The sequence below is a fragment of the Amia ocellicauda genome, chromosome 15 (assembly GCF_036373705.1).
Source record: "Amia ocellicauda isolate fAmiCal2 chromosome 15, fAmiCal2.hap1, whole genome shotgun sequence".
In the NCBI taxonomy this organism is placed as follows: domain Eukaryota; kingdom Metazoa; phylum Chordata; class Actinopteri; order Amiiformes; family Amiidae; genus Amia; species Amia ocellicauda.
In genome coordinates this window covers 188,164-468,190 of record NC_089864.1, presented here as the reverse complement: position 1 = coordinate 468,190, position 280,027 = coordinate 188,164, and the positions used below count along the sequence as shown (strand labels likewise).

General features: G+C 46.7%; 14 protein-coding genes and 2 pseudogenes across 16 annotated transcripts; 8 read left to right on the top strand and 8 right to left on the bottom strand.

Annotated features, from left to right (window-relative positions):
• Window positions 1-18,113: 18,113 nt before the first annotated feature.
• LOC136771536 (class II histocompatibility antigen, B-L beta chain) lies at window positions 18,114-29,462 on the bottom strand. Of its 2 annotated transcripts, XM_066723892.1 has the most exons (6): window positions 29,257-29,462; window positions 26,855-27,127; window positions 23,955-24,236; window positions 19,843-19,956; window positions 19,368-19,394; window positions 18,114-18,983 (listed from the first exon to the last, which is right to left on the bottom strand). In XM_066723892.1, exons 1-5 carry the CDS (start codon window positions 29,432-29,434, stop codon window positions 19,369-19,371), a joined length of 873 nt encoding a protein of 290 aa, XP_066579989.1. In that variant the 5' UTR covers window positions 29,435-29,462; the 3' UTR covers window positions 18,114-18,983; window position 19,368. The 2 variants fall into 2 exon arrangements, with proteins under 2 accessions (XP_066579989.1, XP_066579990.1); XM_066723893.1 differs by lacking the exons at window positions 26,855-27,127; window positions 29,257-29,462 and having other exon boundaries at window positions 23,955-24,360.
• A 17,803-nt stretch (window positions 29,463-47,265) lies between these two features.
• On the bottom strand, window positions 47,266-64,528 carry brd2a (bromodomain containing 2a). Of its 2 annotated transcripts, none has more exons than XM_066724543.1 (12): window positions 62,762-64,528; window positions 55,542-55,869; window positions 55,309-55,446; window positions 54,827-54,974; window positions 54,554-54,744; window positions 53,853-54,371; window positions 53,572-53,751; window positions 53,158-53,376; window positions 50,785-51,047; window positions 50,117-50,550; window positions 49,402-49,530; window positions 47,266-49,056 (listed from the first exon to the last, which is right to left on the bottom strand). In XM_066724543.1, the coding sequence occupies exons 1-12, from the start codon at window positions 62,791-62,793 to the stop codon at window positions 48,923-48,925; spliced, it is 2,715 nt and encodes a 904-aa protein (XP_066580640.1). In that variant the 5' UTR covers window positions 62,794-64,528; the 3' UTR covers window positions 47,266-48,922. The 2 variants fall into 2 exon arrangements, with proteins under 2 accessions (XP_066580640.1, XP_066580641.1); XM_066724544.1 differs by having other exon boundaries at window positions 53,623-53,751; window positions 62,762-64,526.
• Window positions 64,529-77,040: 12,512 nt separating this feature from the next.
• LOC136772059 (major histocompatibility complex class I-related gene protein-like) lies at window positions 77,041-99,907 on the top strand (annotated as a pseudogene).
• Window positions 99,908-107,439: 7,532 nt separating this feature from the next.
• Window positions 107,440-178,000, top strand: LOC136771277 (major histocompatibility complex class I-related gene protein). The gene is made up of 8 exons (XM_066723458.1): window positions 107,440-107,494; window positions 109,645-109,905; window positions 112,539-112,817; window positions 174,212-174,446; window positions 174,515-174,672; window positions 174,924-174,950; window positions 176,904-176,966; window positions 177,061-178,000. The coding sequence occupies exons 1-7, from the start codon at window positions 107,440-107,442 to the stop codon at window positions 176,954-176,956; spliced, it is 1,068 nt and encodes a 355-aa protein (XP_066579555.1). The 3' UTR covers window positions 176,957-176,966; window positions 177,061-178,000.
• On the bottom strand, window positions 118,081-140,641 carry tap2a (transporter associated with antigen processing, subunit type a). Its single transcript, XM_066724181.1, has 23 exons — window positions 140,413-140,641; window positions 139,076-139,729; window positions 138,848-138,962; window positions 138,485-138,615; window positions 137,249-137,454; window positions 136,816-137,013; window positions 135,478-135,606; window positions 134,426-134,614; window positions 133,993-134,166; window positions 133,740-133,899; window positions 132,991-133,127; window positions 132,405-132,614; window positions 125,572-126,331; window positions 125,084-125,198; window positions 124,484-124,614; window positions 124,043-124,248; window positions 123,379-123,576; window positions 122,485-122,613; window positions 122,145-122,333; window positions 121,439-121,612; window positions 120,905-121,064; window positions 120,020-120,156; window positions 118,081-119,142 (listed from the first exon to the last, which is right to left on the bottom strand). Exons 2-23 carry the CDS (start codon window positions 139,596-139,598, stop codon window positions 118,930-118,932), a joined length of 4,584 nt encoding a protein of 1,527 aa, XP_066580278.1. The 5' UTR covers window positions 139,599-139,729; window positions 140,413-140,641; the 3' UTR covers window positions 118,081-118,929.
• Window positions 140,993-152,344, top strand: LOC136771275 (antigen peptide transporter 1). The gene is made up of 12 exons (XM_066723457.1): window positions 140,993-141,212; window positions 146,385-146,945; window positions 147,556-147,670; window positions 147,850-147,980; window positions 148,237-148,442; window positions 148,997-149,194; window positions 149,280-149,408; window positions 149,665-149,853; window positions 149,944-150,117; window positions 150,200-150,359; window positions 150,514-150,650; window positions 150,861-152,344. Exons 2-12 carry the CDS (start codon window positions 146,414-146,416, stop codon window positions 151,098-151,100), a joined length of 2,211 nt encoding a protein of 736 aa, XP_066579554.1. The 5' UTR covers window positions 140,993-141,212; window positions 146,385-146,413; the 3' UTR covers window positions 151,101-152,344.
• LOC136771279 (class I histocompatibility antigen, F10 alpha chain) lies at window positions 160,524-164,225 on the bottom strand. The gene is made up of 7 exons (XM_066723460.1): window positions 164,141-164,225; window positions 162,957-163,281; window positions 162,591-162,869; window positions 162,092-162,376; window positions 161,717-161,833; window positions 161,323-161,391; window positions 160,524-161,120 (listed from the first exon to the last, which is right to left on the bottom strand). Exons 2-7 carry the CDS (start codon window positions 163,093-163,095, stop codon window positions 161,107-161,109), a joined length of 903 nt encoding a protein of 300 aa, XP_066579557.1. The 5' UTR covers window positions 163,096-163,281; window positions 164,141-164,225; the 3' UTR covers window positions 160,524-161,106.
• LOC136771278 (major histocompatibility complex class I-related gene protein) lies at window positions 164,305-167,438 on the top strand. The gene is made up of 5 exons (XM_066723459.1): window positions 164,305-164,448; window positions 164,670-164,894; window positions 165,214-165,468; window positions 166,079-166,345; window positions 166,959-167,438. The coding sequence occupies exons 1-5, from the start codon at window positions 164,400-164,402 to the stop codon at window positions 167,084-167,086; spliced, it is 924 nt and encodes a 307-aa protein (XP_066579556.1). The 5' UTR covers window positions 164,305-164,399; the 3' UTR covers window positions 167,087-167,438.
• A 7,119-nt stretch (window positions 178,001-185,119) lies between the features above and the next one.
• Window positions 185,120-189,003, bottom strand: psmb8a (proteasome 20S subunit beta 8A). The gene is made up of 6 exons (XM_066723566.1): window positions 188,818-189,003; window positions 187,939-188,089; window positions 187,459-187,570; window positions 186,377-186,506; window positions 185,771-185,975; window positions 185,120-185,380 (listed from the first exon to the last, which is right to left on the bottom strand). The coding sequence occupies exons 1-6, from the start codon at window positions 188,956-188,958 to the stop codon at window positions 185,292-185,294; spliced, it is 828 nt and encodes a 275-aa protein (XP_066579663.1). The 5' UTR covers window positions 188,959-189,003; the 3' UTR covers window positions 185,120-185,291.
• Window positions 189,004-192,019: 3,016 nt separating this feature from the next.
• psmb13a (proteasome 20S subunit beta 13a) lies at window positions 192,020-196,112 on the bottom strand. The gene is made up of 8 exons (XM_066723565.1): window positions 195,956-196,112; window positions 195,494-195,584; window positions 195,081-195,178; window positions 194,211-194,354; window positions 193,918-194,033; window positions 193,465-193,523; window positions 193,044-193,195; window positions 192,020-192,647 (listed from the first exon to the last, which is right to left on the bottom strand). Exons 1-8 carry the CDS (start codon window positions 196,015-196,017, stop codon window positions 192,536-192,538), a joined length of 834 nt encoding a protein of 277 aa, XP_066579662.1. The 5' UTR covers window positions 196,018-196,112; the 3' UTR covers window positions 192,020-192,535.
• An 835-nt stretch (window positions 196,113-196,947) lies between these two features.
• On the top strand, window positions 196,948-200,259 carry psmb12 (proteasome 20S subunit beta 12). The gene is made up of 6 exons (XM_066723564.1): window positions 196,948-197,105; window positions 197,802-197,872; window positions 198,346-198,477; window positions 198,608-198,737; window positions 199,138-199,282; window positions 199,926-200,259. Exons 1-6 carry the CDS (start codon window positions 197,058-197,060, stop codon window positions 200,051-200,053), a joined length of 654 nt encoding a protein of 217 aa, XP_066579661.1. The 5' UTR covers window positions 196,948-197,057; the 3' UTR covers window positions 200,054-200,259.
• A 934-nt stretch (window positions 200,260-201,193) lies between these two features.
• Window positions 201,194-208,900, top strand: psmb9a (proteasome 20S subunit beta 9a). The gene is made up of 6 exons (XM_066724258.1): window positions 201,194-201,411; window positions 201,543-201,610; window positions 202,820-202,951; window positions 205,886-206,015; window positions 208,357-208,498; window positions 208,704-208,900. Exons 1-6 carry the CDS (start codon window positions 201,364-201,366, stop codon window positions 208,829-208,831), a joined length of 648 nt encoding a protein of 215 aa, XP_066580355.1. The 5' UTR covers window positions 201,194-201,363; the 3' UTR covers window positions 208,832-208,900.
• Window positions 208,901-212,095: 3,195 nt separating this feature from the next.
• On the bottom strand, window positions 212,096-221,997 carry LOC136772058 (class I histocompatibility antigen, F10 alpha chain-like; annotated as a pseudogene).
• A 552-nt stretch (window positions 221,998-222,549) lies between these two features.
• Window positions 222,550-226,377, top strand: LOC136771377 (major histocompatibility complex class I-related gene protein). Its single transcript, XM_066723653.1, has 4 exons — window positions 222,550-222,661; window positions 223,118-223,378; window positions 223,548-223,826; window positions 225,901-226,377. The coding sequence occupies exons 1-4, from the start codon at window positions 222,553-222,555 to the stop codon at window positions 226,248-226,250; spliced, it is 999 nt and encodes a 332-aa protein (XP_066579750.1). The 5' UTR covers window positions 222,550-222,552; the 3' UTR covers window positions 226,251-226,377.
• An 11,235-nt stretch (window positions 226,378-237,612) lies between these two features.
• Window positions 237,613-255,392, bottom strand: LOC136771376 (class I histocompatibility antigen, F10 alpha chain). Its single transcript, XM_066723652.1, has 10 exons — window positions 255,233-255,392; window positions 251,475-251,696; window positions 250,998-251,279; window positions 250,192-250,452; window positions 241,426-241,701; window positions 240,609-240,872; window positions 240,416-240,517; window positions 240,017-240,040; window positions 239,839-239,901; window positions 237,613-239,659 (listed from the first exon to the last, which is right to left on the bottom strand). The coding sequence occupies exons 1-9, from the start codon at window positions 255,282-255,284 to the stop codon at window positions 239,849-239,851; spliced, it is 1,536 nt and encodes a 511-aa protein (XP_066579749.1). The 5' UTR covers window positions 255,285-255,392; the 3' UTR covers window positions 237,613-239,659; window positions 239,839-239,848.
• An 8,228-nt stretch (window positions 255,393-263,620) lies between these two features.
• notchl (notch receptor, like) lies at window positions 263,621-276,647 on the top strand. Its single transcript, XM_066723947.1, has 11 exons — window positions 263,621-264,168; window positions 269,549-269,681; window positions 270,397-270,750; window positions 271,096-271,325; window positions 271,432-271,735; window positions 272,312-272,490; window positions 272,673-272,719; window positions 273,285-273,399; window positions 273,665-273,762; window positions 274,698-275,053; window positions 275,357-276,647. The coding sequence occupies exons 1-11, from the start codon at window positions 264,108-264,110 to the stop codon at window positions 275,862-275,864; spliced, it is 2,385 nt and encodes a 794-aa protein (XP_066580044.1). The 5' UTR covers window positions 263,621-264,107; the 3' UTR covers window positions 275,865-276,647.
• The last annotated feature ends 3,380 nt before the right edge of the window (window positions 276,648-280,027 follow it).

The window sequence follows — 280,027 nt, the reverse complement described above, 5'->3', positions numbered from 1 at the left end:
AATGACAACCCTGAGACCTACAGCTTTCCAGGCCTGAGACAAGAGAAACTGTCCACGTCAACAATAGCTCAGGTATTCCATGAATCTGGCCTGTGTGGAAGAGTGGCCAAAGGGAGCCATCTCTGAAAAAATCCCATGTAAAATCCCACTTGTTGGAGACTCTGGAAAGACTTAGCAATAGATTCTGTGGTCCAATGAAACAAGGTGACAGCTGACATTGTTTAATTGTTTCTTATAAGTTCACTATAAGTATTACCAGCAGAAAAACAACATTTCGGTATAACACTGACTCTGTAACACACTGTCTGACCGACTCACAGCAAGACTGAGGATCACTGACCGACAGCTTCAGGTATTCATTAATTCAGGGGGTCAAATTCAGTTCCTGCAGGTCCGCAGTGTCTGATTTGCATTCCAACTTCAAGACTCTTAATTTATTTAATTTACTCAACTTCAAACTTTTACAGTTGAATTCTTAAAATGCATCTCTATTTTTGGGCTCTGTGGTGAGTACGGCAGAGAAAAGGAGTACCGAGAGACTGAGCTGGAGAGGGAGTGGTGTTTCGCTTCCCTTTTTATTAATTCTGTGCCACTTTTAAATGCGGGGCACTATTATTGAAAGTATGATAGAAAAATAACAAAAATTGGTTCAACAAGAGAAACGCAATCAAATACAAAAAATAATTAAACAAAAAGCCAGGAACACAATCAAGCAAAAGAGTTCTGTCGTTCTGCCTCCGTGAAACGTTGGGAGGATTAGCCCTTTTTCAGTTCCTCAAACCACACTTAATAACTCCATAGGCGTGAAGTACTTCTTTGGCCTTTTTGTTCCCTGTAAACATCACTACTAATGATAAGGCTTGTTTAACAGCCTCTTCATAAATGTACTAATACATCCCCCTCCACAATTTATTATTAAATAAAACATTGAGAAGTTAATCTAAAAATCAGTAATATGCCACTGTTTATATTGCCGTGCTGTTCGAGTATATAAACTAGCAGAGTATTACCCGTGACCACATTGAAAACAGTGGTGCCTTTTTTCCTCGGCTTCCCTTTATATTAATCTGTGCCATCACCTCATCGTCATCGATCTGTTGGGGGTAAGGAAAAGGACAGTTAAATGTTGTTGTGGTATTATAAACCATGAATAGAAGCAAGTTTAATCCTTACTCATCACAGAGCATTACAACTTTGCAAGTTATTAAACATCACAAATCCAATATCTGACTTTAGAGTTAAGTCCACATCAATAATTACAATTAAATGAATTGTTGAGGTACTGTCTTAATGCACTAATAATGTGTATACCTGTGCAGCGCCCTATTCACGCTGTCCTTGAGGCTAACACCGCCTGTCTTTGAGAGTTGTGATATCTGGAGGTAGCAAAATGTTAGACATGAGAGCGACCTTAAAGACCGAAAGAAAAGGCAGAGAAGCAGTGATTATATGTAAAATGCATCGGTAAAAATAAAACATTTTAGCACACAATACTTCAACACTTACTGGTTGTTGGTCTTTTACTTACCAGCAGTTGTCGTATCAGACTCTTTTAATGTCTCCTCCTTACTGTGTGTGGAAGTCAAAATCTGGGGCTCAAGTGGTTTAAGTGAACTCTGAATATCACTGAGCAAGTTCAACACTCTTCTTTGGAACCCTGACTGACAAAGACAGGACATCTTCCTATGGCATGATCCACAACAATACAATTGTTTTAAATGATGTTATAGTAAATATGCATTTGTTTTATAAATGGAAATAGTTCTCAAGTGCAAGCTAGATTCTTGTTCGCAAGGCATTTACCTTCCAATTTCACAGGCAATAACTAAAAGTAATTCCCACTCAGAAAAAAAGGAAGGAATCTGAAGGTTCTAAAGCATTTTGTGTCTTGCTTGTCTTGCCTGTAGATTGGGTAGGTGGGACCACTTAATCTGAGTTGGTGCTCTTGTCGAGGGTTCGTGCCGGAGGAGATGACTTGTGTGCTTATGATCACTTATTTTTCTTTGGAGGTGGCGAGGTTGACGTTGAACGTCGTCTGGCATGTTCTGATAGTCTGGATTCCTGTGAGGTTTGAGTAAATGATGTGAAAGCTGTAGATGAAGAGCGTGACCTTGGTTGAGATGGTGTGTGCTGATAAGATCTTACAATAGTGACACTGTGGAAATCCTCCGTGGTATCTGCTCCTATATGACCTTGAACTTGATGACTGTGACCTTGATTGGTGACAATCCATGAACCAGGTGAGCTTGATGGTGACCTTTACTGAGACCTCTGTGGCACTAAAACATTTGAAGAGAGACAATATAATGATTGTTTTTCCATTTAATTGGTTTATACATTTCTCAGGACAGAAAACAGGAGATACTTCTTCACACAGACAGGCGTCACAATCTGAACAAACTCCCCAGTGATGTGGCTGAAGAGACAATTTGGGAACATTTAAAAATGGATAGGAGCCTTGGATCACTTAGTTATTAATGGACACCAAACGAGCACGATGGGTCTGTAAGATATTTTAAGGTTCAGCATATTTTCTACAGTGCAGGATTTCTCCATGGGACACAGTGACTCCTCACAGCCGGCAGTTAACCTTGTCTAGTTCATTCTTGTGCTGACCTTAAGCATGGACAGAGAGGGGCCCATGTGAAGCATAGTCTTCCTTGGTTGAGAGGAAAACTATTTGTAAACTTGTAAACTGAACAAAGAGTGCAGAAGAAGAAGAACCACAAGCAGGAGGATAGGAGGAAGAAGAGAGACAGAGACACACCCGGCTGCCCGCTGCTGACTAGACTGACCACAACTGCTCTCTGTGAGGAACAGTGAGAGACATCGGGTTTTATCCGTTTCTTTCCAGTAATCAGCAGAAGCTATATTGAGCTTCAATATTGAGGTATAAATTGGCCTATGAGTTTTTCAGTTCAACTGTTTATTGGATTGGCTGTAAAACCAAGCATAAAAACATTCCTCATACAAGTGGTGGCCCGTGTGGGGAGATGACAGATATTCGCCACAAGTCACAGGTTGCTCTGAGAGTATTGACGTGCATGCATTAGTCAGATAGAACGGGAAGTACCCACTGTATATCTGACTTGTGCCTAAAAGATTAACCTTGCGTAATGGTGTCGTCAGCATAGCCAGGATTGTACGAACTGTATCATTGACTTTAGGAGTGTGTAGCAAATTCAGCTCCATGGAGGAAAACCACATACACCACATTTTTAAAAGTCACCTTCTGTAAACAGACGACAGTTATGGAACATCTTAGGCAAAGACATACCGGGGTGTCTATCAAGACCGTATTGAACAAGAGATAATGATTTCACCAAGTACCTCGTTGCAAAATGTAGAGCCTTGTTTAAGTAAGCTATCACAAGAAAAAGTTTAAAAGAAACAACTGAAATTATCCGCTCTTTATGGGTTGGTTCAGTGTGTTAACATTTCAAATGATCATTCTACAAAACTGGAAAAAAAAAAAAAAACTCTAAGCGCTGAGAAATCTGCACTGCTTTTACAAAATGCAGAGCAGAAATTTCAAATGCAGACAGTGAGCAATAATGCTGTTATCGCAGGAGCTGCCTGTTTTTGACAGAACAGTGCAAATTTGAGAATGAGGCTTTGAGAGATGAGAATCGCATTCTTCAACAAGAGTTAAATGATTGCCAAGCAGCCCTCAGAGACACTGCAAACAGTGTTTCTCTGAGTAATCCAGGTTTGAAGGGAATTATATTCCAGGTCTGAAGGGAATGTCCTACTGAGAGACTGAGGAACTGAACCTTTTCACCCTGGAACAGAGGAGACTACGTGGGGACTTGATCCAAGTCTTCAAAATCATGAAGGGCATCGACCACATCAAACCAGAGGAGCTTTTCCAGATCAGCAGGGACACACGCACCCGGAGACACAAATGGAAATTGGGCTTCAAGGCATTCAAGACAGAAAACAGGAGACACTTCTTCACAGAGAGGCGTCACAATCTGAACAAACTCCCCAGCGATGTGGCTGAAGAGACAATTTGGGAACATTCAAAAACAGACTGGATAGGATCCTTGATCACTTGACACCAGAAAAGCACGATGGGGCGAATGGGCTCCTCTCGATTGGACACTTCTTATGTTCTTCTTATGTTCTTTTGTTCTTAAAGTAAATAAAGTCTGCTATCATCACAGCTGTCGGAGGTCCATGTTCTTCTGAACTAGACTCTGACGACAATGTAAATTGGGCTAAACTAGAGAGAGATATGTGGAGTTTATGAATTGGATTCAGAAACTCTCACTGCTCCCATCTGTGTTTTAAACATCCGTGGGGCAGTGAAATGCCTGTTGCAATCGAGCAGCACAGCCCCCCCTCACCTAGAGAATCTGGAAAGTATAGGCTCATACCAAATGCGACAATACAATTCTCTGTTGATGAAAACCATGAAACTGAACCGAAACCGAAAGCCTCACTGCTTTAGAGCTGAGAGTTTGGGGCCGATTACTCTAGAAACAGACCTTGTGAATGTTTTTCCTTTCAAGGTGGGGTCTGTAAGATATTTTAAGGTACAGCATATTTTCTACAGTGCAGGGTTTCTCCCTGGGACACAGTGACTCCTCACAGCCGGCAGTGTAACCTTGTCTAGTGCATTCTTGTGCTGACTTAAGCATGGACAGAGAGGGGCCCATGTGAAGCATGGCTTCATCATGCATTGAGCTCATGGCATAGAGGTGTTCAGAGGAACACTATAAACTTGTAAACTGAACAAAGGAGTGCAGAAGAAGAAGAACCACAAGCAGGAGTACAGGAGGAAGAGAAGAGAGAGAGACCCGGCTGCCCGCTGCAGACTAGACTGACCACAACGGCTCTCTGTGAGGAACAGGGAGAGACATTAGTTCTAGTTCTTCTAGTTCTAGTTCTTGTTCTAGTAATATAATTGAATTATATTAGTTTTCTATTTTTGTCACACATAAATTATTATTGTACACCAGTGACTTGACTGCATCTTCCCTCTAAAAATAATCTTATTGAGGTATAAATTGGCCTATGAGTTTTTCAGTTCAACTTTTTATTGGATTGGCTGAAAAACAAGCATAAAAACAATCCTCTTACAGGTCGAATGGCCTCCTCTCATTTGTAAACTTTCTTATTCTTAAATGTTTGTATGGCATACTATTCATCCAGAAATATTACCCTACATTTTATTGTGCAAAAAAAAAAAGAAATCTAACTTTTAGGTGCAAGTACATTGTTTTACTATCAGTAAGCACTATCAGGGAAACAGGTCACCAACATTTATTCAACAATTATTTCTGCAAATGATTAATTTCATTTTGTCCATGTTTTATCAAAACACTTTAATCAGAGAGAAGCCAGAGTGAAAGTGTTTCCAGTTCCCACCTGTAGGAATTGCTGAGTGTGACGGTTTGGGCGTTGGTGATCTAATTGGGGCATGTTGCCAAGACCCTTCATGATTTGCAGCTGGTATGAACGTCTCTGAGGCTTTGGCAGGGATATTTCTCCTGGAGAAATCAGAAGTATTGAAATTACTGAAATTACACTGTTTTCATTAATTGCTTATTTGTACATAATAACATTTACTTGCTAGTGTGTTTGTTGTGTTTGTTGTATTAGTTGTATGTGCAGAGGGGGATCTGTTCACCAGTTTAGCTCGTCTCGAGAGCAGCTAGGTTTTTTTTGGGTTTCTGTATCGTTGGTTTGCACACTGTATAATAAACTTGCACCATTTCACTATACATTTGCTGTATTGTTACTTAAACCACACCGATAGCCGTGGCAGTGCTGGACCTTCCCCCCCCCCCACACTGTCACAGCATGTATAGGTTTTGGCTTATTATAACTTTCAGATTTGTTTTATAATTAGTATACAGCGCTATATTTCAATTGGATTATATACTGCATTGATATTTCTTAATGTGAATCTCAGTTGACTGTGGTGTTCAGTACATTAATCATTCAGATATACCTGTAACGCAGTGAATGAATTTCCTCTTCTTCTTGACCTGCCTCTTTACTAGATAACTATTTTATAAGGTGCAAATATTTTACCTGAGGTTATTTTGATTTTGACGAGCTCAAACTCTTGCCCCTTTGCTGTTGGTTCCCGTCTCTCCTGCATTGCCTTCACTGCCTTACAGGGAGGCCAGTATATGAACATGGACCCCCCCATCAGGGATGACACCCTCCTCCGCTCGCTCTCCCTCAGTCCATACAGCTCTTGTGCCATTTTTGTCTCTGCCAATTTGTGTAGACAGACAAGGATGCACACAGGAGGGGTCTGGGATTCACAGGACAAATCACACATGTAATTACATGTCTGCTCTATGTGTCAGGGTGGGGTAGCTCATGTAGAATCTTATAGATGTTAGTTAGCATGAAATACTGTAATATCCAGGTCATGTCACCCAGACAGGATTAAGTTGTGACCATTGGTAACACTTTCCACCTGCACACAAGGCGTAAGCATGTGATCTCTCCACAAGTGTAAAGGAGCTGATAGAGACTACTGTCTGTGTGCCAGTCTCTCAGTGCAGTGTCTGTGTGCCAGTCTCTCAGTGCAGTGTCTGTGTGCCAGTCTCTCAGTGCAGTGTCTGTGTGCCAGTCTCTCAGTGCAGTGTCTGTGTGTCAGTCTCTCAGTGCAGTGTCTGTGTGCCAGTCTCTCAGTGCAGTGTCTGTGTGCCAGTCTCTCAGTGCAGTGAGTGTCTGTGTGCCAGTCTCTCAGTGCAGTGTCTGTGTGCCAGTCTCTCAGTGCAGTGTCTGTGTGCCAGTCTCTCAGTGCAGTGTCTGTGTGCCAGTCTCTCAGTGCACTGTGTGTCTGTGTGCCAGTCTCTCAGTGCAGTGTCTGTGTGCCAGTCTCTCAGTGCAGTGAGTATCTGTGTGCCAGTCTCTCAGTGCAGTGTCTGTGTGTCAGTCTCTCAGTGCAGTGTCTGTGTGTCAGTCTCTCAGTGCAGTGTGTGTCTGTGTGCCAGTCTCTCAGTGCAGTGTCTGTGTGCCAGTCTCTCAGTGCCGTGTCTGTGTGCCAGTCTCTCAGTGCAGTGTCTGTGTGTCAGTCTCTCAGTGCAGTGTCTGTGTGTCAGTCTCTCAGTGCAGTGTCTGTGTGCCAGTCTCTCAGTGCACTGTGTGTCTGTGTGTCAGTCTCTCAGTGCTCTGTGTGTCTGTGTGCCAGTCTCTCAGTGCAGTGTGTGTGTGTGTCAGTCTCTCAGTGCAGTGTCTGTGTGTCAGTCTCTCAGTGCAGTGTCTGTGTGTCAGTCTCTCAGTGCAGTGTGTGTCTGTGTGCCAGTCTCTCAGTGCAGTGTCTGTGTGCCAGTCTCTCAGTGCAGTGAGTATCTGTGTGCCAGTCTCTCAGTGCAGTGTCTGTGTGTCAGTCTCTCAGTGCAGTGTCTGTGTGCCAGTCTCTCAGTGCAGTGTCTGTGTGTCAGTCTCTCAGTGCAGTGTCTGTGTGCCAGTCTCTCAGTGCAGTGTCTGTGTGCCAGTCTCTCAGTGCAGTGTCTGTGTGTCAGTCTCTCAGTGCAGTGTCTGTGTGCCAGTCTCTCAGTGCAGTGTCTGTGTGCCAGTCTCTCAGTGCACTGTGTGTCTGTGTGCCAGTCTCTCAGTGCAGTGTCTGTGTGCCAGTCTCTCAGTGCAGTGAGTATCTGTGTGCCAGTCTCTCAGTGCAGTGTCTGTGTGTCAGTCTCTCAGTGCAGTGTCTGTGTGTCAGTCTCTCAGTGCAGTGTGTGTCTGTGTGCCAGTCTCTCAGTGCAGTGTCTGTGTGCCAGTCTCTCAGTGCAGTGTGTGTGTGTGTCAGTCTCTCAGTGCAGTGTCTGTGTGTCAGTCTCTCAGTGCAGTGTCTGTGTGTCAGTCTCTCAGTGCAGTGTCTGTGTGCCAGTCTCTCAGTGCAGTGTGTGTGTGTGTCAGTCTCTCAGTGCAGTGTCTGTGTGTCAGTCTCTCAGTGCAGTTTCTGTGTGCCAGTCTCTCAGTGCAGTGTCTGTGTGCCAGTCTCTCAGTGCAGTGTCTGTGTGCCAGTCTCTCAGTGCAGTGTCTGTGTGCCAGTCTCTCAGTGCAGTGTGTGTCTGTGTGCCAGTCTCTCAGTGCAGTGTCTGTGTGCCAGTCTCTCAGTGCAGTGAGTATCTGTGTGCCAGTCTCTCAGTGCAGTGTCTGTGTGTCAGTCTCTCAGTGCAGTGTCTGTGTGTCAGTCTCTCAGTGCAGTGTCTGTGTGCCAGTCTCTCAGTGCAGTGTGTGTGTGTGTCAGTCTCTCAGTGCAGTGTCTGTGTGTCAGTCTCTCAGTGCAGTTTCTGTGTGCCAGTCTCTCAGTGCAGTGTCTGTGTGCCAGTCTCTCAGTGCAGTGTCTGTGTGCCAGTCTCTCAGTGCAGTGTCTGTGTGCCAGTCTCTCAGTGCAGTGTGTGTCTGTGTGCCAGTCTCTCAGTGCAGTGTCTGTGTGCCAGTCTCTCAGTGCAGTGAGTATCTGTGTGCCAGTCTCTCAGTGCAGTGTCTGTGTGTCAGTCTCTCAGTGCAGTGTCTGTGTGCCAGTCTCTCAGTGCAGTGTCTGTGTGTCAGTCTCTCAGTGCAGTGTCTGTGTGCCAGTCTCTCAGTGCAGTGTCTGTGTGCCAGTCTCTCAGTGCAGTGTCTGTGTGTCAGTCTCTCAGTGCAGTGTCTGTGTGCCAGTCTCTCAGTGCAGTGTCTGTGTGCCAGTCTCTCAGTGCACTGTGTGTCTGTGTGCCAGTCTCTCAGTGCAGTGTCTGTGTGCCAGTCTCTCAGTGCAGTGAGTATCTGTGTGCCAGTCTCTCAGTGCAGTGTCTGTGTGTCAGTCTCTCAGTGCAGTGTCTGTGTGTCAGTCTCTCAGTGCAGTGTGTGTCTGTGTGCCAGTCTCTCAGTGCAGTGTCTGTGTGTCAGTCTCTCAGTGCAGTGTGTGTCTGTGTGCCAGTCTCTCAGTGCAGTGTCTGTGTGCCAGTCTCTCAGTGCAGTGTGTGTGTGTGTCAGTCTCTCAGTGCAGTGTCTGTGTGTCAGTCTCTCAGTGCAGTGTCTGTGTGTCAGTCTCTCAGTGCAGTGTCTGTGTGTCAGTCTCTCAGTGCAGTGTCTGTGTGTCAGTCTCTCAGTGCAGTGTGTGTCTGTGTGCCAGTCTCTCAGTGCAGTGTCTGTGTGTCAGTCTCTCAGTGCAGTGTGTGTCTGTGTGCCAGTCTCTCAGTGCAGTGTCTGTGTGCCAGTCTCTCAGTGCAGTGTGTGTGTGTGTCAGTCTCTCAGTGCAGTGTCTGTGTGTCAGTCTCTCAGTGCAGTGTGTGTGTGTGTCAGTCTCTCAGTGCAGTGAGTATCTGTGTGCCAGTCTCTCAGTGCAGTGTCTGTGTGCCAGTCTCTCAGTGCAGTGTCTGTGTGCCAGTCTCTCAGTGCAGTGTCTGTGTGCCAGTCTCTCAGTGCAGTGTGTGTGTGTGTCAGTCTCTCAGTGCAGTGTCTGTGTGTCAGTCTCTCAGTGCAGTGTCTGTGTGTCAGTCTCTCAGTGCAGTGTCTGTGTGCCAGTCTCTCAGTGCAGTGTCTGTGTGCCAGTCTCTCAGTGCAGTGTCTGTGTGCCAGTCTCTCAGTGCAGTGTGTGTGTGTGTCAGTCTCTCAGTGCAGTGTCTGTGTGTCAGTCTCTCAGTGCAGTGAGTGTCTGTGTGTCAGTCTCTCAGTGCAGTGTGTGTGTGTCAGTCTCTCAGTGCAGTGTCTGTGTGTCAGTCTCTCAGTGCAGTGTCTGTGTGTCAGTCTCTCAGTGCAGTGTCTGTGTGTCAGTCTCTCAGTGCAGTGTGTGTGTGTCAGTCTCTCAGTGCAGTGTCTGTGTGCCAGTCTCTCATTGCAGTGTCTGTGTGTCAGTCTCTCAGTGCAGTGAGTATCTGTGTGCCAGTCTCTCAGTGCAGTGTCTGTGTGCCAGTCTCTCAGTGCAGTGAGTGTCTGTGTGCCAGTCTCACAGTGCAGTGAGTGTCTGTGTGCCAGTTTCTCAGTGCAGTGTCTGTGTGCCAGTCTCTCAGTGCAGTGTCTGTGTGCCAGTCTCTCAGTGCAGTGTCTGTGTGCCAGTCTCTCAGTGCAGTGTCTGTGTGCCAGTCTCTCAGTGCAGTATCTGTGTGCCAGTCTCTCAGTGCAGTGTCTGTGTGTCAGTCTCTCAGTGCAGTGAGTGTCTGTGTGCCAGTTTCTCAGTGCAGTGTCTGTGTGCCAGTCTCTCAGTGCAGTGTCTGTGTGCCAGTCTCTCAGTGCAGTGTCTGTGTGCCAGTCTCTCAGTGCAGTATCTGTGTGCCAGTCTCTCAGTGCAGTGTCTGTGTGCCAGTCTCTCAGTGCAGTGAGTGTCTGTGTGCCAGTTTCTCAGTGCAGTGTCTGTGTGCCAGTCTCTCAGTGCAGTGTCTGTGTGCCAGTCTCTCAGTGCAGTGTGTGTCTGTGTGCCAGTCTCTCAGTGCAGTGTGTGTCTGTGTGCCAGTCTCTCAGTGCAGTGTCTGTGTGCCAGTCTCTCAGTGCAGTGTCTGTGTGCCAGTCTCTCAGTGCAGTGTCTGTGTGCCAGTCTCTCAGTGCAGTGTCTGTGTGCCAGTCTCTCAGTGCAGTGTCTGTGTGCCAGTCTCTCAGTGCAGTGTCTGTGTGCCAGTCTCTCAGTGCAGTGTCTGTGTGTCAGTCTCTCAGTGCAGTGTCTGTGTGTCAGTCTCTCAGTGCAGTGAGTGTCTGTGTGCCAGTCTCTCAGTGCAGTGTCTGTGTGTCAGTCTCTCAGTGCAGTGTCTGTGTGTCAGTCTCACAGTGCAGTGAGTGTCTGTGTGTCAGTTTCTCAGTGCAGTGTTTGTGTGCCAGTCTCACAGTGCAGTGAGTGTCTGTGTGCCAGTCTCTCAGTGCAGTGAGTGTCTGTGTCAGTCTCACAGTGCAGTGAGTGTCTGTGTGCCAGTCTCTCAGACTGACTCAGAGGTCGATGTCAGTTTGATGCTCTGTGTTGTTTACAGGACGCTGCGTGTGAAGCTGTTCTGCGGCGCTGAGACGCATCAGGACCAGCTCAGCTGATCCTCACGCCTCTGTTCAGAGCTACAGAGAACTGAGACGATGCTGTGGTTTATACAGTGATGCTGTCTTAAGGTTACAGATATCTGAGAAGTTCTGAAACTGTAGTATATAATATTATAAAGTTGAATAACAATTATATATTAAATTAAACATAAATCACTTTAATTTCAAAGCATTTAGTCCGTCTCTTTCAGACTGACTATCCCAGCAGAACAGAGAACATACATAAAGACCTTACAGAGGACTAGCCCTATTTTAAATATTAATAATAATAATAATCAATGTAAACCTGGGATTAAATTTAAAAGATCTCCTTCCAAACTGATGACACAACATCAGAACTGACTGCTGATTCGCTGCTTGGGGCCCCAGTCAGTAAACCTCAACTGTGGGGACTGTCTGTGACCTCATTTCCTTGTTTTATTATAAGAGAGATCAGATTGTGTAACATTATATATATTCAACAAAATACTCCATCCGAACAATCCAAAAAGGATATGTGATAAATCTGAATCATTGTACAGATTTTTAACATGATGGCCTCGTATATATAAATGTGACCATCCAAGAGTGCCTGGCAATGCTTATCAATGAATCTGTTCTGTGCTACAGCCGATCAAACACAGTGTGCCCTGGCTGAAGCTGAGGGCTGTTGGGACTCTTTTTAAAGCACACAGGGCTTCACCAGAATTAATCGTTCAAAATACTGTCCCAGTGGAAATGTCAGGGTCAGTTCTGTGTGCTGGAGACTGGACTACAGTGAAGGAGACTTGGGTTTACATTATACAGGCCCAGCCCTGTCCCTGCTGAAGACATGCCTACCCATATATTTTTATTTATATCCCATACGTCCTGAATAATACGTTTCCAGATCAGTCTTTTTTTTTGCTTTCATATCGATATTCAGGGAAATTAACTGAACTGCAGCTGTCGATAGCCCCATTCACACTGAGATGCCGGCAAATTGCAGGCAACATTCCCCTGCTTTATTCCTGTTGCACCCCATTCACACTGGCTTTGAATGCTGGCAAATTGCAGGGTGTACCCATTCACACCGAAAACAGAGATTGCCGGCAAGAGCGCTGTAGCCATGGGACCGAGATGTTACAGAAGCATGTGGATTCGGGAGAGGAGACCCAGACCGATATTCTGCACGTGTTTGTGCAAGTCTGATTATTTCCCTGTTTTGCCAGTTTCCTTCATTGTGTTTACTGGGCTATTGGTTTTAACAGGGCACCGGTTAGGTTCGTACTCACTACCAAGAACAAATATTCAGGAGGGAAATGCAAACAATACATCAATCGAGGTGTGTATTCACACTATGAGCAGTTCATCATGATGTATGGTTGTGTGTTTTTGCGGTGTGGTCACTGGACCAGTGGTCAAAGATCATCTGAACCAGTGAGCCCAGTATGAGACTCTCGGTTCTGGTTGCGTGACGAGAGGCATTGTGTGGGACTTGACACACTGCAGCTAAGTTAAATAAACTAAAATAAATGAGAAAAAAAGCATGACATTACATTGTGTGTATATCTATATCTACCAAAAGTTTTGGGTTTGCACATCTGATTGATGGCTCAAAACTAATTTTATTTACTAATTTATTTTTCATTTTTTAAAGTTTTACATTACTGCCTTAAAATCTGATTAAATAACTCAAAACAAACTACCATCAGTGTCACTGTAATGCATTCTAACATGTTTGCCTGTATAGAGAGATTATATTTTGGATGATTTATTGGTATATAACATCTGACATATGTGTGACAATAGTTAGCATTACATACGTCACCAACCTGTTGGTTCATCAGTAAAGTGTCCAATCGAGAGGAGGCCATTCGCCCCATCGTGCTCGTTTGGTGTCCATTAATAACTAAGTGATCAAGGATCCTATCCAGTCTGTTTTTGAATGATCCCAAATTGTCTCTTCAGCCACATCGCTGGGGAGTTTGTTCAGATTGTGACGCCTCTCTGTGTGAAGAAGTGTCTCCTGTTTTCTGTCTTGAATGCCTTGAAGCCCAATTTCCATTTGTGTCCCCGGGTGCGTGTGTCCCTGCTGATCTGGAAAAGCTCCTCTGGTTTGATGTGCTCGATGCCTTTCATGATTTTGAAGACTTGGATCAAGTCCCCACGTAGTCTCCTCTGTTCCAGGGTGAAAAGGTTCAGGTCCCTCAGTCTAGGACATTCCCTTCAGACCTGGAATAAGTCTGGTTGCTCTCCTCTGAACTGCCTCTAGAGCAGCGATATCTTTCTTGAAGTGTGGAGCCCAGAACTGCACACAGTATCCAGATGAGCTCTAACTAGTGCATTGTACACTCTGAACATCACTGCACTTGTTATCAATTCTACACTTTTGACAATATACCCTAGCTGTCAAGGTCTCCCCTGGTTCCACCTTAGTTCACCACCAGAGGTCTCCCTCTCCCGAATACTAGTCTAGTGCTTCTCCTTTCCTTTGCCCTGTCAAACCAGTCTTTCCACATTCTTCCCTACCAGGTGCACCTGTTCTGTCCTCCTCTCCTATCATTGGTCAATCTTTCATTCACTTCGTTCAAACCCTCTCTCCTTCACAGTACTTAAACCCCTCTGTTTCCTAGATTCATTGTGAAGTCTTGCATTCTCTCCTGGATCAATTTTGAGCCTTGTTTCTTGTTTGCGTAACCGTATAGTTGACCTTTTGCTACCCTCTCTCATTTAACCCTTTTGGATCTCCCTACTAGCCTGTTCGCCTGATCGATTGAACTTGGACTGTCCTTGTTAACTCTCTCTCGTTTTGCCCTTATCGGATTATCTGCTCCATATCTAAGCCTGCACTTGGATCCTTTCCTTTGGTCATTGAGGACGTCACACTATCATTGTGTTTGCCTTTATTATTGCTTCCCCACATTGTTTGGATGGAGAAAGTGAGGAGTCCACATAGACTCCTAGGTCTTTCTCATGCGTTACTTCATCTAGTTCTGTTCCTCCCATAGTGTAATTATAGTGGACATTTTTGTTACCTGCATGTAATACCTTGCACTTGTCCACATTGAATTTCATCTGCCAGGTGTCGGCCCACAACTGAATATTATCTAAGTCCCTTTGAATAGCCTGTGCTGCCAAGATTGTATCTGCTGAGCCACCTATTTTAGTATCATCTGCAAATTTGACAAGTTTGCTAACTATCCCAGAGTCCAGATCATTAATATAGATTAGAAAAAGCACAGGCCCTAGTACTGATCCCTGTGGATCTCCACTAACAACCTCACTCCAGTTAGAAGCGACTCCTCTAATTGACACCCTGTTTCCTAGACATCAACCAGTTCATAATCCATCTACTTACATTACCCTGAATGCCTACAGCTTCCAATCTGAGGATCAGTCTTTGGTGTAGAACCTTATCAAAAGCTTTTTGGAAATCTAAGTATATCATATCATATGCTTTCACATGATCTACAGCTGCAGTTGCATGTTCAAAGAACTCTATTAGATTAGTAAGACATCATCTAAACCCATGTTTACTATGTCCAAGGATATGGTTTCCGTCAGAATTGGTTACGTCAGTTAGCTGACGCACTGCGTTGACAACGCAAAAACGTGACGCATCATTTGCCGGCAATAATTTTCCTGATATCTTGAAATGGAGTTAGTTTGAGATATCTGCAATTCAATTTAAGATATCATTAATTGTATTTTGAGATATCTCTGTCATGGGCGGTGCGTGACGGGCCAATTAAGCACTGATTAGTTAATTATTGTATTTGCTCCTTTCACTTTGATATTGTTGTGTGCACTTTAAATTGATTACGTACATTTTCACTTGTGAAGTAAGTTCTTTGACTTCCTTATTTTGATTTTATTATTTTCTGTGTTTCATTGGGTTATTGGGTTTTAATTGTTTTATTGTTCGTTCGGCTCAGCACACACCACCAGATACATTCTCACCTGGACCTACCTGCATAATCTCTCCCAATCACCTTCACCTGCACCCTGGTTCTCTGCGTTGGTATATAAGCTGAGAGGGATCCTTCAGGAGAACAGAGATGTTCACAGAAACAGACGGCTTGTGAGGTGGTGAGCAGCAGGATGAGGAAATAAAGCCCGTGCTGCAGAGGGGAGCGGTGGAGACTTTTGCGGGGCTGATGAAGTCTTTACCTTCCGGTGGATTATAAATAGCACCACGGAGACTTTGAACCCGGAGACGGCAAAGGGATATACTACTGACTGCGCAGCAGAGCAGAGACGGCGAGAGCTTCGAGCAGCTAAGTTCGTGGGTTTTTGCGGACTGTATGCGCAAGAGTGGTAATTAGTGAGCGCCTGAGTGAAGCGACTTGAACACGGGAATTAAGAGCCATACGCATTAGTACCGTTGAACTGTGTTTTATTTGGAACTGGGCGCATCCCCTCTCCCCTGGTATTCGCCCCATTCAGTTATATCTAGAGAGGGAATATTCTTGTGGATCATTTTGCAGAGTCATGGCGAGGAATGAACTATGAACATTGATTATCTTCTCCTTACCGAGGTTTTCTATTTTCAGTCTGCGGCTGTCCGTTCGGCCAACGGGGCGCTGTCGGGCTGTGAAGAGAGAAGTTAAAACTGACTTACCTGTGTGATTGGAGTATTGATCATACCTGCGAGAGGAAGAAGAGTTATTGGTGTCTTTTGTATATGAGATATGATTGCATAGACATAGTAGTTTTATAGGATTTTATTAGTATTTTCCTTTTTTTTTTGCTTATATTATTGGGTAGGGTTTTTAGCGTTTTATTGCCCTTCATATTAAAGGCGGTTTTAGTTAGGGTTTATACATTTATTCTATATAATTCTGAGCAAGTATCCAGGACCGTCTTCATGCCCTGTCTGGAGTTTGTTCAATAAAAGTTATCTTGCCTGCCTTAGTGAGTGTCTTGGTCTGTCGAGCCTGCCGGGCAGAGCATTAGAGTGGGTAGACGCGTCCCTCCCTCGCATACCAAAGGAGGTGGCGTGGGCGGGTAGCGTAGTCGCCCCTGTGACCCCTCTAAATGACCATTTGGCTTGCCATAAACCTCAACCTCCTTCACAGCCTTGATTGGCTGTTCAGACACTAAAGCTCGTCTCCAGGGGCTGTCGGAGAGCTTCGCTGGCACAGATTTCCCCTTATTGGAAATAAGTGAGCAGAGGTGGGCGATAAATCTCACAGGGGATTCTCTGCCTCCCTTGAAATCCTTGCGATAGAAACCAATGGGAAGTCAACGTGACAGCTGCCGTCCAATCATTAGTGAGCATCAGCCAACATAAATATTCCATGGTAACTGTTAAGCCTTTTTCTTGATATTGAAAATAATACCTTCACAACACAAGTTTTAATTTTATTTTACATTGGGGGAAAAAAAAATCTGACAACTGACACATCATAGCCGATTTGTTTACAAATCCTTTTGTGAAGACAAATCTCTGGAAATTCTCTGAAAATGTGGACATTGTTAAAAACAGGACACATTCGCCACAGATCCCAGAGCCGACACTGGAAGGGAAACCATACATTTGAAAGGCATCCATGGATTACAGGTAGCCGTCACTTAAACATGGTACTGTTGGAACTGTGTTCTGTTCAGTACAGAAAAGGCGTTTTGGAAAAGCACAAGCAGGGAAACATGAGATTCTAAATCGCTTGGTTGATTTGGTTGCCTACCCTGGCAAGCGAGAAGTTTCATGCGGAGGGCACAAGGAAGGCACACATTCCTCAAATAGAAGCAATTTATGTGGAATTTCTGATTTGCGGTGTCAAAGTGTATACACACACTCCCCTGGGGAACGGTTTCAGAATTGAAAGATAACGTGCTGGACCAGAAAAAACCTTTACTTTCAAATCCTGTGCTGTGGCACCATTGTGTGGCCTTCATGACACAGTGTCTTGAGAAAGTCTTGCTCAGTGGCTTATGCCTTAACTTTATGAAACTTTCCCAGAAAGAGAAAGATAACCTTGAGCATCAAAAAGCTGTTAACCTGTTTCCACTGTATATAGTGCCTTTCCACTATAATCCACATCTCTCAGTGTGACAGACCGCTATAGCAATACAAGGAATGCAAACAGGTCTGTAGATGTCAGATGAGATTTAGATTTCAATAAATCTGCAGAACAAATTAAAGTGATGCTGAAAACCATGGAGTGATACCACAGTGTGGTGTGTTGTGCGTATCATTGTGACAGACTGTGACAGATGCACACAGGGAGACTGCAGGCAGGGTCTCTGTGCAAACAGAGAGGCTGACGGGAGATGACCGGGGGGAGTTGTGAAGGACTGTCACTGTGATGAAGGGAACAGGAGGTGCAGAAGCGGATTGTAATTCAGTAAAGACCCACTGACTCTAGACACTCAGGAATAAAGTGAACAGATCACTTCTAGGGACTATATATATATATATATATATATATATATGATTGGACTCTCTGGGCTTGGAGTGTCAATAAATGTTGACACACCTGGATGGTTTGTGTTTCCTGTGTTCATCCAGCTTTGACATCATAATCAGCTAAAGCTCAATGTACAATATTTACTGAACTAAATTGATGTGATTTTATTTTATTATAAGTGTATGAGAAAGAGATGGGTAGTACATCCCTGAGGAAAATAGGTCAGCATGAACCTCCAGCATTTAAAAACACCAGCACACACAGTGAATACACAGCGGGGCTCCTCCTCTGTGTTTGAGTGCCATCCTGTGGAGATCAGTGGACACTGCTACTGCACACATTAGCCCTGTAAATCCAACTGTGACAGGGCTCTGTGCCAGAGCCACACAGAGGAGCCACACAGAGGAGCCACAGTGGGAAGCTGCACGCAGGAGCCGCAGGGAGGAGCCACAGGGTCTTCATGTTTTCATTCAAACCAGCCGAGAACTTTAGGATAGTTTGAAAGCCCCTATGACTGAAGTCTCTCTGAAGCTGCAGTGTCAGCAGCACCAGTGAGGGTCAGACAGGCAGCAGGTGTTGATTATTGGTGAGACAGTTAAAACAGAAATAGTACAACAAGAGCAAATCAATGCTTTAGTAATAAAGTACAGTGGGAGTGTGAAAAGCTCATTTGCAGTAATATGTATTTACCTGATTGATCCTATAGTTATACAATACAGTACGCACACCATTTTAAATGTATTTTTTATTTAGAAACAGAGACCAGTTTAATCTTGCCAAAAGCTCGACTGGCAGGAGATGAATATATGAGAGAGTGTCCCACTCCAGCAGAGTTAGATGCCCACCCTTACACTGTGTTTGGAACCAAGCGAAGATGTTTGAACAGTAACTGGTATCAGTTTAGCACTGAATACACTAATGACACATTAAGTAGCCTAACACCTCCTTCAGTTACACAAAATCAGCACACGGAGGCAGCGTACAGCCTGATATACAGGAGATGTCAGAGCAGGAATACAGACTTCTGAGCCACAGACTTGAGAGGGAGTCATATCTACTCTGAGTTTCTCAGCAGGGATAATTGCTAAATGAATACAACGAAATAGCAAAGTTACACAAGCTATTACACTTCCAGTAACTTCCTGCAGTAGCTTCTCCGCTGTGAAGTTTGTCTGAGAACCGCCATGATGCAGGACACCTCACTGAGCTAATGATAATCTTTGTGGGAGCAGAGAGGACTCACTCGGCAGACCTGCAGGGTTAGAGATGCTTTCTAGACCAGAGCCGAAAGATGCCAGGAGGTCAGGAGCAATACTGTTGAATACGTATGTAGAGCAGTACATTACTCTACACTTACACTTAAAATAACTTGCAGTAGCCTATAGAGGTAGTTAAAGCATTAAATACCAATGAATTGTAACAAAAGTCATTTGTTGTCCGACTGTGCCCCCCTCCCCAAACAAATGTAGTTGCATGAGGTCCCTGAATTGCAACATTAGGTATCAAGTTTAAACCTGGATTTTAATTCCACAGGTGACATTTATTTGACATGTTTGGTCTGAATGACTGCAATATGTTTCTGCATCTGTAAACCCTTCCGTTGTTCTTCCTTTAAACCTGTCCGCATGTGCTGGAAGGTGTCTGTAAAACAAGTGTCAAATTCAACTGGAGCTGTGGGTCCACAAACACAATGGTATTTTTTTTATTAAAATCCCTATTCCTATTACAATTCCTATTTTTTTTATGAATATAGAAAACAGCATTTTTGGTAGGAAAGTATAATTATTTTGGGGTTAATTATTAATCAAGTCATACAATCTGGTGTAAAACACTAAAATACTAAAGTCCTTCAGACATTTTTACTCTAAATTATGAAGCAAGAAGTTATATTTTATAGTAGTGTTTGTCAGAATTATCCTCAGAAGTACCATCAATTTAACACATATACGGTTGTATTCAGAATGTGTTTTATGCAGTGAACTGAAACTGTGGTGAAGAGATTAAACATACTGTGTGGAGTCTTACCTTAGCTTGTTGGGACCAGTATACGTCCTGTTACAAGACAGAGAGAGAAATAAACCAAAATTTAGAAAACAATCGTGAAATTAGGCATTTTATATGGGTGTGTTATATCATTGTAATAGGCTTTCTTATTATAATAGTTTTTAGAAATCAAAACTGTCCGAAAATATTTACAACTGGATACAGGCTATGTGCAAAGTTGTTTTGTAGAATAAACACAAATAATTAAAATGCTGTGTGATTTGCCTTCCTAACACTTTGCAGAAGTTTCCTCTCTTGACCAAACTGGTTTATGACGTCAGTATTCTTATATTCTTAAAAACAAAATGTGATTATAAAATAATTTATTCTTACAATGCACAGAATATTTATCCCAAAACCTTTCTTCAAATAATCCGAAGTTACTGACGTGCAAAGTAAGACAAACCAGGACATTTCCCAGCACATCTAGTATGAAGTAACATCTTCTCCTTTTTACCTGTGGATTTCTTCTTGTAGTAGACTCCCCCCGCAGCTGCGATGACAAGACCCAGCACCAGACCAGACGCCCCAATAATGATCTTGTTCCTGTCAGACTCGGGCATCAAGGGATCTGGAACAACAAGGTTTATTTGTTTCTTTATGATCAAATTATTATTATTATTATTATTATTATTATTATTATTATTTTTTTTATTATTTTTATTTCTTGGCAGACGCCCTTATCCAGGGCAACTTACAACATAAGTGCAATACAAAGTGCAAGAATACAGTTCAGTACAAGGCATCAAACATTACAAATTCAAATGTACATTATACAAAGCAATTTAAAGTATAATACATTTTACAAACTTCCAATTTACACAGGCAAGTACAGTAAGTGAGGTCCTACATCTTGGAAAGTAAAAGCGAAGTGCTGTCAAGATGTAGGGTCACAGTCAAGGGCTATTACATTAAAGCTTCAACCCGCCTGCCAATCATTAATCAGAACCCAGGTCCTTGTTGGCAGGTCTCTGTTTGTCAGAGGTGCCTTATGTCTACACTGTCAATCGTTGAGTGTGTAATTTGCAATTGTGCAGGTGGGATTCAGTTTTTCATTCAATGTTGTACATTGTGGTCATCGTCAAAAAATAAGCACATGTAAATTATATATTTGTTTGTGTATTTTCTTCTTGCTTTATTCAACTTTTTTATTTTGTGTCCATTCATCGGTCAGTCATTAATATATACATGTAACAGGGCTCGTCCTCCTTACAATTGATGTAACCAGGAGCAGGCTGGCATACACTGCATCCGGAAAGTATTCACAGCGCTTCACTTTTTCCACATTTTGATATGTTACAGCCTTATTCCAAAATTAAATTCAAATTCAAAATTTAATCCAAGATTAAATTACAAACAATACCCCATAATGACAACGTGAAAGAAGTTTGTTTGAAATCGTTGCAAATGTATTAAAAATAAAAAACAAAAAAAGCACATGTACATAAGTATTCATAGCCTTTGCCATGACACTCAAAATTGAGCTCAGGTGCATCCTGTTTCCACTCATCATCCTTGAGATGTTTCTACAACTTGATTGGAGTCCACCTGTGGTAAATTCAGTTGATTGGACATGATTTGGAAAGGCGCACACCTGTCTATATAAGGTCCCACAGTTAACAGTGCATGTCAGAGCACAAACCAAGCCATGAAGTCCAATGAATTGTCTGTAGACCTCCAAGACAGGGTTGTATCGAGGCACAGATCTGGCGAAGGGTACAGAAAAAGTTCTGCAGCATTGAAGGTCCCAATGAGCACAGTGGCCTCCATCATCCGTAAATGGAAGAAGTTTGGACCACCAGGACTCTTCCTAGAGCTGGCCGCCCAGCCAAACTGAGCGATCGGGGGAGAAGGGCCTTAGTCAGGGAGGTGACCAAGAACCCGATGGTCACTCTGACAGAGTTCCAGCGTGTCTCTGTGGAGCGAGGAGAACCTTCCAGAAGAACAACCATCTCTGTAGCACTCCACCAATCAGGCCTGTATGGTAGAGTGGCCAGACGGAAGCCACTCCTCAGAAAAAGGCACATGACAGCCGCCTGGAGTTTGCCAAAAGGCACCTGAAGGACTCTCAGACCATGAGAATCAAAAGATTGAACTCTTTGGCCTGAATGGCAAACGTCATGTCTGGAGGAAACAAGGCACCACTCATCACCTGGCCAATACCATCCCTACAGTGAAGCATGGTGGTGGCAGCATCATGCTGTGGGGATGTTTTTCAGCGGCAGGAACTGGGAGACTAGTCAGGATCGAGGGAAAGATGCAGCAATGTACAGAGACATCCTTGATGAAAACCTGCTCCAGAGTGCTCTGGACCTCAGACTGGGGTGAAGGTTCATCTTCCAACAGGACAACGACCCTAAGCACACAGCCAAGATAACAAAGGAGTGGCTACAGGACAACTCTGTGAATGTCCTTGAGTGGCCCAGTCAGAGCCCAGACTTGAACCCCTCTGGAGAGATCTGAAAATGGCCGTGCACCGACGCTCCCCATCCAACCTGATGGAGCTTGAGAGGTCCTGCAAAGAAGAATGGGAGACACTGCCCAAAAATAGGTGTGCCAAGCTTGTAGCATCATACTCAAAAAGACTTGAGGCTGTAATTGGTGCCAAAGGTGCTTCAACAAAGTATTGAGCAAAGGCTGTGAATACTTACAGTGAGGGGAAAAAGTATTTGATCCCCTGCTGATTTTGTATATTTGCCCACTGACAAAGAATTGATCAGTCTATAATTTTAATGGTAGGTGTATTTTAACAGTGAGAGACAGAATAACAACAAAAAAATCCAGAAAAACGCATTTCAAAAAAGTAATAAATTGATTTGCATGTTAATGAGGGAAATAAGTATTTGATCCCCTATCAATCAGCAAGATTTCTGGCTCCCAGGTGTCTTTTATACAGGTAACGAGCTGAGATTAGGAGCACTCTCTTAAAGGGACTCTCCTAATCTCAGCTCGTTACCTGTATAAAAGACACCTGTTCACAGAAGCAATCAATCAATCAGATTCCAAACTCTCCACCATGGCCAAGACCAAAGAGCTGTCCAAGGATGTCAGGGACAAGATTGTAGACCTACACAAGGCTGGAATGGGCTATAAGACCATCGCCAATTAGCTTGGTGAGAAGGTGACAACAGCTGGTGCGATTATTCGCAAATGGAAGAAACACAAAATAACTGTCAGTCTCCCTCGGTCTGGGGCTCCATGCAAGATCTCACCTCGTGGAGTTTCAATGATCATGAGAACGGTGAGGAATCAGCCCAGAACTACACGGGAGGATCTTGTTAATGATCTCAAGGCAGCTGGGACCATAGTCACCAAGAAAACAATTGGTAACACACTACGCCGTGAAGGACTGAAATCCTGCAGCGCCCGCAAGGTCCCCCTGCTCAAGAAAGCACATGTACAGGCCCGTCTGAAGTTTGCCAATGAACATCTGAATGATTCAGAGGAGAACTGGGTAAAAGTGTTGTGGTCAGATGAGACCAAAATCAAGCTCTTTGGCATCAACTCAACTCGCCGTGTATGAAGGAGGAGGAATGACCCCAAGAACACCATCCCCACCCTCAAACATGGAGGTGGAAACATTATGCTTTGGGGGTGTTTTTCTGCTAAGAGGACTGGACAACTGTACCGCATCAAAGAGACGATGGACGGGGCCATGTGCCGGTGAGAACCTCCTTCTCTCAGCCAGGGCATTGAAAATGGGTCGTGGATGGGCATTCCAGCATGACAATGACCCAAAACACACAGCCAAGGCAACAAAGGAGTGGCTCAAGAAGAAGCACATTAAGGTCCTGGAGTGGCCTAGCCAGTCTCCAGACCTTAATCCCATAGAAAATCTGTGGAGGGAGCTGAAGGTTCGAGTTGCCAAACGTCAGCCTTGAAACCTTAATGACTTGGAGAGCATCTGCAAAGAGGAGTGGGACAAAATCCCTCCTGAGATGTGTGCAAACCTGGTGGCCAACTACAAGAAACATCTGACCTCTGTGATTGCCAACAAGGGTTTTGCCACCAAATACTAAGTCGAAGGGGTCAAATACTTATTTCCCTCATTAACATACTAATCAATGTATAACTTTTTTGAAATGCGTTTTTCTGTATTTTTTTGCTGTTATTCTGTCTCTCACTGTTAAAATACACCTACCATTAAAATTATAGGCTGATCATTTCTTTGTCAGTGGGCAAACATACAAAATCAGCAGGGGATCAAATACTTTTTTCCCTCACTGTATGTACATGTGCTTTTTTTGTTATTTATTTTAAATAAATTTGCAAAGATTTCAAATAAACTTCTTTCACGTTGTCATTATGGGGTATTGTTTGTAGAATAATTTGGAAAATAATTAATTTAATCCATTTTGGAATAAGGCTGTAGTGAAGCGCTGTGAATACTTTCCTGATGCACTGCAGGCATAGCTCTTCTGGCTGGAGCATGGTTCGAATCCTGGGCAGGGAGTTCCGATCGCACACACTACACATATTTACCAAACACGTGACGTCTACCTTTTTAAATCAATATAATTAATTTAGTTTTTTGCCAGAGGGGGGCTGAGTTGTAGACAGGACTCTCACCCCACTTTATCTCCAGGGGCTCCTTCAGGCTGCTGTGCTCCACTCTGCAGGAGATGGTCTCTCCAGACCGGGGCGTGAGCTCCAGGTGCGAGTGTATCTGATAGTACCAGTCTCCATCAGCCATCAGATCAGTGAACATCACGCCGTGCTTCACCTCAGTGCCATTTCTCAGCCAGGTGACCTTGATTTGTTGTGGGTAGAAGCCAAAAGCATGGCATGCGAGAGTGGTGGGCTGCTTTGAGCTGAGTGCTGGGGTCCAAGAGACACTCACAGTGGGTTCAACTGGAAACAAAAGCAGATGAACATGGTTTTAATTCAAACTGAAATATAACTTTCAGATTAACTTTGTTAAAATATTTTTGCAGCACAGTAGAGCAGGTGTTAAGTATTTAGATCAGGTGAGTATAATTGAGAGTAAGAGGAGGTGGGTTGTCAGTTCTCTGTACTATATATGTGACTCCACATCAAGGCTCTCCACAAGGGAGAGTTATGAGACCTGGGCTCCTTCAGTATTATTTAGTAATGGATATTTAAAGACTTCAACGTGTAATATGAGGGGCTGTTTAGGAAACATTTCAAATATTTCGTGCACACACACACATGAAATGCTGACACACACACACGTATATGGAATGTTTCAGTATGAAACTTTTAAAGTGCATGCCAGAAATTCTCTCCCTAAAGCGAGAAGGGTTACAGTAGAACCAAACCACCGCATGGGAGGTGGACAGCGAACTGGTAAGGAAGCCTGCCCCAAGGCTGAACCTGCTAAGGGGCCTCAACTGATCCAGCTCTGGATAGGAGGCCACAGGGGGCATGTGGGGCCACATCTGGACTGTCCAGGAGCACGGACTGCAGGCTCAGAGCTGGAGCAGGCCAGGGTTTGGGGTGCCAGAGCATGCCCTGCACCTGGGACAGCAGATCCACCTGAAGGGTAAGCTGCCAGGGCTCTCCACTCAGGAGGGAAACTAGATCTACAAACCACAGTCTGTGGGGCCACCTGGGGGCCATTAGCAGAATGGTCACTTGTTCTGCAGGACCACTGAGGATGGGGGAACAGTGAAAACGTGTTGACAGTGCGGTCACCTATGAGTTAGCACATCGATCCCCAGAGTGGTTTCTGATGGAGAACTATTGTGGGAAGAACCATTCTGAGGTGAAGAGGTCCACTTCTGCTCTGCCAAAGCAGCTCCACAGCTGCTGGATCATCAGCGGGTGGAGGCGACACTCCAAAGTCGAGGTCTGCCATCATGTTGGAGAGACAGGTGAACTGCATTGACGGAGTGGTAGAGCCTAGGCGACCAGAGACCTCCTTGCCAACCACCGCTGTGTTGTCCATCCGAATCAACACATCTGTCCCGCTGGACTGGCAGGAAGTGCTGAAGTCTGAGGAACACCACTTGTCTTCCTTGGGCACTAGAAAGTATGGGTCAATGAATCCCTCGTGCTGCCCTGGAGAAGGCACTTAGCTACACATTGCAACTCACATCCACACCACTCCACAGAAGTGGGATAGACAGGTCTGAAACTGCAGAGAGTAGCCAACTGTATTCATTTGCCTGTGGGATTGCCAATTTGAGAGTTGCTGAGGGGTGGTTCAGAGACTGCTAGAATGTCTCAGGGCCATGGCACAGGAGGCAGAGAGGGCAGATAGAGGGGGTTCACCCGGTATCGACTGCAGCGGGCCTTGGTAGGCTTCCGGTGATGAGTTGGCAAAGGTCAGCAGGGGAGCGGGGCTGCTGTCTGGAAGCATGCCCTCTAGCTCCTGTTGTCGGCCGGGTGGGGGGGGGGCTGGGGTAGGCCTGTGCCAGCTGTCGGGAGTGCTCTCTTTCCTATATGGAGTGGCTCAGTATTTCCTCCAGCATTTTGGGCTAGTCCATCAAGTGGGCCTTATCCATGTCTGGTATCCGCCTCGCTGATGGTGTGCTGCCACCATGGCTGCCAGGGAGCAATCGTTGCTGCGTGCACTGTGGCATCTGGAATTGCAGTGCCCGCCGGGGGTGCCTCGGCCAGGCTGGCCATGTAGAGGGCCAGCAGGCTTTCAGTGTTAAGGCGGCGGGGCTGCATAGGGGCTGCACAGGCCCTCTGGAGGAGGTTTTCAGTGACCCTGCCCCACCTGTTAGGGCAAGCAAGGTCCTAGGGCTCCGCAGACTGGGGGAGCAAGGGGACCAAGGTGGTGAACCAATGGTGGAATTAACCTGCGGGAAGTCAGTCAATCCTGCTGCACTCACACCGTGTCCTGCTAAAGGCCTCGTCTGCCCGTGCTGGGGCAGGGGCCATTGCCAGGTGGTCCCATGAGGACTGCAGCTCTGCAAGGAGACTCAGGAACAGCGGGAGGGCCTGTGTTGGTTGCTGCACCTGCTGTCCTCTGTTGAACATTGAACGTGGGGGAAGGGCAGGGTCATTGGGCCAAGGGATGTGCAGATGCTCCCTGCCCATTGAATGACCACCAAAAACTGCCCCTGTCTTCCAACAGGAGTAGGGGGAATGTCCTCAGATGGTGGGAGCTGAAGATTTAAAGGTGTGTTCTCCATCCTGTCCTGTCCGTGCGGACTGATGGACAGCCAGATCTCATCCAGAGTGTTGCTCACAGCCCTTGTTCAGGGACAAAGGAGCAGATCAGCTCCACTCTGACTTTACCTGCCGTGTGAAGTGGGGTGTGAAAGGTCTTCTCCTCTCAGGTAGAGTGCTGTCCTTAGCACTCAGGGGTGCTACTGTAACATGAGTTTGTCATTAATGTTTTTAGGTAAAACTACTGTCTGAACACTTCTGTATATGAAGCCTGTGGGATAAATTGCTGCCAAAAATTGTAACTATTAGAGATCTACATTTTAAGTTGCATAGTCTACAAAGAAGTGGGAGTAAATTGTTTTATTTGTGTGTACAAAGCTGAGGCTCACCTGTTTTATCAAATATGGTGTCAGTGACGTTCTCAGCTCCGGGTTTGCAGATTTCATCCCGGTAGAACCTCAATTCTGCCAGAAACTGTGACTGTTTGTTCCATTTCTCCGCAATGTACATCCCATATGTAGTGTAACCCACAAACTTACCCACCCTGCTGTCATACTCCACAATCATAATTTTATTAAAAACTTGGCGATCTATTAAGACCAGTTCATCCATTTTCCCTTTGTTAAATTTACACAAAACTTGCATTTGATATGCATATCCCCCTGAAACAGAGAAAATATTATAAAGGTGTTAAAGCGCTTTGTGCAATACAAAGGTTTATGATAAAGGAAATGGATTTTACATTGTTACACTTGATTAAAGCTTCATATAAGTCAGCATCATAAACTATTTGGTATACAATTATTCAGAAACACTTTCTAATAAGGTTACATGGGTATATCTTCCCTTTACAAGTATAAAATATTGAACTTATAATTGTATTACATTTTGAACTGCACTGTATCTGTATTCTCTTATAGCAATAGACACACACACACAGACACACACACACAGTAACAGACATGCACACACACACACACAGACACACACACACAGTAACAGACATGCACACACACACACAGACACACACACAGACACACAGTAACAGACACACACACACACAGACACAGTAACAGACACACACACACACACAGACACAGTAACAGACACACACACACACACATACTGACAGTCTTGTACATAAAAAAAATGATGGTGAAGAAATTTGAGAGAAAAATGAAAATGCATTCTATGTTAATTACATGTACATGTAATTATATTTTTCTCTTGGGCTCAGCTTCTTGTCTCCATATGAAATTAAATCCCACCAAATGTCCTTCATGTGGTGTCTGGAAAAAATATTTGTTTAATTTTGGTATTATTCATTACTCAGGGGGTGCCCTGTGCCAAGACTGTTCTTGCCCTGTCCTCTTGAGGATGTCAATCCCCACAGAGACACAGGCACAGGGACCACCTGAATGTGCACAGAGACCAAATGCTAGAGGCTTCGCCACCACTGTCTGCAGCTCCGGCCCCAGCAGTGCAGAAACAACCACCAATGCCAGTACCACTCAAGCCTCAGGGGAGACAGAGGAGGCCTTGAGGGCAGAGGAAGTCCTCTCGGTCCAGGTCTCTGACACAGTTCCCCTTGTTGAAACAAAGTCAATAGTAATCAGATTTGGTGCACTCAGAGTGCATGAGGACAGGTGTTAGGGATATTTCGAAATTAAACAGTTTATCTATTTTAGCAACTGCCAAATTGTACGCTGCCAGTAAACTATTTTTGACTGTTTAATACTTCTCCTTTTGCTCCTTTACTGTTTCTGGAAGGAAACAGCTACATGATCACCATATAAGGACGGTATCTGAATGATGTTCATGTAAGATACTGCCTATACAAGCTGACTGATTCTGCTGTGTGCAGAGACGCTGCTCTGACTGTCAGAGGAAACTCTGAGGCTGTTGACTCTCTCCCTGCAATTGCTTGAATAATCTACTTTGACTGATTCTGCAATCCAACCTCAGAGTGAAGCTTTGTTTTCTTCCAAAGCACCCATACAGGTTTAGTGTATGTTTATGCTCATTTAACCAATTTTCTCTGTCGCTTATGGTTTAATTAACCTGCCTTTTCTTCAATGTGCTGTGTAGCCACAGTTCATATCTGTCAAAAGTAAAACATATTGTACTTGTATTTAAACTGAGCTCTATGTAGTTTCTGTGTTCCTACAGCACGCTAATAAGGCTGTGTTGAAGGTCAATAAGCTAATTTACTGAGTACATTTCAAAACTATTTATTACTGAGGGGGGAATCAAATAAAAACTTTAACCCCCGGTTTAAATCAACTCCGAATGTAATCGCAGGTGTTTTTATGTATGCAGAAATAATACAAAATGTATAAAATGTATGTACAACTATCATAAGGCATTTCAAGGTTGTTATTCATTATTGAGTAACAACAGTGTTGAATGTTAATACACAGACAAATGCTTCCATTTATACGTTTATTTGCTTTTACAGTTTGTTGTTCATCATCTATTAAAACATTATACAACATCTAATAATGGTTACCCATGTAAACGTATCAGAAAGTGTTACCCCTGCATTTCCTCATGCCCTCCTTGTTACTACAGCTGCTGGCAGTAGCACTGCCTCCTTTCTGAAGAAATCCCATCCTAGAGACCCTGATTCTTTCCATTTTAATTTTCAATTGTGCAAAATACCTTGAACATCATACATCCTATAGAGTGACTGATTAATTAAGTTTATAGTACTGCATTCTGCTATATCAAATTCTCATTATGTTTGTCTTGCAAATAATTCAAATTTTAAATAGCACAAATACTAACTTACCCACTCCAAAGTGTTTCAGATGGTCCCAAGAAAACATTACAAAAAAGAACAACAGCTGAAGGGGCAACATCCTGAGAGTAAGGATAGAGTCTGCACAAGAGTGTTGAATGTGAGGAGAGGAGTGAGAGTCTCTGATTTTACTGAGCACTTTTACACAGTTTACTGTCTGAGTGTGCATCCAGCACTAATCAAAGACAGCTGTGATATGACAGCATGTGTATCTAGGGAGACTGGCTCCTGGGGGGAGGGGGTTGAAGGCACAGGAGATGGCTTTGGTTTTCAATAACAATACATGTCTGATCATGGATTCAAAACCCTAACACCCTCCCCTAAACTGTGATATCATAAAAAGGTTATACAGTTTTATCATATATAATTCATCAACCATGTAACAAAAGACAAAATACAAATTAGGGGGGTAAACGCTGCTTTGGCTAGTTTCTGCCTCAGTTTATTATCAAACAAGCATGTTTTTTATAAAACCGAAGGGTTTACCCGGCAGTATTTCTAACTTCCCTGCAAAACATACCCCAATCTTGGCAGGGCTTAAAAGACAGAATATTAGTTAAAGCATTCACTGAAACAAAGGGTTTTCAAATGTATGGGGTCATCCTTGAGCTTTCAAACCCCTAAAACTGGGACACTAAAACAGTGAACAGAAATAAAACTGTTAGATAGTTTGATATTTTATATACTGATATTTTAGTAATTTGATTTCTACAGAGTATTTTCTTTCTCTTAGGGATTGTATGAAGTAGCGGTATTGGAGAGATTTAAGGTCTAGAGGTTGTATTTATTTTTAAAGGGTTTCTTTAGCCAATTCAATAAAACTGCTTTTAATATCCAAAAGTGTTTAATCCTAAGGGTCTCATAATTTTATAAACTAGACGGTCAGATATTTACAGTGTTTGGAAAGGTGATAGACAGACTGGCGTCCACCCGAAACTACTGCAGAGAGCGCTTATTGGTCGGTGGGTGACATGTTAATATAGCACAGAGCGCCAGCATGTCTGATCAAAACAAACACCCAAACCCCACCACTGCACTTTCAAAGGTATAAATAATAAGGGTTTGGAGAGCCATGGCATCCTTACTCGAGTCCATCGATTCTGGAGAAGCCAGCGGATTACTGAACAGCTCAAATGTCTGGAAATAGCATCACTGACTTCCATTGAAATAAATGTTTTGGTAAGTCTTCAGATTTTCTTTATTATGTTTCAGCACGAGTTCTCTTCATGTTGTGTAAATTCATCTATAGCCTCAGTTTTAAGAGCTGTAAACTTATTTTACAGAAAGCCTACAAGAGTTAGTTCCAAACGCTGAGGCGATTATTTGGAACACCCCTGTTGCTAATGAACATAGGTTTTCTGTTTGTTTGAGACAACCCAAGAGCTAGAATTGCCCAACAGGTTCCAACTGCTGGACACCGAGTTGGACAGTGACGGCTCAGAGGGTGATGGGAGGGCAGTTGAGCACCAGAGCACCATGGTGCCCACTCCCCCCCAGAAGAGGGAGGTAGTTATAGTAGGAGATTCAATTCTTAGAGGTGTAGATCACACAGTGTGTTCTAGTGACAAGGAGACCTGCATGGTATCTTGCCTGCCTGGTGCTCAGGTTGCAGATCTCCTTAAACTAGTAGACGGGCTACTGGCCAAAGCCGGGGGGAATCCACTGGTCATGGTCCACATTGGAACCAATGACATAGGAAAAGGTAGGGCAGAGGTTCTGCAAGGCGAATTTAAAGAGTTAGGAACAAAACTAAAGAGCAGAACCTCTATGGTAGTTTTCTCTGAAATACTTCCGATACCACGTGCCAGGCCAGGGAGACAGGCAGAGATTAGAAAGTTTAGGTTTATGGAGCATTGGTCTTTCTTCTGGGATAGATGGGACCTGTACAAACTGGACAGTCTACATCTAAACAGAAGGGGGGCTAATGCATTGGGAGAGCGTATGTGCAGAGAAATTGAGAATCTTTTAAACTAGGGACCAGGGGGGCAGGGAGCTCTGACAATGGGAGATGTTCCTCTAAGGAAAGAAAACAAAGGGAAATTGCTGGTAGGAAAGTCCTGAAGTGTTTGTACCTCAATGCCAGGAGTCTAAGGAACAAGATGTTGGACTTAGAAGCCACAGTGCTGGCGGGTGACTATGATGTTGTAGGAGGGTAACACTTTACAATAAGTCCCCCTTATCAGACATTTACTAACATGTTAGTTAACATGAACAAACCAGTAACTAATGCATCAGTAAGTCATGAATAATAATTAGGTAATGGTAATTAATTAATAATCGGAGGCAGTAACTCACGTGAACAAATGACTTGGTGAACATGAATAAACACGACTCATTTCAAGGATGACATACTTAGATGTCTGTTAATCCTAAGAGTTGTCAAAGTAGTCACCAGATCTTCCACGACAAATGTAATGATTTTATGAAATAACATTAAATACCTTTGTTAACATACCTTTGTTAAAATATTGATATTGTGACAGTCACGGACAGTCGGAACCGCCCAGGCTCATCCATATGCAGAAGCCCCGCAGGGTCTGATGGGAAATGGACCCCTGAACTGTACCTACTTGTTCTTTTACTGTTCAAATGTGAGTTCACCCCTTTCTGTGTAATGTCATAAGTTTATCTGTCCATTTCCCTTTGTGTTGTATTCGCTTTAATGTTGATCTCCTTCTACCCCTGAGTGCGTCCATTTGTGTTAGAGAACCCCCTTTATTCTTCTCTAGGGTAGCAGTTCTGCCTTTGTAAAGCAAATGAGAATTAAAGACCACGGTTTACCTTCACTCTGTGTCAGAGCCTTCCTTGCTCACTCACGAAGCTATCCTGTTACAATATTATAACTAAACATAATCAGTGCTTACTCATGTTAACTAATTCATCAGCAAAAGGCATATTAGATGTTTTCTGGGACCTTTGTGCATCATGGTTAATGAGATCATTATTCAATTGTAGGGCAATGACTGAGCCTAAATTTCTAACAGGAATTATCATATTCTCACAACAAAGTTGTGTAGTTCTGGAGTTTTAGACATTATGCAAACAAAATCGGCTGCAAGATCTTCATCGTCAAACAGTGGAATATAAGTAAAATATACTGTTTCATATATTTGCATGAATAAATACTGGCATTAATAACCATACATATTTCCATTGTGTTTTCATTGTTCTAATGTCCATTTGTAATACATACAATGTGATGTATAGCATAGACTATATATATATATATACACAACTAACAATATAATAATAATAATAATAAAACCATATTTGCTGATTGTACTGCATGGCATAATCTTGATTTTGAATATGATTATTACAAAATCAATAAGGAAATAAATACATTTATTGAAGATTATTGAAGAAATTGATTGTTATTATCATTATTATTATTATTGTGTTCTGTAGGACAAAGCTTCCTCTTCATTCTCACCTCTCTCGGGCTTTCCTCTCTTCTCCTACCTCACAAACCCGCAACGTGTGCCCTGGACTCTCTCCCTTCTCACCTCCTTCAAGCGACCGCTCCTGATCTACTCCGTCCTGGGCCCCCTCCTGTTCTCTCTCTATACTCGCTCCCTGGGCCCCCTCATCGCATCCCATGGTTTCTATTACCATTTTTATGCAGATGATGCCCAGATCTTCCTGTCTTTTCCCTCTTCTGACACTCTCATCCCCTCACGCATCTCTTCCTGCGTGTCTGCTATCTCCATCTGGATGCACTCACACCACCTCAAGCTCAACCTCTCCAAATCAGATCTCCTGTTTTTCCCCCACTCTTCCTCACCTTCTGCTGATCTCTCCATCTCAATCCCCTTGGAATCCACCACACTCTCTCCTTCTTCTTCCGCTAAAAATCTAGGAGTCACCCTCGATCCTGCGCTCTCCTACACCCAGTAAATCACCACGCTGACACGTACCTGCAGATTCTTCCTGAGCAACATACGCCGGATCCGTCCCTTCCTCACCGACTACTCAACTCAGCTACTCGTCCAGTCACTGGTCCTCTCCCGCCTGGACTACTGCAACTCCCTCCTGGCCGGCCTGCCTGCATCCACTACCCGCCGCTCCAGCTCATCCAGAACTCTGTGGCTCGTCTGGTATTCTCTCTGCCACGATTCGCACACGCTACTCCACTGCTCCGCTCCCTCCACTGGCTCCCGATAGCGGCACGCATTCAGTTCAAGACTTTGACCCTGACCTACCGCTGTCTCGACCACACTGCACCAAGCTACCTTCAGTCACTCGTCTCTCCATACATCCCCTCCAGACCACTGCGCTCCTCCAGTGCCAGAAGACTAACTCTGCCTCCTCTCCACTCCCCTTCCTCCAGAGCCGCTCCTTCTCATCCCTGACCCCTAAATGGTGGAACGACCTGCCCACCGAAGTCAAAACAGTCCTTGACCTCCTTCCAGCGCTTACTCAAGATGCATCTTTTCAGACTGTACCTTTTTAATCCCTGTAAGATAGCACTTCACAGTTTTATTATGCTTCTTGATTGTTCTTGATTGTTTTCCTCCTTGCTCCCTTTCCCGTAGCCCTTGACTTTAACCCTACATCTTGACAGCACTTAGCTTTCACCGTCCAGGATGTAGGACCTCACTTACTGTACTTGCCTGTGTAAATTGGAAGTTGTAAAGTGTATTATATTTTGAATTGCTATGTTTAATGTAAATTGAATTTGTAATGCTTGATGCCTTTATTGAACTGTATTCTTGCACTTTGCAGGGCATCTGCCAAGAAATAAAAATAATAATAATAATAATAATCCAGCGTTACATCGACTCACTGAATTTCTTCCCCATGAAATTGAACGCTTTGCCTAAAGCTCTGGATTTTGAGACTCAGGAGAAAGGTTGGTTCTGTCATTTTTTCAATACGAAGGCCACGCAAAATTATAGGGGTCCCTGCCAGCCCACCTCGTATTATGGGGTTGAGACCATGATGTCTCATGAGAGGGTCAAATTCTTTAAATGGTACAATACGGTTATTTTTGATTTCAGAGATGGCCGCCTATTGTAAAAATGTGGTGATCCTTAAAAAAGCCTGTGTCAGTTTACAAGCCGAGGTCATCAAGAACTCTGGTCTTGACCCTTTGTAATGCACGTTTCCAATTTCTTACAGAAAAACACCATAGCCATCACCACTTCTGACAACTACCGGGCTAGACAAAAAAAACCTTTGACGGTCTCCATACAGTGTCTGGAATACCTAACTGCCTGGGACAACATCTTGATCAGACACGCTTTAAATCACACTGAGGTCAAAATGGGTCCCTACTTAAACGGTTTTAGCAAGGTGGATGGGGTGCACATGGCTCACGGGTTTGCCAGCTATATTTACCATGGTTGACCACAAACACCTTTAACCCTAAAAACACAAAACCCTTGTGGAGATATGTCACGGGTGGTAGTGAACACTGAACCCAAACCTAGTCCTACTACACTACCCAAGTTTATTCATGCGAGATGGGGACTTGCTACCACCCAGGATTCCCCATTTAGGTTCAGCGAGATCTCGCATACATACACCACCGACTTCAGGAAGTTAATAAGAGATTTATTTTACACAATGAAATATCCACAATACAAATCAGGAACAGGGGGGGGCAACTAGCAGTGCATGAAGTCTGCGATTCCCAAGGGCTCAATCCTAATCTAAAACAGTTCAAATTGCCTTTAATTATCTGGGCAATAAAATACTCAAACCAGTACAAATGACTAAAAGCTACAAAAATAAGCTATGCTAAAATCCTAAAACTAAACCCTAAAAAGCAACAAATGGGGAAATAGCTAGTCCTGATTCAATCCAGTGGCAATAATAATGCAGGTCCCAAGTTCCCGTTCCTGCCCAGGGGTGCAGGTCCTCCCCGATCATCGATGCAGCCAACACTTAAACAATGGAAAAGGGAAAGAGAAATGATAGACAGGCTCAGAGGGAGGACACGCTCACGGTCAGGTAAGTGCTACATACACACACACTAAAGATAGTAAATATTTTAAGTTCCTTTCTGACCCTTTACTGCACTTCTCTATCTCTGCCGTCTACTACCGAGGGACCTTGTTCTCAGACCTGAAAGGTAAATCCAAATGCAAACTTGAGTCCAAATTCAATGTCCATTCAATCGTTCTTTGTCTCTCCACTGTTATCCTTTTTTCCTCTGATCAGGATGGCTTTTATCCAGGTTTTCCGCTGAGTGATAACAGGTGAGGTGGCTGTGAGTGAAGGGTGGGGTGCCTTTTAGTAGAACAGGTGTGCCGCATGTGTGTATCTGTATATACCTGTGGTTTAAAGTATATAGCGAGTGTACGGTTGCTAATTCCTGTTTCTATTTAATACCTGTAATAACTTGTGTACATGTACAGTGCGACTGGATGTATTTGACTACTTGAACTAAAGTTATTTATTAGAACTAATAAATTGTATTTACTCCTTGCATTTCCATTGTTTGATTGACTCCCACATAATAACTTGTCTCCTGACTATAAAATAACCTGTGCCGTAAATATTTGGAATATAATTATTCTAAATTGGTGTAGTTGGTTATAACTAATTCAATATTGATTGTAAGATTAAGCTTTAAATAGCAGACACATTCTTTCTTCTTTTTGAGGCCGTGGGGAGGCGCTACAGTAAACAATGTAAATATGCAGGGTAGTGATACACAACTAAAAGTACAACATAAAACAATTTGCTTTTAGCTTTCATTCATTCATCTTAATACAGATATGTAATGTAATACAGAAAATGCAAAGAAAGTTGTATATGAGTACATTTCTTATAGCAAAATATATAGTTTACTAAATGCTTTAGTTAGTATAGTTAATGCCACAGTAATTGTTATAAATGATGGATTACTGTATATTCAATTGGCCTGAACACATGTACATATTATGCATGGATGTAAACAACTGAATAGTACTTCCGGGTAAACTGTATTAAGACCGATCACACAGGAAGTTACTCTAATACTGCATACTAACAGCCAATACTAGATGGAGACAAATCCTAGAACAGAAAGGCAGGCCAACAAAGTTTTCATTATACTGAAGAGATTTTGTTTTAAAAAATATATTGGGTGATTCCTAGGTTCTTAGCGGAAGAAGAGGGAGAGAGTGTGGTGGATTCCAAGGGGATCGAGATGGGGAGGTCAGCAGAAGGTGAGGAAGAGTGGGGGAAAAACAGGAGATCAGATTTGGAGAGGTTGAGCTTGAGGTGGTGTGAGTGCATCCAGGTTGAGATAGCAGAGAAGCACGAAGAGATGTGAGAGTGGATGAGAGGGTCAGAAGAGGGAAAAGACAGGAAGATCTGGGCATCATCTGCGTAAAAATGGTAAGAGAAGCCATGGGAAGTGATGAGGGGGCCCAGGGAGCGAGTGTAGAGAGAGAATAGGAGTGGGCCCAGGACCGAGCCTTGGGGAACGCCTGTGAGGAGAGGCTGGGGGGTGGATGAGGAGCCTCGCCATGTCACTTTTTAGGACCGGTCACTGAGGTAGGAGGAGAACCAGGTGAGAGCAGTCCCAGAGATTCCAAGGTCAGCGAGGCAGGAGAGGAGGATGGAGTGATCGACAGTGGCAAATGCTGCAGAGAGGTCAAGGAGGATGAGGATGGAGGAGAGGGAGGCCGCCCGAGCACAGCTGATGGAGTCAGTGACAGCCAGGAGAGCCGTCTCAGTGGAGTGAGCTGTGCAGAAGCCGGATTGCAGAGGATCAAGGAGTGAGTGTTGGGACAGAAAGTCAGAGCTGACGGTGGACCGCCCGCTCGTGAATCTTTGAGAGGAAGGGAAGTAGGGAGACAGGGCGGTAGTTCTGAGGAGAGGTGGGGTCAAGGGTTGGTTTCTTGAGGAGTGGGATGACCAGCAGCTTGTTTAAATGCAGAGTGAGGAGTGAGGAGTTGAGGAGGGAGGAGATGAAGGGGAGAAGATCAGGAGCGGTTGCTTGGAAGAGGTGAGAAGGGAGAGGGTCCAGGGCACACGTTGTAGGTTTGTGACGTAGGAGGAGAGCAGAAACTTCAGCATCTGAGAGAGGCGAGAATGAAGAAAAGGAAGCTTGATCGGTGGGAGGTTTGGGTGTGATGGAGAGGAGGGGGAACTGTTGAAGAGCCTGCGGATGTCTATGATCTTGGAGTAGAGGAATTACAATTGTAATGTATTAAAATTTGTACATTGCCAACACATGTGTAGTGCAGTGCCAGCATATTGGCTACAGATTTGTAATTCAGTACCAGCATATTGGCAACTCCTTTTTTAATTCAGTGCCGGCATATTGCCAACACATTTGTAGTGCAGTGCTCGTATATTAGCAATAGATTTGTAATTCAGTGCCAGTATATTGCTGATAGATTTGTCATGTAGTGCAAGCATATTGTTTATACATTTGTAAATCAGTTCAGAGGAGAGCAACCAGACTTATTCCAGGTCTGAAGGGAAAGTCCTACTGAGAGACTGAGGAACTGAACCTTTTCACCCTGGAACAGAGGAGACTACGTGGGGACTTGATCCAAGTCTTCAAAATCATGAAAGGCATCAACCACATCAAACCAGAGGAGCTTTTCCAGATCAGCAGGGACACACGCACCCGGGGACACAAATGGAAATTGGGCTTCAAGGCATTCAAGACAGAAAACAGGAGACACTTCTTCACACAGAGAGGCGTCACAATCTGAACAAACTCCCCAGCGATGTGGCTGAAGAGACAATTTGGGAACATTTAAAAATAGACTGGATAGGATCCTTGATCACTTAGTTATTAATGGACATCAAACAAGACCAAAGTGAGTAGTTTTTCGAGATTTATGATTATACTGTAAATTACAGTATAATCGTAAATCTCGAAAAACTAGTCACTTCTTAATCTTTTGTAGTAATTTTGTATTACTTTAGTATAAAAACATGTTAATTCGGATTCATATGTTTTTTTCTGACTTTAGGTGAACAAAAAGACACAAATTCACCCGTTTTCTCATTAGAAATAGGTACATTTTAACATATCACTGTCCTGGTCACAAAAGCAACGTTTGTGGGGAATAATAGTCATTTTCTATACTTTTGAGGCATAAGCAATTAGGAAATAACACTTACTACCCAAGAACAAAAAATGTAAATAAGGCCCTTAGAAGTTCAATATTATTGTGGCAGCAGCAGCGAGGCAGACCAGATTAATTAAAGAAATAAAATCTCCATAAACATCCACACTATTAAAAACAGTGGAAGAGGAAGCATGGATAAAAAATATATATATATATATATATTACACAGACTGTATTTAATTTATATTATTTAATTTAATGTGTTTAATTTCTCACATGTCCAATTTAAATCTGCATGCTTGTAGCAGTTGCATGTAACATGGACTGAGAATGGTTAACTCTCTATTGTGTTGTCATATTTTGCCTTTGTTCTCTTTTAATATATTGTAATGCTGTCTGGCCAGGAGACGGCTCTGCGTTGAGGGGAGGGGGCTGCTCTAGAATTTGCAAAGGGTGACAGAGGCATGCTGGGTGCGCCCCCCCGTAGGTGACAGACTGTGCTGCACAGGACTGGGGGGATTTGGTTGATATTGATACAGTTATGTCCAGTAATGTGCCTGTGTGTGTTGTCCTGTGTGCCCCAGACCCCCCTGTGTGCACCCTTGTCTGTCCACCCACGCTGTGTTGGAAGGAGTCCGGCATGGCGCCCCTGCTTTCTTCTCGGTCAGCATCTCTCTGTGTCAGTTCATGTTGCTCTTTTTCCAACATTTGAACCAAAACTGCAATAAAATAAATGTTTGTCTGTAAGCTCGAAATTGTTACAATACGAATATGTATCTATACATACAGTAAAGCAGGTTAAAGTAAAAAGGCCACAGGACACACATGTTGTTTATCCCTTTCCAAACAAATGACAAACACGTCATGGACAAATGTTAAACGTACTAACAAACACGAGTCTGATGAATGCACGGTGTCTGTTACTTTGTAATGCTCACTGACTGATGGGATTTCAAATTCCCTTTCATTATCAAAGCTTGTACCATCAAGCATGTTTCACTATAAAATATCAAAAATACAACAAATATCATGACCGTACATAATCTCCATGTGCATAATGTTTTGTGTGTGAAAATGATATGACTGGTGCAAAGACAAAAAAACACATATTTAGATAGTCTACTGAACATTTCTTCTGCCTTTGTTCTTAAACGTTACTTCTACAGCTGATCGTCCAAATAATGACATCCAAAAGTAACTGTGGAGAGGCGGGGTGAGGAGACAGATCTGACTCGAATGTCTCCTCAAGAGAAGGTATATGATGGTGAGTGGCGAGGTCTCTGTACCTGGTCCTTCAGGAGAAACAGAAAGCCACAGGTGTATTTGGATCTTCAGTAATGTGTGGTGTAATGTGAGGGAGGATTGAGGGTGCACTGTATTTACGAGGTTTCCGTCCGACAGCGACGATATCTTGCGTGCATTACGTCATTACGCCTCCTGAAACACCAATTTCAAAATTGCTAATCAGTAAGCATTGTTTCGCTAGGTGACGGTAGACACGAATAAAAGAAAATATGCCAGCGATGCTCAAAAGCGGAGCAATAAATTGTTGTCTGAACAAGCTTGTGCAAAACACCCAAAGATTACATCATAATTTAGACAGACTAGAAAGGAAGAAGCTTTCAGAAGCATTAACATTTGAAAAGGACTCAATAGCCTACAGGCCATGAAGAATGATTGTAGTTTTATTTTGTGTTAGTCTATTTACTTTCACGTAATGCATTTAATTTGTGTGCAGGCTAAACAACCCAAGTCAAATTGCCTGTTATGTACAATAAATATTCTTACTTACTGCTAGTCAGGATTTTTTTTTCCTTTCCCTCCATTGATCGTGTGTTATTTCATAGCGGCGGCAGCGCTGTCCTTGGTGCTGATTCAATAATCAGGAGGCTGTAGTATAGCGCTGTCATTGGTGTTGAACAATGATCCATAGGCTATAGCGCAGTCCGTTTTGCTTACGCGATTGTGGTTTTGGAGTTATGCTAATTGCTTTTTATTTCTCTGTTTTCCATTACAGAATATGTATAGTTAAAGGTAAACAGTCTATTGGCGTGAGAGGCAGTGTAAGCTAATAGATTAATAAATGGAGATACATCTTGAGGGGGGGCAGGGCCTTGAGCTCTGACCTTGCGGGGAGGCCTCTCCAAAGTCCGGGCTGCCACTGCATCGACCACATCAAACCAGAGGAGCTTTTCCAGATCAGCAGGGACACTCGCACCCGGGGACACAAATGGAAATTGGGCTTCAAGGCATTCAAGACAGAAAACAGGAGACACTTCTTCACACAGAGAGGCGTCACAATCTGAACAAACTCCCCAGCGATGTGGCTGAAGAGACAATTTGGGAACATTCAGAAACAGATTGGATAGGATCCATACATTATTCAATAGCTTTTCATTTAATCACTTTTCAGGAGGAATGAAGCATTATTTAAATGAGCTGTAAGGGTACCAACAAATTTGTCTGTATGCTTCAAACTGCCACCGAATAAGCAAGATAAACTAAAATATCTAAGCAAAGGGAAATGTTGAAGAGCCTGTTGTAATAATCAGTGTTGTCCAGTGTGATGCTGGACCTGCTGTCTCACACACGACGTGCCACAGAGACACCGGCGGCTCCAGGTACACACTCGATGACGCGCATGTGCGATTAAGGGGCTGTCGCTAAACTGCACAATGTAGCTGAAGTGGCGAGGGATCATGTAAGAGAAATCATATTTACTGATGGTTTCTACATAGGTTTGATATAAATATGAACAATGGAAATAACTTGGGGAGTCACGTGCCCCCCGTGCCCCAATGCCACCGCTACTTCTTCATAAGAGATGACCTGCTGTTTCACACTTTTCCTCTGTAAAGCTTAATTTTCATTTTTCATCACTCTATACTTGACAGCCTTTGGTTACTTTATTTTAATAATGTATTTCTAATTAAGATGTAAACTCTGTCCCAGCTTCATGCATTTTAGAAACTTGGTATACTGAGTTGCTTAAACTGGTTCTGTCAGTTCTTGTTCCTATTCTGACTAACAAAGTAAATTATTCTTGACTGTCAGGTGTGGTTCTCATGGATATTAAATTGGTGAAGGTGTGACCCCTGCTTAATAAGTGCATTCTTTGTCCTGACTGTTTAGGAAATTACTCTTTGATTAGAACATACCTTTGTGTACCCGAAGTGATTGAATACAAACAGACAAAGGGATGCATGGACCTCCACTCTTTTGAAGTATTTATTTAGTTTTTATGATAATTTTGGTTTACGGTGTTTAAATTACTATTCATTCAGTTTTTTGCAATTAATGTTTATGTACAATAATGACGTTATGTGTTTCGCAGATTATCTGTAGTAACATTGGAACATCATGGGAAATAAAACAAATCTAGTGAATCTGGTGAAGCTTCACACTGACATTCAAAAGAACTCTGGTCTTGATGTTTTCAAAATCATATTAAAAGTCATTAATCAAGGCTGACTTACCTGCTCTGCCGTTTGTACTTTTTAAGCTCATTAAAAATGAAACTACAAGCAACAGCTGAATCCAGCGTGTGGAAACTTGAAGCAGAGGGGTGAAGAGAGACGGGGACTCCATAGTGCGGCTTGTTGTCTGGCGCTGAACTGAAAACTGAAGTGAAAGACGTTTGAAGTGCAGTGAACAATGAAGGCAAACATCTGCACTGCTTTCCTCGCGTTGTTACTGTCTGCACCAATCACTCCGCCTAGCTCAGTGCCATCATCGGTTTATTTGCAGAATTGGCATTTTTTTCTAATGATATGAGACAGTTTACTACCTGACCCAGATTACAGTCCATATGTATGTGTTGCTATCTCTATCAGTAATAATCGAGCAGCTGTTTTAAACATGAATGTTTACAGTCCCATCTAATACTGTGTTCAGTTACAGGATGAGTTCTGTTATGCACATCACTTTCTTTTCTGGTGTTTTTGTCTCCCCCTGCTGCTCATTCTAAGTATGCGATCTGCTCATTCATGTGATCTTCGCTGTCATGTGTCAAGGGTCAAAGTTCAGTGCCTCATGGAAGATGGTACATGTTGTTTTCATTGCCTTTACAGTACAGTACTAGTGTCTTCTCAGTCCTTCGAACGTTTATGGCTCTGGTAGCATGGTTGGAACGTATCTGCATTCTTTGATTGATTAACATACTGTATCAATGATTATTTCTGAAGTGCACCTTTGATTGCTAAGCATTCTAGTGTTGTTAGTACTGCAGTAGGTTCAGTTTATCGATACAAGTTAGTATTCTTACTTTATTATTTCTGTTAAGTATATAGTAAACATATTATGAAGTAATTAACCCTGTATGTCACATGTTTATTACTATAGGAAGTTTCCTTTATTGCTGTTCTAGGCCTCACACAACACTATCTACACTTCAGTTACCATGTGCCTCAGCTCATTTCTAAGTTGTTTCCTTGTGTGTTGTTATGAGCAAACCTATGTAATAAGACAATCTGAGTGATTACTGCCCTTTATTTTTAGTGTCACCCTTTCTCAGTCAAACCACAGTCTCCAGCGTGTTGATGTGGGAAGGCGTTTATCTGCCTGTCAAATTGTACTCGGATGTGTATAAGGAGGACAGGACAGTGTGTGAACGTGCAGCCACAGGAGGCACGTTGTATCCGTTTATGTACAGAGAGTGAGGCACGATGGTTGGGATTCTGGGTTATTTCCTTTCAGAGATTCTCTTCAAAGGGTTATCATATTTCCTGATACATTTTACATTTAAAAATGGAGCATCTGCTGTTCAGGGTTCACGTAATTAAATGTAATCGTGTTTTACCCCCAGCAGGGTCCTCCTGCTCACCCCCAAGTCATGTCAGACTGGGTCCTGGATAACAGTGCTCTGAATAAGCTGGACCTGAAGGGTGAACCTTCAGAGCCACCGCCTACAGACTCCGGCCTGCTGGTACTGACCCAGTACTGTTTAACGGGTTACTTCAGACATGCTGGGTTTAGCGATAGGTTTTTCTGACCACACTAGATCAAGTTAATTTACACTCTTATTTGAGATTTCAGTAGTTTGACAACCCTGATTATGTTTGCGTGGGGGGATGGTTGCATATGGTTTGGTTAGGCTTACTCTTGGCTGTCGGAATGGTCTGGAGGCGGGTCGAAAAAGTGCGAGGCAAGTCCCTGTGCCGCCTGCGCAGAATTAAATGTAAAGTCTGTGCTAATTGGAGGTGCCGGAAATTGGATCGAATGTGTGATTCACAAGCATCAGATGTCCAGCGTCCAGAGGAAGAGGCGGCTCCGATGTGAAAATAATCTAGAATTGTTCGTTGGTGAACCCGGTTTGTGTCAGCATCTGCCGGAGATGGTAGAGGAACCAGTGTCAGGTTATGACGTATCCTTTCTCACCAATGAATAGCAGATGTGGCTCCTTGGGGTAACAGAGGTGAGAGGTTCGTAGGGGCTGATGATAGAGTTGAGTTTGAAGAAGTAGATGAATGCATCGTTTCCCGATTGGTCTGTTTTGCTTAATTTGAGGCAAAATATGAGAGAGTTGGAATCAGGAAAGAGGTCCGAAACACATGGACAGATAGTTGGGTTGATATGGGAAATGGAAGCAGTGAATTCGGAGCATCTCAGGAAACCGAAGAAAGCGAGTACGAGAGTGTAAGGTCTGTAGCAGATGAGTGGTATCTCTTTTTAATTGCCAAATGTATGTGAGCGTGGCGGTCGTGATAGCTAGGCGAGTGCTGGGGAGAGGAGTTTCATTTTTTGATTGAGGAGACTGAGATGCGAATTACGGAAGCTGATGTGATGAGAGAAGGTTAGTAGATCGAAAGTTGGAAAGGGAATGCTGAATGATCCATGAAAGTATGGAAAGAGTTTCCAGGCAGACCAGTAAGAGTGGAGAGTTCTGGGGGCGAGACCTCGGAGGATGCAGTCCAGTGAGTGAGCGAGCCAGAGGTGCAGAGGGTGATTTATTATATCTGAAAAAGGAGGTATTGTTGTCAGGATGAGGTGGGTGGAAGACGGGGTTAAGAAGGGAGGACAGGAACAAGCATGGACACAGCGGTGTTGGGGGGGCGGTGGGACATGAGCAGAATGGCGAATAGTGGTAGGGGGAGCGAGAGGAAGAGAAACCTGCGGGGCAGGGGACGGGGTGCCGGAGGGAGCAGGAAGAGGTACGTCATCGGGAGGTGCCATGGGGCGTGCGGGGGGCTGCGGGGACTGCCGGGCGCAGTTGGATTGTCACAGACAGAGCTGGTGTACCGATGAAAGAGCTGGGGCTTTCGGAGATAGCAAGGATGCGCAACACTGAGGTTGAGAGGAAGAAGTCGAGGATGGAGAACGGAAGATGTTCCTGGAGGGAGTCGGCTGCAGAAGACAGAGAAGAATCCATTGTGAAGTAATTGTCCGGCGTCGGAAGGAGAGCAGGAGTCGAGCACAGGTTAACAAGCGATAACCTGAAGGAGGGGTATTTATTCCGGAAGTGAGTGTCATGTAATCGAGTTATGCATTTCCGAAATGTAATTATTAATTCCAATTAATAGTTTTTCTAAGCATTTTGTTTGTTTTGGGTGTATTGGCGATTTATCTTGTCACTTTTGGTTGCTGTGTGTATTTTTCCTTTTTCATTTATATCTAGTTGCCTGATCAACGTGTGCTCAGAGCGCCAGTGATACTGCCTTCAAGTACCAGTAACCTCCAGTTGAGTTCAGATATTCAGATAGCAAAGAAGATCCTGTCTTTTATTATAGTTGATCTAGTGAATGAGCTATTAAGACATCAATTGAATTGCTATTTATCATTGCATAAGGTAAAGGAAGCATCCCACAACTGTGTTAAATTAAAGCCAATTCCTTTTATGATTCAATATCAGTGTATGCTGTGTTAATTTAATTAACAGTGTAGAATTTAAAAATCGATTCCTGTTGCTTGTCCAGTCGCACATCAGTGTAAATTTAATTTGGCATATCTATAGATACTTAATTAGCATTCAATAAAATGTAATAATCTGATCAATTATATCTACAGACTATTTAATAGGTATTTAATTATCCAGTGATAAAGCTTAATGTGTTAGAGATATTATTGGTAATGCATTTATATGTATTAAGTACTACCTAATAATGAACCACACACACAAAAATAATGTATGCTCTTCATAAAACCAGCTCTACCACAGAACAGGCACCAGGTATTAGGGAACTGAAAAGGACAAGAACACATTTCCCTGTTTTAAAGATATGGTTATGGTTGAGGTGATCATACATTTTGAAGATAAATAATAAAACACACTATTACTCCCCTATTATAATGATGATTATAGTAATCATTAATATAAGAGATCAACACTGAGGCACCACTGAACCGAATTATTACCCAACTGTATTCTGTGTTTTAAGCACCCATGATTGTGATGAACGTCTGCGCTGACTTATAATGTGTGTATTATAATGTCAATGAATGTGTTTTTATTAACGGCAACATTACTGAAAGGCTTATAACAACTACCTTTGCTGCTGGTCTGACCTGTCAGTGACTGAGTTTTAACCCTTTTGACCTATGCTAAATTAGATTAAATTCATAAAAAGTTTAATAAAGAACTCCTGTTAAACCTTTTGAGTCCTGTTTATTTACTATAAATATACAGTCATTGGCCAATCAGATGTGCCCCCTCAATGGGCTTCAAGGCATTCAAGACAGAAAACAGGAGACACTTCTTCACACAGAGAGGCGTCACAATCTGAACAAACTCCCCAGCGATGTGGCTGAAGAGACAATTTGGGAACATTCAAAAACAGACTGGATAGGATCCTTGATCACTGAGTTATTAATGGACACCAAAGAGCACGATGGGGCGAATGGGATCCTCTCGACTGGACACTGTCTTATGTTCTAAGTTGCACAATCCTGCTGCCGTGAACACCTGTATACTTGTCCTCGGAGCTTTACTTCCACCTTGTGGCAGAGGCTCCAGTGCACACATTCCCCAGGGAGAAAGACAGCATGTGGTCACAGGGCTGCTCTCTCGTTACCCCCCTGTACTCCCAGGGGGTACGGTACAGGCCTATGAGCTCCCTCTGCATGAGCAGCACTCAAGACTCACTGCGCTCCAGTTTCATACCGAGAGTCGGGCCGAACCGGCTCCTACAGAGGACCGTGAGGCCGACCATCCGTAGTGAAGAGCAAAGGATAAGACCGGGTGGAGTGCTGCCTGCCACAGCGGGCCCTGCGACGGTCACTCCAGCAGCTGACCGGAGGAGCAGCAATACTGCACAACACACGCAACTGTCAGACACAAGTGCCGATGAAGAGATGACACATCATAAAGGAATACAATAAGACGTGTGAAGTGATATTAGAAGAATTGATATATTGTAAATGAGACTAGTGGACTCAAAACCCCCAATCTCCATCACTGTGCCTAATCCGGGGCCAGACCCAGCCCAGCTCGGCCCACTCTCTTCCTGTCAGTTCTTCGACAACCCCCAGCCCCATGGCCAGTGAAGTGGGGGGCTGTTTCACACACAGAGGTGTATCAGTGCATCTGACACACACAGTTCCTCTTCCACAGGAAGACGCTGCTCTCACACTCCTGTAAGAGTCCGTCTCCCCCACAGTGGCTGAGCAGATGCAGGGCAGTGCCGCCCTCTAGTGGCAGTGCAGTCATTTACAGACATTGCTGTTACTGGCATCACTGCAATACCAATACAGCTATTCCTCACCAGTACACCTCTAATGCTACAGCACTATCATAATTCACACACCTACCACAAGCATGCCTGTTTCAGTGCATCTGGCCCTGCAGCACAGCGCAGATCTCAGGGCTGCTTATGTCTCCGTCCAGGTTTCTGTTGCGACCAGCTCAACACACAGCGGTTACTGAAGAGCCAGGCATGCATCAACATTCACACCCCCGCAGAAACACACACAACACACTCGCCTCCCCAGACACTTGCACCACCCTGCCCAAACACCCCCAATAAAGACTCGCACTCTCGCAATGTAAAGAACAACTCTTTATTTACAGGCATCTTAAACAAAAGCACAACTGCAAACGCTCTGTGTCCGAGTGTGCGTCTGTCTTTCTGAGAGACTGTTTCTAGAAACCACACCAGCCCTCTCTCTCTCTCCCCGCCTCCGCACCCCAACGGCGCTCAGCCCAGTTGCTGCACTGGAGCCGAGACTCATGTCGCCTCCCTGTGCCACATCAGCCTCTTAATTACATCAATTACTATGAGCTGCTTAAACGATTGGCCAAAGGATTTCTTAAATTATCTGAGGAGCTTCGCTGGAACCCACGCCCTCGGCATCACAACACACACACACCTGCCCCTCCCTGCTCAGCTGGTGTGTGCGTTTGTGGTTCTCAATTCACTGATATTGAAAACAAAACCCACTCGAAGAGGAGCACAGGATGGCAAAGAAAATGACATTTTAAAGAACCAGAACAGACCAGACAGAGTGCCGCCCCAGTCAGTCTCACACACACACACCCCCTACCCCACAGACACACAGTCCTCCTGCCCCACAGACACACACATGCTCTGTCCTCGGGGGGCAGCAGAGAGTCTGTACAACTTCTTCAATAAAACAGTTGTGTACGTTTGTTTTCTTTACATGTTTAAACTGTACATCTTCTCTTTATCAATATTATTTGTATTAATATCTGTATTTTTATTCATATCATCATTAATACCCCAGCACCTGTTTCAACAGGCAACGTTTATTCATTTTAAATCATTTCTTTTTTCCTTAAAGGATCTGTACATTATAAAACAACCCCCCCCCCCTCCCTCCCTCCGTCCCTCTCTCTCCCCCGAACGGCTAAAAATAAATAAAACTGAGCACACACACTGACAGCTCCACACACACCCTGACAAACACACGTTATGGGATTACAGCCTCTCCTGTGTGTGCGTCCAGCAGGGTCTCTCTCTCTCTCTCTCTCTCTCTCTCTCTCTGTGTGTGTGTGTGTGAAACCCTGCTGCCGTGTCCCTCTCCTCCCTCCTCTCGCTCTCTCACTCGACACACATCTTTCACAACAAAACAAAACAGAGAAGCCAGCACCCCCCTCCCTTTGGGATTCTAAAATATCTTCTTTATAAAAGAAACACAGCGGCCGTGGACAGACTCCAACGAGAGGAAGGGATGAACGACAAACAAAATCTATACACGAGAGCGGGAGAGATGCGCCCGTGCGTGCGTGCGTGCGTCCGTCCGTCCGTCCCTCTCTCTCTCCATCCTCAGCTTAGCAAGAGCAGGGAGAGACGCCGCCGCTGCCCTCTCCCTGTCCATCCCCCGCTCCGCCGGACAGAAGGGAGGGAGCAGATGGAACAGGGGAAGTGCACTCTCTCTCCATTCACCTCCCCCTCTCAGGCAGCGGGAGGTCCTCTCACTCCTCTCTCGCCATCTTTATGTACAAGGGGACGCAAGACATGCACCCACACCTCTCCTTCTCCATCTCCTCCCTCTTCTTCTCCTTCGCCCCAAGTCTTCTAGGTCTGCTTGGTTCCAAATCCCAGTCCGGCGCCGCGCAGTCCAGTCCGGCACAGAACAGTACAGAACACATCCAGTCCAAATCTGGCCTCCTGTCTGTGTCCACCCCTCTGTCCCTCTCTCTCTCCAAGCTCTGGGCCCCAGGGTGCCCCTCTCCGTCACGCTCAGCCGGAGTCAGACTCGCTGGTGTCGGAGGAGGAGGAAGAGGAGGAGGAGGAGGACGAGTCTGAGGAGGAGGAGCTGGCGCTGAGGCGGGAGGCGGTGGAGGGAGGCGCCTGGGCCTGGCTGGGCTTCTCCACTGAGGGAGGAGAGAGAGGCATTACAACAGCAGGGCTTCAGTGCGTCGAGTCTCACAATACAGTGCGTTGGTGACAATATCAGAGTATGGGGGGGATCGATACAGTGTAGTGTGACGATATTAAAATCAATCCTCTGTCTCCACAAATCAATTTTGTTTGCATTTTCAAGCTATTAAACGCTTAAGTTTTCCAGTCCTATAGGCGCAATGGCGTTTGACAGAATAATCTCAGATTTTGACTGTGTTCTAGATCTGTGGTGTATCTGTTTTAGATCTCGGTTCCAAAGTGCAGTGCGTCAGTGTACAGTGTATCAGTGTACAGTGTGTCAGTGTGTGGCCCCTCACCTTTGCTCTTGGGGGGCTTCTTGGTGGAGTTGAGCTGCCCGCTGACGTCCTGCAGCCTCTTCTCCAGCTCCCTCTTCTTCTCCAGAGCCAGCTCCTCCCGGGACTTCCCTGAGCCTGCCTTCTTCACCACTGCACAGAGACGCACCTCGTTAACACACACACACACACACACACACACACACACACACTCTGGACTTCCCTTCACCACAGACATGCCCTCCCCCACTGTACCCCTGCGTACCTGCAGCCTGCGCGCCACGGACACGCCCTCCCTTCACCACTACACACACACAGACGCACTCCGTTTACACACTCCGCTACTCCCAGTAATTCCTCACCCGTGTCCTCTTCACCACAACAGGGATGCACAGAGCGATCGTTAAGACAGCGCACACAGAGAGACAGAAAGACAAAGCAAGAGACGCAGAGACACACCAACACACACAGGGACACACAGAGAGAGACAGAAAGACACAAAGCAAGAGACACAGAGACGCACAGGGACAGACAAAGACACAGGGATGCACAGAGAGACAAAGCAAGAGGAGCAGAGTCACACAGGGACGCACAGAGAGACAAAGCAAGAGGAGCAGAGTCACACAGGGACGCACAGAGAGACAAAGCAAGAGGAGCAGAGTCACACAGGGATGCACAGAGAGACAAAGCAAGAGGAGCAGAGTCACACAGGGACGCACAGAGACAGACAGACACTGACCGTAGGGCTTGCGTGGCTTCTTGCGCAGGCAGGTCATGACGTAGCGCTCCAGCTCGCGCAGCGTGGACGGCTTCAGCGTCTCGAAGTCGATCTCGATCTCCTCGGGGTTGGAGTCCCGCAGCGACGGCTCGCGCGACTGGATGATGTGCACCACGCGGCCCAGCTTCTCCCCGGGCAGCTTGTTGATGTCCAGGCTGAGCTGCCGCTTCTCGTCGTAGGACATGGGCCGGCCCTCGTCCTCCTCCTCCGAGTCGTAGTGCGGCGGCAGCAGCGGTGCGGCGCCGGGGCCCGGGGCGTGGGCCAGGGAGGCGGCCGCCGAGGACGAGCTGGGGCCGTGGTGCTGGTGGTGGTGGTGGTGGTGGTGCGCGGGGCCCGGGGCCAAGGAGGAGGAGGATGAGGCGGCGGCGGCCGAGGACTGGGACTTCTTGGAGGACCTGGGAGAGAGACAGAGGGGGGCAGGAAGGATGATTGGAGGACAACCATTAACGGACAGGATACTACAGGACCGAGAGAAAGACACGCACACTGACCTACAGACTGGATGCTGAAAAGAGCAAGAGAGAGACAAGCAGAGAGAGAGAGAGAGGGAGGGAGGGAGGGAGGGAGGGAGGGAGAGAGCGACAGGCTGGGGGGGAGGGAGAAAGACAGGCACACACACAGGGACTCACTTGCTGTTCTTGCTGTTCTTCTTGCCCACCCCTCTCTTGCCCTGAGTGGAGGAGGCGGCGCGGCTGGCTTTGGGGGTCTTGGCGCTCTTGGGGGGCCGCTCTCCGCCCTCCTCCCGCTCGCCTACCCGACCCCGGCCGCCCCGGCCGCCACGGTGCTTCTCCGGCTTCTTCTTCTTCTTCTTCTCCTTCTTCTCTCTCTTCCTCTTGGGCTTACAGATGGGGCCCTGCGAGAGGGCGGCCAGCTGCTCGTGCACCGCTCTCAGCTGAGGGGGAGAGAGAGGGAGGAGGAAGAGGGGAGAGAAAGAGGGATGGATGGATGTTAATCTAGTTCTTTGTAATTTGAGCACTGGTCTGCTAAATCATGTAGGTACAGTGTGTGTGTGTGGTAGAGTGTAGTGCAGTGTGTGTGTGTAGTAGAGTGTGGTGCAGTGTGTGTGTGTGTGTGTGTGTGTGTGTGTGTGTAGTAGAGTGTGGTGCAGTGTGTGTGAGTGTAGTAGAGTGTGGTGCAGTGTGTGTGTGTGTAGTAGAGTGTGTTGCAGTGTGTGCGTGTGTAGTAGAGTGTGTTGCAGTGTGTGCGTGTGTAGTAGAGTGTGGTGCAGTGTGTGCGTGTGTGTAGTAGAGTGTGGTGCAGTGTGTGCGTGTGTGTAGTAGAGTGTGGTGCAGTGTCTGTGTAGTAGAGTGTGGTGCAGTGTGCGTGTGTGTGTAGTAGAGTGTGGTACAGCGTGTGTGTGTGTGTAGTAGAGTGTGGTACAGCGTGTGTGTGTGTGTAGTAGAGTGTGGTACAGCGTGTGTGTGTGTGTAGTAGAGTGTGGTGCAGTGTGTGTGTGTGTGTAGTAGAGTGTGTGTAGTAGAGTGTGGTGCAGTGTGTGTGTGTGTGTGTGTGTGTAGTAGAGTGTGGTGCTGTGTGTGTGTGTAGTAGAGTGTGGTGCAGTGTGTGTGTAGTAGAGTGTGGTGCAGTGTGTGTGTGTGTGTAGTAGAGTGTGGTGCAGTGTGTGTGTGTGTGTAGTAGAGTGTGGTGCAGTGTGTGTGTGTGTGTAGTAGAGTGTGGTGCAGTGTGTGTGTGTAGTAGAGTGTGGTGCAGTGTGTGTGTGTGTGTAGTAGAGTGTGGTGCAGTGTGTGTGTGTGTAGTAGAGTGTGGTACAGTGTGTGTGTGTAGTAGAGTGTGGTACAGTGTGTGTGTAGTAGTGTGGTACAGTGTGTGTGTGTGTGTGTGTAGTAGAGTGTGCGTGTAGTAGAGTGTGGTACAGTGTGTGTGTGTAGTAGAGTGTGGTACAGTGTGCGTGTAGTAGAGTGTGGTACAGTGTGCGTGTAGTAGAGTGTGGTACAGTGTGTGTGTGTGTGTAGTAGAGTGGTACAGTGTGTGTGTGTGTGTGTAGTAGTAGAGTGTGGTACAGTGTGTAGTAGAGTGTGGTACAGTGTGTGTGTGTGTAGTAGAGTGGTACAGTGTGTGTGTGTGTGTGTGTGTAGTAGTAGAGTGTGGTACAGTGTGTAGTAGAGTGTGGTACAGTGTGTGTGTAGTAGAGTGTGGTACAGTGTGCGTGTGTAGTAGAGTGTGGTACAGTGTGGTACAGTGTGCGTGTAGTAGAGTGTGGTACAGTGTGCGTGTGTAGTAGAGTGTGGTACAGTGTGTAGTAGAGTGTGGTGCAGTGTGTGTGTGTGTAGTAGAGTGTGGTACAGTGTGTGTGTGTGTGTGTGTGTGTAGTAGTAGAGTGTGGTACAGTGTGTGTGTAGTAGAGTGTGGTACAGTGTGTGTGTGTGTGTGTAGTAGTAGAGTGTGGTACAGTGTGTAGTAGAGTGTGGTACAGTGTGCGTGTAGTAGAGTGTGGTACAGTGTGTGTGTAGTAGAGTGTGGTACAGTGTGCGTGTGTAGTAGAGTGTGGTACAGTGTGTAGTAGAGTGTGGTACAGTGTGTGTGTAGTAGAGTGTGGTGCTGTGTGCGTGTGTAGTAGAGTGTGGTGCTGTGTGTGTGTGTGTAGTAGAGTGTGGTACAGTGTGTGTGTGTGTGTGTGTGTGTGTGTGTGTGTAGTAGTAGAGTGTGGTACAGTGTGTAGTAGAGTGTGGTACAGTGTGCGTGTAGTAGAGTGTGGTACAGTGTGCGTGTGTAGTAGAGTGTGGTACAGTGTGGTACAGTGTGCGTGTAGTAGAGTGTGGTGCTGTGTGCGTGTGTAGTAGAGTGTGGTGCTGTGTGTGTGTGTGTAGTAGAGTGTGGTACAGTGTGTGTGTGTGTGTGTGTGTGTGTGTAGTAGTAGAGTGTGGTACAGTGTGTAGTAGAGTGTGGTACAGTGTGCGTGTAGTAGAGTGTGGTACAGTGTGCGTGTGTAGTAGAGTGTGGTACAGTGTGTGTGTAGTAGAGTGTGGTACAGTGTGCGTTACCTGCTCCTGCAGCTCTGCCAGCCGGTTGGCGCGCTCCTCCTCGCTGTCGGAGCTGGGGCTGCTTTCGCTCTCGCTCTCGCTGCTCGGCTCGCTCTCCGAGGACGAGGACGACGCCCCCCCGGTGGCGGTGGAGACGCCCAGCTGGGAGGCGGCGGTGGGGGGGGGCTGCGACTCCACGGGGTCGTCGGGCATCTTGGCGAACCGGAACTCGAACACGTCCTGCCGGGGGGGGGGGGGGGGGGCAGTGGCGTTAATACAGCACAGGCAGTGACTGAACACCAGTCAGACTCACAACTCCCTCCTCTTTCCTCTCCCCAAACCCCGAGCCTTCCTCCTCCTCCTCCTCCTCTCCCTACTGCGCCCCTGCAGCCTGCGCACCACAGACGCACCCTCCCCCACTGCGCCCCTGCGTACCTGCAGCCTGCGCGCCATGGACACGACCCCCCCCTCTGCGCCCCTGCATACCTGCAGCCTGCGCGCCATGGACACCACGTCGTGGTCGGGGGGGTTGTACTTGTAGCAGTTGGAGAACATGAGCCGCACGTCGGCCGCGAACTGCTGAGAGTCCCTGTACTCTCGACCGTCCATCTTCCTCTGAGAGAGAGAGAGAGAAGGACATCATGTACACAGGCCAGTGAGACTGTCAGCAAGTACAGTGTGTCAGTGCGTGCAGTACAGTGTCAGTGTGCTGGTACCTTGATGGTGCTGAGGTCCATGGGGTGCTTGATGATGTCGTGGTAGTCGTGCAGCCCCAGCGCCGAGGCGTCCACGGGCTTGTAGAAGGGCCAGGCGCAGGCCGCGTGCTTCTTGCTCAGCAGCTCCTTCAGCACGGCGGCGCAGTACCGCAGCTGCTCGCTCAGCTTGCCGCGCCGCGAGGGCTGGTGCTGCCGCGGAGAGTCCGGCAGGTCCTTGCGGGGGGGCTTGATGGGGCGGCCGCTCTCCCGCCGCCGAGCCGGGATCTTGGCCGGGACCCCCACCATGCCCAGGCCTCCCAGCGCCAGCCCCATGGCCCCCAGCTTGCCCTCCCCCACCCCAACGACACCCCCGGCCACGGCGGCCACCCCCAGCGAGGAGGAGGAGAGCAGTGGCAGAGTGAGGGGAGGGGAGTCCCCCCCGCCCGGACCCCCCAGCCCCACGCCCAGACCCCCCGGGGTCATCGGCATCGCAACCGTGGTGGGGGTGGTGGTGTCGGCCTTCCGCTTCACGCCCTTCTTCTGTAGAGAGAGAGAGGAAGAGTGTAAGCAGCAGCAGTAACACCCATCCATCCAGAGGAGCGAGTGTGGAGCAGAGTCTGAGTAGCAGTAGCAGAAGGGTAAGGCATGAGTAGTGCCAGCAGGCCCTGTGAGGGTCAATCTAGGCGTGGCACCAGGCCCAGGGTTAGTCCTCAGTGCCTCACCTTGGCCGTGGGCTGCGTGGGGGGCAATCCCAGCAGGCCCTGCGAGTGGGGGGGCCCCAGGCTCTTGGTGATGAGCGTCTGCGCGGGGGGGGACAGGGCGGAGTCCGGTGTGTCGGGGGTGGGGGGCGAGTACAGCTGGGACACCGAGGACACTGCGGGCACCTGGTGGGCGGTGGTCACCCCTCCGGACACTGTGGGGAGAGAGGGAGGTCAGCAGGGTCTCACACGACACACCGAGCGGTCTCACACACACTCAGCAGTGCGTCAACTCACCGGCTGGCCGGCGGCCCTTGCCCGGCTTCCCTGGTTTGCCCCGGGGGGTGGGGGGTGCCAGCTCAATCTCCTCCTGGGGCATCTGGGCAACTTTCTGGAGGAAGACCTTCTCCAGAGACTGGGCCATCAGCACGATGTCATCGGTGGGCTGAGGGGGATAAGGGGTTAATTCTCTCAGGAGGTGTTAAAGCCCTACAGGACATTCAGAGCGCAGTACAGGGTGTACAGTATCACCATATATAGACAGTGTGCTGACCTTGGTGAACATCGTGTTGAAGTCCTGCAGTGTGTAGTGTATAGACAGGGTATAGTGCAGTGCGTAGTGTATAGACAGTGTGTAGTATGCAGTGTACAGACTGTGTAGTATATAGATAGTGTGCTGACCGTGTTGTAGATGTAGCAGTTGGTGAACATGGTGTTGAAGTCCTGCAGTGTGTAGTACAGTGTGTAGTGTATAGACAGGGTAGAGACGGTGTGCTGACCTTGTTGTAGATGTAGCAGTTGGTGAACATGGTGTTGAAGTCCTGCATGCACTCGCTGGCGCTCCTGTAGTAATTGCTCTCCAGGCGCTTCCTGATGGTGCCCATGTCCATCGGCTGCTTGATGATCTTGTGGTAATCCTGACCGACAGGGCGAGAGGGGGTTAATATCCATCCACGCACACACAGAGAGAGAGAGAGAGAGAGAAACACACACACACGGCCGGGCCACTCACAGGCAGGTTGAGCTTGCTGGCGTCCACAGGCTCGTGGAAGGGCCAGGCGAAGTGGTGCCGCCACAGCGCCTTGATCATGGCCCTCTGCAGGAACTGGAGCTGGTTGGTCAGCCGGCCGGGGGGGCGGCTGGGGTCGTGCAGGGGCATCTGAGCTGTCGCGTGGGGGGGCAGGGCAGGGCTGGCATGGCCGGGGGCCAGGGCGGGGCTCTCAAACCCCTCGAACAGCAGCGAGGGCTTGCGGATGCGCTTGCCTGGGCCAGACGGGCCGGAGGAGCCTGAGTCCATGCCCCCCACACCCCCGAGAGAGCTGCCGCCATCGGACACCAGCCTGGGGAGGGAGAGGGGGAGGGAGGGGTTAACAGAGGACAGCACCAAGTGGATAATACTAGCCCCCCACAAAACACACACAGACCCCGGGACACCCTTCACTGGCTGCCCCCTCCCCAGTGACCAGGCGCAGCTCACATCACTACAGGGATACAGCCGGACAGGAGGCCAGGCCATCGCAGGGCAACACTCTGTCTGCCTCGGCCTCGCTGTCCCACCCGTCCCCTCCCACCCCCTCTCACCTCTCTAGTGAACTCTTTATGACCCCCCAGCACTGACACTGTACACGCCCTCCACCCTCAATGAACTGGGACCAGGGCACTGCAGTCCACAGCCCCTTTCATACAGTGAAATCAGAGCAGGAGAATCAGTATGAAGGGGCAGTTTCTATAGCACACTCGTCTGCCTGCCTCCCTCCCTCCCACTCTTGTCTGTCCCTCTGTCCCTGTCCCTCCCCTCCTTCAGCTACCTGCCTCACAATAAGACTGTACAATGCACTAGTTAGAGCTCATCTGGATACTGTGGACAGTTCTGGGCTCCACACTTCAAGAAAGATATCGCTGCTCTAGAGGCAGTTCAGAGGAGAGCAACCAGACTTATTCCAGGTCTGAAGGGAATGTCCTTCTGAGAGACTGAGGAACTGAACCTTTTCACCCTGGAACAGAGGAGACTACGTGGGGACTTGATCCAAGTCTTCAAAATCATGAAAGGCATCGACCACATCAAACCAGAGGAGCTTTTCCAGATCAGCAGGGACACACGCACCCGGGGACACAAATGGAAATTGGGCTTCAAGGCATTCAAGACAGAAAACAGGAGACACTTCTTCACACAGAGAGGCGTCACAATCTGAACAAACTCCCCAGCGATGTGGCTGAAGAGACAATTTGGGAACATTTAAAAATAGACTGGATAGGATCCTTGATCACTTAGTTATTAATGGACACCAAACGAGCACGAAGGGGTGAATGGGCTCCTCCTCTTTGGACACTATGTTTTCTCTCTCCCTGCCATTCCACTGCACTCTCATCCCTCACTGCTCTCGTTCTAGATCAGCAGTGCTCAAACCATGCAATTCAGAGCGTCACCGAGTACACACCACGGACGCTCCTCTACCTCTCAATTCATAGCTCTCTCCTTCCATTCTTGCTCTTCCTCTGCTCTCTGCTGAATGCCTTCACTCATCTCTCTGCCCCCCCCTGCTGGGCAACTACAATTTTAAACTTGCATCAGACCCCGAGTCTCAGTCTCTACACTGCATTAACACCCCTCCTCCTCCTCTCTGCTCCTGTATTCATCCTGTCTTCCTTCATCCCTCTCTCCCTGTGACCCGTCACTGTGGACATGATGCAAGCGCAGCTCAAACTGTGCAGCACTGTGAGCAACAGTCACAAGACACTGCAGGATGAGTCAGACGGGGAGGAGCGGAGAGCGAGACAGAGAGCAGTAGCACATGAGAGAGAACTGGGAGGAATAAGCTGAGTCACAGAGAGAAGGAAATTAATAAACATGGGAAGACTGCAAATAAGGAGGGGGGGCAGAGAAAAAAACAACATAAGAGGGAGTGGCTGAGCAGTGTGACGGAGATCAGGAGAGAGGGATGACTGAGGCACAGCAGTGTCGGTGTGTTCAGTGCCGTATACACCGGGGGTCAGACTACAGGGCTGGAGGGGCACGGTTTGAGGGTTTTGTTCCAGCCCAGCTCTTAGCACCGCAATTTAATTTAACCCTCCTGTCCAGACTCCGAAACGTTCTGTGTGTTGCATGCTTCGAGTCAAATCATAAGAGATCAGCAATGTAAATCAAATGTGAAAGTTTCTGCAGCCCCCCAGGACTGGAGTCTGACACCTCTGATGTATAGAGTCCAGTGTGTTTGTATGCGTCGCACTGCAAGAGTGCAGTGTGTTGAGTCCTGTAGACACTGTGTCAGTATGTACAGTGCAATACAGTCCAGTGTGTTCAGTGCAGTATGTAGTCCAGTGTCTTAGTGAACCCCCAGTCACTGGCACAGTCCAGTGTGTAGAGTGCAGAGTATACAGTAGTGTTCAGTGCAGTATGTAGTCCAGTGTCAGTGTGTATATAGTTCAGTGACCGAGTGTACAGTCCAGTGTCTGAGCGAACCCCCAGTAACTGCTGCAGTCCAGTGTGGAGTGCAGTGTATACAGTAGTGTGTTCAGTGCCGTATGTACTCCAGTGGATACACAGTCCAGTGTCCGAGCGAACTCACTGCCAGGCACTATAAATACACTAACAGTCACTGAACCAAATGAAATCCTGGGCGACAGTCTGACTGGTTGGTTTAATAAAGACTATTTTAAAAGCTGCTGCAGGCTGCGGGTGGAGTCTCCCCAGGACAGTGCGAGTTACACCCGTGTGTCTCCGTTCATCACAGGGACCGAGTCCACCTTGAACCCGACTGGGCCGAGCGTTCACTGCAGGGGCGTCTCGCACCCTGCAGCAATGACTGAACAAACTACTACTGAGAGGGGAGGAAAAAAATACACAATAGCACTTTTTATATGGAGAAGGTTTTATTGTTTTGAAAGTAATCAGAGAAACAAGTGCAAAATACAGAACTGAAGGAGGAAAACCCACACGCACTGTACAACCTCTACACACAGACTCCACACACACACACACACAGACACTCGGAGCTCATTCCACTTCAGTCTGGACTGGGCCTCAACACTCGCACTCCACCCCCCCCATAGTTCAAACATTTTGATATTGAAAACTGCAGCAGAAACCCCAATTTAGACCAGCTGGTAGGACCTAGCTATCCTAATGACCTGTGCACACTCACAGGCCTGAGAGCGGCCCTTCTGTGAATCTCTAGACTTGCAGTGCTGCGGACGGCTGTGGTTTTACTAACTGCAGGGCAGTCCTGGGGTCAGGCAGCAACAAGCTTCCCAGCTCTGTGGTTCAACATGACTGAGCAATACAAAAGCACAGTCGCACCCCGCCCCACTGATGCACAGAACAGTCTCACATCCTGCCCGACGAACACACAGACACAGTCACAGTCACACAGAGACAGACACAAAAAGAGCAACACTAACACACACCCTGACCAACTGACTGATCACCACACACAGAACTGCCACACTAATACAATGACTGCCCCACACACACACACCTTTTGAGCAACAGCCCTTCTGCACCTGTAAGTTAGGTCTTTAACATCTACCGTCAACTAACTTATAATTCGACAGCAGTGCGGCTATGAAAATCCTAATCCGTTGCCATTCAGACGGGCTCACTCCACCCAAACCAGTGTCTAGCAGCACAGAGCCACCACTGAGACTGAAGACCCTCTTCAGCCAGACTCACACACAGGACACAGACACCACCTCACTCTGTCACAAGACAATCACTGATCAATGACCAATCAATAATGGGGCTAAAAATGGATCAAATGACACAGAAGCTCCTCCATGAATTTAGAACACGATTTTAAACCTAAAACTACAATGTCTGAACCAGAGGCAACTGGGAGCCCCACCCTGCTGACACACCCCGGGCTGGAGAGAACCCAGATCTTTACACTTCACCGCTATCAGTGACCACGTGTCACCAGGAGCGCTGACGGGCCTCCGTTCACCTGGTAGCTTCAGTCACTGTCCATCAAACAGGCCCCACAGAGACCAGACCGATCAGCACATCAGTCTCTCAGCCAGGTGGCTCCCACAGCGGTCATCTGACCTCGGCTCTTGAACAGGAACGGGAGGTGGTGACTGGACCTGCAGTGGACACCAGCAGCAGACCGGCCACCTGCAGGACAAGCACTGCACAGGACGCACTGTCACAAACCCGGTCTCAATAAATGGCTTTCAGCAGAGTTCCTGACTGGACAGGACCGCTGTGGTCAGGCCCCCCACAACCAGAACACTGATCCACTGTCAAACCGCAGCTGAGCACCAGTCTCTCGCTCTGCTCCCATCACACAGAGCCTAAAGATCAGGACTCCACCGTGGCCCTGCACACCTCCCGCTCCAGGGCTGCGAGAGCATCACCACAGGCTGCCCTCTCCAACACTCTGTTAGCATAACAGCAAGATCCCTCATGTCTTAACAGCCTCATTTGAACTCAGTCATCTGCAAAAGTCAACACAAACTACACAAGCTACTAAAGCTCTACACAGCAATAACACTCTAGCAGCACAGCACACAACTGAACTGAATAACTAGCCAGCGGGAGCCAAACTCCAGTCCAGACCTGTACTGGAGGGGCAGGCATTTCACTGGGGGGTATTCACACTGCCCATGACCCCTGAGCCACACTGCCATGTCAGGTGCATACAGGGAACCCTCCTACAGTCAGAACACAACTATCACACGGGCGAGTGAAGTGATCAGCACATACAGGCACTAATTATAGAACAGGCAATAACAAGCAGCAGCAGAGATTTGCCATTAATAATTAAGCCCACTACAGCCAGGGCACTGGAATGCTGGGGAGATGGTCCCGTCCAGCAGGGTCTCAGCCCTGGGGGGAGACGGGCCAGCAGCCACAGTACAGAGTGAGGTACAAGCCTGCAGCACTGGGGTCTGTCCAGGACCAGAGCTGGAGGTCCACACTTCAGTAGTTACACTGAGCCACAGAGGACACTCATGAGCACAGGCCCTTCTGACTCCACACCTCAAACCCACAGCCCAGCAGTGTCATCGTATCTTACAGAGAGGTGTTTGAACACTGCCAGGGAGAGGACACCTGCAGAGCCCTGAGACACTTTCCCACTGGGTTTGCTTTCATACCAGCTTTGATCAGTTTGGTTTACTCATGTAGTTAGCACTTCTATCAAATTTACTTCTACTTCTCCTTCACACATATCTAGGACTTTCCAATACGTCGTCACTCATTGTACTGGGATGTGTGAAGTACATGGCTGTACCAGGTGTGTGCAGAGGCAGTGTGGGGCAGCAGACCAAAGACCCTCTATTAACACACAACCAGAGCCAGACCATTATAGCGCCTTGTTCAACTGAAGACCTGCAGGGTGACAAACTCAGGCTGCTCTCTCACTAATGCCTGTGCTCAGGGCAAACAGGATCCAGCGGCCGGACCTACTGTATTCAGAGCCACAATTGCCATTTTACTTCCCACATTGCTTTAAGCACAGAAACACACTAGTTAAACACGCCAATTAAAACCATCTTCGTAAGAAAACAGTCAAAACAAGGACCGGAAACAGTCCCACATTTTCATGTTCACACCCACAGGAAGTCGCATCTAAGTCGAGTCATCTGAGGGCCGGTCCATCCGCCCCGCCGCCTCCGAGCCTCTGTTTGTAAACACGGCGCTCACGCAGCACCGAGGCTGCGACGCGGCCTGGGGACTCAGCGTCGCTACACACGGGCCTCCTCGGAGGAAGAGGCTGCTACACCTGTAGACTAAGTATTCACCCCGACACAGCAATTCTAGCAACCGCCATGAGCAGAGCCCAAACCCGCCAGCGCCGTATGCATAGCGACATAACACCCCTCACACCCGGCCTCAAGGCCTGCACTCCGACACACTCCCCACACACCCTGCCGCAGATGCACGGCGCGCCGGCCGATGCTCTCGCCCCCCGAAGCCACTGCTGGAGCTCAGTCCACACAGCCGTCCCATCGGCCTGCCAGACATCGCGAGAACACGTTCACTACAGCGAGAAACACACGTCACTGCGGAGTTACACTGAAACACGCGTAATACACACGAGCTCAGAGGAGAACTCGACTCTCACACACACCGGCACCACATACAACACACACACATACACAGCCCGGCACCACATACAACACACACACATACACACACACAGCCCGGCACCACATACAACACACACATACACACACACACACAGCCCGGCACCACATACAACATACACACACAGCCCGGCACCACATACAACACACACATACATACACACACCGGCACCACATACAACACACACATACACATACACACAGCCCGGCACCACATACAACACACACACATACACACACATACATACATACACACACACACAGCGAGGCGGGAGGTCTGACTGTATACACAGGCGGTTGCCATTGACAACCATTCCCAACTGCTTTTTAAAACACACACAGTACTCACTCACACTACACACACAGTACTCACTACACAGTACTCACTCAACACTCACAGTACTCACTCACACTACACACACAGTACTCACTACACAGTACTCACTCAACACACACTACTCCAGCGCACTGAACCTGCACAGCCCTGCAGGCCCGCCTCCACAGCACACCGCTCCCCGGCTCCCGCACTAACAGCACACAGCCCTGCAGTCCCGGCGCTGCCGCTCCACACAGGCCCGGCTCCGATCAGCCACACCGGGGCTCTGCACAAACCAGGCCGGTCAAACCCCGCCGACACGGAGGTAATTACACATAGACACCCCCTGCCCAGTCCGGCAATAACAATGCGGTATGAGCAGCGGAGGGGCTAAACAACTGACCGGGGCCCAGAGCCGCCACACCGGGACCTCGGCTTCCTCTCCGGGCTGCGGGCAAGGCGAGCCGGCCCCACGCTCTGTTTACGGGCGGCGGCAAGATGGCGGCCGCAGTGACGCGGCTCGCTGCGCGGGTACGCATCCCGTTCAAAACAGCCGGGGATAAAACACCGACCCTGCGAGCGCACACAGCAGGGCTACAACACGGCCGGCAGCACGAACACAAATACGCATTATATACACCGGCTGTTAAATAATAACATTATTAATAATAATAATAATAATAATGTGACCGAGCGCAGCCTCACAGCGGCGGAGCGCAGACCCGCAGCACCAGCGGCGGGGAACCGACGGGTTTTACCCGGAACGACACATCCGACGCGAACAATAGCGCCGCGGCCGGTAAGCGCGGAGAGAACGGCCCGCTCGGTACCTGTCAAGCGGCGGGTTCACAGCAGCCTCCATGCAGATGGAATCGGATTGAGATCGCCCTCCGCTCGGCTTCAGCGCTGGCTGCCTCAGTCTCTCCGCCGCCTCTCTATCTTATCCTCCTCGCCTCCTCCAGCTCACCGCTTCAGCGAAATGGCGCCGCTCCGCCTCCGCCCGGCTCTTTATAAACCCACCTACAGCGCCCATTGGCCGGGGCGGCGCACGCCGATCCCCGCCCCTGCCACCTCATAGGCCGACAGAGGCTTCCATCACACTAGCCACGCCTCAGTGAGGATAAACCTGCCTGCTATGACTTCCAGGCTCACGATTGGCCAGCCTGGGCCGCCCATTGCTCCGAACTCGAGCAGCCATTGGCCAGCCCGGCCGCCACTCAAGCAGCGCTGCCCGTGAGTGGCTGCCCTCCCCGTCCCTCAGCGAAACAGCGCTGGCTCCGCCCAGCGCCCGCCCCCGCCGCCTCGCAAGCGGCCGCATGACGTCACCGCGGGGCGAGGGAGCGCTGTGATTGGCCGGCGCTGGCGGCGCGCTCGCTGGGCGCCGCCATCGGAGACGCCGCGCAGTGGGTCCGTCTGCCGGCGGAGGACAGGCGCCATCTTATAACACTCCCTTTCCCGCACAAAGAGCCGAGCAGCTACACAGCACACTCTAATCACACGAGAGAGATCGAGAGGCGACAGATCTAAATCACACGTTTCCCCCACAGACACCGGCCCGGCCGTTTAAACTCGACCGCAGAGCGGCGTCGCAATGAAGGTCGGGCTCCACATCCCGCCAGGTCAACACTGACGCAGAGATCCGCAGCGCTGTAGCAAACACGCATCGACTACAAAATACACGAATAACATGTATATTAGGTAGCTTTATATATACACACACACTATATATAAGTGCTCCAATTCACCGTCACAGGAATTAAAACAGTCCGCACTGGAGCTTCTCCAGATAAGCCCCCGCAATGAGTCGGTTAAACCCCGAGGGCACCGACGCTGCACCCCCGCTCAGTGTCGGTACGGACACGAATAAACCCGCCCTGAGCGGAGCTGCGGCTCGGAAGCGCCATGAACTAGCGGATGACTACGACGTTGCCCTGCCTTGCCCTGTCCGAGGCCTAGCACAACGCGCCAGGCCTGCCCCCTCGCCCTGGGCCTGCGGGACACCCGCGTCTCACAGCACAACACCCGCACAACAGGCCCGTCTACGACACGCTGGGCTTGGCGTACAATACTGTGTCGCGGGGTCCGCACATTTCATTGTAAATCCCTGGGGGAGAAGCGCCGGGCAGCCGGCCTGGTCCACCACCCTCAGCATGACACAGCACTTTTCCGAGCCTTTACATCCACACAAACACACGACCCGCATCACACCCGCACAGACGACAACGCCGCCCGGTCGTGGATCACCGCACTGACGGCGACCTGCGGGACTGGAGGCGAATCCTCCCCGTCAGAAGGCGTGCAGATGCGATTTGGCGGCACTGCTGACTAGGCCGCATCCCGCACCTCCACACACTGGCCTCAGAACGAGGTTTCAGTCGGACCCGGATGGAGAATCGCCCCAGTCCCGGCAATGGCCGCGCCGAGCGGATCGACACTGACGGGTGCGAGTCGCCTGCAGCCTGTACGCCCCCGCCCCCGCCACCCAACATCAGTTTAAAGTCACCCGAAGCCAGGAAAACAACAACTCGCTAATTTTCGGTGTAACACGCGTCTCCTCGCAGGATCCCCTCCCCCACCCGGACCCCCGGCACAGACCCACGCACAACAACACCCAACACAACACAACACAACACAACACCCCACACACCCCACAACACAACACAACACCCCACACACCCCACAACACACACCCCACACACACAACCGTGCGTTTAAATCACCGACATCACAACTACTCGTTTCCAAAATGTCAAAAGAAAAGAAAACGTCCGTCTCCTCAGTGTCCCTCCGCGGCGCCGTGGTTTGCGCAGTCCGTGTGTTAATCCGCTCTTTAAGCCGCTGTCCTCCGCCAGGCTGGGAGTTTCTTTCTTTCCTTCTTTTTTTTGTTCCATGCTCTTTCCATCCAACATGTCCGCCGGCTCTGGGCCGAGGGAGGAAGAGGAGGGGAGAGAGGAAGAGCAGTCACATGACCAGGCACGACAGCGCTCCCCGGCCCCGGCGTCTCCCGGGCGCGCCTCGCTCTCCCGGCCGGATCCATCCGGAATATAAGCGTCGCAGACACGAACCGAGACGCGTCCGCCGCTTCCCGCAGAACCGCGCCGTTTGTGCCCGTGACGTCACGCAGTCCTCCCCATTGGCCCACCGCACCATGTGACCCGACCAGGCTTTCAGAATAACGATTACAATATTAATAATCGATGTTTAGTGGCCGGAAATCTTTTTTCCGTGAGAATCGGCGCGGATCAGGGGGCTCCCGGCCGCAGACGTCGCTCGGTCCGGGTGAGTCGGCGCCGGTGCCGGTGCGTGTCTGTCCGCCTCCATTGCTCCTCGCCCGGCTCCTCCGTCAGCATGGCGGCTCTCCCCGGCGGGGCAGCGCAGTGCGCAGGCGCGGGCAGGGAGCGGCGCGGACGCTCTGGGATGGTGCCCATCCCCCCATCCTCCATCCTCCATCCTCCATCCTCCATCTGCCTGTCTGTCTCACAGCCACTTCACACTGCAGAGACAGGCTGACAGACAGAACTAGGCAGCAGTTTGTGTGTGTTGTGTCAGTGTGTCAGTATCTCAGGTGATCGCGCCCCTTGGTTGCTCAGGAAGCTGTGAGTGAAGACTCCCTCCGCCTGTGGGCCGCGCTCTCCGGCGCCACTTCAGCTTCATAATACACTGTACTACTTTATTACTGTGTTTGCGTGTTTGTTTGCTTGTCAGCTTGGAGAAAACTGTCAAACCTGTAGGACACACAGGAACACAACACTGACACAGCAGGGTGTCAGCGCAGTCCAGCTGGGCCCCTGTCCATAGTCACTCCCAGAGGCGTTGCTAGACATAAAGCTGTACTGGGGCACAGGCCCTCCATTACTCATATCGCTTTTTTTTCTTGAAAGCCTGCTGCGTGCAAGAAGTGTACAACACAATGCACTATACCAGGGGTAGTCAATTATTTTGTGTCAGGGTCCAAATTACTCTCAAGGTATAGGTAACGTCCAGACATGGGGGTCACACCTTCAAATGATCCTTTCCAACACACACACACAATTCTGTGAATTAGTAATATAGCCCGTTGCTTATATTTAGTACATTCATTTGACAAATTACAAAAATAAAAACGTTGAAATGAATGTAAATATTAGTATTAAAACGGGTTCAGACCACTTTTAATTTTAATTTGTTAAAGATCATTATAGGCATATAGATACACATAATAAACACTTTCAAGCATTTAGTGTCTTATTAGATTGAAGTCTTTAGCATTTCCCCTCTGTCCCACCGTGCACTGCATGCAGAAAAGTAATGGATTGAGTAATTCAGACCCTCAACCCTGACCGGCTCGGCAGGTGTTTTGATGAATTGATTAATGATGTAAAGATCGCTGGGACACTCAGTACAGCAGCACTCGGAGCCCAGATGTCCTGTGTGCACCGGCTCATCAAACACAAACACCTGCTCCAGCCTATAGAAGTGAGGGTTGTGGGGGGAACCACAATGCCAACCGGGCTGAGGGCTGCCCGGACCACCGCCTGGCACAGCCAGCTGGACCCACCCGTCGTGAGGAGACAGACAGGGCAGCTCCGGGGACACACTGCTGCAGTACAGAAGTCCTGGCGGCCCCCATAATACTGTTTGACCAGATTCACACGGTCACTGGACACCAGGGACACCAGGGACTCTGCCAGCTGCCCGTCTGACCGGGCCTGCTGTGTAAAATACAGTCATTAAAAACATACAAGCAGTGTGTTCATTGTGCAGCTGTGTGGAGTCTGTGTGGACGGGCCATTCCACAGACTGCGCTTCAGGAATCGATGGAATTGACTAGAACCCGTGGCCACCGAGACCATGTCCTCCTGTAACAATCTGCCATCCATCAGAGGTTTAGTGTTCCTCTCCTCTGTTTTTAATTATTATTTTAACTGTTTATGCTTCATTGTTTGTTTGATTGTCTGTGGCTACATTGTGGCTACCATGTGAAGGGTGCTATACTTAATTAAAATGTATATAATTGAATGATTGATTAACATGCAGGCCAACGTAAAGATGCAGCGCATGACTGAGTCAGTTTGCGTCCATTTTGTTATTTATTGAAACTGTGTTCATGTAAGAAACATTGCAAGAAATATTCCTGAACTGGGTTGAAGAAGCTGCAGTTGTGTGATCATGTCTGCTGCTATACAGTTATCTGTTGCAACAGTACTTGAACTCTACAGATCACACGGCTCGCAGGAACAGCACATACTGCAGCAGTGAGTACAGCACGGTGGAAGAGTGCTGTTACGGTACAATTACCAGAGGGGGCGCAGTGGCAGCACAGCACTAGTTACTATAGAGAAAACAGGAGGAAACAGCCAAAAAGTTATATGATCAGTTATAAGGAGAAGAAGACACATGTATACATACAGTGGGAGTGTATGGGTTTACAGCACTCTATTACATTTGCTTTTTGGACATTAATAATACAGAGACTTGTCACCAGTGGTGTGGTGTGGAAGTGTTGATTTGGACGACAATTCACCCCCACAGCCCCGACATCAGATACAGGAGATCAGGATGACGTACATGTCATTTTATTAATGTGCAGGGGGGCGCTGTTGTTATGCCGGCACACTTTGAGGCAGACTCCTTAACTGAGAGAAATTAACCTGATAGTTATCTCTGGTGGTCCCAGTGTCAGACAATTAAGAACAAGGATAGCAAGTCTCCAAAAACAAGACATGTATTGTCTTTCAAGAGCCAAAGCCAAAAACACAGGAACAAAAAAACAAGTGTAGTCACTGCCAGCACACAGAATGAATAACTGCAGACAAAAAGAACGAAAGAAAATCCTCACACCAGGCCGCAGCCGGGCAGTTATTACCCTCCACCCAGCTCTCCCATCAGTTAACTCCACAATCGAGTTTCTTTTCTCATCCTCTGATAGGAGCTAGAATAAAACAGCATGCCACTCACAATGGAGCGGTTGTAATAACAGTAAGTGTCTGCCTTTGCCCCCAGTCCCTGCTCAATTGCAAGTTTATGCAAGACTGAGACATTCTTCTGTGCTGCAGAATGACCAAATACTCTGACATTTTCACCTAAATGTCCAGAATTATCTGTTTCTTCATTGTTGTTCTGTAGTTCAAAGTAGAACCCCAGTTTCTACCACTTGACGGAATGTGTTAACAAATGAGCATTAACTGTCACATGTTCAGTTCTATACAATCTCTGAAAATCACACATTTAAGTGCTAATTCTGCCAAGTCACATAGTTTTATATTTTCTTGAAGAAGAACATACACTGATCAGCCATAACATTATGACCACCTGCCTAATCTTGTGTAGGTCCCCCTTTTGCAGCCAAAGCAGCCCTGACCCGTCGAGGCATGGACTCCACTAGACCTCTGAAGGTGTGCTGTGGTATCTGACACCAAGACGTCAGCAGCAGATCCTTTAAGTCCTGTAAGTTGTGAGGTGGGGCCTCCATGGATCGGACTTGTTTGTCCAGCACATCCCAGAGATGCTCGATTGGATTGAGATCTGGGGAATTTGGAGGCCAAGTCAACACCTTGAACTCATGATTCATCAGACCAGGCCACCTTCTTCCATTGCTCCGTGGTCCAGTTCTGATGCTCACGTGCCCATTGGAGGCACTTTCGGCAGTGGACAGGGGTCAGCATGGGCACCCTGACTGGTCTGCGGCTACGCAGCCCCATACGCAACAAACTGCGATGCACTGTGTGTTCTGACACCTTTCTACCAGAACCAGCACGAACTTCTTCAGCAATTTGAGCTACAGTAGCTCGTCTGTTGGATCGGACCACACGGGCCAGCCTTCGCTCCCCACGTGCATCAATGAGCCTTGGCTGCCCATGACCCTGTCGTCGGTTTACCGCTTTTCCTTCCTTGGACCACTTTTGATAGGTACTGACCACTGCAGACCAGGAACACCCCACAAGAGCTGCAGTTTTGGAGATGCTCTGATCCAGTCGTCTAACCATCACAATTTGGCCCGTGTCAAAGTCGCTCAGATCCTTACGCTGCCCATTTTTCCTGCTTCTAACACATCAACTTTGAGGACAAAATGTTCACTTTCTGCCTAATATATCCCACCCACTGACAGGTGCCATGATAACGAGATTATCAGTGTTATTCACTTCACCTGTCAGTGATCATAATGTTATGGCTGATCGGTGTATATAAGGTGGTTGACAACATTCATTTTCATTCCACTGGTTGTAAACCCACGTGTCTTCTGGCATTTGTTATATGTGAGTTGTCAGTTACTTAATTGAAGTAGGAGTGTAGGAGAGGAAGATTGCTGACTGTAGTGGGAGACGGGGATGCACACATGTGAACTGGACTGAGTGACGTCACTCGGAGTCTCCTCATCCCGACGGCTGACGGATGCGCTTGCCTGGGCCAGACGGGCCGGAGGAGCCCGAGTCCATGCCCCCCACACCCCCGAGAGAGCTGCCGCCATCGGACACCAGCCTGGGGAGCCTGAGCCTGAGCGCTAGATCTGCTGTGACGTCACGCAGACGTTAGCGGCGGTAGGGTGCGCTGCACTTGCACAGAGGTGTCACTTCACACGTGTTTCATACCTAGCGTTCAAACCCACACGTACAAACACACACATTGCAACTTTAAAGCGTGTAACTCCTCTGGAAAACTTTTTTTTTTAACGAGAGGGAGGGCGGGAGGGGCAACCTTCATAGCGGGGTGGCCGTGTCCGTCCCGTCCCGTCCCGTCCCCCCTGCCCGCCCCTGGAATCGCCCTGCACTGTCACGGCCAAACGGACTCTGTGTAATATTGTCAAATAGTCGCCCCCCAGCAGCACAGCAGCGCCGCGTCACAATCACAGCAGCGTCGATCGACCCGCCCCGTCGGGTGATTGACAAGCAGCTAAAAGAAGTTCGTTAGCCAAATGAAATAGAAATATCACTTGGCAAACAGTGATTTACATTACCGAATTAATTTATGAATTGATTGATTTACGAATTGACGAATACATTTATGAATTAAAGATTTAATTTTGACCCTTATTATGCTCCATACACCTGCATCATACTACCACTCTTACTTACTGTCACACTGTCCTGATGCCTCATCGTCCAACACAACTCTGTGCTACTGCTGAACATATATACCATCACTGACACTCTCCTGCACTCCACCACACACACTGATACTCTCTCGCAATGCAATATTATTGACTTTATTTATATTAAATAAAAGTAGAATTGTAATTTTAAAAAATGTTGTAAAAGTAGGCCAGACAATTTTAGAATACATTGTATCTAGTTTGAGGTTTGTGTGATAATCCATTACAGTTTCTCGATTGCTTAAACAGTCGTCCACTCTGACACCACATTTTCAAAACAGTTAACACACAGGCTAAAACTGAAGCTCACTGGCCAAAATGACTAAATTTTGTTTGCAAAGAGCTCTAACACTCCCGAAATATTAAAAACATGCAACAAAAGCAAATATTTCCAAACACCACAACTTGTGGTCAAATTAATATATTCTTTCAATCAATCATTACACAATGGACAACAAAATACAGCTATCAATATGAAACGATACTTTTCAAACTCAGAAATGCTGAATACTGTAAAAAAAGCAACCAAAGGAAACATATGGGTGGAAATATGTAAAAAACAAAATAGAGTTGAAATACTCAGACCTTCACATTTAGCCCATTCGTTCCTGATAATGCCACAGGTTCTCATCAACATCACATTGGATGTTTTCCCTTGCAATGCACTGAGGGAAATGCCTCCTTGCACGGCATACCCATCCCTGGCAGTCCTCTGCACCTATTGCCAGGCCTCAACAGCCCTCTCTCTCCGGGTGGAACCAGTCTTTCATTCAGTGCATGAAGAAATGTGATGAGGCGTTCTGTATTGTATGGGCCAATAGTTGGTATGTGGCAAAGGACACCATCATTGGAGATGGCAGCACACATATTGGTGCCCCTCGGACCTGGCACTGTAACAGTGGCCCTCTGCCCAATGATGTTCCTCCCACGTCTCCTCACTTTAGAGGTTGAAGCCGGCTTCAACCACACAATGAATTTGTGATGTGCCCCTTCAGCTTCAAGCTCCATTATTTTCCAGGAAAAAAGGAAATTCATAATGCAAATTATTCCAGTTGCATGTAACTGCATGGTATAACAAGGCATTACAATAACACCTCCATACCTGCACATACTGGACTCTTGCCTCCTTCATGATGTCAGTTTCTTTGGAATGGAACTCTGTACAGCTGCTTCATTCAGACATGGTTTCGTTTAAGGACTATCAATAGTTGCCAAACTCACACTGTTGACATTTCTAAATGCACCCTGATCTGCAATTACTGCTGCCTGGATTTCATGGAGTTTGATTGCATCGTTTGCCACGAACATATCTACGATGGCAGCCTCCTGTTCAACACTAAAGATCTTTCCTCTGCCACCCATGTGTGGTAGTGTGTGGATTCTACAAAGTAAAAACAAAATGCATGTCAAAATTGACATTATGACAGTCACATAAATGGAATAGATGAAACATCTGCATTACTGTAGACAGTTTGTTCTGCCAACAGGGCAATAGACACAGTGGTGTACAGTAACATTGTGACTTACCTGTTCTCATTCTGAAAAAGCCTGACAATAGATGCCACAGTGCTCCGACTCAGAATGGGCTGGACCCTTTGTCCAGCCTCTCCAAAAGACAAGCCACGATTGATGACATGGTCAATAATTGTTGCCCAAATTTCATTTGAAACTTGAGCTCTATGTTCTCCTCTTGCTGCGGCTCCTCCACAACGCATGCAAAGTCCTCTTCCTCTGGCCCCTCTGCCATGGCCTCTTACTCTCCTTCCGTGCCTTTGGCCTCTTTGATCCTTGCTTGCAAATAGCAACACATAGGTGGAATCTTTTATAGATGGATGAGGACTGATTGCTGATTGAAGAGTTTCACACAGGTGCATTAGAGATTCATAATTATGCAATGACTTTCTATCAGCTGTGAATAGATGTTTTCCTTTGTTCAACACAGTTAACAGCGGCGCTGAGAGGCAGAGAGGGGAGTCCAGGCCTGCTGCTATACAGTTAAGTGCCACCTCTAACCCTCAGCTGCAGTGCCCCACGCCCAGCCCTACAAAGAAGGAAAACCTCATTAGAGAGAGAGAGAGAGAGATAATTCAGGCTGTATGAACAATTGCACTTGTCCGTGAAACATCAGTTCTGGGTCTCATTCACACAGTAGCCCTTCTGCTGTTGTACAATCCTTTCTCACCACTTTCTCTCTACCTCTCTCTCTCTCTCTCTCTCTCTCTCTCTCTCTATCTCTCTCTCTCTCTCTCTGCCATCACCAGAGGGAGCTGCACCGTCCAGGTAAGCTTCAATTTAAAGCAGAGTCAATTTATATTGTGGCGTCTTTTCTCTTTCAGGCGTTGTTTCTTGGCTCTTCCAGGCAGCAGTGAGTCCGTGGGGACCAGGGCAGCACAGCCAGGCTCTCCCTCATGCCTTTCCTTCTCCAAAAGCCTGTGTCCACAGCCAGGCACATCACGGGTCCCAGCTTTCATCTGGAATTTCTCTTTGCTCTCTAGTGTCCATTTCCTCCCAACAAGGTCCTGCTCCTTTGGGCTCTGCCAAACTCCTTCCTCCCCTTGGCTAACCATCCATTAAACAAGTGGCTCTATCAATATGCATTTACTTCCCTAAGAATATTAAACAATCAGAGAAATACTTACATAAACACACTTACATTCCCAATAACTGCAATCACACGAGGCAGTGTCTGTCTTTGAATTGCATTGTATTCCCCTCGACAGGAGGAGTGAGTCCTTGCTAAAACACAATATACAGCTGCTTCCACACCAGACAGCTGGACGGGGGCTGAAACTGACAGTCACGCCCCTCAGCTGAAACAGATTCGCCTCCTGACACCGCCCCAACCTGTGCTGGGAGGATTATATTCCATCCCAAACTTTAAACTCTTTTATTGAACATTTCAATGCTCTAACAGGTCAAATATCAAATGGGAGGAATACATGTATTGTATGAATTATCTTGTTGAAATAAACCCTCTAATTAAAAAAGTCAAAATATATGGAATCAATAAACCCGTGAAAGTGCAACCTTTCCCCACCGTGTATTTCATAATTAGTGTGCATTCAAAAACTCTGGCATCCCCTCTCTAACTCTGACTATAAATGAACACGGCATTCTGCTTGAGGGAGGGAGAAATGATGCATCATATTATTGAGGTCACAGATGTTTCTCCCTCACACACACAACTGGCAAATAATTCAACCAACAACAATTACGAAACAACACAAAGTCAGGAAGATCAATGTGTAGAAAACTAAACCCTGAGCTGAGCTTCGTCACCCTCTGTGACTGTAATGCCTGTGAGTGGGGTGCAGCGCTGTGGCACTGGGGTTATCACCCAAGATGGTGGCAGGGATTGGTTGGCTCTTCAGCTCTGGTGTGTCTGTGGTCTGTGGTGTGAAATCTAAATGGACAGATGGAGACAAGGGGTTATTATAAAGCTCATCCACTGTCTCTAAATGATTTCACCTGACTTTCTCTCTGTATCACTGGAACTCTATTTGTCTTGGTATTAAAACACAACTCTGTTTGGAGAGCGCGGTGAAGAGGAGTACTGAGGAGGGTTTCACCCTGAGAAGCAGCTGCACGTGAGCTGCGGTGGAACACTCTGATGTGGCCAAGACCACAGCGTGATTCAGGACAGCTACACAGTATCATACGCGACATCGCGACCTTCAAATGTCATACGTGACCATAACATGCCAAACAGGAAGCAAACATATCATACAGGAGCAAGAACGTGTAATGCGTGACCAGACAATGTCATATGGATGCGCAAAGTGTCAATACAAAAGTTAGTTTTTTACATTGTTGTATGGTTGTGTTTGTTGTATCCTGTTTTATTCTTTGTGGGCACCTCAGGCTGAAAATCATGTATGAAAGGTGCTTTATAAATAAATAAATGTATTATTATTATTATTATTATTATTATTATTATTATTACAGATTTTACCTGTGCCCTACGACACGCCATTGCCCTCAACACTTTCATGACTGATACACAACTGATACACTAACACATTGTGACCTACATACAGTAGGGGAAAAAAGTATTTGATCCCCTGCTGATTTTGTACGTTTGCCCACTGACAAAGAAATGATCAGTCTATAATTTTAATGGTTTGTATTTTAACACTGAGAGACAGAATAACAACAAAAAAATCCAGAAAAACGAATTTCAAAAAAGTTATAAATTGATTTGCATGTCAATGAGGGAAATAAGTATTTGACCCCTTCGACTTAGTACTTGGTGGCAAAACCCTTGTTGGCAATCACAGAGGTCAGACGTTTCTTGTAGTTGGCCACCAGGTTTGCACACATCTCAGGAGGGATTTTGTCCCACTCCTCTTTGCAGATCCTCTCCAAGTCATTAAGGTTTTGAGGCTGACGTTTGGCAACTCGAACCTTCAGCTCCCTCCACAGATTTTCTATGGGATTAAGGTCTGGAGACTGGCTAGGCCACTCCAGGACCTTAATGTGCTTCTTCTTGAGCCACTCCTTTGTTGCTGTGGCTGTGTGTTTTGGGTCATTGTCATGCTGGAATACCCATCCACGACCCATTTTCAATGCCCTGGCTGAGTGAAGGAGGTTCTCACCCAAGATTTGACGGTACATGGCCCCGTCCATCGTCCCTTTGATGCGGTGCAGTTGTCCTGTCCCCTTAGCAGAAAAACACCCCCAAAGCATAATGTTTGCACCTCCATGTTTGACGGTGGGGATGGTGTTCTTGGGGTCATTCCTCCTCCTCCAAACACGGCGAATTGAGTTGATGCCAAAGAGCTCGATTTTGGTCTCATCTGACCACAACACTTTCACTCAGTTCTCCTCTGAATCATTCAGATGTTCATTGGCAAACTTCAGACGGGCCTGTACATGTGCTTTCTTGAGCAGGGGGACCTTGTGGGCGCTGCAGGATTTCAGTCCTTCACGGCGTAGTGTGTTACCAATTGTTTTCTTGGTGACTATGGTCCCAGCTGCCTTGAGATCATTAACAAGATCCTCCCGTGTAGTTCTGGGCTGATTCCTCACCGTTCTCATGATCATTGAAACTCCACGAGGTGAGATCTTGCACGGAGCTCCAGACCGTAGGAGACTGACAGTTATTTTGTGTTTCTTCCATTTGCGAATAATCGCACCAACTGTTGTCACCTTCTCACCAAGCTGCTTGGCGATGGTCTTGTAGCCCATTCCAGCCTTGTGTAGGTCTACAATCTTGTCCCTGACATCCTTGGACAGCTCTTTGGTCTTGGCCATGGTGGAGAGTTTGGAATCTGATTGATTGATTGCTTCTGTGGACAGGTGTCTTTTATACAGGTAACGAGCGGAGATTAGGAGAGTCCCTTTAAGAGAGTGCTCCTAATCTCAGCTCGTTGCCTGTATAAAAGACACCTGGGAACCAGAAATCTTGCTGATTGATAGGTGATCAAATACTTATTTCCCTCATTATCATGCAAATCAATGTATAACTTTTTTGAAATGCGTTTTTCTGGATTTTGTTGTTGTTATTCTGTCTCTCACTGTTAAAATACACCAACCATTAAAATTATAGACTGATCATTTCTTTGTCAGTGGGCAAACATACAAAATCAGCAGGGGATCAAATACTTTTTTCCCTCACTGTACACTACTTCTAAGTACACACTGTCATGTCACTGCTTCTGAGGTACACAGTGTGACAGTTTCAGACTGTATGGGCTGTTTAACAGCAGTGGAGATCAGCTCTGCTCTTCAAAACAGGCATGAGAAGATCACTGGCTCCACGGGGCACTCTTCTTCACACAGAGAGGCGTCACAATCTGAACAAACTCCCCAGCGATGTGGCTGAAGAGACAATTTGGGATCATTCAAAAACAGACTGGATAGGATCCTTGATCACTTAGTTATTAATGGACACCAAACGAGCATGATGGGGCGAATGGCCTCCTCTCGACTGGACACTGCCTTATGTTCTTATGTTCTTCTGTTCTTTACACAGACTTGTGTTACTCACTGTTTCTTCCAAACAGTTTTTGTTTGTTTTTCAGTGTCAAAACCTTTGTCTGTAATCTCACACACATGAACAATACACACTGCTGTGCTATAAATCACACACGTCATGTTCTCTGCACACACATGCACACGTTCATTTTATGTGTTTTGTATCTGTCACTACAATGTCCACACAGTTGTGTCACAGGTGTGCAGTACACTCGTCCTGCACTAACAGCACTGTCTGTAAAGTGTGTTGACATGGCGCTGCCCTGAGCAGTATCTCATTGATTGTGGTGTGTGGGATGAGTATCTGATCCACACCCCCAGAGGAGCTGCACACCTCCACCCACACTGACTCTCACTGGCCCCCCACACACGACAGCGCACAGCAGCCGCTTCCTGCAGGCCGTGCTTCTCACAGACGACACCAGGGGGCAGCAGAGACCAGAGGATCTGTCTGAGTGTCTGAGTGTCTGAGACTGAGGCTGAGACACAACAAACTGAACAAGATCTAGGACTTGTATACAGTAGTGTAAATTGGAATTTGTAAACTGCATTATGCTCTGTACTGCACTGTATTATTGCACTTTGTATTGCTCTTATATATATATATATATATATATATATATATATATATATATATATATAAATATATATATATATATATATCCCCAATGCTCATGTCCCTTTAAGAATCGGCAGGACAGAGAGGCTGTTTCTGTGAAATCACGTGACTCTGCCGGTGCAGGTCCTGGCGGGCCTGGGGGGGGCGCTCTCTGCCGCTCTGGCTCTGTGACAGTTGCGGGGCTTCCCAGCCGCTGCTGTGAGTCAGTATTGAACACAGGCGGGAGGAGCCGCCCGAACAGCCCCCGAGCCGCTCCCAGCTGAGCTGCTGAGCTCCGGTGTGGCATTACCAATACCCCCCACTTCACCGGTCAGACTGCCAGGGGACTGTACCTACCCCCCCCAGCCTGCCGCAGAGCCGGGCCGAGCTCTCTGTGTCGACTCTCAGTCAGACCACAGGGCATGGGTTTGTGGGATTCTGTAAAATGCACCGATTTAGGTTTCGATTCTTGAAAACAGGAAATGAACAGTTTTCTGAGTTCAGACTTGTGTGGCAGCGGCTCCAGACCTGGCCCAGAGACTGTGTGAGGGGCAGCACTGCAGCACTGGGGGCTGACTGTCTCTCCAGCACAACAGGGAGGGCAGCGTTACTCTGAGTGTGAAGTCAGTCTGTCAGTCCATCTTATTTTGGGCAATTATTGTTCTCTTTCCTCCTCTTCTGCGTGTTGATTCCCAGTGTGAGGAATGGAAAACAGGTGGCAGTGAGACACACAGGTAACTCAGACCCTCAGCCCCCACCCCTAATTCGGGGAGCACAACTGAAATAAGACACATCTAAAGCACAGGACCGAGTCAATCTCAAAACCATCTCTGTCACTGATGCGTGCGAGGGAACAGTCGCCATCTTGTGAAGGCTGATCGAGTCGCCCGCTCTCTGTGAAATGGCTGCCGGCTCTCCCTACTCCCTGGTTCAGGCACAGACGCAGCGCTGCGCTCCACTGGGGGCGGTGGAGTTCGGCTCTCAGCAGCACTTCCGGGCACCCAGCCAGGGCAGCCAGGGACTTTCCAGTGAGCGGCCCGGTAAACCCCAGAGCCTCAGCGCCGCACAGTCACTGTGCACCACAGGGCACCCGGACCCACTGTGCCAGAGCAGGGGAGGGGGGGCTGCAGTCTCACACACCCACTGTGTCTTAAACTGCAGAGTCACAGCACACACACACACACACACACACACACACACGCACTTACACACGCACACACACACACTCACACGTGCACACACATGCACACAGTCACAGACACACACTGACACACAAACAAACACAAACTCACACATGCACTCACACACACTCACACACACATACACACAAACACAAACTCACACACACACACACACACACACACACACACGCAGACACACACCCTGACACTGCTCAGCTTACAGCACACAGGGCGAGGTGTCTATTGGTTGTTTGTCTCTGAAATTTATCATTTGAAGTGCTTTATGATAAACAATTGTAATTTAAATTGTAGTTTTTGTGATCCTGCAACATAAATATTACAGTTTTTCCCAATTGTTTACACACTAAAATTGAAACGCAATCGCTGAAACCTGAAACTCATGACCAAATCCCTAAACCAAATCTGCAAAATTGCAAGTACAATTCCTGCTTTACACTCAGTTTCCAATTCTATATCACACTTTTTGCAAAACACACCACACAGTGCTCTACATTAGGCACAACATTCAAAATTAAAATCTCTGTAGTCCCTTTGGAAAGCAACACCAATCACAATGCCAGCTCTATACACCAATTGGCAACACCCACTCCTCAGAGGTGTGAACACTAGTTGCTGAATTGTTTACTTAGAGATAAGAGCTTTAGCACTAGAAAAGGCCACAGATGGGCTCTCCTGTCTTGGAGGAAAATGGAAGTCAATGGTGAAGCAAGAGCTAGAGGTCAAGGAGTGAGAGGAAGAGGAGGAGGAGGAGAATGAGGACGAGGAAGGACAGTTGTTTCAGATGAGATAAGGGCCACATCAGGGGACCATGTGCTCAACCATGGATTGAGTATGAGGGAGGCTGGGCAGAGAGTCCAGCCAAACCTGAGCCGCTACACGGTGGCATCTATCAGAAATGAGAACCGGTTACCTACCATCTACACTGTGCTCTTTATGAATGTATGCTGTAGTATACTGCAGTCCGACATATCAGTAGGCCTATGTTACTCAGTGATTGTTGGCCGATGTTACAGTAATGTAATTTCATATTGAATGAAAATAGATTATTTTAGTTTACTGTAACCAATCATATCATATTTGTGGATCTTCTACAGAACTGAGAGACGGCCAGGCCATGGTGGACAACACCGGCTCTTCACACCAGAACAGGAGACACTATTGTGAACATGGTGATTGCAAACAATACCATTAGACTACAAGAAATCCAGAACCACATAATTGCAGACAACACAATATTCAATAACATTGACCAGGTGGGCTTGTCTACATTGGACCATGTATTACAGCACAACTGAATCCGGATGAAACAGGTCTACAGGGTGCCATTTGAGCAAAACTCAGAGAGGGTTAAAGAACAGCGCTATGAATATGTGCAAGTAAGTACTATACTGTGAATTTACTATCATATTAACACTGTATAGACACATTACAGTACTGTAATCCAGTGTATTGTGCCTCAGCATATTGACTGCTCTAGGTCTATTTCACATATCCAGTCTTGGAGCTGGATGCCGCTGCAATTCACGTTTATATTTACATTGATGAGGCTGGCTTCAACCTAGTCAATAGAAGGGGACGGGGACGGAACATTATTGGCCTCCGCGCCACTGTGAATGTCCCTGGACAGCGTGGAGGGAATATCACCATGTGCACAGGCGTCCTCCATCAGCATGCCAGCCTTGGTCCCTACAACACCGCCCTTCTCATCACAGTCCTGGACACACTACATGGCATCCTCACTCCAGCCGAGCAGAGGGGTGGACCAGAGCAGCCCAGGTATGTGGTCATCTGGGACGACGTGAGTTTCCACCGGGCTGCTCTGGTCCGCGGCTGGTTCATTGACCTCCACAATTTATTGTTCTATACCTCCCACCATATTCCCCCTTCCTAAACCCAAGAGTTTTTTTCAGCATGGTGATGGAAGGTGTATGTCCGCCACACCCTCGCACACGTGCTTGTTCTCCAGGTGTTGGAGGAGGCATGTGGGGGCTTTCGGCAACTGGATCCGTCACTCCAGAAGATTCCTTCCCCGCTGTTCAGCCAGGGACAACATCGCTTGTGATTTGGATGAATGCTGTGGCCAGACCAAAATAGGAGGCGGGAGGCAGCCGAATTTCTTTTGTCCTACATTTTGCATGTGTTTTGTATTTTGTCTTTTTGTGTTTAGAGTTTTGAAAGAGTGAGTCACTTTCATTTTTTATTTTGTACAGAAAACCCTTTATCTTACTGAATTTTCCTGGTTTTCTCCTGTTCGGTGTGGAAAGTGTTACATACAAGTGTTCAAAAATACTGCATTTTGGAAATAAATAACAATGTTTTGGTTACTATATTGCATTGGTGTGTTTGTTTATATATATTTGAGTAGGTATACATTACTGTGACAATATTTTACAACCGGCTACAGTGTAACACTGTCCACAGCCAATGGGATATTTTGTCATGCTCCCCCCACTGTGTTCACTGGGGCTCCGCCGCCGCGCACAGAGTAGACACTGACAGTGAGGTGCAGGACAGCGCGACGCAGTGTCTGAATATGAACCCTGCACTTACTGTGTGCACCGCGCCACGAGCACAGGTGCTGCGCTGTGTGGTGCTGGGGCTGCTGTGCGGCCTGCAGAGCTGCTGTGCTGGTGAGTTATGGATCAGCACAGCGAAAGACTGTCTTGGTTTCTGTCTTGTTTTTGGATGGGGAAGACCTAGGAGTCTACGTGAACTCCTCACTTTCTCCATCCAAACAATGTGGGGAAGCAATAAAAAAGACAAACACAATGCTAGGGTATATTGTCAGAAGTGTAGAATTGAGAACAAGGACAGTGATGTTCAGACTGTACAATGCACTAGTTAGAGCTCATCTGGATACTGTGGACAGTTCTGGGCTCCACACTTCAAGAAAGATATCGCTGCTCTAGAGGCAGTTCAGAGGAGAGCAACCAGACTTATTCCAGGTCTGAAGGGAAAGTCCTACTGAGAGACTGAGGACCTGAACCTTTTCACCCTGGAACAGAGGAGACTACGTGGGGACTTGATCCAAGTCTTCAAAATCATGAAAGGCATCGACCACATCAAACCAGAGGAGCTTTTCCAGATCAGCAGGGACACATTTCTCAGATTGTATTAATATGTTTGAACCATGGATTGTAGTTAACAATATAATTGTTGGGTCAGCTGTGGGCTGTAAAAATTAAACCTATGTGTAACCCACATGTTATATGTATGTATGTGTGTGTGTGTGTGTGTGTGTGAAAAAATGTAATACAGCTAAATACACAAAAAGCATACAAATTAGAGAAATTACATTAGCTGAAACGTATAGGTTTGACACTTGAATGTTATGTTTAGCTGATATTCAAGGTTATCAGTCTTTTGTCCGATTCAAACTTTCCTGTTCAGGGAAATAAATCAGTACTTCAGTCAATTTACCAAACCCAGTGATAACCATGCTTTGTGATTTACCCACCTGAATAACATTTAAACATTTAACCCACAACTCAGCAATCTCAGCAACCCACTCCCTGCGTTACTTCTACACCGGCAGCTCAGGAATGACAGAGTTCCCTGTTTGTGACTGTGGGGCTGCTGGATGGTCAGCCCTTCACTTACTACGACAGCAACGTCTGCAGAGAGACTCCGCGGCAGGACTGGATGAACAAGTCTGTGGGGGCTGTTTACTGGGAGGAGCAGACTCAGATCTCCATCGGTGATGAGCAGACTTTCAAAGTAGCTGTGCTAGACCTTCCACAGCACTTCAACCAGACAGGAGGTAAGAACTTACACCAGCATTGAGGCCTTCCTGAATACATCAAGGACTGCAACACAGGCTACTCATTGCATGCATTCAGAGACATAGGGGTCTTTAAAAACAGCAGGCACAATGACAGTAATGTGATAAAGTATACACGTCTGTACTTTTAGGGATACATTCTGCTTTAATATAACATGCACACTTTGTATTGGTCTCAGATATAGAGATATAGAGAGCAGACAATGTCAACGACCCTCACATCCCAGCAGTAACTAACCTACTGCAGGACCCCAGAAGGACAGGTACCTCAGTGAGCAGAAACCAGTTCAATTCTGATGTGAACCTGATCCTGGCCTACTGGAGTGAAATGTGAGAAAAGCTAATTCGTTTTCAGTCAGACCTTTATTAAGGAAACACTGGATGGTTCAATGTCTGTCCTGGTCAGGGTCCTGTTCAGCTCAGAACCGGCTCTGTCTGTGTCAGAGAGCTTTGATGTCCATGGCAGCCATATTGAAACGGGTCCTGTGACTACTCAGCCTCCCTGACCTCCCTGAATTATTTCATATGTCCTGACCAGGATGTTAGTTGCTCCTGGTGGAAATCGAGCCAAGAACTGTCTGATCACTGTGAACCCCAGATGACCTGTCAGACAGTTTGTGTTTGCAGCCTCTCCAGTATAAACAGTGTCAGAGCTGATGAGGGTTACAGAACGTCAACTTGACTGAGTTTAGCTCACTCTGGATTTTAAAGCGTCTTTGTTTGTGTATTTGTGTTTATGGAGTTAATTGCACAGAGCCAACATGCTGTGGAATAGTTGTGTGACATTCTGTGAACAGTCGGGCGTGAATCCGGAGTATGTGTGAACTCTGCAGCTCCATTTAGTGTTGTGTTACAGCAGCCTGCTCCTGTCTCTCTCTCTCTCTGTCTCTCTCTGTCTGTCTCTCTCTCTCTCTCTCTGTTCTTCAGTGACTGATTTGAAGTGGTCTGTCTGTGTCCTGCAGGAGTCCACACCTGGCAGATGATGTACGGCTGTGAGCTGGACGATGACGGGATGACTCCAGGGTTCATGCAGTTTGGGTACAACGGGGAGGACTACATCAGCCTGGACAAGGACACCCTGACCTGGACCGCTGCCAACCAGAGGGCCTTCAGCACGAAAAACAAGTGGGACGCAGACAGAGCCTTGGGTCAGAGTGCAAAGAACTACCTGGACCAGGAGTGCATCGAGTGGGTGAAGAAGTATGTCGGCTATGGGAGGGAGACTCTGGAGAGGACAGGTACAGTAACACCCCACCCCTCCTCCTTGTAACCTTCAGGGTAAATTAAAGGCCTGCTTTGTGCCGCGGGCTTGTGTCCAGTCAGATAGATTATTTTTAATTTAGAATTAATTTGTGCTCGAAAACACAGCAGCCGTAACTTGAAATGCTATGAAATTACACCACCGATGGCAAACTCCACATCGAGGCAAACCTGATATATAGGCCTAATTAAATGGTGAGTTTACCCGTTTACACACACTGTGTCAGATTGTACTCGTTAGTCGCTCTGTACAGCCACAGCAGCTCGTCTTCAGACCCTCCTGCACCTGCCCCAGTGTTACAGGCTTTCCCCAGGGGCAGAGCAGCACAGTGAAGGCATGTTGATCCCCCTGTAAAACCCCTTCACAAGTGCATCATTCCTGTACTACACTTGTGTAGGGGTACAGTCTCAGTAGTAGTATTAGAGTATCTCTCTCTCATTCCCTCCCTCTGACTTGCTGTCTCTCTCTCAATCTCTGTCCCCTCACTCTCTTCCCCTCTCTCTCTCTCTCTCTCCAGTCACCCTCCAGGTGTCTCTGCTCCAGAGGGACCCCGGCTCCCCTGTGTCCTGCCTGGGCACGGGCTTCTTCCCCCGAGATGTGGTGCGTGCTGTGCGCCTCCCAGTGACCAGTGTGCTCTTTCTCTCTCTCTCTCATAAGAACAAAAGAACATGAGACAGTGTCCAGTCGAGAGGAGCCCATTCGCCCCATCGTGCTCATTTGTTTTCCATTAAAAACTCAGTGATCCAAGGATCCTATCCAGTCTGTTTTTGAATGTTCCCAAATTGTCTCTTCAGCCACATCGCTGGGGAGTTTGTTCAGATTGTGACGCCTCTCTGTGTGAAGAAGTGTCTCCTGTTTTCTGTCTCGAATGCCTTGAAGCCCAATTTCCATTTGTGTCCCCGAGTGCGTGTGTCCCTGCTGATCTGGAAAAGCTCCTCTGGTTTGATGTGGTCGATGCCTTTCATGATTTTGAAGACTTGGATCAAGTCCCCACGTAGTCTCCTCTGTTCCAGGGTGAAAAGGTTCAGTTCCTCAGTCTCTCAGTAGGACGTTCCCTTCAGACCTGGAATAAGTCTGGTTGCTCTCCTCTGAACTGACTCTAGAGCAGCGATATCTTTCTTGAAGTGTGGAGCCCAGAACTGTCCACTGTATCCAGATGAGCTCTAACTAGTGCAATGTACAGTCTGAACATCACTGCCCTTGTTCTCAATTCTACACTTTTGACCCTAACACTCTGTTTGCCTTTTTTATTGCTTCCCCACACTGTTTGGATGGAGAAAGTGAGGAGTCCACATAGACTCCTAGGTCTTTCTCATGCGTTACTTCATCTAGATCTGTTCCTCACATAGTGTAATTATAGTGGACATTTTGCCCTGGGCCTGGCTGTGATCGCTGTGTTGATCATCCGCAAGAGGAAAAAAACTGATGAGAGAGAAACAGTGTGTGAAACTCTCAGTGCTGTGCCCCGACTGTACTGGTCTGTGTGTGTAACTCTTGTCTCTGTGTGTAACACTGGTCTCTCTGTGTGTAACACGGGTCTCTGTACAGACCGGAGCTCCTGTTCTGACTCTGTGTTTCTGCCCACAGGAGCCCAGAAGCCCATCTACTCTTCTGCCCCAGGTGAGACTGTGCTGCCCTCAGTCTGTCTGTCACTGAGACGCTGCAGGGCTCTGTGCTCCTCAGTGTCTCACTGCTGTCCCACACTGTCCGTCTCTATCAGTATGAGGCTCTAATGCCCTCAGTCCAGTCTGTTCAGTCTCTGAGACCCACAGACTAGGTGTGTAGAGACCTGCGCTCACACTGTGTTTGTCTCTCTGCAGCGAAGGAAGACGCCTATTTTAAATCCAGCGCAAAATCTACTGCAGTGTCCTCTCTGTCTGTCTGTCTCTGTACTGTGTCCTGTCTGTCTGTGTGTGTCTCTGTACTGTGTCCTGTCTGTCTATGTGCGTCTCTGTACTGTGTCCTGTCTGTCTATGTGCGTCTCTGTACTGTGTCCTGTCTGTCTGTGTGTGTGTCTCTGTACTGTGTCCTGTCTGTCTATGTGCATCTCTGTACTGTGTCCTGTCTGTCTATGTGCGTCTCTGAACTGTGTCCTGTCTGTCTATGTGCGTCTCTGTACTATGTCCTGTCTGTCTGTGTGTGTGTCTCTGTACTATGTCCTGTCTGTCTGTGTGTGTGTCTCTGTACTGTGTCCTGTCTGTCTGTGTGTGTCTCTGCACTGTGTCCAGTCTGTCGGTGTGTCTATGTACTGTGTCCTGTCTGTCTATGTGCATCTCTGTACTGTGTCCTGTCTGTCTGTGTGTGTGTCTCTGTACTGTGTCCTGTCTGTCTGTGTGTGTGTCTCTGTACTGTGTCCTGTCTGTCTGTGTGTGTGTCTCTGTACAGTGTCCTGTCTGTCTGTGTGTGTCTCTGTACTGTGTCCTGTCTGTCTGTGTGTGTCTCTGTACTGTGTCCTGTCTGTCTGTGTGTGTGTCTCTTTACTGTGTCCTGTCTGTCTGTGTGTGTCTCTGTACTGTGTCCTGTCTGTCTGTGTGTGTCTTTGTACTGTGTCATGTCTGTCTGTGTGTGTGTCTCTGTACTGTGACCTGTCTGTCTGTGTATGTCTTTGTACTGTGTCCTGTCTGTCTGTGTGTGTGTCTCTGTACAGTGTCCTGTCTGTCTGTGTGTGTCTCTGTACTGTGTCCTGTCTGTCTGTGTGTGTCTCTGTACTGTGTCCTGTCTGTCTGTGTGTGTGTCTCTTTACTGTGTCCTGTCTGTCTGTGTGTGTCTCTGTACTGTGTCCTGTCTGTCTGTGTGTGTCTTTGTACTGTGTCATGTCTGTCTGTGTGTGTGTCTCTGTACTGTGACCTGTCTGTCTGTGTATGTCTTTGTACTGTGTCCTGTCTGTCTGTGTGTGTGTCTCTGTACTGTGTCCTGTCTGTCTGTGTGTGTGTCTCTGTACTGTGTCCTGTCTGTCTGTGTATGTCTTTGTACTGTGTCCTGTCTGTGTGTGTCTCTGTACTGTGTCCTGTCTGTCTATGTGCATCTCTGTACTGTGTCCTGACTTTCTGTGTGTGTGTCTCTGTACTGTGTCCTGTCTGTCTGTGTGTGTGTCTCTGTACTGTGTCCTGTCTGTCTGTGTGTGTCACTGTACTGTGTCCTGTCTGTCTGTGTGAGTCTCTGTGCTGTGTCCTGTCTGTCTGTGTTTGTGTCTCTGTACTGTGTCCTGTCTGTCTGTGTGTGTCTCTGTACTGTGTCCTGTCTGTCTGTGTGTGTGTCTCTGTACTGTGTCCTGTCTGTCTGTGTGTGTTTCTGTACTGTGTCCTGTCTGTCTGTGTGTGTCTCTGTACTGTGTCCTGTCTGTCTGTGTATGTCTTTGTACTGTGTCCTGACTGTATGTGTGTGTGTCTCTGTACTGTGTCCTGTCTGTCTGTGTGTGTGTCTCTGTACAGTGTCCTGTCTGTCTGTGTGTGTCTCTGTACTGTGTCCTGTCTGTCTGTGTGTGTCTCTGTACTGTGTCCTGTCTGTCTGTGTGTGTGTCTCTTTACTGTGTCCTGTCTGTCTGTGTGTGTCTCTGTACTGTGTCCTGTCTGTCTGTGTGTGTCTTTGTACTGTGTCATGTCTGTCTGTGTGTGTGTCTCTGTACTGTGTCCTGTCTGTCTGTGTATGTCCTTGTACTGTGTCCTGTCTGTCTGTGTGTGTGTCTCTGTACTGTGTCCTGTCTGTGTGTGTGTGTGTCTCTGTACTGTGTCCTGTCTGTCTGTGTATGTCTTTGTACTGTGTCCTGTCTGTGTGTGTCTCTGTACTGTGTCCTGTCTGTCTATGTGCATCTCTGTACTGTGTCCTGACTTTCTGTGTGTGTGTCTCTGTACTGTGTCCTGTCTGTCTGTGTGTGTGTCTCTGTACTGTGTCCTGTCTGTCTGTGTGTGTCACTGTACTGTGTCCTGTCTGTCTGTGTGAGTCTCTGTGCTGTGTCCTGTCTGTCTGTGTGTGTGTCTGTGTACTGTGTCCTGTCTGTCTGTGTGTGTGTCTCTGTACTGTGTCCTGTCTTTCTGTGTGTGTGTCTCTGTACTGTGTCCTGTCTGTCTGTGTTTGTGTCTCTGTACTGTGTCCTGTCTGTCTGTGTGTGTCTCTGTACTGTGTCCTGTCTGTCTGTGTGTGTGTCTCTGTACTGTGTCCTGTCTTTCTGTGTGTGTCTCTGTACTGTGTCCTGTCTGTCTGTGTGTGTCTCTGTACTGTGTCCTGTCTGTCTGTGTGTGTCTCTGTACTGTGTCCTGTCTGTCTGTGTATGTCTTTGTACTGTGTCCTGTCTGTCTGTGTATGTCTTTGTACTGTGTCCTGTCTGTGTGTGTGTGTGTCTCTGTACTGTGTCCTGTCTGTCTGTGTGTGTCTCTGTACTGTGTCCTGTCTATCTGTGTATGTCTTTGTACTGTGTCCTGTCTGTCTGTGTGTGTGTGTCTCTGTACTGTGTCCTGTCTGTCTGTGTGTGTCTCTGTACTGTGTCCTGTCTGTCTGTGTGTGTCTCTGTACTGTGTCCTGTCTGTCTGTGTGTGTCTCTGTACTGTGTCCTGTCTGTCTGTGTGTGTGTGTCTCTGTACTGTGTCCTGTCTGTCTGTGTGTGTGTCTCTGTACTGTGTCCTGTCTGTCTGTGTGTGTCTCTGCACTGTGTCCAGTCTGTCGGTGTGTCTATGTACTGTGTCCTGTCTGTCTATGTGCATCTCTGTACTGTGTCCTGTCTGTCTGTGTGTGTGTCTCTGTACTGTGTCCTGTCTGTCTGTGTGTGTGTCTCTGTACTGTGTCCTGTCTGTCTGAGTGTGTGTCTCTGTACAGTGTCCTGTCTGTCTGTGTGTGTCTCTGTACTGTGTCCTGTCTGTCTGTGTGTGTCTCTGTACTGTGTCCTGTCTGTCTGTGTGTGTGTCTCTTTACTGTGTCATGTCTGTCTGTGTGTGTCTCTGTACTGTGTCCTGTCTGTCTGTGTGTGTCTTTGTACTGTGTCATGTCTGTCTGTGTGTGTGTCTCTGTACTGTGACCTGTCTGTCTGTGTATGTCTTTGTACTGTGTCCTGTCTGTCTGTGTGTGTCTCTGTACTGTGTCCTGTCTGTCTGTGTGTGTGTCTCTGTACTGTGTCCTGTCTGTCTGTGTATGTCTTTGTACTGTGTCCTGTCTGTGTGTGTCTCTGTACTGTGTCCTGTCTGTCTATGTGCATCTCTGTACTGTGTCCTGACTTTCTGTGTGTGTGTCTCTGTACTGTGTCCTGTCTGTCTGTGTGTGTGTCTCTGTACTGTGTCCTGTCTGTCTGTGTGTGTCACTGTACTGTGTCCTGTCTGTCTGTGTGAGTCTCTGTGCTGTGTCCTGTCTGTCTGTGTTTGTGTCTCTGTACTGTGTCCTGTCTGTCTGTGTGTGTCTCTGTACTGTGTCCTGTCTGTCTGTGTGTGTGTCTCTGTACTGTGTCCTGTCTGTCTGTGTGTGTTTCTGTACTGTGTCCTGTCTGTCTGTGTGTGTCTCTGTACTGTGTCCTGTCTGTCTGTGTATGTCTTTGTACTGTGTCCTGACTGTATGTGTGTGTGTCTCTGTACTGTGTCCTGTCTGTCTGTGTGTGTGTCTCTGTACAGTGTCCTGTCTGTCTGTGTGTGTCTCTGTACTGTGTCCTGTCTGTCTGTGTGTGTCTCTGTACTGTGTCCTGTCTGTCTGTGTGTGTGTCTCTTTACTGTGTCCTGTCTGTCTGTGTGTGTCTCTGTACTGTGTCCTGTCTGTCTGTGTGTGTCTTTGTACTGTGTCATGTCTGTCTGTGTGTGTGTCTCTGTACTGTGTCCTGTCTGTCTGTGTATGTCCTTGTACTGTGTCCTGTCTGTCTGTGTGTGTGTCTCTGTACTGTGTCCTGTCTGTCTGTGTGTGTGTCTCTGTACTGTGTCCTGTCTGTCTGTGTATGTCTTTGTACTGTGTCCTGTCTGTGTGTGTCTCTGTACTGTGTCCTGTCTGTCTATGTGCATCTCTGTACTGTGTCCTGACTTTCTGTGTGTGTGTCTCTGTACTGTGTCCTGTCTGTCTGTGTGTGTGTCTCTGTACTGTGTCCTGTCTGTCTGTGTGTGTCACTGTACTGTGTCCTGTCTGTCTGTGTGAGTCTCTGTGCTGTGTCCTGTCTGTCTGTGTGTGTGTCTGTGTACTGTGTCCTGTCTGTCTGTGTGTGTGTCTCTGTACTGTGTCCTGTCTTTCTGTGTGTGTGTCTCTGTACTGTGTCCTGTCTGTCTGTGTTTGTGTCTCTGTACTGTGTCCTGTCTGTCTGTGTGTGTCTCTGTACTGTGTCCTGTCTGTCTGTGTGTGTGTCTCTGTACTGTGTCCTGTCTTTCTGTGTGTGTCTCTGTACTGTGTCCTGTCTGTCTGTGTGTGTCTCTGTACTGTGTCCTGTCTGTCTGTGTGTGTCTCTGTACTGTGTCCTGTCTGTCTGTGTATGTCTTTGTACTGTGTCCTGTCTGTCTGTGTATGTCTTTGTACTGTGTCCTGTCTGTGTGTGTGTGTGTCTCTGTACTGTGTCCTGTCTGTCTGTGTGTGTCTCTGTACTGTGTCCTGTCTATCTGTGTATGTCTTTGTACTGTGTCCTGTCTGTCTGTGTGTGTGTGTCTCTGTACTGTGTCCTGTCTGTCTGTGTGTGTCTCTGTACTGTGTCCTGTCTGTCTGTGTGTGTCTCTGTACTGTGTCCTGTCTGTCTGTGTGTGTCTCTGTACTGTGTCCTGTCTGTCTGTGTGTGTGTGTCTCTGTACTGTGTCCTGTCTGTCTGTGTGTGTCTCTGTACTGTGTCCTGTCTGTCTGTGTGTGTGTCTCTGTACTGTGTCCTGTCTGTCTGTGTGTGTCTCTGTACTGTGTCCTGTCTGTCTGTGTGTGTGTCTCAGTACTGTGTCCTGTCTGTCTGTGTGTGTTCTCTGTACTGTGTCCTGTCTGTCTGTGTGTGTCTCTGTACTGTGTCCTGTCTGTCTGTGTATGTCTTTGTACTGTGTCCTGTCTGTCTTTGTGTGTGTCTCTGTACTTTGTCCTGTCTCTCTGTGTGTGTGTCTCTGTACTGTGTCCTGTCTGTCTGTTTATGTCTTTGTACTGTGTCCTGTCTGTCTGTGTGTTTCTCTGTACTGTGTCCTGTCTGTCTGTGTGTGTCTGTGTACTGTGTCCTGTCTGTCTGTGTGTGTGTGTCTCTGTACTGTGTCCTGTCTGTCTGTGTGTGTGTCTCTAAACTGTGTCCTGTCTGTCTGTGTATGTCTTTGTACTGTGGCCTGTCTGTGTGTGTCTCTGTACTGTGTCCTGTCTGTCTGTGTGTGTCTCTGTACTGTGTCCTGTCTGTCTGTGTATGTCTTTGTACTGTGTCCTGTCTGTCTGTGTATGTCTTTGTACTGTGTCCTGTCTGTGTGTGTGTGTGTGTCTCTGTACTGTGTCCTATCTGTCTGTGTGTGTCTCTGTACTGTGTCCTGTCTGTCTGTGTGTGTCTCTGTACTGTGTCCTGTCTATCTGTGTATGTCTTTGTACTGTGTCCTGTCTGTCTGTGTGTGTGTGTCTCTGTACTGTGTCCTGTCTGTCTGTGTGTGTCTCTGTACTGTGTCCTGTCTGTCTGTGTGTGTCTCTGTACTGTGTCCTGTCTGTCTGTGTGTGTGTGTCTCTGTACTGTGTCCTGTCTGTCTGTGTGTGTCTCTGTACTGTGTCCTGTCTGTCTGTGTGTGTGTCTCTGTACTGTGTCCTGTCTGTCTGTGTGTGTCTCTGTACTGTGTCCTGTCTGTCTGTGTGTGTGTCTCAGTACTGTGTCCTGTCTGTCTGTGTGTGTTCTCTGTACTGTGTCCTGTCTGTCTGTGTGTGTCTCTGTACTGTGTCCTGTCTGTCTGAGTGTGTCTCTGTACTGTGTCCTGTCTGTCTGTGTATGTCTTTGTACTGTGTCCTGTCTGTCTATGTGCATCTCTGTACTGTGTCCTGACTGTCTCTGTGTGTGTCTCTGTACTGTGTCCTGTCTGTCTGTGTGTGTGTCTCTGTACTGTGTCCTGTCTGTCTGTGTATGTCTTTGTACTGTGTCCTGTCTGTCTGTGTGTGTCTCTGTATTGTGTCCTGTCTGTCTGTGTGTGTGTCTCTGTACTGTGTCCTGTCTGTCTGTGTGTGTCTCTGTACTGTGTGCTGTCTGTCTGTGTGTGTGTCTCTGTACTGTGTCCTGTCTGTCTGTGTGTGTGTCTCTGTACTGTGTCCTGTCTGTCTGTGTGTGTCTCTGTACTGTGTCCTGTCTGTCTATGTGTGTGTCTCTGTACTGTGTCCTGTCTGTCTGTGTGTGTGTCTGCACTGTGTCCTGTCTGTCGGTGTGTCTATGTACTGTGTCCTGTCTGTCTGTCGGTGTGTCTATGTACTGTGTCCTGTCTGTCTGTGTGTGTCTCTGTACTGTGTCCTGTCTGTCTGTGTGTGTGTCTCTGTACTGTGTCCTGTCTGTCTGTGTGTGCGTCTCTGTACTGTGTCCTGTCTGTCTGTATGTGCGTCTCTGTACTGTGTCCTGTCTGTCTGTGTGTTTGTCTCTGTACTGTGTCCTGTCTGTCTGTGTATGTCTTTGTACTGTGTCCTGTCTGTGTGTGTGTGTGTCTCTGTACTGTGTCCTGTCTGTGTGTGTGTGTGTCTCTGTACTGTGTCCTGTCTGTCTGTGTGTGTCTCTGTACTGTGTCCTGTCTGTCTGTGTGTGTCTCTGTACTGTGTCCTGTCTGTCTGTGTGTGTGTCTCTGTACTGTGTCCTGTCTGTCTGTGTGTGTCTCTGTACTGTGTCCTGTCTGTCTGTGTATGTCTTTGTACTGTGTCCTGTCTGTCTGTGTATGTCTTTGTACTGTGTCCTGTCTGTGTGTGTGTGTGTCTCTGTACTGTGTCCTGTCTGTCTGTGTGTGTCTCTGTTCTGTGTCCTGTCTGTCTGTGTGTGTCTCTGTACTGTGTCCTGTCTATCTGTGTATGTCTTTGTACTGTGTCCTGTCTGTCTGTGTGTGTCTCTGTACTGTGTCCTGTCTGTCTGTGTATGTCTTTGTACTGTGTCCTGTCTGTCTTTGTGTGTGTCTCTGTACTTTGTCCTGTCTCTCTGTGTGTGTGTCTCTGTACTGTGTCCTGTCTGTCTGTTTATGTCTTTGTACTGTGTCCTGTCTGTCTGTGTGCTTCTCTGTACTGTGTCCTGTCTGTCTGTGTGTGTGTGTCTCTGTACTGTGTCCTGTCTGTCTGTGTGTGTGTCTCTAAACTGTGTCCTGTCTGTCTGTGTATGTCTTTGTACTGTGGCCTGTCTGTGTGTGTCTCTGTACTGTGTCCTGTCTGTCTTTGTGCATCTCTGTACTGTGTCCTGACTGTCTGTGTGTGTGTCTCTGTACTGTGTCCTGTCTGTCTGTGTGTGTCTCTGTACTGTGTCCTGTCTGTCTTTGTGCATCTCTGTACTGTGTCCTGACTGTGTGTGTGTGTGTCTCTGTACTGTGTCCTGTCTGTCTGTGTGTGTCTCTGTACTGTGTCCTGTCTGTCTGTGTGTGTCTCTGTACTGTGTCCTGTCTGTCTATGTGCATCTCTGTACTGTGTCCTGTCTGTCTGTGTGTGTGTCTGCACTGTGTCCTGTATGTCTGTGTATGTCTTTGTACTGTGTCCTGTCTGTCTATGTGCATCTCTGTACTGTGTCCTGACTGTCTCTGTGTGTGTCTCTGTACTGTGTCCTGTCTGTCTGTGTGTGTGTCTCTGTACTGTGTCCTGTCTGTCTGTGTGTGTCTCTGTACTGTGTCCTGTCTGTCTGTGTGTGTCTCTGTACTGTGTCCTGTCTGTCTGTGTGTGTGTCTCTGTACTGTGTCCTGTCTTTCTGTGTGTGTGTGTCTCTGTACTGTGTCCTGTCTGTCTGTGTATGTCTTTGTACTGTGTCCTGTCTGTCTGTGTGTGTCTCTGTATTGTGTCCTGTCTGTCTGTGTGTGTGTCTCTGTACTGTGTCCTGTCTGTCTGTGTGTGTCTCTGTACTGTGTCCTGTCTGTCTATGTGTGTGTCTCTGTACTGTGTCCTGTCTGTCTGTGTGTGTGTCTGCACTGTGTCCTGTCTGTCGGTGTGTCTATGTACTGTGTCCTGTCTGTCTGTCGGTGTGTCTATGTACTGTGTCCTGTCTGTCTGTGTGTGTCTCTGTACTGTGTCCTGTCTGTCTGTGTGTGTGTCTCTGTACTGTGTCCTGTCTGTCTGTGTGTGCGTCTCTGTACTGTGTCCTGTCTGTCTGTATGTGCGTCTCTGTACTGTGTCCTGTCTGTCTGTGTGTTTGTCTCTGTACTGTGTCCTGTCTGTCTGTGTATGTCTTTGTACTGTGTCCTGTCTGTGTGTGTGTGTGTCTCTGTACTGTGTCCTGTCTGTGTGTGTGTGTGTCTCTGTACTGTGTCCTGTCTGTCTGTGTGTGTCTCTGTACTGTGTCCTGTCTGTCTGTGTGTGTCTCTGTACTGTGTCCTGTCTGTCTGTGTGTGTGTCTCTGTACTGTGTCCTGTCTGTCTGTGTGTGTCTCTGTACTGTGTCCTGTCTGTCTGTGTATGTCTTTGTACTGTGTCCTGTCTGTCTGTGTATGTCTTTGTACTGTGTCCTGTCTGTGTGTGTGTGTGTCTCTGTACTGTGTCCTGTCTGTCTGTGTGTGTCTCTGTACTGTGTCCTGTCTGTCTGTGTGTGTCTCTGTACTGTGTCCTGTCTATCTGTGTATGTCTTTGTACTGTGTCCTGTCTGTCTGTGTGTGTGTGTCTCTGTACTGTGTCCTGTCTGTCTGTGTGTGTCTCTGTACTGTGTCCTGTCTGTCTGTGTGTGTCTCTGTACTGTGTCCTGTCTGTCTGTGTGTGTGTGTCTCTGTACTGTGTCCTGTCTGTCTGTGTGTGTCTCTGTACTGTGTCCTGTCTGTCTGTGTGTGTGTCTCTGTACTGTGTCCTGTCTGTCTGTGTGTGTCTCTGTACTGTGTCCTGTCTGTCTGTGTGTGTGTCTCAGTACTGTGTCCTGTCTGTCTGTGTGTGTTCTCTGTACTGTGTCCTGTCTGTCTGTGTGTGTCTCTGTACTGTGTCCTGTCTGTCTGTGTATGTCTTTGTACTGTGTCCTGTCTGTCTTTGTGTGTGTCTCTGTACTTTGTCCTGTCTCTCTGTGTGTGTGTCTCTGTACTGTGTCCTGTCTGTCTGTTTATGTCTTTGTACTGTGTCCTGTCTGTCTGTGTGTTTCTCTGTACTGTGTCCTGTCTGTCTGTGTGTGTCTGTGTACTGTGTCCTGTCTGTCTGTGTGTGTGTGTCTCTGTACTGTGTCCTGTCTGTCTGTGTGTGTGTCTCTAAACTGTGTCCTGTCTGTCTGTGTATGTCTTTGTACTGTGGCCTGTCTGTGTGTGTCTCTGTACTGTGTCCTGTCTGTCTTTGTGCATCTCTGTACTGTGTCCTGACTGTCTGTGTGTGTGTCTCTGTACTGTGTCCTGTCTGTCTGTGTGTGTCTCTGTACTGTGTCCTGTCTGTCTTTGTGCATCTCTGTACTGTGTCCTGTCTGTCTGTGTGTGTCTCTGTACTGTGTCCTGTCTGTGTGTGTGTGTGTCTCTGTACTGTGTCCTGTCTGTCTGTGTGTGTCTCTGTACTGTGTCCTGTCTGTCTGTGTGTGTCTCTGTACTGTGTCCTGTCTGTCTATGTGCATCTCTGTACTGTGTCCTGTCTGTCTGTGTGTGTGTCTGCACTGTGTCCTGTATGTCTGTGTATGTCTTTGTACTGTGTCCTGTCTGTCTTTGTGCATCTCTGTACTGTGTCCTGACTGTCTCTGTGTGTGTCTCTGTACTGTGTCCTGTCTGTCTGTGTGTGTGTCTCTGTACTGTGTCCTGTCTGTCTGTGTGTGTCTCTGTACTGTGTCCTGTCTGTCTGTGTGTGTCTCTGTACTGTGTCCTGTCTGTCTGTGTGTGTGTCTCTGTACTGTGTCCTGTCTTTCTGTGTGTGTGTGTCTCTGTACTGTGTCCTGTCTGTCTGTGTATGTCTTTGTACTGTGTCCTGTCTGTCTGTGTGTGTCTCTGTATTGTGTCCTGTCTGTCTGTGTGTGTGTCTCTGTACTGTGTCCTGTCTGTCTGTGTGTCTCTGTACTGTGTGCTGTCTGTCTGTGTGTGTGTCTCTGTACTGTGTCCTGTCTGTCTGTGTGTGTGTCTCTGTACTGTGTTCTGTCTGTCTGTGTGTGTGTCTCTGTACTGTGTCCTGTCTGTCTGTGTGTGTGTCTCTGTACTGTGTCCTGTCTGTCTGTGTGTGTCTCTGTACTGTGTCCTGTCTGTCTATGTGTGTGTCTCTGTACTGTGTCCTGTCTGTCTGTGTGTGTGTCTGCACTGTGTCCTGTCTGTCGGTGTGTCTATGTACTGTGTCCTGTCTGTCTGTCGGTGTGTTTATGTACTGTGTCCTGTCTGTCTGTGTGTGTCTCTGTACTGTGTCCTGTCTGTCTGTGTGTGCGTCTCTGTACTGTGTCCTGTCTGTCTGTATGTGCGTCTCTGTACTGTGTCCTGTCTGTCTGTGTGTTTGTCTCTGTACTGTGTCCTGTCTGTCTGTGTATGTCTTTGTACTGTGTCCTGTCTGTGTGTGTGTGTGTCTCTGTACTGTGTCCTGTCTGTGTGTGTGTGTGTCTCTGTACTGTGTCCTGTCTGTCTGTGTGTGTCTCTGTACTGTGTCCTGTCTGTCTGTGTGTGTCTCTGTACTGTGTCCTGTCTGTCTGTGTGTGTGTCTCTGTACTGTGTCCTGTCTGTCTGTGTGTGTCTCTGTACTGTGTCCTGTCTGTCTGTGTATGTCTTTGTACTGTGTCCTGTCTGTCTGTGTATGTCTTTGTACTGTGTCCTGTCTGTGTGTGTGTGTGTCTCTGTACTGTGTCCTGACTGTCTGTGTGTGTGTCTCTGTACTGTGTCCTGTCTGTCTGTGTGTGTCTCTGTACTGTGTCCTGTCTGTCTTTGTGCATCTCTGTACTGTGTCCTGACTGTCTGTGTGTGTGTCTCTGTACTGTGTCCTGTCTGTGTGTGTGTGTGTCTCTGTACTGTGTCCTGTCTGTCTGTGTGTGTCTCTGTACTGTGTCCTGTCTGTCTGTGTGTGTCTCTGTACTGTGTCCTGTCTGTCTATGTGCATCTCTGTACTGTGTCCTGTCTGTCTGTGTGTGTGTCTGCACTGTGTCCTGTATGTCTGTGTATGTCTTTGTACTGTGTCCTGTCTGTCTTTGTGCATCTCTGTACTGTGTCCTGACTGTCTCTGTGTGTGTCTCTGTACTGTGTCCTGTCTGTCTGTGTGTGTGTCTCTGTACTGTGTCCTGTCTGTCTGTGTGTGTCTCTGTACTGTGTCCTGTCTGTCTGTGTGTGTGTCTCTGTACTGTGTCCTGTCTGTCTGTGTGTGTCTCTGTACTGTGTCCTGTCTGTCTGTGTATGTCTTTGTACTGTGTCCTGTCTGTCTGTGTGTGTCTCTGTACTTTGTCCTGTCTCTCTGTGTGTGTGTCTCTGTACTGTGTCCTGTCTGTCTGTGTGTCTCTGTACTGTGTGCTGTCTGTCTGTGTGTGTGTCTCTGTACTGTGTCCTGTCTGTCTGTGTGTGTCTCTGTACTGTGTCCTGTCTGTCTGTGTGTGTGTCTCTGTACTGTGTCCTGTCTGTCTGTGTGTGTGTCTGTACTGTGTCCTGTCTGTCTGTGTGTGTCTCTGTACTGTGTCCTGTCTGTCTGTGTGTGTGTCTCTGTACTGTGTCCTGTCTGTGTGTGTCTCTGTACTGTGTCCTGTCTGTCTGTCTGTGTGTGTCTCTGTACTGTGTATTTTCTACAACTTTCTCAATACTTCATTAATAAAACTTTTTCTTAGGGTTCATGTTAATGAGTGTGAAGGGCTGCTTCTGTGTTCCACACAATAACAAGCACTGAGTGCAACAATCATCCATAACAATACATTTAAAAAACAGTCCTAATATGTTCATTACAACTTTTCTCGCAGTCCATTCAAAAGCATCTGGCCGTCCAGATTTGGGCCGCGGTCCGCCTCTTGACCTCCCCTGGCCCAGACTCTCACTGATTGGACAAACTCCCATCAATCTCCTCACATGAACCTGCACAACAATGATAACCCATGAAATGACAGTACAATGTGACCAGTTTAAACCCCCCTGTCTCTCAGCTCCCTCGTCTGCTAAACTGTAAACATTTGTGTCTGGAGGATTTTATTTGGGCTCATCTGGTGTGAATCTTGGGCACTTTCAAAATCAGACTGGATAGGATCCTTGGGACACTTAGTTATTAATGGACACCAAACGAGCACCGTGGGGTGAAGGGCTCCTCTCGACTGGACACTGTCTCATGTTCTTTATAATATTGGTTTACAAAATTGGTTGGATAGGGGATTTGTAGCCCTTGTTTGAGAAAAATACTCTCAAAAGATTTGCTGAAATTAGTTGTGAATTCATAACACCTAATACAAATTTATTTAAGTATCTTAAACTTTTAATACATTTTATACAATCACTAACTCAAATAACACATTTCGTTTACAAAGTGATGACATTGAAAAGCTTTTACTTCCAACCACATCTATGTCAAAAAGAATCTCTAAAGTCTGTGATTTTATCAAATCAGGCCACGTCCTCTTTCCTGCCCCTCAGACCTCTCTGGGAGTCAGATCTCATTCACTCTACTGACGATTCAATTTGTGAGAAAGTCTGTTCGTCTTCAATTGACAACAATGTGAGAGAACTTCACTATGCATTTATTTTCAGATCTTATCTTACGCCAGTTCGACTCAGTAGGATGTCAGCTGAGCGCTCCCCACTGTGCCGTAGATGCAATTCTGCACTGGGTACCTATATGCTTTGTTTTGGCATTGTGATCAAATTAAACCATTTTGGTGCTCTATTCATTGGGCTATACAGGATATACTCAATTTCAAATTTGACACGTCACCCCTTTTGTATCTTTTAGGTATGGAGCCAAATGTAGTTCTAGATCCTAATCGAGAGAAACTTCTTGACACGCTAATATGTTTAGCCAAAGAGTCCATTCTTCTACTATGGAACTCAAACACAGATCCCTCTTTTAAACCGTGGACCTCTCAGGCATCAAATATCTTACCTTTGGGAAAACTAACATGATCTGCGCAATAAATCTGCCACTTTTGTGAATATATGGTCTCCCTTGTGGGATTATATTGAGAGTGGGGGGGACAAGCCTTAGTTCATGACAATTGAATCACCTTGACATCCAGGTTTTGTTTTATTGACGAATTGGCGTGGGGGGGCCTGGCCGTGTTCCTGGGGAGCCTCGGTCCTGTGGGTTTTTATAGGTATCTATGGATCCTTATCTGCCAAATATTTGGATCAGGTTAGTTCAGATGAATTCAGGAAGGTCTCTGGGGCTCTCCGGCACTGGGGTTGGCCTCATGTTTACACTCCTTTGGTCTGTATATGATCTGCAGTGGGTTCTCTTCCATTTTTTTATATATATTTTTAATTACTATTTATTACTTATATTAATTATTTATTATTATATATGTATATATTCATTATTTATATTTCATGTCTTTTATTTTCATTTGTCATTTTGTGATATTAATAAAAGCCAATAAAAATGTGATAAAAAAAAATTGGGTGTAATTCCTACACTGGTCACCCAATGTGGATGTAACTACCCTCACATTAAAGATGAAAGTCTGCACTTAAAGCACATCTTGATTTTCCTTTCAAATCCATTGTGGTGACATACAGAGACAAAATGCTGACAATTGTGTCACTGTCCAAGTATTTATGGACCTAACTGTAGAAACACTAACCTGCTGTCTGTCTGAGATTGAAACTTGGATGACAAGTCATTTTCTTAAGTTAATTCTGATAAAACAGAAGTCTGTTCATCATGCACTGCCAAATCTGAGTAATGATAACTTTAATTTCTCCCCTAAGGAGGAAACCTGGGTGTCATCTGTGATCATAATCTATCCTTTGAATCACACATTCACAATGTGTCGAGATCTTCCTTCCTCCATCTTAGAAACATTGCTAGACTGAGACAATTCCTCTCGTTACAGGACAGTGAGAAATTGATTCACGCATTTGTTACATCTAGATTGGATTACTGTAATGCCATTCTGTCAGGCAGCACAAACAGCTATTTCTGCACTTCAGTCCAAAATGCTGCTGCAGGAATCCTAACTGAAACAGAAACACATGAACACATCACTCCAGTATTGGCTTCTCTTCACTGGCTGCCCGTGCGCTACAGGATAGACTAAAGTGCTCTTATTAACATTTAAAGCACTATGTATTGATCTCTGCTGTGCTGGGCTTCCACAGCCTGCCCGGCCCTGTGAGACTGTGGTGTGGCAGGGCGGTCACCCCCAGAGGAGCTGCACACCCAGACCCCCACTAGCCCCCCAACACACCGCAGCCACTTCCTGCAAGCCGTGGTTCTCACAGACGACACCAGGGGGCAGCAGAGCCCAGAGGATCTGTCTGAGTGACTAAAACAGAGACTGAGACTGAGGCTGAGGCTAACACTAACACGGACGCGGACACTGATGCTGCGTCTCATTGGTCGGCTGCACTGCCTCTCGCACCACCAGTTGACAGGAGAACAGAGTCACGGCAGGTTAGCAAACAGGAAGCAGAAATAACCCGAGCTGCCCCACTGCAAACTGAACAGAGAGTTACCTCTCAGTACTGTAGTGTCCCCAGTGTCCCCAGTGTCCCCAGTGATCCCAGTGCCCCAGTGTCCACAGTGTACCAAGTACCCCAGTGCTCCCAGTGCCCCAGCATCCCCAGTGTCCCCAGTGTCCCCAGTGCTCCAGTGTCCCCAGTGTCCCCAGTGTCCCCAGTGCCCCAGTTCCCCAGTGCCCCAGTGTCCCCAGTGCCCCAGTTCCCCAGTGCCCCAGTGTCCCCAGTGCCCCAGTTCCCAGTGCTCCAGTGTCCCCAGTGTCATATGTATGTCCCTTTAAGAATGTAAGAATCCCTTTAGTAAAAATAAACAGAGTCAGAATTCCTCTGCTGGTCTCATGAGCTGGGTTTCCCTGGAGCTCCTCTCAGTGACCTGACCCCCCGCCTTCCCTCAGAGAGGCTGTTTCTGTGAAATCACGTGACTCTGCCGGTGCAGGTCCTGGCGGGCCTGGGGGGGGCGCTCTCTGCCGCTCTGGCTCTGTGACAGTTGCGGGGCTTCCCAGCCGCTGCTGTGAGTCAGTATTGAACACAGCCCCCGAGCCGCTCCCAGCTGAGCTGCTGAGCTCCGGTGTGGCATTACCAATACCCCCCACTTCACTGGTCAGACTGCCAGGGGACTGTACCTACCCCCCCCAGCCTGCCGCAGAGCCGGGCCGAGCTCTCTGTGTCGACTCTCAGTCAGACCACAGGGCTGCAGTTCGACTGGTGCCTTGTTTGTGTTCTCTCTCGCACTGCGCTGTGCTGTGCAATGTGTGTGTTTGGGCCGGCTGTGAGTTGCCCTGGGGGGGCTGTCTGCCAATACATACATGATCAATAATAATAATAATAAGTAAATGTTTTGAGGAATTCAGGGATCACTTAAGATTAAATCACAGGGGAGTCTGTGCCGAGGCTCTGATATCCAGGTGGTTATATACATTTATATAGGTTATATAGCTTAAACATAGCTTAAACATATAAATACAACTAAAAATAGACCAGACACACCCACACCCACACCCTCAAACCTGACCACACCCCCCGAACCTGGCCTGGGGTCCTCAGTGTAAGAGCAGGGCCCCTCAGTGTGGCTGTGTGGGAGCCCGGCGAGCTGAGCCCCTGCCCCGAGCTCAGGGCCCACAGAGTGGCCAGGCGCCGCAGCACAGCCTGCTGGGAGAGAGTCTGACCCTCCGCAGTCCCAGGGCTGAGGGGACGCCGAGTCTGAAGCCTGACAGCACAGCAGCGGCAGATTGAAAAGCAAAAGTAAAAACAATGCCGGGACTTTCCACTGCTCTCCAGCAACTGAACACACACACACACACACACACACACACACACACAGATGCATAAAAACACCAAACATTAATCTCTTAAAGGCACAGCACCCTATTCCGAATTGTTAACTGAGCCCAGAGTGATAAAGATGCACGCTGTGGGGTGTGGTATAGATGCATGCTGCGGGGATTTCCTGCCGCCTGTTTAAATAACTGTTGGGTTTTTACATGATGTCGTGTTCATGGGTTTGTGGGACTCTTGTCAAACACTGATTTAGGTTTCGATTCTTGAACACAGGAAATGAACAGTTTTCTGAGTTCAGACTTGTGTGGCAGCGGCTCCAGACCTGGCCCAGAGACTGTGTGAGAGGCAGCACTGCAGCACTGGGGGCTGACTGTCTCTCCAGCACAACAGGGAGGGCAGCGTTACTCTGAGTGTGAAGTCAGTCTGTCAGTCCATCTTATTTTGGGCAATTATTGTTCTCTTTCCTCCTCTTCTGCGTGTTGATTCCCAGTGTGAGGAATGGAAAACAGGTGGCAGTGAGACACACAGGTAACTCAGACCCTCAGCCCCCACCCCTAATTCGGGGAGCACAACTGAAATAAGACACATCTAAAGCACAGGACCGAGTCAATCTCAAAACCATCTCTGTCACTGATGCGTGCGAGGGAACAGTCGCCATCTTGTGAAGGCTGATCGAGTCGCCCGCTCTCTGTGAAATGGCTGCCGGCTCTCCCTACTCCCTGGTTCAGGCACAGACGCAGCGCTGCGCTCCACTGGGGGCGGTGGAGTTCGGCTCTCAGCAGCACTTCCGGGCACCCAGCCAGGGCAGCCAGGGACTTTCCAGTGAGCGGCCCGGTAAACCCCAGAGCCTCAGCGCCGCACAGTCACTGTGCACCACAGGGCACCCGGACCCACTGTGCCAGAGCAGGGCAGAGCAGTGCAGAGAGGGCTGCAGTCTGGGCATGAGCTCCCCTCTCACACTCCCCTTGGGTCGAATGGCCTCCTCTCGTTTGAATACTTTCTTATGTCACAGCACACAGCACACACACTCTGACACTGCTCAGCTCACAGCACACAGGGCGAGGCGTCCATTGGTTGTTTGTCACTGAAATTGATCATTTGAAGTTTTTGTGATCCTGCAACACAAATATTAATCTAAACCAACAGTGTAAAATGTTATTTGTATTATTATTGCTTTTGTGTTATTATTAATTATAATAATGAATAATTGTGTTCATTGTACAGACAATTGTATCCAAGGACATGTTTTATTATGGAACAGTGTCTAGAATCAGCCCTGATTCCCCTGCAGTGAGAGTCTGTGAGTGTGTGTGAGTGGGTGTTTGTGTGTGCGTTAGTGTATGTGTTTGTTAATGTATTGCTGATAACTCCTGTTAGTGTCTCTCAGTTTCAGGGAGTCTTGGAGGAAATTAATTCCCCTGTTACCTGCTTATGTCTCTGTGTTTGACAGTCATATAGACATTTGTAGGATTTACAGTATCCCATGATGCAGTGCTGTGGGCTCCAGTGTGTGATAGCTGTTCTACAGGTGCAGTCAGCTGTAGGTGTATCTGGGCTGTGTGATAAAGTCACCTGTATCTCAGACTCTACTCCTCTCCACCTCACACTGCTAAGCAGACAGCTGGACCGGACCGACAGACACTGTGTGAGCCGACCCCCGTCCCCTGGCAAAGTGCCTCGGAAACTCCAGTGTTTAAAGTAAAATACTGTTTTATTGGATAAAAGTATTTTACATTTCAAGAAATAAAAACATTCAAAAACATTTTTATACTTATGATTATTATTTTTTTTTAAATCAATTGCTAAAATCACTTAAAATTTTTAAAATCTCAAAGTGATTAAACTCAAACATAACTAAAACATGTGCATAGAGAAAACAAACGTGATAAAAGCAAAACTGCTAACCAACAAAGGAGTCAAATACATTGAAAATAACTGAAAATTAACCGGACAAATCAATAAACAAATAAAACGAAAAAATAAAAAACAAACCAAAACGGTCCGATTCATTTAAAATTAAAACCAAACGGCCAATGTATTTGACAAAAGAATAAAACAAAACAACCAAAACACCCAATCGAAACTAGTGTTTTAAAAACAACTAAATCTTTAAAAACAATTAAAATTCAAATTTTAAAATTCATTTTTAAAATACTCTTTCATAAAAGGGTTAAAAGATCTTGGCTCGGGCTCCAGCAGGGGGAGATGACTGTCCCCGGAGGTGGGTCCCATCATGGGATCCTGAGCTCCCCCAGATCTTTTATCTGCCAGTTCTTATAGGCTTCCTCCTTGCCCCTCTGATGGACCTCCAGATTGACGTAATCACGGATAAGTACCATGCCCCTCCGCGCGATGACGATCGGGTCCAGCTCCTGCTTATTGAAAAGACAGATGTTCCGTCCCTCCCACAGGGCCTGCTTCACTGCACAGACGACACGCCACCAGCACCTCAGGGTGGGAGATGTTATTCCCCTGGCTGGACCATATAAGATCTGCTGGGCGGTAGCCCGCACAGGAACGGCAAACCTGTGGAGGAACGGAGAAAACAGGAGCCAGACCCTGCAGGCGGAGGGGCAATCCCTAAAGATATGAGCCTCCGTCTCCTTCCCCAGGCAACCCTTGTAGGGGCAGGTGTCATAAGGGGCTATGCCCCTTCTGTGCATGAACACTCGGGTGGCGAGACACCGACTCACAGCCATCCAGGAGACAGCTTTCTGCGTATTTGTGAGGCAAACGTGCGTAGCGTTAGCCCAGATAAACCGTCAGGTTTCGGGAGGGAAATCTTCTATCCGGCTGGTCTCCTGGGTAGATCTCATCTGACTACAGATGGTCTTATAATCCCAGGAGGCCAGCACGACTTTATGGAGGCCTACTTCGAGCGCAAAGGCTCGGAGCGCCCTGTAGAACGGCGGGGGATCCCACGAGTGCGGCCTGGTGTTATCCATGGTGCAGAGGCCGAATGGTCTCAGGCTGCTGGCAAAATAAAAGCGGTTCATAAAACTCACTTTCTTGCCAGCAGCCTGGATGTTCTTGACCACATAGGCCAGCCCCTGTGCCTTTATCAGCCGCACAACGTCCGGGACCCCCCTGCCTCCATCCAGGGTACCCTTCACCATCTGCACTCTTTTCAGCCTCTCCATTTTGCTCCCCCAGACAAACCGAAATATAATTCGGGTCACTAGTTTTGCGGTGACCTTGTCTGGGGGGAAGATCATTCCTACGTAGAGGAGTATCGGGAAGAGGTTGGCCTTTGCGACCAGCACCTTACCAGCCATCGTCAAGGTCCTGGTGCTCCAGCCATGGATCTTCCTCTGGACCTTAGATATGGCCTCCTCCCAGCTCCGGGTGCCCATGTTGGTCCCGTCGATCGTGATCCACAGAACCTTGATAGACGGCTTCACAGGGAACACGGTCGGCAGGCGCCGGCCGACAGGCCATGCCCTGGAGAGGTAGACCTCGCTCTTGGCCTTGTTGACAGCGGCCCCTGTCGCCCTGCAGAAGCCGTCCAGCAGTTCCTCGACCCTGGCCACGGACGGAGCGTCCGTGCAGACCAAGGTCACATCGTCCATATAGGCCAGGGCCTTCAGTTGCTCTCCGCCGGAACCCGGGAGATGGAAACCTGTCACCCGGACGTCCCGGCGGATCACCTGCATGAACGGCTCCAAACAGAGGACGTACAGCAGGGCCGACAGGGGACAACCCTGCCGAACCCCCGACCTGACCGGAAACGGTTCAAGAGGACCAGCCTCCAGTTTCTCAGATCCTTTGGATCTCCCTTCTTGTGAAGAAGAGAGAGGATACTCCTCTTCATAGAAGGGGCCAATCTACCCTCTCTGTACATCGACCCCAAGACCTGGGCCAGATGTTATTTAAGCACCTCCCAAAAGATCTTATAGAATTCAGCAGGGATCCCATCGGGATCCGGTGTCCTTCCAGAGTTGAGACTCTTTATTACCTGGGAGAGTTCAGTGGTGGTGATCTCTGGATCCTCCTCCGCCTCCTCGTCCCCCTCGTTGCGGGACTCCAACAGGCCACAGTGCACTGAGCTGCCTTGTGTCCCGGTCTCAGACCCACAGTGGACACAGTGGTTCATGAACCTGGACAGCGGCCCTTCAGACAGGTGTGAACTAATGTCTCATCTCTTTATTGAAGCTGTTCTGGTCAGGACAAACTGCACATTTGGTCACTGAATTCATGTCTGTCCTGAAGGAATGAGAGGGACATGCAGGGGCTGCTGTGTGTAGCCCAGGTCTGTGTGTGTGTGGACACTGGCAGGCTGCGGGACGCTGCGGGACACTGCGGGACACTGCGGGACGCTGCAGCGACGCAATGCTCAGTGTGGTTGTGCAGCTCTGTTTCAGGGGCAGGGTGACCAAGCCTGGACAGAGAGGTCCACTGGGCTAATATAAATATATACTAATATGTTTTTCAAGTTGCTGTTACAAAACACAATTCAACTACATTTTAAACACAAATATATTTTTTAAAGAAACTTCCTTGGACTGAATGCTATTTGAGTACATAATACTGAGGTGTGGGCTCCTCTCACAGAGCAGGATTCACAAGGGAAAGACACCAAACAGAAGCCCTGCACACAGTTCTGCAAAAGTGTCCTGCAAATACAAAGGAAAACTGCAGGGCTGAATTAGGACAATACCCACTACTGATTCATATCCAAAAAAGAGCCATGACATTTATCTAAGAAGTAGTAATATCAATTCTTACCAGCATAAAGCCCTGCAATACCGAGAGCAGAGCCCAGAGAAGAGTCCTGAGCCAGCTGGTCCTGAGGATCACTACACAAACCCACTGACAGCAGTACAGCAACACAGACAACCGGAGTCAACCACATTACAGCACACACTGCCACTGGGACACGAAGTACACTGGAATGCTATCGGGCCATAAAAAGACAGTTCCCCCCGGCTCAATACCTGATCCGGGTGAGAGACTAAAACCAGAGACAGACCTTAACAAGGTACAGGCTCAGTGAGCACAGCCTGGCCATCGGGACCGGCCGGCACAGGCAGACATGGCTGCCCAGAGAGATGGCTGCCTGTGCATTCAGTGTCCTCTCAACCAGGTGGAGACAGAGCTACACTTCCTAGTGCAGTGCCCCAAATACAGCACATTAAGGGAAGCCTTCTTCCCAAAAATAAAAAACCTCTGCAAACAGTTCCCAGACCTGCCTGACCATGAAAAACTGTCCATTCTCCTAGGAGAGGAAACCAGCTGCATCACAGAGCCGGCCCAGCGCCTGTCACACATGGCAGAGAAACATACATCAATATAAATAATAATAATCATTATATGTGTATATGTGTGTGTATGTGTATGTATATACACCGATCAGCCATAACATTATGACCACTGACAGGTGAAGTGAATAACACTGATAATCTCGTTATCATGGCACCTGTCAGTGGGTGGGATATATTAGGCAGCAAGTGAACATTTTGTCCTCAAAGTTGATGTGTTAGAAGCAGGAAGAATGGGCAGCGTAAGGATCTGAGCGACTTTGACAAGGGCCACATTGTGATGCTAGATGACTGGGTCAGAGCATCTCCAAAACTGCAGCTCTTGTGGGGTGTTCCCGATCTGCAGTGGTCAGTACCTATCAAAAGTGGTCCAAGGAAGGAAAAGCTATGAACCGGCGACAGGGTCATGGGCGGCCAAGGCTCACTGATGCACGTGGGGAGCGAAGGCTGGCCCGTGTGATCCGATCCAACAGACGAGCTACTGTAGCTCAAATTGCTGAAAAAGTGAATGCTGGTTCTGATAGAAAGGTGTCAGAACACACAGTGCATCGCAGTTTGTTGCGTATGGGGCTGCGTAGCCGCAGACCAGTCAGGGTGCCCATGCTGACCCCTGTCCACTGCTGAAAGCACCTATAATGGGCACGTGAGCATCAGAACTGGACCACAGAGCAATGGAAGAAGGTGGCCTGGTCTGATGAATCACGAGTTCAAGGTGTTGACTTGGCCTCCAAATTCCCCAGATCTCAATCCAATCGAGCATCTCTGGGATGTGCTGGACAAACAAGTCCGATCCATGGAGGCCCCACCTCGCAACTTACAGGACTTAAAGGATCTGCTGCTAACGTCTTGGTGCCAGATACCACAGCACACCTTCAGAGGTCTAGTGGAGTCCATGCCTCGACGGGTCAGGGCTGTTTTGGCGGCAAAAGGGGGACCTACACAATACTAGGCAGGTGGTCATAATGTTATGGCTGATCGGTGTACATACACACACAGCTATATATTAATTCAGTATACTGTATACATGTTATAATATGGTTGATTTGTTTATGTATATTGTGATGTTTTAGTAAATTGTATTTCTTGTAATGATTTCGGTCTGAATTGATGTTAATTGTTGGTAGAATGTTCTATCATTGTTTTGGCAATATTGTCTCAAGCAGTCATGCCAATAAAGCTCCACAAATTGAAAATGAAATTGAATAATAATCTTCATTTATTGCATGCCTTTCATACATAAGCTGCAATTTCTGCTGTCCCCAAGGAGACAATTATATCTTGGCACACTGAGTCTGAGTCATTTAGTGCTTTGAAAGTGAGTGAAAGAACTGTAAAGTCAATCTGATTTGTCCACAGCCAATGGGATATTTTGGGACACTCCCGCACTGTGTTTAGACAGAGACGCCGAGGTGCAGGACAGCGCGACGCAGAGTCTTATATGAACCCTGCACTTACTGTGTGCACCGCGACACCAGCACAGATGCTGCGCTGTGTGGTGCTGGGGCTGCTGTGCGGCCTGCGGGGCTACTGCGCTGGTGAGTTCTGGACCAGCACAGCGAAAGACTGTCTTGGTTTTATATGAGATTATTATTATTATTATTATTATTATTATTATTATTATTATTATTATTATTATTATTATTATTATTTCTTGACAGACGCCATTATCCAGGGCGACTTACAACATAAGTGCAAAAATACAGAGAAGATACAAGGTATCAATCATTACAAATTCAACTTAGCTAAAACATAGCAATTCAAAATAAGTAAGAGACTTCCTACATCCTGGATGGTGAAGCTAAGTGCTGTCAAGATGTAGGGTTACAGACTAGGGCTACGGGAAAGGGAGCAAGAGGAGAACAATCAAGAACGTGAGGAGCATAATAAGCTGAAGTGCAATCTAGCAGGGAAAGAGTACTCACAGGTGTTCCCCAAGGCTCTGTCCTGGCCCCGCTCCTGTTCTCTCTCTACACTCGCTCCCTGGGCCCACTCATCGCTTCCCACGGCTTCTCCTACCACTTCCACGCTGATGATGCTCAGATCTTCCTATCCTTTCCCTCTTCTGACCCTCTCATCCCCTCTTGCATCTCTTCCTGCTTGTCTGCTATTTCCGCCTGGATGCACTCGCACCACCTCAAGCTCAACCTCTCCAAATCAGATCTCCTCTTTTTCCCCACCTCTTCCTCACCTTCTGCTGACCTCCCCATCTCGATCCCCCTGGAATCCACCACACTCTCTCCTTCTTCTTCTGCTAAAAATCATGAGTCACCCTTGATCCGGGCTCTCCTACACCCAGCATATCATCACGCTGACACGCATTTGTAGATTCTTCCTGAGCAACATACGCCGGATCCGCCCCTTCCTCACCGACTACTCGACTCAGCTACTCGTCCAGTCACTGGTCCTCTCCCGCCTGGACTACTGCAACTCCCTCCTGGCCGGCCTGCCTGCATCCACTACCCGCCCACTCCAGCTCATCCAGAACTCTGCGGCTCGTCTGGTGTCTCTCTGCCACGATTCGCACACGCTACTCCACTGCTCCGCTCCCTCCACTGGCTCCCGATAGCGGCATGCATTCAGTTCAAGACACTGACCCTCACCTACCGCTGTCTCAACCACACTGCACCAAGATACCTTCAGTCACTCGTCTCTCCATACATCCCCACCAGACCACTGCGCTCCTCCAGCGCCAGAAGACTAACTCTGCCTCCTCCCCACTCTCCTTCCTCCAGAGCCGCTCCTTCTCATCCCTGGCCCCTAAGTGGTGGAACGTCCTGCCCACCGAAGTCAAAACTGCAGAGTCCTTGACCTCATTCCGGCTCTTACTCAAGACCCATATCTTCCGACAGCACTTGTAATATTAGTCCTCTATCCCTGCTAGATTGCACTTCAGCTTATTATGCTCCTCGCGTTCTTGATTGTTCTCCTCTTGATCCCTTTCCCGTAGCCCTTGTCTGTAACCCTACATCTTGACAGCACTTAGCTTCACCGTCCAGGATGTAGGAAGTCTTTTACTGTACTTGCATAAATTTGTAATTGGAATTTGTAAAATGTATTTTTGAATTGCTGTATTTTAGCTAAGTTGAATTTGTAATGATTGCCTTGTAATTCTCTGTATTTTGCACTTATGTTGTAAGTCGCCCTGGATAAGGGCGTCTGCCAAGAAATAAAAATAATAATAATAATAATGGATGGTAATGGTATTCTCCGATTGTATTTATCTGTTTCAACCACTTCATTTGAACCATGGAATGTAGTTAGCAATATCATTGTTGGGTCAGTTGCAAATGTTACAAATATGTGTAACTTAAATTGAATATGTGTGTATGTGTGTGTATGTGTATATATATATATATATATATATATGTGTGTGTGTAAACATATAAGAGAGCAAAACACATATAGAGCATACAAATAAGAACAATTACTACATAAACAGAAAATAGAATGGAATGTGAAGTTGAGATTCAAGGTTGTCATTGTTTTGTCTGTGGTCCAAGAGCACAAGGTTTACCGATATTAACACTTTCATCTGATTCAGGCTTTCCTCGTCAGGGAAAAAATAAATACAAATGGTTGAGTTTTATGTTTTACTCTCATAAACTGGTGTTATGTCAGATGCTTTGTGATTTACCCACCTGAATAACATTTAAACATGAGTCTAACCCACAACACCTTCTCTCAGCAACCCACTCCCTGCGTTACTTCTACACCGGCAGCTCAGGAATGACAGAGTTCCCTGAGTTTGTGACTGTGGGGATGGTGGACAATGAGCCCTTCACTTACTACGACAGCAACATCTGCAGGGAGACTCCGCGGCAGGACTGGATCGCCAAGTCTGTGGGGGCTGATTACTGGGAGAGAAACACTCAGATCTCCATCGGTGATGAGCAGACTTTCAAAGTAGATCTAGTGAATCTTCCACAGCGCTTCAACCAGACTGGAGGTGAGTACAAGCCCCAGCACTGAAGCCTTCCTGAATACATCAAGGACTGCAACACAGGCTACTCATTGCATGCATTCAGAGACATAGGGGTCTTTAAAAACAACAGGCACAATGACAGTAATGTGATAAAGTATACACGTCTGTACTTTTAGGGATACATTCTGCTTTAATATAACATGCACACTTTGTATTGGTCTCAGATATAGAGATATAGAGAGCAGACAATGTCAACGACCCTCACATCCCAGCAGTAACTAACCTACTGCAGGACCCCAGAAGGACAGGTACCTCAGTGAGCAGAAACCAGTTCAATTCTGATGTGAACCTGATCCTGGCCTACTGGAGTGAAATGTGAGAAAAGCTCATTCGTTTTCAGTCAGACCTTTATTAAGGAAACACTGGATGGTTCAATGTCTGTCCTGGTCTGGGTCCTGTTCAGCTCAGAACCGGCTCTGTCTGTGTCAGGGAGCTTTGAAGGCCTTGAAACGGGTCATGTGACTACACAGCCTCCCTGCTGGGTAAACTCACTCTCAAAGACACTCACACTGTCAAACTCGCACACTTACACACAGCCTCCCTGCTGGGTACACAGACACTCACTCACTCACACTCACTCTTACACACACACACACACACAGCCCCTCTGTTCCCTGACAGTCAGAGAGGCTGCTTTTGGCTCAGCAGGGCAGTCTGCTCATAGACCTCCAGACACACTGCGGCCCTGCCAGACCATAGCAAGGGTCTCCTGCCCCTCACACCCCTCACCCTCACTGACTCTCCTGCCCTTCATCCCCACCCCCCTGTGTCAGTCAGCAAACGCACACCCCGCATTCAGACGTCTGCCCTATGGAAGCCCTAACTGAAGGCCAATCCCTTAGCCAGTCCTCAGGGATCCAGCTGAGAGTTGGGAGTCATGAATGAGACTCGGATGTCTGTCACTGTCTCTTATTCTTACACACAGTCTCTGACCTGAGCAGACAGGTGTTGGTGCCTGACAGACGGCCACTGCCAGCCTGCAGTGGAGACCCTGCCGTTCCCTGTATGTGCTGAGGGCTGTCATGTGTGAGTCCCTCTGCAGTGGGAGACGGCCGCTCCAGCAGACTGTACGTCTGAGACTCAGGGAGCAGTCAGGGCTTCAGCCGCAGTGCCAGAGCACAGGACTGCGGCCGCCCGCTGGGGGAACTGCCCGGCACTCAGATACACAGTCAGTCTTCACTAAGAGGCTCTCCCTGGGTCTCTTCTTGCTGTGGTGCAAGTGACCACTGCGCTCTGCGAACTGTAGGAACTGGGAGAATCATCTTCTCAGCAGGAGGGGGACTGATATGAACACTAGGGTTGCCAACTTTAGCAAAAGCAATTAAGGGACATTTTAAATCCTAGGGGGGTCCAGGGGCATGCTCCCCTGAGGATAGTTTTTATTTTTTTAACAGCTTTTAAATGCTTTTTTCTTGTGACCTTTCAGAGGGGGATTTAAGTATTGCTCTGTATGTCCTCAGGCCAATCATGCTCTGAATATACTACTTGTCATTCAAGAAAAAAATCACTGCTTAAAATACATGACGTAAAAATAAAATGGCACACACCACATTTTGGTTCTAAACTCTGACTTTAAAGAACTGTAATGGTACTGTAGGTTACTGTATTTCTGACAACCAAACTTGTCTCTCAATCTGTGGTTGTGTCACTCCTCCCCGACAGAAGAAAACCCGCTTACACATTGTGCATTCGCCTTACATGCATTTTCATTATCGCTACAGTCAGGAGAATTCAGTTTCCCATTCGTGAATTTTGCAGCCTCTTTTGTTTACCAGGCGGACTATGAGGGAAAGACGCCATGTTTAAAATCCAGTGCTGCTGTCAGTCCTAACATAGCAACAGCCAAAGCAAGATGCGGACACACACTCACACACACTCTCACACAGACACACACCCACACACTGGGCATGAGTATTAGTACGTATAGTTTTAACCAAAGCATTTTTCATTAATGTTATACATGGCAAACTTTTTACATTAAAGCCTGAAATTGCAAAAATACGTAACAAATCACGTCCTGTATTGATTCAATACGCAACGCAACATCTTCCTCTTAATTACGGGACGATTCTGTATTTTAAGGGATGGTAAGAAAACCCTAATGAACACACGTCTCTGTTCTCTCAAAGCCAACTGTAGGATGTTGCCTCTCGAGTGAGAGTGCCTGTTGAACCCCTGCCAGAGCCGACTCACACTGGGCTGGCAGTACTGAAACACTGCACCCTGTGGGCAGAGAGAGACAACAAAGAGCAGGACTTTAAAGGCTAACAAGTTAATTCTGGAAAAATACTTAATTGGTAATTGTCATTTTAATTGTGATATACACTGTATGTTTATATTGAAATAAGCTAATTAATAAGTTTTAATTTATCTCCCAGTGGAGGCCAACAATATCTTAATGCCTTGTTCAATCGTACATTATCAGTGGGAGGGCAATACAAAGGCACACTTGAATCTGATTGTTTCCCAATTGTTAAGCCTTGACAACATAAAATGCATTTTACGTAAAACAATGGGCAGCTTCAGAGTCATTGAGGGCTTAAATACCCAGTGATGACAGTGGGACTGTGAGCAATGTGTAGTTTTGTATCTTCCAGGTGTCCACACTTCCATGACAATGTACGGCTGTGATTGGGACGATGAGGATGGCACCACGAGTGGATTTCGACTGGAGGGGTACGACGGAGAGGACTACCTTGCGTTCGACCTGAATACCCTGACCTGGGTCGCTCCTGTGCAGAGGGCACTGATCACTAAACACAAGTGGGACGCAGACAGAGGCTTGAATGAGAACCGGAAGAACTACCTGACCCAGACCTGCATCGAGTGGCTGAAGAAGTACATAGACTATGGGAGGAGCACACTGATGAGGAGAGGTACAGCAAACATACCGACCACACGGCTGTCACTGTGCAGATGAGGCCTGTAATCGTTTTAGGACACTGAAAAATAGCTGTGTAATCTTAAACTCAGGTTTGCTGAATCTCACTGCTGCTATTGAGCCCAAATGCTCACTGATTGTGGGAAATCGGTTCACTTGCTGAGAGAGATATTTTCAGTCCTCATTGATAGTTGTTAATCCAGAATATAACATTGCTTTTTACTTGGTGTATACTGATCATATATTTATTCAATTTGTTCATTTGGTTTAGTAAAGTTTGGCTTATCTGTTTGCATGGACACTGTATTTTATTATTATTATTTTATTTTTTATTTTTTGTTCTGTGTATTAAAGTATAGATCAGAAAACCAGAACATGGACATCCTTTATCCCTAACACGAGGCAATTCTACCTTTCCCCGCATCCCCCGTGAAATTATTACTTCAGGTTTATTAACATGTTTCTGCAACTGACAGGGGAGCATTGTTGCCACTCAGAATTGTACAGCTTTTCGGAAATGTTACAGTTGTGTTTTTTTCATCTCTTGCTCCTCTCTCTCTCTCTCTCTCTCTCTCTCTCTCTCTCTCTCTAGAGCCCCCCGAGGTGTCAGTGTTTCAGAAGGCCTCTCTCTCTGGGAGCTCTGAGCTGTCCTGCCTGGCCACGGGCTTCTTCCCCCGAGACGTGGTGCTGTCCTTGCAGAGAGACGGACAGGAGCTGCATGAGGGGGTGGAGAGCGGGGGGGGGGACGTACCAGGTCAGGAAGAGCCTGAGGGTCTCACCTGAGGACCTGGAGGAACACACCTACACCTGCCATGTGGACCATCCCAGCCTGGGAGGGAAGTTTATCATCAAGCCATGGGGTGAGAGAGAGAGAAAGAGGTTAGAAGGAGACAAACTCAGACAGGGTTCCCACGCGTCCTGGAAAAACTGGAAAACCTTTACATTAAAAGTAATTTTTAAGGGATGGAAAAGGGATGGAAAACAGCTGAAAAATGTGAATATATTAAATGTCCTGGAAAACAGCTGGAAAATGAGGTGGTAATATTGCACATACAGAATATAAAGAGTCGATACATTTTGGATGACACGTGTTTGTTGACAAAAATAGGTAAAATGCAGTTAATTGTCGTGTGATCTCTGTAAGTGCTTGAGCAATTGATGGCAGAAACCACTGCATGCATGACGGTGCCATGTGTGTGCTGACACATGCTTGCTCATCAAGCATATGAACTCCAGTAAGATTTTACAGTAAAATTAATTCACTAATTCAGGTATTTGTCGTTTAACCGTGGTCAATTGAACTTGACCAAATTGAATTTGAATTTGTAATGATTGCCTTGTAATTCTCTGTATTTTGCACTTATGTTGTAAGTCACCCTGGATAAGGTTGTCTGCCAAGAAATAAAAATAATAATAATAATAATAATAATAATAATAACTTGGTGTCTAACGCATTAGTTTGATTTTGTATTACAGCTACTACTGGATGTTAACGCTAGCTATCTAACTCACTGTTAATGTTACCGTGATTTGAATAAAGTATGAATACTGAGTTATTACCACAACAAACATTTCTGCTTACCTTAATGATACATCAGTTGTTTGATTACATGTATAGGTTACAGTATTCTATCATCAAATGTCCTACAGTAACGAGCTACAACTTGCAGCTCATTAACTCATTGCCCGTCATTATCATTAACAGCAAGGTAGCAACTTCAAGCTAGCTAACATTACACTGGTCCTACGTCTTCAGTGCATACTCATGTAGTTTTTTAAAAACTGTATTAGGCTGATATCATGAATATATAATGTCCAGGATGTGCAATTTTAGGATTTGTTTTTATTTTATTTGCCAATCAACAGAAAATGTTTGTTCCTGCAAAACATCCTTGGAAAATTCCTGGAAACATGAGAGCATCAGTCAGACTCCAGCAGAGACAGTCCATGACTCAGTAGGACAGGAGTCTTGTGAGGGGGGGTGTCAGTCTACTGCCCCTCTGTGAGGACAGCAGCTGTGAACAGTGAGCTTTCTCTCTCTCTCTCTCTCTCTCTCTCTCTCTCTCTCTCTCTCTCTCTCTCTCTGTGTTGCAGAGACCCCCAGCCCCGGCCCCAGCACAGTGCTGATCGCTGCAGTGGCTGTGGCCCTCATCGCCCTGGCTGTGATCGCTGTGGTGGCTCTGGTGATCGTCCGCAAGAGGAAACAACCAGGTGAGACAGAGACAGTGTTAGTACTGACCACCTACTGCCAGGTGTCTGGACTGGTCACTATACACACTGTGGACTGGTCTCTATACACACTGCAGTCAGTGTGTAACACTGGTCTCTGTACAGACTGGAGCTCCTGTTCTGACTCTGTGTTTCTGCCCACAGGAGCCCAGAAGCCCATCTACTCTCCTGCCCCAGGTGAGACTGTGCTGCCCTGCACATTGAATCACTGAACTGGGTCACATTGTTGATGCCAAAAGCTGTCATTACTGTTTTTGGTGTTGTAGTGCAGTGAAATACAGATTTATTGGTCTTTGTCAGTGCTATGACTGGGAGCTGAGATTTATGTAACAGTATCAGATAACAGACCCACAGACTGGGTGTGTAGAGACCTGTGCTCAGCTCACACTTTTCCTCTCTCTGCAGCGAAGGAAGACTCTTCTAACTCCAGCGCCATAAGGTATAGCACTGTCCTGTCTGTGTGTCCCTCTGTACTGTGTCCTGTGTTTCCCTCTGTACTGTGTCCTGCCTGCCTGTTTGTGTGTCTCTGTACTGTTTGTGTCCCTCTGTACTGTGTCCTGTCTGTCTGTGTGTCCCTCTGTACTGTGTCCTGCCTGCCTGTTTGTGTCCCTCTGTACTGTGTCCTGTCTGTCTCTGTACTGTGTACTGTCTCGGTGTGTGTTTCTCTGTACTGTGTCCTGCCTGCCTGTTTGTGTGTCTCTGTACTGTTTGTGTCTCTCTGTACTGTGTCCTGTCTGTCTGTGTGTCCCTCTGTACTGTGTCCTGTCTGTCTGTGTGTCCCTCTGTACTGTGTCCTGTCTGTCTCTGTACTGTGTCCTGTCTCGGTGTGTGTTTCTCTGTACTGTGTCCTGCCTGCCTGTTTGTGTGTTTCTGTACTGTTTGTGTCCCTCTGTACTGTGTCCTGTCTGTCTGTGTGTCCCTCTGTACTGTGTCCTGTCTGTCTGTGTGTCCCTCTGTACTGTGTCCTGTCTGTCTGTGTACTGTCTCTCTGTACTGTGTCCTGTCTGTCTATGTGTCCACACAGTGTGTACAGTCTTTCCTGTTAATATGTTCCAGTTTGGGCTTGATGAGAATTGTCTTTACAGCAGCTTCCTGTTGTGAGGGTCCATGTCCCCCGCCCTGCGGCTGCGCTCTGAGCTCAGACATTGATTAACAGCAGCAGCTCTGTGCTGAGAGATGGCTCTCCCGGTGTCCTTGCTGACCTGGGCAGTCTTAAAGCTGACGGGAGGGTGTGGTCAGTCAGGTGTGATTCAGGGAGGCAGGTACATGTTGGTCAGGAGTGGCAGCAGTGTGTCTGTCCCTCCCTCAGTCCACACTGACCCACCGCAGGGCTGACCAGTCTATCAGGGCTCCAGTGTGGACAGTGTCTGGAGTCAGTGTGTATATTGTCCATCTGTCCTCCACACACTGAGCTGTCCAGCTCAGTCACACAGGTTGAGTCATTTTAAATGAAGACACGCTGTCTCTGGGGGCACTAAAGGCACCTGCACTAAAACTCAGTTTGTACCATAGAGTTTAAAATTTGTATATTTGAAATGATAGTTTTGCTTGTCTGTAATAAATTAATTTACTGTTGATTGTTTTGTGGGATTTAGTATCACAGAGACCCCCCCCCCCCACCCCCCCATTGCTCAGCAGCTGCTGCAGGGGCTGACAGACTGCAGGAAGACAGACTGCTGTAAAACCAGTTGGACTCGTCTGTCTGTCTGTGCCGATGATGTCACATTATACAGCAGGACATTCCCAGAGCCTGCGTCTGCTACAGCCTGCAGGGTGACTGTGTGTGCTGGGGGACTGTGTGTCTCTGTGACAGGGTGGGGGTGACTGTTTTGATTGCTGTTTTAATATCTTGATCCTTATTGTTAATCCAGAGCAGGGGTCTCAAACTTAATTCCTTGAGGGCCGTGTGTATGCTGGTTTTCGTTACAACCGAGTCCTCAATTACTTAATTGGTCTAATTGTTCAATTAGCTAGATACATTTAAACACCTATCCAGGCCCCAGGGATATTTTATAAGCAACTGTACCTTGAATCAAATGCACTTTTAGACCATCAACAGTAAAATACCTCGCAGTATCTTTATTAAATATGTCAAATTGAAAAATGAATTTATTTACTGAGGACTCGGTTGGAACCAAAACCAGCATCATACACATGGCCCTCCAGGAATTGAGTTTGAGACCCCTGATCCAGACAGTGAGAACACCGGGGGAGGTGGGAACGACCATTAAATTAAGATTTCTGTCTGAGGGATTTTATTTGGTTTAAACGTGTGAATAAAACAAATTAAAGAGGAATTCAGTGTGTTTTGGTCTTTTTAGGATTGATCTGTCTGTTGCCTTTGATGTTTAATGTTTTAATTCATCCAGTGTGCAGCTGTGATGTAGGGAGCACCAGGGGTGAAGAACCCAGGTGCAGAGCGCAGGAGACAGGTCAGGTCGGGCAAGAAGTCAAGGGCCGGCAAACAGGAACAATAGGGGCAAAGCAGCATTTGTGCTCAAGGGAACTAGCAGGTGGTCAAAAGATCAGGCAAACAGTTCAGAGAGGGCAATACAGGAATCACGAGTCAAAACAAACAGGCAATGGTCGACCGTTCACATAAAGGCAACACGAGGGGGGACAAGGCTCAGAAATGGTAAGTGAAACAAGGGGGTATATATATATCACAGCAGCTGTGTCAGTGAGACAGGCAGTGTGTGCAGATGTGCGAGTGTCAGTGAGGGACAGCAGATTAAAAGAGGACAGGCACTGGGCCTTGCAGGACAGACAGGCAGCAGGATGAGGGGACGGACTGGACACTGCAGGACAGACAGGATGAGGGGACAGACAAGGACTACAGAGCTCCCCTCACTGCAGAAGCATTGAGAAAGTCTGTGTTCAGGTCTGATCAGCAGTCTTTCTGGCTCGGGTCAATATAAACCTTCCGTGTACCGGAACGAGGGCTGCAAAAATACTGGACCACTCCACTGCTTTGATGAAATACAGACCCCTGTGCAAGCATTGGGAGAAAATAAATGAGAATGTACTCATTTTTAAAAAGATACAGAATGTTTTATTTTAATCAAAGAGACATTTGGAAGATTTTGGATTGAAGATTAATCAGAAGCCTAGTTTTTAATCTGGACACAAATGTAATGGGTAGTTTTATTTAGATTTGTGAATATGTTATTAACACAGTCAAATATAAATGAAGATAAAAAATAAATAAAAAAACATATACAATAAAACAATTGTCATTCTGAAACTTTGAATAATTCAAACTCACAGAACTTGACACCTGTATAACTACCCTCATCTCCACAACATAACTATTAATAGTTAAAGGTTTGACTTTCCGGCAAGGCCTAGAAAAACAAATTATATATATATATATAGGGATCCTGTGCCCAGTACTGTTGCAGATGGTGTTTAGGAACAGTTTGAAATATATATCAATCAGGCATCAGGCTGTACTGCAAATGCAAATCTCAAGTTCAAAATGTAGAGGTGCTCTATGTGCACTGTCTATGTTGTGTCCTATCAGTGTGTGTGCAGTGCTGTGGTCAGTGTGCTAAAGTCACTGTCCTCAGCACTGATGTGCATGGGGTGGGGTAGGGGCACTTCATCTGCCCTCTCCCCCGGGCGAGCCCCTGCCTGCTCTCTTGATGTTCAGTGCATGTTACTGGTCCTCAGTATGTTTCCATGTGTGCAGTATGTGTTGAGTCAGTGTGTGTGCAGTGTGTACTGGAGCCAGCTGTTTCCTCAGTGTTTATGAGTGTGTAAAGTCAGTGTGTCAGTGTGCGCTCTGCTCAGTGTCCTCAGTGTGTATCAGTGTCCTCAGTGTATGTCGGTGTGTCAGTGTCCTCAGTGTGCGCTCTGCTCAGTGTCCTCAGTGTCTGTCAGTGTGCGCTCTGCTCAGTGTCCTCAGCGAACAGCCTTTCTCTCAGTCTGTAGTAGTGCCCTCTCAGGTCCATCAGCTCCTGGTGAGAGCCTCGCTCCTTCACCCCCCCGCTGTCAATCAGGATGATCTGATCCGCCTTCTCCACCGTCTTCAGCCTGTGAGCCACGAGCAGCACCGTCTGAGAGACACAGCTGGACAGGGCCTTCTGGATCTACAGACACAGAGAGACAGAGTTACAGCACTGACACTGAGAGACACAGCTGGACAGGGCCTTCTGGATCTACAGAGAGAGAGACACAGTTACAGCATTGACACTGAGAGACACAGCTGGACAGGGCCTTCTGGATCTACAGACACAGAGACACAGTTACAGCACTGACACTGAGAGACACAGCTGGACAGAGCCTTCTGGATCTACAGAGAGAGAGACACAGTTACAGCATTGACACTGAGAGACACAGCTGGACAGGGCCTTCTGGATCTACAGACACAGAGAGACAGAGTTACAGCACTGACACTGAGAGACACAGCTGGACAGAGCCTTCTGGATCTACAGACACAGAGAGACAGAGTTACAGCACTGACACTGAGAGACACAGCTGGACAGAGCCTTCTGGATCTATGCAGAGAGACACAGTTACAGCATTGACACTGAGAGACACAGCTGGACAGGGCCTTCTGGACCTCTACAGTGCTGTACAGTGTCCAGTCCTCTACAGTGCTCTGCAGTGTCCAGTCCTCTACAGTGTCCAGTCCTCTACAGTGCTCTGCAGTGTCCAGTCCTCTACAGTGACCAGTCCTCTACAGTGCTGTATCAGTGTCCAGTCCTCTACAGTGCTGTACAGTGTCCAGTCTTCTACAGTGCTGTACAGTGTCCAGTCCTCTACAGTGCTCTGCAGTGTCCAGTCCTCTACAGTGTCCAGTCCTCTAAAGTGCCTTATCAGTGTCCAGTCCTCTACAGTCCGTATCAGTGTCCAGTCCTCAACAGTGACCAGTCCTCTACAGTGCCGTATCCGTGTCCAGTCCTCTACAGTGCTGTACAGTGTCCAGTCCTCTACAGTGCCATATCGGTGTCCAGTATTACTCACCACTTGCTCGCTGTCCGTGTCCAGGCAGCTGGTGGCCTCGTCCAGGATGAGGATCTGCGGGTCTCTGATCAGGGCCCTGGCGATGGCGATGCACTGCTTCTGACCCCCAGAGAGCTGGCCTCCGCGCTCACCCACATCTACAACACACACAGTACTACACTGTTACACACACTATACACACACTGTACTATACTGTTACACACTGTACACACACTGTACTACATCTACAACACACACAGTATTACAATGTTACACACACTGTACATACACTGTACTACACTGTCCTACACTGTTACACACACTGTACTACACTGTTATGCACACTGTACACACACTGTACACACACAGTACTACACTGTACACACACAGTACTACACTGTTATGCACACTGTACACACATTTTACACACACTGTACTACACTGTTACACACACTGCACTGCTTCTGACCCCCCAGAGAGCTGTCCACTGCGCTCGCCCACATCTACAACACACACAGTACTACACTGTTAAAAACACTGTATTACACTGTACACACACTGTACACACACAGTACTACAGGGTTAGTCACTGTACTACACTCTTACACACACTGCACTACAATGTTTCACACACAGTACACTGTTTCTGTACCTGTGTCAGTGTGTACCTGTGTGTGTCAGTGTGTACCTGTGTCATTGTGTACCTGTGTGTGTCAGTGCGAACCTGTGTCAGTGCGTACCTGTGTGTCAGTGCATACCTGTGTCAGTGTGTAGCTGTGTGTGTCAGTGTGTACCTGTGTGTGTCAGTGCGTACCTGTGTCAGTGTGTAGCTGTGTGTGTCAGTGTGTACCTGTGTGTGTCAGTGCGTACCTGTGTCAGTGTGTAGCTGTGTGTGTCAGTGTGTACCTGTGTCGTAGCCCCTCTCCAGTGTGTTGATGAAGCCGTGTGCGTTGGCCCTCTCCGCTGCTTTGCGCACTCTGTCCAGGGCACAGTCTGGGACTCCGTAGGAGATGTTGTCCCTGATGGAGCCAGAGAACAACACCGGCTCCTGACCAACCATGGAGATCTGAGAGAGGAGAGAGAGAGTAGAGAGTAGAGGGGAGAGGGGAGAGGGGAGAGGGGAGAGAGGAGAGTAGACTGTTTAACATTACATTTTAAGTGTGTTACAGTATTACTGTCAGTGTGTTACAGTATTAAGGTCAGTGTGTTACAGTATTAAGGTCAGTGTGTTACATTGTTAAGATCAGTGTTTTACATTATTAAGATCAGTGTGTTACGGTATTATGGTCAGTGTGTGACAGTATTAGTGAGTGTGTCACAGTATTACAGTATTATTAGTCAGCGTGTCACAGTATTAATCAGCGTGTCGCAGTTTTAGTCAGCATGTCACAGTGTTATGGTAAGTGTGACACAGTATTAGTCAGTGTGTCGCATTGTTACCTTACGGTGCAGGTACTGGTGCTCGTAGCTGTCCAGCGGCTGTCCGTCCAGCAGGATTTGTCCCTCCTGGGGCTGGTAGAATCTCTCCAGCAGAGACACACATGTGCTCTTCCCCCCTCCTGAGGGGCCCACCAGGGCTGTCACCTGACCTGGCCGCAGCTCCAGAGACACGCCCTGCACACACAGGACAGCGTTAAAACTGCACTGACACACAGGACAGCGTTAACCCTGCATTGACACATAGGACAGCGTTAAAACTGCATTGAAACACAGGACAGCGTTAAAACTGCACTGACACACAGGAGAGCGTTAAAACTGCACTGACACACAATATTCACACACTACAGATACTTCCTGATACATTAGAGAGACATATAGAGTCCTACAGAAGCTGCTGTTTCTTTGAAAGCAGCTTTGTTATGCTGGATGGTCTAGGGGAAAGTGCTGCATTCGTTACAATAATATAGTGGGATATTCAGTGCAGTACTGCAGTGTAGTATTCAGTAACTGAAAGCCTTCTCCTTGAGGGTGGGGCAGGCAACTGGGGTAGCACAGGGCAGTGTTCAGTAGTGCAGTACAGTGGTCAGTGCAGTGGTCAGTAGTAGAGTGCAGTGGTCAGTGCAGGTCAGTAGTACAGTGGAGTGGTCAGTCCTGTGGTCAGTTGTACAGTGGTCAGTAGTGTACAGCACAGTGGTCAGTGCAGTACCTTTAGGGCAGGGCAGTCCGGGCGGCTGGGGTAGCAGAAGGAGACGTTGCTGAACTGGACGTGTCCTCTCAGAGCGGGCGGCTGCAGGCAGCCGTCACAGCACACCTGCGGTTCTCTGTCCAGGTACTCAAACACCTTGGCCGCCGCGCCCACCGAGTTCAGCATGTCCCCGAAGATGTAAATCAGGGTCTGGAACGAACAGAGACACTCAGACACAGCAGCACACAGCAGGGCCCCAGTCCACAACTGAGGCCCACAGCACATAGCAGGGCCCTAGTCCACACTGAGGCCCTCAGCACACAGCCGCAGTGCAGCAGTCTGTTTGCCATGGCAGCCGTACCCGGATGTTGTCTCCCAGGTCCATCTGATAGAGGATGAAGGACACCAGGTTGCCGGCGCTCATCTGGCCACTCTGGATGAAGAGACGACCGTAATATAGCATGGCCACCTGCATCGCCATCGAGGTCAACTGTAACACAAACACACACACCATTACTGCACAGACACACACACACACACACATGTTGGTGCCGCTATCATTATTATGTCCACAGACATAGATTTTTATACTGTACAAACTATAGATTCTATCCCCTAACCCTCATAACAAACTTTCTGCATTTTTACATTTTCAATAAAACATAATTTAGTATGTTTTTTAAGAGATCTGAATAATGGGGACTTTGGCAATGTCCTCATAAACCACCTTTATAGCATAATAACCCGGTAATTACCAGTTTGTAACCTAAAAAAACCCCGACATAAACGTTAACATGTAAACCACATAAACCCGCCCACCATTACTGCACAAACACACACAAACACACACACACACACACACACACACACCATTACTGCACAAACACACACAAACACACACACACACACACACACACACCATTACTGCACAAACACACACACACACACACACACACCATTACTGCACAAACACACACACACTACTGCACAAACACACATAAACACACACACACCATTACTGCACCAACACACACACAATTATTGCACAAACCCACACACCATTACTACACACACACACACAAACCCTATTACTGCACAAACACACTTACATTCAAACAGTCCCTGCACATCCTCAGCAGGTGTGTGTGTGTGTGTGTGTGTATGTGACTGCGTGTGTGTATGTGACTGCATGTGTGTGTGTGAGTGAGTGTGTGTGTGTATGTGACTACGTGTGTGTGTGTGTGTATAGACTCACCCTTCTCAGCAGCAGGTACAGGGCCCTGATGCAGTCCCTGCGTGTCCTCAGCAGGTGTGTGTGCTGCAGGCGGCTCAGGTAGCGTCTGGCTTCGCTGCGTTCTGTGTTGAAGCTGCGCACCGTCCTGATGGATGACACCGCCTCCCCTGCCGCCTCGTTCGCCCGCGCCACCGAGTCCTGCACCTCCCGTGCCAGCCGCTGGGCACAGAGAGAGGGAGAGAGAGAGAGAGAGAGAGAGGGAGAGAGACAGGGAGAGAGAGAGAAAACATTTTTTATGTTGTTTTCTTGCCCATTTTACAGCTGCTCTGGCAATATCAAGTTATGCCAATGAAGCACATTTTGAGTAAAGAGAGAGGGAGATTCTGGGACAAAGATCACACACACACAGTGAGAGACAACACACACACGTCATGGCAGCAAAGGTGTTCGAGACTGAGAGACTCCCCTGTGAGTGTGTGTCAGTGTATGTGGTTGTGAGTGTGTGTCAGTGTGTGAGTGTGAGTGTGTGTCAGTGTGTGAGTGTGAGTATGTATCAGTGTGTGTGTGGTTGTGAGTGTGTGTCAGTGTATGTGATTGTGAGTGTGTGTCAGTGTGTGTCAATGTGTGAGTGTGTCAGTGTGTGAGTGTGAATGTGTGAGCGTGTCAGTGTGTGAGTCTGCTGTACCTGGTAGTAGGTGTCGTACACGTTCTGCATCAGCGCAGTGACGGGCGTCTCCATCAGCACCAGCAGCGTGAGCTTCCAGGACAGGCCCACCATGAGTGCCAGCATGCCGGCCGTGCGGATCAGCGTGCGCAGGAGCACGTTGACGTTCAGCGCCACCGCGCGGCCCATCAGAGCCGTGTCCGTGGCCAGCCGGGACGTGATGTCGCCTGGGGAGGCAGTCGCACACCCGTGAGCCTCGGGTCCCGTCACAGCGACGCCAAACTCATTTATACAACACTGTACTGCCTGTGGAGGCTTTCAGCGAACCAATCACATTGCAGCTCACAGCCGTGCTATCATGACAACAAACATCATCAACAACAGTGGATTCACACTGGGCTGCAGACACACTGTGCTGAAACACAACTCAAGCAGACACAGAGTGAATGCACGCAGCCGCACCTGTCTTGGTCGCCTCGAAGAAGCCGATCTCCTGGCCCAGCAGCGCTCTGAACAGCTGCAGCTTCATGCGGCGAGTGAAGCTCGAGATGGTGCACATGAACAGACCCCCGCGACAGCCAGCGGCCATGGAGCTGAGCACAGAGAGAGAGGGAGAGAGAGGGGGCTGTCAGAGTGGACCAGGACCAGGGAGGACTGTGCACACTCGCAGGGGACAGCTCTGTGTGTGTGTCAGCATGTGGGGGTGTCTGTGTGACAGCCTGGACACTGGAGTGACTCTGGACAATGAGTGACTCTCTGGACACTGAAAGACTCTGGAGACTGAGTGACTCTGGATGCTGAGAGACTCGGGACGCTGAGAGAGACTCACTAGTTTGGGTGAGTTACCAAAACACACGAGGGAAATGTGCCTGATGGGAGACCGACAGACACTGTGACACAGTGAGAGAAGGAGACACAGAGACACAGTGACACAGAGACACAATGACACAGTGACACAGTGACTGACCTGCCCACAGAGTACAGTCCCATGCACAGGATGACACAGAGACACAGAGACACAGTGACACAATGACACAATGACACAGAGACACAATGACTGACCTGCCCACAGAGAACAGCCCCATGCACAGGATGGCCCAGTGGAAGCTGCTCTGTTGATACTGGGAGCCCAAGATATCGATCACCTGCCCAGTGTAGTAGGGAATGAACATCTCACCTGTACACACACAATACACTGTCACTACACACACACTACACTGTCACTACACACACATACTACACTGTCACTACACACACACTACACATACACAATACACACAAGATACACTGTCACTACACACACATACTACACTGTCACTACACACACACTACACATACACAATACACACAAGATACACTGTCACTACACACACATACTACACTGTCACTACACACACACTACACATACACAATACACACAAGATACACTGTCACTACACACACGCAAGTCAGTCACCTGCGCTATTGTAGTAGGGAATTAACATCTCACCCGTACACACACAATACACACACGATAAACTGTCACTACACACACACTGAACTGTACTCACACATCACAGCGACAGTGAGGAAGAGGAAGGCTCCCAGCAGCAGCCAGGCATCGTGCAGGGCGAAGCGCACCACCCTCATGAACAGCACTCTGGCCCGGTGCTGCCCGCTACCCCTCGCCGGGCCGCTGGGGAGGCTGAGCTCCCAGAACAGGCAGGCGGCGGCGGTGGCGGCGAGGGCCAGGGCGGCGAGGCGGGCGTCGGGCAGTGCGCCGCTCCAGCTCTCCACCGGCCGCCCCAGCAGCGCCAGCCGGCCGCTCTCGTACAGCGGGGCCAGCAGGGCCAGCGTGGCCAGGCAGCGGCGCAGCACCGGCCGCCCCCCCCACACGCACTGCAGCGCCGCCAGCCGCGCCAGCGCCAGCAGCCACAGCCGCGCCGGGCTCTGCCAGCCGAAGGGGCTCCGGGGCGGGGGCAGCAGCACGGCTGCCACCCCCTGCAGCGCCACACACACGGCCAGGTCACTGCCCAGCGCCGCCCCCCACACGGGGACACTGCGCAGCATCAGCAGTGGCTGGGCCGGGCTCATCACCGCGGGGCTGGACTGGATATCAGTGAACTGGACTGGACTCCACTGGGCTGGACTGGATTGGTCTGGACTGGACTGGATATCAGTGAAATGGACTGGACTCCAGTGGGGTGGGAAGCACTGCAGTGAACTGTACTGTAGTACACTGGGCTGAGCTGGGCTGCTGTGAACTGGACTGGACTGGACTGCACTGGACTGGACTCTCTGCAGTGACTCTGGGACGCTCTCGAGAACACGTGTTCAACAGGAAGCCTGCAGGTGAGAGAAAAACTGAGTCAGAGCCCTGAAATCACTGCACGCACATCCGCTGTGCCACAGTGGACAGTGTCCTGCGCTGAGAGCATTCAGCTGTATTGAGCTCAATCAGTCAGGTTTAATGTCAAAGCCCTGGGGCGCCTCTCACAGTCGGGGGTAGACAGGCTGCAGGACACTCCACACAAGAGACGCACACCTGTGTAGGATGAGCCATAACGCACTAACACAACCACTAACAATCTCAGCAGCAAAGGCTATTCAGAGGGACTTAGATAATATTCAGTTGTGGGACGACACCTGACAGATGAAATTCAATGTGGACAAGTGCAAGGTAATACATGCAGGTAACAAACATGTCCACTATAATTACACTATGGGAGGAATAGAACTAGATGAAGTTTCGCATGAGAAAGACCTAGGAGTCTATGTGGACTCATCACTTTCTCCATCCAAACAGTGTGGGGAAGCAGTAAAAAAGACAAACACAATTCTGCGGTATATTGTCAAAAGTGTAGAATTGAGAACAAGGGCAGTGATGTTCAGACTGTACAATGCACTAGTTAGAGCTCATCTGGATACTGTGGACAGTTCTGGGCTCCACACTTCAAGAAAGATATCGCTGCTCTAGAGGCAGCTCAGAGGAGAGCAACCAGACTTATTCCAGGTCTGAAGGGAAAGTCCTCCTGAGAGACTGAGGACCTGAACCTTTTCACCCTGGAACAGAGGAGACTACGTGGGGACTTGATCCAAGTCTTCAAAATCATGAAAGACATCGACCACATCAAACCAGAGGAGCTTTTCCAGATCAGCAGGGACACACGCACCCGGGGACACAAATGGAAATTGGGCTTCAAGGCATTCAAAACAGGAGACACTTCTTCACACAGAGAGGCGTCACAATCTGAACAAACTCCCCAGCGATGTGGCTGAAGAGACAATTTGGGAACATTCAGAAACAGACTGGATAGGATCCTTGATCACTGAGTTATTAATGGACACCAAACGAGCACGATGGGGCGAATGGGCTCCTCTCGGCTGGACACTGTCTTATGTTCTTATGTTTCGTAACTAACACAGGGAACTTGACTCAATCCCCTCTGTTTCACAATTTAAAGCGACACTGACAGCTTCTCTGAATAGGCTATAGGGTTACAGTAGCTACAGTAACAGAGCATCACTATACAATATCACAACAGCAACATACAACACACACGTCACAGCCCAGCACCGCGCAGCAGCAGCACTGCCCCTCTGTGAGTGTGTGTGTGTATGATTGTGAGTGTGTGTGTGTGTGAGTGTGTGATTGTGAGTGTGTGTGTGCAGTGTGAGTGTGTGTGTGCAGTGTGTGTGTGTGTGTGAATGTGTGTGTACAGTGTGAGTGTGTGTGTGTGTGTGCAGTGTGTGTGTGTACAGTGTAAGTGTGTGTGTGTGTGTGTGCAGTGTGTGTGTGTGTGTGAATGTGTGTGTGCAGTGTGAGTGTGTGTGTGCAGTGTGTGTGTGTATGATTGTGAGTGTGTGTGTGTGTGAGTGTGTGATTGTGAGTGTGTGTGTGCAGTGTGAGTGTGTGTGTGCAGTGTGTGTGTGTGTGAATGTGTGTGTACAGTGTGAGTGTGTGTGTGTGTGTGTGCAGTGTGTGTGTGTGTGTGAATGTGTGTGTGCAGTGTGAGTGTGTGTGTACAGTGTGTGTGTGTGTGTGAATGTGTGTGTGCAGTGTGAGTGTGTGTGTGCAGTGTGTGTGTGTATGATTGTGAGTGTGTGTGTGTGTGAGTGTGTGATTGTGAGTGTGTGTGTGCAGTGTGAGTGTGTGTGTGCAGTGTGTGTGTGTGTGAATGTGTGTGTACAGTGTGAGTGTGTGTGTGTGTGTGTGCAGTGTGTGTGTGTGTGTGTGCAGTGTGTGTGTGTGTGTGTGCAGTGTGTGTGTGTGTGTGTGTGAATGTGTGTGTGCAGTGTGAGTGTGTGTGTGTGTGCAGTGTGTGTGTGTACAGTGTAAGTGTGTGTGTGTGTGTGTGTGTGTGTGTGCAGTGTGTGTGTGTGCAGTGTGAGTGTAAGTGTGTATAAAGTGTGTTAACACAGCACAGTGTACATGCCCGTCCTGTAGTCTTGAGTCGATGACGAGTTATCAGTGTTTCTCAATCGCGTCTACACCGCCGACAATAACCACCACCACCATCATCATCATCATCCTAAACCATTCTGCACACTTTCACTCCCGCTGCTGCTGTAAGAGTTCATTAGCGGGGCTGTATTCCCATTTTAAACAGTGATAGTTTGACACGAATGAACTCAAGTTATCGTATGTAGTTTGTGTTTGTTACCTGCGGTCCTGACGCGTCTCTCCTCCGGCCGACAGCCTCCGACAGACTCACTGCAGCGGCGACACTTTCACTTTCACTCCGGCGAGCCGGGGCTTCCCGCTGCCTGGGGTCCCGCACTGCTTTATCATACTGTCCCTCAGTAACGCTGCCTCTGCGGACTCACACAGTAACGGATTTCAATCTCACTGTCAGATACCTACAGCCCCACCACTGTCACAGCAAACCCACTGGCGCTGCGGCGCAGCGCTGAGGAGCCGGTAACAATGTGTCCCGGTGCGGCGGTCATGTAGCGCCAGCACAGACTGACCAGTTATTATTTAAATAGTAATATAAATACCCTGTTTATAAGTAACTAACACAGTTATAACAAATTAACGCAGTTAATATTGCTGTGTTTATGCAGGAAATGCTCAATATACTCGTTTTACTATAGTTTGTATACAATCACAATATCCCAAAAATAATAAATACACACAATGGTGTACTGAGGTGTAAAGCCGCGCACCGCAGTACTGTATGATTGCACTGAGTGTGGACTGGGTTTAAATCAGCTCTGTGTGTTGGCTGTGTCTGTTTCTGGGCCAGACTGGGAACCTGCTCACTCCCAGTCTGCCTGGCAACCGGGCAGCGCCACTCTGATTGGTTCCCCTGTGTTTTCAGTGGCCAATGAGCTTATTATTATTATTATTATTATTATTATTATTATTATTATTATTATTATTATTATTATTATTATTATTTGCTGGTAGTCGTCCACCTGGCTGTGACAGTCCATGAGCTGGAAGGTCTCTTTTACTCCAATACAAATTTGACAAGTAGGTTTATTTTTACTTTTAATTTATGTGTCAGACTGGGCCGTCCCGGGGGGGCCATGGCCGAATAACACAGGCTGTGTTTGAAACCGCAAACTATACATACTACATACCAAGATTTCAGCAGTACTGACATGCTGGTGTGTAGTACATGTAGTATGGGTCGTATTTGGTTTCAAACACAGACGCAGCTTTTTTCTCCTCCCTGTATTTAATTGTAAGTTTATTGTATGGTAAATTATGGTCAATTCCCTCTCTCTCACTCAGACACAGACACACTGACACCAGAATTAAACATTCACATTTAATACAGACAGATTAATTCATTAAAACTGTTGGATTACTCGATGCAAAAAATATATGTATACAGTTAGATATTTGGACAGGTCAAAATGAAGAAAACTGAAGGCAAAACGCCCCAAGAACAAGCAGGAACTAAAGACACTGCAGTGCAGGTCTGGCAGAGCAGCACCAGGGAAGAAACCCAGCATCTGGTGATGTCTATGGGTTCAAACTTCAGGCCGTCATTGACTGCAAAGGATTTGCCACCAAGTATTCAAACTCACAATTTAATTCATGAATATGTTAGTTTGACCAAATACTTTTGAGCCCCTAAAATTGGGGGGACCACCAATAAAAATGGGTGTAATTCCTACAGCGTTCACCCAATGTGAATGTAACTACCCTCAAATTAAAGATGAGTCTACACTTAAAGCACATCTTTATTGTTTCCTTTCAAATCTATTGTGGTGATGTAGAGCCAAAATGATGACACTTGTGTCACTGACAGCCATGCTGCCCTGACACTCTGACACACAGCACTCTGCGGTACTAACAGATATTAAAGTGTATGTGCTTTGGATTGATATAGAGATGGATAATGTGTACAGTGCGGAGCAGCTCTCTGGCTGTGTGACCTGGCAGACCTGACTGCACACCGCCTTCCCTCCAGGAGACTTTGGGAACTGAGCTGGACAGAACCGGCCCGACCCACTTTGACTGACTGACACACTGAACACAGGCTTCAGTCCCTGTGGACAGGCCGCTCTCGGTCCCGCTGCCACCCTCACCGTCAGTGCGCTTGTGTCTCTGTGGCTCTGAGTGAAGAGAGTGTGTCTGTGTAGGGCCGGTCTGTGCGCAGTCAGTCAGTCAGTCAGTGAGGGTGTCTGCAGTGCTGCAACAATAATCATTTTATTTAGAAGTGCCTTTCAAAATACTCAAAATAAGGACAGTGTACAAAAACTCAGAACAACATCAGACAAACATACAATACAGGTTATAGAGCAGTAGAGGTGTTTGTGAGTATGTGCGTGTGTGTCAGCGTATGAGTGTGTACATATCACTGAGACTGAAAGTGAGACAGATTGAGACGCGTGTGAAGACCGGGACGGAGAGTAGGGGATGAAGAGATTGTCTATGAGCGAGCCAGGCCATGGAGAAATTTAAACACTAACACAAGGACTTTAAACTGGGTTCTGGGAGCCCGTGGAGGTGTTTCAAGGTGGGGGAGATGTGTTCCCAGGGTCTGGACCGGGTGAGGAGCCCTGCTGCAGTCATACTGAAGCTTGCGGAGTAGAGACACAAAGAACAAGAGCATTACAGTAACCCAAACTGAATCCCAGCTAGCAGAGGTTCTGGACTTCCTTCATGGTGGATGAGTGCTGATCACAATGGCTTCAGTTTTATTGCTGTTTAACCGCAGGTAGTTGGAGGCCATCCATGAGTTTATGTCATGAAGACATGAACTGGAGCAGACATAGGTAGTGTGGTGTGAAGGTAGATCTGGGTGCCATCAGCGTAACAATGGAGGAATTAGATGAAGAAGAGCAGAGGCCCAAGGACCGAGCCCTGAGGGACCTCACAGGATAAAGGAGCTGGGGTGGATGGAGATAAACGTCTGTCTGGTAGATCAGATTGGAGCCAGGAAAGGGCTGAGCCAGAGACACCAAGGACAGATTCCAAACGATTGAGAAGTTTTTATCATGGCAAACGGCGTCAAAGGCAGCTGGTAAATCGAGGAGGATGAGGATATTCAGTCAGCTGTGATGAGAAGATCATTTAGACTTTAAGTAGCACTTCAGTACTTTGATTAGTATGGACACCAGACTGAAAGACCTCGAAGAGCTCGTTTGTGGACACATGTGAGTGAAGCTGAGGGGCAACCGTGTGCTCTGGTACTTCCACAAGGAAGGGGACACTGGAAATAGGCCGATAATTCCTGAGCTCATCGGGGTTGAGACCAGGTCCTTAAGGACTGGCGTGATGGCAGCAGATTTCAGGATGGAAGAGACAGGTATCAAGAAGAGGGGAGAGAACAGGAAGGCATTTCTCTCTAGATTTAGACAGCAGCTCAGTCACAAAGTGCTCGTCGACAGGGGAGTGAAAACCACGAGGAGCAGAGCGATGGGGAGGAAGGACAGAGACAGCGCATGTGGGAGGAGTCTGGTTGATCAGAGGATGAACAAGATCAATTTTATTGTGAATGAAAGTGAGGAAATCATGACAGAGGGGGATGGAGAAAGTGGGAAAGACTCAGCGGGATGTTGGGGCTTTGTGATCGCAGAGAACAGAGATCTGGGGTTTCCTCGGTGGTGAGTGATTCAGTAAGTACAATAGGGGTTTTGTGCCGCAACCAGGGCTGATTTGTCGAGTTAGACGTGTTCCCTGTACACCAAGGCATGAACCAGCAAGCCGGTTCTGTTGGAGAGGCGCTCGAGCGATGACCAGTGGACCTTCATGGACCTCAGTTCAGGTGTGAACCAAGGGCCTGAGTGAGAGCAGGTAACTGTGTGGTGATTCCAGGGGCAATAGAGTCAGTGTGTGTGCAGTGTGCACTGGAGCCAGCTTTGTCCTCAGTGTGAGTCAGTGTCCTCCGTGTGTGTCAGTGTGCTCAGTGTGCACTCTGTCCAGTGTCCTCAGTGTCTGTCAGTGTGCGCTCTGCTCAGTGTCCTCAGCGAACAGCCTCTCTCTCAGTCTGTAGTAGTCCCCTCTCATGTCCATCAGCTCCTGGTGAGAGCCTCGCTCCTTCACCCCCCCGCTGTCAATCAGGATGATCTGATCAGCCTTCTCCACTGTCTTCAGCCTGTGAGCCACGAGCAGCACCGTCTGAGAGACACAGCTGGACAGGGCCTTCTGGATCTACAGACACAGAGACACAGTTACTGCACTGACACTGAGACACACAGCTGGACAGGGCCTTCTGGATCTACAGACACAGAGACACAGTTACTGCACTGACACTGAGACACACAGCTGGACAGGGCCTTCTGGACCTCTACAGTGCCATATCAGTGTCCAGTCCTCTACAGTGCTCTGCAGTGTCCAGTCCTCTACAGTGTCCAGTCCTCTACAGTGCCTTATCAGTGTCCAGTCCTCTACAGTGTCCAGTCCTCTACAGTGCCGTATCAGTGTCCAGTCCTCTACAGTGTCCAGTCCTCTACAGTGTCCAGTCCTCTACAGTGCTGTACAGTGTCCAGTCCTCTACAGTGCCGTATCGGTTTCCAGTATTACTCACCACTTGCTCGCTGTCCGTGTCCAGGCAGCTGGTGGCCTCGTCCAGGATGAGGATCTGTGGGTCTCTGATCAGGGCTCTAGCTATGGCGATGCACTGCTTCTGACCCCCAGAGAGCTGGCCTCCGCGCTCACCCACATCTACAACACACACAGTACTACACTGTTACATACACTGTACACACACAGTACTACACTGTTATACACACTGTACACACACAGTACTACACTGTTACACACACTGTACATACACTGTACTAAACTGTTACACACTGTACAAACATTGCACTGTTTCTGACCCACAGAGAGCTATCCACCGCGCTCACCCACATCTACAACACACACTGTACTACACTGTTACACACACTGTACTACACTGTTACACACTGCACTGCTTCTGACCCCCAGAGAGCTGTCCACTGCGCTCACCCACATCTACAACACACACAGTACTACAATGTTACACACACTGTACATGCACTGTACTACATTCCTACACTGTTACACACACTGTACTACACTGTTACACACACTGTAATATAGTGTTACACTGTACACACACAGTACTACACTGTTACACACACTGTACACACACAGTACTAAACTGTTACACACAATGTATACACACTGCACTGCTTCTGTCCCCCCAAGAACTGGCCTCAGATTAAAGTGTATAGCTGTGTGTGTCAGTGCGTACCTGTGTGTGTCAGTGCGTACCTGTGTCAGTGTGTAGCTGTGTGTGTCAGTGTGTACCTGTATCATAGCCCCTCTCCAGTGTGTTGATGAAGCTGTGTGCATTGGCCCTATCCGCTGCGTTGCGCACTCTGTCCAGGGCACAGTCTGGGACTCCATAGGAGATGTTGTCCCTGATGGAGCCAGAGAACAACACCGGCTCCTGACCAACCATGGAGATCTGAGAGAGGAGAGAGAGACAGTGTGTTATTAGTCAGTGTGTCACAGTACTAGGCAGTGTGTCGCAGTATTAGTCAGTGTGTTGCAGTGTTACCTTGTGGTGCAGGTACTGGTGCTCGTAACTGTCCAGCAGCTGTCCATCCAGCAGGATTTGTCCCTCCTGGGGCTGGTAGAATCTCTCCAGCAGAGACACACAGGTGCTCTTACCCCCTCCTGAGGGGCCGACCAGGGCTGTCACCTGACCCGGCCACAGCTCCAGAGACACGCCCTGCACACACAGGACAGCGTTAAAACTGCATTGACACACAGGACAGCGTTAAACCTGCATTGACACATAGGACAGCGTTAAAACTGCATTGAAACACAGGACAGCGTTAAAACAGTGTTTCAATCAGTACAGTGGTCAGTAGTACAGTACAGTGGTGCAATGGTCAGCGCAGTGTTCAGTAGTGCAGTGCAGTGCTCAGTGCAGCGGTCAGTCCAGTTGGTCAGTGCAGTGGTCAGTAGTACAGTGGTCTGTGCAGTACCTTTAGGGCAGGGCAGTCCGGGCGGCTGGGGTAGCAGAAGGTGACGTTGCTGAACTGGACATGTCCTCTCAGAGCGGGCGGCTGCAGGCGACCGTCACAGCGCACCTGTGGCTCCCTGTCCAGGTACTCAAACACCTTGGCTGCCGCGCCCACCGAGTTCAGCATGTTGGAGTAGATGTACACCAGGGTCTGACACGGGAACACACAACACAGGGGGCCATTACACACAAACACAATGACTGTGGGGGCAGTGATGTGAGGTCTGTGGGGAAGCGATTGTGTTCTCAGTTAGCGATCCAGCTATGTAAATGGAGTAATAAGATCCTCTATTGAAACAAGATAGTCACCACCCCCTTTTCTTCCCTCTTTGAGACGCAGTGCATTATGGGATTGTGGCACTTTTCTCCCATCTATATAATGGAAAACCTGCCTCATTGCATATTCAAAGCTCTCTGTTTTAAAAACAAGTGCATATTAGATTGTATAAGAGACACTCCTCCTTAACATATACTCCTCCTTAGCTTTATTACTTCAACAGCACTGTTTTCACGTGCCTGAATAGAGCGCTTTATTGCCGAAGTGCTGTGTCTAGTAGCGGCTTCATGAATATTCATGAGCTCATCAAGCCGGAGCCCTGGTTTTCTCAAGTATTGAACAAAAAAGTTAATTTTGTTAATGTAAGTTATCTGTTTGCTCTGTGTATAATGTTTCATAAGGATCCAGGGATAAAATGTTACACTCTTTTTGTTCAGACATGAATACATTTATTACATTTTTTGTGCAATTTGAAAACTTTTTTGAAGTCATAACACTGCTAGCCCCCCCGCAGAGTGTTCACATGTGGACAGTGTGTGGACAGCATGTGGACAGTTTAGACAGCATGTGGACAGTGTGTGGACAGCATGTGGACAGTTTGGACAGCGTGGACAGTGTGTGGACAGCATGTGGACAGTTTAGACAGCATGTGGACAGTGTGTGGACAGCATGTGGACAGTTTGGACAGCGTGTGCACAGTTTGGACAGCGTGTGGACAGCGTGTGCTGTGTCCTCACCCTGATGTGGGTGGCCATGTCCTTCTGGTACAGGATGAAGGAGACCAAGTGTCCTGTGGTCATGTGACCAGCCTGGATGAGCTGGCGTCCATAGAACAGCATCATTACCTTCACGCCCATCGACACCATCTACACACAGAGAGAGACTTAATACACTCACACCGACACCAGCTACACACAGAGAGAGACTACAGTAACAATATGGTCTCACAGGTCAATAACTAGTTAGCAGTTGGCAAATGGCAGCAATGAGAGACGACTGAGCGCAGCTTCCGTGACAGGAAAGACGTGTTACAGCGATATTATGATGATGAGAGTTAATGCGACGATATAGATTGAACAGAAATGTTGTTTGGTCATTAACTGCTCCGGTGTGACGCCGAATCCAGAGTCACGTGTCCCGGGTTGGTTTGCGCTTGATTTATAATGTGAATAAATTAATTTTCTCAGCACAGGGCGAATTACACAAAACATACATATTGTACAGTAAGAGAAGATCAAATACACAGTAAGATCTGTTAGTGATGCGCTTTGTGCTCACACGCCAGCAGTGCTGACAATGGATTATTACTATTATTATTATTATTATTACTATTATTATTGTTATTATTATTATTATTATTATTGTTATTATTATTATTGTGTATTTGTTAGCAGACGTTCTTATCCTGGCCGACTTTCATCAACACATAAGAGCATTGCTGTGTGTCTGGCAACAGGGACAATGCAACAGTGATTTGGGACCATCATCACAGACTTCATCAATAAGCACAATTTACCATCAAACCATTAACATCACCTGAGATCGTCTGACAGGTTATTGATCTGCCCACAACTGCGCCGCAAATACCCCCAAAACAGCCGCATCCCTGATCAATAGGCTAGCCTATAGTCATTGTGTTTAAACAAGAATAAAAGTAAAAATACGCCACAAAATGAATGGAAATGTGATGGTTGGTGGAAAAGCGCTAAGAGAGTGTGTGACTGTGTGTGTGTGTGTGTGTGTGTGACTGCGTGTGTGTGAGTGTGTGTGTGAGTGTATGTGACTGCGTGTGTGTGTGTGTGTGTGTGTGTGAGTGTATGTGACTGCGTGTGTATGTGTGTGCGTGTGTGAGTGTGTGTGTGAGTGTATGTGACTGCGTGTGTGAGTTTGTGTGTGTGTGTAAGTGTATGTGACTGCGTGTGTGAGTTTGTGTGTGTGTGTAAGTGTATGTGACTGCGTGTGTGAGTGTGTGTGAGTGTATGTGACTGTGTGTGTGCGTGTGTGAGTGTGACTGTGTGTGTGAGTGTATGTGACTGCATGTGTGTGAGTGTATGTGTGCATGTATATAGACCCACCCTTCTCAGCAGCAGGTACAGGGCCCTGACGCAGTCCCTGCGCGTCCTCAGCAGGTGTGTGTGCTGCAGGCGGCTCAGGTAGCGTCTGGCTTCGCTGCGCTCTGTGTTGAAGCTGCGCACCGTCCTGATGGATGACACCGCCTCCCCCGCAGCCTCGTTCGCCCGTGCCACCGAGTCCTGCACCTCCCGCGCCAGCCGCTGGGCACAGAGAGAGGGAGAGAGAGAGAGAGGGAGAGAGACAGGGAGAGAGGGAGAGAGATTTTATTGTATTTATTCTAGTTGCTTTACTGCAACACTTTTCTAACCTTGTCGTGCAAATAAAACTCACATTTGAGAGAGCGATCATTTACTGATATATAGACTGAGACACAGACCAGTGACACAGAGAGGCGCAGACACACACATACACACACACACACCCCGCTCTCCCCACCTCGTAGTAGGAGTTGTATATCTTCTGCAGCACCGCGAGCAGCGGTGTCTCGATGAAGGTGACCAGTGTCATCCTCCAGGACAGGCTGAGCATCAGCGCCAGCACCCCCAGCGTCTTCACCACGCTGCGCAGCAGCACGTTCACATTCATGGCAATCGAGTGGCTCATCAGCATTGTGTCGGCAGACAGGCGGGACGTCAGCTCCCCTGCAGAGCAGAGAGTCTCAGCGCGTGTGGGTGAGCAGCCCCTCTTTCCCCATGTAGGGAGTGTGTCATTCAGTATGTCAGTCAGTCAGTCAGTCAGTCAGTCAGTCAGTGTGTCATTCAGTGTGTCAGTCAGTCAGTCAGTCAGTCAGTGTGTCAGTCAGTCAGGGCGTTGCCCAATGACCATGATGCCCAGCCCACGATTCAAAAATGTATAAAACCCGTGACAAACGTTTAAACCATTGAGTCTGACATTTGGACACTGCTCCTATGTCGTTCTCCCGAGCTCGTAATAAACATTATATTTGCTTTACGTCTCCACGACTTCTCCACATCATTAAGGAAAGGTTCTTCAATTGGCGTCATGAACAAGACCACAATGGGTTACTGTTTTTTATTCAACACCGTTTTAGATTGGTCTCGGGATTTTTTGAGGCTCTCAGGTTGTAATTTAAAAGTGAACCTGTGGAGGAGGAGAGGAAAAGAGAACATAAACTAAAAGTGTAACTACAGTTTGTTTGTGTTTGTGTGTTGAGACTGTATATGTAGGTATAAGAGACCAGAGACCACATACAGAGACCCCCAGAGTGAGAGGTCAGTGTTTAAAATATTTGCGCAACAATAATTTATTCTTATACAATAAGTTCCCAGAACAGGAACGGACACGGACAGTCTGACTAAGGAAGAGATTTGTAGAATGTACAATGTTTATAAGTTAATATGCAACAGAAATATATGTAAACTGAATTTGAAAAATAACAGATATTCTGAATGTTGTATTCTGTAAGTAACAACAGGAATTACTAAACAAGAAAGTGACAACTAAAAGGTGACTCTTGTATTCTGTGAGAAGCAACAATGTATGTATTGTGTAGGTAGTCACTGGGATTGACCTTTATGACCTGGGGCAGGATAAAACAATTTGAGATGCACTGTTTCTAACTTAAAACCGACATGTAGTCAGTCAGTGTGTCAGTCGGTCAGTGTGTCAGTCAGTGTGTCAGTTGGTCAGTGCAGCCCTGCTCTCTCTCACCTGTCTTGGTGACCTCGAAGAAGCCGATGTCCTGTTTGACCAGAGACTGGAACAGCATGAGCCGCACCCTCTTATTGAGCCGGGACACTGTGTACATGAACAGCCCCCCCCGCAGGCCTGCCGCCAGGGAGCTGACACACAAACACACACGCAGACAGAGGGACGGACGGATGGACAGACAAACAGACACACAAAAACACACATGCACACAGACAGGGATATAGGGACAGGGACAGATATTACTTGTACTGCAACACATCATACACTGACAGAGACAGAGACAGAGACACAAAGATCAGTCAGTGACACAGAGAGGGACTGACAGTGACACAGTGAGGGACTGACAGTGTCACAGTGACTGACCTGCCCACAGAGAACAGCCCCATGCACAGGATGGCCCAGTGGAAGCTGCTCTGTTGGTACCGGGAACCCAAGATATCGATCACCTGCCCAGTGTAGTAGGGAATGAACATCTCACCTGTACACACACAATACACTGTCACTACACACACTACACTGTCACTACACATACACAATACACACAAGATACACTGTCACTACACACACACTGAGACACTGTGCTGTACTCACACATCACAGCCACCGTGAGGAAGAGGAAGGCGCCCCCCAGGTAGAGCGCATCGGGTCGGGAGTAGCGCACCACCCTCATGAACAGCACTCTGGCCCGGTGCTGCCCGCTGCCCCCCGCCGGGCCGCTGGGGAGGCTGAGCTCCCAGAACAGGCAGGCGGCGGCGGTGGCGGCGAGGGCCAGGGCGGCGAGGCGGGCGTCGGGCAGTGCGCCGCTCCAGCTCTCCACCGGCCGCCCCAGCAGCGCCAGCCGGCCGCTCTCGTACAGCGGGGCCAGCAGGGCCAGCGTGGCCAGGCAGCGGCGCAGCACCGGCCGCCCCCCCCACACGCACTGCAGCGCCGCCAGCCGCGCCAGCGCCAGCAGCCACAGCCGCGCCGGGCTCTGCCAGCCGAAGGGGCTCCGGGGCGGGGGCAGCAGCACGGCTGCCACCCCCTGCAGCGCCACACACACGGCCAGGTCACTGCCCAGCGCCGCCCCCCACACGGGGACACTGCGCAGCATCAGCAGTGGCTGGGCCGGGCTCATCACCAGGACCAGTCCAGGGCTGGACTGGACTGGACTAGGTTGGGCTGGGCTGGGCTGGGCTGGACTGGGCTGGACTGGGCTGTGCTGTGCTGGGCTGGACTGGTTTGGAGCCGATGCTCTTCAGAAGATGCCTGTAAGAGAGGTCAGAGTCAGTGGAGTGAGTCACTCATTCTCTCCTCTGAACACACCGTGTGTTCATGCACACACAGCCGCAGGGCAGCTGTCCCGGGACTGCAGCGGGGGTACCAGGAGTAAACAGACGCTTCAGTCTGTGTGTCGCTTCTACTGTCACCCATGAAAGACCCTACACACTTCATACAGCAGCCATCTGACAAAACGCACGCATGCACCCAACCGAGCGGCACACGGTCCCGGGTGCGAGTGACGTGTAGGGGGGGGGCGGTTCTGAAGGGAAAACTAATGCACGTTAAGCGTCATCTTAAACACAGTCAGGAACTTCAACATGCGCGCACTGTGTATGAATAAGGGCGACACAAGCGTGTACTATTATTATTCAGGCAGGTTCATGACTGCGGGGCCAACCCGCCCTGACGGAGCAGGAAGACACGACGTGCTGGACGCATTTGCTGCTCACGCAACGAGTAACACAAAGCACAGCCGCCGCAGTTTGCGTGTCAACCGTCAACACTTTACTTTCGCTTTCGCTGCGGGAACACGGGGGCTGTCGGGCGGGATCCGGGCAATGGCTCGCAGTCAGACCACCCCGTCAGCTCCCTACATTAACACACATTAACACACCTTAACACACAGCGGCGCAGGGGGCACACGGCGTGAACCCCTGCTGTGTCCTTACCGCCGGCAGCGCTTCTCTCTGTGCGTGCGGTGCGGTGCGTCTGTGCGTCTGTGCGTGCTGCTGTCCCGCAGGGGGCGCTCTGCTCTGCGCTGCGCTGGTCTGCTCTGCGCTGCGGGTCTGCGGGCTCTGCGCTGCGCTGCTCTGCGGGTGTGCGGGCTCTGCGCTGCGCTGCTCTGCGCTGGTTTGCGATGCTCTGCGGGTCTGCTCTGCTCTGCGGGTCTGCTGGCGCTGCTCTGTGGGTCTGCGCTACGCTGGTCTGCTCTGCGGGTCTGCGGGCTCTGCTCTGCGCTGGTCTGCGCTGCTCTGCGGGTCTGCTCTGCTCTGCGCTGCTCTGCGGGTCTGCTCTGCTCTGCGCTGCGCTGGTCTGCTCTGCTCTGCGCTGGTCTGCTCTGCGCTGCGGGCTCTGCGCTGCGCTGCGCTGCTCTGCTCTGCTCTGCGGGTCTTTTGGCTCTGCGCTGCGCAGGGCTGCTGTTCTCACAGGAGCTTCAGGCGTCAAGCAGCAGTAATGCGCTAATGCTGCGCCTCGTATCTAAAACAAGCGCATATCACACACTCACCCCAGTGCCGCTGCGGATGGTGGGCGCGACGGATCCAGTGTTTTTTTCTGGTTTCTGTCTTCCTGTACATAAACTAGTTTCGGTTTCGTGCCAGGATTTATATAGTGGGCGGAGCACCGAGGCAGAGCACGCACAGCCGCCGGACAGCGGACACGCACAGCCGCCGGACAGCGGACACGCACAGCCGCCTGCGCTCTGCAGTCTCACTCAGATAACCAAGAGTAACCCCGAGCCGGCCGGCAGGTAAGCGCAGCGCCACTGCGAGTTACTCCCAGTGAGATATTGTAACCCCAGTCTCTGTGTTACTACTGTGAGTTACTCCCAGTGAGATATTGTAACCCCAGTCTCTGTGTTACTACTGTGAGTTACTCCCAGTGAGATATTGTAACCCCAGTCTCTGTGTAGTTATATGAGTTACTGTGTCTCTGTGCTACTGGTGCGACTGTAAGTCATGGTGTATCTTCAGTCGATCTGCACGTCGAAAGTGAAAGTGAATCGGCAGCCGTGCAGGGATGCGATGCTTTTTATAATCGGAAACATCGGGGATTTTTCCCACTGCGTTCAATTTACCCAGGAAACTGCGTGTAACTTACTATTCAGCTACTATCGGCCGTGTTGCAGTGTTATTGTACTGCGCTGAACCACCTCGCCGAGACACGCTGCGTCTGTGTCTTAATACACATCATTTCACATATATGAGCCACACATGTAGGTACACAGTTGTAACTGGTAAGGGTGGCTCTACTCTACTACTAATGACTAGCAGTGGAGCAGCAGTAATGATGGTGAAAGTCTAGGTTAGCGGCAGTATTATTAGTGCTGTGTAAATCAATCAGCATCAATCAGTGTTAATGTGCTGTAGTGTCCAGTCAGTCAGTCAGTGTTAATGTGCTGTAGTGTCCAGTCAGTCAGTCAGTGTTAATGTGCTGTAGTGTCCAGTCAGTCAGTCAGTGTTAATGTGCTGTAGTGTCCAGTCAGTCAGTGTTAATGTACTGTAGTGTCCAGTCAGTCAGTGTTAATGTGCTGTAGTGTCCAGTCAGTCAGTGTTAATGTGCTGTAGTGTCCAGTCAGTCAGTCAGTGTTAATGTGCTGTAGTGTCCAGTCAGTCAGTCAGTGTTAATGTGCTGTAGTGTCCAGTCAGTCAGTCAGTGTTAATGTACTGTAGTGTCCAGTCAGTCAGTCAGTGTTAATGTGCTGTAGTGTCCAGTCAGTCAGTCAGTGTTAATGTACTGTAGTGTCCAGTCAGTCAGTCAGTCAGTGTTAATGTACTGTAGTGTCCAGTCAGTCAGTCAGTGTTAATGTACTGTAGTGTCCAGTCAGTCAGTCAGTCAGTGTTAATGTACTGTAGTGTCCAGTCAGTCAGTCAGTGTTAATGTGCTGTAGTGTCCAGTCAGTCAGTCAGTGTTAATGTACTGTATTGTCCAGTCAGTCAGTCAGTGTTAATGTGCTGTAGTGTCCAGTCAGTCAGTGTTAATGTGCTGTAGTGTCCAGTCAGTCAGTGTTAATGTGCTGTAGTGTCCAGTCAGTCAGTCAGTGTTAATGTGCTGTAGTGTCCAGTCAGTTAGTGTTAATGTACTGTAGTGTCCAGTCAGTCAGTCAGTGTTAATGTGCTGTAGTGTCCAGTCAGTCAGTCAGTGTTAATGTACTGTATTGTCCAGTCAGTCAGTCAGTGTTAATGTGCTGTAGTGTCCAGTCAGTCAGTGTTAATGTGCTGTAGTGTCCAGTCAGTCAGTCAGTGTTAATGTGCTGTAGTGTCCAGTCAGTCAGTGTTAATGTGCTGTAGTGTCCAGTCAGTCAGTCAGTGTTAATGTACTGTAGTGTCCAGTCAGTCAGTCAGTGTTAATGTGCTGTAGTGTCCAGTCAGTCAGTGTTAATGTGCTGTAGTGTCCAGTCAGTCAGTCAGTGTTAATGTGCTGTAGTGTCCAGTCAGTTAGTGTTAATGTACTGTAGTGTCCTGTCAGTCAGTGTTAATGTACTGTAGTGTCCAGTCAGTCAGTCAGTGTTAATGTACTGTAGTGTCCAGTCAGTCAGTGTTAATGGGCTGTTGTGTCCAGTCAGTCAGTGTTAATGTGCTGTAGTGTCCAGTCAGTCAGTGTTAATGTACTGTAGTGTCCAGTCAGTCAGTCAGTGTTAATGTCCTGTAGTGTCCAGTCAGTCAGTCAGTGTTAATGTGCTGTAGTGTCCAGTCAGTCAGTGTTAATGTACTGTAGTGTCCAGTCAGTCAGTGTTAATGTACTGTAGTGTCCAGTCAGTCAGTCAGTGTTAATGTCCTGTAGTGTCCAGTCAGTCAGTCAGTGTTAATGTGCTGTAGTGTCCAGTCAGTCAGTCAGTGTTAATGTACTGTAGTGTCCAGTCACTCAGTGTTAATGGGCTGTTGTGTCCAGTCAGTCAGTGTTAATGTGCTGTAGTGTCCAGTCAGTCAGTGTTAATGTACTGTAGTGTCCAGTCAGTCAGTGTTAATGTGCTGTAGTGTCCTGTCAGTCAGTGTTAATGTACTGTAGTGTCCAGTCAGTCAGTTAGTGTCAATGTGCTGTAGTGTCCAGTCAGTCAGTCAGTCAGTGTTAATGTGCTGTAGTGTCCAGTCAGTTAGTGTTAATGTACTGTAGTGTCCAGTCAGTTAGTGTTAATGTACTGTAGTGTCCAGTCAGTCAGTCAGTTTTAATGTACTGTAGTGTCCAGTCAGTCAGTGTTAATGTACTGTAGTGTCCAGTCAGTCAGTGTTAATGTACTGTAGTGTCCAGTCAGTCAGTCAGTCAGTCAGTGTTAATGTGCTGTAGTGTCCAGTCAGTCAGTGTTAATGTGCTGTAGTGTCCAGTCAGTCAGTCAGTGTCAATGTGCTGTAGTGTCCAGTCAGTCAGTCAGTCAGTGTTAATGTGCTGTAGTGTCCAGTCAGTCAGTGTTAATGTGCTGTAGTGTCCAGTCAGTCAGTGTTAATGTACTGTAGTGTCCAGTCAGTCAGTGTTAATGTACTGTAGTGTCCAGTCAGTCAGTCAGTGTTAATGTACTGTAGTGTCCAGTCAGTCAGTGTTAATGTGCTGTAGTGTCCAGTCAGTCAGTCAGTGTTAATGTACTGTAGTGTCCAGTCAGTCAGTTAGTGTTAATGTACTGTAGTGTCCAGTCAGTCAGTGTTAATGTGCTGTAGTGTCCAGTCAGTCAGTCAGTGTTAATGTACTGTAGTGTCCAGTCAGTCAGTTAGTGTTAATGTACTGTAGTGTCCAGTCAGTCAGTGTTAATGTACTGTAGTGTCCAGTCAGTCAGTGTTAATGGGCTGTTGTGTCCAGTCAGTCAGTGTTAATGTGCTGTAGTGTCCAGTCAGTCAGTGTTAATGTACTGTAGTGTCCAGTCAGTCAGTCAGTGTTAATGTCCTGTAGTGTCCAGTCAGTCAGTCAGTGTTAATGTGCTGTAGTGTCCAGTCAGTCAGTGTTAATGTACTGTAGTGTCCAGTCAGTCAGTGTTAATGTACTGTAGTGTCCAGTCAGTCAGTCAGTGTTAATGTCCTGTAGTGTCCAGTCAGTCAGTCAGTGTTAATGTGCTGTAGTGTCCAGTCAGTCAGTCAGTGTTAATGTACTGTAGTGTCCAGTCACTCAGTGTTAATGGGCTGTTGTGTCCAGTCAGTCAGTGTTAATGTGCTGTAGTGTCCAGTCAGTCAGTGTTAATGTACTGTAGTGTCCAGTCAGTCAGTGTTAATGTGCTGTAGTGTCCTGTCAGTCAGTGTTAATGTACTGTAGTGTCCAGTCAATCAGTTAGTGTCAATGTGCTGTAGTGTCCAGTCAGTCAGTCAGTCAGTGTTAATGTGCTGTAGTGTCCAGTCAGTTAGTGTTAATGTACTGTAGTGTCCAGTCAGTTAGTGTTAATGTACTGTAGTGTCCAGTCAGTCAGTCAGTTTTAATGTACTGTAGTGTCCAGTCAGTCAGTGTTAATGTACTGTAGTGTCCAGTCAGTCAGTGTTAATGTACTGTAGTGTCCAGTCAGTCAGTCAGTCAGTCAGTGTTAATGTGCTGTAGTGTCCAGTCAGTCAGTGTTAATGTGCTGTAGTGTCCAGTCAGTCAGTCAGTGTCAATGTGCTGTAGTGTCCAGTCAGTCAGTCAGTCAGTGTTAATGTGCTGTAGTGTCCAGTCAGTCAGTGTTAATGTGCTGTAGTGTCCAGTCAGTCAGTGTTAATGTACTGTAGTGTCCAGTCAGTCAGTGTTAATGTACTGTAGTGTCCAGTCAGTCAGTCAGTGTTAATGTACTGTAGTGTCCAGTCAGTCAGTGTTAATGTGCTGTAGTGTCCAGTCAGTCAGTCAGTGTTAATGTACTGTAGTGTCCAGTCAGTCAGTTAGTGTTAATGTACTGTAGTGTCCAGTCAGTCAGTGTTAATGTGCTGTAGTGTCCAGTCAGTCAGTCAGTGTTAATGTACTGTAGTGTCCAGTCAGTCAGTTAGTGTTAATGTACTGTAGTGTCCAGTCAGTTAGTGTTAATGTACTGTAGTGTCCAGTCAGTCAGTCAGTGTTAATGTTATGTAGTGTCCAGTCAGTCAGTCAGTCAGTGTTAATGTACTGTAGTGTCCAGTCAGTCAGTCAGTCAGTCAGTGTTAATGTGCTGTAGTGTCCAGTCAGTCAGTGTTAATGTGCTGTAGTGTCCAGTCAGTCAGTCAGTGTCAATGTGCTGTAGTGTCCAGTCAGTCAGTCAGTCAGTGTTAATGTGCTGTAGTGTCCAGTCAGTCAGTGTTAATGTGCTGTAGTGTCCAGTCAGTCAGTGTTAATGTACTGTAGTGTCCAGTCAGTCAGTGTTAATGTACTGTAGTGTCCAGTCAGTCAGTCAGTGTTAATGTACTGTAGTGTCCAGTCAGTCAGTGTTAATGTGCTGTAGTGTCCAGTCAGTCAGTCAGTGTTAATGTACTGTAGTGTCCAGTCAGTCAGTTAGTGTTAATGTACTGTAGTGTCCAGTCAGTCAGTGTTAATGTGCTGTAGTGTCCAGTCAGTCAGTCAGTGTTAATGTACTGTAGTGTCCAGTCAGTCAGTTAGTGTTAATGTACTGTAGTGTCCAGTCAGTAAGTTAGTGTTATTGTACTGTAGTGTCCAGTCAGTCAGTCAGTGTTAATGTGCTGTAGTGTCCAGTCAGTCAGTGTTAATGTGCTGTAGTGTCCAGTCAGTCAGTGTTAATGTACTGTAGTGTCCAGTCAGTCAGTCAGTGTTAATGTGCTGTAGTGTCCAGTCAGTCAGTGTTAATGTGCTGTAGTGTCCAGTCAGTCAGTGTTAATGTGCTGTTGTGTCCAGTCAGTCAGTCAGTGTTAATGTCCAGTCAGTCAGTGTGTTACTGTATTTAACCCTGTTCTGTTGTTCTCTCCAGTACTGTTGGTAATTACTTTTGTAGATTAACCAACCATCCCTCTCCCTCCATCCCCACTCCCTTCTCTCTCTCTCTCTCCCTCAGACCACTGACCCATCCCTCTCTCTGTCACTATGAGGCTCTGGCTCTCTCTGACTCTGCTGCTCTGTGCTGACCTGGGTGTCGTACAGCTGCTGCGCTGGGCCCACCTCTCCTACTCTTCCTCCTCTCCCACCTCCGCTCCCTCCTCCGCTCCCTCGCTCCAGCACCAGCCCCTCATCACAGTGTGGGGGGGCGGCCTGCTGCGCGCCCTGCTCCTCCTCCTCCTGTCTGTCCCCCTGTCCCTCCCCGTCTCCCTGGGCCCCCCGCTGGTCGTGCTGTTCCTGCTCTGCCCCTCGTACTGCTCTCTGCGCCGGGCCCTGGCACTGCCCTTGGCAGAGCTGCAGTGGGGTTGGCACTCCTGGCCCTGGGTGTTGCAGGGGTACCTGGTCACGGCGGTGGGGGTGTTACTGTACCGGCGCTATGGCCCCTCCCTCTGCGCTACCGCCCCCACCTCATCCAGCGCTCCGGCAGCGGGCGTGTCTCTGCGGCGGCTCCTGGGGTACATGCGCCCCGACGCCAAGAAGTTCGGGTTCATCGGCGTCTTCCTGGTGGTCTCCTCTCTGGGTGAGTCCACGCCTCATGGTGCTCTGTGTTGACACTGTGTGGACACTGTGTTGGTGCTCTGTGTTGATGCTGTGTTGGTGCTCTGTGTTGATGCTGTGTTGGTGCTCTGTGTTGATGCTGTGTTGCTGTGTGTTGATGCTTTGTTGGTGCTCTGTGTTGATGCTGTGTTGCTGTGTGTTGATGCTTTGTTGGTGCTCTGTGTTGCTCTGTGGTGGTGCTCAGTGTTGACGCTGTGTTGGTGCTCTGTGATGATGCTGTGTTGCTGTGTGTTGATGCTTTGTTGGTGCTCTCTGTTGATGCTGTGTTGACGCTCTGTTTTGGTGCTCTGTGTTGACGCTCTGTGGACACTGTGTTGGTGCTCTGTGTTGACGCTGTGTTGGTGCTCTGTGTTGACACTCTGTGTTGCTCTGTGTTGACGCTCTGTGTTGACACTCTGTGTTGCTCTGTGTTGACGCTCTGTGTTGCTCTGTGTTGCTCTGTGTTGGTGCTCTGTGTTGACGCTGTGTGGACACTGTGTTGGTGCTCTGTGTTGATGCTGTTTTGGTGCTCTGTGTTGACGCTGTGTTGCTCTGTGTTGGTGCTCTGTGTTGACGCTGTGCTCCTGTTGCAGGAGAGATGGCCATCCCCTTCTACACGGGCCGGATGACGGACTGGATCATGAACGAGGACGAGCCCGAGGCCTTCACTCACGCCATCACCGCCATGACCCTCATCACCGTCATGAGGTGAGCCGCCCTGCCGGGCTGGAGCCTGCTCCCTCGGGGGCCTGGTGTTGTGTCCCTGCTGTGCGGTCTCGGTTGTTCATTTTGACTGGTGACATGCACCTGCCATTGTGGGTTAAAGAGCTCTCGTTGTGCTGTCGTAATATCACAGATCTTTTGTTTCTCTCCTCCCGTGTGCGCAGTGCGGTGTGTGAGTTTGTGTGTGACCTGATCTACAACGTGACGATGAGTCTGATCCACACGCGCATCCAGGGGCTGGTGTTCAGCTCGGTGCTGAAGCAGGAGATCGCCTTCTTCGACAGCATGCACACCGGTGAGGCACTGTACTCTCATACTGCTCACACACTACTACACACTATACTCACACACTACTCACACTGTACTCACACTGTACTACACTGTGTGGAGCTCTGTGCTGAGGCTGGATATTGCCTTGTTTGACCTCACAGACACAAACACACACCAGTGAGACACATCTCCACAGTATTGTACTGAGTGTCTGAGTGTCTACTTAACTGTAGTAGATGACTCTTCCTCCCTCTCTCTTTCTCTCTCTGCCCCCCCCCCAGGTGACATCGTGTCCCGGATCACCACAGACACAAACACGATGAGCGAGTCTCTGAGTGAGAAGCTCAGTCTGCTCATGTGGTACCTGATGCGCGTGCTCTTCCTCTTCTCCTTCATGCTGCGTCTGTCCGGCCGCCTGGCCCTGTTCACCGCGCTGGGGCTGCCGCTCATCTGGCTCGTCCCCGAGTTCTCCGGCAAGTTCTACCAGGTACAGCGTATCTCCTACACTGACACAATGCAATACAATCTGTGTAACACAATGTAAATGCCGGATGCAATACACAGGGAGAGAGAGAGTCTCGGGTTGCAGCGGTGTCCGGGCTTTATTGAGGGTCGGGTAGGTCCAGTAGGGGGAACACAAGAAGGGGAAAAACAAAGCAAAACAGGCACACAAATGTCTACACAAACAGGGGGCTCCGGGCAGTAAGGGGTCGTAGTGGCAGACCTCCTTCTCAGTGGGTTAGCTGACTCCCTCGGGGAGGGAGAGGGATTACATAGAGAAGACACAGCTGCCGCAGACGTCACAGTCGCCTCGGTGCTCATTGCCCGCAGCCGTGAGTCCGTAGCCTGTTTGAGAGGGAGTGGACAACACAGCTGCGGCACATTAGCATCTCATCAGCGAGCGTCAGCAGCAGCCATGTTATTACATTGTTATTAGAGTGTTGTAGTCAGTGTCTCCTCTCTCCTCAGTCTGTTAGTGCTGTATTATTGTGTTATTACACTGTTATTAGAGTGTTCTCTGTGTGTCTCCTCTCTCCTCAGTCCCTGTCGGCGAAGGTGCAGAGCTCCCTGGCCAAGGCCAACGACGTCGCCACAGAGACGTTCTCGCTGATTAAGACGGTGCGCAGCTTTGCGAACGAGGAGGGGGAGGCGCGGCGCTACGCGGAGCGGCTGGAGGAGACGTACACGCACAACAAGACTGAGGCAGCCGCCTACGCCCTATCCACCTGGACCAACAGCGTGAGTCTGCCTGTGCCTGGGCCGAGACAGAGTGTGGACAGTGTCTGTGTCAATGTGTGTACTCACTCTCTCTCTCTCTCCCCAGCTGTCCAGTCTGGCTCTGAAGGTCAGTATCCTGTACTACGGGGGCCGGCTGGTAACTGGAGGCGATGTGTCCAGCGGCGACCTGGTGTCCTTCGTGCTGTATGAGCTGCAGTTCACCTCGGCCGTTGAGGTACGGCACACTGCCAGCGCCTAACCAACACTGTGCCAAGAGTCAGCCTCAGCGGGCTCTGATGCAAGGCTGTCCTCAGCTGTGTCTCTCAGCTCTCTGTCTGAGCTGCCTGTCTCTCTCTCCCATCCCTTTTCCCTTCTCTTTCTCACTCTGTCTCTGTCTCTATCTTTCTGTCAGTCCACCCAGCACATCTTTCTCTGTGTGTGATCCCAGGCCGTGTCCTACAGGGCTGTTCCTCTCTCCCTCCCTCCCTCAGGTGCTGTTGAATTATTACCCCCACGTGAAGAAGGCGATCGGGGCGTCAGAGAAGATCTTCGAGTTCATGGACCGGGAACTGCTGTTGCCCCCTGAGGGTCACCTGGCGCCCAAGCACCTGCGGGGTCACGTGGAGTTCAGGAACGTCAGCTTCTCCTACCCCAGCCGGCCCGACACCCCGGTGCTCAAGGTACTGCAGTCAATGTGTCAATGTGTGTCAATGCAGTGTTAATGCTGTCCTGTGTGTCAATGCAGTGTTAACGCTGTCCTGTGTGCGCAGGGCGTGTCTCTGGAGCTGCGGCCAGGTCAGGTGACAGCCCTGGTGGGCCCCTCAGGGGGGGGGAAGAGCACCTGCGTGTCTCTGCTGGAGAGATTCTACCAGCCACAGCAGGGACAAATCCTGCTGGACGGACAGCCGCTGTACAGCTACGAGCACCAGTACCTGCACCACAAGGTAACACTGCAACACACTGGCTAATACTGCAACACACTGACTAATACTGCGACACACTGACTCACCTCTCTCACTCTCTCAGATCGCAGTGGTCAGTCAGGAGCCGGTGCTGTTCGCTCGCTCGGTGCAGGAGAACATCGCGTACGGTCAGGAGGAGGTGGACAAAGCCGAGGTCACCAGGGCAGCCAAGCTGGCCCACGCACACACCTTCATCGACGGCCTGCAGAGCGGATACGACACAGGTCAGACTGACTGACGCTGACTGAGTCTCTGTAGCAATGACACACTGACTGACTGGTATACTGTATTAATGCTGTATGGCATTATACTACACTGTGTGTGTATCATACTGTATTGCCCTGTATTGCCCTGTGCTGATCAGTGCTCTGTGTTCAGATGCGGGGGAGAAGGGAGGGCAGCTCTCCGGGGGGCAGAAGCAGCGCATCGCGATCGCCAGGGCGCTGGTCAGACGCCCCACGGTGCTGGTGCTGGACGACGCCACCAGCTCCCTGGACACTGAGAGCGAGCACAAGGTACAAGCAGCACTGTCCCTGTCCCTGTGTGTCTGTTGCTCTCACTCTCTCTCTCTGTCTGTGTGTGTCTGTATATGTGTGTGTGTGTGTGTGTGTGTCTCCTCTCACTGTAACTCTAGTTCCCTCATCTCTGTTACTCTCAAAGCCTTTAAATACCGACACCATACACAATTACAGCAACCTGCAGTGTCTGTATTCCTCTCCTCACAGATTCACCAGGCGCTGCTGAACAGCTCTCGCGGCTGTGCGGTGCTGCTGATCGCCCACCGGCTGGCGGCCGTGGAGAGGGCTCACGAGATCGTGGTGCTGGAGGGGGGGCAGGTGGTGGAGAGGGGCTCCCACTGCCAGCTGCTGGAGAGGGGGGGCAGCTACTGGCGCCTGGTGCGGAAACAGAACACGGCCTTCCAGCGCACCGAGGGGACGGAGTGGACGAAGACACAGGAGGACTGAGAGAGAGAGAGGGAGGCTGTGGACAGACCAGCCCACGGCACCTAGAGCAGCGCAGTCAGTCAGTGTCCATGCGTGCCTCTCTCTCTCTCTCTCTCCCTCTCTCCTATGAGCGGTGCATGTACTGAGTGTAACAGGCTCGTTACACTGACATCACCCCTCTGAGAATCAGTACAGTGTTAAACCTCCTGCGCTGGGAGAGCCCATCTTTTGGCCTCTCTGTTTCTCTCTCTCAGCGTAATGTTGAACCCCTGCTCTCTCTCTCACTGTTTCTCTCTCTCAGTACAGTGTTGAACCCCTGCTCTCTCTCTCTGGATGGCCGTCCCTCACACTGTGAGATGTTGCCACTGTGTTGTGTACCTCAGTCCACCTCAGACACGCTGCCCGGACGTACAAATTCCTCCAAGATTAAAAAAGGTTAATCCACCTTTCAAATTTATTCCTGGGTTAAACCTGTGGTCCAATAGGATACTATTTCTGTCTTGTTTTAAGAAATCTTTCATCTTGGGTTCATTTTGAACTATGATTAACTATAAAACCATGTCCACATTTGTGTGCATGCTGATCAGAGTACAATCCTCGATGTAATCAGATCGTGTCATTGCAATCTGCCCTGACTGTCCAGAGCCAGGGATGGCCAGCCCTGATTGACAGCCGATTACCTTCTGCTGTGTTCGGACACTGGAGCGTCTGATCCTGGCCTGGGGAGAGAACATATTATTGACCACTCTGGTATTTATTTTTAAAGACAAGAAAGCTCTGATTCCTCTCTACTGTGCATATGTATCTTTGCTGTTGCTGTTGCTGCTGTTGTACCTGAGTTCAGGCAGGCCTTCCACAACCCATAATTTATGACTTCAGTAAAACCCAGACTGGACCCCAGTGCCACTCGCTCGCTCGCTCAGAGACCTGCAGCCCAGCCTGCCCCTCACAGTGCAGTGTGTGGACAGACAGTGAGGGACGGAGAAAGGGACAGTGAGAGAGGAGAGAGCAACGACTGCACTGGGGCCGTGGCAGAGGGGCTGAATTTCCATTTTTCTCGCAGTCTGTACAGAAACCCTTGACAGCAGGACAACAAACAGCAGGGTCTCTTGTAACTCTGGACAGGAAGATCCAGGGCAGGACGTTGGCTCTGGGAGAGTCCAGAGGTGTGTGTATGTAATCCAGTGATGTGTAAATATCTCCGTACAGGAGCCACTGCCTCACAGGCCTTTGGCCACCTGCTTCTCAATAAAACAATTCCTCCACTTGCAGTGTGTGTGTGTTTTTGTCAGTGCGTGTTTGTGTGTGTCGATGTGTGCTGCTTGCAGTTGTACTAACACATTGCGGAGTCTGGAGAGAGAAGGGTTAAACTCTTCCAGTGTTTACGAGGGAGCCAGTCAATCTGCTCTGCCAGTCTCTGCCTGGACACTAGTGATGCTGACATGCTGATTGGCTGAACAGTTTGTTTTTTGCAGCCCATCAGAAGTGTCCAGGCCCTGAGTGCTGGGTATCAATCCATCTCTCTCTCTCACAGATTCAGACGTGAGAAGTCCTTCACTGCTGTGACTTGTTACAGTATTGCAAAAACATTCATATTGATCATGCATTCATTGCTCTGATACCTGTCCTCTCAGAGAACACAAGATAATAAAAACTGAATGCACTGAAAAACATTTGTGATAGGACATGACTAGAATTATTTTTGCATAAAAAGTAAATCAGTAAATAAGGCCAGTCAGTTTACAGCGTCCTGTCTGAACTGTTTCTCCTGACATTGAGGTGGTTTGTCCCGTTTCCTTTCACTCATCAGGAATCATTTACAGCAAAACTCAGGGCCAGCATTTCATGTAGCTCCCTGGACCGGGAAAGCAACCCTGGACTGACAGCCTCCCCCGGTGTCCCTTCACTGGCAGACTGAGATGCCCGCTTATATACACACAGGACACGGGAAGGGACTGACAAACTGTTGTGCTTTGGTTAACACAGGCCTGTATGTATGAAACACAGAATTTAAGAGCTGTTGCCGGTCATAGACAACTCCTTTACCACAAGCCTACACTTCTCAGTTAGGAAGGTATACTGTGAACCTACATCTTGACAGCACTTAGCTTTTAACGTCCAGGATGTAGGACCTCACTTACTGTACTTGCCTGTGTAAATTGGGAGATGTAAAATGTATTATATTTTGAATTGCTATGTTTTAGTTAAATTGAATTTGTAATGATTGATGGCTTTACTTAACTGTATTTTTGCACTTTGTTTTGCACTTATGTTGTAAGTCACCCTGTATAAGGGCATCTGCCAAGAAATAAAAATAATAATATAAAATAAAAAAGTATATGAATTTGTGTATATATTTGCCAAAAAAAAGGTAGTATGATTTAAATCCAGTCTCCACCCCCACATTGTATTTCATTTTGTCTCTCTTCACATGGAGTCATCAGGTAAAACACAATACTGACGCACTGCAATGCAGGTAGTACATTTAATTCAGTCACTGTCATCGCGCTGCTTTAAGCAACGTAAAGCATTAGTATTATATTTAATTGTGGCTTTAAAATACTATGATGCTGTAAAGCAAATGAGCAGGGATAAAACACAAAAGCTTGTGTTGTCTACAACATGTTCTATTTCAACATATGTACTGTTTTGCATTTTGGCACTAGAAAGCTTCCATGTTTTATGCTAAAAGACACAGTTACAAAATGTAAAAATGAAGTTAAAAAAGACAGACTGTGCAGACAGGATCATGTGAAAGTATTCAGGTTCACTCACATCAGCTGAAGGCCACATTGGACAGCAGTGAGGCTGAGAGTTGAGTGAACTGAGGTGTCTAAACACTACCCTGATCCTCTGACAGCTAGTGTAACAGCACCAGCGCAGACAGCACCGCAACCAGGTCCACTGCGGAGGAGGGGTGCAGTCCGCGCTCGCTGACCTCTGCACAGTGACATGGGCTCTGCCCATCAAGGTCTCAGAGTGACTTAATGCCATGTGGATTGAACTCGACAGTGACATGATGGACAATGGCTGACAAGGACACACCCAGTGTGAGGGCCACACTGTCTCCAGGTTTTCATCAATCAGAACCGATGAAATGCAGCCAGGGAACTTTTTTTCTGTCTTCTTTTTTATTTACTTATTTTAAAGTCACCTGGAATGAAGGAGGAACAGATTAAAGTAATTCCTGCTACTTTCTTCACTGCAGTCCCCCCTCCAGTTGATTCACACCCCTCTCTCTCCTGGAGTCACAGTCTCTGCAAACACCTTCCAATGCCAAGACTGGACAATTATTGTACTGTTTGTTCCTGGACAGAGAGGGGGTTGCAGGGCTGGACAGTGAGGGGGCTGCGGGGCTGGACAGTGACGGGGGCTGGACAGTGAGGGGGCTGAAGGGCTGGACAGTGAGGGGGCTGAAGGGCTGGACAATGAGAGGGCTGTGGGGCTGGACAGTGAGGGGGTTGAAGGGCTGGACAGTGAGGGGGCTGAAGGGCTGGACAGTGAGGGGGCTGAAGGGCTGGACAGTGAGAGGGCTGCGGGGCTGGACAGTGAGGGGGCTGAAGGGCTGGACAGTGAGGGGGCTGAAGGGCTGGACAGTGAGAGGGCTGCGGGGCTGGACAGTGAGGGGGCTGGACAGTGAGGGGGCTGAAGGACTGGACAGTGAGGGGGCTGTGGGGCTGGACAGTGAGGGGGCTGAAGGGCTGGACAGTGAGGGGGCTGTGGGCCTGGACAGTGAGGGGGCTGGACAGTGAGGGGGCTGTGGGGCTGGACAGTGAGGGGGCTGGAGAGTGAGGGGGCTGTGGGCCTGGACAGTGAGGGGGCTGGACAGTGAGGGGGCTGAAGGGCTGGACAGTGAGGGGGCTGTGGGCCTGGACAGTGAGGGGGCTGGACAGTGAGGGGGCTGAAGGGCTGGACAGTGAGGGGGCTGTGGGGCTGGACAGTGAGGGGGCTGAAGGGCTGGACAGTGAGAGGGCTGCGGGGCTGGACAGTGAGGGGGCTGGACAGTGAGGGGGCTGAAAGGCTGGACAGTGAGGGGGCTGTGGGTCTGGACAGTGAGGGGGCTGAAGGGCTGGACAGTGAGAGGGCTGCGGGGCTGGACAGTGAGGGGGCTGGACAGTGAGGGGGCTGAAAGGCTGGACAGTGAGGGGGCTGCGGGTCTGGACAGTGAGGGGGCTGAAGGGCTGGACAGTGAGAGGGCTGCGGGGCTGGACAGTGAGGGGGCTGAAGGGCTGGACAGTGAGGGGGCTGCGGGGCTGGACAGTGAGGGGGCTGAAGGGCTGGACAGTGAGGGGGCTGTGGGCCTGGACAGTGACGGGGCTGGACAGTGAGGGGGCTGTGGGGCTGGACAGTGAGGGGGCTGGAGAGTGAGGGGGCTGTGGGGCTGGACAGTGAGGGGGCTGGACCAGAACACTGACACACAGTCTCCGCACACGTCCACACACTCACCTGGAGAACGATCAATAACGACACCCGTCGACCCTGTGGAACAAATCACAGAGCCGTCAGTACAGCAGAGCCCTCAACGGCACCACACTTCACACATATGACAGTCTGTTTCAAACTCAACACTGCGCGTGATGTTGTGTGACTGAGAGTGAAATGACTGACAGTGGCAGAGCTTTCATTTCAATTACTGCTTTATTTACCCTTTAACCACTGCCCTGCTACATGCGAATCTGCCCCCTATAGGAAGTCTGTTTACAGTGTCGGTCACTGCTGCCTCCCTGCCTCTCTCTCTCTTTCTCAGTAACTCCTTCACTGAGCCCCCCCTTCAGATTCAATTCAAGCTGCTTTATTGGATTGTCTTAATGTATTGCCAATGTGTTACTAAAGGAAATACAGATAATAAATAGATGTATGTATAATAATAAAGATAGAGCAAAGACAAAAAGCGTGGGGGGGACCTGCTGATTTCACTGGTTTGTTTCTCTCGTGTGGGCGTGTTTTGTGCCGTGCAGGAGAAATGCATCTCTCTCTCACCTGAACTCGTCCTCCAGATGATGCCTCCCACAATCACAGCGATCAGGACCAGGACTGCAGCAGCGATCACTCTGATGATCACACCAAGGATAAAGGAGGAGAACACTGGAACACACGGCACAGTCCATACTGCTCTCACACAAAACTTAGCAAATTGAGGACCAAAAATCAGTGGCCAAAATGGTTAATAGAATTATGCAAAAGCATATCAAGATAAAGAAAATGTTCTATAGCACATACAAAAGGGATGGAGACTAAACAAAATACAAAGAATAAGAGTTTAAGAAAGGGATCAAGAAAGCAAAGAGGGAAATAGAAAGAAACATAGCCTTTGGAGCTAAAACTAATGCAAAGAGCTTTTTTCAATATTACAACAGCAAGAGGTCAATAAAGGAGGAGGTGAAACAGATTAAGGGCAAAAATTGAAGTATCTTGGAAAATGAACAAGATGTGGCAAATGTTCTAAATGAGTTTTTCACAGAGATTTTTACAAAAGAAAAGACAGATGACATGCCACAGGTTAACAATCAGTCCAGTCAAACCCTAAGAGAGATCAGGATAAATGAGGAGGAGGTACTAAAGGGACGAGCAGAATTAAAAACAAACAAATCACATGGGCCAGATGGGATATTTCCAACAGTACTTAAAGAAATGAGGGAAATTATTTATAGGCCGCTAACTCAAATATTCCAAATGACACTTAGAACAGGGGATGTGCCAACTGACTGGAAGACAGCAAATGTCATACCAATCCACAAGAAAGAGGACAAAACTGAGCCAGGAAATTACAGACCAATCAGTCTCACCTGCATCACCTGTAAAATGTTGGAAAAAATTATTAGACAGAAAATAGAGGAGCATCATAATGAAAACCATATTCTTGGAGATAGTCAACATGGGTTTAGACGAGGAAGATCATGTCTTTATTACAGTTTTTTGAACATGCAACTGCAGCTGTAGATCATGTGAAAGCATATGATATGATATACTTAGATTTTCAGAAAGCTTTTGATAAGGTTCCACACCAAAGCCTGATCCTCAAAGCTGTAGGCATTCAGGGTAATGTAAGTAGATGGATTATGAACTGGTTGATGTCTAGGAAACAGAGGGTGTCGATTAGAGGAGTCGCTTCTAACTGGAGTGAGGTTGTTAGTGGAGTTCCACAGGGATCAGTAATCTAATCTATATTAATGATCTGTATGGGCTCAAATTAACACCAAAAGTAACAAAATAAATTCAAAATAAAACATTGTTGAGAAAAAATGGATGTTAAGATGAAAAATAAAACAAAATTGAAAGCAAGCTGTATAGAATTGTAAACAAAAATAATGATATCAAAAGCAAAACTAAAAATCCTGAAAGCAAATAATTTTAAATCGAGAGCAAAACTCTAACTGATTGAGTCCATTTGACTGACGCACTCGCCTGGAGTCGCTGTCTGTGGTTACAATCCTGCGATCTGTGCTTTTACCGCCAGGTTCTTTGCTTTCACTTTTTTTTGTTTTGTCTTGGCACAGTTTTGCCATGAGGGCGGGGTTTTCAGGGAGGCCTAGATCATGGCTCTGCCACTAGGTTTGAGTGATGGTTCTCCCTAACCCAAACAGGGTGGCAACTCCTTAGAAACATCCACGATGTGCTCCATAGCCCTTCCAGTCAAAAGCTGGAAAATCCCCACACTGGATACCTCCCCCAACCCCCCCAGTTTTTATTTTAGGGAAGTGTTCTCCTATGTGCTCCACTGAAGGGTGTTTGTCTGACGCCTGCCTATAAAACACACACCTCCGCAGTGCATGCTGGGACTGGAGCCGGTCGAGTGTCACACTGCCAGGATCAGATGCTAACGAAGCCTTTGATTCGGATCTGTACCATCTCCCTGAGAGGTGCATTTGATCCGATCCCTGAGCGTTTACACTGCACTTTCTGAGCAGGACCAAATGTACCGATGCCTTTGACCCGTATCAGAAATGGCAGTGTAAATTTGCCTAAACAAAGAGGAATAGACCTGACAGGCCCTGAAAATCAAAAGAACCTTCCGACAGTTCAAAACTTGCTGTATCCCACATGACTTTTTCTGAAAGTTTCTTTCCCCCTGAAAATCAACCCCTGTTCTGAGGGTTTCCGACAGTCGTAATGGGTGGATGACCATAAAAACTGTCGGAAACGGTGTTCTGTATGTTAATGACTCTGCTTCATGTCGCAGGACAAGAAAGGAGGCCAAGCAATGAGAAAATCTAAACTAGTGGGGTTGAGATGAAGCAGGAACATTTGAAAACACTAAATATTGCAAATGTAGCAAAAAAGAGGCAGAAGGAAAACATCAAACACACAAAAACAGATAGCAGAAAAGGTCAGATTTACAGACTCTGAGCTCAACCTGCTGTAAAAGAAGAAAAAAAAATGTCTTGACATTGTTAAGTGAACATGGACATAATTTAAAGAGGCTGAATGACATGCACATCCAAACAAAGGAAATTGTGGCATGTAAAGCACGGGCTGAGGTCTGCCCGATCAAACAGAGCTGACCCCCTGCAGGAACGAGTGTCCCAGCTGTTCAGCAAGGGGGCTGTTGGAGATGTGGAGGGAGCCCTGACACCTACAGATGTAAACCATGATGCCATTCTGTAAAGATGTTCTTCAGACATAATGCATTTACTGCCACATGTGCACATTTGTACTTAAAGTTAATTAACATAACACATTATTACATGAATAGGATTCTAACCTAATAAGAAATTGATTTACTTGATTTTACAAATGTCAAAGGGTTAGGGTTAGGGTTTACAAGTGTCTAGAACATAAGAACACAAGACAGTGTCCAATGGAGAGGAGGCCATTTGCCCCTCATGCTCGTTTGGTGTCCATTAAATTAAGTGATCCAAGGATCCTATCCAGTCTGTTTTTGGATGTTCCCAAATTTCCATGTTTCTAAGTAAGAACAATAATTACTGCTTCGATTATGAAGAGGAAGCAAACAAGTAAATGACTGCAGTAATGAAGACAGAGCAGTTGTATGCTGAACAATCAGAACCCCTAAAGAAGACGAAAAGAAACACTTGGATTCAGAAAGCAGCAAAACGTCCTCCCACCTACACAATACTGCCAATGATAGGCAATAAGCACGGAAAGCACACAGAACTGGTGAGGGCACAGAATGAATTACTGAGATGACAGAACGAAATATTACATTTCATTTTATTATATTATAATGTACTGCTTTAAATTACAATGGAATCCATACAGGCCACCATGGTTGAAATGAACAATAATATATTTGAAATGGACAGGGATCTGTACTGATGTTTAGATAATTTAAGTAGATATCTCTATCTCAGGCCTCTCTCTACTGCATTCAAAGTGCACCTCACCCAGTCGACCCCCCCCCCCACACACACACACACACACACACACACATCCTTCATTAGTTCCTCACACAAAAAAGGCAGAAGAGACAGGTAGGACTATATGAAATAGACAATGAAAATGGACAAACTGTTTTGGGGTTTGTTAATAGACAAAATGGTTGTGTAAGTTACTTTTCTTTCTTTTTTAATGTTTCTTATTATAATATATATTTCCCTTATTTTATATGGACAACTGTAAACACGTTAATTATCAATTGTATAATTTTTCCTGAGTTGGTATCCAGGCATGCTGATAAGGGGTTATTAATGTACACATTTCAACATTAGCATGAACTGTTTAATAGTAGTGTATTAATGAACTGTGTAAATTGGAAGTTGTAAAATGTATTATATCTTGAATTGCTTTGTTTAATGTAAATTTGAATTTGTAATGTTTGATGCCTTGTACTTAACTGTATTTTTGCACTTTGTTTTGCACTTATGTTGTAAGTCGCCCTGGATAAGGGTGTCTGCCAAGAAATAAAAATAATAATAATAATAATAATAATAATAATAATAATAATAATAATGTGTCTGCTGATAGCACCTCTTTCAAACTGTTCAATTCCATCAGTACAGCTTGAAACAGGAAGATATATTTCTGTCGAGAACTGCCTGCTAAAAACTTTGATGTTGGGACAGTATGTATGCTAATTAGATACGTAATTTCCAGAACTGTCGGAATTGGGGTTTCCGACTATTTGTAAGACTTCCAAATATTTCTGATTTTAAGTCGGAACACTGAAAACTGTCAGAAAACTTCACTGCCGCCAAAAAGACCCTTTCTGACTGACGGAAATGCTTTGATTTTCGTGCCCACCAGGGCAACCTGTTTGGAGTTATTCAAAAGCACAAGCTTATATTCAGACTAGAAACAGGGGCGAGTCTCTACACGACATGTATTCTGTAGAAATCCAATTAAACTACAAACTACAAAAGAGGTACAAACTCTTGTTCTGTGCAGATGAAGCAGAGGAGCTGTCTAGGCGTTCACGGGCAGCACAGCCCAACGCAGAACGGCCCTGCGCCAGACGAGAGCAGCCTGGGATTTACTGTAACAAACTCAACTTTAAAATTAACTTTATTTGCTCAATATTTACTGACAATTTACAGCAACAGATAAAAAAAGATTTGAAAAAGAGGCAGCCAGTCACATCCCTCACTTCACCCACTTCACATCTGTAACTGTCAAGTAAAATAAATAACTTAGGTTTGCATGCTAACAGCTAAAAACACAGAAATAATGTAATTAAACCCAGCCTCTGAGCGATACAACAATGTGAGACACGACCCCACAGCCCTCCTCTGTGCTGCTCTTCTGAACACGGGCAGCTTCCCCTCTGTTACATGATTGTTGTTTTAATAGAAATGACCCCTTTTTGTAATTTCCCCTTAATGGAGGAGAGACTGGGAGGTAACACACAGCAACTGAGGGCAGTTCTTTATTGCACCCCGATGCTGCTTTTGCCATCTCGACCCAACAGTGTGTGTCTAGGTCTTGCACCTTCTCCCATCATGACCTGCTCCTGGTGACACACAGTGAGCGGAGTGAGAGACAGTCTCTCGGCCCATTGTGCAACCGTCCACTGCAGTCATTGTCTCGCAGTAGTAGCGGCGCTGTCTCTGCTGCTGTCCTGAACCTCTCCTCATGTGCGTCTTCCTGCAGAGAGAGCGAGTGCAGGGGTCACTACTGCAGCTGCCACAGTATAGTCACATGGCACACACATCTGCAGATGTGGGGATCTATATTCTGAATGCTCGGTTTACATGCGTGGGAATTCTCGATGCTCTACACATCCCTCTCACCGCTAAACTGAGCAGCCCTGAGCTCTGTCTGGACTCTGCACAGGCTCTGTACTTACTGGGCCTCTGTAGTACTGTCACAATCACAGACGCGAGTGATGACCACGACCCTGGCGAGCCCCCAGCACCTACATTAACCACAGGAGCAGGTGAGACAAACAGGTTTGTGAATATGGTTCCAGTTATGACTGACACCTCAGCATTATAGTCAAATCAATCAGTCAGTCAGTCAGTCAGTGTGTCTGTCAGGGTGAATGCAGTGATCATGTAGTTATCAGGGCAGTGTAGGGGAGTCAGTCCTGGCAGGGCAGTGTAGGGGAGTCGGTCCTGGCAGGGCAGTGTAGGGGAGTCAGTCCTGGCAGGGCAGTGTAGGGGAGTCAGTCCTGGCAGGGCAGGGCAGTGTAGGGGAGTCAATCCTGGCAGGGTAGTGTAGGGGAGTCGGTCCCGTCTCACCTGATCGCTGTTTCCTCCTGCAGCTGATCAGCATGAACACACAGTAAACAGTGAGCATCACCAGCACTGCGGCCAGTGGACTGGGCTGGGGTATCCTGAGGAAGTGTGTCTTGGGCACTGCAAGAACACACCACACAGCTGTCACATCTCTGCCTGGCTCTTCAGACCACACCCAACCGGCCTATTCATATACCGCACATGTCCACTGTAGGATTAAGATTAACTCCCCCCATCCTCAGCTGTGATGACCCCACACCCCCGAGACAGGCCCACAGAGGAAACAACACTAAGATGAGTAAAACAAACACGATTTAGGTCCCTTTCTCTTGCTTCCAGTCTTTCCTGACCCTCTCTCTGTCTCTCTCTCTCTCTCACCCCAGATGAATGGCATCTTCTCTCCCAGGCTGGGATGGTACGCATGGCAGGAGTAGGTGTGTCCCTCCAGGTCCTCAGACGAGACCCTCAGGCTCTTCCTGACCTGGTATGTCCCGTCCCCATTGGGCAGCAGCTCCCCGCTCTCCACCCCCTCGTGCAGCTCCTGTCCGTCTCTCTGCCAGGACAGCACCACGTCTCGGGGGAAGAAGCCTGTGGCCAGGCAGGACAGCTCAGCCCAGCCTGTGTGTTTAGATCCCTTTTGCAACACAAAGACCTTTGGGGGGACTGAAGAGACAGAGAGACAATAAGACCTCCCGGTGCACAATGGAGAGAAGCTGTGCGGGAGTCGTGGTGTGACACTCGACCCAAACCAATGTCAGGAACTAACTGTTCACCCATTTCATCTTGTGGTGTCATTTATTTTACTGATTGAAATATGTTTTGGTATTTCTGAAGTCCTGGACTGGTATAAAAATGACCCTGAAAGATGCAGCTGTACCTTTCCTCTCCAGCCGCAGCGTCCCGTAGCGGAGGTACTTCTTCAGCCAGGTGACACACTCCTGGGTCAGGTAGAGCTTCAGCCCCTCATTCAGGTCCCTGTTGTCATCCCACTTCATCTTGGTGGGCAGGGCCTGCGGCACCGGGGAGACCCAGGCTCCGGTCCTCCTGTCGAACACAATGAAGTCCCGCCCGTCGTACCCGTACTCATCAAAGCCCCCCTGGAGGCCGTGCTCGCTGTCCCACTCACAGCCGTACGTCTCCTGGAGGGTGTGGACACCTGCGGGAAACACGGGGACAAGCACCATTGAGTGGGTCAATGTGTGAGTGTGAGTGTGTGTGTCTGTGTGTGTGAGTGCGTCCTCACCCTGAGTGTGACTGAAGCACTTCATTGCGGTGCCTAAACTGGCTTTGAAGGTCTGCTGGTGATCAGCTGCGCTCTGACTCTCTGTGTCCCAGTACCAGTCCCTCTCGTTCCACCTGATCCAGTCGGTCTTGGGCACCATCCTCTGTGTGTTGCTGTCATAGTACACAAACGGCTGCCCGTCCACCTGCCCCACGATGGAGAACTCTGGGAGCCCACTGACACCAGAGATGGCCGTGTAGAAGTAGCGCAGGGAGTGGGTGGCGGAGGGGAAATGAACTCATTTTGGACTGGCAGTAGTGTAGAGATTAACCCAGCTGCTGTAATACTGAAGATCACAGAGGTTCACACATACCCTAGGATCACATGGGACTGAACTAGAACATCTATAGCAGTGGGTCTCCACCCTGGTCCTGGGGAGCTGGTTTTCACTCCAACCTGAACTCCATATTGAACCCTTCATTGTCTTATGACCACATGTTCAATGGTTTCCAGCTCTTAAACAGGTGGAGCTCATCTGGTGACTCCATGTTAGTGTCTGATTAGTGGGTTGGAATGAAAACCAGCAGAAACAGGGTCCCATCGGGCCAGGATTGAGAACCTAAAGTCGTCCAGCTCTGCAGGTTTGTAGGATTGTATTAGTCAACCCTTAAGAAAAAGAAGAACGGGAAGTACACATATATTCTATACTATACATTCTACTCCACGTGAACCACAGTATACTTAGGTCTATAGGGAATTTCACAAGGGAAATCCTGTAAACTACTAAATATAATTACATTTACAGACCAGCGATGGGACGGCCGTCTCAGAGCATTAAAATAACGAAACCAAAACAGCATCATTACATGTAAAACCTGTAAAGTATCACTGTTTTATTGCGCCGAAATATTGACGCAGACGGGCTAATCTTCTCATCGCACACAGAATTAAGGTTTATGAGCAGGGATTGTTATAACTACTACTAGTAGTCGCCTATTTGTACCAGATTAACACAGTCTCATATCATTATTTAATCCCGATGAAACGGAATGAATCGTCTCCCCGCCTCTGTTTGTATTTTGAAGTTATTGACAGGACGCAGACATAGTTAAATTCGCTACAGTAACACTTCAGTAGGCCTATACCATATGTTGATATGCACACAAGGGTATCTAGGTAAGTGTGTAGAGTTTGTGTCGAAATACCTGAAGAAGCCGCATGAAGCTCCGCACTCAGTATCCACAGAGCCACCGCCAGCAGCATCCCTGCGCCGGACAGCTGTGTCACATGAATCAGAGAGAACAGAATAATCTGACTGGCTGCAGCGACCACGCAATTCGCGAGTCAAACTGAAAGCGAAACCGCGTCTCCGCTGGGCTGCTGTGCGTCGGTGGTGCGTCGGTGGCCGAAGGGTCACACAGGTGCGAGAGGCGGACATCACCCGAGTGCAGGCCACAGACAGCGATGCTGCGAGCCCTGCTGGCCCTGTTCGCCGTCCAGTGCGCTTGTGCCGGTGAGTGTGACTGAGATACTGGGACTGCAGCACTCGAGTTGAGTTGAGTCTAATGGAGTCAGAGATAGTTTCTTTCTTCCGATCCTGCCGCAATGCATTAATGAAACACTGGATTTAGCAGGAAATAGTCAAAGGCTATCCTTAGAGTTTCATGTTTAGTGACTAACTAACTAATTTGATTCCCACCTGTTTTGTGCGGTGTGACCTTGTCTGTGCTGCAGCAAACCACTCTCTGCACTATGTCTGCACTGGCGCCTCAGGCCCAGTGGCAGTGACGGAGGTGATTGTGGTCACCATGCTGGACAAGGAGGAGCTGAGTTACTACAACACCACAGTGGGTGAGGTGGTCCCTCGGCAGGAGTGGCTGAAAGATGAAGAGGGTTTACAGGGCTGGAAGATTAACTCCTATGTATCTGTTGACACCCTGAACTCTGTACGCACTGCAGGTAAGAGCTGCCCCTGCACTGAGAGTCACGCTGACAACGCTTGAAGCCACTCTGGCATGGTCCACTGCTGGACACCTCCATTAAGACAATGAAACAAACACACACCCAACACCACAGCACACAACAGGCCAACTTTACGGTTGTTTTCCCCAATTGTTTCACACATTCCTCCACAGTGACATACAAGGGCAACAACTCCAAACACAGAAGAACACAGGAGTGATTGTGCAATATGAAGGAGCAATATAAGCACGGGCACATCCTGGGGGCGAGTGCCAGCTGCAGGCCAGCCCAGTGAGCGTTCCTGTTTCAATTCCAGGCATTGCAACACTGCAGCAGATGTGGGGCTGCAAACAGGGTGACGACAATGCAACCCGATATTTCTGGCAGTACGGCTACAAAGGCAAAGATTATCTCACCCTAGACACCAACACCTGGGCCTTCACCACCGTCAGTCCCTGGCATCCGCGCAGGACCCCGAGCTTGAAGAGTTCGAGGACGTACCTGCAGCAGCACTGCCTGGAGTGGCTGAAGAAGTTGCTGGAGCACGGCAGGGAGGCTCTGGACAGGAAAGGTGGGTCTGAGCATTTCCACGTCATCAGAGGTGATGGGTCAGGTGGGACGAGATGACGAAAGCTTGATGGGAGTGCGTGTTGTATGAGTCACACCTGAGAGTGGTTGAAGGTGGCCTGAGAATGGCCTGAGCTTCACCCCCTAGTCTGAGAGCCTTGCGCTAATGCCTGTGTTCTGCTGTGAGGTGTGTAGTGTGGTTGTGTTGTGGGTCTGACTAATGGGATGGGAGCCTGACCACTCTGTGACTGTGAACTGGTTCCCTGAGGGCAGAGAACCACGGTCTGCACATATCTTAGCTCTGTCTCTGGAGTTACAGTGCATAGCGAGCGCAGTGCAGTTATTGTGCGTGTGTACAGTATATTTTGTCGTATTTGTTATTTGTGAAGGTTTATTTTTCTCTGGGACGTAGTTCTGTAACAGTGCATGTATAATGTTATGTTGTAATGTTTTGATGAGTCCCTGTGGAGTCTGCAGATTTGTGTTGCTGTAGAATCGAACTGTTCTGTGTTCACTGCACCACCTTGCTGCCCCGGTGTTAACGAGTGTCTGCTGCTTCTGAGAGACACGTCTCTGTCAAAGCCTGACCTCTCTCTTCCTCTCTTCCTCTCCAGTCCCCCACGAGGTGTCAGTGCACTATAATGGCTGTGAGCTGTCCTGCCTGGCCACGGGCTTCTTCCCCCGAGACATTGTGCTGTCCTGGCAGAGAGACGGGCAGGAGCTGCACGAGGGGGTGGAGAGCGGGGAGCTGCTGCCCAATGGGGACGGGACGTACCAGGTCACAAAGAGCCTGAGACTGAGCGGCTGGGAAAGGCTCTGGCACACATTCTCCTGCCACGTGAAACACGCCAGCCTGGAAGAGGCATCTGTTACTTACTGGGGTAAGAGAGAGGCTTCACCAATGCCGATGATGCTTTTCAGATTGGCAGTGGAGTGAATGGAGAGACTGAGGACTGGCACACCAGAGGAGTGTCCTGTATTGATGTGTCATTGTGGGTGTGTAAGACTCAGTGTGCTGTGTGTTTCAGGCCGTTCCCGCACATTTCTGTGGATGCCTGCAATTGCATTGCTGGGCGGGACCCTTTTCATCATCTTTGCTTCCACAAAAGTCAGGTTAGTGAGAGCGGTGAGAGCTCAGTGAGGGACAGCAGGCTGCACAGAGGGACATGCATTCAGCCAAGCCTTGACAAGGCGGGGGGGGCTTATTTGCTGCCATCTCAGCTTGTGACCAGGGAGTTTCTCTGTACAACAAAACACATTCATAATGAAGCTTGAAGCTCTTCAGGTTTAAAGGAAATTAAATTCATTTTCAGTGTCTTTTTAAGACTTTCATTTTTTGCGCTAGTAATCAGGAGACTGAACCACATTCTCTGTACAAGCCAGTAGTGGGAGAGCCAAGGACAGAGGACAGGTGAAGAGGAGACCTAGGCTTTGGCCCCCTGGACACACTGCGACTTGGGGGACAGACCGCAATCATCTCTCTCTTTGTTCCAGGCGCTTCCTTAAGAAGAAGTCTCTGTGTCCTGGAGTGTAGAGCGGCTCCCAGCAGGCTGCATGCGTCTAGACACAGACTCAGCGTTGAGCCTGAACCGTACGGACTCAGAGGAGATGTGGAGAAGTGATGGCTGGAGCCCGTGGACCGTGTCCCACAATGCCAGTCCCATGCTGTCTGTGTGTGTAGCTTGTTAAAACCATTATGGGATGTTTAAAGCACCAGAGTTTGTTTTTGCTGTTCACACGGCAGCAGTCAACTCTGTAGGCATTTTTCAAAGAAAGAATAAACACATACACACACACTCACTCACACAGAGAACTTGAATACTTTCACATGATACTGCCAGCGTCAGTATTTTATTCTTTGTTTTTAAATCCCTGTGACCTTGAGCTGGAGGAAGCGCTGGTTGATAATGGATGGTTGTGTAAATAATATAAATAATGTTAATAATAATTTAAAATAAAGAACTGTGTATAAGAGTAGCCGTGTCCATGTCTGTTGTCCACACTACAGATATAAAATACTGTTTATTGGTTAAGTATTTTACATTACATAGTTAAAAACATACACATTTTAATACTTTTGATTAAAACATTTTTTAATTCAGTTCTAAAATCATTAAAAAAAACTTAAAAATCCTAAAGTGTTTAAAAAACAAAAATGCAAAATAAACTCCCAGTGAAAATTCAAGCAAAAAATCATTAAATTAATGATTAGATGCCAATGCATTGAAATAAATGGTTAATGCATCAGACAAACCAACAAAGGAAAGAACAATACCAAACCAAAGCAGTCTGATGCATTCTGAACATAAGCTATACTGCACACACTGCACAGCGCTGTATTGTGCTCTTCCCTGTAGCTCTGTCTCTTGAGGCGAGGGTGTCATGGGAAATGGAATCAGGGGTTCCTGATTCACTGGGACCCAAAGGGTTGCTTCAAATGAAGCATTGTACCTTAACAAAACCCATAATCAGAGTTGTCCAAGTGGGTGGTGTTTGTTTTAGCGATCAAATTGAGATAAATCCACAGTTCGGGAGGAGCACAACCTCTGCCCCAAGCCTGAGAAACTGAGCCTCAATCATTCCTTCCCAGCATCCACTGATCTGCCTCCGTACACCAGCCCAGACCCCCGCTCAGACAGACGGACAGATTCAAAAGAGAGGCTGAATGTCTCGGGCTCCTCTGTGTATCTGATGTCTCTGAGAGTCGCTCCCTCAGCAGAGTCAAGAGCTTTTGGATGTGCAGTGTTTTACTGTAAATTAAATGAGCAGAAGTCAAGCAGGAAGCTATAAAGGCTGACACACTCAAGCTGGTTTTATATCTATATATCATCTATTTAATCTAAAAAGGCATTTTGAATGTGTCAGTGCAGGTGCCTTCTGAATATTGTTGTTCATAATATGAATGCAATAAACAATTGTCTGCGATTGTAACTGTGATACATGTGTAATGGTGGTGACCCTGAAGTCCTGCTCACACCTGAAGGACACCTGTTGGAAAAATGCATAAATGATAATTACTGATTCAGCTATATTACCATAGGCTACAGGAATTTGAAATGTGAATTTGAGAGCGAGGGTCTGATCCCGTGCAGTTAATGGACACAGGCAGGACACTTCTGATTGGCTTCAAAAAACTAAGAGTACAACCAATCAGCACTGCAGCATCACCCGTCTCCAGGCAAAGAATGACTGAGCAGGTTGACTGGCTTCCTCCCTCTCTCTGTCTCTCATTCCACACATCCTGCGCTTTCGCTCTCCCAGTCACATACACAACACCCCCTCTCTGTCAGTTCAATTCAGAAGTGCATTATTAGCATGGCCATCAGCAGCAGTCTTGCCAAAGAAGTTTAAATTCTCAGACCCACTGAAATACAAAAGAAAGAAACAAGGTGTGTGAGTGTGTGTGTGTGTGTGTGTGTGTGTGTGTGTAGCAGGACAATCATTTCACAGTAGGATAATCACATGCAGAGGATAGTGATAATTATACAGAACGAATAGAGAGAAAAAGAAAGGAGAGGAAAAACGTACTAAAATATATACACTGATGAGCCATAACATTATGACCACTGACAGGTGAAGTGAATGACACTGATAATCTTGTTTTCATGGCACCTGTCAGTGGGTGGGATATATTAGGCAGCAAGTGAACATTTTGTCCTCAAAGTTGATGTGTTAGAAGCGGGAAGAATGGGCAGCGTAAGGATCTGAGTGACTTTGACAAGGGCCTGATTGTGATGGCTAGACGACTGGGTCAGAACATCTCCAAAACTGCAGCTCTTGTGGGGTGTTCCCGGTCTGCAGTGGTCAGTACCTATCAAAAGTGTCCAAGGAAGGAAAAGCGGTGAACCGGCGACAGGGTCATGGGCGGCCAAGTCTCACTGATGCACGTGGGGAGCGAAGGCTGGCCCGTGTGGTCCGATCCAACAGACGAGCTACTGTAGCTCAAATTGCTGAAAAAGTGAATGCTGGTTCTGATAGAAAGGTGTCAGAACACACAGTGCATCGCAGTTTGTTGCGTATGGGGCTGCGTAGCCGCAGACCAGTCAGGGTGCCCATGCTGACCCCTGTCCACTGCCGAAAGCACGTACAATGGGCACGTGAGCATCAGAACTGGACCACGGAGCAATGGAAGAAGGTGGCCTGGTCTGATGAATGACGAGTTCAAGGTGTTGACTTTGCCTCCAAATTCCCCAGATCTCAATCCAATCGAGCATCTGTGGGATGTGCTGGACAAACAAGTCCGATCCATGGAGGCCCCACAACTTACAGGACTTAAAGGATCTGCTGCTAACCTCTTGGTGCCAGATACCACAGCACACCTTCAGAGGTCTAGTGGAGTCCATGCCTCAACGGGTCAGGGCTGTTTTGAGACCTACACAATATGAGGCAGGTGCATAATGTTATGGCTGATCGGTGTATATATACTATATACTCTACCGGTCACCTACATTTTTCCAGTTTTTATTGAAATTTACACAGTTTAATGTCTCAATGTGCTCTGAAATTAATTATGTACAGGTGTATATATCCAGGTGTTTCTGTTTGCAGGTGTATACACTACTGTATACACTTAGTTTTTTGCAGCCAATCAGAGGTTTCCTGCCTGTGTATATTAATTGCTGGGGATCTGACCCTCGCTCTGAAATTCACATTTAAAAAAACTGCTCTATTGCTGAAACCTATGGAAATATTGATCAATTAGTAATTATCATTTATGCATTTTTCCAACAGCTGCATAAACCAATCTCTCTGCCCTGCAGATTTGACCCTGCACGACCCCAGTGTCAAAAGAACTGTTCTTTGATTGCATTAAATCAAACCCTCCAGGTCCTCAGGCGAGACCCTCAGGCTCTTCCTGACCTGGTACGTCCCGTCCCCGTTGGGCTGCAGCTCCCCGCTCTCCACCCCCTCGTGCAGCTCACAGCTGTACAGCCACTGTCAGGTGTGGACAGCCCATAATGTACACGTATATACACACAATCCCCATAGGCTGCTGTACACGGGCCAACTTACATACGAGTAGCAGCCGTGACCCATGTGGCTCAAAGGGACAAATGCAGATCGGCATGGCTGGATTGGACAGCGGTGTTAAATAGACCAGGTAACAGGCCCCATGGTGTGATATCGATACAGGTGCTCCGCTGGGCAGGCAGGGTGTGCAGGACGCTCGGAGGTGCAAATTCGTACTCAAGTCCTCGTTGTTTGTGTCCAGAAGGGCTCGAGATACTACCGTGTCAGGCTCCAGCCCCGAGGGCAACGTGTTGTCTCCTCCAGCGATGTGTGTAGTGGTCAGCGCTCTTGACTCTTGGCTGATGGTTGTGGGTTCAATCCCAGGTGGGGGACACTGCTGTTGTACCCTTGAGCAAGGTACTGTACCTGGATTTCTACAGTAAATTCCAAGCTGTATAAATGGGTAAAATGTAAAAATACTGTGATATGTTGTCCCTGGATAAGAGTGTCTCCTGGGAAACTGAGTAATAATAATAATAATAATAATAATAATAAATTAAACAGGGTTGACAGGGTTGAACCCCTTCCACTCGACAATCTGTCCACACCCCCATAGGCCCTTCATCAGCATGGGCCACCCTCAGTGTCTCTGCACGTCCCTGATACGCACTGCATTCTTATTTTACGGGTTGCATTGTTGGCACTTTCTAAGGTTTCTTTTGAAAACTGTAAGTCACTCTAAGGGCAGGTGCAAACAGATAAATAATGATAATTAGTTTGTTTCTAATTGTTCACCAAAATCGAAAACGAGAGAAACAAACGGCTCAGTGCTGAAAGTGACCTGACCAAACAAGTTTGCTAGCTGGGCGTGTTGCTCGGTCTCCTGTGTCCGATATTATCAGTGATAATACCGCAGAGAAATGATGATCGCAGCCTGTCAGCAGGAGCCACCCCATCGGCCGGAGTCAAGCAGAAGGAAGACCGTCTCAGACTGCTGCAGGCATGGCCTGTTCACGCAGAGAAAGCAGTCAGAGTCAAATGATGATCGCGTTCCTGCTGTTTCTGGGCCACATCCAGACCTCTCTTCCCGGTGAGTTTGACTGGAACTGCTTGTCCGTTTAAATGGCCCGGGGCATCGAGGTGCAGAGCCTGGCGTCTTTGTGAGCAAGTAAACCTCTCTCCTCTCATACAGGAGATACAATTTGGCCCAGAAGTCGGAATAGAAGAGTAAGGCAACATGGATAGACAGGTTTAACTCATAGAGAGGGATACACTATCTGTAGAATAACATCTGAACATTTCTTGCTCTTTGTTTTATTTAAATAATTAAGCAGTCTAGTGTACCACAGAACTTTAATTCTGTTGATTGATTTTATTAATTAATTATATTTTGAATACATTTTCAATGTGCAGTATGTTCCATTTGTGTGTATAGTTTTACAACAATAAATTACAATTACTTCCTGCAGTCATGCAAAGAAAAGAAAAGAAAATACCTGCTAAGTTTTCTTTTGTGGAGCAAACAAATTGAAAGAAAGTATGTGTATGCCACACATCGAAAGAAAAGAAACATGATGTCATTTTAGAGCTGGCAGCTACCAGTCATATGAATCGCTAGTAATATCTAAATTGTAGCAAAATAGTTTGGGTAACCTGAGTTGAGAAATTGTTGTCATTTAAAAAAATCGAATAAAAAAATTCCCTTGGCAAAGGTAAACCAAAAGTGAAAATGTGACCTTGACTATTGAAGTGATCATGAACAGGGTTGTCTCACTCTGAGAGGGAGGGAAGGAGGGAGAAATGGATGAGTGCTGAAGGCCATCCCATTCAGGGCTTCTCCCTCCTTCCTGCACCCTGTTCCCTCGCTCACTCCAGAGCACTATGGTGTCAGGAAGTGACACTAACCAAGGGGCGTAGGGAGCGAGGGAGCAGTTTGGACGCACCCTGGGCTCAGATTAGAAGCCACCATGATGTGTAGCACCTCATTCTACTCGCATGAATCAGACAATCCAGCAATAAACTCACTTTGGCAAGTAAGTAGATCAGGGGAAAGTGCAGTTTAATTCACACTTCAGCCCAGCCTTGACCCTTTTTCCTGCCTCTAGGATTCTGGTCATTAAATCCCTCTGAAAATCAGGTTTCTGCGATTTTGATTTAATACAAAATAAACAATGTGGAGGGGGCTCCTTGGGTGATTGGTCTGGCCATGTTGGTTAAAATGCCACATGGCCCTAACCACATTTGTGTTTAACTTCAATTTTGCCTGATTATTTGCTGAAGATTAGTTTGTTGTTTATGAAGTAAATGTACAGTCACTTGTGAGTTCTTTACAATGCAGTTCCATTCTGTATTTATAAGTCAACCGTTGTTATTGTTCTCTAATTGTGAGTTTGTGTTCCTGCATCTATGAATGCAGAGTCTCATTCTGTAAAACTGATCAGGTGCATCTGTGTTGTAGTGCCTCACTGCCTGCAGTACGTCTGCACTGGGACCACAGGAATTCCAGCAGTACCAGAGATTGTGGTGGTAGGAATGATGGACAGTGAGGTCCTAAGCTATTATAACAGCACCATGAGGGAACTGATCTCTCGACAGGGGTGGCTGGAGAAGGTCCAGGACTGGAAGACCAACTCGTATTTGTCTTTTGACATGCTGAGGACCTTCAAAGCTCAAGTGAAGGGTAAGAGTAGCGTCAGTCAACCGGTTCTGCCCCTGAATACTGACAGAGCTATGGAGCTCCTTCATTATCATGTCTATTGGGAAGAGGAACAGAAAAACCAAACCGCTCTGGGGCTTCAGCTGTGGGTGGTTGTTGTTGTTATTGTTGTTGTTGTTGTGGGGTCTGGTGGTGCAGAGCTTAGAAAAGTCAAATTCAAAAGCGTTATTGTCCTTTTTTTCTGGGTGGAAAAATTGAAAGGCTTACAACACAACTTATAACAATAATTAAAAAATACAAAAATAACTACTGACTGATGATTATTGTTATAATTATTGTAAAGTGGAAGCCGGACAGGGGCTTCACCAAGAGCGTCAAGATGTACCTGCAATACCACTGCGTCGACTCGCTGAAGGCATACCTCCAATATGGGAGGCAGACCCTATAGAGGACAGGTGAGGCTGAGGCTGAGGCTGAACAAATCATCACAGTGGCTCTGCCTGCTTTCAAGAACGTCAGAGGAGAGAGGAAGGTTATCGATAAACATGTAATCTATTGCCCATAAGCAAATTATTAGTTTAGTTTAGCTATGTGTTGACACTCAGATGTCATAGAAATATTAACACATCTTAAATTGTAATTTCTTTTAAGTCATTTAACACAGAGAAAACCTTTTCATTTCCCCCTTTTTAATATTTGGTACATCCCATTTCACATATAAGGAACTCAAGGAATTTATCCAAACAAATGATAATGAATACTGTACTTTGAACAGAACGTTAAAGCATGTCATGGTTGTCCACTTATTTATTTATTAACTTTGATTAAATACAGTTCATGGATATATTTATACATCACCTTTAATGTAGGTAAATTCTCCGGCTGTAATAAAGCTGCCTTTAAAGGGGGGACTGGTGTAGAAGAGACGGAAGAAAGAGAAGTGCAACTAGTCAGATCACTGTGCAGTGAACACAGCCCAGCACTTAACCACTGAGCACTGGCAGAGTGTCACGCACTTCTATCCATGTCAGAGTGTGCAGTTCCAGTGCAGTGTGGCAGATATGCAGCGTCAGTGTCTTAGGTGTGCAGCCCATATATTCACCCCTCTCTCTCCCTCTCTCTCTCTCTCTCTTTTCTCCAGTCGCCCCCCAGGTGTCTCTGCTCCAGAGGGACCCCGGCTCCCCTGTGTCCTGCCTGGCCACGGGCTTCTTCCCCCGAGACATTGTGCTGTCCTGGCAGAGAGACGGGCAGGAGCTGCACGAGGGGGTGGAGAGCGGGGGGGTGCTGCTGCCCAACGGGGACGGGACGTACCAGGTCAGGAAGAGCCTGAGGGTCTCGCCTGAGGACCTGGAGGGACACACCTACTCCTGCCTGGAGTGAGAGAGAGAGAGAGAGAGAGAGAGAGAGAGAGACATTTCAACCAAAACATCTGCAAAACATTTAGGCTACAGGAATACAGCAGTACTGATTGTGTGTGTGTTTCAGTTCCAGATCCAGTGCGCCCCTCCTCTAACCTGGCGGTGATCGTCAGATTGATCATTGCTGCAGTCCTGGTCCTGATTGCTGCCACTGTGGGGGTTGTCATCTGGAAGAAGAGATCAGGTGAGAGAGAGAGAGAGAGGCTCAGTGCTGTATTGAGCCCCTGATGTCTGAGCCCTGTGTGGGGGTTATATTATTAGACAGTGGGGCTCCCTGTACAGGAGAGTCAGACAGCAGAGGCGGCACTGTGCGGTCTCTGTGTGACTGTCAACACTCGACCATCCCATACAGCACCTTTCAGTGGAATTGACAGAGAGAGACACACTGAGAGAGAGTCTCTGACAGTAACCCTGTGTCTGTTTTCTTTCATGCAGCCTCAAAGAACTACGATGCTGCTCAGAGTAAGTGCACTTTACACACCAGCTCACATGGGCAGATCAGCTTAAACACACACACACACCAACAGCTCTGTTTATTATTCACAGCAAATCACTGTAACACACACATGCCAATCAGTACATATTCACTGAGCAATTTTGTTTATAAAGTCATGTTCATGGACAGAAGAGCATGACTGATCTGGAGAAAATAATGTGCACAATAATTCCTGGTGTCATGACAGGAAACACACGTCTGTGCTCTGTCTTCCCCAGGACAACAAAGCTTCCTGGAAAACGCAGTAGTTGGCAGAACTATGATCCTGTGCAATGATAACTGGAATCCCAGATAAACACCCCAAGACAAATATAATAATATGAGCAATAATTTCACAGGCCAATGAACCTGCTTTACAACACAAAGTCAAAACTGCATGAGACTCACATGACAGACTGCACATAGAGTCTGCTGTCCATAGTGCACATAAACTGGACACAAACATATACATTGTTTTGGGGATCCTTTCAAGAGCAATTGATCATCGTTGTCTACTGGTGTCACACCTCAATAAGCAAACCCTGAAACACACGGTGAAACATATGTCTTCATGAGAGAGGCGCACAGGGAGCTGGAGGAGTGGGAATATTTTTAATTTTGAAATATATCCTACCTACAGCTCATTCAAACAGCACTGATTAAAGCTGATATCAAATCAATATCACAGATAACACAATCATAATAATAGAGTGTATTTCAGTGCAGTATCTCTGTGGCTGCTGGTGACTCTCAGCTCAGGGCTGGTTATGTCCATGTCTACTCTCTCCTCACCCCTCACTGCTCGGCCTGGCTGCACTGCGGGGCCGAACTGCGATTACACACTGTCTATATCGTCTATAGAGTCAGGCTGAGTGGGACTCTGTGCTGCTGCCGTGGATCATGTATGTAGAGGTTTCAGAGATCCTCAGCAAACACCGGTCAAAAAGTAACAAGTGTGTTAGGAATACAAGTTAACCCGGAGTTCTGCTCCCACATGAAGTGAAGAAAAAAACTCAAGATTGTGAGCCTTTTTGTATCTCTGGAGAAGGACCACAGGTTGCAGTCTTAAGCTGTCATAAGTAAGATCCCTGTTCAGATCCAAATGAACACAATGAATTACCACATGCACAATCATTGACAAATGCCTGAGATTATTCATTACTGTTGTAGTGTTTGTGTTGAAAATGCCTGTGTTGCCCTGGTCCTAAGGATATCAGCCTTGAGGTCTGCACACTCCAGGCAACAAGTGCCATCAAAGCCCTCGATCAAACCCCTGTGTTTACAAGCCACAGAACACACATTCATACTGTCTGTGCTGACTGGACTAACCCAAAGACAATGGCTATATAAGTCCAAGAAACTAATCAATAAAGCATCCCACTAATATAAAGAAACAAGTACAAACTAATGACAGCTTTATAAACAAAACTAAATTGACAAAATGAAACCATTAACAATATAAAACATAAAGACAATAATAAGTACAATTTCCTACTACAAGTATAATAAACAGAGGTTCAGTGTGTGACAGTGTAGTGTTATCTGGTTCATTATCATCGTCCTCAGCCACACTGACCACAGGGAGGACACCGAGCTGCAGTGTGGGGTGAGAGGGGCTGCAGAGTATAGCTGCGGTGAGCAGAACCAGAGTCTGACCCAGTGTGCGTCTCTATTACAGCGGGTCTGTGTGTGTCTGTGTGTAACTGGGTGTATCTCTACTGCAGTGACAGCAGGTCTGTGTCTGTGTGTGTGTGTGCCTGTGCTGTGTGTTATGTCTGTGTGTATCTGTGTGTGTCTCTATTGCAGCCAGTGACAGCGGGTCTGTGTGTGTGTGTGTGTGTGTGTGCGTGTGCATGCGTGTGTGTGTGTGTGTGTGTGCGTGTGTGTGTGCCTATGCTTTGTGTTATGTCTATGTGTATCTGTGTGTGTCTCTATTGCAGCCAGTGACAGCAGGGCTGACGGGTCTTCTGACAACGGGGCTGCCAAAGCCTGAGGTTCCTGAGGTATGTGTCTCTCTCACACTCACTGACACACACACACACAATGTGTCTCTCATTATCTGTCTGTCTCTCTGACCCCGGTGTGTGTGTGTTTCAGGTATGTCGACTCCTCCTGCAGTCTGATGGCAGTTGATTTGCAGTCAGCCCAGTCCCAGTCTGCACACTTGCAATTCTTCTGTTAGCTCATCTCTGTGTTCTGTTGATCAGGGTGAGAATATGCGCTGAACTGCACTGTGAGAGTGTGCGGCACAGTGTGAGGCCCCAGCAGGAGCTCCGACCGACACACACACACTATATTAGTCCTATTTTACAAGTGCAGAAATAACTGTTTACAGTGTGAAGTGTGACATTGTGTGTTTAATTGTGATATCTAAGCATTGTAAAAATGTTATATATATACTGATATATTAGATACTGATTCCAACTGTGAACTTTTGACTGTATGCCTTAACATAGGCTTTAGAGAGAACGACAGGCACGTGCACAGGTAAGGCACATGCCCTTTTTCTGTAAGACTTCCAAAGTGCCCTTTTTCCTGAGCACCTGCCCCCCGGACTGCACTTCGGAGGTGGTGCCCTTTTTTTGGCTTGAGCACATGCCCCTGAAATTGTCTGTGTCCCCCTCAATAATGTATGCCTGGCTCCATAGGAATAGGGGACACATCTCCCCAAATATTGACAGCATCCCCCACCTTGTGGACATCTCAGACACTGTCCCCGTGAAAATGTTGAAGAACTTTTAAATTCATGAATAAGCAGAAGACAAAGTGTTAGCATCCCCCCACACACACACAAACACAGACCGTCCCCCCAGTGCTGAAATGGAACCTACCCCCATGTGCTTCAGATTTGTCCCGATTTATACGGTTTGTCTACTGTGGTGTGTGTGTTCCTGTACTGAGGGCAAATCAGTCTCCACACGTTCAGTTACACACATAACTATTGCATTGTGGTTTTAGATCACATGCATTTTTCCTTTTATACATTTGGTTTTGACTTTCAACCGGTGTAATAAAACCTTGTTCGAGTGGATTCTGTAGATTACTGTGTGCCGTATTGTATTTCTAATTTGACTTCTGATTAGTCAATTATGTTTAACGGTCTTTAAAAGAGCTGGGTCCTAAATAGGAACGAGCCACGGGCTAGAGATCAGGTGTGACCTGGATGACAACGATGTAGTTAACGAGTCGTTAGAGGGAATAAGAGAGCTGGTAGGAAAAAAAAAAGTTAATTTGGTTGAGTTGGTGGAGTACTATATTTAGTGTTCAAGCACCAACCTAAGGGGAAAAGGACTTGGAACCCGGAGACTTTTGGTTCTTTACTTGGTTGGGTGTGAAGACCAGACGTTTTCTTCTCACCATGTGCAGTGCGTGTTGCAGGCGGGGAAGGCAGACTGCGCTGGCGTCTGTGATGCGGCTCATTCAAGTTTCGGACCGATGACGCTTTGACATGAAGCCCTTCACTGAGCTGTTTTGTGTTGGCTGTTTGTGGCTGCTGTGGATACTGAAGGCAGGAGACGGTTGGGACCTGGTTGGTTTGGTTGTCTGTGGTACTGTTGGGAGATCAACGATGGTGTAGAGGAACTGACTAACCTATTTTGTTCGTCTGTTTGGGTGGACTCAGTTGCGGGACCGAGACTATTATTATTATTATTATTATTATTATTATTATTATTATTATTATTATTATTATTATTATTATTAATAATAATAATAATAATAATAATAATAATTTTATTTCTTGGCAGACACCCTTATCCAGGGCGACAACATAAGCGCCATACAAAGAGCAACAATACAGTGAAGTACAAGGCATCAAACATTACAAATTCAAATTTACATTAAACAAAGCAATTCAAGATATAATACATTCTACAACTTCCAATTTACACAGGCAAGTACAGTAAATGCCCAGCAGCTCTCGACGTCATTTCCACGCTGTTTTGTGGTTGAAATCTAGTTGCAACGTGGATCAACTGCCTCAATGACTATCAACTGCTACTCAACGTGGTTTTGGCAAAGACTCATCAACGTCCAAAAACACGTGGCTTTCAGGTTGAATAGATGTTGTGAGTCAAAACAGCTAAACAGACCCAGAAAACAAACAAAGTGTCCTCTCAGACACATGTAGTTCCCCAGTGCGTACTTTGTCATGGCTGTATTTTTACTGACACAGTAAAAATGCGCAAAATTCCCCTTAATAAATAAAACTATATATATATATATATATATATATATATATATATATATATATATATACTCTTACTCGAGAAACCCTTCCTCCACACAGCCGGCGCAGTTCAATGGAGGCTCATCCCAGGCTGTTCAAGTTCAGTCTTTCCCGCTTTCATCTCATTGCCTGATTACTTGATAAGCCTTTCCAACTCAATCTGATGCGTCGGCTAAGCGGTCATAGAGTAGCATTATATATATATATATATTGTGTATAGGCTATTGAAAGGGCCTTGGCTGCTGGAATGTTTAACTAAAGGAAAAATATTTCTGAGTGTTCGTTAATTTAAATAAGTCATCCTGTGTTTTTTTCCTCCTTCTGTTTTTGAATAGTTAACACCAAGAAAGTGTATTTAAGTTGTTTTCTAAACTCACTCTTTCTTTCTGTGGTTGTTTGCATTTGCTGATTAAATTGATGTTGAAGTAATTACAACAATTCGACATTTGCGAATGGAATCAATGCAACCAATTTATAACTAAATTTCAATGTTGTATACATTAGATTACATTAGAAACAAACAACGTTGTTTCAATGTCATATTTCAACGTTGAATATTAGAACATAAGAACATAAGCAAGTTTACAAACAAGAGGAGGCCATTCGACCCATTTTTAAATGTTCCCAAACTTTCAGCTTCAACCACATTGCTGGGTAGTTTATTCCAGATTGTGACAACTCTATATTGTAGAACCGAGTCTGAAATAAGTGGAGAGTCGCGGAGACAAAGCAAACAGAACTTTAATCGAGCCGCTCGGAAGCCCCACGTCAGGAATAATTCCTTCAGTGAGGCTTAATGTTTACAGACATGAGTACAACTTTATAGGAAAAATGACGTAACATCTTATGGCCGTTCATCCAATCAGAAGATACAGGTCCGGGTCCGTTTACGATCTGTCCTCCCGTGAAGAGGTGATGGATACAAAAAGCAGATGTCTGTCTTTGATGTGCACTAGGAAGATGCGATCCCACAGTGGTCATTTACCTAGTGTCAATCGCTCAGTAACAGAAACATTAATGCCTATCTGGAGAAACGATTAAGTCACAAACAGATTTTAAACAAACAGCTGTAGGCTATTTCGGCACTGTGTGATCTTTCATTACTGACAGGAGTTTCTAACAAATCGACCTTGTTGACCCTTTACTTGTCCTGCTAAATCGAATCTGCTCAGTCTGTATACAAACTACTTCTAATGCTAGTATTAATATAAAACATTATATAATTAACACAAAACACTTTCTTCAACTTCCTATACAGAGTATTCAAATATAAATTGAAAATTGATTGGATTTGCAAATGGAATCGACGTTGAATTTTCAACGGTGAATCAAAATTGATGATTCAACGTCGATTCCATTTGCAAATCCAATCAATTTTCAATGTATATTCAACGTTGAAATATGACGTTGAAACAATGTTGTTTCTAATGTATTTTGCCTGCTGGGCGAGGTCCTACATCCTGGACGGTAAAAGCTAAGTCCTGTCAAGATGTAGGGTCACAGTCAAGGGCTGCGAGACAGAGTATAACATCAACACTTAAGTACTGTTTCAAGGAGAACTGCGGAGGAGTATTGCGGGACATAAGCATCTTGGAAAGCAGCTGTTGGGATGATTTTGCTTATTAACTGGTACGAGTAGTTTAAACGTTGTTTTCTCAAACTATTTTTTTTTTTATTTGTTTATGGGACAACTGGAGTATGAATCAATGAGCGGCAGATGCATGTGGGATGCCTGAGATAGACAAAACTAAGCATTGAATGGAAGTCACTGAGAGGTTTATAAGCAGTGGAGAGGGAAGCAGGATACCAGTGGTGGAGACTCTGAATGAATGTTGAAGAGGACAGGACAAACAAGTGTACATGGTGTTGTGGAATGTCAATTCAATAATAGGACATGGAGCTGAGGAAGGGTGAAGCTGTTCAAACTCCAGGGATTTTGATCTTTGGAGCAGACTGAGGAAGTGTGGGGCGTAGATGTGACAATATCAATAGGTACTGTAGTATACTATGGTGCACTGTGGTATGTGTGTAGTGTAACACTAGCCTATTAATTACACTACACCACCTCCTAATTATCCCAGGACCAGAAGGAGTGCTTACTTCACACCGAATCCCTTCCAAAAAAATAATGTAGACAGTAAGTGGTTGAGATGTGTGGGGGAAAAATATAGAAATCCTATCCTGCCTTTGTCCTTGTTGTGCTATTACTCCTAACTTGGTTATCAGCAGCTCACATTCCTTTCTTGTAAATCTGCAAATTACTGCAACTGGCAATTCAGAGGTTAATGATTATTATTCATGAGTATTGATTATAATATTAATGAGATGGGAAGCCTTAGTTTAGAATGACAATGAAATCACTGATAGTTATTAGAAATAACTAGAACTCCCGATTCCATTTTTTTTTCCACAACAGCTGGTTAATGACTGCTTTCTAACTAACTCAATTTGTCAGGGAACCAACCAGGGACAGCGCATGCATGTAGTCGATGCCTTTCATGATTTTGAAGACTTGGATCAAGTCCCCACGTAGTCCTCAGTCTCTCAGTAGGACATTCCCTTCAAACCTGGAATAAGTCTGGTTGCTCTCCTCTGAACTGCCTCTAGAGCAGCGATATCTTTCTTGAAGTGTGGAGCCCAGAACTGTCCACAGTATCCAGATGAGCTCTAACTAGTGCATTGTACAGTCTGAACATCACTGCCCTTGTGCTCAATTCTACACTTTTGACAATATACCCCAGCATTGTGTTTCCCTTTTTTATTGCTTCCCCACATTGTTTGGATGGAGAAAGTGATGAGTCCACATAGACTCCTAAGTCTTTCTCATGCGTTACTTCATCTAGTTCTGTTCCTCCCATAGTGTAATTATAGTGGACATTTCTGTTACCTGCATGTAATACCTTGCACTTGTCCACATTGAATTTCATCTGCCAGGTGTCGGCCCACAACTGAATATTATCTAAGTCCCTCTGAATAGCCTGTGCTGCCAAGATTGTATCTGCTGAGCCACCTATTTTAGTATCATCTGCAAATTTGACAAGTTTGCTAACTATCCCAGAGTCCAGATCATTAATATAGATTAGAAAAAGCACAGGCCCTAGTACTGATCCCTGTGGATCTCCACTAACAACCTCACTCCAGTTAGAAGCGACTCCTCTAATCGACACCCTCTGTTTCCTAGACATCAACCAGTTCATAATCCATCTACTTACATTACCCTGAATGCCTACAGCTTCCAATCTGAGGATCAGTCTTTGGTGAGGAACCTTATCAAAAGCTTTTTGGAAATCTAAGTATATCATATCATATGCTTTCACATGATCTACAGCTGCAGTTGCATGTTCAAAAAATTCTAATAAATTAGTAAGACATGATCTGCCTCATCTAAACCCATGTTGTCTATCTCCAAGAATATGGTTTTCATTGAGATGCTCCTCTATTTTCTGTCTAATCATTTTCTCCAACATTGTACAGGTGATGCAGGTGAGACTGATTGGTCTGTAATTTCCTGGCTCAGTTTTGTCCCCTTTCTTGTGGATTGGTATGACATTTGCTGTCTTCCAGTCAGTTGGCACATCCCCTGTTCTAAGTGTCATTTGGAATAATTGAGTTAGCGGCCTGTAAATAATTTCCCTCATTTCTTTAAGTACTGTTGGAAATATCATAAAAATAAAAATATGTTAGTACCTCCTCCTCATTTATCCTGATCTCTCTTAGGGTTTGACTGGACTGATTGTTAACCTGTGACATGTTATCCGTTTTTCTTTTGTAAAAACCTCTGTGAAATACTCATTTAGAACATTTGCCACATCTTGTTCGTTTTCCAAGATACCTCCATTTTTGCCCTTTATCTGTTTCTCTTCCTCCTTTATTGTCCACTTGCTGTTGTAATATTGAAAAAAGCTCTTTGCATTGGTTTTAGCTCCAAGAGCTATGTTTCTTTCTATTTCCCTCTTTGCTTTACTGATGACTTTCTAAGGTCTCTTTGCAGCTCAACATATTCTATGTATTTGTTTCGTCTCCATCCCTTTTGTATGCGCTATAAAACATTTTCTTCCTCTTTATGTTTTTTGGCATACCCCTATTAAACCATTTTGGCCAGTGTTTTTGTTCCTCAATTTATTAAGTTTTGGTACAAATTTCTCCTGAGCCTCAAGTAGTATATTCTTAAAATATACCCATCCATTTTCGACTGACTCTGTATCCAGTGTGCTCCAGTCTACCTCTTCTAAGTGCCGCCTCACACCTTCAAGGTTTGCTTTTCTGAAATTGTAGATCATTGTTTTAGACTTGGACCTTGTGATCACAGTTTTCCATTGGTTCTCTAACTAGTGTCCCTCTGACTCTGTCTTGGTCATTTGAAAAGATCAAGTCAATACATGCTCTCTCCCTTGTTGGTTCCCTGACAAATTTAGTTAAAAAGCAGTCATTTACTATCTCAACCAATTCTATTTCTGCTTCTGTAATCCCAACCGGGCTTTCCCAGTCTATGTTTGGGAAATTGAAATCCACCATTATAACAATGATTAAATGATTCTCAATTTCACTGCACATACGCTCTCCCAATGCATTAGCCCCCCTTTTGTTTGTTTAGACCATCCAGTTTGTACAGGTTCCATCTATCCCAGAAGAAAGACCAATGCTCCATAAACCTAAACCCCTCTTCCCTACACCAAGCTTTCAACAACGTGTTAAACTTTCTAATCTCTGCCTGTCTCCCTGGTCTGGCACGTGGTACCGGAAGTATTTCAGAGAAAACTACCATAGAGGTTCTGCTCTTTAGTTTTGTTCCTAACTCTTTAAATTTGTCTTGCAGAACCTCTGTCCTACCTTTTCCTAAGTCATTGGTTCCAATGTGGATCATGACCAGTGGATTTCTCCCGGCTTTGGCCAGTAGCCCGTCTACTAGTTTAGGGAGCAACCTGAGCACCAGGCAGGCAAGATACCATGCGGGTCTCCTTGTCACTAGAACACACTGTGTGATCTACGCCTGTAAGAATTGAGTCTCCTACTATAACTACCTCCCTCTTCTTGGGGGGAGTGGGTGCTCTTTTTATGTTCTTATGTTCTTATGTCTCTGTGTGTGTAACTCTGGTATCTGTGTGTAACACTGGTCTGTGTAACACTGGTCTCTGTGTGTAACACTGGTCTGTGTAACACTGGTCTCTGTGTGTAACACTAGTCTCTGTACAGACCGGAGCTCAGTGTCTCTCTGCTGTCCCACACTGTCTGTCTCTGTCAGTTAGAGGCTCTAATGCCCTCAGTCTGTCCGTCACTGAGACGCTGCAGGGCTCTGGGGTCCTCACAGTCAGAGTGTGCAGCTGAGTCAGTGTGCTGCTGTGCTCGTGTCAATTTTATGATTCTCTTTTACCTCGTTAATATTGTTTTTTTATTTTGCTATATTTGCAATGTAACCCATTTAAATAAGACACCCACTGCATAGATGCTAGTCTGTTCCAGACTGTAAACACCTGTACTAATTCTACTGATGATACTTAACAGACCACAGCAGACAGACACTGGTCAAAATGTTTATGTCAAAAAACAAATCCAGTTTGACCCTGAACTGAAGGTCTTGTGCAGTCGATGGAATGGACAAAGGGTTGTGGTTTTAATCACAGGTGGCTAGACCTTGTTGACATCCAATCATCCAAATAGAATTAACATATGCAACATATTAAGAAATCCTGTTAACTATCCCGAAGTTTATTTATTATTGTGTGTGATTTGTGTGTATAGTGTCAGCACTGTCCTGGGAGTACAGGTCACCCTGGCTGACCTAGAGCCCATTTTGACCCAAAGTTGACTCACTTGTTAATGCTGCCCCACACTGCCTTGGGAATCCCGGGCAGTCGGCTTCAAATTTACTACTAAGGTCAATTTAATAATTTAAGAAAAATCCAAAGCTAAGGACACAAAACAAACATATTGGTAATTTAAAGATTTTTTATTATTATTCCACATTGCCAACAAACAAATAGTGAATTTGTGAACAGTGGGGACCCCACATAGTGTCACAACAGAGAGAAAACTTGTAACAATCATTTGTTTAATGTGTTTTTTTCTGATGTGAGTTGTGATGAGGCTCCTCTGAGTGGTGTCACTTCGTCTCCCCTGTGAATCTGTGGTACAGCTCCCCCACATCCTCCTGGGATACTTTGATCCAGCCAGTCTCTCTCATGTGGTACACTGTGGGGACAGGGACAGACACACAGTCACTGACGCTGCGGGAGCACAGAGGACAGAGACAGCATACAGAGCCCTCTCTGGACAGCACAGTCAGGGGGGAGGGCAGGGAAACTCTAGTGATGTTGTATATATGTAAACCACTGAGTGTTCGATTGATCTGAGTTAAGATGGGAGGTGGGGGGTCTGTGTCTGTAAACCCTGGACTGACACTGCATAGAGATTAAGGGAGTGTTCACACTGTCTATGTGGACAAAGTACATTACAATAGAGGGACAACAGAGGACCTTGTTTCACTATTCTGTCCCCATCTGTGCTGTACTGTACTATCCTACACTGTGCTGAGTTTATCCCTGGGGAACTACAGGCAGCTTTGCTAAGGGCTCTGCTCACTGTTCACGGTGCCCCCCGAGTAGGCATCGCGGTGCGTGGCGTGGAAGATGGCGCGCTGGGCAAGGTCGTAGGCCTCGGGCACTGTCAGGTCGTAGCGGTAGCCGCTGTCCATCACGCCATATGCGTAGGAACTGCCTGAGCCCGTGGAGAACATGTTCCCACTGAGACGCAGCCCACTGTTGTCCACGTAGTACAGCCCTGGACCCTGGGACAGAACACAAACAGAACCACACATCACTAATACACACACACACATACACACAGTCACTCACACAGTCATAAAACAGTTTATAATCATCATGAGAAAGATAATAATCCACATGACTGCAAAAATATAAACTAAATCAATTCCCCGTCTTCATCACAATCACAGCTGGAAAATATAAAGAAACACATTTTAAAACAGACAAATGTACACAGAAATATGTTTCAGCAAACACTGGCCTGTATTAAATAAAAAATACAGTGTTTCAATGCAGATCCATGTGCATTACAACATGTTTCATTTTAGTCTCAACTAGTATTTTCAATACATTTTGGGGGAAGTTTTTAAAATATATTTAAATCACACTTCCAATATACGTGTCTTTAAATGTCTTAGCTTGCCTTCTTGTCCCAGCCGCACACCATGGTGCCCATGGACAGGCCCATGCCCCGGTACCCAGCCACCATGTTGGCCAGCAGCTTGGAGGCAGCGGAGACAGAGATGCGCTCCTTGTTCCTCAGCTTGTATATCCTGCAAGTGAGAGAGAGGCAGTGTGAGAGACAGTTGCACAAAGTAAACTGCAGTGCTATCGGGCCCTAAAAAGACACGACACATTGGCAGAATACCTGAGTTTAATAATGAATGAGAAACACAAAAGGATCCTGACCAAATACCATCTCAGTGAGCACAGCCTGGCCATCGAGACGGGCCAGCACAGGCAGACCTGGCTGCCCAGAGAGGACAGGCTGTGTCCCCACTGCCAGCGCAGAGAGGTTGAGACAGAGCTGCACTTTAGTCTATAATGTGAAAAATATGAACATTTTACGAGCACAATTTTTCCCCAAAATAGCAGATCTCTATAAGAGATTTCCAGACCTGCCAGACTCGGAGAAAGTGCCAGTCCTTCTGGGAGAGGAGACCAGCTGCATATTACTGGCAGCCCAGTATACAGCTGCCTGCCACAGCCTGAGGGACACAGTGGACACTCAGTCCACTCACACAGGGGACACCCCTGGACACAGGCAGTGACACCTATGCTACACCCAAATATTATTATCAATATTAATTTTATGTCTCTCTGAATTATTGTTTAATTTTATTAATTTAAATGAATCGGTTAATTGTTTAATATACATATACATGTACATTTGCATACATAAATACACATATGTTTCAAAACTGTTTGATATGTCACCATTTCTTTGGCAATACTTATTTTTGGTTATGCCAATAAAAGCACCTTGAATTTGAATTTGAATTTAAATTTTGAGAGAGAGACAGTGTGAGGGAGAGTGTGAGGGACAGTGTAAGAAACAGACAGTGTGAGATGCCTACTGCCCTACCTGCTCTTACGTCACCTTCTTTGATCCCTCCCCCCCTCAGCTAAACCCCTGTCCTTCTGTCCTCCACTCCCTCCTTCCTCTTTCACTCTCTCAGCTCCCCTATCTTTCTCTCCTCCCTTGCCCTCCCTCTATTCTCTCACCTGCACTCCTTGGCTAGCACTCTCTCCCAGTAGATGCAGTCGGCTGCGCAGCCCGACATGGTGCCCAGCAGGTAGGGGTTGATCTCGATCACCTTCTTAGACATCTGAGAGCCTGAGAGGAGGAGGAAGCGAGTAAAAAAGAGAGGAGAGAGGGGGATAAGAGAGGAGAGAGATAGAGGAGAGATAAGGTGGTGCAAAAGGGTTCGGGAGGTGGGCAGGACACAAAGAAAGTGACTTACATAGCAGCAAAAGATATCCCAATTCCAACCTCTCATCAGTCTTCTAACACTCCCTCCCTGTCTTTCTCCCTTCTCAAGAGCACTATATTACACTAGAGTGTACTGTATACTGTATCACACAGTACACAATTGTATTACACTGTACCATATGAAGCTGCACTGCTCTGTGCTGCATTCTGGCCAGGATAGCTCAGGGCCTCTGCCCCTGGCCACCTGAAGACAAGGGAGGAGCAACACTCACAGACATAGGAGCCGGCGGAGGCACGTGAATCCACAGCCACCATGACCCCATGCTGGAACTTGAAGGCCAGTGTGGTAGTGCCGTGGTGCAGCCTGATGGCCACGCCCTCCTCCCCCTCACCCTGCGTCAGGGGCTCCAGGAACTGCACCGGCTGGGGTGGTAGAGAGAAATATATTCATTAAAAGATTTGAGGTGGACATGGAAGTCCTTCCAGCTGGCTCCTGTGTTGCACTGTGCTGCAGTTTACTGTATCAACTGCAGTGTCTTAAACTGAGAACTGAGAGGGAGATCCAGCGAGAGAAGGAGGGGTTGGGGAAGATGAGGGTGTCGTGGAGAGAGGGAGAGAGAAAGGGAGAAAGAAGAGGAAAGAAATAGAAAGAAAGAAAGTTAACATCCTATCTGGCTGATAAAGGGTGCACCCCAGGCAAGGAGACGGGAGGGGGGGTGCTGTACTACTGTCCGCCACATGCTCTCAGTGCCCTTACCTCCCCGTCTCTGTAGGCAGTGATCACACAACCATTAATATTGATCACTTAAAGACACAGATACAGACACAGACAACGTCTCTATTGTGTATGACCAGCGGAAAGACGGGCCCACATACATACATTGCATACATGCAAACATACATGATTAGATCAGATTAAGTTTAACTCATGACAAAGCACTGCCGCAATGTTCGCAGCCACCCAGGCAGGCAAGAGATGCGCAAGATGCGTGCAGCGTTAGTTCTAGTTCTTACCTACTAATACACAAATATAATCATCTATAAATACATAATATGATGAATTAGTAATATCAAATCAAAGCATTTTAAGCAAACCAGGGAATACAAAAGACGGCGGTGCTGCCAGTCTGCGGCCGGCGCTCTGTACTCACGTCCGTCCCGACCGGCACCGCGAACTCGGGGCTCTGAGCGGCGAAGCTGAAGTGGCTGACCCGGTCCACGGAGGCTCCGTGCGGGCTGAAAGTGTGCTCTTTCACCCACTCCGAGATGCCGCACACGTCGAGCAGCGCCATGGGGAAACTGCGTTGGGTTTCCTGGTTCTGTGTCGAAACCGAAAGCGAAATTATAACTTTTCTTTATTCTTTCATGTGAACCCAGTTCATCTTCGATATTGACCGTTGGCGACAGTGGGTGTGGGATGGTTATATGGTTAAGAAAATGTATTGGTGCTGTAACCAAGCCCAGTGTATGTTATTATTCATCCTTAAACATAATCAAACCACCCTTCATTTCAAGTATGAACTCTCTTGCGTTATACATACATATACACACACACACACATATATAGACAGAGAGAGAGATCATACGTTTACATTTATATATGTGGTATTTTGTTTTTCATACTTCTAATTATGATTTTTAACACTACTGCTACTACGTCTAATATAGCTACTATTATCGGTATTATTATTATGAATATTATTGACAGACGGCCTTGTCCAGGGCGACTTACACGATACAAGAGCAAAAAGGGCAAAAATACAGTACAACATTACAAATCAAACACAATAGGTTCAACATTACAGAAGTGCATAAGTATATATTAATATAATATTAAAATAACTGCTTCTTAGGTTTTCAAATACAAGATCACACTTGATCAGCTTATGTGATTCTATTTTACATGCATTATTAGGTTAATACAAATAAAAAAAAATATGCATTAATTATTTGTGTCTATTAGGATTTCGGCTAGCACAATAGTTATCTTGTTTACTGATTATTTGATGTATATATCGTGCACATACATCAGTGATTGGGGATTGTTTTGTTCTGTTGTCCTCCCTGTCTTTGCAGTTTATTTTGCGCAGTCACCTGTTACCGAGCAGACTGCACTCGCACAGGTTAGAAGAAGCAAGTCGACTCCTCGCTGTAGCACGCCGCGGCCACTGGGGGCGCACAAAGCATGTTATATCATTATTGTCATTTCTAAACCAGGCATAAGGCAGGTAGAGCCAGTGAGACAGACAGAGAGTGCTGCACCACACATGTCTTGCTGTGTCAATAATTCTGTATTTGCGTGGCTGTCGCAATTTACAAAGACATCCTCTGTCCTATCACAGCCCAGTCCCCTGGAGACATCAACAGTTTTTCTCTTTGGGGTAAAGTTGTGTTTAAAGACCTCTGAAAAGACACCACTGATACATAAGTACAGTTTAATGAACTGTACACTACATTGATCATGGAACAACACTGTGTAAATGATCGAAGGGGTGAATGCTCTCCACTATATCTGTGTGCTTCCTTTTGGCGCTCCCCGGACTAACCTGTGCACCTCGGTCCTGCCTAGCAAAAGATAACTGCTGCTTTTTGTTGGACAAGAAAAAATGCATTGATTTCTGTGTGTGTGTGTGTGCTTGTTTGTTGTGAACCCAGCAGGCAGGCCAATCAGGTTTTCCCGTTCTTTCCCCCACTCTGTGCCAGTGGCATGTGGAGTCTGAACTGTAGACTAGCAGTAACCGTCACTGGCATCATCCCGCTGTTTAAATGTAAACTTTATGTTTCTTTAGGTTTAGTATTTTACATTTCAAAATAAAAACATAACAATTTTAATATTTTAATACTTAATACAAGTACAATCATATAAAATAATAAATACATGGGCCTAGAACTAAATCAAGTGTCAAAGGTGAACATCCAAATAAATCCAATTCAACACATTACAATCTAATGCATTGCTCAAGAAAGATGTTCTAATATACTGTAGTGTCCAGTCAGTAAATCAGTGTTAATGTGCTGTAGTGTCCAGTCAGTCAGTCAGTGTTAATGTGCTGTAGTGTCCAGTCAGTAAATCAGTGTTAATGTGCTGTAGTGTCCAGTCAGTCAGTGTTAATGTGCTGTAGTGTCCAGTCAGTCAGTCAGTGTTAATGTGCTGTAGTGTCCAGTCAGTCAGTCAGTGTTAATGTGCTGTAGTGTCCAGTCAGTCAGTGTTAATGTGCTGTAGTGTCCAGTCAGTCAGTCAGTGTTAATGTGCTGTAGTGTCCAGTCAGTCAGTCAGTGTTAATGTGCTGTAGTGTCCAGTCAGTCAGTCAGTGTTAATGTGCTGTAGTGTCCAGTCAGTCAGTGTCAATGTACTGTAGTGTCCAGTCAGTCAGTCAGTGTTAATGTGCTGTAGTGTCCAGTCAGTCAGTCAGTGTTAATGTGCTGTAGTGTCCAGTCAGTCAGTCAGTGTTAATGTGCTGTAGTGTCCAGTCAGTCAGTGTTAATGTGCTGTAGTGTCCAGTCAGTGTTAATGTACTGTAGTGTCCAGTCAGTCAGTCAGTGTTAATGTGCTGTAGTGTCCAGTCAGTAAATCAGTGTTAATGTGCTGTAGTGTCCAGTAGTCAGTGTTAATGTGCTGTAGTGTCCAGTCAGTCAGTCAGTGTTAATGTGCTGTAGTGTCCACTCAGTCAGTGTTAATGTACTGTAGTGTCCAGTCAGTCAGTCAGTGTTAATGTGCTGTAGTGTCCAGTCAGTCAGTCAGTGTTAATGTGCTGTAGTGTCCAGTCAGTCAGTCAGTCAGTGTTAATGTGCTGTAGTGTCCACTCAGTCAGTGTTAATGTGCTGTAGTGTCCAGTCAGTCAGTCAGTGTTAATGTGCTGTAGTGTCCAGTCAGTCAGTGTTAATGTACTGTAGTGTCCAGTCAGTCAGTGTTAATGTGCTGTAGTGTCCAGTCAGTCAGTGTTAATGTGCTGTAGTGTCCAGTCAGTCAGTCAGTGTTAATGTGCTGTAGTGTCCAGTCAGTCAGTCAGTGTTAATGTACTGTAGTGTCCAGTCAGTCAGTCAGTGTTAATGAACTGTAGTGTCCAGTCAGTCAGTCAGTGTTAATGTGCTGTAGTATCCAGTCAGTCAGTCAGTGTTAATGTGCTGTAGTGTCCAGTCAGTCAGTGTTAATGTGCTGTAGTGTCCAGTCGGTCAGTCAGTATTAATGTGCTATAGTGTCCAGTCAGTCAGTGTTAATGTGCTGTAGTGTCCAGTCAGTCAGTCAGTGTTAATGTACTGTAGTGTCCAGTCAGTCAGTCAGTGTTAATGTACTGTAGTGTCCAGTCAGTCAGTCATAAACACTTAACAGAAATCATAGACAAGGCATATGTATTTAAGCAAAATTCAGTTTATTTCTGATTCTTGTGTGTAAAAATTGGTCCAATCTGTTTTTTTTTTTAATTGTTTCTGCTATTTTAACCATGATTTCACTAACAGCACAACAAAACAAACAAACAACACATTTACTTACAATTCATATTAACTCTCATCTGTTTGTCATTAGGAACAATCCAGCTTCAGGAATAATAACACAATCTCTTTGCTCTCTCTCCTCTCTTTCCCTGCCATCAAGTTGTCAATCTAGATTCATACAACAGGCGGAGACAGAAAAACAGAGATAGAGAGAGAAAGATGGAGAGAGAGGAAAGAGATAACGGAGAATCCTTCACTAATAAACATATTAGTCAGGAAAGGGGAGACACTGTGTGTGTGAGAGACGGAGAGAGACAGAGAGACAGTGGGAACAGAGTGCAGTACCACAGGCTACAGCAGTGAGTGCACATGGAGGGAGTGTTCTGTCAGTTGTTTCATGGCTGTGTTGTGTTGTGTTGTGTAGGGGAGGGACTATTATGCAACATCCATCTTCTGCACAGACTCCTCCACCACCTCCACCTCCAGCAGGGACGTCTGATCAGTCAGTACTGGTGTAGTCCCCTTGTCATATTTGTACTTCCCCAGTCTGATGGACACAAGAGAGGGGAGGGGAGAATTTTGTATTATATACAATCGCACAAACCAGATGAAACAGGAGGGATGTAATTTAAACACACACTCAGTCAGACAGTAGACACCATGAAAGAGGGAGAGAACATAGAAAAGAGCTGGAGAGAGAGAAAGGATAACACAGAATCTCTTGTTAATAACACACACATACACACACCCAATCGAACAGATGTGATGTTTATTGTTACATGTTGATGTGTGTATATTTATATTTGCTTTGGCAAATGTTTGTCATGCCAAGAAAGTACCATTTGAATTTGAGAGAGAGAGAGAGAGAGAGAGAGAGAGAGAGAGGTGTGAGAGGTGGCGGTGAGGTGGGACAGTGGAGGTGCCACAGCGGTGACAGACTGACCTCTGGCTGCGGTAGCTGGAGGTCTCGTACGGCCGGATGTACTCCACACTGCCCCTGCGGATCACACACAGGTCCACGTTGCTGCCCGAGCCCAGGTCGTTCATGATGCCCGCCGTGATGGCATCTCTCACCAGCTCCTTCGCCTCCTCCTCCTGCAACTCAAGACACACAGACACACACAAGTACACACACAGAGGCAAACAGTAACACACAGGACTTTCATTACCAAGAGTATTCTCTTTTATCGCCTTCTCTTTCTCTTTTGCTGTATCTCTTGTCTTATTGAGTGTGTTTATTACTGAGGGATTCTCTCTCTCTCTCTCTCTCTCTCTCTCTAGGTTTCTGTCTGTTTCTGTCACTATATTTCCCTGTTTGTGTTACACAATATATAAGAAGTTCATGACATTGTGTCAGCACTCACACTCATGTTGGGTTTAAATCTGTCTTCGAAGACGCCCAGAGCTGAGAGGTCACCAGAGCCTGAGGACAAAGAGGAGAGCATCTAGCAATCTAGTCTGTATGTCTGTGTCAGTGTGTCAGTCAGTCAATGTGTCAGTTTATCAGTCAGTGTATTAATCCATGTATCAGTGTGTCAGTAAGTGTGTCAGTCCATGTCAGTGTGTCAGTCAGTGTATCAGTCAATGTGTCAGTTTATCAGTCAGTGTGTTAGTGTGTCAGTCAGTGTGTCAGTCCGTGTATCAGTCAGTATGTCAGTCAGTCAGTCAGTCCTTCAGTGTTTCAGTCAGTGTGTCATTCTGTGTATCAGTCAGTAAGTCAGTCAGTGTGTCAGTCAGTCAGTGTCAGTCAGTCAGTCAGTCAGTGTATCAGTCAGTCAATCTGTTGGTCACAAGTCCGTTGGTCAGTCAGTACTGACCCATGGTGGCAAAGGGAAGTTTGTTGACGGAGCCGAAGGGGCCGACTGTGAAGATGTGAGGACCGGTGCAGTCCACCCCCCCTAGCAGCAGCATGGCACTGATTTGACCTTTGTACCTATAGCCCCCCAGCCCCACAGAGACATATACTTTAGATACTGGGGACACACAGTGACACATGGAGAGACAGAAACACACTGTGTAGACAAACTGTACAGACACTACACTACATACTACAGTTTCCAGATACAGGAAAGACAGACAAACAGTACAGTACATACAGACAGATGAACACCTGAACAGCATCTCCTGCAGGATGCGGCTGGCCATGATGAGCCGGGGGTTGCGCCCCCCCATGGCCAGAGACTGCAGCGTCAGGTTAGAGGATAACATGTCTGTGGTCTTCTCTGTGTCTGCTGCTGTCCCTGCTCCACAGCAACTGACATGGGGAGAGACGGTGAGAGGGTTAATACACACACACTGACTGACTGGACACCACAGGACATTAACACTGCAAGTGGTGCAACTAAAAATTGGTGACAAGATCAGAGTTCTTCACTCGGGCGTGGGGTGAGACAGGGCTGCAGTCTTAGCCCAACACTGTTCAACATCTACAGTTTTGAACAGTCTGAAGCCCCGGCCTCACTCTCCACGACAGAGAGATCAAGTTCCTGCTCTACAGAGGACCTGGTGCTGCTGTCGCCCACAGAGCAGGGGCTGCAGCAGAGCCGGGCCTGCTGGGGCAGCACTGTCAGTCCTGGGCCCTAGCAGTCAACATGAACAAGACAAAAATAATGATCTTTCTAAAAAAGACCAGACCTCAGGGAAACAAATATCACTTCACTGTAGGCAACACTGCCCTTGAACACACCTCACACTACACTCTCTTGGGCCTGACTATATATGATATATTTATTTATTTTGCTGTTATTCTTGTTATTCAGTGTTATTGTGTGTTATGTGTGAAATTGCTTTGGCAACACTGCTTCTGATGGTCATGTCAATAATTCAACCTTTGAATTGAATTGACAGAGACAGAGAGAGATTTTCCTTTTCTGAACCTGCCCCTCAGTCCTGGCTGCTGCATTGCCAAGCTCAGGTGGAACAAAGACTTTTCTTTAACTTTATTTATTTATTTTTACACTGAATGTAATTTGAAACTCACTAGATGTTGGGGGTGATGTAGTGGATCTTGGAGCAGTTCTTGTCAGCCACCACCTCAGAGGAGGTGGCTCTGGTGTCGGCACCCAGCACCACTCCGTCCTGAGAGAGAGAGTCAGCACCACATCATGCAGGGAATACAGGCCAGTGCATAAGATAGAGAGAAACAGAGAGAGACAGACCAACAGGTAGACAGAAAGTTGACAGAGTACAATAGAGACAGACAGAGAGGCACAAGCCAACATACAGACGCTAGTCTATACACACCTCCCCTATCAAGATATGTATTCACCTTTGCAGTATATGTTTATACTACTTATATTACTAATAATACTATTGCTAATAATATAAACATCTACCAATAACAATAAAATAATAATAATGAATTAATTCAGTCATTCATTCATTCACTGTTACCTTGAAAATCATCCCCGCGATCGTAGTGCCTGTCTTTGTCACTTTGAGTTTTGTCGCATTGCTGGCAGGGGAATTTTGTAGTTGACAATTTCTGACAGAAATAAACAATGAAAGGGTAAATCTAATGCCACTGCTGCTGCTACCGTGAATGGCAATCCTTTAACCTCGGCATCCGCAAAGAGCGTGTCTGTGCAGCTACAGCTCGAAACTGCATCTGTTGCACATGGTCTTCTTTTACTTGTAGCAGCTGGAACAGTCGGTATTTGAAAATAAATGCAGACTTATATTTCGAATAGGCTATTGTATAGATGTAAATATATCATCATCATCATCACATTGTTTTCTTTCACTTTCACTTACACTTCACAAACCGACAGGGACAATTACCGTTCAGAAAACAGCCACGTTTTTTCGTTTCAGGTCTTGTTGTTACAGTCTCAAGATAGGGAGCCGGGTTCGTACCTGAACGAGTTTTCGAAGTTGAAGCCTCCGTCGCTGGTCTCCAGGACGTGCGGCGAGGTCATCTCTCCCGGGGCTGCGTCTGCTCCCTCGGCTGAACTGAAGCGACTGAAGCGAAAGTGTGAGAGTCGCTGTGCGGCGCAGCGGCGCTGTCTTCTTACTGCAGGAAACAGATTCACAACACATTGTCATCGCCAGCCAGAAAAACAAACCGACAACAAAACACAACCATTTACACTATTATCTGGCACCTGTCTCTCCTCTCTATCATGATATATTTTTATTTATTTATTTATTTATTTATTTATTAGCAGACGCCCTTGTCCAGGCAATACAAAGTGTAATAATACAGTGCAGTTCAAGGCATAATACATTTTACAAATTTAGAATTTACACAAGTGTATACGAGATGTACAGTAAACAATATATAAGGTCTTAGACTGTAAAAGCTGAAAAGTGCAGACAAGATGTTAAGTCGAAGTCAAAACAGCAGAGTCCCTGACCTCCTTCCGGCGCTTATCAAGACGCATCTCTTCCCACAGCACTTGTAATATTAGTCCTCTACCCCTGCTAGACAGCACTTCAGCTTAGTATGCCTTGTACTTCTCTGTATTTTTGCACTTTGTTTGCACTTATGTTGTAAGTCGCACTGGATAAGGGCGTCTGCCAAGAAATACAAATAATAATAATAATAATAATAATAATAATAATAATAATAATAATAATAAAGTCACAGTTAAGAGCTATGGGAGAGGGAGCATAGGAGAAATCAAAATAAACAATACAAGTGCTAGTAATGCAAGGCAATAGTATGACTTATAATATGTATTTTTATATTTAGATGCAGAATGTAGGTTAGTAGTCGTATTAGTAGTGTATGGAGGTTACAATCTGATGGTATGAGCGTAAGGATAAATTCCCAACAATGGCAACATTGTGTTTGCAGGGGTAGTAGTACAGTAACGAGTTCGTTTACAGTTCGGTCACTGTGCTGAAGAGGGCGCTATTTCACAAGCCTCAGTCCCGATTGTTGCAGCTCCGAGGGCGCAGTCGACGCGCAGCACCTCCGCCCGAGCGAGCGACCTGCGCGGCTACGCGGGGCACCATGGACCGCTCACACGGAGAATGGCGGTCGGCTGAAGTGAGCACCGGGGTGAGTTATCAAGAGCTGGAGAAAATACATTATTTATACAACTCTCTAACATTCACAGGCAAAACCGAAAACTGCATCATACTCCGGTGTCTGTGTGCGTTTCATTCGTGTCACTTTCGTTTTTATCATGTACATTCTATAGCTCTGTATCAATAATAAATCATAATAACAATAATTCGGAATTAGCCATTTCAACTGTCCAGATTTTCGTAAATTAAAGACAATAAATACAGAAGTATTATTTGTCTTCCTTTTATACTAACCCTCTTCCTCCTACTCCTACTCATACATACTCCAATGAAAACCAATTAAAAGTGTGCTAGTTGTCTTCAGATATTTTGTTGGTGAAATAAATTAACATATTCATACAGGCACAGAATTGGTGACAAACACAGTTCGTTTATTTAAAACCCTTGATCAAAGAATCAATAAAAGACGAATGGAAAGTGAAAGTGTCAGCACGGCGTGTGATGCTTCGGTGATCTCCGCTGTGACTCGGACGGGGATATTTGATAGGAAAATGTGCTCGATCATGAGATAATGTCGGAAATGTTCTTTTAGGGATGTGAAGTATAATATTGAATAATATTACGTGTATTCTGCTCTCTCTTTCTCATTCTCTCTCTCACTACAGGTTTAACTTGTGTTCAGCCTATCAGTTTGTCAGTATTAACTCTCTCTCTCTCCCCCTAACAGACCACTATCATTGCAGTGCGCTACAATGGGGGGGTGGTGATTGGATCAGATTCCAGAGCTTCAATGGGAGGGTAAGACAGATAGATACACAGGCAATAACTGTAGCCCTAACCTACAGATTCCCTTCATCCTGGCATAGAGGGAGAGAAGACGGGAGAGAGAGACTTTTTACCCATATTAAACCTTTTAGGAGTGCAGAGCAATACATGCTCCACAAACCTGCCATCTTGGTTCAGTTCATTTTGACCTTCGCCAAATGATGTCTCCCAGAAGCATCTCCAGGACATATTGTGATCACTTTATATTGCCTTTATCATAAAGTGAAATATAGTCATCAGTACACTCGCCAATCAAAGGACTGAGCCATTGTAACTCCCCCCCCTTCCCCATGTTAAAAGTTAAACAATCTGTGTTGGTGTTTTAAATGAAATTATGATAATTATGATACTAGTAATACTAATAATAGTAATAATACAAATAAAAATGATTATAGTAAGCAGGCACACAGACATGTGAGTTACCTTCTGGGGTTCCTGTCCTACAGAACATACGTGTCGTCACGCGTGATCAACAAAGTGGTTCAGGTCAGCGACAAGATCTTCTGCTGCATGTCCGGCTCACTGGCCGACGCCCAGGCAGTCACCAACGCGGTCATCCACCAGCTCAACTTCCACAGGTGAGCAGATCATCCTCACAGGGCAAACACAGCAGTCTTCAGCATACTAGTGTCGCATGAGTAGTTATCTGACTGTGTCTGTGTCTGTATGTCTGTCTGTGTCTGTGTGTGTGTTTGTGTTTGGTCACAGTATGCAGATGGGTGAGCTGCCCCTGGTTCTCTCTGCTGCTTCGGTCATGAGGGACTTCTGCTATAAGTACAGAGACGAGTTGAGCGCAGGATTCATAGTGGCTGGCTGGGACTGCAAGAAAGGACCACAGGTACAAACAGACACCGACAAAACCTCTGTCTCACATACACACACTCTCACACACAAACTCTCACAGGTGATGGGAAAGGGAGGGATAGTGAAACACTCATAAAGAAAAGAGGTAAATAAATAATAAGAAATAAATGTGTGAGAGAAGGAGAAACACTGAACACCCTTCAGTCCTTCATCCTCATGGAATAATGTATCTCGCCTCTCTGTACCTCCATGCGTTGTTCATTACATTCAGTGTCCAGTCAGCCAGGGTTATTTTATTCACCCCCCCACTTCCCTCTCCCCCTCTCGTTGTCTCCTTCTCTCTCATTGTCCATCCCTCTCACCTGTCTCCTCCTTTTCCCACCTCTCATCCCTCTCTCCCACCCCATCTCTCCTTGTCCTGCTCTCTGTGCCAGGTGTTTCAGGTGTCTCTGGGTGGCACAGTGCTGGAACAGGAGTTCACTATCGGGGGCTCTGGGGGGACCTACATCTATGGCTACGCAGATGCCAAATTCCGCTCCGGGATGACCAGGGAGCAGTGCCTGACCTTCACTACCAACGGTACAGGGCCTTTCTGGTGCAGACCGCCAGTCACTCTCTCAATTCAATTCCAATCGCATGAGCTTGATTTTGGCACGACTGTCATTGGTGTGCCCATAGCCTCTATAATACAGAGGTGATACATGCAATAATAAAATAAAAAAGATAAGTAAATAATGTTAAACCAAATAAATACAGAAATAAATTACAGAATTATAAATTAAATAATTATATTAATAAAAACAAGCACTAAATAAGATTAAGTAAAAATGAATAAACTAAATTAAAATAACACATTTATCTTTCCCTTAATTCCCATGAAATTCCCCCCTCCCCCATGTAAGAGAATAACACTTAATAACATTAATCCCCCATCTAGATGGGAGGGTGTGTGTAGACTAGCATGTGTTTGTGTCTCTCTGTCTGTTCTTTCTGTATAAGAACATTGGAAAAGCTCCTCTGGTTTGATGTGGTCGATGCCCTTCATGATTTTAAACACTTGAATATCTGTTGTTCTCTCTCTCTGTCATTCTCTACTTCCTCTCTCCACCCCCCACATCTTCCATCTCTCTCTCTCTCTCTCTCTCTGTGCAGTGTTAATGTTCCTTACTGTACTGTTAATATACCAGTCAGTGTGAGTGTACTAACCCCCTCTCTCTGGCAGCTCTCTCTCTCGCGATGGACAGAGACAATGTGAGTGGTGGGGTGATTCACCTAGCCATCGTGACAGAGGCAGGCGTGGAGAGACAGCTGATCCCTGGAAACAAACTGCCCGTCTTCCACCGCATATGAGCCCTCTGGACGGGCTCGTCTCTGAGCCAGGGGAGATGCCAGGGCAGACGGCCTCATCAGTGGCCTCAGTCTGGGGCGACCCCAGTGTCCAGTCCTGTCCAGTTGTAATCGCTGTAATTGCTGTTCTGCGTTGCACCTGGCATCTTCAGATTCCCCCCATTGAAACAATTTGGTAATTGTTTCAATTAAATAAACAGGTTATATGATCTGTGTCTTGTATGTTATTTTATATAATGGAATATATGAAATATGTAATAACCCCCCCGTCTTAACGCAATGTAAGTCTTTCGCTGGTGTTGCCCCTCTGGGTATGAATCAGGGACCCACAGCTCTTCAACAGACACCACTGATCAACCAGCAGAGTTTCATGGACAATATTCAGTGCCCTGAATGAGAGGCTGAATGGCACTGTTTCCTGTGAAAGGAGTGACTGCCTTTTATCCAAAAGCATATCCGATTGTACTATATGCAGCATATGTGCATAAACTGTGTAGACAGGGTGATTAAAAGTCTTCACCAAGACGTATTCAGATGACAGTAGAAATAGTACAAGCCAGTAGTTCATAGAGTATTTTATCAGGTGTAGTGTATTGTATAGATGGGGCAGCAGTTTAGAGGAGCAGTCTGGGCTCTGGACTGCTGAGCAGGGTCCCAGGTGGGGACACTGCTGCTGTACCCCTGAGGAATGTGTTGTATCCAGAATGCTCCAGTACAGTATAGAGCTTTATCATATAAAATACATGAAAGACGCACACACACACAAATATATGGCTCACTCACCCCCAGCGCTGTGTCCAAGCCCCTCAGGTGATGGTTGCTACATATTTTGCGGGGCTGTGTGTCTTCCTCCCAGGATCGTCTGTCTCTGTTAGGGGTGTCGGGGGAGGGAATTGGTGATATTTTGCGTAACATTCTCCCTTATTGGTGTCTATTATTGCAGTACTCTCTCTCTTTCTCTCACTCTCAAATTCAAATTCAAATTCAAAACAAGCTTTATTGGCATGATATGTTTTCACACAAGTATTGCCAAAGCAATTGGGTACATTGAAATGAATACAACAACATTAAGAACTTTACAAATACTTTGCGTCTCTCTCTCTCTCTCTCTCTCTCTCTCTCTCTCTCTCTCTCTCTCTCTCTCTCTCTCTGCGATGAAGGCGAAAGTGAAACGGAAAAGTGGAGACGCACTCCGGGCCTCGCAGACGCGGTAGCAGTGGCGCACGTCTCTATTAAAATCATTGTATAACTATAGATATATACTTTATATCTAGAAAAACGCTTTGGGATTATAGAAACAGACAGCAGCAACGATGCAGACAGGGCTGGGGTCCGGGTCCGGGTCCGGGTTGGCGCTGGGGGTGCGTGAGCCGAGCTAAGTCTCTTAGAGAAATGTTGAGTCGACTTTCATTTGTCTAAATGAACAATTGTTGTATATGTGCTACTTCCAGTAACCCTTATGTTCATTTTTCTTTAATTCTCTCTCTCGCAGACGACGATTATAGCGATAGAGTTTGAGGGAGGAGTGGTGCTGGGCTCCGACTCCAGAGTGTCCGCAGGGTGAGTCTGTATCTATGTAGGGTGATCAGTGCCAAATTTAAGATGAATGTGATTATAAACATGAAGATGATTATGAAGATGATTATGAACATGAAGATGAACATGAAGATGAGTATGAACATGAAGATGATTATGAAGGTGATTATAAAGATGAAGATGATTATGAGCTCTGGATAGGACAATACGCGCACTGGTCCCGCCCACCATATTTATACCTAAAAAACATCATCCATACATCATAATTTGGAAACAGAAAATCCCACTGATGAAGATGCTTTGTTTGTTTTGTTTGTTTTTATTCGGGGAAATTTACAGACACATCTACTCGCTCACACGGTATCTATAGATAAAGGGACGTGTTAGATTAAGTCCTAGATTTGACTAGGCTTTATACAATGTGTTGTGGAGCTATAGTACACACACATAAAGACATAGCAAGGCTGTATTCATACTCGAACCCGCTCTCCACGTCACAATGCACATTCACCGCAGCGCCATAGCGAGGCTCCAGTACTGGTTAAAGCGCACGACTGTGAGACTGGAGGACTGGAGGACTATCCAAGCTTACATTTTAAATACATACACAGAGAACATAAATGCACGATTATACAAATACATGGACATTTAGGGCTATCTATTTATTTATTCGTCTATTTATTTGTTTATTTATTTCAATATGTATATATTTATTGCCCGTTTGTCTCAATGCGCTTCTACATTTCGTAGCGTCTCTTGTATTTCTTTTTTTCGATGTGACAAAACATTGAACTCTGTCAATCAGAGCTGGTGGGCGGGACCAGTGCGCGTATTGTCCTATCCAGAGCTCATAATCCTCTTCATGTTCGTCTTCATAATCATCTTCATGCTCATAATCATCTTCATGTTCATCTTCATGTTCATAATCATCTTCATGTTCATCTTCATAATCATCTTCATGTTCATAATCATGTTCATAATCATCTTCATGTTCATAATCATCTTCATGTTCATCTTCATGTTCATAATCACGTTCATCTTCATTTTGGCACTGATCACCCTCCATAGTATCCGCGCTTCCCTGTCCCCTGTCATTTCTCTTTGTGTAGTGAATGAACTTCTGTTTACCCTCCCCCCCTCTCTCTCTTCTCTCTTCTCTCTTCCCTATATCCCTCTCCCCTCCTCCTTTCTTTCAGTGTGTATATATTATCTCTCTCTCTCTCTCTTTCTCAGGGATTCGGTGGTGAACAGGGTGATGAATAAGCTCTCTCCTCTCCATGACAAGGTGTACTGCGCGCTGTCCGGCTCCGCGGCCGATGCCCAGACCATAGCAGACATCGTCAACTACCAGCTGGACGTCCACAGGTCAGTCAGAGACTTGGGACTGGTACTCCCTCTCCCTCTCTCTCTCTCCCTCCCTCCCTCCCTCCCTCCCTCCCTCTCTCTCTCTCTCTCTCTCTCTCTCTCTCCCCCTCCCTCTATCTCTCTCTCTCTCAATTCAATTCAATTCAATTCAAGGGTGCTTTATTGGCATGACAAACAGTTTTGTAGTGTTGCCAAAGCAGTTATACACTCACCTAAAGGATTATTAGGAACACCTGTTCAATTTCTCATTAATGCAATTATCTAACCAACCAATCACATGGCAGTTGCTTCAATGCATTTAGGGGTGTGGTCCTGGTCAAGACAATCTCCTGAACTCCAAACTGAATGTCTGAATGGGAAAGAAAGGTGATTTAAGCAATTTTGAGCGTGGCATGGTTGTTGGTGCCAGACGGGCCGGTCTGAGTATTTCACAATCTGCTCAGTTACTGGGATTTTCACGCACAACCATTTCTAGGTTTAACAAAGAATGGTGTGAAAAGGGAAAAACATCCAGTATGCGGCAGTCCTGTGGGCGAAAATGCCTTGTTGATGCTAGAGGTCAGAGGAGAATGGGCCGACTGATTCAAGCTGATAGAAGAGCAACTTTGACTGAAATAACCACTCGTTACAACCGAGGTATGCAGCAAAGCATTTGTGAAGCCACAACACGTACAACCTTGAGGCGGATGGGCTACAACAGCAGAAGACCCCACCGGGTACCACTCATCTCCACTACAAATAGGAAAAAGAGGCTACAATTTGCACAAGCTCACCAAAATTGGACAGCTGAAGACTGGAAAAATGTTGCCTGGTCTGATGAGTCTCGATTTCTGTTGAGACATTCAGATGGTAGAGTCAGAATTTGGCGTAAACAGAATGAGAACATGGATCCATCATGCCTTGTTACCACTGTGCAGGCTGGTGGTGGTGGTGTAATGGTGTGGGGGATGTTTTCTTGGCACACTTTAGGCCCCTTAGTGCCAATTGGGAATCGTTTAAATGCCACGGCCTACCTGAGCATTGTTTCTGACCATGTCCATCCCTTTATGACCACCATGTACCCATCCTCTGATGGCTACTTCCAGCAGGATAATGCACCATGTCACAAAGGTCGAATCATTTCAAATTGGTTTCTTGAACATGACAATGAGTTCACTGTACTAAACTGGCCCCCACAGTCACCAGATCTCAACCCAATAGAGCATCTTTGGGATGTGGTGGAACGGGAGCTTCGTGCCCTGGATGTGCATCCCACAAATCTCCATCAACTGCAAGATGCTATCCTATCAATATGGACCAACATTTCTAAAGAATGCTTTCAGCACCTTGTTGAATCAATGCCACGTAGAATTAAGGCAGTTCTGAAGGCGAAAGGGGGTCAAACACAGTATTAGTATGGTGTTCCTAATAATCCTTTAGGTGAGTGTATATTATATACATACATTGAAAAATAATAAAAGGTAAGAAAAAGGAGAGAAAAAAAATTGAAACAGTACAATATAATTTATAAATAAAATCTTAATAGACATGGACATTTACTTAATTTATAGTTTACAAGTTTACAGCTGGTGCTCATGTATGTTTTCACAGTGAGCCCCTCAGGCTGTGGCAGCGGCTACATATTGGGCGGCCAGGGGGGCTGTGTGTCCCTCCCCCGGGAGGATAGCTATTTGTTTTTCATGTATCAATTCAGAAAATGATTTTATAATATTTGTGAATTGGAGGAGGAAGTGCATCTCTGTCTGGACCTCTCCTGTCTCTCAGTGACCACAGCGCCGCTCCTCTCTGGGCAGCCAGCTCTGCCTTTGTCGGCCCGTCTCTCTGGCCAGGCTGTGGTCACTGAGCCTGTACTGGGTCAGGATCCGTCTCTGCTTCGTATCTCTGACAGTGAAGAGAGACTCTGCCAGGGTGTATTCTCTGTTTAGGGCCCGATAGCAATCCAGTTTACTTTGGGATTTGGTTTCATTTTTCCAATGTTCCAGATAGGAGGTTTTGGTTATCTTTATGATTTGGTTGACTCTAATTGGGGGCAGGTAAGCAGTGCTGACTTGAAGCTGGTCTCTGTTCGCAGTATTAGCGGGGGTCAGTGCCGTGAGCTTCAGGGCCAGCTGACTCAGGGGACTCTTTTCAGGGCTGAGCTCTTGGGTTTGGAGGGCCTTGTACTGGAGTGAGTCTGACTCACTTTTCTTCAGGTGCATCCAGAATTTCAGTGCTCTTTTCTTTATATTAATGAGGGTTGGGAAGCGGCCTAATTCTGCCCTGCATGCGTGGTTTGGTGTGTTCCTGTGCACCTGCAGTATGTTTTTATAGAGTTCAGCATGCAGGGTCTCTATTGGATGTTTGTCCCACCTAGTGTAGTCCTGTTGACTGAGTGGACCCCATACTTCACTACTGTACAGCGCAATGGGCTGGATCACACTGTCAATTAGTTTGAGCCAGATTTTGACTGGAATATTAATTTTATAGAATCTTCTTCTGATTGCGTAGAAAGCTCTTCTTGCTTTGTCTTTGAGTGCCTTCACTGCCAGGTTAAAACCCCCTGACACACTAATAGTCAGGCCCAGGTAAGTGTAGTGTGAGGTGTGTTCTATGGTAGTGTTGCCTATCGTGAAGTGGTATTTGTTTCCCTGAGGTCTGGCATTTTTTTGGAAAATCATGATCTTTGTCTTCTTCATGTTTACTGCCAGGGCCCAGGACTGACAGTACTGCTCTAGCAGTGCCAGGTTTTGCTGAAGCCCCTGCTCTGTGGGCGACAGCAAGACTAGGTCATCCGCATAGAGCAGGAATTTGACTTCTGTGTCATTTAGGGTGAGGCCAGGGGCATCAGACTGCTCCAAAACTGTTGCCAACTCATTGATGTAGATGTTGAACAGTGTTGGGCTCAGACCGCAGCCCTGCCTCACTCCCCACCCTCTCTCTCTCTCTTTCTCTCAGTATAGAGATTGGGGAGGACCCTCTGGTCCAGTCCGCTGCCTCTCTGGTCAGAAACATCTCCTACAAGTACAAGGAGGAGCTGTCAGCGCACCTGATCGTGGCCGGCTGGGACCGCCGCCGGGGTGGGCAGGTCAGTGGGGGAGGCCAGTGTTTCTGTATGTAAATCTGGTATAAAAAGTGTGTTGGTGTATACATACAAGTGTATCTCTCTGTACCCGATGTATATAATTCTGGATCAGCTAATGTCAAGTGCATACATATTGTACAGGCATATATTTCTAGCTGTATGTTTGATATCCAGGTGTGTCTGTGTGAATATATAGTACAGGTGTGTGTGTGTGTATATATATATATATATATATATATATATATATATATATAGTACAGACATATACAGTGGCTCTCAAAAGTATTCACCCCCTTGGACTTTGTGTTAAAACATTAAATCAGAATGGATTTTATCAGGAGTTTTTGCCACTGATCAACTCAGACAATGTCCATAATGTCAAAATGAAAAATATAATTTGCAAACTGTTCTAAATAAATTACAAACACAAACAACACAGAAAACACTTGAATGTATAAGTAATCACCCCCTTTTGCTCTGACACACCTGATTGAGCTGTGGTGAAACCAATTGTCTTTAGAAGTCACGTAGTCTAGATCATTGATATAGATTAGAAACAGCACAGGCCCTAGTACTGATCCCTGTGGATCTCCACTAACAACCTCACTCCAGTTAGAAGCGACTCCTCTAATCGACACCCTCTGTTTCCTAGACATCAACCAGTTCATAATCCATCTACTTACATTACCCTGAATGCCAACAGCTTCCAATTTGAGGATCAGTCTTTGGTGTGGAACCTTATCAAAAGCTTTCTGAAAATCTAAGTATATCATATCATATGCTTTCACATTATCTACAGCTGCAGTTGCATGTTCAAAAAATTATAATAAATTAGTAAGACATGATCTGCCATGATCGTCTAAACCCATGTTGACTATCTCCAACTGGCTCAGTTTTGTCCCCTCTCTTGTGGATTGGTATGACATTTTCTGTCTTCCAGTTACAGTCTTCCAAAGGTCCCCATCCAACTTAATGGAGCTTGAGCAATTCTGCAAAGAAGAATGGGCAACAATTGCTGTGTCCAGATGTGCACAGCTGGTAGAGACTTATCCACAAAGACTCATGGCTGTAATTGCTGCCAAAAGGCACCTCTACCAAATATTGACTGAAGGGGCTGACTACTTATGCATTCAATTATTTTCTGTTTTGTATTTGTAATTAATTTTCACTATTATTATTGACAGTTTCTGTGTTGATTAGGTTAAAAACTCCTGATTAAATCCATTCTGATTTCATGTTTTAACACAATGACATGTGGAAAAGTCCAAGGGGGTGAATACTTTTGACAGCCATGGTAAATATGACACAGGTGTGTGTATCTAGTTGTGTCTCTGTATCCAGGTGTATGTATTTATAATTAGTTTACCTCAATTTGTATCAAGATGGCAAGAGGAAAGGATCTTTGAAAGTGACTTTGAAAGAGGGGTCATTATTGGGGCACGAATGGCAGGAGTTTCAGTCACAAAAGTTGCATCTGCATCTATGGGAAAGACATCAGTCAATAGGGTTGGACATTGTGGTGGAAAGTGCACATCCAATGACCTGATGCTCATGCATTACTGTGATATGCAAGGACAAACGGAAGAGCAACTTTTTCCCAGGTGACTGAGAATGTCAGTGCAGGACGTGATCAGACTGTGTCAGCAAGAACAGTCCGTTGAGAACTACACAGAGAGGATATTATAGTAGGGCTGCAGTGCATAAATGCCTCATTACAAAGACAAATGCACATCTGAGAGTTCAGTGGTGCAAAAACCGTAGGCACTGGTCTACAGAGATGTGGGAAAAAGTGATCTGGTCAGATGAGTCTTGCACCATATTCTGGACAAGTGGGTGAGGGCATGTGTGGGACACCAAGGGCAGCGTAAGGATCTGAGCGACTTTGACAAGGACCACATTGTGATGACTAGACGACAGGGTCAGAGCATCTCCAAAACTGCAGCTCTTGTGGGGTGTTCCTGGTCTGCAGTGGTCAGTACCTATCAAAAGTGTCCAAGGAAGGAAAAGCGCTGAACCGGCGACAGGGTCATGGGCGGCCAAGGCTCATTGATGCACGTGGGGAGCGAAGGCTGGCCTGTGTGGTCCGATGTGTGTTTGTACAGGTGTATATTATCCAGTGTGTCTGTGTGTGTTTGTGAAGGTGTATATATGGTACAGGTGTGTCTGTGTGCAGGTGTATATATGGAACAGGTGTATATATCCATGTGTATATATGGTACAGTTGTGTGTATTTGTACAGGTGTATATTAAACAGGTGTGACTGTGTGCAGGTGTATATATGGTACAGGCATGTGTGTGTGTGTGTTTGTACAGGTGTATATTATCCAGGTGTGTCTGTGTGCAGGTGTACGTGACTCTGGACGGCCTGCTCTCTAGACAGGCGTTCGCAGTGGGCGGCTCAGGCAGCTCCTATATCTACGGCTTCGTGGACGCGGAGTACCGGCCTGGCATGAGCCGCAAGGACTGCCAGGAGTTCGTCATCAACAGTGAGTCTCCTCCTCTCCTCAGCTCTCTATCCCTCCATCAACAGAGAGTCTGATTTTCACTGGTTATACTCTCCCTCTCTTCTCATTAGTCCCTGTCTTTCAAATCTCTGGCTATAATTGTGTGCTGTAGTTGTTCTGTTCGAATGGCTCTGTCATTGTGTAGTGGTTAACTCTCTCTCTCCTTTTTCCTCTCCCCATCCTTCAGCTCTGACGCTGGCTATGGGCCGAGACGGCTCCAGTGGGGGCGTGGCCTATCTCGTCACCATTGAGAAGGAAGGTGCCCAGGAGCAGTGCATCCTGGGAAACCAGCTGCCCACCTTCTTCGACCTATGAGAGTGGAGAGAATCCTTCCAGTCACACCCTATCCACCCCACCCGAATAAAAGCCTGGTCTTACAATCCAGTAGCACTGTTTGTGTCTTCTGTCTGTGTGGATCAATATAAAACCCCTTTGATTCTGGTGCCCCTTAGATACTTAGATAGATATACAACTCATCTGTAAAGCGCAATGTGTTACCAGAGAGCTCCCGCAGGGCTGAACCAGAGTAACTACTCCTGTCCTACAGTAAGAAAAAAACTGGTGTGTTTGTGTTTTTGTACATGATTGTTTAAAATATATTATGTCTATTTTTTTTTTATAAATAGCTTCCTATGAACTCCTTATACATACATATATAAAACACACATTGCAAATCACAGCATCAGGCAAGGGTTCAGAGGCTTAGGCATTCTCATGGTCGTAGTGTGGAAGTGTACGCAGAGGTCCATGGTCTGATCCAATTTAGGTCTCCAAATTGGGGTCAGGCAGTGGCCGCTATCCTCTAGCTCGAGCAGGGGGAGCCACCGTGTCCTACTATACTTCCAAATACCTATAATGCCACGCTGGATGGTGCGGTGAGGATCTGCCCCACACTGCCCTGTACCTCCCCAGACCCCGGTGGAGGAAAATTACTTGGGGGTGACACACATGACCGCTGTTCCTCAATAAAACAGGGCAGCACCTGACTTTCTGTGGTGGACAGGCAAAGTGTGCAAGAGTGTGAGCAAGTGAAGGAAAAGAAACAAAACTGTGATAACGGTACAGGACTTGGCTTCATTTAAAAAGCTAATTATTTTTGAAGTTTATTTTGTAAGGAGTTACATACATTTTATGATCTATCTGATTCAGGATTTCAATATATTTTAGGAAAGTATTAAATTAAGAGACGTGTCATCGACCAGTAGTAATACTCAGGAAGAATGAGGAATGTCTGTTTTAAGAATGGAAGACAAAGATGCATTCCCAAAACATATGCAACAAAGTACGGATGGGACCCTGGGGACAACGAGTGCAATTAGGGCTAGGGGCAAGTTTAATCCGATATAGTTTTCGAGGGGTCAAATATGTCCTGTGTATAAGATTAAAATGAATAAGCTGGTAATTATGGTTCCTGGAGGATCGCTTTATATTACCCTAGACAGTCTCCCAAGATATCTCATCACCAGTGACAGATAGGTCCAAAAAGTGTATATTGATGGGGGCCTGTAGGAGGCTATCAAAAAAGGGAGTAAAGTGTAGAGACTATACCAGTAGTCTTTCCCCCTTGATCTAGTAGCAATTTTATTTTGGGTCATGGTAGCTCAGTTCCCCAGTGCTTAAGAGGTACTGCAGAATTAATCAGATCCTTGTGTGGACATAAAATGCTTACCTTAATTGGTCATCACAATACAGGGGCATTGGGGTCAAGCCAAGTAGTGATCATTCATAGTACAAAAATGATATTTGAAATCAGGGAAGGATAATCCGCATGTAGATGTATCACGTTAAAGAGTGGAAAGTTTGATTCCATATAAAAGTAGAAATCAAAGAATGCAATTTGTCCAAATATTTAGCAGGGGGAAGTGGAAACATGGGGCTAAAGAAATGTGTGCGTGGCACTGCAGCAGAGACGGACATGGCTTGCAGGCCTCATGGTGGCCGAGAAGACATTGGCGCTCCTCTGGCAGCCTCCTCACTCTCTTACCTGGCTACACTGGGTTTGCTCTTTTCTAGATGTCATTAATATGGAGCTTTCCATGGCGCGGATCCATGGAGCCAGGGGGGGAAAACGTACGGGCCTGGAAGACAGCTGCTGACTCTTGTTGCTTGTGGTCCTTCTAGGGGTGGGGTAGGGGGGCAGTGGAAAACTTTTAAAAAGGAGGAAACACTTGTATTGTTGCTTTTTTATTGGTGCTGATTTCCCTGAATAAAAACATTTGGTCAACAAGTTCATCAAAAAACCTTACTGAATAGAAACCACCCTGTGCCATGTACACAATCTTACAGCACTGTGTATCCCAATACACACACTTTAAGAGGTACCAATAATTATAAAATCTTAATCTTAAGCATAAAAAGTGGAAAAAGTGAACAAACAAAGGACAGGAGAGGCCCCATCCAGCACTGCACAGCCCTCCCAACAGGAAAAACTGGCCAGTGAGTTTGGTGCTTGCTTGGTGGAGAACCAGTGAAAAAAGTCTGCCTCTGCTCTCAGTTTGCCAGAAAGCATTTGTGCATTTCCGCTTTGCATCAGAGTGAGTTTTCAGTGTCTCTGGGCTCATCTGCAGTCTGTCACATTCAAGGCTGAGCCAGGACAACTATGAAATACTCGTCTTTCTGTCAAGGAACCTGGCAATTGTAAAAAAGCTTAATTAGTCCTGGAATGAAGATTTTGTTCAGATGTATTCCCCAGACCCCCCCATGGTATCAAGCATCATGAAACTAAACTGGTATTGTATCGGAGTTCAGAATTGTACTATTGTGACCCTAACTCCAGTAGTTTACAACCCCAATTAAGACTTAACTGCTTACATTAATGCTATGGCTAAAAATACATGAGTAGTTTTAAATACTCTTTCAATATTTAAACTATTCTATTCAATAGTATATGTCCCAGGTCTAGAGAGCAGTACATGATAAAAAAAGATCACTTTACACTACTAAAACAATGTATATGCTTCCTGCAGTCATCTTCAGCAAGCGTTGATCACACACAAGCACAGATGGGAATTCTACTTCGTAAGAGGGGTTCTGCAACACAGAAAGGATACCATAAATATTACAATGATTAAAAACATCCCTAAACCGCCAGATACATCAGCTCCAGAACTCATTGTGTCTTACAACTTGCACAGATTTGAAAGATACAAAAAAAAAAAAATCTGGGGTGTCTGATTCAGAGATCGTCTGGTTATGCCTGCTACAGATGAACTGATAAATCAATCCCTATGCCATTTATACCGCCCCTGGGGTACTTCAAATGGCCTTTCACACCATCAACCTTATCATCAGAGGGTTACGTGAGATGAGATCTTTAGCCTTCAGATTCAGAATTCTGTAGCAGAATCTGTTTGAATATACAATACAGGTGTGTGACAGTACAGGGGTATAACCCTTTCAGACACATTCACATTTATTCCTGACAGAGGTGGCGTTTTCATTTGCACCAGGAAACGTCACTCAGGACTTACCGTGAGTCCGAAGAGGAAGTGGAGGAACAGGTATCATAGAGCGAATCAGCACCTGAAAGAAAGCAGCCAGTCAGGACAAGCATGAGGAAGAACCCTGGCTTGACTTGTTTCAGGGCAAATCGATGTCGTTCATGACGTCACCTCTCACATAATCAAAGGGATGATTATGTTTCTCCATTAATGTGGTTAGAAAATTTACATTCGTGCCAGAAGCCATGTTCTACTACTTACCGATCAATAGAAACGTGCTATAGTAGAAGGTTGCAATTTGTGAATAGGTCTGCTAGGTTTTGACCTGGCGTAGGCTTTGGTTAAATATTATTAATTAAACTATAAAATACTATAGAGAAAAGTACAATGATTAAACTTAAGACAGGATGTTTGTAAACTGCCACACCATGAAAATCAAAGTTTAACACACATATACATGTAGAATAGGTAAATAAAATAAAACAATCACATTCATCAAAAATACATCTCCATACTTACCACATTCTGAAGTAATGAGATTGTGCTTAACAGGATTCATCACTGAGACACAAACAGAGGAGCAGAGCAGGCAGTCAGTCAGAGGTACAATTTGATTTGATTTAATACAAGGCTCACTTAGATCTCTTGTCCCAAAAGTTCTATTATAGTTCAAACGTGTGTAATTAGGTCAGTAAGCAAAAAGCACTATGTAGTCAAGATTTTTTCTTTCACCAAAGTAAAATAGCACTGTCTCTGCCTCCCACCCTCTCCACTCCCTCTCACTGTCTTTGACTCACCTGGGGCAGAAGAGTAGGTGGGCTTCTGGGCTCCTGTGGGGAGAAACACAGAGTCAGAACAGGACCAGTGTTACACACAGAGACTAGTGTGTATAGTGACCAGAACACTACAGTGTGTATAGAGACCAGTCCAGACACTAAGGCAGTAGGTGGTCAGTACTAACACAGCCTCTCTCTCTCTCTCTCTCTCAAATTCAAATTCAATGTGCTTTTATTGGCATGACCAAAAAGAAGTATTGCCAAAGCAATGGTGACAAACAACAGTTTTGAACATATACATGTACATTTGCATACATAAATACACGATATGTATGTTAAACAATTAACTGATTCATTTCAATTAATAAAATTAAACCATAGCTCAGAGAGACATAAAATTGATATTGATAGTAATATTTGGGTGTAGCATAGGTGTCACTGCCTGTGTCCAGGGGTGTCCCCTGTGTGAGTGGACTGACAAAACCAGTCCGTCCCTCTGATGGGAGGAGCAGCGACTGTGGGTTTGGTTTGAGTTTCGTTTTAAAAACAGAGACAGAGAACAACACTACGAGCGATACAGCCTGACGTGGAGAGGACTTTTGTGTCTATTTTATTGAATTGTTTTTATTTGAAAAATGTAAAATACTACAAACAAAACAGTATTTACATGATTGAAGACAGCATAATAAATACACGTTTCTATTTAGAGATATTAGGAAGAGCTAAACGTGTAGACAACATTATATTCAGACAAACACGTCCCCATAAGAATATGTTTCCATGCACAACAATAATACTAATTAGCAAATATGTATTATTATTATTATCGTCATCATTTGTGTTAGTATATATGTATTTTAAACGGCACAGGGTGACTCCCTTAACTTATTACTCTTACTACAGATTTGTAACTGCAAACAATACTTTTTGCCGTATTATTTATAATTTACTTATCAGACGTCCTTAACCAGGGCAAGTTACAGATTAAACAAAATACACATTTCACGATTAATCATCCAGCTACAATATAGCAGGTTTAATTGAACTAAAGTGTGCGCGTCTCCGTCATGGCGTTTATGGATGCATTTATTAAACCAGTCCTTAATGTTTTAGAGGGAAACCCAGATCTGCTGTATTTATTATGTATTCATTCATTTAACTTGTAAATGGGCACACGTTAATCGTGTTCGCCTTCACACTGACTGTCTCTGCAGATTGTCCTGCACACCATTGACAAAACACAGCCTGAAACACCGGCCAGCTGTTCATACAATATTAATAAAATCGGCTGCTACGATCCGATTGTTATCCTTCAGTTTATTTTAACTAGTCAGGCACTGCCCCGGTCCTGTGAAATCCAAGTGTTTAATGCACTCGGATATTAACTGTATCAGTCATTGTTTCTGTACGTGGATTTCACTCCATGCTACTAATAAAACTGTAATTTCTTCTTGATCGCACACGGCACTTGAGATTATATCTTCCGACACAATGTCTCTGATCTCTGTACAAGTCAAACACACACCTCCAATTCTGATAGTGAATCATGTCCTCAGTGGGGAGGGACGCTTATGGACACGTCCAGCACCAGCAAGTTAACCGTCCACAAAACACGAACATGTCCGGACGCGTCCCGACGCTTAGCCAGTGGGAACATCTGTTTAAGCATCCGGGGACGTACGCGTCCGGTCGCGTCTGCCAGTGGAAACGAGGCATAAGATGGAGCTAGAATTTAATTGCTCGTTCTCTCTCGCTCTCTCTCTCGCTCTCTCTCTCGCTCTCTCTCACCTGGTTGTTTCATCTTGCGGACGATCACCAGAGCCACCACAGCGATCACAGCCAGGGCGATGAGGGCCACAGCCACTGCAGCGATCAGCACTGCACTGGGACCGGGGCTGGGGGTCTCTGCAACACAGAGAGAGAGAGAGAGAGAGAGAGAGAGAGAGAGAGAGAGAGAGGGAGGGAGGGAGGGAGGGAGAGGGAGAGAGAGCACACTGGTCACTGGAGACTCTGACAGGCACATGGCTGACTGAAGTAAGGTCAGTGCTGGACTCACAAAGTTCACAGCTCCTGTCATCAAACAGGGTCTTACCTCAACCCCCTCCTAAGCGACAGTAATTCCAGTGCCACTGTTCTCTACTCAGGCTGTCTGGATTCTTACCCACGTTCCTGTTCTTCGGCTCCATAATCTCCCTGTCTCTGCACCAGTCTCTCTCAGTGCTTTCCCAGTAGTTTTTTCATAACCTAATCCTCTCCTTCTACTTTCCCTCTCCGCCTGCAAATTCCCCTTGTGTATTCCATCTTTCTCACCCCAATACTTGATGATGACCTCCTCTCCCAGGTGATCCACATGACAGGAGTAGGTGTGTCCCTCCAGGTCCTCAGGTGAGACCCTCAGGCTCTTCCTGACCTGGTATGTCCCGTCCCCATTGGGCAGCAGCTCCCCGCTCTCCACCCCCTCATGCAGCTCCTGTCCGTCTCTCTTCCAGGACAGCACCACGTCTCTGGGGAAGAAGCCCGTGGCCAGGCAGGACACGGGGGAGCCGGGGTCCCTCTGGAGCAGAGACACCTGGGGGGCGACTGGAGAGAGAGGGAGAGAGAGAGGAAGCCCTTAGAAGCTTTGCCCAGACAACCCAACTGTGATAGGTGGTGAAAAGAGGAGATATAAATCTAATTTTACAACTCCAGTTTGAAGGATATCAGCCAAGATTTGGCAGACTGTACCTGTCCTCTCCAGAGAGCTCCTGCCAGAGGCGATGTACTTCTTCAGGGACTCTACGCAGGTCTGAGTCAGGTAGTTCCTCACACCCTCATTCAAGGCTGTGTCCTGATCCCACTTCAGTTTGGTCAGGAACGCTTGCTGCACCGGGGCCACCCAGATCTGAGACTCCAAATCCAATGAGAGGAAGTCCCTGCCGTCATACCCGTACAGATCAAACCCCCTTGAGGTGCCGTCCTCCTCATCCCACTCACAGCCGTACATTTCCTGGACAGTGTGCACACCTAGAAAATCAGGAACACTTTCAAAGAAGAGATACCAAGCAATAGCGCTGATCCCATGTAGTGACCATACAGAAACCGTGCGTGTGCATCTGCAGCAGGTATGTGCCAGCTGCGACCCCTCTGTCTATAAAGGTGTGCACTGCACAAGCTGAGATGTATGCATGTTTGTCTTAACTCACCTCCGGACTGGTTGAAGCGCAGCATCGCAGTTCCTATGTTGGCTTTGAAGGCCTGCTGAACACCAACAGCAGTCTGAGTCTCTATGTCCCAGTACTGAGGCCCCTCGCTCCACTCCATCCAGTCAGTCCTTGGAACTGCGCTCTGTGTTTGCTGTCATAGTAGACAAACTGCTGCCCGTCCACCTGGCCCACGATGGAGAACTCTGGGACCTCACTGACACCAGAGACCCCAGTGTGGAAGTAGTGCAGAGAGTGAATGACTGCAAGTGAAATAACAGTACGGTGAAACAACGATACAGGCACTGCATTTCTTCAGTGTTACATTTTAAATATATGTAATGAAAGATAGTTGCTGAACAATATGCAGTTGGCCAAGAGAAGCACAACTTTATCGGAGTTAATTACTGAAATAAAAGATGACTCCCTGTCTCTCATACACTAATAGTAAGCATTGACACCGTCTCTATGGAACGGAGTTATTTGCTTTTCTATGATGCAGTTATTATTAAAGTGCAATGTTCAAATATTGCAATATACAAAACTAAATATTGCATGTTGTTTTACATCTAGTGTACATCACACAACCCCCTTTTTATAAGTCTTTGATTTGTACACTGCAGGTTTAAATTATTAAAAACGTATTTTGTTACAGAACATGTCGGGCAGATGTCTTAGGAGAACAGCAGGCAGCACTAAACTGGTCATTGTTCACAGCCTGAAGATGTGACGTCACATCATCCCTAGAGGCTCCAGGGTTCACAGTGTGGAGAATAATGTTATTTTTGTTTGCGGACAGTAATAGTTCTAAAAAGATCTAAATATATGTAATAATAGTTCATAAAATACATGTCTATTTCCTGGTCAAAGTCCCTTGTGAGAGAGAGCACAGCGCCGCCAGTACACAGCCAGAGACATGACTGCGTCATCAGCAGAGTCCATTGTTACAAGAACTGCGCGTCAATCAAGAACACAAGATCAACAACAACAGCAGCAGCAAACATCAGCTGCCTCGGCCAATCGCAGTGCAGAGCCGGTGCAGCCCCAGCCTCCGGGTGGAACAGCCTGCGCAGATCAGAAGCGAAAGCGAAAGTGTCACTTTGTTTCCGTGTCCAGGGTCTGAGGGTCGGGCTCCACCTGTGTGTGGGGACTGCGCCTGTTCATACTATGATGAACGTGATTATGAACATGAAGAGGATTATGAACATGAACATGAACATGAACATGAAGATGATTATGAAGATGATTATGAACATGAAGATGATTATTAACATGAAGATGAAGATGATTATGGAGATGATTATGAAGACGAACATGAAGATGATTATGAGCTCTGGATAGGACAATACGCGCACTGGTCCCGCCCACCAGCTCTGATTGACAGAGTTCAATGTTTGGTCACATCGAAAAAAAATACAAGAGACGCTACGAAATGTAGAAGCGCATTGAGACAAACGGGCAATAAATATATACATGTTGAAACTAATGAATGTATAAATACATGTTTAAATAAATAAACAACTAAATCGATAAATAAATAAATAAATAGGCCTAAATGTCCATGTATTTATTTTAAATTGCAGTTTTGATAGTCCTCCATAACTCAATTAAATTAAATATATTTGTAAAAATATGTATACCTAAAAACATCATCGTGTCGTGCGCCTTAACCACTAGATATAGCCTACCTATATCTGTATATGTAGGTGTTCTATAGCTCCACAATACATTGTATAAAGCCTGAAACACCTCCCTTTATCTATAGATACTGTGTGAATGAGTAGATGTGTCTCTGTACATTTTCCCAAATAAAAACATACAAAATACAATATGGAAACTATTAAGTTTTAACACGTCTGTGCGACATCGCTGTGCGTCTGACTGCCGACCACTTTCTATGGCAACATTTTAAAAGCGCACAGTCTGCATCTTCATCACTGGCGTTTTGTGTGTTATAATTATGTTTTTTTAGGTTTATATATTTTTTTTTTTTAACAAATATTTAGTTTCATGGAGTTACACAATTTCAGAGTGTGGAGGACTATCCATACTGAAATTTAAGGACTGTTTCATAATCATGTATTTTAAAATGGTTTGCATAATGCATTGCATTAACTATAAAAACAATTAAGTCAATGTAATTGCAACTGAAGCGTTTAACAAAGTTGCACTTTACTTATTACTAAAGCATGTACAGTGCATCCGGAAAGTTATGTTACAGCCTTATTCCAAAATAAATTCATTATTGTCCTCAAAATTCTACAAACAATACCCCATAATGACAACGTGAAAGAAGTTTGAAATTTATTTAAAAAAAAAAAAAAAAAAAAAAAAAGCACATGTACATAAGTATTCACAGCCTTTGCTCAATACTTTGTTGAAGCACCTTTGGCACCAATTACAGCCTCAAGTCTTTTTGAGTATGATGCTGCAAGCTTGGCACACCTATTCTTCTTTGCAGGACCTCTCAAGCACCATCAGGTTGGATGGGGAGCGTCGGCGCACAGCCATTTTCAGAACTCTCCAGAGATGTTCAATCGGGTTCAAGTCTGGGCTCTGGCTGGCCACTCAAGGACATTCACAGAGTTGTTATCTTGGCTGTGTGCTTAGGTCTATCTCTCCAACTCCAGGCGGGCTGTCATGGAGCCTTTTACTGAGGAGTGGCTTCCGTCTGGCCACACTACCATACAGGCCTGATTGGTGGAGTGCTGCAGAGATGGTTGTTCTTCTGGAAGGTTCTCCTCTCTCCACAGAGAAATGCTGGAGCTCTGTAAGAGTGACCATCGGGTTCTTGGTCACCTCCCGGACTAAGGCCCTTCTCCCCCGATCGCTCAGTTTGGCCAGGCGGCCAGCTCTAGGAAGAGTCCTGGTGGTTCCAAACTTCTTCCATTTACGGATGATGGAGTCCACTGTGCTTATTGGGACCTTCAATGCTGCAGAATTTTTTCTGTACCCTTCCCCAGATCTGTGCCTCAATACAATCCTGTCTCAGCAGTCTACAGACAATTCCTTGGACTTCATGGCTTGGTTTGTGCTCTGTGGGACCTTATATAGACAGGTGTGTGCCTTTCCAAATCATGTCCAATCAACTGAATTTACCACAGGTGGACAAGGATAATCAGTGGAAACAGGATGCACCTGAGCTCAATTTTGAGTGTCCTTGCAAAGGCTGTGAATACTTATGTACATGTGTTTTTTATTTTTATAAATTTGCAAAGATTTCAAACAAACTTCTTTCACGTTGTCATTATGGGGTATTGTTTGTAGACCGGTCCTGGAGGACCCCCTGTCCTACTGGTTTTTAGTCCAACCAAGATCTTAATTGATTAATTGATTCCTTAATGGAACTAATAATGCAATATAAGACTCAATTATATAATGAAGAACAAAAACCAAAAGGGCAGGGGGTCCTCCAGGACCGCTTTGGGAATCCATAACCATGACGCCACTGATAACAAATATTATTCATGGTGATACCATCTGCAGCCTATGATACACACACCCTTTTTGGAAGAGGGAACCTGCTTTACCGCAGCCTTGAAACTCTTGAAGCCATGAAGACCTGGTTATCTTGTCAGTACCTGTGCTGGTACCAGGCAGAATAGACAGCTCAGTCCTGGATTATGCTGTCATGTTTCCTATACAATGCTGTTTAGACTAACACAGTGATCTTGTCTGTGGAGATTTCCAAAGTCACTCTCCCCCATATGCTTGGATAAAGAACCAGCCAACACAAGACTGCATCCTGACCCATTTTAAGAGACTTCAAAAACCATGTTTAATAAAGTTACAAAGAATACAAAACATTTAAATAAAGTAGGGAACACTTTGGTTTATTTTAGTTATTTTAGTCACAAATACATAAAGAATAATGAAATGGAAAATCCATCTAAATCATGGGTTCCCAAAGTGCGGCCCAGAGGCCAAATGCAGCCCTCGAGGATGTTTGGCGCGGCCCGCTAAAGCCCGCCATCAACAACAAGGTGACAAAAGTAGCAGCTACTATGACAGTGATGAAAATGATCATCTTCATTCCTAGGATTTCAAGCCCTGAAACACAGCACATAAAACAGCCACTTCAGCGCTCTTCTCTGTGGGAATCCGTCAATCTGTGGAACACATTCTCTCTCTCACCCCCTTCTCAGTTTTATTCACACCTGTTCATTGGGCGCACACAATAAGAAGCCATCAGCCCAGCCATCCTACCCAAAGGTGACTCTCTCCCTCTCTCTCTTACCCTGGAGCTGATTGGGTGTAATTGGGATTCTCTCCCTTTGATTAACACCACATACACAACACCTTGAAGGTGCAAAATATGTTTTTATTGTGAAACAAATGTTTATTAAACATAAAAACGAATGTGTTAGTTGCATAAGTATTCACCGCCCGCACCCCCGAGTCATACTTGGTAGAAACAACTTTGGACCAAGCCTAAATATTAAGAAGTTCACACGCTGGGAGAAAACTAAAATAAACACGTTTCAGTTATTGAAATACAATCATTAATGGAGTCAAGAAACTGAAGTCAAATCTTCAGCTCACCTTTCCTCTCTAGGAACTGCCTCCCATGTTCAATGTATGTGTTCAGCCAAACAAAGCAGTACTGCTGCAGATAGATCATCACGTCCTGAGTGTAGTCTGAGTCTGATTTCCACTGCAGCATTTTGAGGGCCCTGTGGTTGTCAGCGGTCCAGGTCCGGGTGCTGGTGTTCAGGGTGAGATAGTCCAGCCTGTCACAGCCCAGCCGTTATCGTAGTGCGTACAGCCACACATATGCTGCACAGTCTGAACACCTGGAATTAAAATACACACACAGGCCGTGTACAAAATACAGGGCCGTGCACGCACACACACGCACACGCGCAGACTCCATACAGGCAGAATCAAACCTGGGTCACAGGCAGCCACTGCACCGCCTATAAATCAGTTTAGAATTGTATCAATCCGTTTTTGCTTCTCTCATAATTGAGTGTTTTTTCGTGTTGTTCATCTAACAGATGCAGTGCTAGAAATATGCTGGTATTCACAGCTCTCAGCAGGGATGAAACTCTACACTTCATTTTGATATTATTTTAACTAGAACTGATGCTGTATATCATCATATATTGTATTTTGTACTTACTATACTGTACTTTGTTGCATTGTATTTTACACCTACAGCACTATTTGATAAAAGTGTATTTTTGTGACAACTGTAAGGCTAAGGGTCTCTGCTATGAAAAATAATCCCTATGCTGTAGTCTGAGTGCTGATCAAAGAAAAGCCTCTATTGGTGGTCTTACCTTTGGCATTTTGCTGGAAGGTCTGAAGGGTGTCGGCTACTCTCTGTGAAGTGATCTGCCAGTATTCTGACCCATGGGTCCCTTTCACCCAGTCCTGTCGCGGGGCCACTTCATTCACTGCATCGAAGTAGCTGATATGGTCATTATCCAGCACCCCAACTATGAAGATCCTGGCTGTTCCCGGCACGCTCTGGGTCCCAGTGCAGACAGAGTGTGCGATTCTGTAACACGGAGAGACGGAGATGCCAGTCAGGGATTAACACTGTTCTCGTTTCTTTTCCTGTCTTAGTCTGGATCCCTTTACAACAAACAATTAGGTCACTCTATGTCACCCTGATTCTCTCACAAATTAAATAACTAGGTTCCAGCAAGCACAAGTTACTACAAACCACACTGCTACAACTGTAATGTACCCCTTCAGGGTCGCAGCCCTGGTCCTGAGAGACACAGTCCAGTCCAGCAGGGTCTCTGCCCTGGTCCCGAAAGACACAGTCCAGTCCAGCGGGTCTCAGCCCTGGTCCCAAGAGACACAGTCCAGTCCAGTATTTTTTATTAAATTCCAGGTCTTAGCTGAGAGTTATGTTAGTCAATACACATGTAGACTAAAGACAGTGTTAAAGACTACAGACCCTCGATAAGATGGAGGAATGTGTGTATCACTCTGTATTGTTGGTTTGAAGTTACAGAATCGAATGGACCCGTAAAGAATATTTTATCCACAACAATATACCAGTAGTTTTGGAAATTAAACTTTAAAGCAGAGACCTTTCCAACAAGCCTCGCCAACACTTAAGATTACGACATCTGACTTTGCATCAACTCATATGAATAAAAACCTAGCACCATCTGTCCATTACAATATTTCCTTCCCATGCAATCCCTTTGAATTAACACAATATGCATAGCGTTTTCTACTTTGAAGGACAGTTTCAGAGAAGTTTAAGACACCATGTTCCTTTACACACATTTATTTATGTATTTATTTATGTATGTATGTATGTATGTATGTATGTATGTATGTATGTATGTATTTATTTATTTATTTATTTATGCAATTAACCCAGATAAAACAAACGTTAATTACACAGCTAACACAAGGCATTACCACATCCTGCTTTTCCCCATTAAAGCTCAGCCCTTCTCCCGGTCCGTTGTGAGGATTACTGTTACGCACATTTGCTCCACCAATGGGAGCGGTGGGATTCTCCAGATCTGCGCATATCTGCGGACATCTGCGCCACAGGAACGCCAGAACCTCTACCGAGTCCCTCAGCCAATCAGTTGACTCGGAAAGCTTCTTGTGCGAATGACGAAAAGAAAAGCGAAAGTCACCGGTTCCTTGTACAATGTATTCAGGTCATGATTACACATGAAGGTGAAAATGTGTGGCTGCATGGGTTTGTCGCAGGTCTAAGGCAGAAGATGCTGCTGGTCTTGTTGCTGTGTGGAGTTCAGTCCGCTGTGTCAGGTAGGTTTTCACATCACACAGGCCTTGGACCAGGCATGACACAATTATTATTATGATTAACATTAACATTAATACGAGGGTTACTGTACCATTTTAATAATAGTACCAATATTATTGCCACAGGCAGTGCTATTGATGTTGATCGTGCACCATGCATGGAAAATAAGACCAGTTACGTACGCTTTAAATATGCTTACGCTTTGTTTAGTGAAATAACATAAGAACATAAGATATATACTAAAACTGTACCAAACTGTACGGTGTCCCAACATTTGTGTATGATTAAATACAATTACAGATTTGGAATATGAGAGATTTTACTAAAAGCTTAGACATTTGTGAAACTGGTTTAATTTATTTTTTAAACAAAAGAGAGAAAGTCTTGCCTTTTGTCTTATAGGGGGGACGAATATTTGTTTAATATTGATTTATCGATGGCCTGTTATTTCCCCTCAGCCACCCACTCCCTGCGCTACTTCTACACGGCTATCTCTGGTGTCAGTGGGCTCCCAGAGTTCTCCATCGTGGGGCAGGTGGATGGGCAGCCGTTTGTCTACTATGACAGCAACACGCAGAGGATGGTGCCCAAGACCAGCTGGATGGAGCGGAGCGACAGGCCTCAGTACTGGGAGAACCAGATTGGTGCTGCTCATAATGCTCATCTGATCTTGCAGGAGGGTTTGGTGATGGTGATGCAACATTTCAACCACAGTGCAGGTCACTACAAAATGTTTTCACTCCTAGACACCCTTGTTCTTATTTCCCTCATTTTGTGCTCATTTTATTACTGTTCTTGACGTCTGGGCCTTTGAGGCTTTTTAATAATACAATCGAATCCCTCCAAGTTTTAACCGGTCTGTGTGCAACTCTGCTGTGTTTCCCCCAGGTGTCCACACTCTGCAGTGGATGTACGGCTGTGACTGGGATGAGAAGAACAACCGCACAGACGGCTTCGAGCAGTGGGGCTATGATGGGCGCTACTTCATTTCCTTCGACTTGAGGAGCCAGAGCTGGATCGCCCCTGTGCCGCAGGCCTTCCTGATTAAACTGAAGTGGCAGGCAAACAAAGCCCAGAATGAGTACAAGCAGAAGTACTACACCCAGGACTGCATCAAGTCCCTGTGGACATATGTGGACTATGGGAGAAACTTGCTGGAGACCAAAGGTAGAGCCAGTATTGATACTACTGTTCAGGTGCAGGTCATACAATCCAGAGAAATAATATATTATGTATACAAGGGCTATTTACAAGTAACTATGTAGATTGCTGTTCTGATGTCATATTTCACACTATTAATGAATGTTATGTTCAGTTTTTATATTTATAATGTTTTTGCTGTAGTCCAGAGGTTCCTGCTCCTGGAGGAGCCCCTACTCTGTGGGTTTTTGTTCCAACCGAGCTCTGTTACTTAATTGGACCCTTATTGGATGAATAATTTGCTTACATTTGACTTTTAAAATTGTGTAACGAATTAAAAGTTGGTTCCTTAATAAGATAATAAGTTCTTTATAAAAGTTTAGACTTCACTTTAAACCTCTACTGTTTAAAATAATGAAAATGTTCTGATTAAGGAAGTTAATTGTTCAATTAAGGGTTCAATTAAGTAATTGAGAGCTTAGTTGGAACAAAAACCAGCAGGGTTGAGAACCACTGGTGTATTCTGAACAATAACAATTTTATCATATGTTACTCCTATATTTTGTAACACAGATCTCCACATAACTGACCCGTGTCCCCAGCCTAGAATTTGACTTTCAAAATGATCATTTAGGTATATAAATATAATTTTATATTATTCTCAGTGTCGTTTTTTTTCTGTCTTTCTGCTGTGAACATGGGTGATAAATATCGAAGACAATAGGTTTGGTTATTGTATAAGGATTTTTAAGTTAAAGATGTACTTCAAGTACAGCGCTTCAACTGGAAACTCCCAGAATGCCCAGTATGCACACAAACACCCTGGAGGATGCCCGGGGTATCAAATCCGGGGTAAACATTATTATTATTTTTATTTTTATTTCTTGGCAGACGCCCTTATCCAGGGCGACTTACAACATAAGTGCAAAAATACAGAGAAAAGGCATCAATCATTACAAATTCAACTTCAAATTCAAACATCTCACCAACTATGTAGCACACGTAGGTTCAGTCCAGCCCAGTAACTCTCACAGTGGCAACAAGATCATGAACTGAACCACTGGTCCATGTGGAGTAAGACTTATTTAAAAACATACTTACAGCTGAGGAGTTAAGGTCTATTCACACCCGATGTGACAAGAAGCGTTTTTTTAACAGCGACATGCATAGCCTTTCACACTGGCACTGACATTGTTAAATAATGTCTTCCAAGGAAGTTGAAGTAATGTTAATGTTGGCTATATGTAATCATGTAATTCAGAATATCATATAGGCAGCGTATAATAAGCTATATGGGCATATAAAGTAATAGCCTATTTGGTTATATAAACATTTTTTTACTGCAAAACATTTGAATAATATGAAGGAAATAAAAAAATATTTTAAAGTATTTTAAATTTGTAAATTAAAAAAGTATTCCTCCAGTGTGTCCGGTTCCCAGGTCAGTACATGAATATATGATGGTTACTAACAAGTTACTGTAGAGTAGTGTAGTAAGTACAATGTATCTGCTGGTTCTAGAGCATGCAGAGAAGCTACCATATTATTTGTTAACGAAATTTTAAACTATCGTAAACATGTATTATTATTATTAACTTACCTTTCAGATTTCTGTCAATTGGAGACTCCTACACCACTATTTCTTTAGCTACTGGGTTGACAGTCTGACACATTGTGGAAGAAACACGGGAAGTGCTGTAAACATGCCATAGTTTTCCTTGTATTGTTCTGTGTCTGTTGTTGTGAGCAGCACAAAGCTTTTCACAAAATCGCAGACTTGGAAACACTTTCTTCAGTGTCGCGTTGCTGCATCACAACCAGTATGAAAGCTCTGTAAATTAGTTCTGTTTTATTTGTCGTGGTGAGGTTTGTCGCATGCAGTGTGAATAGACCTTAACACAAAGGAATTAATAATAGTGCATATTACTTGCTCAGTCGAGTTGGCAATAGTTTGTCTGTTTACTCATTGTTTAGCAGTTAATTCTAGTGTGTTTGAGTTAATATGCGTCACTTGTTTTTGATGTGTCCCTTAGCCAGACTGAACAGCAGCTCTGTGATGTGTAACAGCCACCCCCCTGTCTGTCCGTCTGTTATTCTCCAGTCCCCCCAGAGGTGTATGTTATACAAAAGAGTGCTGGACCTCATACAACTGAGCTGTCCTGCCTGGCCACGGGCTTCTCCTCCCAAGACGTGGTGCTGTCCTGGCAGAGAGATGGACAGGAGCTGCATGAGGGGGTGGAGAGCGGGGAGCTGCTGTCCAACGGGAACGGGACGTACCAGGTCAGGAAGAGTGTGAGGGTCTCGCCTGAGGACCTGGAGGGACACACCTACACGTGCCATGTGGACCACCTGGGAGAGGAGATCGTCAAGGAGTGGTGTAAGAGAGAGGGTTTGAGGGAGAGAGAGAGAGAGAGAGAGAGAGGGAGGAAGGGATCTACAAAGAAACTATGAATGTCAGTTAGAATGAATATAGCTATAGAAGGAGGAAGAAGGACTGTACTGGTGAGAGGATGTTGCAAGACAACAAAAGTATTCCTGAAAATGTAACCTAGTTTGACTTGTGTTTGCAGCTCCTGAACCCATGTTTAAAATCCTAATTGGTGTAACAGTAGTAATGTTGTCTATCGTGGTAATGGCATTGATCATCATGAAGAGAAAATTGCAACCAGGTGAGCAGAGATTTATATTTTAAAACCTGAAACGTATATTATTTTATTTTCTTGTTCATAACCCCCTCACACATGAAAGCGCTACTTATGCATGAAAGCAACTGGTGTAATCTACCTTTTTTGCAGTCTGCCTAGTTAACTCAAACACTCAAAAACAGCTTAGAGGATTAGAATTTCACGTTCTGCAAGATATTTTTAGGATTCTTGAGGGGTCTTGTAGTTAAAATGAAACATGCTGTATTTATTTCATTTATTCTGAAAAGCAGTCCAATATCAAAAATTGTATAATACTTTTTAAAATATAATGCAGAGAAATACATCCTTTGGAAGTCAGTGACAGTGTGAGCCAGTGGGAGGAGTCAGTATCTGTGGCAATGGGAGGGGTCACTGTCAATGGGAGGAGTCCGTTGTAGTGGGAGGGGTCAGTATCAGTGTTTTAGGATAGGGATTGGAAGTCTGTGGACCTCAGGGATTACAGTGATGGTAACAATGATATGCCCACAGTGAAGCATTTTCATACTTATTTCTGTACTCTCGCGTGTTCATTCCAGATCCAGATACAAAAATTAAATTCATATGAAGATCACAGATCCCTGTGTTGGAGACACAGCATCCACAGAAGAGTTTTATCTGACTGTTAACTGTTAACCTGAACTGCTGAGAGAAAACAATGTAATTGAGTCCAGCTCTGCATTCTCGTAGGCGGATGTTTGTACACCAGGGATGGGAGTGAACCATGCCAGCCTGTCACTGACCTCTAAGCAGGAGCGGAGGACTTGGTTGCATGTTACCAGGGCCATGTGTCATACTGGTTGTAAATAATGGGGTAAAAGGATAAGTGAAGGGATGCTGATCTGTTATGATACAGAGAAAAGGTTGCAATGGACTAATTGTTTTAAATTTATCATTTTGCTGTTATTGTTTTATTAGTAAGTACTTTCGATTGGCCAAGGACTTTAAACTGGAATGTGGTTTGTTTATCTGGTATCAAATATCAGAAGAAATAATAATTGCTGAATAAAGTCCTATTATCTAGTGACCCCAACACATACAACCCACAGCGGTTAAGTCCTCTGAAAACAAGGCCGGGTTGATACTCAAGTTACCACAATACTTTACTAATACGAGCTCAGATTAAAGGTGAGGTTGATCTGCATGAATTATCTGTTTTATACAGATATAGGTTTAATAAAAATGTAAATAGACAACATGTATTTGCAAATATAGGACAGAGAGGAGCAGGGTGGATATTATTAAAAGAGAGTGAAAGATCTATCTAATACTCGAGTTGTGACTCGAGGCACAAAGCATGTAAAATAAAAGTAACGCTTCCCGTTCCTACACTATAGATCCCACTCGGTTCAACTCGGTTTTATGTAATTGTGATTTACCTAATCCTTGACAAGTACACGAAATACTCTACCTGTGTGTTAACTGAGAGTCAGTTTTGCAGACAGGACGGGTGCAAAGCTTTCAGGTTTTTGGTGGAGAAGTTCTGATTGCTTTGTGGGTTTCCACTTCAGTTCTGTCCAGTCTTCCTGGAATTCTACTCCTAGGGTTCTTCACTCCCAATTGTGCCACTCCAAATTGCTAGTTTTAATTTTCTGTTTTTATACCCTTTAGACAAGGAGATTCTGATCTCTTTCCTTCCAAGCTTCTGATTGGTCAGGTTTGGGGTAATAAAATTGAGATCTGAATGGAAGCAGTCTTTGCCATTCCTCTCCCTTGATTCCTACAGGATGTGTGTTGGGGGTGTTGATGGCTTTGAGGAATGTGAAAATGGTTCAAATGTTACCTAGAGTTTCTAACTCTCTATATTGTCATGTTTTAGTTCTATCAATTACATTTTCAAGTCCCTCAAAGCATGATCTTATAGCTGATACCAATGCTCTTTCAGAACAAACATGGCTTATTCATGTTTTTTTGGTTCTGAGGTAGAATTACTTCAGTGTCATTAACTTATTTTTAAGTTTCCTTTTATTGTTTGTTATCAAGCTGGGGAAGAAGCTGGGTAACACTTCTGTTAGCAGCATGTAGTTTGTATTTGGGAATGTTGCCCTGGTCTATGGAATATGTAAAGTGCCTTGAATATCTTTGTTTCACAAAATACATCTTCAATGTGAATGTGCTGCTGGTGTCTGTGGACACGGTTATGGCAGCCCATATATCAGTGGGGGGGCTTCAGCATGGATGTGTTATCTGTCGTGCTTTGGTGAGTACAGATCTGTTGTAAAACACAGAACTTCAAAGCTGTCTCCTTCAGTCCTTTAACACAAGCCTACACTTCTCAGTTAGGAAGGTATATGAATCTGTGTATATATTTGACAAGATATGGGTGTATAATTTACATGACAATACTCTGGCTGAAGACACTGTCCCAAGAGTCCATGTACACATGTATATATTATTACATGTTAATATGGTCCTTTTTTTTCATTCCACCTCAGGATTTGAGGTATATACTATATATTGTCTATATTTTCTAATCTCTACATGTGTAGTGTTATTCTCTGGATACACAAAGAGAAAGTATGTGTGTATTAACTTATTACACAGATTGTGTAGAGAAGGAGAGAGTAAGTTCATTCTGTGTGTTATTTGGTATTTATGTCCTGTATTTTTATAGTATTGAAAAGGAGGTACAATTAAAAAATTAACAAAAATCTGTACTGTTTTGATCTCTTTTACTTTTAAGCAATACCACAAGGCCAGGTCACCCAGGTTACTATGTGTGTCGGTCTGTATTCCAATAGCACTGAGCTGCCACTCCGTTTGGACTCGTTTGTCATAATTGCTGTCAACCTGAAATTAAGACATGAAGTCAGTCATGTTGCCCTCATGTGATCGTGTAAAAAGTAAAAGTAAGGATGTTGAGGAGTTCAGCAGAATTGGAGGAAGTTGTGCCTTTCTGCTTTTCTTAAAAAAAACAAATGACTGGAATGATGTTTATAAAAGGCCCTCAAACTTTTCTCCTGCTTGTGTGATAGGACCTTTATTAAAACTAATTCCACATTAGGTACACATTGAAGTCAAAGTTGACCCATTTGGAGTGCACTTCCCAAAACATATTTTGGAGAAAGGTGTTTACATGACACTTACCTAACTGTGTGTAAATGCCAGCCTTGAGAAATAGCTGCTGTTTTATATTAAATACTATGTGTATATATAAATATATAATGTTTGACTGTTTTACTAGTGCAAAATGACAGCATATACAGTGATGGAAAAAAGTATTTGATCCCCTGCTGATTTTGCCCACTGACAAAGAAATGATCAGTCTATAATTTTAATGGTAGGTGTATTTTAACAGTGAGAGACAGAATAACAACAAAAAAATCCAGAAAAACGCATTTCAAAAAAGTTAGAAATTGATTTGCATGTTAATGAGTGAAATAAGTATTTGATCCCCTATCAGTCAGCAAGATTTCTGGCTCCCAGGTGTTATTCGCAAATGGAAGAAACACAAAATAACTGTCAGTCTCCCTCAGTCTGGGGCTCCATGCAAGATCTCACCTCGTGGAGTTTCAATGATCATGAGAACGGTGAGGAATCAGCCCAGAACTACACGGGAGGATCTTGTTAATGATCTCAAGGCAGCTGGGACCATAGTCACCAAGAAAACAATTGGTAACACACTATGCCGTGAAGGACTGAAATCCTGCAGTGCCCGCAAGGTCCCCCTGCTCAAGAAAGCACATATACAGGCCCATCTGAAGTTTGTCAATGAACATCTGAATGATTCAGAGGAGAACTGGGTGAAAGTGTTGTGGACAGATGAGACCAAAATAGAGCTCTTTGGCATCAACTCAACTCGCCGTGTTTGGAGGAGGAGGAATGGCCCCAAGAACACCATCCCCACCGTCAAACATGGAGGTGGAAACATTATGCTTTGGGGGTGTTTTTCTGCTAAGGGGACAGGACAACTGCACCGCATCAAAGGGATGATGGACGGGGCCATGTACCGTCAAATCTTGGGTGAGAACCTCCTTCCCTCAGCCAGGGCATTGAAAATGGGTCGTGGATGGGTATTCCAGCATGACAATGACCCAAAACACACAGCCAAGGCAACAAAGGAGTGGCTCAAGAAGAAGCACATTAAGGTCCTGGAGTGGCCTAGCCAGTCTCCAGACCTTAATCCCATAGAAAATCTGTGGAGGGAGCTGAAGGTTCGAGTTGCCAAACGTCAGCCTCGAAACCTTAATGACTTGGAGAGGATCTGTAGAGAGGAGTGGGACAAAATCCCTCCTGAGATGCGTGCAAACCTGGTGGCCAACTACAAGAAACGTCTGACCTCTGTGATTGCCAACAAGGGTTTTGCCACCAAATACTAAGTCCAAGGGGTCAAATACTTATTTCCCTCATTAACATGCAAATCAATTTATAACTTTTTTGAAATGCGTTTTTTTCTGGATTTTTTTGTTGTTATTCTGTCTCTCACTGTTAAAATACACCTACCATTAAAATTATAGACGGATCATTTCTTTGTCAGTAGGCAAACGTAAAAAATCAGCAGAGGATCAAATACTTTTTTCCCTCACTGTAACATTTTATTTGTGTTATTTAAATGATGCCAGTAAGACATTATTAAATGTTAAATGTTTTTTGGTACAGGGAAATGTAACAAGTTATTGAGAGATTAACCCAAGTACAGCCTAACATCATTTGCTGATGATGTTTAATTTTATGTGGCATAAATGAATGTGCTAATTTTTATTTTAATCCACGGTGCTTTTTAGAGAACTATATGATAACTATATGATTGTTCTCTGACAGAAAATGTTGATAAAGGGCAATCTTTGTCCGCTAAAATACCCAGTATTTCTATATGCAAACTCAGTTATTTTTGATGTGCTTCTGTAAGTGTTAATCATACAAAGTGAAGAATCCCCTTTTTAATTGCTCTCAGAATAAATCAGACTGTAGAGTAAATTGAATCAAACAGAGTCTTTATTCAAGCCGCTTGGAGAAAAGTAATACACGCAGGTCTCTGTCCTTACTTCCCTAAAATCATAGAGCTTACATGATGTTAAATACATACTGCAATATCCTGGACAGGGTGATTTTGAACCAATAAGGGGGAGACAACTCCCTATCTTATGAGATCCTCACTATCTTCCTGATTAAGCTTAAACACAATGTTTTCTATTTTATGCCCAAATATAAAGACATATGTGACCATTTCTTTATTTATATTCCACACGTATCTAACGCATGTCTAGATGGGCAAAGGGGGGTCGTGTGCCCACTTCCCCATCTTCTTTTTTTTTACTAGAACATGCATTCTGTACTAAATTTGTATTGTGTGTCTTCAGAGAGATGCATCTGTTACAAATCAGTAGAAGCTGGTCTCATTATGTGCTCTTTGGTAACCTCATGTACGGGTGAGGAATTTGGGGCCTCTTCACAAAGCATAATTTCCAAAATCTTATCAATATCTTGAATGATACAATAATTAGACTTTCAGAAATTAAGTGGTTGAAGCACACAGGCCCCAATTATAATCTTCATAATTATGGCAAACCTACACATTATTTTACATGGTAAAAAAATATAACAACAACAAAAAACAGACTCTACGTGTACTTTTAAAATAAATGCATGTAGGCTTGTTTTGTTCAGAACAACCTGACGATTAATCCAGTATATAGAGAAATGGAGAAGTTCAGATCCAGTGATGTAAAATGGTTGTGTATTAGTTCACTGTAAACAGTTTTCCATCTTGACATGTTGAGCTCTCTACGGGTGTGTGTTGTTCTTTTTTTGATCAGTTGTCAATTGTCAATATTTTCTGAGATTTTGTATTCCTACTCAGACCAAGTACCCCCTCATTTCAGAATGCAGAGGGTGGGCATAAATGCAGGAGGGGTATAAAAACCAAATTGTTCACATTGTTAGAAAGCTGAGAGTCTCAGCTTTCATGGGTTACCAAACACTTGGCAAACAACACAACAGTGAGGAGTCCACATGGGATTAAACAGAAGCACACGGATTTGGTGCCTTTTAAGGGACCAGAGGGGTTTTTCAGCTTAAGGGGTTACATTTTGTTAAATAAAATGATTCTGTGATTTATTTTTTATCTCCAATTGTTTATTTATTCTATGCTTTAATTTCAGAGAACATTGAGACATTAAACTGCATACATTTCAATAAAAACTGGAAAAATTGAGGTGTTCTACACAGTTAGTCTGCATGGTAACTCCTCACTTTTAAAAGTTATAGACCATACGCACATTCCAAGTCTTGTATGGTGCTGCGTAAAACATAAACATAATAGTTATAAATTAGTCCCGGCACACTTAGTCAAAAAACTAATTTATTTAGGCTTCAAGTCAATGGTTCAATCTTATAAATAATAATAATATAAATAAATAATATACTATAGCCTCTGACAGACTTTTGCATGGTGATTTTGACAAAGCCTTAATATGAGCGGTCTGTTAAAACCAACCTTCAGACAAAATGAGCAAATTCCAATATGTCAAAGGACCAATAAGGTCAATTTGGATGATTGATAAAGCTGTCTTGGTGTAAATCCCTAAGATCTCACTCTTTCCCTCCCTGCCTCTCTCTCTCTCTGAGTGAAGTGATGGTCTACAGTCAGTCAGTGCGTCTGCATTAACCCAGCTCCCTCTCCCCTGCTCGCTCTCACCTGTCTTGGTGACCTTGAAGAAGCCGATGTCCTGTTTGACCAGAGACTGGAACAGCATGAGCCGCACCCTCTTATTGAGCCGGGACACTGTGTACATGAACAGCCCCTCCCACAGGCCTGCCGCCAGGGAGCTGACACACAAACACACACGCACAAACACACACACACACATAAACACACACGCAGACAGAGAGACGGACAGACACACAAACACACACGCACAAACACACACACACGCATAAACACACACACAGACAGAGAGACGGACAAACACACACACACGCATAAACACACACACAGACAGAGAGACGGACAGACACACACACACGCACACACACACACACACAGACAGAGAGACGGACAGACACACACACACACAAACACACGCAGACAGAGAGACGGACAGACACACAAACACACGCACAAACACACACACACACAGACAGAGAGACGGACAGACACACACACACACATAAACACATACGCAGATAGAGAGATGGACAGACACACACACACACACATAAACACACACACAGACAGAGAGACGGACACACACACACACACACACACACACACATAAACACACACAGACAGAGAGACGGACAGACACACACACACACACACACACACACACACACAGAGACGGACAGACACACACACACACACACACACACACACAGAGACGGACAGACACACACACACACACACACACACACACACACACACAGACAGAGAGATGAACAGACACACACACACACACATAAACACACACGCAGACAGAGAGATGGACAGACACACACACACACACATAAACACACACACAGAGATGGACAGACACACACACACGCACACACACACACACACACAGAGAGACGGACAGACACACACACACACACAAACACACGCAGACAGAGAGACGGACAGACACACAAACACACGCACAAACACACACACACACACACACACATAAACACATACGCAGATAGAGAGATGGACAGACACACACAAACACACATAAACACACACACAGACAGAGAGACGGACACACACACACACACACACACACATAAACACACACACAGACAGAGAGACGGACACACACACACACACACACACACACACACACACACACAGAGACGGACAGACACACATACACACACACATAAACACACACGCAGACAGAGAGATGGACAGACACACACACACACATAAACACACACACAGACAGAGAGACGGACAGACACACACACACACACAGATGGACAGACACACACACACACACACACACACACACACACAGACATAGAGGGGCAGGTTTCACTGCTACTGTACACAAGTTGACAGAGATTGAGAGACGGGTACAATTTGAGGCATAAGGAAGGCAACTAGCGAGAGGTGTGATTATGACCATTCAGAGTGCAGTATGTTGTCAGGGCTGGTGTGTGCTCACAGGTGTATGTGTGCCAGAGTGAGTGAAGGTGTTTATACTAGTGTGTTTTTGCCAAGATGTGCAGTAGATGTGTGCTAGTAAGTGTCTGAGCCAGTGTGTGTATGCCAGTGTATCTCTGCCACTGCACACTCCCTCCTGCACACAGAGAAGAGCCCCACGAACAGGATGATACAGTGTCACAGAGAGGGACAGACACAATGTCAGAGTGAGGGACAGACTGTCACAGGGAGGGACTGACACAGTCACAAAGAGCGATTGACGAGGGACTTAAGAATTAACAGTGACACAGTGACAGTTGCTGGTAGGAGAGGCTGCGGATGCGTATACAGAGGAGGCCTGGACGGCAACTTTGAACAAGACTTTGGATTTTAATATTTATTTATTTATTTTTGTGGTGGATCATTTTCTTTGAACTGAGAAGGAAAATTGTGCGGTTACACATGGAGTGTTAAAAGAGAACTAGTCCATGAGTTACTGTGTAAAATAGAAGAAGATAATAAAGGAAATAAAACCAGATTATTTTCCCTAGTAGGATTCTGGCCCGAACAGTCCATCAGTTCTAGAGATAATGGTGTGCGAGTGAACACAGGACTGCTGCTTTCTTTCGCTTTTATAAACGAGACTGCTTAAAAAAACGTGCACATATTTGCATCTTGAAGTATTGAAGCTTTATTGAAAAGCATGTTTTCACCATGTATTGATTTATCTTTGCTATTTTCTGGTACTGAACTACCACCATACATATAAGTTATCTGTTTAAAATTGACATTAGGTTCAACTGTGAAAAAGAAACAAATGTTGTTGTTTTTTCTCAACTTTCTCTAATAAGAAGGGTTAAAGACTGAGACTAAAAGAAAGGAATACTGTGTGGGTTGTACTAAACAACAGAACATTGTTTAAACTGTTCATTCCTGTTACAGTAATCTTTGACTGAGTACATGTGATTAACAACTAAAGGTTGTTGTTTGAGTGTTGAGATTGTGGCTTTTTATTAAGGGGTAAAAGCTGAGAGCAGTTGGGTATAATAATAATAATAATAATAATAATAATAATAATAATAATAATAATAACGTGGTAAAGTCGGGTAGCTGTCACTGGCAGACGGGAACTAAATTTGGACTTTAAGCAGAATTTCTGGAATTCTGCAGCTTTTGCTCTGAAAGAACAATATTCATGTTTCTGGACAAGGCAGCACTAAGCAGGTCAAGTTTTACTTGAAAGTAAAGAGTATTTGTGAACTATAACTAACGCCGCGGCTGCGCTGTGTTGCGCCGTGTCCGCCATGCCGTCTCTCCTTCACAGTGTCTGGATTGTCCTGCACACATTGACACACAGCCTGAACCCCGGCCCGCTGTCATACATATTAATACATTATTATCCTTCAGTTTATTGTAACCGGTCTGTCAAATCAGTGTTTAATGCACTGATATGAACTGTATCAGTCATTGTCTCTGTCCGTGGATTAAACTGTAATGTCTCCGTGATCGCAGCGGCTCTTGAGATGATAAATATATCGACACAATGTGTCTGCTGTCCTGTGTCTCAGTCCAGCTGCTCTTCTGACGGGGACTCGTGTCCTCAGGGGGACAGACGCGTCACGTCCAGCAGCAGCAAGTTAACCGGCCACTAAACACGGTCCAATGGAGACTCATAAACGAAACAAAATAATTCGAAAGCAGAGAAACTGGCGCGAAAGCAAAGACCGCAGCATCGCAAGCAAAGGCAGGAGCTGCGGCGAGTTATGCTGTCGTTTTATTTTTTGCTTTCGATATATGTATATATTTTGTTTACAATTATAAAAAATGTGCATTCGATTTTTTTTATTTTTGATCTCAACATCACTTTTTTCTTGTTTTTTGTTTGTTTGTTTACTATATATACATATATTAATGCGATACTTATGGCGCTAATTTGACCCCATATTAATACACGGATGTTTAAAGGTATATTCGTTCTTTTGGCAACTGTAATAAATTACGTTATGAATTTGTCCGTCTGAAATGTCATTATATATATATATATATATATATATATATATATATATATAATGTTCCTTCCCCGCTCATTTCAGATAACGTGCATAATGCATGGCGCCTGCTACCATAGTGAATAATACTCTTCAGAAGAATTTGAATAAGATGTGCACTTACGTGCATATTTAATTAGCCTACTGCAGGCTATATTGTACGTAATTAAATACACAAATCTGTAAAAAAATCACAGATAATGTGTTCTTAAGAACATAAAGTTTACAATTACATAATCAGATAGATACCAACTGTGCCAGTAATCCAATGTATAAGATCATAAGACAGTGTTCAGTCGAGAGGAGCCCATTCGCCCCATCGTGCTCGTTTGGTGTCCATTAATAACTCAGTGATCAAGGATCCTATCCAGTCTGTTTTTGAATGTTCCCAAATTGTCTCTTCAGCCACATCGCTGGGGAGTTTGTTCAGATTGTGACGCCTCTCTGTGTGAAGAAGCGTCTCCTGTTTTCTGTCTTGAATGCCTTGAAGCACAATTTCCATTTGTGTCCCCGTGTGCGTGTGTCCCTGCTGATCTGGAAAAGCTCCTCTGGTTTGATGTGGTCGATGCCTTTCATGATTTTGAAGACTTGGATCAAGTCCCCACGTAGTCTCCTCTGTTCCAGGGTGAAAAGGTTCAGTTCCTCAGTCTCTCAGTAGGACTTTCCCTTCAGACCTGGAATAAGTCTGGTTGCTCTCCTCTGAACTGCCTCTAGAGCAGCGATATCTTTCTTGAAGTGTGGAGCCCAGAACTGTCCACAGTATCCAGATGAGCTCTAACTAGTGCATTGTACAGTCTGAACATCACTGCCCTTGTTCTCAATTCTACACTTTTACAGCGCATAACATACATCTCTCCAGATGCACAGCTATAGACACCATGCTGAGGCAGACTGTAGCACTGTTCACACTCCCTTCTGTCGAGGACAGGCCCTACAGTGGACACACATCTGCTGTCGCTGTGTTGATCCCAGTAGCTGCTGCTCAGACTGGATCACAGGAAAAAACACAGAGACTAGGATTCACCCAAATATACTTTATTTTTTTGAAAGCCAAACAAATACATTTTTTCAAACATAAGATCCCCCCCATCAGAGTCCTGGTTCTATTTAAACAGCAAAACTAAAAAAGGGGTTGTGTTATTTTACACAGAATTGAGACAGATCAGTGATTTTCTCTGGTTAAACTGCTGAGAGACTCTGACCCTGAATTTAGAAACAATGCGATGTTTTTATCGATCAGACCAGCCTGCTGCTCGTGTTTCCTGGTCACTGGTCCCCAATCCTGGCCCCGGGGAGCCCCTGCCTGAGACCACCGACCCCGGTCACCACAGAATGACCAACCCCTCGGCTGTGATGACTGACATGTGGACAGACAGGCGGTTACTGTATTTATTAAGATGGAATGAAATAAAATGGTTTGAGGAGCTTAATTCTTAACAAGACGCTGAGATTAAAGATAATTATAAATCCCTACCCCCCTACCCCCCAGTATTAAAAACACACAAACAATAAAACATTAAAATAAAATTTAAACCTCCACCGCTCTTACAATAATGAAAGTAAATCTCAATCAATCAATCAATCAATCATCTGTATATATATATATATATATATTCAGAGGTGTCTGTGTCCGTGTGTGTCACTGTCCCACGGTGTCCCAGGCAGGACTGTGCTCGGCCTGAAGACACTGCCCAGTCTGACTGACTCACTCAGAGCGGAGAGCCTGTATGAGCCTGGCAGCCGCTCTTACCCAGGTTACTGGGACACAGTGGCCCTGTGCTCAGGACTGGGATGGGCGCTGCAGAGGGGCAGCCTTGTACTCAGCAGTCCTAGGGGGTCTGGACCCCGCTGCCTGGCCACGCCCTGAAGCCAGGGACAGGTTTGTCAATTTTGTGGCCCCAATCAAAGATCAGTTTAGGGGCCCCTCCACCTGTCATGCCAATCGTATTGTTACCACACAGCAGTGACCTCTCACCAGTCCCTGTCAGATGTTGCTCATTATGGGGTCAAGCTGAGCCAAAGCTCTATCTGTCCATGGAAGCGGCCATAATGGGGCTCAACAAGTCTCTGAATGTCCTTTTAACATTACGTTCTGCTCAATGGCAAACACTGGCAATTATTCTGCTCAACGCAGCCCTGCAGGGCTCACTGTCACAGCCTGTCATTCCTGACTGGCACTGTCTATGGTTTTGCCAGGTTTCAGCCTTTCGTCTAATTCACGCCAGCTCTGCATGTTGGCTCAGTGTGACCTGCCCTTTGCATGCCCTTTCAGGCAGCTCTGCAGAGCTCTCCGAGGAAACTAGCCACTGACGAGGCTTTTCACTTTCTTTGGGTAATTCTGTAAAACGAAGTGGGAGTTTGTCAAAGTTTTGAACTGGCCCCCTTTTCCATCAGCTGTGGATGCTGTGGGCTGTTGGGGTTCAGTGGGTTCAGTGGGCTGTGGACAGGGGGCTCTGTGCAACGGACACACAGGGAGCACAAGACAAAGCTAAATCAGCACTATATACACAGAGCAGAGAGAAACACAGAGACAGTGCAAAAATAAAATGAATAATCATCACCACAGACAGTGGAGCTGCTCTATAAACGGTGTCAGTCCAAGCTCAGACTTGGGGTTTGGGATAAAGGTTTAAAACGAGACTGCTGTTAATACACAAGGTTTGTGACATTTTAAAACATGTGTCCTTATTCAAATCTGAAGTGCGCGGATATTTCAGCCACTGTGTAAAAGCAGTGGGTGTGTGTGTATGTGTGTGAGAGAGAGAGAGTCAGTGTGTGTGTGGGAGTGAGTGAGTGTCCGTGGGAGTCACTGTGTGTGGGAGTGAGTGTCTGAGAGCAGCTCCAGTGTCTATGGTCTCTATTGGCTGTAATTATTGAGTGTGTGTGTGTGTATGAGATTGAGGTTTTGTGTCTGACAGGGAGAGTGTGAATAGTGTGTGTGTGTGTGTGTGTGTGTGTGTGTGTGTGTGTGTGTGTGTTATAGAATATGTGAGTGTGATTGTTGGTCTTATTGAAGCAGGATCAGCTGGTCTCTTTATCCTCTACTCTGATTAGATCACACTCTCCCTGAAAGACAAAAGACACTGAGGTCAGTAGAGAGTCAATACTGGACACCGAGACACAGAGACACTGGGGTCAGTACAGAGTCAACACTGGATACTGAGACAGGCCCATAAAACACAGCTCTGTAATAACTCTGTACACTCTGCAGACTGTGGGGGACAGAACAGGAGAGAGACACTCACCGCAGGAGCCTCAGGCTTTGGCAGCCCCGTTGTCTGAAGACCTGTCAGACCCGCTGTCACTGGCTGCAATAGAGACACACACAGTTACACACAGACATAACACACAGTGAATAATAAACAGAGCTGTTGGCGTGAGTGTGTTTAAGCCGATATGAGCGGGTGTGTAAAGTGCACTTACTCTGAGCAGGGTTGTACTTCGTAGCTGTAGGAAAGAAAACAGACACAGGGTTACTGTCAGAGACTGTGTGTGTGTGTGTGTGTGTGTCTCTCTCTCTCAAATTCAAATTCAAAAGGTGCTTTATTGGCATGACTGTGGTGAGGTTTGTCAAAGCAGTTTCCATATTGAGACACACTGAAATGTAAAATACTCTCGTGTGTGTGCTTCTCTCTCTCTCTCACTATATTCCTCACTTTGTCTCTCTGTGTCTCTCAGTGCCTGCTGGTTAGTGCCGAGTGTTGATAATCAAACGACAGTCACAGAGATAGACAACAGGGGGTCAATACTGCACTGAGTCTCTCTCAAATTCAAATTTGCTTTATTGACATGACATGGGATGTTTTGCCATGTCTCTCTCACCTGATCTCTTCTTCCAGATGACAACCCCGACAATGGCAGCGATCAGGACCAGGACTGCAGCTATGATCACACCGACGATCACCGCCAGGTTAGAGGGGGGCACTGTAACACACAGACAGATAGTCAGTACTGTGCTGTAAATCGCTCTCTCTCTTTCTTTCTCTCTCTCTCTCTGTCTCTATCTCTTTCTCACCCCATGTCTTGATGAAGATCTTCCCTCCCAGGCTGGTATGGTCCACATGGCAGGTGTAGCTCCCCTCAGGCGAGACCCTCACGCTCTTCCTGACCTGGAACGTCCCGTCCCCATTGGACAGCAGCTCCCCGCTCTCCACCCCCTCGTGCAGCTCCTGTCCGTCTCTCTTCCAGGACACCAATATGTCTTTGGGGAAGAAGCCCGTGGCCAGGCAGGACACAGGGGAACTGGGGTCCCTCTGGAACAGAGACACCTGGGGGGCGACTGGAGAGGGAAACAGCGCGTGTTTTAGACCCTGCACTGGACTGTGTAGTGACAGTGTGTGCCTGGGTCTCTATGGCAGAGTGAGGGGCGCCTGCTGTTTCAGTGTTGTAGTGAATGAGAGAACAGCGGCTCAGAGACTACAGGGCATCACAGCGGCTCACCGACCCCTGGCACAGCTGGCACAGCCGAATCTCCAGCTCTAACAAATTTGCTTTAAATTTCTAAGACAAACGGTGAAAGAAAAGTGGATACAAATTTAAAGTTATCTTTTATGAATTAAAAATTGCAATTCTCGAACCCGAGATTTCCCCCCTAAGTCAGTATCTCCTCACAGCAACATCATTTGAAAGTCCAAAGCTTCTAGTTTCCAGGTATATAAAAACGTATATAATAGTGCCAGAGATATATGTATTAATAACAGTCCATTGGCGGGCTGTGTTTAGGGCTGACGACACGTTTCTTACATCTATGTAACATGTGCCCAAATCCGCCCCGTCTGGTCCACTGCAGTCGGACCCTGCGCCGCAGCTGGACTGTGCGAGAGCCCACCTACCTTTCCTCTCCAGAGTCTGCCTGCCGTAGCCGACGTACTTCTTCAGCCACTCGATGCAGATGTTCTCCAGGTAGTTCTTACGACGCTGACCCCAGGTTCTGTCTGCGTCCCACTTGTTTTTCGTGATGAAGGCCCTCTGGTTGGCAGCGATCCAGGTCAGGGTGTCCTTGTCCAGGCTGACGTAGTCCTCCCCGTCGTACCCAAACTGCGTGAACCCTCGAGTCGTCCCGTCATCGTCCAGCTCACAGCCGTACATCCACTGCCAGGTGTGGACGCCTGCAGGACAGAGGAGACCCTGAAAACCACCGCTCGCCTGGGTGTCGCGTCGGCTCGGTGCAGCGGGATGCGTCTCTCGTCGGCGGGTTTTTGACGTTTAAAACGCTTACGAGTCGTGAGCTGTCCGTGTGCTCCGTGTTATTTAATCAGTTTGAATCTGTTAAAAGCGCCATATCTCATGTAAATAACTGGTTATTATACTGTGAGTCATACTATTAATATTATGTGCGTTATTATAATTGTATTGTTATTAATAGCAGTAATAATAACAATTACAGGCTAATAATAATAATACTGAACAGATAATAATCTGAACATGTAAATTCCCCGAGCAGCGACCATTTTCTTGGCAGATTCGCTGCTTGTGCGAGGCAGTAAAATACGGGCTTCCGACCAACAAGCATCTCGAACGATTTTTGTTTTTGACTTTTGCTCCCGCGCTCGCGACCGTCTCTGCGGGACGAGCGCTTACGTCACACTACGCTAACCGTCTCCCATAGGTGCTCAAAGCTGTCACTCAGCGTGCCGATGAGCCTGGTTACGTCATTTCCGCTTAAGCAGCGCCGAGCGACCTCCCCTTTAAGACACGCGTCCGTGTCACTCATACAGGGCGGGGCTGTAGCTCTCCAATGACACAGAGCTGTGTGTGTGTGAGTGTGTGTATCTGTGTGCATCTATGTGTGTGTGTGTGAGTGTATCTGTGTGTGTGTGTGTGTGTGTGTATCTGTGTGTGTGTGTGTGAGTGTGTGTGTGTGAGTGTGTGAGTGTCTGTGTATCTGTGTGTGTGTGTGTGAGTGTGTGTGTATCTGTGTGCATCTATGTGTGTGTGTGAGTGTGTGTGTATCTGTGTGCATCTATGTGTGTGTGTGTGAGTATCTGTGTGCATCTATGTGTGTGTGTGTGAGTGTGTGTGTATCTGTGTGTGCATCTGTGTGTGTGTGTGTGTGTGTGTGTATCTGTGTGTGCATCTGTGTGTGTGTGTGAGTGTGTGTGTATCTGTGTGTGTGTGTGTGTGTATCTGTGTGCATCTATGTGTGTGTGTGTGTGTGTGAGAGAGAGTGTGTGTGTATCTGGGCGGTGTGGTGGCTGGGATGAGTCACTGCATCAACACAGACAGGAGCTGCTGTAAAGAAGAGCCTGCGGGTCTGTAAGGCCTGAAGTGTGGAATTCTCTTTCCCTGTTTAGTATCCTTTTTACTTGTATATAGTTATTCCGGTTGTTGGTAGTCTAATATAAATGGCTATAATTTCTGTTCTGGAGGTCAGATTTGAGTTTTATTTTTTACACAAGTTCATAAGACTTTGAAGTTTCAATGTTCAGTGAAAAGCCTGCCTGGAGCAATAAAAAGGTGCTATACTGACCATAAATTATTTGTGTTCTTATAAGCATTTGTTTTTCTTCACTTTTTTGATTTCTGTATTAATGTTGGTGGGACAAACACAATTATTTGTTATTTTCTGAATCTCAATTTTGTGCTGAGTGTTTCCATATACGAAACTTGCCTCTAGCCCTTGTAGTTACAGAGTTACTTACAGAGTTATAAGTAAAAATATGCTGAATTCTGAATGTTTTGTCTATAGAGTTTCAAACTTGCATTAGCACACCAGTTCCTCTCCTATGCAATGGTGAATGAAAGCATTACTTAATAAATAGACAATGCAGTCAGGGTCTGTGAGCAGAGATGGACAGTACTGTGCTGGATTCTGGAAAGGCTTGACTACACTAGTACCTCAGGAGAAGCATGGAAGACTTAGTGGTATAACTTGGGTACAGGGATGAGCATGAGATAGGCTACTATATACAGTCACACACCTGCAACATGCAAGCATTAAATAACAATTAATGCAAATATCTGTCAAATACATTTCACACTCTAAAATGCATGCAATGTAGATAAGAATCCACATATCATATGTCATGAGAACAAAACAGAACATATTGCTAATCAAGCAACTCATGTTGCTAAGCAAAATTATTTTTGATTAGCATGAACTGCTATGCAAATTTGAGACAACAAAATGTATGCTGCAGAGAAGCATCCAAAGGAAATGGCTATCACACTGTGCTTATCAATTATTTCCCTACTTTGTAATTTGCCTGATGTTCACGTCGGTTCAGTGTACTGCGAATAGAGACACCGACATGATGGGTCCCAACGAGAATGTCCTTTCAAGTTGGGTCGGGTGGCGTCACGTCGGTCTGGTGTGCGGCGGCCTGTGTCACTCTGCCAGCTCTGGACAATCCAGCTCTCTATCTTTAACATCTTGTGATACGTGAGAACAGTACCAGTAAAAACCTCAAAACAACACACACTGTGCACCTCAGGGAAACCAGTCCAGTGTTAAAGGCAGGGCTGAACTGACTTCACTGAGGCATTTCAGAGAGACTGACTGAGCGACGGGACGTCTGAAACACAACAGTGGGAACTGGACATCTGCATGCAGAGGAACTCCATCTGCCATCATGTATAATAAAATGAAGCCAGTCAACGATTATGTGTGTGTGTGAGTGTCAGCAGGCTCCACTCTGCCCACAGCTCTGTACAGGGTGCCGGGGACAGCCCCACCGTCAGTATCTCTTTCACAGCACCAGCTGATCCATACATTGAACTTGTAATTGTATTATGTTTTGATCTGTAATTCTAGACTGTATTGCACTTTTATAATGCTCTTATGTCGCTCTGAATAAGGGTGTCTGCGAATAAATAATAATAATAATGATAATAATACTCCCCACACTGACACCACTGACCCTCCTCTCACAGCTGGGTCAGGTTGTTACTCAGTGCTGGAGGAGCAGGAAAATATCTGTCTTTGATTCTCCATTCAAAACACATTCAGCTACATTGAGATCATGTGCTCACTGTAACAGGGAATAAACGCTCTGTAAGGGTCATCAGTGGGAATAGAGCCCCCCCAGAGGGTGCTGTTAGGCCCGACTGTCCCGAGGAGACTGGATTGCAGCTGTATGTCTGCTACTGCTAGGGACAATTTTTTCTGTTCCCCTGTCTATCACTCTTTCTCCCACAGACTATTAAGTCTTGCTCCTGTCACAGCATCGATGGGCGCTATGCTCTTGCCCTACACCTGTCCTCTATAAGGAACGCCTGTGTCTTCACACTGAATGTGACCTGCTGTCCACTGAATACGCATAGCAGCTTCTTCTGAAGTCCCGTCACACTGCACATGAATCTGGAGACAAAGCCAGTAAACTGTGAGAGCTGTGAGAATAAAGCGTCACTGTACGTCTGACTGCTTGCAGCCTATTAAACAGGAAAATACATTTGGGCATTTTCTTCTATCATAGTCATCTTATTTGTATCATTTGTAGGCTACGTTAGGTTTGTCAAATTATTTAGTGTTCTTATGTAAGGACGGGACACTTTTTTTTGGGCTCCAAGTAAAAAAACTAAAACGAACAGAGAACTTAAAGGCACGGAGCATCGACAAACAAAACTGAAAGCACAGGTTTGTTACACATTTTTCTCTCCAAGTGACACATTCTTCTTTGAAATATTATTTTTAGGCCCACACGTGTGCAGAAGTGTGCAGTGCGCCTCATACACACCCACACCCACACCCACACCACCCACACTGTGGAGTGTGAGGGGCGCTGCTGGTCTGTGCAGCAGGGACGGGTGTGTGGTGTGTGGAGCACAACCCCACTGGTCACTGGGGAACTCCGATGCCCCCGTCTGAGCGCTGCAGCACCCCAGTCTAGCATGAACGAGCCATGTGACAGGCCTGTGAATGTCACCTGACCCCGGACACATCGAGGCTCCAGTTTGTCGTGGAAGCCTCAGCGTCCTGCACTGGTGTCTCTCATCGCCCGCGGATATTCGCTTCAAAGGTTGCATGTGGTCTAACAGTGCGCAACAGTGACGAGGCAGTTAAATAACAGTCACTGGAGTATCGTGCGTCTCTTCGGTTTCATGACGTTGCAAAATAAACCCGAAAACGAAATGCTTTGTGTTAACTGAGGAGTGGCCTAATCTCCCAGGAGGACAGTGCAGTTCAACTTCCTGTCCTCAACAGGAAGTCAGAGAGACAGACAGCTGTGGGGCTGATCGTGCTTCATTCTGAAAGTCTCGCAGCTCAGTGTCCTGATGAGTGACAGGGAACAAAGCACAGATCCACTGCAGCAGCGCATCACTGTCCCTCAGGGAGCAGCACTACACAGAGAGTAGCAGAGGCAGGGAACAACGTCAAGCGCATTAAACAGAGCACGGCGCAGGCACTCGAGAGAAGTAACCAGTAAAGCAGTAAACTGGTCATACATCCCCTTATCCCTGACTAACACTAGTCCAGTGTAAGAATGAGACCAATAAATCAGTGTATGTGTGTGTGTATATATAAATATACACAGGTAATGTGTGTGTGTGTGTGTGTGTGTAATATATATATATATATATATATACACACACACACACACACCATATACATACACTTTGTTTATTGATAACATTCTTACAAACCTTTGCCGTGTAAATGTGTGGAGCTGGACTGGTGGGATGTGGCACCAGGCACACGCAGACACACACACACTGACACACACACACACATACACACTGACACACAAACACACGTCACAGAGATCTATACTTCCACAACAGGGATGTATTTATTCAGTATTTGATCAGGACATTTGACTGATATTACATGTTCAACGCATATAGCTGAATGGTAAACTATGGCGTAGTTAATTGAGCACTAAAATCACGTCAGCAGCTGAAACAGCAGGCCAGCTGCTCATGTTGTCGGAGGTAAAGGCTTGTGATCCAACACTGTGAGCTCCAGGCACGCCGTCCTGCGGGCTTCATCCAGGTGTGCTTATATCACACCTTATTAACGCTCACATGCATCGATCGCTTCTATCTCCTCTGAAAGTAATCTGAAGCTTAAAGACAGCAGCCGTGTCGGGTTCAATGTGATTCCCACGGCGCAGTGATCGGCGCACCGTGCGTGCTCAACCTGCTGGGACTACTTCCTGTGCGCAGCGGCGCAGGGATACCCGCACGCAACAGCAGTGTCAGGACAGCGCTCAACCGAGCCGCCGTCACGCTTCTGCTGCGGCCTGTGATTGGCTGGCTGGGTCTGGTCACGTAGCGAGGGCGGGCGCGGATTGGTGCACTGCGGCGGGGGGTGGGGCTTTGAGCGCCCTGAGGCGGCGGACCTGAGTGGAAACCTGCTCCGGTTAAAGCGCACCGTTTCAACGACACTTCTGAGGAGTGAATACAGCCGACCGCACGGTTCAGTCGGAGCTCTCGTTTAAGAGAGAAAACCACTTTACCAGCTACACTCTTTGTTTTCCCTGTAACTCATTACTTAGCCTACACGTGTATATACACGCATAACGATGCGAGCCAGCGAGGCGTATCCCTACTTTCACACAATAGACACAGTGGGGCCGGGTTTACTCAAACACTGAGGCCGGGTCAAGAAGCCCAGGGCAGCTCAAAACGGACTCCGCGCACCGGCGAGTGAAGGCGGCCCTGGCCCGGCCGCAGTCCGTGTGAACGGGTCTGTGTGGAGGGAGAAAGCCAGCCGAGAGCACCAGGCCGCACATGGCCTCTGGTCAGTGTCCACATGCTTGCAGTGCGGATCGGTGGCTGAGAGCCCAGCTCCCCTCTGGACTCAAAACATCAGTCCTTGCAACAGAAACCACCAGCACCTACCGACGCCATCGCACCGCCGTCTCTGGAGACGACCGACACAATCCGGACCCTGAGCCGCAGTCAGTGCAGTAACAAGGTCTGGTCTGCTGCTTTCCCATGACTGCTCAGGCCGCCCCCATCAGAAATGTCTGATCGCAGTTCGCACTTGGACTCCGGTGCGCATTTCTCCCGCCATTCAGCGCCTTTAAGCGTCGAAGTGCATTTCCCGCCATTGAAACAACGGCCCCAGCAGTGCTGCAGTTACCAATCATCCGAGGAAGAAAATAAAACAACCGTCACCCCCTTATTGCGTGAGATATAATGATGCTGCGGGAGGGGCCAATACGTGCGTCCTGTATAGAGTAAGGCTGGGGCTTTATCTGCACACATCATAATGAAGGAAGGAATAAAGCTGAAGAATCCCGCCCCGGCGGGATTCTTCAGCTTTATTCCTTCCTTCATTATGATGCTCCATTATTCCTTCATTTTGATCCTCCTCTCCGGCATCTGGAAAGCTCCGTTTTGAGTGATCCCTCGCCTGTCCAATTAAAGGCTTGGCCTCTGCACTTTCCAGCCAATCAGAGAGCCGCGTTTTGGAAAAGAAGGGCGGGAGATTCAAAATGGCCGCCCGTGTGAGCGGCGTGGGAAGTGATCGGCGCCCCACACACACACACGTGTAGTTTCTTTATTCCCTAACAGGAGAAAACGTGTGCTGTGCTGGGGGACGTAATAATGACTTCCTCTGACACGAAACCGTCAGCTGCGGGTTTTAGCGCGTTTACTGTGTTTTTGATTCGTCCATTACCGTCCCGTCCCAAAACAAATCCATATGGTGCATTTCAGGGCACAGGGACTGATCTCCCAATATGTGCCCCTGATCGCTGAGATACCAGGATGTGCCAAAATACAGATATTCTGCATGAAACTGTACGAGCCTTCAAATAACTGCGAGTTTAATCACTGCTTTCATCCTCATATCCCTTAAATGACCCGGAAACAAGACTCCCCCCTGTACTGCTTTATACGTCACTTTAAACTGTACATGATGTGGGCGGTTGGAAACCCAGGCTGTTTCACTGGTTAAGTGTGCTGGTTTAAAATCACAGATCAGATACCGACTGGCTGGGAGGGAAAGTGCAGCCATCAGTGTTAAGCAGTTTTAAATCACAATCATCTCGTCCTGACGTTACTGTCCACAGCCGGTACCTTAACTCCCCTCCCCAGAGCTCGTTATTTATTTCCCCAGTCCTGCCATACAGATGTGTCAGTGTTGCTGTATAGGTACATTACAATGTTCAACATGTGGTATCAGAAGTAATTTGGTAAATGCATATTTATTTATTTTTTTAAGAAAAGCTTACTGAGCAGTGAATGTTTTATCCGTCTGTACAGGGACCTGATGAAGGAGTCATTGGTGATACATTCAACATCTGAACAAACTTTATTGTTCCTTTCTGTGTCATAAGTAAGTGCTGTAATAAACAGACAGAACTGTGAAACAGCATGTAAGTGTTGCGTGTGTTTGTCTTGGAGGGGCATCTCGCCTGTCCTGTGGATTTGGAGAGGGAGGGATGCTGGCTAACTCATCATCCCCGAGTTTGTGCCACTGCTGTCCAGTCAGGTCATCACCACGTGTATAAATCCCGACCCCAGCATTGCCAAATATAAAAGCTGAACAGAGCGGTTGTCTAGTTTACGCAGGACAGGCACACACTTGATACACAGGAGTACAGAGGCGAGTTGTGTTGGGGGGGGTAAGGTCCTCTTGCAGCTCAGCCATCCAGGTCAGCATTTGCACAGAGAAGCCCTACAAACGTAGGACAGTATCCGCCCACCACACTGGTCTGACTGAGATCGTTACAAACTACAGCGAGATTTCAGGACACAGATTAAACACAGAGAAGTCGAGGCTTGGTCATCAGAGGAGCGATTTAAAACAACTTCCTCTGGGGTGGAAAGTGACTAAGATTAAGTATTTGTGCAAAATCATACTGAAACAGTGAGATACTATATAAATGTACTTATGAAACTCTAGAAACAGTTGAGACCAGGTGTAAACGGGGAGTGGACTCTCTCGCTCTTGGGAAGGATGGAGGCGATACGGTTCTTGTTTCAGACCCGTCTCTACTGGGCCAGACAAGTGAAGACATGTTTTGTTTTGGAAACCTTTTTGTGTGTGTTTTATTATTTCAGTAATAAATAATACATATTTGTTAACATTTTTATTTATTTACCTTTTTTTTTGGAACATCTGAATGTTACCACAATGATTTGTTTTATATTTGATCTGTTTTCTAGCAGAGAAAAGTGATGCATGTGTGTGTGCCTTCAAAAACTAATTAAGTAGTATATACAAATAAAAATAAACAGGATCATCGCCCCCTGGCTGAAGGCGGCACTCCTGCAGCAGCAGCCCTGGGTGAGATGTGCAGTATCTGTCTCTCCACAGCGCTGTGGGGGTGAGCAGCCCTGAGGAAGGAGGCTGTCTGTGGACCGCAGCCCAGTGACAGAGGGAGTCCTCTGCTGTAACTGACTGCTGGTACACATCTCCATCACCTGTCTGCTACCCTGTCACTGAGCTTGTGTGTTAAAGACTCATGCAGTGTGAGGGTCTGGTAACAGAAAGCCACACGACTCACTGTACAGTCACACACCCACAGTGGCCTCCAGAGAGTGTCTGCAGGCTGCCCCACAGCAGCTCCCACTCAGAGCGGGGGGACTGGCGGGGTCCTGGACATCCAACACTGAATGATCACTCTCACTTAATAGCCTATGTGTGTGCAGTCTGTGTTACATGCTGATACACAGGTTGTGTGTGTGTGCTTGTCTGTACTCACCCCCGGACTGGTTGAAGCGCTCTTTTAGGATTCCAATACTGGCTTTGAAGGTCTGCTGATTACCAATCTGTTTCTGGCTCTCTATGTCCCAGTAGTCCTTCCCCTCATTCTTCTCTATCCAGCTGGTCTTGGGGACCATCCTCTGTGTGTTGCTGTCATAGTAGACAAACTGCTCCCCGTCCACCTGCCCCACGATGGAGAACTCTGGGAAATCAACCCCCTGAGTGACCGCAGTGGAGAAGTAGCGCAGGGTGTGGGTGACTGTGGACAGAGAAGATCACACATTATCACTCTGCAGACCATACAGCCCTGTCTTTCTCTTTCTCCTTTAAAGTTCTCGTTTCACAAACTCTCCCCCTTTTTAATACAGCAAACCGGCATTCTCTTTAAACCTCTGATTTAAATCACTTTAATCTGAATCAAACTGGGAGATTCGTCTCCTCCTCACACTCCAGGTCTGCAGAGGATAATAATGAGCTACACATGCCAACCAGCACGCCACACACGTATATATTTACTATTAGTTCAATATTACCTGAGCTTTTGAAATGGTTGAGATTCCTGGGTTTCTCTTTTTCGTTCTTATATAAGAATTAATTAGGACAAGATTTTTCATTTTCCAACCAGGCCCATTCATTGTATTAATTACCATCATGCAACCCTGCGTTAAAAAGGTTAAATCATTTCTAAAGCCTGTCCCATCCTGTGACAGCTACTAAGATAAATCTCTGTGGTTTTTGTGATGATTCATTAGAGAGTAGTTGCAAAGGGACAGAGATCGAGTGTGCTGTGGGTCCCTCACTCACCCTTCATCTCCGGGGCAGGCGCCGCTCTCTTGCGCCGGCTCACGTACTTCTCCAGCCACTCGGGGCACTTCTGCTCCAGGTAGGCCTGTGCTTTGCGAGTGAACTCTGAGTCTGGTTCCAGCTGCAGCTCTTTGACGGCCCTGTGGTTGACAGTGGTCCAGGTCCAGGTGCTGGTGTCCAGGGTGAGGTAGTCCTGCCCGTCACAGCCCAGCTTCCAGAACAGCCGAGTGGAGCCGTCTGGGTCTCGCTCACAGCCGTAGTCCTGCTGCAGAGTGTGGACGCCTGCAATGAGAGGAGAGGAGTGGTCACACTGACTTGCATTACTAACTCATTCACATGATTAACTCACACCCCCCAATGTTGAGGAAATGTAACACTGTCCCCCATCAATGGTTGCCCGGCTGCATGGGCGCAGTGGACATGCCCGTGGTTATGGGTCTGTCAGGTGGATGTAAACGGCACTTGCGCTGCTCTTACCCTTCAGCTGCTCTTTCACAGTCTGCAGCACAGAAGACGCTTTCTTTGTGTTCGCCTTCCAGTCCTCTGGCCCGTCCTTCACCCAGTCCTGCTTAGGGACGGTCTCCCCGGTTCTGCTGTCATAATAACTGAGCTCCTCCTGGTCCAGCATCTCTAGAACCATGTTGGGAATCTCGGGCATCCCTGAGGTCCCAGTGCTGACATAGTGCAGGGAGTGGCTCTCTGCAACACACAGACACGGGTCAGGACTTCACTGCACAGCCAGTATACAGCACACAGTACACAACACACAGTACACATCACATCACACTGCACACAGTATACAACACACTGCACACAACAGGTTCTGACTCTGAGAGGGAACAGCACTCAGCACTGCAGGAATGAAATGCTCGAATTACAAACCATTATTGAGGTTATACTGAATTGCTCAATTTCTCAAGTCTTGTCTGTACTCTTGTTCAATTCATGAATGAGACCTGTCTCAGCTGTAGAGTATCAGCCTTTGTAAGATCAATCACCTCGTCTTGTCTTAATAGTGACTTGGGGGCCACTGTCCAGACTTCAGACCCAGTGTCACAGCACCTGTATCAGGTCAGACCCAGTCCTTCCAGGCCAGTCTGGACACAACACACAACTGCAGACAAACACAGCGCACAAACTGAGCTCTTGGCTGTGGTGTGGCTGTCGGCCAATAGCAGCGCAGCGTCAGCAGGCTCCGGGCAGAGCAGAGCGGAGCAGGTTCGGGTGACACTGCAGCAGACCGACTGTCTGTCTGTCCGAATGCAGAGATGAAATACTGTTGTTTCCATGAGCCATAAAAACATTCAGTGCAGCAGCTTTTGAAGAAATCCTCTGTGTAAATAGCCTGACAAGTCACAAACCACACGTCCAAACACACAGACGCATCTTATCTGCACAGAGATGCCCTGTATCAGTCAGACGGGCTCTTCCTGCTCTCTCTGTCCGTGTTGCGTCTCTGCTATCTCTGTCCGTGTTGCGTCTCTGCTCTCGCTGTCCGTGTTGCGTCTCTGCTCTCGCTGTCCGTGTTGCGTCCCTGCTCCTCTGCTGTCCCTGTCTGCCTTGGACTCGTCGTGCTGCTGTGCTTTACCTTCCCTTCACTCCAGTGCTGCAGTCTGTGCCGCTACACAAGCACTGGAGTTGTACTAAACAATGTTGTGAACACAGAACAGTATTTATTGTTCTTAGTTCTACGTTGTCATGTTGTTAGTAAGCTTTTGCCACACAATATATAAAGCCTCAGAGGGAGTTAAGGAAATAAGCTCAGACATATATTTAGGGAAATGGGCACAGCCTCGTTTAAAGTCTTCAATAAAGGTCTGGGCTATCCATGCCACACTGAACACTGAGCACAGCGCACTGAGGCACGGACTACAACACGACAAACTGAATACCAGGAAATACAGCAGAGTTTCTGTACTTCAGTCTGGGGTGCGTTTTCACGGTATGACCAGGTCATCAGGTTGTGTGGCTGTGTGTTTTGCGGTGTGGTCACTGGACCCAGCGCTCACAGATCATCTGAACCAGTGAACCCAGTATGAGACTCTGCCTCTCGTTACGCAACCAGAACTGAGAGCTGTGTGGGTCTTGACACACTGCAGCAAAGTTAAATCAACTAAATAAATGGAAAAGAAACAGGACACATTACACTGTGTGTATATCTGTATCTACAGCGCAATTCGAGGTCTGCAGATCCGCAACTGATTGATTACTCAAAACAAGTTTGACATGAATACCTCAAAATGCATTTTAATTACTTGAAACAAACTACCTTCAGTGTCACTGTAATGCTGTCTAACACGTTTGCCTGTATTCTGCATGATTTAATTATACGGCGTCTGACATGCCCCTATGTGTGACAGTGTTCAGGATCAGGTAGGTCTATATACATCACTAACATGTCGCTTCATCAATAACAATCAGAACTGCTGTAACTACATTAGTTACGGTCACATTTGGCTGAACCTGGTTGCTGTGCTAGAGACGGGTCAGACTCCGCGGCTCCCTGGCGCCATCTGGCGGACACTCGTGGAAACCGCACCAACAAAGCCACGCACTTTCCCACGGTGGGTATGATTAACACACCACTCTCGGTGTCTCTGCACACGGGTGTGATCCTGCCTGGACCAACACACGCGTGTACATGTAACTGAGCTTTCTACATGAAAACACTGCAGTACATACAGAAACAAACACAAACCCCGGTATGGGGAACTGACACTTCATGGTTTATAAAACATATAGCTCTAAATTGTAATACTGATCAACTTTGCTTGTCTGTATGGACTGGAGTGAGAAAATAAAGAGAATGGTTACAGTTCAGGCCAATGCCGGTTCAGTGTGATTCTCATTATTAACAGAAGCAATACTAGATGAGGTTCACTAACACTTTCATATTCCGCAATAAAGGGGAATCCCTCTGACTGCAGCGCCTGCAACTGTTAAGGTTCATGTTGTTTGGCAGCTTAATTAAAGGTTGAGGTATTAATAATATACATAAAACATACATAAGATGATGCACTACATTTAGACTACATCGCCGCAGATCCGGAGTGACTCCGGGGCCCAGACAGTGTAGACGCGGACCCGCACGGCAGTGCGCTGTTCTGCGGGTTTAATGTGCGCAATAAGTAGCGCCTGATCTCACTGCTGCGTTTCCGTCTACAGACCCAGAGATCAAGACTGTCCTGCACAACACCGAGACACTGGGATCTATTTTAACACGCTTTAAATAAAGATGAAGTTATTTTAATACAATAACCGCCTTTACAAAACAATACAGTCAGGCTTGATTTCTGTAAGCTCTTCGGTTTTCAAATAACCGCGTAACCGTATAAACCCCGAAGCAGCAGCAGGCTGTGGTTCACCCGTGCGGAGTTCACCGACAATCCGCCCTTTCCGGTAAAAACACCGGGGCTGGACACTGACACTGAGCGCCTCCAGCACCGGGGCTGAGCGCTGATAACACCGACACTGAGCGCTTATAGCACCGACACTGAGCGCCTCCAGCACCGGGGCTGAGCGCTGATAACACCGACTCTGAGCGCTTCTGGCGCCGGGGCTGAGCGCTTATAGCGCCGGGGCTGAGCGCCGATAACACCGACTCTGAGCGCTTCTGGCGCCGGGGCTGAGCTGCGTCACTGCCGCACACAACTCGCACACAGCCGCTGCTGGCCGTGTTCACAGCCACACACACCTGGGTCAGAACAGGGTCCCACATCAACTACCAATCAACTGACCAAAATACACACACAACTATCAGACAAAACACTCACAAACTACACACACAAATAACTTTACAAAATAACTATTATACCCCCGTCTGCTGTTCAGCTCTACAGTTCTCTACACTGAGGGACACACACTGTATCATATACAATCCTGCTTAACACACAATAAACATGACATATTATAATGTAATCAGTAAGGCTGTGTTGTGCAGTTGGGGCTGAGAGACTCCTCTCCTCCGGGACCAGCAGCACCGATCTGTCACAGTGAGACCCACGACCCCCGACACACAGACACACAGACTCACACACACACACACACACACATACATACATACACACACACACACACACACACACACACACACACACACACACACACACACAGACACACACACACACTGAACACTCAGTACACAACAATAACCATTAGATAATTATCACCGTGAGAACTCGCAATATGAACCCCTCGGTCTCTGTATCGACACCCCGGTATTCAGTCTCACTCACCGGCAGTCGCCGCCTGGATGGCGCACAGGGCCAGGATCACCAGTCGCATCATCGCTGTTTGTGTGTAGACTTGTTCAGTCTGTGGACAATGTCTGAGATTCACTAAAGTCCTGCTCTCTCTTCTCCAGCCTGCGCTGTCTGAGCTCCGGGGCGGCCGCGCTGGGGGGTCATCACGGAGCGCATTAACGCGATTGGCCGAGGAGGCGCCGGCAGCCAATCAGAGCCGCAGCATCAGCCGCATCCATGCAGAAGCGAGCGGAGCAGGTTAGAGAGCGAAACCGAAACAGTGCGCCCCCCCCCGGCCGGGCATACACGAGTTTCCCTCTGTACAGCCGGGTCTCAGCCCTGGTCCTGAGAGACACAGTAGAGCACCAGGGCTGGGGGTCAGTGGGCTGGGGGCTTAACCTGGCCATTGGGTTGACAGATACAGGGAGAGGCAGACACACAGAGAGAAACACACAGAGAGACACACAGTGAGTCAGAAACACAGAGAGACAGACAGGCAGCGTCCCCCTGCTGTCCCTGGACGCTCTTTCACTTCACAGCGTCAGTGAGAGCTGCAGAGAGGGCCAGTCAGCAGGACACTCTGGGCTCGGCTCACACTGCCTGCCTGTCCACTGAGGGCTGAGCGGCCCAGGGTCTCTGTGTGCGTTTGACACAGCCGGGGGGCTGCGGGGGTCTCTGCACACGGCCAGCACAGCCCAGTGTCTCAGCACTGAGAGGAACCCTGCGCTGCTGCAGCCAGCCGTACACAACACAACACACCACTGCTCTTCAGTGTCTATGTAGTGTGTGTGTAGTGTGTGAGTTGTGCAGTGTGTGAGTAGTGTGTGAGTTGTGCAGTGTATGTAGTGGGTGAGTTGTGTTGTGTATGAGTTAGCCCCCAGCTCCCTGCCCACACTCACTAGAGCTGCACAAACAGGGACTTGGCCATTAACCTTCTGTCAGTGGGGCTCATAGTGAGAGGCTTCAACACAAACAGAGAGACACAGTGATGGGAGACACACAGGCTGGACACAGGCAGCTGAGGGCCCCCACAGTCTCCAGGGACACTGAGGGACACTGAGGGCCCTCCACAGCTCTCTGAGGGATCTATCTCTCTCTCACACACACACACACTCACACACTTTCTCAGTCGGTGGTGTAGATACACACACACGGACATGCACTCGCACAAAGCAAAACCGAAATCTCCTCTGCTCTGTGAGTCACGAACAAACAACGCAATAAAGTCACGACAGAAATGCAATCAAACAACAACAGCAGGGCAGGAAAGTACCGGGCAGAGAGAGAGGGGGAGAGGGAGGGAGAGGGGCGGAGGAGGAGGGAGAGGGAGGAGACGGACAGAAGCACCGAGCCAGGACTCTACTGTAACTCCCTCTCTTTCTCTCCCTCTCTCTCGTGCTTTCACTCTCTCTCTCTCTCTCTCTCTCTCTCTCTCTCTCTCTCTCTCTCTCTCTCTCAGACCTCAGCTGACTGCGCCACCATGTTGTGTCGGCAGGGAGGACCGGCTGCTCTAAGATGGTGGACAGACGTGCAGACAGACTAACAGACAGATAAGTGGACACACAAGTCTATGAGGCAGACAGACAGATTGTGAGACTGAGACAGACAGACAGGCAAACACACACACAAACTGACAGAGAGACGGACTGAGAGAGACAGACAGACTGAGAGAGACCAACAGGCTTAGAAAAAGAGAGACAGACAGACAGAGAGACAGACAGACACACAGACGTCCCCCTTGACGGGTCTAAACTGAACAAATAAGCCACAGGAAGCTGTCAGGAGCTGCTGATGTCAGGAGGAAACTCTGCCCGTCTGACCACAGCCTGACGGCATCAGCGCTGACCACTGTTTATTTGCTGGAGTATTTTACATTTTCAAAAATAAAAACTTTCAACATTTGAATTCTTATGAAACCAACTCTAAAATCACTTAAATCTTAACGTGATTAAAGTAAACCAAAATACATGAACTCAAAATATGCATGTGCAATAAATCATCCAAATCAAACTGTGTTTTAAGGGCAAACTGTCAAACCAACAAAACAGTCAAATGCATTAAAGTAAACGGGAAATGCATCAGATAAATCAATAAAATAACAAAAACATCAAAGAAACAAAAACAAAACAACCAAACAAAGCAAGTAGATTTAAAATCAACACATTTCATTAAAAACAATTAAAAATCATTTTTAAAAGACAATCGTTAATCAATAAAAGGTTAAAAGATCTCAGACTCGGGCTCCAGCAGGGGGAGATGGCCGTCCCCGGAGGTGGGGTCCCATCACGGGATCCTAAGCTCCCCCAGATCTTGAAGGTGCCAGTTCTTGAAGGCTTCCTCCTTGCCCCTCTGATGGACCTCCAGATTGACGTAGTCCCTGACTAGGACCAAGCTCCTGCTTGTTGAACAGACAGATGTTCCGTCCCTCCCCAGGGCCTGTTTCACTGCGCAGACGACACGCCACCAGCACCTCAACAATGAAGATGTTATTCCCTTAGCTGGACCGTAGAGGATCTGCTGGGCGGACGCCCGCACAGGAACGGCAAACCTGTGGAGGAACGGAGAAAACAGGAGCCAGAGCTTGCGAGCGGAGGGGCAATCCCTAAAGAGCCTCTGTCTCCCTTCCCAGGCAGCCCTTGTAGGTGCAGGTGTCAAACAGGGCCCTTCTGTGCATGAACACTCGGGTGGGGAGACACCAACTCCAGGAGACATCTTTCTGTGTGTTTGTGAGGCAAACGGTCATAGCGTTAGCCCAGATAAACCGCCAGGTTTCGGGAGGGAAATCTTCTATTCAGCTTTGTGGAGGCCTACTTCGAGTGCAAAGGCTCGGAGCGCCCTGTAGAACGGTGGGGGGTCCCACGAGTGCAGCCTGGTGTTGTCCATGGCGCAGAGGCCGAATGGTCTCAGGCTGCTGCAAAACAAAAGCGGTTCATGAAACTCACTTTCTTGAAAGCAGCCTGGATGTTCTTGACCACCTATGCCAGCCCCTGCACCTTAATGAGCCTTAATGAGACAGGGGACAACCCTGTCGAACCCCCGACCTGAGCGGGAATGGTAACGGTTCACAAGGACCCTGCCACTGTAAATAATCTTCACCCACCTCCTCAAGCCAAGAGTGAGACCCATCCTCTCCATAACAAGCTGCAGTTATTCCACTGGTTATTATTATTATTATTTCCTGGATTAGATGAATGAGTGAAGCTCACTGCAGCGTCACGGGGGGTTTCACAGAGAGGTGAGACACTGAAACAGGCTGTGGCCCCACCCTGTGCTGACCAGCACTTACATACACTCACTCACACACTGACACACTCACACTGACACACTGGCACACACTGACACACTCACACTGACACACTGACACACACACTCAGGGCTCCCCCCGTGATTGCTGCAGACTCCCACAGTGCTGTGCGGCAGCTGCTGTTCACCCACTGGTCTAGGAAAGACTGTCAGGGACTCTTGCCTGGAAAGTCCCCGAAACATGGCCATGCGTGGCGTCTTACTGCCCTCTGCTGGCTGCTCTCTCTCTCTCTCTCTCTCTCTCTCTCTCTCTCTCTCTCTGTGGATCTGCTGCCTTCTGGGAAATCCCTCCTGTATCAGAAAGCAGTTCAGCCTGCTGGCCAGTGAGTGAGAGTGAGAGAGTGACACACACACAGTCTTACAGTCTGACATGGGCGAGCATAAGGAGCGGCTTACAGCAATATAACACAATACACATTATATTACAGTCTCTCGATTGCCAGGACGCTCTTAATGACACCAGGTCCTCGATCCCCAGTGTAACCTGTGAGCACAACAGTATTATTTTGTGCAAAACAGTCATTTCTCATTCCTTTCACACAATGCACATGCTAGGCACATTTCTATGAAAAAAAGTGTACAAAAAACACAAAACTCAGGTGAGTAAATCATGTCAAACAAAACTAAAACATTTGGCCAGATCTACTACAAATCACTCCCATGAGTGTGAGCCTCTTCTGCACCAAAACTTCTTTGCACAACAGTTCATTCAGTAATCATTGCTTATTCGTTTATAAAACAGGTCATCTCTGAGCTGTAGGCAAGGATGACCAAGTCAGAGGCTGAGGACGTGCACAAGGGTGGGGACACAGGACATGCACAAGGGTGGGGACACAGGACATGCACAAGGGTGGGGACACAGGACATGCACAAGGATGAGGACACAGGACATGCACAAGGGTGGGGACACAGGAGAGGCAGAGCTGCCCGTAGAGGTAGAGGGGTTCAGATGTGTGGTGTGGAGAAGCTCACAGGGGAATACACAGATCTACTGTTTCAGATTGAATTCATGCCACAGTTATTGACCATGTTGTCAATCATGTCCTTCCCCTGAGAGAGGCTGGGCAACACAGCTCCCCACACATTCACTTCTGTGTGACTTCAACCTTTAAAAAGTGAGGACACGAGGGAGGAACCTCACGGGTAAGAGGGCCACTGTGAATGTGCACAGAGGCACCGGCATCTCCACATGTGCTGCCATCTCCAGCGATAGGGTCCTTTGCCACAGACCAGCCAGAGACCCAAACAGTACTATCATCTCATCACACTTCTTACACTCTGGACAAAATACCTGTTCCAGCAGCAGAGACAGGGCTGTGAGGCCTGGCACGTCTCAGGATGTCATTGTCTGGGACGATGTTGCCTTCCTCCACCCTCACCTCGTCAGTGAGGGGTCTGCTGCCCAACCCCGTATGAAGATGCAGTTCCTCCCAGTGTGCTCTCTTGCTCTGAACCCAACTGAGGGAGTATTATCTGCCTGGACAGGGACAGTGTACGATCACCGGCCACATGACCAGCTGTCCCTCCTGCCGGCAACTAGCGCAGAGGACTGCCAGGGACGGAGACACCGCTCAAGGAGGTGTTTCCAACAGTGCATTGCAAGGGAAGACATCCAGTGCAATGTGGGTGAGAACATGTGGATTGATCGAGAACAACGAATGGACTGAGTGTTACTTTAAGCCTTATTTTTTACAGTGTGTATGTTTATTTTTTGGACAGTTTCTCCCCATGATTTTCCTCTATTGTTTCTGAGTATTTTAGATGTTGTGTGAAGGTCTTTATTTACTATACTGGTTGTCTTCCGTGCCTTGAAGTGAATGTCCAGTGTGGGTGTGAAGGTCTTTAAGACAGTTCATGGGCACTGAGAGAGACCTGGACAATAGCTGAACATGACTGAAACATACTTATTAAAAATACTATTACAAGTATCTGTGTTACTGTATTTCAACAGGGCATGTAATGAAGGGCCAGAGTGACAGTCCAGGGCAGAGGGCAACGTCTTGTCTCTGGCGAAGTCCCCTCAGGAGAGGAGAATACAGCTCCTGCTGTGATGCGCTTCCTTGTCTTATATGTCACAGACAGCCACGCAGAGTATCAGCAATGGCACAGGCGCTACACACACACACTGTCCGTCTCGCATCATCAGCTGCAGCTGGCATTGTTATGGGATGGTGTGTAATGAACGATTGAAAGAATATTTTAATTTGAGTTGTATTGTTTAAATTGTTTAAATTTGCTTTGGTAGCATGTTGTTAATGTTTTGTGAGAGTTTTGCAAAGAAAATGTGTAAAGCTTCTGTTCAGGCCCGTGTGTTCACTGTTTTTGTGTTTGTGTGTTGACTGATTTTGTTTGGGTTTTTTACATTTATTTAGCGAGGATAATGCACAACAGAAACAAACTCTGAGTATTGGGAAATGATGCGTGGCACCAGATTTAGCTAATGACTACTTTCCCTCTGTAGTCCCCAAAACGGTAAGAAACAAAACATTGCAAAACAATCAAGATACATATATATAAACTATTATTGTGAACAGATCAATGACGTTGCACATAAAAACACCTTTACCGGTAAGAATCAGTGAGTGTGTGAGTGCAGGACTGACTCTCAGTCACCAATGCTTGAAAACGGCAACATGTTTTTGAAAACGTGACAGCGTGGACATGGACAGGCGTGTTCAAGCACTCGACAGAAACTGTTCTGAGAGTCTGAGTGCATTTTGCAAATGAAATGTGTCAGTTGTGCCAGCGGGTTTCAGGCTGAGGCTGTGTGTTCATTCTGTTTGGACAACTGTGCTTCAGCAATCGAGAACAACCTGGAAGAGCCTGAGAAGTTGGGTCCTCAGGAGCAGAGCTGGGAGCCACGGCTCTTATGGGCTCCTGGCTGTGGTCCTCCTCTTCTCTCTTTTGTTTCTTCCTTCTGATTTGCTTCTTTTCTCGCCAACACCAACTCACTGGTGACCTCGTTCAAATGCGATTATGGACTGATTGCTGATTTGACAGCTGAGCGATGGGGATCTGCACATGTGCAGTAGAGATTCACATGTGTGAGACAACGTGTTGTCTTCTGTGAAATAAAATGATCTCACTTTGTTTGGCAGGATTTACCCAGTTCATGTTTGTGTTTTGTGTATAGAGTCCATTACTGTTCTGAAATAATGTGTTTGATATTTGCATGTTGTGTGAAAGCAACCAAAACTGACGTGCTGTTTTCATACATGTAAACCACTCATTTCGGTTACAGTATAGGTCATGTGACCCCAGTGTCGTTCACATTCACTTAGCAATCGTGACAAGCTGCAATTACAATAACATAAAACAAAAACCTCCACACACACACTCATGTGTCTACCTGTCCACACACACACAAACACACACTGCCTGTGTTCATACAGGGTCACAGTGTGAGTGTAACGGCTCCTGAACAGTTCAGCTGCAGATCTGGGTCAGAATGAGTCAATTGGACTGGGGAGCAAATAGTGTGAGTGAATGACAATTGTCTCCGTGTGTCATGCTGATTATAGCATGTGTGAGTCTATGAGTGTGTGCGTGTCTCAGCTCACCTGCAATTCAATTCAACTTCTTAGCAGACATAGCAGGTGTTACAGTATATCACATTATTTTTACGATTTACCCATTAATACAGCTGGGCTGTATTTACTGGAGCAATCTGGTATATTTAAAGGATACACTGCTGGGGGACACTGCTGTTGTACCCTTGAGGAAGCCACTGTACGTGCCTTGCTCAGGGGTACAACAGCAGTGTCCCCACCTGGGATTAAACCCACACCCCTCCAATCCAGAGGCCAGAGCCCTGACCTCTACACAGACTATTGCCCTACTGCCCTCCACACTACAACTCCACAGGTCCAGAGGAAGCGATGATCTGCCAATAGTTCAGCCAGGCGTCTCACTATAGGGTGTTTGAAGACATAGGAAGATGTATCCTTTAAATGTGCAGTTATTCACAGAAGGATTTCATTGATTACAATAAAAATAGAAGATGGGGTGGGCAGCTCCAGTGGCGTGGGAAGATTGATTGGGGTGGGCGGCTCCAGTGGGGTGGGCAGCTGCCACACTAAGCCACAGTGTTGTGATTACGAATCCTGCAGTGTATCCTTTGTGTAAATCACTTCTGGGCTACTGGGGGATTTTAGACACTTGTTTGTTAATTTTTTTTCCTGAAACCTGAATGTCCAGATGAGAGTCCAGGTTGACAGATGGGTGATTTATTAACAACTCCTCTTTGTACAGACGTGTATAAACAGAAATGTCTCATTAATAAAACTAAATAATAAATCTTTGCGGCACAAATGTGAGCAACAAGCAAGGTGTTATGGTACAACACTTCAGTTGAAGCAACCCTTCGGATTCCCCATTGAATCAGGCTCCCCAGTGATCGCTTCCAGTAACAGATGAGACTTTTCAGCAGGAGACAGGCCCGGGAAGTAAAGTCACTGACACAATGTCTGTTCGTTTATCTTCATTTATTGAAAGTTTCACATAGTCTTCTATACATCTACAAGCAGTATTTCAAAGGAGTTTCGGGGCCGTCCTGAAACTGGACGATATCTTCTTGGCATATGTCCGGGGCAGTTCCAAGACACGGGAAGCGATAATTAATAAGGTATTCCTTATTAATTAGTTTAAGCATGGAGGCGTTGATATCAAAGACACAGTAAAAAAAAATTCATAAGGTTTTCTTTGTAATTAGTTCAGACATGGAAGCACTGGTACCAAGGACACACTGTACTAATAAGAACGTAATAATAGATAATTTCGGTTTGTTACCCAAAGAATTTGCCACGGCAGCAGAAATTGTTTTCATCTGCCACACAGATAAGTCTGAGAAGAGAAATCATAATAAGAGCAAAGAAACCCTAATAAGAACAAGTTTTAACTAGTGACTTACTGGAAAGTTTCTTATATTTTTTAACATTTATACAGTGGGGATATACAATACACAGGGGGCAATTTTACCCCAACACAAGGTCAACACACTGCGCTCCCAGTCAGCCACGCCCACGAAACACGTCCTCCTCCTTTATAGAGACTTCTCCACCCTGTAGGGGCACACAGGCAGAACACACACACACAAACACTCACACACACACCAGTCACTGCAGATCCCACTCCTCCCATTCTTCTCCACACAGTGGCAGGAAGTCTGTCCAGATATCCTGTAGTGCTTCTGAAAATGGAGAGAGAGAGAGAGAGAGAGAGAGAGAGAGGGAGGGAGAGGAGAGGGAGAGCGCAGGACACAGACACACAAAGAGATAGACCTACACACAGGGACAGAGACGGAGTCACACAGAGTTAGAGAGAGAGAGAGACATACAGAGAGAAAGAGAGACATAAAAACACAGACAGGGGGAGAGTCTTAGCAATGGAGAGAGAGAGAGAGAGAGAGACTGACAGTCACTGACTGACTGGACACAGAGGGACAGACAGACACTCGCAGTCCAGGACACGGAGGGACAGAGAGACACTCACTCTCCAGGACACGGAGGGACAGACAGACACTCACTGTCCAGGCCCCAGTGCCTCCCTGGTCTCCAGTGCAGACGCCATGCTGGTCAGACTGGGACTGAGGCTGCTGCTGCTGTGGACCAAACTGGCGCTCTGTGAAGGTAAGAGCTGGACTTCACTGTAACACACACACATATACACACATACACACACACACACACACACACTGTAATACACTGACACACTCATGCACACACTGTAATACACTCACACACCCTCACACTCATAGTCACACTGTATTGACTGACTGACTGACTGACTGACTGACTGATACGCTGACTGACTCACAGACTGACTGACATACTGACTGACACACTCACAGACTGACTGACACACTGACTGACTGACCGATACCCTGACTGACTGACTGACAGACACACTGACTGACTGGCCGATACCCTGACTGACTGACTGACTGACTGACAGACACACTGACTGACTGACCGATACCCTGACTGACTGACTGACTGATACACTGACATACTGACTGACTGACTGATATACTGACTGACTGACTGATATACTGACTGACTGACAGACACACTGACTGACTGACACACTGACTGACTGACTGACTGACTGACTGACTGACTGACTGACACACAGACTGACTGACACACTGACTGGGCAACACAGTGACTGTGCTGTTACCCTGTCGGGTCTGTAGCCCATTGTCCGTCGCTCACCTGTCACACAAAGCCTATTGTCTCTCTCCGGCACCCTCTGAAGATTGCCATGGCAACGACCTCTCACCCCTATTCTACCCCGGCCCGTTCCCAGTTCTCCATTTCCTGTCACTGCTAATCCTTGTCTTGCAAACTTCCTGTTTGTGTTGGGCTGAACACTTCCTGTTTCCTGTGTGGCTCGCACCAAGGACAGAGAGAGAGGGAGAGAGAGGGGAGAATATGATCGGGAGAGAGAAGAGAAGGAGAGAGAGGGAGAGAGGGAGAATAGAAAAGAGAGGAAGTGAGAGGGGAGAGAGAAGGGTATTGAGAGAGGCGGGGGGACATGGATGATGAGAATCATTACATTGATTTGTACACTCTGACACACTGACACTCTGACTCTGTGACACACTGACAGTTGTGTACAAGAGTCAAATTCAAATTCAAATTCAAAAGGAGCTTTATTGGCAAGATCAATCACAATATTGCCAAAGCAGATACAAATATACTATCAAACAAGACAAACATAGCATGACAAGATACAGTGGAACGAATTTCGTACACACTAAAATAACATAAAGTAGCATGTATACCATATTTGGTGTATGTATCACAATCTGTGTCATGACAATTATAACAACAAAAAAGGCATTGAACCCGACTGTTTTTTTGTTTTGTTTTTCAATTGGATTCCCTCAGGCCGGTGTCACACTGTCCCGCAGGGTGTGGCAGGGGGACACATATAGGCTGTGGTCACTGAGCCTGTACTGGTCAGATCTGTCTGTGTTTTGTGTTTTTGACCCTGAACAGATACTCTGCCAGGGTGAACTCTTTCTTTAGGGCCGAATAGCATTGTACTTTATTATTGGATCCAATTTCATGTTTCCAGTGTAATTTGTAGCTGGTTTCCAGATTGGTATTAATGGTTTTCATCGTGTTTGATGGGAGTTTTTTGCTGGTGGTGCTCTGGAGCTCACTGGTGTTGATTTAGCTCAATTGGCTGAGCTCCAGCACCATGCTACTGAGGGGGCTCTCTCCCGCTGCTGCAGATGGACCCAGTAGTTTAGCGCTCGCTGTATACTGGCCCATCTTGGCCCTGCAGGCACTGTTGGCTGCGCTGCTGTGAACCTGCAGGAGGGGTTTACAGAACTCCAAATTAAATTTCTCTGTTGGGCTTTCATCCCATTTTTTGTAGTTGTGGTTCATAAGTGGACCCCAGACTTCACTGCCATACAGAAGGATTGGTTTAATAACACTGTCAAAAATTTTGAGCCAGATTTGTATTGGAGGTTTGATTTGAGTCGATTCTTAATGGCATAGAAAGCCTTGCGTGCTTTATGTCTCAATGCAACGCACTGGTTCTCTGTGTACATCTATTTGATGATGTCATAGACTTTACCCCCTACACCACTTTCAAGGGTTCTAAGACATAAACCTTCATGCCAAATTGAGTCAAATGCTTTTTTTAAATCTATAAAACAGGCAAAAACCTTTCCTTTATTTTTTTGGTGGACGTTTTTGTCTATGAGGGTGTGTAGGGTGTAAATATGATCAGAGGTGCGGTAATTTGGTAGGAAACCAATCTGACTCTGACTCAGGACACTGTGCTCGGTAAGGACGTTGATGATACTGAAGAACACCTTACCCAGGTTACTGCTCACACAGATGCCCCGGTAGTTTTTTGGGTCCAATTTGTCTCCACTCTTATGAATCAGGGTGATCAGTCCTTGATTCCAGACCTCAGGGAAACACCCAGCTTTCAGGACCAGGTTGAAGATCTTCAGCAGGGCCTCCTGCAGCTTCGGGCTGCTGTGCTTTAGCATCTCGTTCAGGAATGCCGTCGGGCCCGCTGGCTTTCCTGGGCCTGAGGTCTCGGAGTTTTTCTCTCAGTTCAGCTCCTGTTATTGGGAAGTCCAGTGGGTTTTGATATTCTTTGATTTTTCTCTCTAATTCATCTAGTTTTTTTAGAATTAAATTAGTTTTTCCAAATATTTCCATTTTGGATTGCCATGTCTTTGTTCGTTTTGGATGTATTTAATTTGTTCCATAGTTCCCAAAATGAGTTTTGCTCAATGGACTCCTCTATTTGGGTCAGTTGTTTGGACACATGTTCCTGCCTCTTCGGACGGAGCAGGTGTTTGAACTGTGTCAAAGCCGCGCAGTAGCCCAGTCTCAGCTCCGTGTTGTGCGGCTCTCGGTGCTTCTGGTTTGACAGGTTTCTTAATTTATTTCGTGTTGTTTTGCACTCTGTGTCAAACCATTTCCCTGTTTTGTTCTTTTTTGATTTCTCTTTTTTCTTATTCGATTTTGTAAGATTTGATTTTGTTGCTGCTGTTTCGAATATTGTGTTAATTTCATTGATGGCCCGATTGATTTAACTTTTGTCTGATTGATATGTTTTGATTAGAAAGCTGTTTAGCATACTTTCCATTTCTATGCTGTCGATTGTGTTTCTGTACACCTCGGCACTGCTCTGTGTCCATTTATAGGCTGGTTTGAGGTGATACAATTTGGTTAGAATTGTTTTGTTTGAAGTTTGTTTTCAGGTACAGAACTGTTTGGCAGTGGTCTGATAGAGGGGTTTGTTGCCTGACTGTGAATGCATTGATAGATTGTGCGTCCATGTCTGTGATGGTGTAGTCCACTACGCTGTTTCCTACAGCAGAGCTGAATGTGTATCTGCCCTGAGAGTACAGACCCAGGCTTTCACAGAGCTGCAGCACCTGCTTCCCGCTCCTGTTCACCACGCCATCGAAGCAGCTGCTCTGAGTGGAGACGGGTGTGTGGTGCACAGGGCTGTCCAATCACACGGCTGCTCTGAGTGGAGACGGGTGTGTGGCGCACAGGGCTGTCCAATCACACGGCTGCTCTGAGTGGAGACAGGTGTGTGGCACACAGGGCTGTCCAATCACACGGCTGCTGTGAGTGGAGACGGGCGTGTGGCACGCTGTATGTCTGGAGCTGTGCATGTGTCTGGCTGTGTGTCAGGGGCTGTGCTTGTGTCTGCCTGTGTGTCTGGGGCTGTGTGTGTGTTTGGCTGTATGTCTGGGGCTGTGCGTGTGTCTGCCTGTGTGTCTGGGGCTGTACTTGTGTCTGGCTGTGTGTCTGGGGCTGTGTGTTTGTCTGGCTGTATGTCTGGAGCTGTGCGTGTGTCTGGCTGTGTGTCTGGGGCTGTGCTTGTGTCTGGGGCTGTGCTTGTGTCTGGGGCTGTGCTTGTGTCTGGGGCTGTGTGTGTGTCTGGCTGTGTGTCTGGGGCTGTGCTTGTGTCTGGGGCTGTGCTTGTGTCTGGGACTGTGCTTGTGTCTGGGGCTGTGCATGTGTCTGCCTGTGTGTCTGGGGCTGTACTTGTGTCTGGCTGTGTGTTTGTCTGGCTGTATGTCTGGAGCTGTGCATGTGTCTGCCTGTGTGTCTGGGGCTGTGCTTGTGTCTGGGGCTGTGCTTGTGTCTGGGGCTGTGTGTGTGTCTGGCTGTGTGTCTGGGGCTGTGCTTGTGTCTGGGGCTGTGCTTGTGTCTGGGACTGTGCTTGTGTCTGGGGCTGTGCATGTGTCTGCCTGTGTGTCTGGGGCTGTGCTTGTGTCTGGGGCTGTGTGTTTGTCTGGCTGTGTGTCTGGGGCTGTGCGAGTGTCTGGCTGTGTGTCTGGGGCTTTGTGTGTGTCTGGGTCTGTGCTTGTGTCTGGGGCTGTGCGTGTGTCTGGCTGTGTGTCTGGGGCTGTGTGTGTGTTTGACTGAGTGCGTGTCTGGCTGTGTGTTTTGGGCATTGTGTGTGTTCAGGGGGCTGTCATTAGTGGCAGTGCAGGGCGAGTGGGTCCTCTGTTGGTCTCTCGCTGCAGCGGTGCAGGGCTGGCTGCCTCTCAGGTCCTGCTGCTCTCTCTGTAGGCTCCTCAGATGGCTGTGCTGCACTGTCTTGCTCAGCTCTGAAGCTCTGTTTTCATGGTCTGGTTTTCCTCCTCCAGTTCTCTCACGGCCGCTCTGAGCTCCTGGACCTCGGCTCTGTGCTCGTTCTTCAGCCTGTGCACCTGGTCCCTGAGCTGGTCCGCTGGGCTGGGCTGGTCCAGGGTGGCCAGTGTGTGCTCCATGCGCTCCCTGAACGGCTCCAGCATGGACAGGCACTCCTTCAGGGCTCTGATGTTGGTGCTCTGTTTCGGGGAGTCGGTGCCAGGACTGCACTGGGGGTTGGAGGGCAGGCTGGGGTGCCAGGTGTAGAGGAGCAGGTTGCACTTCACCCTGCTGGTGCCCACTGTGGAGTAGTCTGCGATCAGAGTCTTGGGGGATCCTGCAGCACTTTGTCCTTGTGGTGTGTCTTTGCCTGTGCAGAGCGCAGCTCCTCTGGGTATTTGATCTCAATGCTGCTGCTGCTGTCTGAAGTTGATACATTTTCAAATGTACTTTTTTCACTGGCAGTTGGAAAGCCACTGTCACTTCACTCTGCATCTTTCACACTTCTTACAGCAGTTTGAAGAGAACTATATTGATTTTTATTAAGAATTATAATTATTATTACTAGCTATTTTTTGGACCGTTTATTGCGGTCGGTTTTATTGGCGTTTTTTAGTCTTATATAGGCTTACCTCCTGCCTGTCTCTTTGATCTTTGTCTTCAGATCCTATCTTTAAATTTCCTTTGTCTTTTTATTCATTTTTTTCTTGAATATAAAATGTTCTCCTCGTCTTCAGTGAACCTTCATTTAGTATTGTGATTAAACAAAAATCACAACTTATAACTTTAACTACTTAAAAACTGTACATTTTTAAGAGCTCATTCTCTGTGTGTGCCTGTCTCTCTCTCTCCCACTCTCTTCTCCCTCTCCCTCTCTCAGACCCCTGGGCACAGTGCGCAGCGTCTCTGGGCTGCAGGTCAAAGTTTGCGGACGGGGTATGTCACCAACAATGTGAGGAGCCAGAGTGTCTGAGGGACGGGTTCGACTGCCTGGCCAAGACAGCAGCCTGCGAGTGAGACTGACTGTGTGTCTGTGTCTGTCTGTGTGTGTGTCTGTCTGTCTGAGAGAGGAGTCTGTGAGACTTTGTGTCTGTCTGTGTGTGTGTCTGTGTGTCTCTCTGTCTGTGTGTCTCACCCTCTGTCTGTGTGTCTGTCTGTCTGAGAGAGGAGTCTGTGAGACTTTGTCTGTCTGTGTGTCTCTCTTTCTGTGTGTCTCACCCTATGTCTGTGTGTCTGTCTGTGTGTCTCTCTGTCTGTCTCATCCTCTGTCCCTCTCCCTCTCCCTCTCTCTCTCTCTGTGTGTGTGTCTCTCTGTCTGTGTATGTCTATGTGTGTGTCTCACCCTCTGTATATTTGTGGGTGTATCTGTGTGTGTGCCTATCTCGCCCTCTGTCCCTCTCCCTCTTTGTGTGTCTGTCTCTCTGTCTTTGTGTCTCACCCTCTGTGTGTCTGTCTCTCTGTTTGTGTGTCTCTGTCTCACCCTCTGTCTGTGTCTGTCTGTGTGTCTGTGGGTCTGTCTGTGTGTCTCACCCTCTGTCTGTGTGTCTGTCTCTCTGTCTGTGTGTCTCACCCTCTGTCTATGTGTCTCACCCTCTGTGTGTCTCTCTGTGTGTCTCTCTGTCTGTGTCTCACTCTCTGTCTGTGTGTCTCTCTGTCTGTGTGTCTGTGCTTGTGTCTCACCCTCTGTGTATCTGTGTGTCTGTCTCACCCTCTGTCCCTGTCCCTCAGGCCTCAGTATGAGCAGTACTGTCAGCACCACTATGGTAACACCCACTGCGATCATGGCTGCTCCAGTGCCCCGTGTGGGTGGGACGGCAGTGACTGTGTACAGAACCGCACCCCTGCCTGGGCCCAGGGCACCCTGCTGGTCCTGACGCCGCTCCCCGCATCCGCCTGGGCCCCCCAAGGCCCTCCCCGCCTGCCCCCTCTGCTGTGGGCCCTGTCTCTGCCCCTGCGCACCACCCTGCAGCTCCGCGGGGTCGTGCCCTTTGACCCCAGCCGTGACCTCTCCACCGCCGACCCACAGCAGCTGTCACAGTCTGCCACGCTGCGGCCACAGGGGGGTGCCGGAGAAGTCAACGGGTAGGAGGAGAGGGAGAGGGAGAGAGGGGAAGGGAGAGAGGGATGGGGAAGGAGCAGGAAGGGAGAGAGGGATGGGGAAGGAGGAAGAAAAGAGCGATGGGGTAAGGAGGAGGAAGTGAGGGATGGGAGAAAGGAGGAGTGTCTGTGTGAGATGGAGAGAGGGAGATAGAGGGCCAGAGTTAGGGAGGGAGGGAGAGGTGTGGGTGTTACTGTGCGTGTGGGTAGAGTTTTACATTTGGAGTTTCACACACTTTCCCTCTATCTCTCTCTCTCACACACTCTCCCTCTCTCCCTCTCTCTAACTCCCTCTCTCTCTCTCTCTCTCCCTCTCTCTCTCTCTCTCAGATCAGTGCTGTTGCTGCAGATTGATAACCGACCCTGCTCTCAGCTCCCGACTTCCTGTTTCCCCTCTGCCCTCCTCGCCGCCCACTTCCTGCATGCGCTGATGACATCACACAAACCACCCCGCCTCCCTGCGGAAGTCCTGGCTGTGATGGGAGTGCGGGAGGAGCTGGGGAAGAGAGGGAGCGAGGGAGAGAGAGAGGCGGAGGTGAAGACTGGAGGAGGGAGGAGAGGTGAGCTCCGGAGATGTTATTCATAGATGTGTCATATAGATGCTGTAGCCTCGTCAGTCGCACAGACGTGACTCTGCTCTCTGTGTGTCCCTCCCCGACCCCGTAGCCGCCCCCCCACCGGGCCGCCCCGCCTGGCTGTGGGTGGTGGTCGGCGTGGCGACGGGGCTGGCGGTCGCTGCGGTGGCGGGGGCAGCGGTCGTCGCGGCGATGAGGCTGAGGCGGAGGCGGGGGCCCGGGGGGCCGCAGGCCGAGCCCTGGACACAGCACACGCCACACAGGCCCCGCGAGAGAGGGGCCCCGGGGAGGACGCCGGGCGAGGAGCGCAGGAGCGATGGGGAGTGGAAGAAGAGAGGCAAGGATGCGGGGCGGAAGAGACGAGAGCCGCTGGGGGAGGACGCCATGCGCCTGCGGTGAGGCTGAGGCAGGGGCGGGCAGTGGGCTGCTGGCTGCTGTGATCGGGGTTTGGCTGTGTTGTTAATGTTGTTGTGGTTGTGTTGTGGCCCTCACTGGGCCCTCACTGGTTCCTCACTGGTTCCTCACTGGACCCTCACTGGTCCCTCACTGGTCCCTCACTGGGCCCTCACTGGGAACTCACTAGACCCTCACTGGGCCCTCACTGGGCCTTCACTGGACCCTCACTGGGCTCTCACTGGTCCCTCACTGGTTCCTCTGCATTCTCCACATTCCTCACATTCCCTGGCTGAGCAGCTGGCCATCCCCTTGTTTGGAGGCAGGTTGTTGCTGTTTTATACTTGGTTGTGTCTGTATTAAATTATCAGATTAATGTAGATATATCTACAGCACGCTTCTGTACAGCTTCTTTATGCTCTCAGAGCTCATTGTATTCGGCAGCTCCTTGTCTCTCGCATTCTCTTGGTAATAAATGATTATTATTGTTGTTGTTGATTTGATGAATCAGTTCCCCTGAGCTGCCTCAGCAGTGTGATGTTGTCCCTCACTGGCCTGTTCATTTTCTCTCTCTCCAGTCCTCTGAAACACGAAGTGGACTGTGGGAGTGATGGGGACATTACCCAGAGTTCCCTGGAGGAGGCGGGGCTTGTGGACAGGAAGTGGTCACTCCGGCAGGAAGATGACTCCATCTGCGATCACCGACCCCAGGAGCACAAGCACTTCCAGGTCATGGCTGGAGGACAACAATCCCCTGGTCAGTCAGTGTGTTAGTCAGTCAGTCAGTGTCTCAGTCAGTCAGTGTGTCAGTGAGTCAGTGTGTCAGTCAGTCAGTCAGTCAGTCAGTCAGTGTGTCAGTGTCTCAGTCAGTCAGTCAGTGTGTCAGTCTATTAAAATCAATCTGTATACCCTGGCTGAGTCAGTGTTTTGTCGCCTCAGTGTGGGAGGGGAACTCCAGCAGTCGGCTACGCTCTGGCACCAGTCATGTGAGTATCACCCTGACTCTCCCTGAGGAGCCATTCACACCAAACACAAACACCGCAGGAACAGTCAACACTGTTTGTTGTGTTGGTGTGGTGCTGTCTGGACGGGAAAGCTTAGATTGAATTCATATTAGATTGAACTCTTCAGTATCAGCAGCTTGGGAGAGTACAGAGACATGCCTTACCTCTAATGATTTGGGGTGTTTAAAATCAGACTCAGGTTCGTGACATCAGCGCAGGTCAGCTCTTAACTGTGTGCACTAGAGAAGCCCCACCACACAACCTCAGTTATCCAGCAGGGACTTCAGTCATCATGACACAATACATCAGTGAATCTCCACTCTGCCCCCCATGCGAGGATTCATCGTCATGAGGTATGAGAAAACAAAGACAAAGTATTCTGGTGTTTCCTATCCCAGTCAACACCGCTCACACTCGTCACTGTCAACCACAAACACAGCACATCTTGTAGTTCAAAACAGAACTTGCAGATCAGTGGATGTGATCCGGGCAGTGTGCTGTGTGATGATTTTGTGGTGTGCTGATTGTGTTGTGTGTTGAGTTGCAGTGGTGCGGTCCGGACGGGTCGCTGGTTCTGATCCGGGCAGTGCGGAGTGGGCTGGACCGTGTTGCTGTGGAGCTGCTGAGAGCAGGAGTACCGGTCAACAACACAGACCACACTGGTAGTACCACATCACACATTGTCAACACAACACTACACTACACCACACCACACACCACTACACACTGTCAACACTACACTACACCACACCACACACTGTCAACAACACAGAACACACTAGTACTACACAACACACTACACAACACACTACAGAACACACTGTCAACAGCACCGCACAACATACAGACCAAGTGAGCACCACACACACACTGCACGCTGATCGCACTGCACACACTGTGATAACAACCTCTCTCTCTCTCTGCCAGGCCGCTCGGCGCTGCACTGGGCGTGTGCAGTGAATCACCTGTCTCTGGCCCGGGCTCTACTGCGCTACGGAGCCAGCGCCAACCAGCAGGACCACAAGGTAACACTGACATCATCGCCATCATCATCATCTTCATCATCATCATCCAGCAGGACCACAAGGTAACACTGACATCATCATCATCTTCATCATCATCATCAACATTAACCTGCCTGCAGGACCACAAGGTGAGGTGAGGTGAGACCATCACCATACAACAACACCACCATCACCATCATCATCATCATCATCTTCTTCTTCTTCTTCTTCATCATCATCATCATCAACCAGCAGGACCGCTAGGGAACACTTACACCATCGCCATACAACAACAACAATAACAGCAACATCATCAGCCAGACAGGACCACAGGCACACAGTGAACAGACACACAGACACGGACACACAGATACACAGGCACAGAAAGTGACATTACAGACAGTTACACAAATTCATACAGTCAGTACACACACACACAGACACCCCTCTCTGTGGGCTGTAATGGTCTGATCCTCTCTCTCGGGGTGAGACGCCCCTCTCTGGGGGCTGTAATGGTCTGATCCTCTCTCTCAGGTGAGACGCCCCTCTCTGGGGGCTGTAATGGTCTGATCCTCTCTCTCAGGGTGAGACGCCCCTCTCTGGGGGCTGTAATGGTCTGATCCTCTCTCTCTGGGGGCTGTAATGGTCTGATCCTCTCTCTCGGGGTGAGACGCCCCTCTCTGGGGGCTGTAATGGTCTGATCCTCTCTCTCTGGGGGCTGTAATGGTCTGATCCTCTCTCTCGGGGTGAGACGCTCCTCTCTGGGGGCTGTAATGGTCTGATCCTCTCTCTCTGGGGGCTGTAATGGTCTGATCCTCTCTCTCGGGGTGAGACGCCCCTCTCTGGGGGCTGTAATGGTCTGATCCTCTCTCTCAGGTGAGACGCCCCTCTCTGGGGGCTGTAATGGTCTGATCCTCTCTCTCTGGGGGCTGTAATGGTCTGATCCTCTCTCTCAGGGTGAGACGCCCCTCTTCCTGGCAGCTCAGCACGGCTGCTATGACACGGCCCGGCTCCTTCTCCTGCAGGGAGCCAATCAGGAGCTGGCAGACCGCCGAGGCCGTCGCCCCCTGGAGGCGGCCCGCGAGGGATTGCATCACCAGCTGCTGGAGCTGCTATTGGCCCACCGCGCCCAGGGCAGATACGTGCCCTTCCCTGTGGCCTCGGAGACAGCCTGGGAGGACCGTGCCTTCCCACAGTGCCCCTGGACTGGTGCTGCACCCCCCGGCCTTTCAGGGCGGAGTGCTTCATTTTCGGGGGTCATAAGTCATCGGGCGTCACCTCAATATCCCCCACACCTCCTCCAACCGCCAAGGTACTGTGAGGGAGGGGGTCAAATTATTGAGGTACTGTGAGGGAGGGGGTCAGGTTATTGAGGTACTGTGAGGGAGGGGGTCACGTTATTGCGGTACTTTAAGGGAGGGTGAAGGAGGTTTTTGTACTGTCAGGTGACACAGAGTGGTATAATTAAGCATCGTTAGAAAAGAATGAGACAGGGAGGGTCAGAGATACAGAGGCAGGGAAGACGGTAGAGAAAGAGAGACTGAATGGGAGGGAGGGAGGGATAGAGTTGGATGTATAAGATTTGAAACATTCTTTTTCCTGTCTTCCTGTGCAGTGATAGGCTAGCAGGCAGAAGTGGGAGGGTCTCTCCGCAGCCCAGCCAATCAGCGACGGCCCTGGTCTCGCCCAGAATCCTAGGCCGCCAAGCCCGGCCAATCAGCACCTTGCAGGAAGTCACCTCAGAGGCAGAGGAAGAGGAGGAGCCGGCGCGAGAGCAGGAAGTGGCCCGGGCAGCCACTCCCCACCTCCTGTCCCCCAGCACCCAGCAGCCCACACCCAGACCGCGCTCCTTCTCCTGCACCCAGCATGCACTGCGGCACCACCCCCCCGCCTCCAGCGGCCAATCACAGAGCCCCTCAGTCAAGGCAGCCGCGGAGACTGTAGACGCAGGTGGCCTGGGACCCGCCCACACAGAGCTTGGCCAATCACAGGAGGGCTCAGGTCCTGATGCTCTCAGCAACAGCCAATCGGAGGGGGAGACGGAGGGAGAGAGGAACTGTAAACACCTGAGAAGGAAACAGAAGCTGACTGAGAGTCCAGACACTGTCCAGACCGTACTGTAGAGAGAGACATTTACCTCCTATTTACCCTGATTTACATCTCTGTCTGTCTGTTTCACACACTTACTCTTCTCTGTGTCTAATTCTTTGCACAGTGTTTCCCCCCTCAGTGAACTGAAACACTGACTTCATTAGTGACGTGTTGCGCCTTCAGCTTTGTACACAAACACATATAAAGCTCTGATATTTCCACTGTCAATGTCCCTTGTGTTGGAGCTTCTTGAAATGGACATGACTGGGCCTTAGAGCAGAGGTGCTCTACTCAACTTCTGTCGCCCAAATATTGATTGATCCATGCATTGAATGGGCCGCATACAGCTAAAATGAACGTAAATAATTCAGTGTAATCTGCAATACTCAACCTCAGCTGCAATACAGGCTGTGATTATTGTTCTATCTAGAGATATAAGTAAGAACAACGTTACAGTTCACTTTTATATATAGCACAGACAAAGTAAGACGAAGCAAACCTAATATGGACTCCCTCCGTGGGGCTGCTGAATGGCTGGGGCTTTGTTGACTGAGACTCAGTCCGGGCAGCAGTGAGAGACGGCTTTTGTGTGAATATTCAGATTCCTGTTTCTCAGATTGTTCTCACACTGTACCAGCGGGACACCTCTTGTGAATCCTGCGTGTTTAGTTTCACAGTGTAGCCCGGTTTTATTAAATGTCTTGCAAACTTGAGGAGCAAAGCTTACCATCTTCATTTACACAGAACAACTCTTCCCACTCTTTACTAACGGTTCGGTGCTGTTTGGATTAAACTTTCCTTTTCCTTTTCACTGATTTCTATGGTGTTGTTTCTGTGTCACACCCCAGTTTTCTTTCTAAGATAAACATATTAATCTTTTGGAGTATCTTGTTAATCACCATTAGAAGTGTTTGGACTACTGGACCAGAACAGAGGTGCCTGACGAGGCCACACTCGGCACACACAGCATGTGTTAGTGACGTTACACGCTAATGTTTCTCGTTGTAGGTCCTGCTTTCCTGCCTCATTTATATTGTATTATTAATGGATTAGATGTATATATTTTTTCTATACTATCTTTGTAATCTCATTTAAATTGCTTTATCTTTTTATCCCATTTAAAATACAAAATCACGAGTGAAATGGAAGTAATAAGTGAGCCGCAGTCGGGGATCAGTACTAGGGCCTGTGTTTTTTCCAATCTACACCGATCAGCCACAACATTATGACCACCTGCATAATATTGTGTAGGCCCCCCTTTTGCCGCCAAAACAGCCCTGACCCGTCGAGGCAGGGACTCCACTAGACCTCTGAAGGTGTGCTGTGGTATCTGACACCAAGACGTTAGCAGCAGATCCTTTAAGTCCTGTAAGTTGCGAGATGGAGCCTCCATGGATCGGACTTGTTTGTCCAGCACATCCCACAGATGCTCGATTGGATGGAGATCTGGGGAATTTGGAGGCCAAGTCAACACCTTGAACTCGTGATTCATCAGACCAGGCCACCTTCTTCCATTGCTCCGTGGTCCAGTTCTGATGCTCACGTGCCCATTGTAGGCGCTTTCGGCAGTGGACAGGGGTCAGCATGGGCACCCTGACTGGTCTGCGGCTACGCAGCCCCATACGCAACAAACTGCGATGCACTGTGTGTTCTGACACCTTTCTATCAGAACCTGCATTCACTTTTTCAGCAATTTGAGCTACAGTAGCTCGTCTGTTGGATCGGACCACACGGGCCAGCCTTCGCTCCCCACGTGCATCAATGAGCCTTGGCTGCCCATGACCCTGTCGCCGGTTCACCGCTTTTCCTTCCTTGGACACTTTTGATCGGTACTGACCACTGCAGACCGGGAACACACCACAAGAGCTGCAGTTTTGGAGATGCTCTGACCCAGTTGTCTAGCCATCACAATGTGGCCCTTGTCAGAGTCGCTCAGATCCTTACACTGCCCATTTTTCCTGCTTCTAACACATCAACTTTGAGGACAAAATGTTCACTTGCTGCCTAATATATCCCACCCACTGACAGGTGCCATGATAATGAGATTCTCAGTGTTATTCACTTCACCTGTCAGTGCTCATTATCTTATGGCTGATCGGTGTATATTAATGATCTGGACTCTGGGATAGTTAGCAAACTTGTCAAATTTGCAGATGATACTCAAATAGGTGGCTCAGCAGATATAATCTCAGTAGCACAGGCTATTCAGAGGGACTTAGATAATATTCAGTTGTGGGCCGACACCTGGCAGATGAAATTCAATGTGGACAAGTGCAAGGTATTACATGCAGGTAACAAAAATGTCCACTATAATTCCACTATGGGAGGAATAGAACTGGAAGAAGTAACGCATGAGAAAGACCTAGGAGTCTACGTGGACTCCTCACTTTCTCCATCCAAACAATGTGTGAAGCAATAAAAAAGGCAAACACAATGCTAGGGTATATTGTCAAAAGTGTAGAATTGAGAACAAGGGCAGTGATGTTCAGACTGTACAATGCACTAGTTAGAGCTCATCTGGATACTGTGGACAGTTCTGGGCTCCACACTTCAAGAAAGATATCGCTGCTCTAGAGGCAGTTCAGAGGAGAGCAACCAGACTTATTCCAGGTCTGAAGGGAATGTCCTACTGAGAGACTGAGGAACTGAACCTTTTCACCCTGGAACAGAGGAGACTACGTGGGGACTTGATCCAAGTCTTCAAAATCATGAAAGGCATCGACCACATCAAACCAGAGGAGCTTTTCCAGATCAGCAGGGACACACGCACCCGGGGACACAAATGGAAATTGGGCTTCAAGGCATTCAAGACAGAAAACAGGAGACACTTCTTCACACAGAGAGGCGTCACAATCTGAACAAACTCCCCAGCGATGTGGCTGAAGAGACAATTTGGGAACATTCAAAAACAGACTGGATAGGATCCTTGATCACTGAGTTATTAATGGACACCAAACGAGCACGATGGGGCGAATGGGCTCCTATCGGCTGCACACTGTCTTATGTGATGCGTGGGCTGCATTTTGCATGTCCCTGCCTTACGGTGTCATACTCTACATACACACATAATAATAATAATAATAATAATAATAATAATAATAATATATGTATAATATGATGATACAGGTCTCTATATATACTCAGCTCAGATTCACTGCCCGTGTCTGTGTGTATAATCCCCTGCATCCCAGGGAATCCCCACACAGCCCAAGCCAGGCTGAGCTGGTGAATATCCCAGCATGCACATCGGTGTTTCCAGCGGTTTTCCCTGGGATTCCCCGTGCTCGCGCAGCCGCGTGTTCACAGCCTTTCCTGTAAATCACGTGACCTCCCGGTACCGGCGGACTTGCGGATCCAGCAGCAGCAGCGCCACCCAGCGGACACCCAGCGGACACCGCGCCCGCAGTGTAAACCTGCACATCCCAGCAGCGGTGCAGCAGCGCCACCCAGCGGACACCGCGCCGCACTGCGCCCGCACTGTAACCCTGACACGACGCAGACTGGGCTGTGTAACGCGTCGCTGTGTGTTAATCCTGCTGTTCAAACGGACAGAAACCAAGTCCTGCCTGATTTAGCCTGACACTGACACTGGGCATAAACACACTGTATACACACACACACACTGATTAAAACACACACACACACACTGATTAAAACACACACACACACACACACTGATTAAAACACACACACACACACTGATTAAAACATACACACACACTGATTAAAACATATACACACACACTGATTAAAACACACACACACACACTGATTAAAACACACACACACACTGATTAAAATACACACACACACTGATTAAAACATACACACACACTGATTATAACACACATAGAGTGTATAAACACACACAGAAACACACACACTGATTATAACACACACACAATGTATAAACACACACAGACACACACACTGATTATAACACACAAACACAAAGTGTATAAACACACACAGACACACACACACTGATTATAACACACACAGTGTATAAACACACACAGACACACACACTGATTATAACACACACACAGTGTATAAACACACACACACACACACACACACACTGATTATAACACACACAGTGTATAAACACACACACACACACACAGAGTGTATAAACACATACCCCCCCACACACACACACTGATTATAACACACACAGAGTGTATAAACACAC

Coding starts and splice junctions, on each gene's coding strand:
- LOC136771536 (XM_066723892.1), bottom strand. CDS start 29,434: ATGCACACTCAGACAGTAAACTGTGTAAAAGTGCTCAGTAAAATCAGA. Junction 24,237..26,854: donor CACCATATTTGATAAAACAG/GTGAGCCTCAGC, acceptor TTTTGTTTCCAG/TTGAACCCACTGTGAGTGTC. Junction 19,957..23,954: donor GCCCCTGGAGATAAAGTGGG/GTGAGAGTCCTG, acceptor TTGTTGTTCCAG/ATCCCTTGATGCCCGAGTCT.
- brd2a (XM_066724543.1), bottom strand. CDS start 62,793: ATGGAGGCTGCTGTGAACCCGCCGCTTGACAG. Junction 54,745..54,826: donor CAAGGGCCGCCGGCCAGCCG/GTGAGTTGACGC, acceptor CTCTCCCCACAG/TGTCCGGAGGGGTGACCACC. Junction 54,372..54,553: donor CCACGCAGCCCACGGCCAAG/GTGAGGCACTGA, acceptor CTCTCTCTACAG/AAGAAGGGCGTGAAGCGGAA.
- LOC136771277 (XM_066723458.1), top strand. CDS start 107,440: ATGCTGCGCTGTGTGGTGCTGGGGCTGCTGTGCGGCCTGCGGGGCTAC. Junction 107,495..109,644: donor CCTGCGGGGCTACTGCGCTG/GTGAGTTCTGGA, acceptor ACCTTCTCTCAG/CAACCCACTCCCTGCGTTAC. Junction 174,447..174,514: donor CACACCTACTCCTGCCTGGA/GTGAGAGAGAGA, acceptor CAAAACATTTAG/GCTACAGGAATACAGCAGTA.
- tap2a (XM_066724181.1), bottom strand. CDS start 139,598: ATGAGCCCGGCCCAGCCACTGCTGATGCTGCGCAGTGTCCCCGTGTGG. Junction 132,615..132,990: donor ACACGGACAGCGAGCAAGTG/GTGAGTAATACT, acceptor CTGTGTCTGTAG/ATCCAGAAGGCCCTGTCCAG. Junction 121,613..122,144: donor CGGACTGCCCTGCCCTAAAG/GTACTGCACTGA, acceptor CTGTGTGTGCAG/GGCGTGTCTCTGGAGCTGCG.
- LOC136771275 (XM_066723457.1), top strand. CDS start 146,414: ATGAGGCTCTGGCTCTCTCTGACTCTGCTGCTCTGTGCTGACCTGGGT. Junction 150,118..150,199: donor ACCAGTACCTGCACCACAAG/GTAACACTGCAA, acceptor TCACTCTCTCAG/ATCGCAGTGGTCAGTCAGGA. Junction 150,360..150,513: donor GCAGAGCGGATACGACACAG/GTCAGACTGACT, acceptor CTCTGTGTTCAG/ATGCGGGGGAGAAGGGAGGG.
- LOC136771279 (XM_066723460.1), bottom strand. CDS start 163,095: ATGGTGCCCAAGACCGACTGGATCAGGTGGAACGAGAGGGACTGGTAC. Junction 162,377..162,590: donor GCTGCGGCTGGAGAGGAAAG/GTACAGCTGCAT, acceptor CTGTCTCTTCAG/TCCCCCCAAAGGTCTTTGTG. Junction 161,834..162,091: donor GAAGATGCCATTCATCTGGG/GTGAGAGAGAGA, acceptor GTGTTCTTGCAG/TGCCCAAGACACACTTCCTC.
- LOC136771278 (XM_066723459.1), top strand. CDS start 164,400: ATGCTGCGAGCCCTGCTGGCCCTGTTCGCCGTCCAGTGCGCTTGTGCC. Junction 164,449..164,669: donor CGTCCAGTGCGCTTGTGCCG/GTGAGTGTGACT, acceptor TCTGTGCTGCAG/CAAACCACTCTCTGCACTAT. Junction 165,469..166,078: donor GGAGGCTCTGGACAGGAAAG/GTGGGTCTGAGC, acceptor CTTCCTCTCCAG/TCCCCCACGAGGTGTCAGTG.
- psmb8a (XM_066723566.1), bottom strand. CDS start 188,958: ATGGCGCTGCTCGACGTGTGCGGCATCTCGGAGTGGGTGAAAGAGCAC. Junction 186,507..187,458: donor GTGCTAGCCAAGGAGTGCAG/GTGAGAGAATAG, acceptor TCTCACTTGCAG/GATATACAAGCTGAGGAACA. Junction 185,976..186,376: donor TGTGCGGCTGGGACAAGAAG/GCAAGCTAAGAC, acceptor GTTCTGTCCCAG/GGTCCAGGGCTGTACTACGT.
- psmb13a (XM_066723565.1), bottom strand. CDS start 196,017: ATGACCTCGCCGCACGTCCTGGAGACCAGCGACGGAGGCTTCAACTTC. Junction 194,355..195,080: donor TACATCACCCCCAACATCTA/GTGAGTTTCAAA, acceptor TCCCCATGTCAG/TTGCTGTGGAGCAGGGACAG. Junction 194,034..194,210: donor CTGCAGGAGATGCTGTTCAG/GTGTTCATCTGT, acceptor GGGGGGCTATAG/GTACAAAGGTCAAATCAGTG.
- psmb12 (XM_066723564.1), top strand. CDS start 197,058: ATGGACCGCTCACACGGAGAATGGCGGTCGGCTGAAGTGAGCACCGGG. Junction 198,478..198,607: donor CACCAGCTCAACTTCCACAG/GTGAGCAGATCA, acceptor GTTTGGTCACAG/TATGCAGATGGGTGAGCTGC. Junction 198,738..199,137: donor ACTGCAAGAAAGGACCACAG/GTACAAACAGAC, acceptor TCTCTGTGCCAG/GTGTTTCAGGTGTCTCTGGG.
- psmb9a (XM_066724258.1), top strand. CDS start 201,364: ATGCAGACAGGGCTGGGGTCCGGGTCCGGGTCCGGGTTGGCGCTGGGG. Junction 201,412..201,542: donor GGTCCGGGTTGGCGCTGGGG/GTGCGTGAGCCG, acceptor TCTCTCTCGCAG/ACGACGATTATAGCGATAGA. Junction 202,952..205,885: donor TACCAGCTGGACGTCCACAG/GTCAGTCAGAGA, acceptor TCTTTCTCTCAG/TATAGAGATTGGGGAGGACC.
- LOC136771377 (XM_066723653.1), top strand. CDS start 222,553: ATGATTACACATGAAGGTGAAAATGTGTGGCTGCATGGGTTTGTCGCA. Junction 223,379..223,547: donor ACATTTCAACCACAGTGCAG/GTCACTACAAAA, acceptor TGTTTCCCCCAG/GTGTCCACACTCTGCAGTGG. Junction 223,827..225,900: donor AAACTTGCTGGAGACCAAAG/GTAGAGCCAGTA, acceptor GTTATTCTCCAG/TCCCCCCAGAGGTGTATGTT.
- LOC136771376 (XM_066723652.1), bottom strand. CDS start 255,284: ATGATGCGACTGGTGATCCTGGCCCTGTGCGCCATCCAGGCGGCGACT. Junction 251,697..255,232: donor CATCCAGGCGGCGACTGCCG/GTGAGTGAGACT, acceptor TGTGTGTTGCAG/AGAGCCACTCCCTGCACTAT. Junction 240,873..241,425: donor GCAGACTCTGGAGAGGAAAG/GTAGGTGGGCTC, acceptor TTCCCTCTCCAG/TCGCCCCCCAGGTGTCTCTG.
- notchl (XM_066723947.1), top strand. CDS start 264,108: ATGCTGGTCAGACTGGGACTGAGGCTGCTGCTGCTGTGGACCAAACTG. Junction 264,169..269,548: donor CAAACTGGCGCTCTGTGAAG/GTAAGAGCTGGA, acceptor TCCCTCTCTCAG/ACCCCTGGGCACAGTGCGCA. Junction 273,400..273,664: donor CAACAACACAGACCACACTG/GTAGTACCACAT, acceptor TCTCTCTGCCAG/GCCGCTCGGCGCTGCACTGG.